This window comes from Pseudorasbora parva, chromosome 9, assembly GCF_024679245.1.
Source record: "Pseudorasbora parva isolate DD20220531a chromosome 9, ASM2467924v1, whole genome shotgun sequence".
In the NCBI taxonomy this organism is placed as follows: Eukaryota; Metazoa; Chordata; class Actinopteri; order Cypriniformes; family Gobionidae; genus Pseudorasbora; species Pseudorasbora parva.
The window spans coordinates 28,221,206-28,484,768 of NC_090180.1; the positions used below are offsets into that span (position 1 = coordinate 28,221,206).

General features: G+C 39.0%; 6 protein-coding genes and 1 long non-coding RNA gene across 9 annotated transcripts; 3 read left to right on the top strand and 4 right to left on the bottom strand.

Moving 5' to 3' along the window:
* Positions 1-66,159: 66,159 nt before the first annotated feature.
* Positions 66,160-77,814, bottom strand: LOC137088820 (uncharacterized). 2 transcript variants are annotated; one of them, XM_067452170.1, is made up of 2 exons: positions 77,107-77,814; positions 66,160-67,953 (listed from the first exon to the last, which is right to left on the bottom strand). In XM_067452170.1, exon 2 carries the CDS (start codon positions 67,751-67,753, stop codon positions 67,064-67,066), a length of 690 nt encoding a protein of 229 aa, XP_067308271.1. In that variant the 5' UTR covers positions 67,754-67,953; positions 77,107-77,814; the 3' UTR covers positions 66,160-67,063. The 2 variants fall into 2 exon arrangements, with proteins under 2 accessions (XP_067308271.1, XP_067308272.1); XM_067452171.1 differs by lacking the exon at positions 77,107-77,814 and adding an exon at positions 68,148-68,271.
* Positions 77,815-77,872: 58 nt separating this feature from the next.
* phlpp1 (PH domain and leucine rich repeat protein phosphatase 1) lies at positions 77,873-160,159 on the top strand. Its single transcript, XM_067452161.1, has 17 exons — positions 77,873-79,220; positions 114,134-114,330; positions 115,109-115,234; positions 126,418-126,566; positions 127,635-127,781; positions 133,238-133,465; positions 135,594-135,796; positions 135,878-135,938; positions 136,059-136,154; positions 145,271-145,426; positions 150,032-150,232; positions 151,249-151,411; positions 152,520-152,650; positions 154,629-154,745; positions 154,832-155,026; positions 155,118-155,346; positions 157,797-160,159. Exons 1-17 carry the CDS (start codon positions 78,017-78,019, stop codon positions 158,928-158,930), a joined length of 4,737 nt encoding a protein of 1,578 aa, XP_067308262.1. The 5' UTR covers positions 77,873-78,016; the 3' UTR covers positions 158,931-160,159.
* On the bottom strand, positions 96,916-99,643 carry LOC137088822 (uncharacterized). Its single transcript, XR_010907573.1, has 4 exons — positions 99,543-99,643; positions 99,230-99,276; positions 98,689-98,738; positions 96,916-97,189 (listed from the first exon to the last, which is right to left on the bottom strand). It is a non-coding gene; the product is annotated as an uncharacterized lncRNA (long non-coding RNA).
* A 3,290-nt stretch (positions 160,160-163,449) lies between the features above and the next one.
* Positions 163,450-185,249, bottom strand: mep1bb (meprin A subunit beta b). The gene is made up of 14 exons (XM_067452162.1): positions 183,502-185,249; positions 183,264-183,282; positions 183,119-183,166; positions 182,986-183,029; positions 182,742-182,820; positions 179,527-179,644; positions 179,147-179,325; positions 178,621-178,839; positions 177,639-177,797; positions 175,765-175,980; positions 170,938-171,405; positions 166,497-166,676; positions 165,687-165,921; positions 163,450-163,737 (listed from the first exon to the last, which is right to left on the bottom strand). The coding sequence occupies exons 1-14, from the start codon at positions 183,580-183,582 to the stop codon at positions 163,515-163,517; spliced, it is 2,268 nt and encodes a 755-aa protein (XP_067308263.1). The 5' UTR covers positions 183,583-185,249; the 3' UTR covers positions 163,450-163,514.
* A 9,285-nt stretch (positions 185,250-194,534) lies between these two features.
* On the bottom strand, positions 194,535-201,860 carry LOC137088817 (gastrula zinc finger protein XlCGF57.1-like). Of its 2 annotated transcripts, none has more exons than XM_067452167.1 (2): positions 201,332-201,860; positions 194,535-195,968 (listed from the first exon to the last, which is right to left on the bottom strand). In XM_067452167.1, the coding sequence occupies exon 2, from the start codon at positions 195,964-195,966 to the stop codon at positions 195,049-195,051; it is 918 nt and encodes a 305-aa protein (XP_067308268.1). In that variant the 5' UTR covers positions 195,967-195,968; positions 201,332-201,860; the 3' UTR covers positions 194,535-195,048. The 2 variants fall into 2 exon arrangements, with proteins under 2 accessions (XP_067308268.1, XP_067308267.1); XM_067452166.1 differs by having other exon boundaries at positions 201,336-201,848.
* A 234-nt stretch (positions 201,861-202,094) lies between these two features.
* LOC137088815 (gastrula zinc finger protein XlCGF57.1-like) lies at positions 202,095-207,589 on the top strand. Its single transcript, XM_067452164.1, has 2 exons — positions 202,095-202,541; positions 205,376-207,589. The coding sequence occupies exons 1-2, from the start codon at positions 202,442-202,444 to the stop codon at positions 206,554-206,556; spliced, it is 1,281 nt and encodes a 426-aa protein (XP_067308265.1). The 5' UTR covers positions 202,095-202,441; the 3' UTR covers positions 206,557-207,589.
* Positions 207,590-220,313: 12,724 nt separating this feature from the next.
* zgc:174263 (uncharacterized protein LOC569949 homolog) lies at positions 220,314-231,792 on the top strand. The gene is made up of 2 exons (XM_067452159.1): positions 220,314-220,682; positions 228,831-231,792. Exons 1-2 carry the CDS (start codon positions 220,574-220,576, stop codon positions 230,063-230,065), a joined length of 1,344 nt encoding a protein of 447 aa, XP_067308260.1. The 5' UTR covers positions 220,314-220,573; the 3' UTR covers positions 230,066-231,792.
* Positions 231,793-263,563: the final 31,771 nt, after the last annotated feature.

The following is a 263,563-nucleotide window of genomic DNA, read 5'->3' on the forward strand; positions in this document are numbered from 1 at the left end:
TTGTCCAATCTAGAGTGAGATGGTTTAATTTGCCCTTTGACATGTAATTCCTGTCTGACAGTGAGTAAGAGGCACTGGTCTGTGATAGCAATGAACTATTTCCCCTACAGTGTTTTTGAAAAAAGTTGCCAGCCACTGCCAGCATTTTTAATAATTTTCACAAAAGTTTCATGGCCCTGTGAATAATTTTCGCATGAATATCTGAACATACAATATGTCAAAAGAAAGAACAGACCCTCTGCTTTTCAACAAAGAAACCTGTTTTATACTAGCACTTCTATAGCACTTCTATCTAAAACTTGAATATGGGTAATAGCGTGTCTTTAGCAATGACTACATCCAGATTAAATTCAATGATGACCAAAACGCAGATGTAGTTCACAATTTAAAGTCCAATAGCTCATCCTGGGTCGACATTTCATTCAGTAACATTAGGCAGTTTGGATTCATATGCTGTTTAATGTTGATTACGTAATTTTACATATGCATATGAATATGTATGCTATCATTTGTTTCAGCTTCTTTTTTGCATGTGTTTTGTTTCAGAGACTAAGTATTCTTTCAGAAGATGAGTAATAGCGTTAAAACAATTAGATAAACTTCGAAATAAAGTTTAAGATATTTTATATTTAGTCCGAGAGCGTGTTCAAGTGTATGCACACTATACTGTCCATGTCCAGAAAGGGAATAAAAACATAATTAAAGTAGTCCATATGTGACATCAGTTAGTTAGTTAGAATCTCTTGAAGCATCGAAAATACATTTGGGCATTGTCTTCTTTTCCACATTTGTTTCAAAATAAAGATTCAAATGGTCATGAATCAGCTTATTGATTCATGATTTGGATTGCATGTCAAACTGCCAAACTGCTGAAATCACATGACATTGGTGATCCGAATCATGAATCAATCCGCTGATTCATGACCATTTGAATCTTTATTTGAGGCTTGAAAACAAACGCGGAAGAGAAGACAATGCTGAATAAAGTCGTGGTTTTTGCTATTTTATGACCAAAATGTATATTCAATGCTTCAAGAGATTCTAATTAACTAACTGATGTCCCATATGGACTACTTTGATGATGTTTTTATTCCCTTTCTGGACATGGACAGTATAGTGTGCATATGCTTAGATACGCTGTCGGACTAAATATAAAATATCTTAAACTGTGTTCCGAAGATGGAATGGAGGTCTTACGGGTGTGGAACGAGATTAAGGTGAGTCATTAATGACATAAATTTCATTTTTGGGTGAACTAACCTTTTAATGTCTCTGATTGCATACATTTAAAAATAAATAAATAAATAAATAAATAAATAAATAAATAAATAAATAAATAAATAAATAAATAAATAAAACTGTTTAATGTGTGTATGTCATATATCTACCAGGCTTACCACATCATTCAAGGTTCTCTTCCCAAGCTCTATCCATTTGCCTTCTTTTTAAAGAAGCCATGCAAAACATTTTATTGGCAACTGGGAGCTGGCAAAGAGTGGCCCAGCTGTCTTAAGGGTTCTTGTCACCTGTTTCAAGTAATCACCTTTGCCTTTATAGTCACGTATTGTCCTGGGTCCAAAACCTCCAAGGCAGATGCTTTCTCCAGACACCACTCTTCTTATATTTCCAATGTTGCTTCTGAGCCCATCATCATCACCACAGTCTAAGTCACTACAGAGTACTGGCGGTGCGAATGCAACCAGGAAAATGGTCTTAGGGGAACATTTAGTTCTCGGGGAACCACTCTGGTGGCTAGCTCCTATAAACAAGGTCCTAGAACTACCCGGCGAAAGCCCCAAAATATGTCCATTAACATAAGAGCCCGTCTGATCCAGCTCTCCATCCAGGACATCAGACTTCATCTTCCATGTTGCAAGGTACATTGGTCCCTTTACTATAGACCCTTTTACAGCCCACGTGATCAAAGAGTTGCGCGCGCATTTTGGCAACGGAAGTGGTGTTGTTCCCTAGTGGTTCTAACGTGTGAGCAACTCCGAAAGTTTATCAAAACGGTTTCCCAGCATCAAAATGTCTGGCTGTTGCGTTTTCGGTTGCACTAATCGCTATTCCACCAATGGGCTTAAGTTTTATAGGATTCCGACAGGATCACGGCCGTTTCAGAAGAACCGGCGGTACCTGTGGCTGCAGGCGAATAATGCATTGATTGGAACGAGGACTTAAAAATGCTTGCATAAAAAAATTCATTTGTAAAACATTTACTGCACTTGAAACTTAATTATTTATAATAAACCTCCCAACATTGGCTGCCACTGGTGTGTATAATGTACCCCCCATCCCCAGATTATCATATCAATAATCACAATTTAATTTGTAATACATTTATTAATAGTTTAATTGCAAAATAACCATCTGAGAAATGTATGCAAGCAACATAGTTGCTATTAAAGTACTATAGCATTACAAAATTAAACTTTAAACAGAAGTGTGTCGACATATACGAATCAATAACAACATAAAATGTAAGGAAAAGGATAAATGTATGTCTGTGTGAAGAATAAGAATAAATGTAGAAAATTGTATTGGACATTCTGTACATGCCCACAGACAACGTATTCATAAGCATCCAGTGATTTATATGCTTGTCTCGGGTGTACACGCTCGGTTTCTCAACTAAATACGTATATATCCGACCACTAAGTTATATCTGGCCATCTGCTAACGTCTTCTATCCACTCCACTATAGTACACGGATCTGGTAGCCGAATACCATTTGATAAAGTCAACTTTTTAAAATAACTTTCTCGGTTTGTGTTGCTTAATCCGCTCAACGAGCTTGACATGCTGCTGATTCTCGCCACAGTTTGTTGCCAAAATGCGCGCGCATACGTTGCTACGTCATCATTGTATACAAACAGTAAAAGGGTCTATTACAGAGCTGATTAACCCAATCACTTACTATCTGTTACCTACACGTTATAGAATTGCACATTTAATCAGTGTCACTCTGTTTAACCCTTAGCATCCTTCTCTTTATTCTTCCTTTTACACAGAGCCTGCTGAGGTTTCTGATCACTTTTCACCACTGCTCATAGAGGGTGGTCCTGTCTATGCCATGTGGGACATCTTGGACTCTATGTGCCAGAGGGGTCGTTCACTCTCCTCAGACTTCCACCTGTACACAATTACACAGGGAACTAAGGAGCCAATATACAGTACATTATGCTCAACACAAACACTCACTATTGTCTAGTCTCACCACCAAGGACTTCCACGACAATGCTGCATTCCAAGTGGATACTCTATTTGTTTTCACTCTTAGATATTTTCCATATCCAAGACTTGCTACACATATTTTATAACTACCATTGCTGTAATGCTAATCCATTGCTGTATAGCAGGGATATTCAATTGGCGGCCAATCATCTCCATCCGGGCCGAGGGCACACCAACCATCTCCTCTTTTCCTGGTGGTGCGGCGAAATTTGGTAAGATACGTGGCATCAGTGGCAACGGCTATAAACACTTTGTGTACCATGCACGCTCTGACTGACCTGAGAAACTTGAAACTGAAATGATTCTGATTTGTAAGCTAACTGAATAGCCCTGCTGTGTAGGCTTACTCAACTGCTGATGACCTGAATCTGTTCTCTTCATCTGCTCTGGTACATCTGAAATCTGTTTATTCTCAGGTTGTTTCTCAGCTGGTCATCTAATGTTTACAATAAATAGCCTACATCTGGGTTTGTAGCGCATCCCTGTGTCATTCACTGCCTGACACTGCACATGCTAAATGTTGCACATACTCTGCTTTTGAAAAGAAACCACTTGGAATTATATCGCAAAAGTATAAACAATTAATTTGTATCTTTCACAAATTTTGACAGATGGAATGCATCTGAACAAGGAGTTGTGAAAGGGGGAAAGAGATTAGTTGAACTATTCTCCGTGTCACACTAATTGATGTGCCTGGGGTGTATTCCAGAAAGCAAGGTTAACTTACCGGCACATATACCCTTAACTCTCGGTTGATTAACCCAAACCTTGCTTACTCAAGGTATGCTGGTTCCAAAAACGAGTCCCGGAGTTAGTTCAGACAACTCAGGGTATCCCTGCGTCCCAATCGCATACTATCCATACTAAATAGTACTCAAAAATATAATTAGTATGTCCCAAATGGTAGTATGTTGAAAAGAGTATTTCAAAGATACCGGGATGGTTTACTATTTCGAAGAATTCGAAGTGCGGATCGATACGCAGCCTAACGGCTGACATTGCCCACAACACATTGCGAGTTTGACGAGGATTCGATTAGAACTACAAACGTGGATAAAAAGCGTAAAAAACTACAAACATAACTGATGTGCAAGTCTTACGGTTAAGTAGAGAGGTTTAGATAAAGAGGTTTGAGAGACCGTTCAGTGTTGTCCACATTATATTTCACCTGCAACAGCATTGTGAGCTTTTGTAATGACACGTTTGGCCATTAACTTTTAAATGCATTATTATAATTAAACGGCAAACACATGAGGACCCTCCTCATGTGTTTGCAGTTTAAATATAATAATGCATCTAAAAGTTAATGGCCAAACGTGTCATTTTAAGACCCACAAATGGTAGATCTCTGCATTAAAGACCCACAAATGGTAGATCAATATGTGGCTACATTTCTTTCCGATACGGTAGGAGATTAAACTGAATGTGGAGGATTTGAATTGATGATGATTGACAGAGCAGTTTCGGCTATGGGAAACTATGTCCTGAAGCTTGCATACTTTTCTGCTTCACACTCAAAAGTATGTACTTTTTCTTCACAAAAAGAGTACATACTTTAAGGACGTAGTAAAAGTAGGCGAATTGGGACGCAGCATATGTTCCCTGTTAACACCCAAGACATTCTCAACAGCAACGAATCAATGATTCACCATGGAAACAGAAGCTAAGAAGAAGTGCGGCATTCTACTTCCTCTTCTTCTTTTGTTTAATGACATTTTTTCAATGTCTTCTTTTAATAAGTAATCTTTATTCACTGAGAAAAATTATTACATTGTATGTTTGATGCTAATTAATTGAATGCAGATCCATGTTTTAGATGACATTCAAATAAATATATTTGAATTGCATTAACATGTAAACGTTTTTATTTATTTTTGTTATAATTCTTTAAAATTAAAGGGTTAGTTCACCCAAAAAGGAAATTTATGTCATTAATGACTCACCCTCATGTCGTTCCACACCTGTCAGACACAGACGAGGACAGAGATGGATAAGTGTTAGTGCAAAGGACTGCCTGCTGGAGTTGCACGTGCGCTGAGTCCCAGACCCTCTCGCTCTGGCGGAATCAGTAATCCACTGCTGGGACCTCCGAGGGCTCACCCGTCCAGGGGAAGAGCGGTGGTTGGTAACCGAGGACACATTGGAATGGTGTGAGCCCTGTGGTGGACTGCTGGAGGGAATTCTGGGCATATTCGGCTCAGGGCAGATACTGGCTCCAGCTCTCCTGATTCTGGTGGCAGTAGACACTCAGGAATCTCCCGATCTCCTGGATCTTCCATTCAGTCTGGCCATTGGTCTGAGGATGGTAAACTGATGAGAGGCTGACGGATACCCCTAGGAGACGGAAGAATGCTGTCCAGACTCTAGAAATGAATTGGGGTCCTCGGTCGGTTACGATGTCTTCCGGAAGCCCAAAGTCTCGGAAGACTTGGTTAAAGAGTGCCTCCGCAGTTTCCAACATGGTAGGTAAGCCTTTGAAGGGGATTAGCTTGCAGGATTTTGAGAATCGGTCGACAACGATTAGGATACAGGTGAATCCTTGGGATGAAGGCAGGTCGGTCATGAAATCAATCCCCAGATGGCTCCAGGGACGCTTGGGGATCAGAAGAGGAACCAGCGTGCCCTCGGGGAGTCTCCTAGGGGTGTTGGCAATGGCGCAGACTGAACATCCCTTGACGAATCGGGAGACGTCCCGAGGCATGGTGGGCCACCAGTAGCGGTGGCGGAGGAGCGAGAGGGTCCTTCTCCTGCCTGGGTGTCCAGAGCCCGGTGAAGAGTGAGCCAAGTCCTGAAGGGGCAGGCGATGCTGAGGCGGGACGTAGAGGCACCCTTCTGGACCTCCCGGCAGAGCAGGCTGATGGGCGTTCTCCTGTTGGATCTGTTCGTGGAGAGCCCACTGGACGGGGCTGACAACCATGGCTGGAGGGAGGATGGTTTCAAGGTGCTCGGGTTCAGGGTCAGCTTGGTGGAGACGGGAAAGGGTATCCGCCCGGTTGTTTTGGTTCCCTGGGCGGTACGTCACCTTCAAATTGAATCTGGTGAAGAAGAGGGCCCAGCGGGCCTGACGATGATTAAGCCGTTTGGCGTCACGAAGGTATTCTAGGTTACGATGGTTAGTGATGACTTCAAATGGATGTTCCGCTCCCTCCAGCCAGTGTCTCCATTCTTCCAGGGCGAGCTTGATCGCCAGGAGCTCCCTGTTGCCAATGTCGTAGTTCTGCTCTGCCGGGGAGAGCTTCTTGGAGAAGAAGGCGCATGGATGGAGTCGTGAGGGTGTCCCCTGCCGCTGAGACAGAACCGCTCCGACCCCGGTTGATGAGGCGTCCACTTTGACGATAAACGGAAGATGAGGATTAGGGTGGACCAGGATCAGAGCGGACTGGAAGGCGTTCTTCAGCTGATGGAAGGCCTCCGTGGCTGATGGAGTCCAAGACAGAGACTTGGGCCGGTTCTGGAGCAGAGAGGTGAGTGAGGAGCTGAGAAGGCTGTAATTCTTTATGAAGCGACGGTAGAAGTTGGCGAATCACAGGAAGCGCTGCAGCTCCTTGATGGTATTGGGCTGTGGCCAATGGGTGATGGTGTCCACCTTCCTCTGGTCCATCTTGACTCCATGGTTGTCTATGATGTACTCCAGAAACTGGACAGTAGAGACGTGGAACTCGCACTTCTCAAACTTGAGGTAAAGGCGATGGTCTCTGAGCTTTTACAGGAGTAGACAGACATGCTCCTCATGCTCCTTCAGGTCACTAGAATAAATGAGGATATCATCGATATAGACGAATTTGTTTAAATACTCACAAAATACCTCATTCATGTAATTTTGGAAGATGGAGGGTGAGTTGGACAGCCCATACAGCATCACCCGGTATTCATTGTGACCTGAGGGAGTGATGAAGGCTTTCTTCCACTCGTCTCCCTTGCGAATGCGAATGAGGTTGTAGGCACTTCTGAGATCAAGCTTGGAGAAGATGGTGGCCCCACGCAGCTGTTACAGGGCGGCGGGGACCAGAGGAAGGGGATAATTAAATTTGATGGCCTGAGAATCTAGGTGACGGTAGTCGATCCACGGCCGCAATCCTCCGTCCTTCTTGGCCACGAAGAAAAAGCTTGAAGCGGCTGGGGAGGTCGATGGACGGATGAACCCTTGTTGGAGCGCTTCGTGTACGTACTCCTCCATGGCCTTCTGTTCTGGGATGGACAGAGGATAGACGCAGCCCTTAGGTAGAGTAGCCCCATGCAGGAGGTCGATGGTGCAGTCCCATGGCAGATGAGGTGGAAGTTGGGTAGCCAACCGCTTGTTAAACAAACTTCCTGGAACGCCCGGTAAGCAGGAGGAATGGCCATGTTGACTTGAGTATCGGGTCTGAGGTGGATTGTACAGGCAATGATGAAGGAACTGACGATGATGATGGACCTTTTCGGCGAGGACGATGAATATAATCATCAAAGCAGTTCTCAAGGGTCTCTCTGGTGGACCAGTGGATATGCGGCTGGTGTAGTATTAACCAGGGGCGTCCCAGGTGTGCTGTTCTCTATGAACATTCAGCATTTATTTTATGGTTCTTTTAATAAGTGGTCGTAAAGTGACCCCTTCTGTTCAAAGTTGGGTACTGCACATAATATTGTCCTTATATGATGACATCACAACCGTGAGCCTAGTTTCAGCAGCAGCAGAGAAGAGCATGCGGTCATGGCTTCTATCGCTCCTCAAATTTAAGTTGTTTTGAAGGCACTTTCGGTATGTACATGATGCTACATCATTATTTCTATGCATATTTACTTTAAATTGTTATATAATATGTCAAATGTGGATTTCTTCTTTATTTTGTGAATTGTAAGACCAATTTCTGATATAGTTAATGCTAACTATGTGATGTAAAGAGCCTTCGTTGTGTTATATGAACATGTAGATGCTGTACATTTACAGTAGAATTCTGTATTTTGTATTTCTACAGTTTTACGTTATTCCTTGGGCAACAGTAAAGCTTGAAAATCAATCCCTGTGTCTGTTGTCTTTGGGAGGCGTTATCTGACTGCATACTCAAGCAAGGCGTTTGAGATAAAGGGCAGAACAGTAAAACGAAAATCTTCGATGACCAACTTCTATGTTCTAACTCCACGGCGGGGAGCAAGCAAGTTCATGAGGTGATCTTCTTTCAACAATGTCAAAGTCAAGCTCCAAATCTGGATCACTGAGGCGAGTATCTAATGCATCATGTTCGTCACGACACTCGAGAGGCTCATCAGCTGTAACCACAGCCGCTGCAATGGCTAGAGCAGAGGCCGAAGCGGCTAAAGCAGAAGTAGCGTTTGCTAAGAAAGAGAGCGAACTGAAAATACAGAAAGCCCAGCTTGAGGTATCACTAGAGACTTTAAGACTGGAAAAGAGAGCTGCAGCAATACAAGCGAAGGCAGAGGCTTTAGAGACAGCAGCAGAGCAGGAAAGTAGAGGGAATTTGAGTGTAATAGAGCTACCTATAGAAGATTCAACAGAACGCACACAGGCTTACTTATCAAATCAGGCAGATAGTGTCGTGGATTCACAAATGCCAGTAATGGACGGCCCGTTTCATGATAATGGAGGCATAAACATTTCAGAAGTACAACCAACACAGACTACTGAATCGTGCTTGCAGCAGGAGGGTCAGCATAGTTTTTATGCCACACCACCCAAGTCTCAGCCTACCCATGCAGAGGGTAGACAGTACCCTATCATTTCTCAGTCCATGGATGTACGGTTTAAACACCCCGTTCAGCATCAGGCGTTCTTCAGGTCATCCCACGATGTATATCGCCAACATTCTGCAGCATTTCAGAGCTGTGAGGATAGGAGTGTGGACAGGCAGATGCCGCTCGGCTTTTTTCAGACTCAGTAAGCTTCACCTTTACAAGCTGGGGAAGATAAAGGTAACCAGTATACAAATAATCAAATGTCTGATGTTGTGAAGTTTATCGCAAGACGTGAATTGGTGTCCACCGGCCTTACGCAGTTTAACGATCATCCAGAGACTTTCAGAGCATGGAGGGCGTCTTTCATAAATGCCACTAAAGACCTTAATCTCTCACCTAGTGAGGAGATGGACTTGCTAGTAAAATGGCTGGGATGTGAGTCAGCTGAGCATGCAAAACGAATCAGAGCTGTGCACATTAACCATCCACTACAAGGGCTCAGTCTGATTTGGGAGAGACTTTATGAAACGTATGGCTCGCCAGAAATGGTAGAAAGTGTACTATTCAGGAAATTGGAGAACTTCCCAAAAATATCAAACAGAGAAAGTCACAGACTGCGTGAGCTAGGAGATTTGCTTATGGAGATTCAGGCAGCTAAGCAGGATGGCGATCTAATGGGTCTTTCCTATCTAGATACTCCACGGGGAGTAAATCCGATAATACAGAAATTGCCGTTCAGCTTACAAGAAAAGTGGCTCACAGTGGGGTCTAAGTACAAAGAGGACTGCAGGGTTTCCTTCCCACCTTTCAAGTTCCTAGTAGACTTTGTATGTCAGCAAGCTAAGATGCGCAATGATCCAAGTTTCTTTCTCACAACTGTACAGGACGAATCTCGCAGACCAAACAAACAGTTAAACAAACCTGTTTTTCCCAGAGCTGTCATCACACACAAGACTCAGGTCTCCTCTGAAAAGTCATCAGCTTTCAGTGAACTCAAAAATAAGGTAAACCCAGCAAAACACTGCTTTCTACACAATAAGCCTCACCCTCTGTCCAGATGCAGAGGATTCAGGATGAAACCTATGGAAGAGAGGAAGTCATTGCTCAAACATCAAGGTATATGCTTCAAATGTTGCAACTCTGTAATACACATGGCAAAAAACTGTGATCAGGATGTTAAGTGTTCAGAATGTGGCAGCATTACCCACATGGCAGCGCTCCATCCAGGCCCAGCACCATGGATGAAAGAACCGAGATCCCTGACACTGGAGGATCACAAAGTGAATGAGGACATACCCATGGAATCCGAGGTTTCCTCAGCTTGTACAGAGGTATGTGGAGCCAGTCAACTTCCACACTCATGCTCCAAGGTATGTCTCGTGAAAGTATTTCCAGGAGGCCACCCAGAGAAAGCGGTCAAAACATATGTGATACTAGACGATCAAAGCAACAGATCGCTTGCAAGATCAGAATTCTTTGATCTGTTTGGCATTACAGAGTGTAACATAGCCTACACTCTCAAAACATGCGCAGGCACAGTCGAAACAGAAGACAGGCTCAGCATGGAGCCTCCCTTCACACATGTGGGATTAGATGTGTTTGGGCCCTGGTCAGTATCTGCTCGTAGGACAAGAGGTGGCTATGCAGAAAGCAAAAGATGGGCAGTGCTCTTTACATGTCTAAGTATCAGAGCCATTCATATCGAGGTGATTGAGTCCATGGATACCTCCTGCTTCATTAATGCGTTAAGGAGGTTTCTGGCAATTCGGGGTCCAGTGAAACACATTCGCTCCGACAGAGGGACCAATTTCATTGGAGCCTGTAAGGACTTGCAAATATCTTCCAATGTGGATGAAAAGGCAGTGAAACAATTCCTGTCAGATCACAGCTGCCTATGGACATTCAACCCTCCACATTCGTCGCATATGGGTGGCGTATGGGAAAGGATGATTGGCATTGCTCGCAGGATCTTGGATTCTATGCTTCTTCAGATGACATCCTCTAAACTCACACATGAGGTACTCTCCACCTTCATGGCAGAGGTCACTGCCATTATAAACAATAGACCACTGATACCTGTGTCAACCGATCCAGCAGATCCTTTCATCCTCACACCTGCCACATTACTTACCCAAAAGACTGGTACCAGCTCAGTTCCACCTGGGGACTTCGGAAAGCCTGACCTGTACAAACAACAGTGGCGTACAGTGCAAAGCCTCGCAAATACCTTCTGGGACAGATGGCGTAAACAGTACCTTTCAACCCTTCAGCATCGACGAAAATGGCAACATCAAAAGCCCAACATTTCCAGAGGATGCATAGTTCTGCTCAAGGACTCTCAGTCTAAACGGAATAATTGGCCCCTCGGCATCATAACAGAAACTTACCCCAGCCAAGATGGGCGAGTACGAAAAGTACAAGTGAAAATCATTGGGAAAGATGGACCTAAACTGTTTCTGAGGCCTATCAATGAGATAGTACTCCTCCTTCACGAAGATTCTGAATAGGCTATTCAGGATTAACTCAAGTCAGAAGGTTTGGTATTTCCTGAATACCAGACGGGGAGTGTGCTGTTCTCTATGAACATTCAGCATTTATTTTATGGTTCTTTTAATAAGTGGTCGTAAAGTGACCCCTTCTGTTCAAAGTTGGGTACTGCACATAATATTGTCCTTATATGATGACATCACAACCGTGAGCCTAGTTTCAGCAGCAGCAGAGAAGAGCATGCGGTCATGGCTTCTATCGCTCCTCAAATTTAAGTTGTTTTGAAGGCACTTTCGGTATGTACATGATGCTACATCATTATTTCTATGCATATTTACTTTAAATTGTTATATAATATGTCAAATGTGGATTTCTTCTTTATTTTGTGAATTGTAAGACCAATTTCTGATATAGTTAATGCTAACTATGTGATGTAAAGAGCCTTCGTTGTGTTATATGAACATGTAGATGCTGTACATTTACAGTAGAATTCTGTATTTTGTATTTCTACAGTTTTACGTTATTCCTTGGGCAACAGTAAAGCTTGAAAATCAATCCCTGTGTCTGTTGTCTTTGGGAGGCGTTATCTGACTGCATACTCAAGCAAGGCGTTTGAGATAAAGGGCAGAACACCAGGATGATGTCCGCGGTTGACTCCTCCAGCACCATAAATGTGATGGTTTCCTCATGCAGATGACCAACTCGTAATGCAAGTGTGGGGGAGAAATGGCGGACACGACCTCGGCCCAGCAGTTTTCCCTGAATGGTGGTGATTCTGGGGTCGACGGGACAACGTTGACGTTGGGCGGTTAACTTTTCAAGGGTTGACTGATGAAGTTTCCCGCTGACCCGAAGTCAATGAGGGCTTGTGCTGCAACAGAGGAGTAGGAATTACAAATGAATACTGGTGTCTTGGTAAGGTTTGCCGTTAGAGGAGGTAATTGGATGGTACTCACCTCTGGCCGAGTGGGTCGCACAGGGCAGGTCGTCATGCCATGTCCATCTCCCCCACAATACAGGCAGAGATGTTGTGAGATCCTGTGTTGGCGTTCGGTGGTGGTGAGGTGCAATGAGTCGATCTGCATGGGTTCAGGTGCTGGAGGTGAGACAGATGGTGGAGCGGGCAGAGGATCGGCTGCGGGTGAGGAGAGGCCATAGGCAGATAAGCGTTGAGACACGCGGATGGTTTTCTAGATGAGGGCTTCCAAGCCCATGGCATCCTCATAGACCACAATCAGTTGCCTGATTTCAGCGAGGAGGCCATGGCAAAAGGCGGTGACGAGGGCAGATTCATTCCATCCGCTCATACAGGCCAGTGTGCGGAACCGCAATGCATAGGAACTCATGGTTTCTCGTTTGCCTTGGCGAATAGAAAACAGTTGATCATAGACAGATAATTCGGGAGTTTGTTGACCAAATACCTCTTTTAGATGAGTGCAGAAGGTGTTGGTAGAGCCAATGACAGGGCATTCGCTTCCCATAGCGACTGTGCCCACTGCAGGGCTCGGCCCGAGAGTAATGAAATGATGAACGCCACCCGGCCTCTCTCGCTGTGGAACAGATGGGAGTTCGCTTCCATATACAGGTCGTTGGTCGGGCCATGGGACTTAAGCAGGCAGCTGACGAAGTAACGGGTGCCGATGGTGCTGGTGATAACACGCTAACTTGAGTAGCGGTGGAGGGAGTGTCGTGAACCAGTGAGGACTTTACAGCGTGAACCAGCGTGGTGAAGTGGTCAGCTGTGCGGTCCCTGCCTGTGTCCGAAGAGCTCTGCATTCGGTCTAGTCTTCTGTCAGACACAGACGGGGACACAGATGGATAAGTGTTAGTGCAAAGTTTATTAACAGAGGTAACGGACACAAGTGATACTTAGAAGGGTGGTGACACTCAGACGAAGGACAATGATATTGAAGACGATGATGAAGGTGAAGATGAAGAAGACGATGATGATGATGGAGACGAAGAGGATGGCAGGTGAGGGCTTCCAAGAAGGACAGGTAGTCGAGGTTGGAGGCAAGACCAGACAGTGAATGTGAAGGTGAGCCGGTTTGATATAGGGTGGCTGGTGATGGTGCCCAGGTGTTCAGAATGCCGGTCATGGGGAACAAGTGGGTGTGGCAGTGCCTGATTGCTTTGAGGGCATGACAACACACTTAAGACCTCTGTTCATCTTCGGAACATTTTAAATTTAGTCCGACAGCGTATCCAAGTGTAGGCACACTATACTGTCCATGTCCAGAAAGGGAATAAAAACATCATCAAAGTAGTCCATTCATGATTTTGATTGCAAACTGCAAACTAGCAAACTGCTGAAATCACGTGACATTGGCGATCCGAATCATGAATCATTATGCTGATTCATGAGCGTTTGAATCTTTATTTGAGGTTTGAAAACAAACGCGGAAGAGAAGACAATGCTGAATATAGTCATAGTTTTTGCTATTTTTGGAACAAAATGTATTTTCGATGCTTCAAGAGATTCTAATTAACTAACTGACGTCACATATGAACTACTTTGATGATGTTTTTATTCCCTTTCTGGACATGGACAGTATAGTGTGCATAAACTTAGATACGCTGTCGGACTAAATATAAAATATCTAAAACTGTGTTCTGAAGATGAACAGAAGTCTTACGGGTGTGGAACGACATTAGGGTGAGTCATTAATGACATAGATTTCATTTTTGGGTGAACTAACCCTTTAATATATCATATTGTATATTTTATAACTGAAACAATTTGGTTATATTAATAATTATATTAATTATATAAAACACATCTAAATACCTCTTAAGCAAACTAACCCTGGAACATAAACTGCTCTGGAGCAGGTTGTTCAGAGAGTGAGTTGCCATGGTAACTTACATACCCTGAAAGTCCCCTCCGTTTTTGGAACTGAAAGCTGAGATTATTCACTAACTTAATCTTAAACATACCCGGGTATGTCACATAACCTGCTTTCAGGAATATTGAGCTTGTTTCACCCTTAAACCATTTGTGTACAAACAATTCAGGTCAGCCCACAACCCAAATGACCCACTGGGAAAAGTCCTTTAAAAGTCCAGTACTCACTTTATCAAATGTATGCCTGTTTCTCAGTGAGTATCAGAAATTTAAAGTGGCTGGAGTGGGGTTTCTTGGTAAAGTGCAATACTTACCAAGAATACTGCATAAATATAATATTTAAAAAGTTTATTTTAAAAAATCATATCTTCAGGGGTACAACAGCTTGTCACTGTTGTAGTTACTTGTAGTACTCGAGAACGCTCTTGGTCTTGAGACCGGTCTTAAGACCATTTTTTAAAAAGTCTTGGTCTTGTCTCGGTCTCGATCACATTTAGGGCGTTTTCACACCTGAAAGCCCGCACCAAGGTCCGAACCAAAGTTCGTGTTTGGACATTTGGTTAATTTTGGTTTGCTTTCACATTGCAGTTATGTCAGCGCACCAAAGAACTTTACATGATGCACTGGCGTCCTGTCGTCATCATCTGTGTGGGCTGCATCTTAACATTGATTGGTTTGTAAGCGGACGTGCGTCTGACATCAGTGTGTTGTCAATTCAGCGGCTAACTTTGACAAGAATGAATGAACAGACGCATTGATGCCAATACTCTTAATATTATGGGATTACTATCTGCAGTACCAACTATACTCGAGGCAAATTCACCAAATGAACGCCCTCGTTGTGCAAACATTTTATCGCCGCCGTCAGGAAAGGAGGAGCTCCTAGAAGATAGGCTTTTAAGCCAAACAATGTATTTTATTTTATAGTTATGTTTAAATATTATAATGCTATTTTAAAATTTCATCTAGGCTATATTGATTATGAAACGTGCACAGATGTGCAATATATGTCAAAGACATCGAGTCAGAAATAATTTTGACCACTTCATTAGGATTTGTTTTGTAGAAAGCTTTGTATTTTGTATCTTAATTTTAATAAATGTTTCATCATTTGCCTGAATTTAATAAATAAGCTTAAATAAATAATATAGCAGACATCCCGTGACGGAGCGATCATTTGCGTTGCACATGAACTGGAGCGGTCTCATAAATAAACCGAAACTCAGCATACAGGCTACTTCTCACAGACATTAGAAATATATATACAGTCTTGTTCAAAATAATAGCAGTACAATGTGACTAACCAGAATAATCAAGGTTTTTAGTATATTTTTTATTGCTACGTGGCAAACAAGTTACCAGTAGGTTCAGTAGATTGTCAGAAAAAAAATGAGACCCAGCATTCATGATATGCACGCTCTTAAGGCTGTGCAATTGGGCAATTAGTTGAAAGGGGTGTGTTGAAAAAAATAGCAGTGTCTACCTTTGACTGTACAAACTCAAAACTATTTTGTACAACCTTTTTTTTTCTGGGATTTAGCAATCCTGTGAATCACTAAACTAATATTTAGTTGTATGACCACAGTTTTTTTAAACTGCTTGACATCTGTGTGGCATGGAGTCAACCAACTTGTGGCACCTCTCAGCTGTTATTCCACTCCATGATTCTTTAACAACATTCACATTTCTTGGTTTTGCTTCAGAAACAGCATTTTTGATATCACCCCACAAGTTCTCAATTGGATTAAGGTCTGGAGATTGGGCTGGCCACTCCATAACATTAATTTTGTTGGTTTGGAACTAAGACTTTGCCCGTTTATTAGTGTGTTTTGGGTCATTGTCTTGTTGAAACAACCGTTTCAAGGGCATGTCCTCTTCAGCATAGGGCAACATGACCTCTTCAAGTATTTTAACATATGCAAACTGATCCATGATCCCTGGTATGTGATAAATAGGCCCAACACCATAGTAGGAGAAACATGCCCATATCATGATGCTTGCACCTCCATGCTTCACTGTCTTCACTGTGTACTGTGGCTTGAATTCAGAGTTTGGGGGTCGTCTCACAAACTGCCTGTGGCCCTTGGACCCAAAAAGAACAATTTTACTCTCATCAGTCCACAAAATGTTCCTCCATTTCTCTAATTAGGCCAGTTGATGTGTTCTTTGGCAAATTGTAACCTCTTCTGCACATGCCTTTTTTTTAACAGAGGGACTTTGCGGGGGATTCTTGAAAATAGATTAGCTTCACACAGACGTCTTCTAACTGTCACAGTACTTACAGGTAACTCCAGACTGTCTTTGATCATCCTGGAGGTGATCATTGGCTGAGCCTTTGCCATTCTGGTTATTCTTCTATCCATTTTGATGGTTGTCTTCCGTTTTCTTCCACGTCTCTCTGGTTTTGCTCTCCATTTTAAGGCATTGGAGATCATTTTAGCTGAACAGCCTATCATTTTTTGCACCTCTTTATAGGTTTTCCCCTCTCTAATCAACTTTTTAATCAAAGTACGCTGTTCTTCTGAACAATGTCTTGAACGACCCATTTTCCTCAGCTTTCAAATGCATGTTCAACAAGTGTTGGCTTCATCCTTAAATAAGGGCCACCTGATTCACACCTGTTTCTTCACAAAATTGATGACCTCAGTGATTGAATGCCACACTGCTATTTTTTTGAACACACCCCTTTCAACTAATTCAACTAATTGCCCAATTGCACAGCCTTAAGAGCGTGCATATCATGAATGCTGGGTCTCATTTGTTTTCTGACAATCTACTGAACCTACTGGTAACTTGTTTGCCACGTAGCAATAAAAAATATACTAAAAACCTTGATTATTCTGGTTAGTCACATTGTACTGCTATTATTTTGAACAAGACTGTATATATATTAGTCAAGCAGAGCACGCTGTTCATGCGAGCTGACTACACAAGCGGTTGTGTTTAAAATGCTGCGTGCTCCATCACTGCATGTGCTGTGAGTTTAATCTGTGTTTTTTCACTAATCCTACACCAGAACTTCCTGTAAATGGTCTGAAAGTCCGAACTATACAAAAAATGCTTTCCCACAAGAAACGAACCGAACCTTTGTTCTGTTTGGTCCGGACCGAGACTACCTCTTTTCGTCGGACCAAATTTCGTCTGTTTGGTCCAGACCATGGTCCGAGGAAGGTTTCACACCTGTAATTTTGGTTCGTACCCAACTGAAAAGTCCGAAAATCCGGACCAAACAAGGTAGGTGTGAAAGCACCCTTATACTCGGTCTCAGATTTAAAGGACTCTGGATTTTATCTCAAGACCAGTCAAGACCACAACTGCAAGGATATCACTAAATTGCTGGTGCATTGTCGGATTTGACATCATTGATGTGATTTGATGTAAAGCTTACTGCTTAAAATGCAATCAATAACATTGTAATGTGATTTATTTTGTTACTGTGCTAGCGGTTTCAAAAGCAATGCAGCATTGTCTCAAAAATGGCCAAAATATTTTATATATATATATATATATATACAAAATAGAATATAATTTAGGAATATCATAAAAGCAATAGAGCTGTTTTCCTGAAGTGTGATTGCAAATTATATTAATTTATATAAATGTTCAAAAAACAAGAAGTTAATATTAAATGACAAAATTTAAACTGTGTCTCTGCTAATTCGGCAATGTTTAGTTATTAAATAAATCAGCTGCTTTGAACAAATCGGTTGAATAAATGATTCCATTAATGTCTTCATTGCAAAGACACTTGAGCGAGTTGTGTTCAATCAACTCTCTGTGTTTCTTGAACGGAACAACCTCCTGGACAACAACCAATCCGGCTTCAAAAGCGGCCATTCGACCGAGACTGCCTTGCTCTCTGTAACTGAGGCACTGAGACTGGCAAAAGCAGCTTTCAAATCCTCAGTGCTCATTCTGCTGGATCTGTCTGCTGCTTTTGACACAGTTAACCACCAGATCCTCCTGTCAACACTTAAGAAGACGGGGATCTCAGGAACTGCTCTCCAGTAGTTCAGGTCTTACCTCTCTGGTAGGTCCTACAGGGTGTCATGGAGAGGTGAAGTGTCTAAGTCACATCATCTAGCTACTGGGGTTCGCCACGGCTCAGTGCTTGGACCACTTCTCTTCTCCATCTACATGTCATCATTAGGCTCTGTCATTCTCATTCATCATTAGGCTCTTCTCCTATCATTACTATGCTAATGACACTCAACTCTACTTCTCATTTCAACCAGATGATCCTACAGTCAGTGTTCGTATCGCTGCCTGTGTGACAGACATTTCTGACTGGATGAAGGAGCATTACCTTCAACTCATCTTGCAAAGACAGAATTACTTGTTTTCTCAACCAACCCAGCACTTCATCAAAATTTCTCCATTCAGCTTGGTTCATCAACCATAACTCCATCCAGGACAGCCAGGAACCTTGGAGTTGTGATTGATGACCAGTTAAACTTCACTGACCACATTACTGCAACAGCCCGGTCCTGCAGATTTGCTTTATACAACATTAGAACGATTAGACCCTTCCTATCAGAACAGGCTGCACAACTCCTGGTTCAAGCTCTTATTCTCTCCAGACTAGACTATTGTAATGCTCTTTTGGCTGGGCTTCCAGCATGCAAGGGTCCAGCATCAAACCCTTGCAGCTGATCCAGAATGCAGCGGCGAGAGTGGTCTTTAATGAGCCGAAGAGAGCTCATGTTACGCCTCTCTTCATCAGACTGCACTGGTTGCCAATTGCTGCTCGCATCAAATTCAAGGCACTATGTTCTCGCCTACAAAACAACCACTGGCTCTGCACCAATATACCTGAACTCGCTTGTTCAAACTTACACACCCTCCAGAAGCTTGCGTTCTGCAAGTGAGCGACGCCTCGTTGTTCCATCCCAAAGAGGCATGAAAATGCTCTCACGGACATTTTCCTGGACCGTTCCCACCTGGTGGAATGAACTGCCGATCTCAATTCGTGCAGCTGAGTCTGTAGCCATTTTTAAAAAACATCTTAAGACACATCTCTTTCAATTGGACCTGACCAATAAAGAATAGCAATTAACTATCCATTAATATTTGTTTGTTTGTCAAAAAAAAAAAAAAAAAGATAAAAAGTGTACTGTGCTAATTAACTGAGACTTCTTACAGCTCTTACAGGTTGTTGGTCTTGTTTGTTTCGTTGCTTCTATTGCTCTCCCCTTTTTTGTAAGTCGCTTTGGATAAAAGCGTCTGCTTAATGATTAAATGTAAATGTAAATGAATGTTAAATTATGTTAATAATGTTGTTTTATTATAATGTTTTATTATGTTTTAATGCTAAATTAATCTTAACTTTATTTATGAAGGTGTAATTGTACCAATTCAGATGCAACTTCTGTGCCATTCATTTTATTGTCAGTGATTTGATTTGTAACAGTGCAATAGTGTCTTACTATTCTAATTATATTTATTCATAAAATTTCTCAGACAGTAGATATGGATTTTTTAGGAGAATTTAAGGAGTGCTGGTCTGGTCTTGGTCTGGTCTTGGTCTCAACTCCACAAAGACTTGGATTTATTTTATTATTTTAATATGTTCATCGGTTTCTAAGTCAAATCCGAATGAAAATGCTCCATATAAACACCTCAATCGGAATAAAAATGCTCAAACCAAATGAAATTGTAATCGGTTTGGTAGGATAAACCTTTTCTTGAACCGATCAAATGAAAAAACTCGTTACGTAAACGACCTGACCCGATTACTTTTGAGTGTGCGTCCTTATATGACGTGATACACAGCACGCGCCTTCACCACTGACCGCGCGCCGTGCTCACACACAGGCTATAATGCTGACAAGAGAGGAAAGTTAATTTTTCTGAGGGGTAACGTTAAACTTTTTATTAAGTTATATATAAGTTATGAAGATAATGTTGGCATAATGACACAGACATAGCCTGGCTAGACCCTCTCATCTTGTACAGCGTTTGTCCCAGGCACTTTTTACTTCAACTGCACCTGACAGAAGATTACATTTTTCTGAGATGATTATTACACTTTACAACAAATAAATAGCTTTTATAAAACCGTATAAGTCCTGTTGGTCGTTGAGTGTTGATATTGCATCCGTGAACGCATTCCAGCTGCAGGAGAGGAAAGCATCGACATTTCTGATGGAAGCGGTTCACACACCGGACTGCAGCTCAGAACCGCTTCGCAGGATCTCACGCCGGACGCGCACATTATTATATACGTGCTAGCTCAATTCTGAATGACTTCTGACAGAAGAGCTGCACGGTGGGTGTATCTTGTAGCACAGGGTCAAATCAGTATATTGATCAGATTTGATCAATTTATATTAAATATAAATTTAATATAAAGTCTTGAATTTTAGAGACGTGGCGCGCGCTGCGCTTCGCTTTGCATCCGGTGTGCGACCCCCTTGATGCGGCAGACAAACTGCATGTCACAAAATGATTGCAATTGAAAGTCAGCACATGTAAACACCAGATCGGTTTAGATAACGTATCATGTAAACAGTCCACTAAATCTTTCAATCCGAATTATTTTAATCTGAATGAAAAAAAAAGTGTGCATGTAAACATGGCTAATGACGTAGGCCTATGCAGAGCGACGGAGAAACATCTTAAACAGCAATTCTCTGTTTGTGATTTCAAGGAAGATGTTGCAATGGCTTCTGGCAACTTTTGCTGATGTTGTAAAAGAAATATGATAATAGCTGGTGTCCACCGCCACTCCAACATTTTAGCAAAATTTGGAAAATCTAAAAGCATCTCAGACCAACTGAAACATCTCAAACAGAAAACATCAAGGTCTGATCAGATCTGCCCTCGTTTTAAGGCATTTGATTGCAATTAGAACACAATTTGCTATATTTTGAGTCTTTGGAAAATTGTGTCTCAAACTTTATTCAAATTCAGTCATTTTAGATGTGTTAGAATATTTTCAGAGTTGAGAATAGTTACGCTAGTTATTTATTTACAATTTTTATATGACTATCAGATCTAGTGTGAGGAAATAAGCACAGAAAGGCCAGATCCAGAGCTGCTGTGTGGTGTTAGCACATGATCACACTCCCCATCCTCCTCATCAAAGTTGTTTGGGTTTTCCCATGCTATCATATAATTGTAAAAAATATTATTTTCAACCCCCACTCTGGTCCTATATGTAAAATATAGACCACTGGAGGCGAGTTGCAGGAACCAATGTGCAGTTTATTTAATTCAAAAGAACAAAGTAAACAATAACTTGACTTGATTTTGGCTAATGTGACAAAAATAAAACTTGGACCAGACAAAGCCTCACCACCAACAGGTTACAACAGTCAATATTAGACAAGGACACATGGCAAACATGAGGGTTTAAATACACTGAGACTAATGACTGGACAAGGGACTCCTGCGAACAATGATTAAACAATGAACCAATGAAAACATGGCACAAAATGAGGGCATGGGAATCACATGACAACCGGGAAACCTGACAGAGAACATGACAAACTAATAAACATGACAGAGAACATGACAGTGAACGTGATAAACTAAGAACATGAAACATAACCCATAACACTGTGATACTATGTCTGCAGTGATCCATTTTAGGGGGCTTATCCCTTAAAGGTGTCATGAACTGGCTTTTTAATTTTTTTTATACATTTTTTATACATGATTTTTACATTCAATAACATTATAACTAAAAAGTCATAGGCTATTTTCTACACTGGTTCAAGTTCAAGTTCAAGAGTTTTATTTGTCACATATACAGTTATATACAGAATACAACCGGCAGTGAAATGTAAACAGGTCCGCTCCATGGACAGCAAATAACAATTAACAAAAAAAAGCACAATAAATTATAAAATAGGAATAGGATAAAGGTGCTATATATATATATATATATATATATATATATATATATATATATACATATATATATATATATATATATATATATATATATATATATGTGTGTAGAATTATGAATAAATCAAGGAAAAGAAATAAGAGATGTGGAATAAAGTAAACTGGAGACTATAAAAATAAATACGTGGATAACAGAAGTGCAGGAGTGTAATGTGCAAACAGTATTATAATTAGTAGTTACATGATAACAACAAGAATAAAGTGCAGTGCAATATCAGTATGTGAGTTTGTTTATACTGAAGTTAGGTGAAGTCACATGCTGTTAAATGACAGCGTTCAGGAGTCTGATGGCCTGTGGGAAGAAACTCCTCCTGAGTCTCTCAATTTTGGCCATCAGGCTACGGAAGCGCTTAACACATGGCAGCCGGGTGAAGTGGGGGTTGGCCGGGTGATTAATGTCCTTGATGATTTTTTTAGCTCTACCTCTGCATCGTTTGATGTAGATGTCCTGCAGAGACGGGAGAGCTGACCCTGAGATGCGCTCGGACAAGCGCACCACTCTTTGCAGGGCTTTGCAGTCATGACTGGTGCTGTTACCAGAGGTGTAGACTCGAGTCATGTGACTTGGACTCGAGTCAGACTCGAGTCATGAATTTGATGACTTTGGACTCGACTCAATGTACAAAGACTTGCGACTCGACTTGGACTTTAACATCAATGACTCGTGACTTCACTTCGACTTGAGCCTTATGACTCGAGAAGACTTGCTACTTTTTAATTTTTCTTTCACACAGCCGCGCTGCTCTCAGTGAAAAAAAGCTGCAACTGTATGCATGCAGAGAGCACGCGCGCTGCCAGCACGACATCCAATTACTGTAGTCCCACATTGGTTTGATTCGACAGTATCCATCGCTACCAAGTCCGTGTATAACACGTGACTTATTTGGGCTTCATTTTTTGGCAAGTCGCGGTCAAAAATCTCGAGTTGCGGGTCGCGGTTTTTTGGGCTTATTTGAAAAAATGTGGTTGCTTGTTAGGAAAATATGACAATTTTTTTATTTACATTTCTGGTCGCTGTTTTGTCCAAATACATTGACTGACACTGTCTTCTCACAGCTAGCCATAGTGCAACGATACAAGTGCTGTATTCATTCGTCCTCATACATCCCACCTCCTTCCCCTCTTTGAAGAAAAATCGCGTTCAACGTGCAGGCATGTGATGTGATGTTATAAATGTAATGATAGTTCATAGATGTAAATAGACGAATACATGTTTTTTTTTTTTTTTTTTTTTTTTTTACAAACAATGCAACCAGCAAAGATATACAGAGATGGAGAGGAAACAGGGAGGTAAGCCACCTAATTTAATTTTTAAAATATTTTTTATAATGTAGGCTATTTATTATGACTATTATTATTTGGCTATTATAAAAATAAAAATAAATAATAAAAAAAAGTATAGGCTACTAATAATAACAGTAGGTGTGGTTTGAATGTATATTATTATAAACATGTCTCTATATTGCAGCGCTCTCAGTGTTTTCCTGGGCACCAACTCCCAATCATAGACTGTAAAAAAAAGTGCATAATAATCCTAAATAGTAGCTATGTGACATTAGTAATTTTCAATACTATTTAGGGCAGATGCACATTGAGATGCAGGGCTTATCCTTTTTACGGTTTATAGTGTGCATGTTCACCACTGCTCCTTATATGTGTGCAATAACTCCGACTGGAGTTACCATATTCCTTCACGTCACTTTTTCTCTTTTTCCATCTCCAAACCTCTTCTGTTCACAGTCTTTATTGCAACTTGAAGAATTTTGTAAAATCCCATCTGTATTTGCTTTTTAAACTCCACGAGATTTCAATTTAATATGTTGCAGGCTCATTTATTGATAAATTATTGATCATAAATTATACAGATGATAATAAATAATATAATAATATTGGGCTTGTTTTGGGCCCCCCACCCCTCTAGGTATTCTTCATACCTGAGAAGAATATGAAACAGATGTCAGAAAATCCCTTATAGCCTCACGTTGTATTTGAATCTACTATTTACTCATATCAATGTTGTTGTGCCAATATTCATTGTCTATTATACAATACGGTATACGATAATATTTCAGTTTCAGTGTATGCAATATTAAGAATATTTTCACTGCTTCAAAAGTCATAAGAAAGCCCTTTCCCTCCAGAAACTGAAGTCATATGCTTTATAGCAGTGCTTTAGTGGGGACAGGGACCTCTGGGTGCCGCGAGGGGATGCTAGGGGGGCCATGGCAAGCTGGCATAAAAAGTATAGCAAAACAAAATAATTGAATAAATTAAATTATTAAAGTAAACCAAATTAAACCAAAAATAAGCTAAACAATATTTCCATAATGGCCCTAAGTTTAGGCTAAAAGGACCCATATCTATTTGAAAGTTGAACTGTTTTGCAATATGAGGTCAACACAATACAGGACTGAAGCTGCTGTGCATTGTTCAAGTGCAATATGCTGTTGAAATACAAGCATTTTCTGTGAAAATTTACATTTTCTGTTTTTTTACTGTATTTGCTTAATGTCATTGTATAAAAAGAGGTTTAAATAAATACAAATCTTACAGACATACATGATTTGTATAATTTTTATTTCCGTAAGATGACTTAAAGTGACTCGAAACTAAAATGGTAGGACTTGGACTCGACTTGAGACTTGTTGGCTTTGACTTCTGACTCGACTCATCTTTGACTCGACTTGACTTGACTCTGGATTTGAGGGCAAAGACTTGAGACTTACTTGTGACTTGCATAACAATGACTTTGTCCCATCTCTGGCTGTTACCATACCACGCTGTGATGCACTGAGTCAGTAAACTTTCTATCGCCCTTGAATAGAAAGTTTTCAGGATAGCTGGTGAGACCCGGAATTTCCTCGGCTGGCGCAAGTGGTACAGTCTTTGCCTGGCCTTTTTCACCTGTGACTGGAACTGGATATGTGCAGTCCAGGTCAGGTCCTCGGAGATGGTTTTGAGGCTCTCTAAAAACGCTGAGTTTTTAATGAGCTTAAGCACCCCTGTCAGTTCAGTTCACATGAGGGAGAGGAGAGATTGAGGGAGAAGCCGCAACCGGATTGATTCTGGTTCTGATTCTTGATCACGGGGCTCGTAAACGTCTTCATCAAACAAACACAATGATTGATTTGTCATCCACCCGCGTTTGATTGGATTAATTATTTTTATATTACACATAGCCCGCTAGATCGGTCGAAATAAGCATGAACCGCATGCGCACACACACACACACACAAACACACACACACACACACACACACACACACACACACACACACACACACACACGTGTGCGCACGCGATTGCCACACTTCAAAAGTCGAGACTCGAGAGACAACAACACAGATAAAGAATTGATTTTTAAGAGATTATGCCGGGCTTTGCAAACCCTGGCCTATACGTGTCTTGAGTCCATCGTGCTAAAGGTATGATCTGTTAGACACGTACACATAAGCAAAATTAGCTATAACAATGCAATACTATTTACTCACATAAGTGTGTTGCACCATTCCTGTCGGATCCAAATCCAGCATCGACAGGAGATTTGTTTACAAACGATTCCGCATTGAAATGAAGTGAACATGTCTTCCCCACTTGAGCTGGAACTTCATTAAAAATAAAGTTCAACCACACATTCCTAATATTAAGATCTGAAGGAAACTGTTCTTCCACAACCAGGAATAGCGCAATATCTTGCTATCTTCCTCGGCATGTTTATTGTTGTTGGCTATCTAGCACAAGCCGATCAGCTCCATCAGTCGGTGGGCGAGGATACTGGATTAGACGTGCTGTAGAGGCGGTGTTTCGTAGCACTATGACATAAGAATGAAGCACAGGACCATTTGCAGGGCCTGGTGTCTATAAAAGCTTTTCTTTGACTAACAAGGAAGTTTTTAGCTCTAAAACTTAAAGGATATTCTTCTATTATCATGACCTTTTATATATCAAAAGCTCAAGGGAAAGTTGATTTCTCAATTCATCACCCCTTTAAGGCTTGACAGTAAACAAAATTGCCAGAACACAATTGCATAGGAAAATGTAACACCCTCGCTATTGCATGTAAGGTTTTTTGAAAACCATGTGCAACCATTATCTACAAAGTATGATCAGATGTTTTCTTAACTGCTGTTTTCTCACTGCTCTGTTTTTTTTAAATTATTATTGAAAGGAAAGCATGCAGCACATATGTACATATTCAGGCCCACTTAATATTATATAATTGTCTTCAACTACTATGTACTAATATTGAAATTAATTATTTGATACAATTTACAGTTACATTTTATTTTAATGTGTCATTGTTACAGTGCAATTATATATAGGCCTATAAGTAACTGAATTATATTAATGAATGTATAGTGCAAAACAATTGCTGCGCATGTTTGTGTGAGTGTAAGTGAGTGCCCTGTATTCCTGTCACATAAGGGTTCATTCACTATCTATGTTTCCAAGATCCACCTATTTTTATGTGAATTTTGAAATATTGCATTTAAAATACTGGATTGAAACATAAAGATGCACATAAATTCGAATAATGAGCACAAAAAACTTGTGCGTTCAGTGCGTTCAGAGGCAGATAATTTTTGGTAAAAAGACATGCACATAAACTCTATATGCAACAACACAACTCATATGTGACTTTGCCTCAACAGCCATAACTTAGCTAACTGTTTTAGCATGTGCGTTTGAAGTTATCATAAATACAAAGCTTCAAATTAAACTAGAGAAATAGCTACTGTAGGTCACGTAAGTTAACCACTTAAAGGACAACTCCGGTGAGAAATGAACCTAGGGGGTAATTAACAGATGGTTACAGAGTAGATCGTTCTCTAGGATGCGTTTTCATGAAAATCGAATGTAAAGAGTTTTATCTCTAAAAACAGATTAGCTTATAACACTAGTCTATGGGGCACAGGGTAGTGAAATTAAATCGCTATTTCATACCACTAACAAGGCTCAAAATAGCCTCACACTAACACAGGTAGCATAATGAGGGTCTCTACATGCAAACCGAAGTATTGAAAACTTTGTAAGTGTACAAACAGTTTAATAAGAAGATACTTTATAAAGTATCACAGTGCATTACGCGTTCACGGACAGGCGCCATCTTGGAAAACAGTCTCGACGAATCGATCCACGAGCGCTGTTCTAAGTGAGCTGGTTGATAGGAATTAAGTTTGTGAAATATAATAACTTGGACATTTTTATTTTTATTTATTTATTTTCTCTGTTGCGTTCAGTGTTTTCTTCTTGGAAACAACGGACCATATAAGATTCCAAGTCACAGTTCATCACTTAGCAGAGCTCTCGTCGCTGGACAAGTCAAGACTGTTTTCCAAGATGGCGTCTGTCCATGAACGCGTAATGCACTGTCTTTATAAAGTATCTTCTTATTAAACTGTTTGTACACTAACAAAGTTCTCAATGCTTCGGTTTGCATGTAGAGACCCTCATTATGCTATCCTGTTAGTGTGAGGCTATTTTGAGCCTTGTTAGTGGTATTAACTAGTGATTGAATTTCACTACCCTGTGCCCCATAGACTAGCATTATAATCTAATCTGTTTTTAGAGATAAAACTCTTTACATTCGATTTCCATGAAAACGCATCCCAGAGAACGATCTACTCTGTAACCATCTGTTAATTACACCTAGGTTCATTTCTCACCAGAGTTGTCCTTTGAACTTCGTGGACCCTGTACAGGGTCCGGAATGTGGAGAAGCTATGTCATATTTGGTACCATTTGAAAGCTTAGAGTCTCTACTTTCTGGAGATATGCATCACTTTGGCATTTCTTTTGGACAAAGTAATGTCTTTACACTAAATTACTCTGTTGCCATTTCCATCTGGATTTGGCCTACCCAAATTGAAAAGCCTCCCATACACACATACAGTGGTCTAGGTTCAAAATGTTGGTGTTATTTTACAGGAAACCCTTTGAAGTTACATAAAACACTGATGTTATCACTAAAAGTGATAAACATGTAAGTATATGTTGTCTAAGCTGTTATAACCCTCAAAAAAATAGGCGCTTTTTGATTTTTTTTATATAAATGTATTTTTGAAAGTGTGTAACAAAGGCCATGTGTGCTCTAGCAACATATACTTACATGTTTATGACTTTTAGCAGTGTTTTGTGTAACTTCAAAGGGTTTCCTGTAAAATGACACCAAAATTTTTAATTTAAACCACTGTATGTGTGTATACAAAGCATTTCAATTTGGGTGGGCAAAATCCAGGCGGAAATCCCAAAAAATGGCCCTGAGTGTAAGAGGTTAAATAATAACATACAATTTAATGCTTGCTAGGCAAAAAAATCTTGATTTTTACTTTCTTGCCTCAAAATATTTTTTTTCTGTCATAAAATCTACAAATTTGCTCACAGTCACAAGCAATTTGTCTTGTTAGCTGAAAAAGAAGATGGGAGTGTATGATATTGATGACGATACAACAGCTCTTTTTTGACCTGTCAAACTTACAGTTCACCTACATCTAACCCTGTGTCACAAAACTCCCCTGTCTCCCCTAACAAATGCCTGTAGAAGGTGCCAACAAGTCTGGTGACTGTTGTTACACTTTACAGCACGATAAAATCCATGTTTAAAATTGAACAAAAAGCATTATCATCAAATGTCCACTTAACCTTTAATATTTGGCCAATTCCTCACAACTGAAATCCTACAGCCACTGGATTTTTCATCAAAACATGCCAACGCAGAGTGAGAGTTAAAAATGTAATTTTAAAATCGCTATGAACAACAATTTGCATATTTAGAAAAACAATTACGTATTTGTCACGATTATGTTCAGTCTGAGTTTGTTTTCTGACTTTGCTTTCTCTTTTAGTTACTATTACAACTTGTTACTTACTTATAAGTAACCATGGTTTCTGATTTGATTCATCATTCTGTTCGGTGTGTGATTTTTTATTTTATTTGTTTGTCTCTTGTATTTCTGTTCCTGTGCTTCTGATTGCATTCGTCCAGGCTTTTCTATGTTTTGTATAGCGGTTGTTACGTTGCCTGCCAGCTTCTGAGTTACATTGTGTGGATTATTCATCAAAGACTTTTGAATCTCAACTTCTTCATCATGTGTGCTAAACTACCGTTATGCAATAAGCAACCCAAACTCACAGCTTGTGCAGAGATGGAGTTAGTTAGCTGAGATCCTGAGACGCACTTCAAGCATGTATGATAACAATCCAAAACTTTGCAATAAAACACACAGCACAGCACGTCAGACCTTACGCTTGTTCCCAAATGCACTGAACAGGCAATATGTTAACATAGAAGTGCCTTGATCATTGCACATCTGTCTCTGTACACAAACAGATGCTGTTTTAGGCATATGCAGTGTTTATTTCAGAGCTATTTCAACAGTTTGCTGCATTTAAGACTTTGGCATACTTTTGGAACTCTTATTTACATTTTCTCCATTAGAAAATCGTTTTACATATTATTTAGCGATAACAGAAGACTATGTTCCCGAAATCTCTCAAGGAGATCTTTGGGAAAGTTTTTTTTCAAAGAAATTCAGAGGTCTGTTGCAGTTTATAAGCATTTTGATTCACTCAGGAAAAGGTGTTGCCAAATAATCTGACATTTGGATCATTTTATTTGGTTTCACAATGCATGTTTATAAACAAATACAACAATAAACACAATAATGGCACCGCCGAGGCGAGGTCATCACATTCACTGTATGCCAACATTGTTATCTTGAGACAATTTTGAAAAATATTTTTTTGTGTGTAAAATCTCTAAAAATAGCTTTCTCTGAAAGATTAGCTACATCTCTTTGTGAAAATCAAAGAATCAACACTTTAATAAGATTTTCGAGATGTTATAAGATTTCAAAAGATAATACAAAAAATATCTGATTAATCACACTGTTATTCTCCTGTTATTTAGAAAGGATTTAAAGAGGCAACGTTTCAGACAGCAAAATGTTGAAACTTTTAATCCTTTCTAAATAAAGGGAGAAAAACAGTATGCAGATCTTCTTTTGTGTTATCTGATAGGTTTTTTTTTTTATTATCTAGAACCCGGCTAAGATGATAATAATTGCCATAAGGTCCTTTTCTATTTTGTATGTCAAGTCAAGTCACCTTTATTTATATTTCGCTTTTTACAATGCTGATTGTTCCAAAGCAGCTTCACAGCTGTTAAATGTTTAGTTTGCAAGATATCATCATAGTGAATGTTGTCAAACTTCAACATTAAAACTGATCTCAGCAGGTACATGGAAAATGCATTAACAAACGAGAATGAAATCAAATAAATTGTCTGAAAATAATACAAATCATGATCACTCATTCAGCCTTCACACTCACTGGAGTATTAAAGGCACAATATGTAAGTTTTCACCGCAAGATATCATTACCATTAATGGTATTCATATGTGAAAATAGTTATTTTTGCATTTTTTTCAGAGCGATTTCTGTCTTCCGGTTTGAAAAGCTTAGTTGGAGCAACGTCACAAATGCTGACGTCAGCGTGTGCTTTTCGGCCCAAGTATGGGCTGCTGGGGACATGCTGACGTCGACCGCTCCAAGCGATTCTCGATATATATTCATGACATAAAGCTCATTCAGTCCAATCACTGCACTGTAGTATGCATACAAGATAATTTAGTTAATATGCATGAGACAGTCACATGCATTGTAGTGCATATGGAAAGTATTCACAGCGCTTCACTATTAACATTTTGTTATTGTTTAAAAAAAAATCCCTCAATTCTACAAGCAATACCCCATAATGACAACATGAAAGAAGTTTGTTTGAAATCTTTGCAAATTTATTTAAAAAATAAAACAGAAAGAATTCACAATAAGTATTCACAGTCTTTGCTCAATACTTTGTGGAAGTACCTTTAGCACCAGTTACAGCCTCAAGTCTTTTTGAGTAATAATGCTACAAGCTTGACACACCTATTTTTGGTCAGTTTCTCCCATTCTTCTTTGCAGGACCTTCTCAAGCTTTATCAGGTTGGATGGTGCACAGCATTGGTGCACAGCCATTTTAAGATCTCTCCAGAGAAGTTCAATTGGGTTCATGTCTGGCCTCTGGCTGGGCCACTCAAGGACATTCACAGGGTTGTCCTGTAGCCAGTCCTATTTTATTTTGGCTTTGTGTTTAGGGTCATTGTCCTTTTGGAAGAGAACCTTCGCCCCAGGCGCAGAATGCTCTGGAGCAGATTTTCATCAAGGATATCTTTGTACATTGCTGCATATTTTCCCTCGATTCTGACTAGTCTCTCAGTTCCTGCTACATCCCCACAGCACGATGCTGCCACCACCATGCTTCACTGTAGGGATGGTATTGGCACGGTCATGAGCGGTGCCTGGTAGCGTTTTATCAGACCAGAGAATTTTGTTTCTTGTCGTCTGTGAGCCCTCTTTAGGTACCTTTTGGATAACTCTGTCACGTACACACAAAGGAAATGGTGCGAGGACTCAAGTGCAAGAAGAATAATATATTTATTTATAACAAATAAAACATAAATGCAAAACAAAACCCACGAGGGGGAAAACTTAACTAGAAAACACATAAACTGAAACTGAACACATACCACAAGGAAGTCACAGGGGAACGGAAGACGTAGACAGTACAAGGATACGACTCAGACTGACAAACACAAGTAGCTTATAAAGGGAAGAAATCAAGAGGGAACAGGTGGGAGAAATCAACACTAATTAGATAACAAGGGGGGAGGGATCAGACAATTACATGAGCTCATGCTCAGAATGACAAAACCCACATGTGCACACAAGACAGGACAGGCATGTGACAAACTCCAGGTGGCCGGCCTTTTACTGAGAAATGACTAACGTCGGGAAACTCTACCATACAGGCCTTATAGGTTCCCCTTCCTCCACAGAGAAATGCTGGAGCTCTCTCAGAGTAACCACCGGGTTCTTGGTCACCTTCCTGACTAAGGACCTTGTCCCACGATCACTCAGTTTGGCCGGGCGGCCTGCTCTAGGAAGAGTCCTGGTGGTTCCAAACTTCTTCCATTTACGGATGATGGAGGCCACTGTGCTCATTGGGACCTTCAATGCAGCAGAAATGTCTCTGTACCCTTCCCCAGTCTGTGCCTCGATACAATCCTAGGTGTTTCTCAATGTCAAGAATGCTTCCTTGGAAGCACTGATCCTTCCAAGTCACTTCCTTCAGAGGCTGAGTGAGGCTCCTCTTTAGCATTCGGAGAACATGTAAATGGAACAGGCTAACAAGAGCATGTCATTGCGTCATTACGTTAGTGAAAAGGTCCAATTTTGGTATGAACGCCTCCGTTTGTTCCTTGATCCCTGTTTAAAAAGACGAGAAAGCTATTAATAATGCTGTGAATGGTATAAAATTAACGTTAAATTAATTTATACCACGGTCTGTTTAAATACTCGATTCTGATTGGCTGGAAGGTGTGCAGTAAAACCGTTTAATGCACAGGTAGTTCCAGTCAGTTTTTATTACAGTTCGAAACAAATCGGGTCACTATACGTCTACAAATAAGGCATGAATCGGGTCACTATATGTCCACAAATAAGGCATGAACAGTCGTGTCTGTTCATGCCTTATTTGTAGACGTATAGTGACATGATTTATTTCGTGTTTTTCCTAGAATGGGTGACGTAGGCTATTACAAAACATTCAGTGGTACATGCCAATCAAATACACAAATAAGACTTACACTGTAAAAAAAAAAAAGGCAAATTTTGAACTTTTGCAGTACAATCGACTTGGATGTTTAAGTTATTTCAACTTAAATTATGTTAAACTGACTTTAAAAAATGAGTTACATCTTGTATAACTAATAATAACAAGTTTGACATTTCTTAACTTATTTTGATGAGTTAAAACAATGTAAAAACATGTGTTGTCATAACTTATTGAACATATAATTTTTACAGTGTACTGACATTGCGACATACTGAGATCTAGAACCTCAACAAGCAAGCGAAACATAATTTCACCTCCAAGCCTAAACCGAAATTTCAACTCCAAGTCTAAAACGAAATTTCCAACTGTTTTTTTTATTTTTATGTTTTATTATTATTTATAATAATATTTAATGCATTAAATGTAATGTGTCTTTAGTGGCCTATGTGATTAAAGACGCAGGGTTTATTTCACATTAGGCTACATAATGATGATTAGTTCAAATAAAGATTGCCTTGTCACTGCAGTGTTGCCTGTCATTCATAAATAACTCCATAATAATAAATCCATTAAATAATCATTAAGATCTTCAGACTGACATAAAGAAGAGATTGCGAACGCTCTCTCTCTCTCTCTCTCTCTCTCTCTCTCTCTCTCTCTCTCTCTCTCTGATCTTTCTCTTTCAGTTCTCTGTCTCTTTCTTTTAATAATGAATTAAATAAATGTGATAATTTGTTCATATAAAAACATTTTGATGGCTCTACTTTATTTAAAGCAACGGTGTGCTAGAACCGTCATTTTAACCTGTCTCTTAAAAAACATCAGTTACAGCTTTAACTTGTTTTTAACTTGGCAAATGGTATAAGCGGGATAATCCACTGCTAGCCATGCATTAAATGATTTTAATGCACGACCTAGAGGCAACTCTAGGCAATTCCGCTTCGTGACGGCCGATTCTTTGCCTTTACGCCGTGCATTAAAATCCTTTAATGCATGGCTAGCCGTGGATTATCCCTTACTTGTACAACTTAACTAGTTATTTATAAAAGAAATGCCGGTGACGGCAATCAGGCTTAGTTAAATGACAGGTCCATTGGCCATTAATAACATATTTGTAACGTTATTTGTATAATTTTTTATACGGTTATAACAAAGGTTTGGAAACGTAAATATACTTAAATGTAAAAGCATTGTGGCAAGCAGCGAGGCGAGGGACCGTGAGAGCAGGCCGTGGCGAGTGATGATGAGCGGCAGCTGCACACCACAGAGGTCTCGTCTCATGGGAGAGTGATTGGAGTATAAAGGGAGGAGCGTGGAAGAAGAGAGAGGACCAGGCCTGGACTTTATGTTATGGTTTGTTTATGTTTTATTATGTGTGTACGGGCAGTCGTCCGTGAGGGGCTGCCCGCGTTACTTTCGTTTTGTTTATTATTTATTATAAAGTTGTTGAACGTTCGCCGGTTCCCACCTCCTTCCTTCCCATCTACAAACCCCGTTACAAGCATATTTGCCCCGTTAACGCTCCGACTCTGCCTCCGCATAGGACTGTGGGTGATTTGAGAGCACGAAGAGCGCGAAGGCTACACATATGCATCCACTCCTGTATATGGCATATTTTTTCGAACGAAGGACTCAGTCCTTGGTTGAAATTCCGAGGATCCTCAACATTAGAACAGTCCTTCGACGGATGTCGATGACGTAGCATCCTCGGAATTCTGGCTTCCAAGGATACTTCCTCCACATTGAGAAACGCCTCCTGTCTTGAATTCCTTGGACTTCATGGCTTGGTTTGTGCTCTGACATGCACAGTTAACTGTGGGGCCTTGACAGCTGTGTGCCTTTCCAAATCATATCCAATCGACTGCATTTACATCAGGTGGACTCCAATCAAGATGATCAGTGGAGACAGGATGCACTTGAGCTCAATTTTGAGTGTCATGGCAAATACTGTGAATACTTATGTACAAGTAATTTTTTTGTTTTGTTATTTTTAATACATTTGAAAAGATTTCAAACATTTCTTTTGTAGAATTGAGGAAAAAAAATAAAGGATATAATACATTTTGGATTATGGCTACAACATAATAAAATGTTGAAAAAGTCAAGTGCTGTGAATACTTTCCGGATGCACTGTATATAATAAACTTTTTTTGTGGTAGAAGCAGAAAAAATTGGTAATCGTAAGGATATGAGCGAGTTTGACAAGGGCCAAATTGTGATGACTGGATCAGAGCATCTCGAAAAATGCAACTCTTGTGGGGTGTTCCTGGTCTGCAGAGGTCAGTATCTCAAAAGTGGTCAAAGCAAGGAACAGTGGTGAACCAGCAACAGGGTCATGGGTAGCCAAGGCTCATTGATGCATGTGGGGAGTGAAGGCTGACCCATGTGGTCCGATCAAACAGACAAGCTACTGTCACTCAAATTGCTCAAGAAGTTAATGCTGAGTTAACATAGCCGCAGACCAGTAAGGGTGCCCATGCTGACCCCTGTACACGGCCGAAAGCGCCAACAGTGGGCATGTAAGCATCAGAAGCATCATGGAAGAAGGAGGCCTGGTCTGAAGAATCACGTTTCTTTTACATCACATGGAGGGCCTGGTACGTGTGCGTCACTTACCTGTGGAACACATGGCACCAGGATGCAATATGGGAAGAAGGCAAGCCGGCGGAGGCGGTGTGATGCTTTGGGCAATGCTCTGCTAGGAAACCTTGGATATCCGGCCATCCGTGTGGATGATATTTATAAAATAATGGTCGTTGTTACCTTAAAACATCCAACCTGTTAAAGTCCAACATATTACACTTTGCATTGTAAAAAATGTCATGTAACAGGGGGGACAAATTTCCTATACCACAAGTAAAATATGATATAATTATTAGGTTAAACTTCAGCTTGAGGCCTGACCATTTAGTGTATTTTATTTATAGGCAAACAACAAATTTGCTTAGTCTAAAATCCACCAAACTGTAGAAGTGACCCTCAGACTTAAGAATTATGAAATAATGAAGTATAAAAATTAAGCTTTAAGCCACTGAATACTACTGCTTCACTGCCTCTTATGGATTGAACTTTCTGACACCTTGCCAAAGAGGATGCAAAATGTGGGAGCCAACAAAAACAAAAAACTTTGCCTCTTCAATTGTATACCATTATAACCGTATGAGTTAAACACAGCAGATGTTACTAATGGATACATAATTCCTATAAGTCTTGCGCACCCAGCCCAGGATCTTTACGTAAAGTCTTACACACTTTTAGATTTCTAGACAATGTGAACACAATGGATGGAAGTGTTGTGCTTGTAATTGAGTCCTTCCTATTTGTCTCATTATAGTATATCTGCTTTTCACATCAAGCCTGAGTTTCAATGTTCTACAAAATGGATGTTTGAAATATTTATTTATATAAAATATTGGTAGAAAAAATGTTGTGCACAACAATAGGATGTCAACAATAATTATAATTTCAATGATAAATGCTATGGTTAAAAAAAAAATTAAAATAAAATTAATTGGTTAACGGCAATTTTCCAACATTTTATTATAGAAATAAACTCAAATTGAAAGTAAAACAGAAAGCCCCTCACCAACGGCTGCCACACACAAATAAACAAAGCATAACCAAAACACAATGTAAAATCCAAGCCTAGTCCTCTCTTGTCCTTTACCGTCTTCTCCTCCTTTTATAGTTCCGAAGCTCCTCCATGAGATATCTGAGACCGGCACGGCACGCAGCTGATGCTCATTATCAATCACGTCACCGGCTTTGCCCCATTCTCTCACAGTCCCTCAGCCTTGTCCTGCTTGCCACAGACATTTTACGTAATTTTAAAGTTAAAAGTTTAAACTATACTGATTTTGGAAGCAATCTTATAATCTGCAGTGGGAAAAAAACGTAAACTGACAGTCTTACAGTTCCCAGCATGACCCTTTATATTCGATGAAATTTTGTTCCCTTTCAAACTAAAACTTTCAAACTAAAACTCACGGAGCTGACACTATGGGGAACGCCCTCTGCAACATAATCCAGCAGAACCAGTTATTATTAAAACGAAATCCAGTTATTAATTGCTTTTTATTTGTTGTATAGTATTAGTTTCTATTTGTTTCTCTCTTTGTTTCTTTCATTTTCTTGTACTTTGATATAATTCTGCGACTGTCAGGTGTTGTTATATGACAAATATTTTTGTCTTGTACATGTAAACATAATAATATTAATGATTAATAAACTGTTGCACAAACTGTGGCACGATAGGAAGGGGGAGGATAATTTATGCTTGCATCACGTTTAGTCGATATAACACTTCCGCAAAGGATCCACCGGCATATCCTCGCTCATAACTCCTCAGGAAGCCTCCTCACTCCTCGAACCTTACCTCATCGCAGTGCAATTAGAGAATTGAGATGATCTACAAGAGCTCCATCAGTTTCCGGTTCATAGGATGGAGGACGGAGGAGCGAGGAAACGAGGAGGGTTATTGAGAAGCACCCATAGTCTGAGGAGAAATATATACTTGTGTTATACATGTTAGCCAGTGGTTTCCTTAAGCCAGGTACACACTGTGCTATTTTGGCCACGATTTGGCCGTCTGAGACAAATTTTGCAAATCCTAAAAGATTCCTCTGATCCTAGGCTCAAATCTGACATCTTTGATCGTTAGCTTGACATGTTCACCGGCAGCCAATTAATGGACCACTGCAATCAAATTTTACCTCTGACTAAATTCTGCCAGTGTCAGAAGATTTGCCGCACCATCCTGCAGTGTGACTTCTCCAACGACGACTGGCAAATATGGGTCATTCATTGATGATATAAAACACCAGATGAGTTTTCTTTAGCACGCCTTGACTATCGTACAGTCTGACATTCATGAGTTCACACTTACATCAGTTAAATAGAGTAAAGATTATGTGTATTTGGGGTGCTGTCCGGGGAGGGCTCCGGGCTCGGAAATTTTGCCCGAACCCAGAGTATCCCAAAACCGCAATCATGGGTAAGACTGCCGACCTGACTGCTGTCCAGAAGGCCATCATTGACACCCTCAAGCGAGAGGGTAAGACACAGAAAGAAATTTCTGAACGAATAGGCTGTTCCCAGAGTGCTGTATCAAGACACCCCAGTGGGAAGTCTGTGGTAAGGAAAAAGTGTGGCAAAAAAACACTGCACAAGGAGAAGAGGTGACCGGACCCTGAGGAAGATTGTGGAGAAGGACCGATTCAAGACCTTGGGGGACCTGCGGAGTCTGGAGAAAAAACATCCAGAGCCACCGTGCACAGGCGTGTGCAGGAAATGGGCTACAGGTGCCGCATTCCCCAGGTCAAGCCACTTTGGGCTACAGAGAAGCAGCACTGGACTGTTGCTCAGTGGTCCAAAGTACTTTTTTCGGATGAAAGCAAATTTTGCATGTCATTCGGAAATCAAGGTGCCAGAGTCTGGAGGAAGATTGGGGAGAAGGAAATGCCAAAATGCCTGAGGTCCAGTGTCAAGTACCCACAGTCAGTGATGGTCTGGGGTGCCATTTTAGCTGCTGGTGTTGGTCCACTGTGTTTTATCAAGGGCAGGGTCAATGTAGCTAGCTATCAGGAGATTTTGGACCACTTCATGCTTCCATCTGCTGAAAAATGGCCATTTACTGACCATGGTATTAATGTGCTCAATTGGCCTGCCAATTCTCCTGACCTGAACCCCATAGAGAATCTGTGGGATATTGTGAAGAGAAAGTTGAGAGACGCAAGACCCAACACTCTGGATGAGCTTAAGGCCACTATCGAAGCATCCTGGGCCTCCATAACACCTCAGCAGTGCCACAGGGTGATTGCCTCCATGCCACGCCGCATTCAATCAGTCATTTCTGTAAAAGGATTCCCGACCAAGTATTGAGTGCATAACTGAACACAATTATTTGAAGGTGGACTCTTTTTTTTTATTAAAAACACTTTTCTTTTATTGGTCGGATGAAATATGCAATTTTATTTGGGGGGGGGGGGGTGTTCATGAGCTGTATGCCAAAATCATCAGTATTAAAAAAAAAAAAGACCTGAAATATTTCAGTTGGTATACAATGAATCTAAAATATATAAAAGTTTAATTTTTATCCTAAAATTATGGAAAATAATGAACTTTATCACAATATGTTTTAATTTTTTTAGAACACCTCCTATCATTAGTTAACTGATTAGTTTAGTGTGCTCCTCTTGTGTTCGATTTAGGTTTAATTATCTGAGCCTGCTCCACCTGTGTTTAATTAGTTTTAATTGTCTGAGCGTGCTTCTCCCAAAATTAGTTTATAAAACTTCAATTAATGACAACTGAGATCTTACAGTGTGACATGTATTACATCAGGGATCATATTCATACAGTCTGACAATCAGCATTCGCAAAGGATTTGGAAAAATCACACAGTGTGCAGTAACCTTTACTCGCTGTTAGACACCGGTATGATATCCTCAGAGCGATTGTCAGAACTTATAGTCAGTGTGCCCTGGGTTCCACCAGGTGCATGATAAGGCCCGGCCTCATGTGGCTAGTGTGTAGTTTTTAGATGATGAAGACATTGGTGCCATTGACTGGCCCTCACGTTCCCCAGACCTGAATCTAATTGAGAACCTTTTGGGACATTATGTAGTACCACCAAGTAGCACCACAGACTGTCCAGGAGCTCACTGGTGCCAACATCTAACCAGAAATTTGATCTCAAAATAGTTCATTAAAAGCTGTTTTTACCCCACCACCTGCGTGACATCATTAACCAACGTGGTTGAACGACAACGATTTGCGACACTACGGTTTCAGGAAACAGTCGTGACTAGCTACTTAATTTCTTCAACGATGCAACGTACTATGGTAGTTCAGCAGTGAGTTACGTGGTTGTTCGGGAAATGCACCCCTGTAAATTTTTTATATAGATTTTCGGTATAATTTTGAATCCAGCCCTCTGATGATTTTGGTTTCCATTACTATTGTCACAAATGAGTTCTTAACAAATTATAAAATGTATATAAATAAAGATTTTTAAATGAAATATTTTATTCATTGCCACCCAATGTGTGATTTAAAGGGTTACTTCAGCGATTAGCATATGGCTTTGTATCAGTAGAAACCCTGGAGTATATTCAAATGATTGTGCTTTCCCCCCTCATATCCCCTGAGACAAGAGATTTATGCATTTTATTTCTGGAAAAATTCCTCCTATGATGCAAATTGATGGTATTTGGAGGAATGTTTGGCCAACGGCTAAAGACTACAGCCAGTAGAGGGAGCCATTTCCGCATGTTTTGAACTCGCGCATGGAGGATGGGAGATTACACTCAGAGCTCAGCTCGCAGCTGCAGGCACTCATTTAAACGGAGCAAAGACTTATGCTGCGTCACAATTCGCCTACTTATACTACGTCCTAAAAGTATGTACTCTTTTTGTGAAGAAAAAGTATATACTTTTGAGTGTGTAGCAGAAAAGTATGCAAGCTTCGGGACATACTACTTCGCCATCTTTAACGGACTCTGTCGCTTAGTTACGTGCATCCCGTCACCCTTTTTTTCTGCCCTGTCAATCATCGTCAGATTCGTCACAGTTCAAATCCTTCACATTCAGTTTAATCTCCTACCGTATCGGAGAGAAATGTAGCCGCTCGTTGATCTGCCATTTGTGGGTCTTTAATGCAGACTCTCCTCATGTGTTTGCAGTTTGAATATAATGATGCATTTAAAAGTTAATGGCCAAACATGTCAATACAAAAGTTCACAATGCTGCTGCATGTGAAATATAATATGGACAACACTGAATAAATATATTTTTGTCAGGTTAAATATTGATAGGGTCACTCAAACCCCTTTATCTAAACTTCTCTACTTAACCGTCGAACTCGCACATCCGTCATGTTTGTAGTTTTTTAACGCTTTTTATCCGCGTTTGTAGTTCTAATCGAATCCTCGTCCAACTCGCAATGGGTTGTGGGCAATATCAGCCGTTAGAGTGCCCATCAATCCATACTGTGAATTCGAACCGGAACTAGTAAACCATCCGGGAATCTTTGGAATACTCTTTTCAACATACTACGATTTGGGACATACTAATTCTATTTTCGTATACTATTTAGGATGGATAGTATGCGAATTAGGACGCAGGGTTACATTGCTCGGAGTAAAGACAATTGCAAACGGAGTGAAGACTTATGGGTCCTGCACACTGTGCGATTTTTCAAAATCCTTTGCGAATGTCCCTTGTCAGACTGTACGAACATGATCGCCGTGTCACACTGTAAGATCTCAGTTGACATTAATGTCAGACTGCACGATAGTGAAGGCACGCTAAAAACGGACGCGCGCAAGAAAACTCGCCCGGAGCTTTATATCATCAATGAATGACGCGTTCAGTGACAGTGAGCTGCATTACACGCCGGACTGAAATGCTGGCTACAAAGAAATCTCTAGCTCTCGTTTTGGTCATAGTTTGTCTTGAAAAACTGAGATATTTGACTGTCGTCGTAGGAGAAGTCACACTGCAGGATTGTGTGCCAAATCTTCTGACACTGCCAGAATTTCGTCTGAGGTAAAATTTGATCGCAGCACTCATTAATCGGCTGCCGGTGAACATGTCAAACTAACGACCAAAGACGTCAGATTTTAGCCTAGGATCAGAGGAATCTTTTAGGATTTGCTAAATTTGTCCCAGACGGCCAAATCGTGGCCAAAATCGCACAGTGTGCACCCGGCTTTACATTGCTCATTGGTGAGCAATGTAAGTCTTTTAACTTCACAAATTCATTTCTATGAAAGTTAAGCTTGCAAAGGCATGAACTGAAACGCGCCAGACTGAACTCGCATTGTCAATGTATGCCGCGAGTATAGTCGCGATTACCTCAGCTCTCATCACAAGAGCTCATCAGCTCATTTATCTCACTCCTGCAGTTAGTGCTCAGTGCTGTGATACTCGCGCGGTGACTCACTCATTATATTGAACAGACACGTTCAGTTTTTAATTGTAGTGTCTTCTCCAACTCAGTCACAGTAATCAAGTTTGTGGCTTTGGGAATGGCCTCACAGGGCAGCGAAGCATTCTGGGAATTGTAGTCTTTCATCCCCATGAGACAAAAATACATTTTCTGTCTTTTCTCAGTCTAGAAGGCACCAAATTCAAAAATAATTTCACATTTCTACTACATTGATAACCCAATTTAAATACAGATTCATCTTCCCAGCGCTGAATACCCCTTTAAGTGTTCCTTTCATTTTTTTGAGCAGAGTACTTTGCCACTAGACAGGCGTCATTACTTTTTTATTTATTTAAATATGTTCCTTGAGGTTCACTTATAACGTCAGTAAAGTGAAAATGACTAATAGTTTCGCTAGATAAGACCCTGTTCCTCAGCTTGGATCGTGCAGAGAGGCCTTTGAAGCCCTTCGAAGTGCTTTGAAACTGCATTGATTTGGATCTCCAACATTTGATTTGGTTGCCATTGAAGTCTATTATATGGAGAAAAATCCTGAAATGTTTTCCTCAAAAAACTTAATTTCTTTTCCACTGAAGAAAGAAATACATCTTGGATGGCATGGGGGTGAGTAAATTATCAAGGCATTTTCATTCTGAAGTAAACTAATCCTTTAAGACTTACACTTTCACCAATACATTATTGGTAAAATAATGATCTTTACTGAAACAAATTGAAAAGTTATCATTTTATATCAACTGGATATCAAATGCACTTTTGATTACATTTATAATTTCAGAAAATTCTGAACAGTACACAATAATGTAATGAGTCATAGAACATTATTACTTTGTTTGGGCTTGGGTAACAAGTGTGGCAGACTAAATAGAAGTTCAAAGGAAGAGAGAGACACAATGAATTTCCTCGAGAACTTTGTACAGGAGATATGAACCTACCAAGAAATGAGAGCCTCTGATGGCTTCCCTTCCCATGCTTACACCACCTGGAGTGTGCCAGTTCTATTAAAAAGTCAAATATAAGATAGTAAGTGTGGTGTATCTGTCAATGTCACCCGCTCACTGTTCATTATTTTTAACAGTACATTAATATAACTGATTTTGCTCACATTTGTTTTAGACATATATGGATGTAGATTCTATGTTAAATAGTTTGAGCTAAATTAATTTTGAGCTTATTATTTGGGGAAAAGGGGTTTATAATAAAGCCAAATCGGAATATTTCTGGAATATCAATGCAGTACTACCTTGCAATCACTGTACTGTTGTCACTCTTGGTGTCATCCAGTCTTAAACACAAAGCTGCTGGAGCAAATTAGGCTTGCACAGATCTCCAAATCTGACAATGTGCTTACTCATTCACATGCATGGGCCACCGGAAAAAAAGGTTTAGACACGTGCATGTTGGATGCCAACTTATAGTTCATAAATTCAAGTGCAAAGCAGACAGCAAAGGCTGGGACTACCGGTGAGAATATTCATTCAATGAGAGGTGGACTCTCGTGTCGTGACAACAGAAATAGATTAGGGGAATCTCACAAAGACCATCTCTAGGGAGACTGAATTGTCCTCTTTCTCTAGCTCTGTGGCCATCAAGGGCTTTTCATGGGAAGGAAGCAATCTGGAATCTACTTCCCTCAATTGTATATTTCTTCTTCAAGCAAACAGAAGATGTGGCAAAGAGAAAGAGCAAAGTAAAAGCTGCGGCAATACTTGGGGTTACCAGTCATTCAGTACCATAATTGATTGTCACTGTCCATGCATTATGAAGAAGCTGTTCTGAAAACAAACAACAACAAAAAACACTGTGACTGCATGCTACGTTAAAACCGTCAAGATTATTCAGTAATTTGGTAATAATTTCCTGATAAATAGGAATTCGAATTTTGTCTGCTTGTATCATGAAGGTTTGGGGTGTTGGAGCAACATTTTTATAGTCTACACACAAGATCCCAGGTTCACTCAATGGACAGCCAATAATGGGACATTGTTTAGCGAGAACCCAAGCTATTCAGTTCATCTTGGCAACCGAACTAGACAGGAAGTGCCAAATCAACATGGAAACCTTGATGTTAATTGACCATTTGCTTGCTATTTGTCAGTGTTTCAAAGAACCGTCTTTTTGAATCAAACATGTTTTTGGAGATTGCTCACTTAAAACACAAAGAAAAAAAGTTAGCATCAGATTCAAACATAGACTTGTGGTAGAAATTAGAGTCAGTGGAACTGTTTGTCAAAGCATATTGCTGTGACCATTAATGGCATTGTGTTTAAGTGAAAGCTAGCTGTAAACACCTCTGAATGTTCTTTAAGCTTTTCACTAGCACAAACAGTCTTTCACAGCCAGGGTAAAAGCCAAGTCTGTTCACTTCCATGAGCCAGAGTCGTCAAAAGTAGATAACATCTTTGTCATTTCTGAAGGTAATATTGGATCTTTTTTTTATGTTATTCAGACACCTTTATTTATATATTTTCTAGATTGTTAATTCACAATAAAGCCTTCATACTATTGCCATTCAAAGCATCCCATGCTTCACAGAAGTCTTCAAGAAGTTTACAGTCAATTTTTAAGTCTAAATTTGCAAAAACAAAATTGTCATGACTATCATAAGTACTGCAATAATATATACAGTATGCACTATTATTTAGATCTTGTTGATGGTGAATTTAACCTTCACTAAATTTATTTGAATACGATATCAAAACATACAGATATAGCAGCATCTGCTAACAAAAGTTTTGGGACGTCTGCCTTTTCATGAACATGAACTTTTACGACATCCCATTCTTAATTTGTAGGGTTTATGGAGTTGACCCACCCATTGCAGCTATAACAGCATAAACTTTTATGGGAAGGCTTTCCACAAGGTTTAGGAGTGTGTTTATGGGAATTTTTGACCATTCTTCTAGAAGTGCATTTGTGTCAAGTTCCTCCACACAAAACTCGCTCATCCGTGTCTTTATGGACCTTGCTTTGTCATGTTGGAACAGGAAGGGGTATCCCAAAGCTGTTCCCACATTGTTGGGAGCCTGAAACTGTCAAAAATGTCTTGGTATGCTGAAGCATTAAGAGTTCCTTTCGCTGAAACTAAGGGGTCAAGCCCAACCCTTGGAAAACCAACCCACACTATAATCCCCCCTACAACAATTTTTATACTTGGCACAGTGCAGACAGGCAAGTACCGTTTTCCTGGCATCCACCAAACATAGACTCATCCATCAGATTGCCAGACAGAGAAGTGTGATTTGTCACTCTAGAGAACACGTCTCCACTGTTCTAGACTCCAGTGGCGTCATGGTCTGGATCTGATGCTTTGCATTGCACTTGATATAAGGCTTGGCAAGGCTCGCCCATTGAAACCTATTCCATTTAGCTCTCTATGAACTGTTCTTGAGCTAATCTCAAGGCCACACAAAGTTTGCAGGTCTGTAGCTATTGACTCTGCAGAAAGTTGTTGACAACTGTGCACTGTGTGCCTCAGCATGTGCTGACCGAGCCCAATCTCACGAAAATACGTATAAATAGTACGAGTTTGCAATCTCATGGAATGTATACGCCAAAATGAGTTTTGGCGTGCATATGGTACGCGGTTTTTCGCGTGCATATGAAATGCACTTTATGGCGTATTATACATACAAACCACTTCCACTTTGTTATAATACCATTAGCACAGAGGTGGACAAAGTACACAACTCTATTACTTGAGTAAAAGTAAAAGTACTACTGGTCAAATATTACTCCGTACCAAGTGAAAGTTGTAAAAACAGATTTTTACTCAAGTAAAAGTACAGAAGTATTTGTTTTCAAAAGTACTTGAAGTATCAAAGTAAATTTCCTTTTTTATGCCAATGCATTATTTTATTATTGTTGTCCATTTTGCTATGAACTGATCAGTGTTCAAAAAAAGTTGGGAAAATGTATATGACCCTATAACAGTGATTCCTGACAGACTGTCTGAAACAACAACAACAAAAAACCTTTTAAAGATGGAAAAAATCATCCTCAGACTTTCAGAGTTGCTACAGAAACCACTTTCGACCTAGATAGAAATGTAGTGGAGTAAAAAGTACGATATTTGTCTTTCAAATGTAGTGAAGTAAAAGTCATACGTTTCCAGAAAAAATAATACTCCAGTAAAGTACAGATACTCAAAAAGTGTACTTAAGTACAGTACTCAAGTAAATGTACTTAGTTACTGTCCAACTCTGCATTAGCAATTGACCGTGGAATATTAAGTAGTGAGGAAATTTCATAAATTGCACCGGTGGCAACCTGTCACGTTACCATGCTTATTGGTACAGTGACACTGAGACTCCTGAGAGTGACCCGTTCATTCACAAATGGTCGTAGAAGCAGTCGGCATGCCTAGGTACTTGATTTTATACACCTGTGGCCATGGGAGTGATTAGAAAATCTGAATAAATGATTTGGAGGAGTGAAAGATTGCTTTTGGCAATATAGTGTATATAGCCTATAGCTTGCATGTGACATTGTTTCTCAATTTAAGAATGATGACAAAGTACTCTAAATGCTGCAAAATCCTATAGAAGCAAAGTTACTACTGCTGGTAAGTTTCATTAAGATAACTCATTTGCACTGTTTAATTTATTTCAAATGCATGTACTATCTGAAGGTGCAGAGACACTCCTTTCAACAGTATTAGTTCAGCAAAGGACCCCCCCCCCCCCCCAACACACACACACACACACACACACACACACACACACACACACACACACACACACACACACACACACACACACATACTGGAACTCAAAAACAAGAGCCACTGTGAGAGTGGTTCCCCCTGAATGAATTGAAAGAGGCTACCCTTAGATTAATCCCTTTAGCAAGAGGCACAGCGAGATCCCCCGTCCCCCGCAAGAGGAAATCAATGCATTTAACTAAGTGTGAATTTTTTTTTTCAGAAACATGAATTCACAAAGGCACAGACAGTAATATTTACAGAGGCTTACTAAAACATTACACCTTGGAATACACCTGCAAAGAGAAAAATCTCTGGTATTTATTCATTTTTATTTTCCAATTAATTATACATTAGTGCTTTATTTTATCCTGTGTTGATCTTTGTTTTTGTTTTGTTTTTAATTGCCAAGGACACTCTACGACGTCATGGTATTTTCGGAGCACATTGTGTAGAGGAGAGATTAGACTTAGGATTCCCTTAGGAGCAGCTGCTGGTAGCTTCCTGATATAGGACACTGCATACAAGATGCATGCAGAGGAACTTCTCATTTCCTTGGCTCTCTCAGATCCATTGTGCCCCTCACATGTTACTACGTCATTAGAACGTATATCTTCTCCAACCAGAGGAACTACCAACTGTTGCACTACTCCTCCATTGTTGGTCACTCTGGTTGTGTTGTAATTTAATTGATTTCAGTGGAACATAAAATAAAAAAATATTATTATTATTATTTTTATTTTAAAAGAATCTTTAAGACATTTCCATACAAAGACCACAATTGTGCTCAAGCTTTAAAAAGGACGCCGTGCAATAAAATATTCGATACAACTTTATACTGCAATAGAATGAAGCCATAAAATAGTTTTGTATGAGTTGTTACTTACTTAAAATCTTTGCCAGCCCTGCAGCTCTCAAATGTCATTATCCATTTAACTTGCATATTTAAATGTGCATTAAAGTCCAATGTTTTGCAATGCGACCTTAATCTGAACAGTCATATCGGATTTTTTTCTCTCACTCTAGATTTACATTAGTCACAGTTCTGCGCTGACAGGAGTCACTCTAAAGATTTTACGTAATTGTTAGTTCTTCGGTCACTTGGTTAACTCTTGGACCACAGAATAAATCAACATATCAAAAGAGAGAATGGAGCATCCACTTTTATTAAAATATTCTAGCTTTATTCATTCTTTCATTGAAAGACTTTCAGTACATATTCAGAATGATGATCAAAACAAAGTAGATTGTATATTTCTTTGAAGGTTCAACATTTCATAAATGATAGTATTATGTAGTTTTGATTTATGTGCTGTTGAAGGTTTGTGTTCACGTTAGCTTTATTAATGGATTAACAACTTCTGTCTTCCCTTTTTTGTTTACTCAGATCCTCATCTTCTCTTGTTTTTGGATATGGAACAGATGTTTTTCCTTCTTTTGGAACAGTGCCCCTGTGCCCGTAATGGTGAAAACATGAAAAGACAAAACTTTTTTCCCTATAGGCTCATGTTGTAATTGAAAGCAGTTAATCTGGAAAAGTGCAAACTGGTAACTGTGAGAGACGTATCTGCTTGGCCAGAATCATCTCGATGTCGTGCATCTTCGGATGCAGAGCCATGCGCAAAGTTACAAAAAATGGCTTGGACACAGACATGCGAAATGCGCATCGATAGCCCACTCAATGCGCACGATAGCCCACGCCGTGTTGACATAATTTTCCCTGCGCACACATCCGCACCCATGCAGATTCAGCGTCTGTGTCCAAAAATGGGAAAATTTTTGGAGGACATTTCAAGGTAGGAAGGCATTGTCGTAGAGAACAGAAAGAAACGTGTACTTTAAATAATACAGTTTGAGTGAAAATCAATGTCTCTCAAGTTTCCTTCACTGTGATTGTTTCTGGTGATTGGTTTATAATGACCATATGACTTCCATTTGTGTTAAGCACTTTTTTGGTTAAGTCTACATGGTCTTTGACCTGAACATCCTTAGTCTGCGTTTTTCTGTAGTTTTATTTTAAATAACCCTTTTATCATGTCTGAGGCCATTATAAACTCTTAGAAGAAAAGGTTCTATATAGAACCTTAAAAGGTTCTATCAGTGCTACGTATTTGGAACCCCTAAAAGTTTCTATATAGAACCCTTTTTAAGTATTAAAAACCTTTTTAGCATAAAAGGTTCTTTGGAGTTGACTCTAAATGCTATTTTTTTAACCTTTTTAGCATAAAAGGTTCTTTGGAGTTGAACTCTATTATGACAAAAAAGAACCCTTTTGGCACTTAAAAATATAGAAACTTTTATGGGTTCCAAATACGTAGCACTGATTGAACCTTTTCTTCTAAGATTGTATAACATATTTCTATCACAGCATCAAGGTCCATCTGTATCTAATGTAAGATTCACTTCCTGCCTCCTGAGAGATCTTCATCTGATTGGTTTTTGGAGGCAGTATATGAGTTTCCTTCTCTGCTTTTGATATCCCACAATCATATGTTGTTGCATTCGATGACAGTTGAGCTAGAAAAAGAAAGATGGTGATGTTTTTGACCAACGCTTTCCACATCTGATGTCATTTCCAGCAATAAGTTACTTTTGTAGTAATTACATATTTTAGTTTTTAACAAAATTCACTCTATTTTACTGTATATCATTAAACTTATGCTGCCTCAGAAATCTGTCCGAAATCAGTTTAGTGAGGAACCTTTATACCTGATAAGGCAACGAGGCACAAAGTCAGCTGCCTAGGTTTTCGGATGCAGCTGGTGAGTATAAACCAAGCTCTATTGAGAAGACAAGGATTGTCATGAATAAGTTATGATGCTTTCTGTCCCTTTTAAACTGTGTTCCACATTGTGTTTAACACATTTAGGCATGGGTATTTTCAAAATATGGCCACTCGTACCATATTGCTTAAACATGAACATGTCAATGTATTCAGAAGAGTTTAATATATTGCCCTTATGTAGTGATACAGGTGCATATGCAATGGCTTTAATGAGAATCACTCAATTGACCGTTCCCTTTAGTTACTGTTGCTATATCCGACAAGCCATGATGGTCTCACACCACACAAATTCTCATGTAGCGAAAATACATCATGGAGCACTGAAAATGTGGCGACAGACAGGACAGAGCAAGGAACTTTTGATATGAAACAAAGTCTCAACTTAAAATTCTCATTTAAGAAATTTAAACAACAAATACAATGGTGTGGCTCATGCTGTGATCTCTGTAGCCCATCAGTTACTGAACCGAACCGTACATCTCTTACTTCTAGTTCATTGATAAGCATTAAATTAACATTAAGAAATGTTGTTTCAACTGTTCAAGTTCAAGTCCACCGAAAATCTCTCTCTGCTATGCCTGACAATCAAACTCGCGGCAAAAGGTGAATTGAGAGTCTTGCAACCTTTTATTATTATTGTCAAGATCATACAGTCAAATATCCGTTTCTGCTTTAGAAACTAAGACAAAAATAACTGAATATATGTTACAGAACACCATCTCCTGGAAGGCTTAGGAGTCAGGATGACAGGTCAAGCTGGAAAAGATCTCTCCAAGGCTGGAGGTAGAGCCCAGGGACTCATCACGCTCAAGAGAAATTGGCTCCCAGCCGGTCCACAGTGTAACCACCACTCTGAGAGGAGGTAGAGGTCACACAGAGGGACCAAAAAGAGATGACGATGACTGAGTGGCAGGAATTGCTGAGGACTGACAATAAGATGGAGAACAGCACAAAAACAACTAAAAACAGAGCACTCCTGATGGCAGTCTGAAGAGGTAGTGGGACAGAGGGCTGGATGGGATAAGCAGGACTGAAGATGATACACATTCTGGCAAGATCAAGGGACACAAGGAAGTCATCTCTCCACACTCACATAAACTGTCCATTAGGTCCAGCCAGTAATCAGTCTCAGTGGTGGGTTGGTGTTTGTTAGGGGTGTCAACAATACAGTTTTTCTCGATTGCTTAAACACTATAACCAGGCTTTTGAACTAAAATTTCAAAACCATAATGCCATTTATCAAAAAGCACACCCATTTCATTAAACTATAAACACTATTCCCTGTTTTGACACATGAGTCAGATTTGTTGAACTGTCACTGCAAAACTCTACACACAAATCCCTTAATTTCTCATTGCCTAGACCATGTGGTCATTTAGAAAGCACTAGCATTCAATATTGTTCACTCAAGACAGCATAGTTTCAGCTCAATTAGCACACAATTACCCAGGTGAAAACACTAAGAGTCAAAATTTAACACACATCAATCAGAACTTTCAAGTTACATAAAAGTGCCAGAGTCAGTTCATTTGAGCTTTGGAAGAATGGATCCACAAAGAAATGAAGGAATAGGTCGAGGAGGGAGAGGAAGAGGATGTGGGTGGTGAAGGAGGAGGAAGAGGACATGGTGAAGGAGAAGGAAGAGGAAGAGGACGTGGTGAAGGAGGGGGGAGAGGAAGACGACGTGGTGAAGGAGGAGGAAGAGGACATGGTGAAGGAGGAGGAAGAGGAAGAGGACGTGGTGAAGGAGGGGGGAGAGGAAGACGACGTGGTGAAGGAGGAGGAAGAGGACGTGGTGAAGGAGGAGGGAGAGGAAGACGACGTGGTGAAGGAGGGGGGAGAGGAAGACGACGTGGTGAAGGAGGAGGAAGAGGACATGGTGAAGGAGGAGGGAGAGGAAGAGGATGTGGTGAAGGAGGAGGAGGAGGAGGAGGAGGAGGAGGAGGAGGAGGAGGAGGAGGAGGAGGAGGAGGAGGAGGAGGAGGAGGAGGAGGAGGACGACGACAAGCAGTCTCGGATGAAATTAGAGCCAGTTTAGTTGATCATACGAGAGAAGTGCCAATCATATGCATATTCCACATTTTATCATAAGTGTGGGGACATGCACTGGTCTTGGTCTTGACTCGGTCTCGGCCTGTCTTGGTCTTGGTCTTGACTCGGTCTCGGCCCTTCAAAGTCTTGGTCTTGTCTTGGTCTCGGTTTAGGTGGTCTTGACTACAACACTAGTGGAAAGTGTATGATCGAGAACCTTATATGCTTGTTCACGTCGTCCAGGCCATGTGTCAGTAGATGCGTGCCAGGGGTGGATCAGGCATGCAAGAGGATTTTACCCCCTCTGCCAGGCTAGGGCTAATATAGCCTGTGATGTGGATGAGATTCTCTGGCCTGACCCAGACCAAAGACGGGAGGCTGAGGCGGAATACAATTTTTTTATTTTTACTTTTTTTTGTACTGTGTAGTATGAATGAATGAATAAAAATGTGCCAATGTATCCATTGGTTGTGTCTTTTGTTCATCACGTGAAAAGGTTTGTGAGGAGAGGAACCACAAGTAACATAACTTACCAGTTTTGGAAATGTTGTTTTGAATTTATTGCACCAGTGTGTTAGACTATGTTGTAGTGTGTGTGATTTTGAGGGCTTGTGTGTCTTGTCTGAGGGCAGAGTTTGGTTTTTCAGCAAGAGTGAATGGTTTTGATTGTAGAGCTTCATTTTGACCTGAAAATAGGTTGTTTGGGAAACTGGGTGAGATGTTATGGATTTGTGTTTATAGTTTTGAGAATATGAGGCATAGTTTCAAGAAATGTGTTTAAGCAATCGAGAAAAACTGTAATCGATTCGGCGATGCATCGCGATGCAGGGCATGAACGATTCAGCATCGATGCGGCAAAGTGCCATAATCGATTATGTCACTGTTTATTTTCTGGCGGAAGTTTCAAATACTTCCGGTTCCGAGAGAATAACAACAACAACAAGGAAGATGGCTGAGGTGGAGGGAGATGACCGCGATAGACGGGTTATTAAAAACGCGCTAACGACCCGAGGTGTGTAGGATTGTACGTATATTTTTTTTGCACAATAATCAATGAATCTATAATGACGAAAAACGCAGCAATTCACCTTTATTCCACAAGGTGGCAATGTCTGATACCCAATGATGAAGTGACGTTTCACTCATAGTTACCTCTGACAGAAAACGAAACAATAATCTGCAAAACTTGAAATGGCTCAGTGATTTACCGCCGAAAGCAAGTACTAAACACAATCATATGTTAGTGTCACTGTCTCTTGATGATGGATGTGGTCAAGAAGCTGTCAGTGATCAAAATATTGATTTTGAAGACATTGAAAATGAGTTTGGAGAATATGCTGAAGATCGCAAATATGAGCAAATGCTGAATCTACTGGTAAACGAGCTCTGACGAGGTCATATGATGATGGTATTAAACATCTGCTCAAACTGAATCCTTCCAAGCTCCAAAAGCTAACGAAATAGGTTTTATTTTATTCTTCTGTAGCTGTTACTCTAAAATCAGGAGTTTTATATATTATCACGACAGGTAGAGGTCTATCCATGTTAAAACAACAGGTAGAGGTCTATTTATGTTAAATATAGATCTGGGTCGCTAACGACCTGAATATGTAAGAATGTTTGGTGAAACAGTCATGCATTTAAGGGCTAATTGCATTTTATTTAACTACATTTTATTTTATTTAATAACTTTTATGTCAAAGATACAGGAGACACATAGCAGCCAATACAATCTGTTGTTTAATATCTGCTTGTATTGCCTCATGACTGATGAAAAATTTGCTTTGTGTGCAGTAGAATTTTGATGCATCACAATGCATCGTAGAATCGAATCGAATCGAATCGTTACCTGGTGAATCGTAATCGAATCGAATCGTGAAGGAAGTGCCAATGCACACCCCTAGTGTTTGTGCAGTTCTCACTTCCACACCCTCAAACTTTACGAGGAATCCCACGCGGAGTGATGTCCACGGTGATGCCAGTTCACACCCTTGGTCAGTCTCTTTCTTCAGCTCCAGGCGATAGTGGCCACTGTCCTCCCTTCCCGGCAGCAGGCGACAAGAAGCTTCCAGTCTCCGGGGGACTCTGGAATAGTATCTGTCAACCAGGGTGTTGACGGCTCTGGGTCAGACTATGATATGGATTGGGGGTAGACATTCTCCAGACACCTGATGACGACCTCCCTACAGATAAGTCCTTTGGTGTCTGGGAGGTCTACCACCCGGTGATTGTTGGCCCCAATCCAAATCCCAATCCAATCCAAAAAGATATCAGCGTCTCGTCATCGTATGTGGAAGGAACAGTGAGACAGCAGAACTGCAGTGTGTAATCCATAAAATGATGAACACTTTGTGAACACTCTTCTGTCACACTCGGTTGCAGAGTAGGCATGAAACGGTAAAGAAATTTCACATCACGGTTATAGTGACCCAAATTATCACGGTTATCAATATTATCACGGTTTTGTTCAAATGAGATAAAGTGTTCAAAAAGAACCAATCCACACACTGAAAACATTTCAACAAGTTTTATATTTGAATAAATCTGGCAGTTCTATGCACTTTTTAAAAGCAAGATTGTATTAGGGATTTCCTTCCTTATATTGGCCATCGTCAATAGCCCAAACAGTATCCCAGTAAAATAAATCATATCCATATTTTCATTTGATTTGACAGTTTATTTATTTACTGTCAGTTATACAAACACACATACCAATGTTGTATGTAACTTTAGATACGGTCTCTAAATTTGCGAATCTCGAACGTCAAGCCAACTTTATGACAGTCATATCAAATGTGCTATGGTTCTTTCTGCTGTGCGATGTACGCAGGAGATTCATTCAGCATACAGTGTTTGAATGTTTTTGTTCCAGCCTATTTCAGCAGCTAAAATAGTTTAAAACATTCATCTCTCCTTTGAGTGCAGATTTCAGTGAGTGAGAGCGCGCTTGAGCTCTGAACAAAACTCCAGCTAATCTGAACGCATCTGATTATTATACATTGCATTCATAAACTCAATAGAAACACGTGATAGGTTATAATGTGCAATTATAACGTTAAAAGATTATAACAGATGGCTTTTGAGAAGCCTATAATAAGTAGACTATCGCAACAGCGACGTGAGGGACTGTGTTACACACCACAGCCGAAGTACACCAAACAAACGGCGGGTGTTAATGTCAAGTCCTGATTATTATTCCTTAAATATCACCTTACTCGTGTCTGAACTTATTTGGTCATCTTTGGCTCAAGCTTCACGATATTACTTCCCAGACGTAGTTTTGGTATTGAGGTCAAAGTCCACTTGCTTTGTTCGCAAACCTTCGCAGATTTGAAGTTTTTCCCCTAATACAGCGACTTTCTTCTGGCATGTTCTGTTGCAGACAGAGTGGCCAGAGCATCTTTGGTTCATTTTCCCTCAGGATTTTCCCTCCCTTTTTTAAAAAGCCAAAATATGGCCACACCTCAGATTTTGTATTTTTAGTAGGCTGGAAAATCTCCCAGTGCTGTCACTGCGTTACTTCTTCTCATTCAGAAAACAGCGTTGCGTGCTGCGTGCGCCTGCACCAGACTGGACAGGATGTACCGCAAGTTTTCAAAATTGTGATAATCACTGACCGTTTTTAAATTTTAAAGGATATTACTAACCGTCTGTACATTTTATCATAGTTTATCGTGAAACCGGTAATAATTTCATCCCTATTGCAGAGAACACAAGAAGAATATCAGATTCATAAAGTTCACTGGATTTAATAATTCAGTAAACTCAAATCAAGGCAGGCATAAAATCTATATATCATTAAAAAGACCAGAAAGACTAAAGGGGCACATATGAACTTATATACAAACGATAATGAGATGCACACACCTAACAGAATGACAAATCAAATGAGCTATAATGACAACTAAAGACTAAACACTAAAACAAGAGCAAAAGGAAACTGGATAGAAACAAACTGCACCAAGAAAATTTAAATAAAATTAGACAAAAATGTATTATATAATTACACATTGTAAATCATTGTATCTTTTATATTACAAGGACAAATGTACCTTTTAAATGCTTTAAACAAAACTAAATGAAACGGAATAATCTTATGTACCACATTTTTGATAAAAAACAAACAAAAACAAAACAAACAAAAAAACAGTGTTGCTTTTAGCTAAACTAAAAAAATAAAAAATAAATGTTTGAAAGGAGGTGTAGAACATTGATGTTTCTCTAACCCCATATCCTGTCATTGTAAGCATGAAACCATAGAGGCAGAGAGCAGAGACCATCAAGCCATCTGGCTGCCTACTTATCCAAATATGTGAGATATTCCCGAGACCTAAGTGTAGTGCTGAAGAATAGCCTCTCTAAACGTGTTCATCTCCATGCGGCCTCCTAGCTTTCACCATGAGAGCATGTGGGCCTCCAAAACTTCTACATATGGGGTCTCAAGAGCAATTACCTGTAAATATATCTCTAACTATTTTTGCTTATCAGAACATTCATCACATTCATTCCAGGCTTTATTGAGTGGAAAATCTCTTATATCAGATGTTTTACATTATTTAGATTTAGATGTGGTTGCTTCTTTATTCTGTGATTACTACTGTAATTTAAAAAAAAATGTATGTGTCCCTGTAGAAAAATTGACATAGCTGAGTAGCTAGCATATATCATCTCATATGACTAGTATCTGGTTAAGGAATAAATATAAATAAGGTTGGCACTAATAACAACAACAACTATAATAATAAAATCTCTAAAGGGAGCGGATCATGCATTGCGGATTTCATTGAAAAACTAATGGTACTTCAATCGAGGCACACTTTGATAGAAAAAAAGCGAAATTGTTCCACAATGCATTGATGTAGTGCACTCACTGTCAGAACACCATGATGTTAATTCGAACAAATGGGGCTAATGGATCCAAGTTAAAGCTGTGAAAATATTGAGAGGGCCCCATGTCACATCAATCGACACGTTTCCATGTTACTAGACTCCATGTCAGACTGTTTAGTTTAAAAACAAGAAACACTATATTTCCACACCAATGTGAGTGATAACGTTTTTCCTACTTCTACCCCATGAGAGTTGTTTGAGTATGACACCAAAGCCCCAGTTTGATTTATGACAGCATTTTAAATACTTAAAAGCAAGTTTAATAGCAATTAATGTTTAAGCCTTATTTATTCAGTGCTTGGCCCTTTGCCAGTATTTTGAATTGACAAATATATTTTGCAGAGTTTTACTTTACTAACAGTATAATACATTTGCAATAACCCAATTAAGGATGTATATTATGGACCTCAATCAGGGTAGACATAACACCACATTTAGTCAGACTAAAGTAACAATTAGGTTACAAGGGATAGATGTGCATTGCATAAATCGCACTGCCTTAAGTCATAGGATGCATCTAATTTTTACAGCCCAAATTTTCAAGTATTTTTGTCTACTAGAACTTTTTGAACAACATATTTTTTATATGTTATTTAGTTTTTAATAGAAAGGTCACACAGGTCCATTGATCAGATTTACATTTGGCTAACCATTTTCCTTTGGAAAACAAGGCTTTTTTTAATAAATCCTGACTTTTTTCATTTAATTGGGTGGTCAATACAATATATAATTATTCTCGTTTGAGATCAAATACCTTCTATTTCTCTCTTCTCGTACTTCTTGTTTTAATATATGTCACAGCAAGTCAGAACACTTTCAGACACATTTCTAACCAACATGCATCTCACGGGGTCACTGGTGATTGGTTCTGTGGGGATTTTGCTCATCTCCAACAAGCCTACTGTCACGTCTGTTTGGGTTTTGGTTGTCTTGTGATTCCCTAGTGATTGGTGCTTTCAAAACATGCTTTTTGAAGCTTCGAATCCTTTGCAAATCATTTGTTTCAAACAAGGGATTCAGAGCACGTATTAAACTGCCAAAGTCATGTTATTTCATTAAACAATATGGTTGTTACGTCATAACTGTTTCAAAACTGTTTCAAGACACATTTGAAATCTGCTGTCCGAAAGTTTTGCCTCTTTGTCGCCTGCAAACTTGCAACTGCAGTATTTTGCGGATTTATCATCTTTAAGTGGGTTATGCATTTTTGTTTTGACCAACTAAAAAAAAAACATAATAACTCATGCCACCAACGGTGATTGAATCTAATGATCGCTTAGCTCACATCACATCAAACCATGGAAATTATTACTATTATAGAGCAGCATATGGTGACTATGTGTATGAGCGTTACCTGTAGATTTCAATCTATGTACATTCTAATCTTTTGCTTTTGACAACAGGGGAATCTCTAGTTGTCACTGATGATTGTCATTTGGACCTTTCTAGATTACAATCTGCCATCAAAATGATCAGTTTAATTATTCCAGCTGCCACGAGAAAAGGCTATAAATGATCTGCAACCTGCAGTATCCTCACAGGTAATTACCACAGGCAAATCCTGAGGTAATGACGCAAAGACGAATGGCGCCATGCTTGATATTTCCAATCGGAAAGCTACCAGTATTATTACAAGCTTACCTTTATGAATTGGGCAAAGGTAAGGAGATCGTTTTGAAAACTGGCTATTTACTTATTTACTGAATTCTTTTTGCTGAAAAAAGTTATGCAGCTGCAATAAAGGTTTCTGCAGGGAAGGGTTTTTAGTGAATAGTCTCTTATTACTCTACCAATAATTAATGTTGCGCGGAAACCCGTCTCCGCGCAATAACTCCGATTTTTCAAGTATTCATACTCTTGTGTAATCGACGCACCGTCCTAAATAAACCCGTCTCTTGCGTGATACCGTCAAATTTTGAATATTCCGATCTAATATGAATTCTGACCTGTAAGGTGTCCAGAATAATAATTATACACTGTTTGATAATAGGCCAGAGGAGAACTGGCACCCTGACTGAGTCTGGTTTCTCCCAAGGTTTATTTTTCTCCATCACGCCCTGATGGAGTTTTGGTTCCTTGCCACTGTCGCCTTTGGCTTGGCTTGCTCAGTTGGGGACACTAAAATTATGATCAAAGTTATTCAACTAAATATACAAATAAAATTTATGAATTAGGTTTTATTTAATTCTATAAACTATAATACTGATCTGCCAACATTTTTGCTATATGATAAATGAAAATAAGCTAATAAAACATCACTGTTTTCTCCAGAACGACTGTACAGCCAAATCTAATTTTGTTGCAATACTGTCCTGTTTGACACTGTGAAGCTGCTTTGACACAATCGTGATTGTAAAAGCGCTATATAAATAAAGTTGATTGATTGATTGATTGATTGATTGATTGATTGATTGATTGATTACCTTATTAGTCTACCAATAAAATGTGTCATGTTTAAAGCAGCACTAGGTAACTTTTCAACCTTCATAATATATTTTTTAAGACTCTTGTGATGATAAATCTACTTACAATAGGTTGAATGACACGTCTGCCATAGCCTGATGGGGTCTGTATCGTTTTTAATCGTACTTTTAAACTGCGGGTTTCGGGTAGTAACCCGAGAAAAAGAAAAGAACTACAAAATTCAACTGCTTTACGGCATATACGTCACTTCCACCAACACACACACTTCCTTACATTCGGACGTGCGAGCCCAACTTTGTTCGTCGGATAATATAGTCATGTCCGAAGCAGCAGAGACAAATAAGAAAGAAAAGGTTTTGTTGGAGGAAAGCAATAAGAGGAAATGAAAAAATGATGGGATTAAAGGCAGGACGAGGATCAAAATGTGACCAGGGTTTGCTCGTTGGCGTGAGCTGAAGGAGGCGTGCCCGACCGATGCTGTCATGCTTGTTACGGTGAGCTACCACTCAAACATTGAACTTACTGAAGTATCATATAGATTCTGTAAAATGGTAACCAATAGACTACTATAATGACGCTGGCTTGTAAACGTGAGCATCGTGATTATTTGGCGTTTAAAAAAAACAAAACCCATGAAATTATATTCATATGACATGCTGAAGCATCTGCCACTGACTGTAACGTTACCTGGGATGAAGACATTTCACACGCGACGCCAGAAGAACTCCTCTTGCAGTTTTCAGGGGAACTGTTAGTGCTGCACCGACCGCACCGACCCGCGGGACGCTTGAAGTTATTTGGCCCGCACCGCACCACTGTATATATTTTTACAACACGCCGCGCACCCGCGACCATTAAATAGACATACGGGGTCCGCGGGTTATGAGACGAGACTAGTTCAGGGCTATCAGGGTTGTCATGTCAACAAATGCACGCGCGATGGCATCCCCTGTTGTAGGATGACAGCTTACGACAGTAGTTGAGGACATAATTTTTTCCAAACTGTAGGGGGACCCCGAGAGCAAAAGTAGCCAAGTGGGGCTTTAATTTTTATGAATATTAAAAAATATAACTTTAAGATTACATGAAAAAGACTCACCCACCCACCGACTCGTGGAGCTAAACTGATCGCATTACCAAGAAATAAACACGCCGAAGATAGCAGGATAATCAGTTGTAAACAAGACACAGGTCGACACTGGATTTGCAGACATATTGAGATTAAAACACAATGCTGTGCCTTCTATATTGGATACGACCGGTATGGTGCAACACATGTATGTGTTTTCCGGGGCTATCAGTTTTCCTGATGGGCTACCAAAATGTAAGCACGTCGGCAGGCCAGTGATTCTTAAATAGTGAAATAACATTAATTTCTTGATCTCCATTGTATATGAAGAGCACGTGCGCAAGTGTGTGTGTGGTTTGCGCTTATATCCACCGATTGGGTCGGCCAAGTAATAAAAAAATATATCAATCACGAGTGGATGAGAGATAAATCATTGTGTTTGTTTGATAAATACGTTTTGAGACTGAGCCCTGTCAGAGAATTATTCCAGTTGCCGCTTTCAAAACAATTTCTCCTTCGTGTGAACTCAGCTGACAGGGGAGCTGAAGCTCATTAAATATGCAAAATATTACACTGTAAAAAAAGTATTAAAAAAAATGGCACAATGCCATAAATATGAAGGAATTTTCTGCATTGTTTTTTTACAGGTGTTTTACCTGTATTTTGAATTACACATTGCATTAGGGCTAACGGAAATTTCTGTACAATTACTGTATCCAAGCTGTGGGCGTTTACTTCTAAGTCTTCAGTGTGGCACACCCATCAAAACCCAGCATTTTGGAGAGAGCCTCAGGCTCAACACCAGCATTGAAAATAGCCTATTACTTATTAGATGATGTTTTTCCATGTAAAATCTAAAAACCATGCGAACGTCATAAGTTGACCTCAGACAACAGTATACTTTTTTTTTTTTTTTAAAGCCAGTTCATGACACCTTTAATGCGGCTCTTCGCAGACAGATTGGTGCCTGACAAATCAATGCATTCTGGTTAGAAAGAGACCTGCCTATTTTTACATCATGTACCTATCTCAGAAAACCAGCTTGTCTATAAGAAGATGAAACAAGAGTGCAGACATGCTTGAAACCTGAAACTACTGTTGCTGAGCCGAGGTATTTTCTACAGTCTTTGGCTGAGCAGAGCAGTATGACCGCACACACATAGAAATTAGGCGGGTCGTTCAGTAGCAGACTGATGATGTGCTGGCGTGCCAATGCGATGTTGTCAAGGTGGAGACAATGGCAATTTTATGATTCAAAATGGAACATACACAATCCTTTCAACAACTTCCTTAGACAGGGAAAAGGAAAGCTCCTACTGTTTCCAGCTTAAAGCTGTTGATGGATGTGGCCCGCCACATTCCTTCTACGTTGACATGACCATTAATGTCTTGGACGAAAATTATCATACTCCATATATCACCAAGCCTTCAAACTTCTCATACAAGTTCTTGCATTTCCACACCAGCCCAGGATCTCACATAGAGCACATCGAGGTGGAGAACTTTGACACTGGTTCGAATTCGGAGCTGGAGTTTCGTTTCATGGGGGCAACAGGAGTTTCATATGAGATGGATAGCCTAATTGTTATATAATTCAGATGGGCTGCAGGTGATTTTTATGATATGCCAAAAAGTGTTTATTTTTTAATTGTTTATACAATTTACCAGTATTTACCATATTTTCAAGACAAAAATTTAAATGAAAAAAATGCGATATGAAAATTATTTTCAAATAAAAGCATTTTCTTTATACAGTTAAAAAATATATTTTTTCTAAAAGGTACATCTTGAAAAAAAGAGTGTTGTCTTATAATCAAGGTCGTCTTGTATTTGGAACAATACAGTACTTTTAATATTGAAATAGATTTGTGGAGTAACCTTCAGGCCGAAGAGATGTGCCTTATTTTTTGAGTTTTGCTTTAAAATAACATGAAAAAAAAAATAATAATTCTAATAATCATTAAGTTGGTCGAAAATTATAATAATTATAATAATCATCAAGTTGAATAAGTTAAAACACACATGAAGAACATTCCCACTTCTATTTCATTTATATTATGTGTTTTGTGTTCTTATGTTATTTGTCATACAAAGGTTTTATTGTAAGCAAACTAGTATTATCTTTTGGAGAATAAACCAACACAACAACTTTGTGCAGTGGTGATTTTATTATGGCATTACTCTTGCTATATCACATTTGAGCAATAAAAATTTGCTTTTTATTCCAAAAAAAAAAAAAAAAAAAAAAGATTAAAATTATTTTGCAATAGCCGCCATGGCCTAATGGTTAGAGAGTTAGACTGTCACTGGTAACCCGAAGGTTGCAGGTTCAGTTCTCAATAGCGGCAGGAAATGACCCCCAAACGCTCTCTGGGTGCCATGGCAAAAATTGTTTGTGTGTCTACAGTTTGCAGTGTGTGTGCGTGTTCACTACTCCTAATGTGTGTGCACTAACTGGATGGGTTAAATGCAAAGGACAAATTCCGAATATGGCTTACCATACTTGGCCTACAAATGTCACTTTCACTTAGTTGTGCTTACTGTAGAAAGCAGCAGCTATGAAAATGTGTATTATAGGTTGCATTTGATGATAATTAAATCTGTCAAAAGTAAACAAAACCAGTGTAAAATGAATATGCCTTGACAAAAGAACATTTTTGGTCTTCTGTCTTCAGATTATTCTAGAGATGTTTAACAACACACACACACACACACACACACACACACATTAGAACACCGTAGAACTCCCTTGGTTTGTAGACCCAGATCTTACAAAAAAAAATCCGGTGATAGTTAAAAAACAAAATAACAACAACGACATAAAGACAACATTAGTGATGGGAGAAACTAGGATTTTTGAAACTTTGAATCAAGTGAACCAATTGCTTCACAAACGGATTCAGTTTTGAAGTGCTTGTGACTCCTGCTGGTCAGAACAGTGCAAATGCAGTGAAAATCAGCCCAAACATGCATAAAAACAAACTAAGTGCAAATGTTTTATAGAATATAATCTATTAAATGCGATTAACAATCACCTAATACCATTGAATATAAGAGTCTTTATGTATTATTTTATTATCAAAATGTAGGGCCTGTTTATGGAGAGCTTAGCCAATAAAAGACTATTAACGATTAATTTGTATTATGCTAATATGCCATTAAATGTCTACAAATTGAAAATATTGATCTGAGATCAGGGAGAAGTCATATCTAGACACAGGTTCATGGGTTCACAGAGATTAGTTATGGGGTTTTATTCAGTATTTTATTTAAACATAATAATAATAATAATAATTCTAATAGCTGTAAATCCAGAAATTAATAGAATTTTCTAAACTAGTAAAAGCGTATTAAAAAGCGTAAAAAGTATAATAAAAGCATTTATATCAATTGGAATTATATACAATGATCAGACATTCCTAATTCCTAATATTGTGTTGGTCCTCTTTTGCTGCCAAAACAGTCCTGACCCATGAGGCATGGACTTCACTAGACGGCCTTGAGCCTTGGCTGCTCATGACCCTGTCTTTGGTTCACCACTGTTACTTCTTTTGACCACTTTTTTATGATACTGAACTGCAGTTTTGGAGATGCTCAGTCGTCTAGCCATCAGAATTTGGCCCATGTCAAACTCGCTCAAATGCTTACGGTTGACATTTTTTTCTTCTTCTAACACATCATTCGAACTTTGAGGACAAAATGTTCACTTGCTGCCTAATATAACCACCCACTAAAAGGTGCCATGATGAAGAGATAATCAGTGTAATTCACTTCACCTGTCATAATGTTATGCCTGATCGATGTATAAAGGACATAATACTGATGTTGCCCACCAGTGGGAGCCACGGGATAAGACGTCCTTGTAGGTCTCAAAGATCACAATCTGTGGATATTGATTTAGTAAATTAATAAGTAAAAAACTAATGTAACACATCTTAATGATACTGAAAACATTTGTTTTGTATTGACATACACTGCTGCCCAATTCAATTAAAGAGACAAAATTATCTGAATAATTTATTAATAGAAATACCAAAAGAATATGTAAGAAAGTAAAATATTAGGCCTACAAAAAACATTTTATTCATCTCATGTTTTTAAACCCATTTACAGATTATTAGGAACACCTGTTCAATTTCTCATTAATGCAATTAATTTGCTTCAGTGCATTTAAGAGTGTGGTCCTGGTCAAGACAATCTCCTGGGTTTTAATTGTTGTTAAAACAACCATTTCTAGGATTTACAAAGAATGGCGTGAAAAGCGGCAGTCCTGTGGGCGAAAATGCCTTGTTGATGCTAGAGGTCAGAGGAGAATGGGCCGACTGATTCAAGCTGATAGAAGAGCAACTTTGACTGAAATAACCACTCATTAAAACCAAGGTATGCAGCAAAGCACAACCTTGAGGCAGATGGGCTAACAGCAGAAGACCCCACCCAGTGCCACTCATCTCCACTACAAATAGGAAAAAGAGGCTACAATTTGCATGAGCTCACCAAAATTGGATAGTTGAAGACTGGAAAAATGTAGCCTGTTTTGATGATTCTCAATTTATGTTGAGACATTCAGATGGTAGAGTCAGAATTTGGCGTAAACAGAATGAGAACATGGATCCATGCCTTGTTACCACTGTGCAGGCTTCTGGTGGTGGTGTAATGGTGTGGGGGATGTTATCTTGGCACACTTTAGGCCCCTTAGTGCTAATTGGGCATCGTTTAAATGCCACGGCCTACCTGAGCATTGTTTCTGACCATGTCCATCCCTTTATGACCACCCATCCTCTGATGGCTTCTTTCAGCAGGATAATGCACAATGTCACAAAGCTTGAATAATTTCAAATTGGTTTCTTGAACATGACAATGAGTTCACTGCACTAAAATGGCCCCCACAGAAACCAGATATCAACCAAATAGAGCATCTTTGGGATGTGGTGGAACAGGAGCTTCGTGCCCTGGATGTGCATCCCACAAATCTACATCAATTGCAAGATGCTATCTTATTAATATGGGCCAACATTTCTACAGAATGCTTTCAGCAGCTTGTTGAATCAATGCCACGTAGAATTAAGGCAGTTCTGAAGGCAAACACAGTATTAGTATGGTGTTCCTAATAATCCTTTAGGTGAGTGTATATATATATATATATATATATATATATATATATATATATATATATATATATATATATATATATATATATATATATATATATACATATATATATTGTCACAGGGTGAAGAATCACACGACAAGGACTGTTGTGTTAAATAACCGGAGGGTGGATTTATTTACACACAAAGGGTGAGAAGATGACAAACGTGTAGAAGTGCGCTGGTGCAGTCGGTGCTCTCTTCCTTGTTCCTTGTGCAGGGTGTCTGTGCTCATGCTCGAGGGTCACACACTGCTGTCTACAGGAGTAGAGAGAGAGAGAGAGAGAGAGAGAGAGAGAGAGAGAGAGAGAGAGAGAGAGAGAGAGAGAGAGAGAGAGAGAAAGAGAGAGAGAGAAAGATTAGCTGCAGTCTTTCTGGAGGTTGAACTCCTTTCTGTGGCAAGATCTGCTGGGCTTATAATGCTGCTGGCTGACGAGCTGCAGCTGGGGTTGATCAGCCGGTAACGAGGAAGTGCAGGTGTTCTGCCTCCGTTTCCAGGACGACGCTGATGAGATACCGGGAAGAGGAGAGAACACATCAGTGAACTGACCGACCAGGTGCTGTAGTTCTCCCTTCTGGGCAGCCGAGAGGTGGGGATTGGTGTCGACCACTATGGGTTCTGTGGAGGCGAGGGCAACGAGCTGGTCCCTAGTCCCAACCCACTTCTTCAGCAAGTTGACGTGGTACAGCTGCTCTGTTCTTCGCCGGCCTGGTTGGCGGATTCGATAAGTCACCGGCCCAATCTTCTCCAGCACTGTGTACGGCCCTTGCCAGGTAGCAAGGAATTTGCATGCTGCTGTGGGGACTAGGACCATGACTCGATCTCCAGGATGGAATTCCCGTGGCTGGGTCACCCGGTTATAGTGGCGCTGCTGAGCCTGCTGTGCTTTGCTCATGTGTTCCCGGACTAATGGCATGACCCGGTCGATCCGTTCCCTCATGTCCCTTACGTGTTCGATGACCGAACGATGAACTGCCTGTTGCTGCTCCCAGGCTTCCTTCGCCACATCCAGGAGGCCCCGAGGTTGTCGACCGAAGAGGAGCTCGAACGGGGTGAAGCCCGTGGAGGCTTGCGGAACCTCGCGGATGCCGAAGAGGACATAGGGGATCATGAGGTCCCAGTCACGCTTGTCTTCAGCCACGACCCGTCTCAGCATCTGCTTTAGAGTCTGGTTAAAACGTTCGACCAGACCATCTGCTTGTGGGTGGTATACTGTGGTTCTTAATTGCTTCACCTTCAGCAGCTGGCAGAGGTCAGCCATTAGCCGGCTAAACAGCAGGAAGAGCTCCTGAGCGATGGTTTTTGCTGTGGCCTTCCGCAGGGGGATCGCCTCTGGGTACAGGGTGGCATAGTCGACGATCACCAGGATGTGTTCATGTCCCCGGGCAGACTTAGGCAACGGCCCCACCAGGTCCATCCCGATGCGCTAGAAGGGCACCTCGATAATTGCTAGCGGTATCAGCGGGCTGGGGGGGGGCTTCCTTGGCGACGTTACCTGACAGGTGGGGCAGGCCTGGCAGAACCGTTTCACCTCGGCGTCCATTCTGGACCGGCGTCCGTTGGATCGTGTTGGCCGGCCCGAGGTGTCCCGCCATGGGGTGTGAGTGTGCCAACTCCAACACGGTTTCCGTCTTCGTACGAGGTACCACCAGCAGTAATTTCTCCTCCCCCCTCCGCTGCGCAACACAGTATAGCAGGCCCTTCTGAACCACAAAATGCGGGAGAGAATGGGGCCCCGGCTGAACTTCTTTTCCGTCCAGGATCCGAACCTGGGCCCAACAATGCTTCAGCCGGTCATCCTCCCGTTGTGCCCGGCCAAATGAGCCCCCTCCCGTCACCTGCTGAAACACATCAAGGAAGAGATTAGGATTTTGAGAGGGGGACTCACCATCTCTCCCGCTATCCGAGGCCAGAAGGACGGGCCGTTGATGACGCTGCTTTGTGGGCGCCCGTTTTTGGCGGCCCCTCCCCGGGTTGGCAGGCTGGGTGAGAGTAGCTAGGAGGCGGTCAAACCCGGGCCAGTCTCAGCCGATCAACACCGGAACTGGGAGGTCTTTCATTACTCCTACCTCCACTGGCCAGGAGCCTGGAGCGGCGGCGATGGTCACTCGGCGGGCTGGGATGTGCTGAGTGTCTCCATGGACACAGGTGATCGACAGGAACGACTTGTATTCAGTGCGCGGGGCAAGGACGTGAGACTGGACCAGGCTGACGGTGCTGCCGGAATCCAGAATGGCCCGGAACTGTTTTCCGTTGACCTTTACATCTGCTTCAGGGGCCCCAGCGGGAAGGTCATGGTGCACGATGCAGCCTGCCAGCCAGGTTCGAGTAGGAGGAGTTGGCGGCTCCGTCGGCATGGGCTCATCCCGTGGGGAAGGGACCGCCGGCCTGCTTTGGTGTCGCGGGATGCCCTCCGGCGCGTGTCACTCCTGGCCCACCCTCCGGTGAAATGGTGGCGCTCTCTCCCCACCATCCCCCGTTGGGCCGCATCCGCTAACTCAATGGCCCCCACGAGCTCAAGCATTGTGGTCGGATTCCTCATGCCAACCACCTGTCGATGGGAGCGGGGCAGAGCCCAGAGGAGGAAACGGTCGATGACCACGCGCTCTGCTACCTGGGCGGCCGAGGGGGATCCGTCCAGCAACCAGTGATGTGCGAGCCGCGTGAGCTCGGCAGCTTGAGCACGAGCGGGCAGTCGAGGTTTGTACTCCCACTCATGAAACTGCTGAGCCGCGCAGATAGAGGATAAGCCCAGCCGGGCTAGAATTTCCCGCTTCACTTCAGCGTACTGGGCAGCGGTAGTGGAGGGGAGAGAGAAGTATGTTTGCTGGGCTTCACCGGTCAGTAGGGGTGCCAGCGCCCGTGCCCAGTCACCCTCCGGCCAGCCCTCCATGGTTGCTGTGGTCTCGAACACCTGAAGGAATGCTTCCACATCGTTATGGGGGGTCATTTTCGGGAGCAGCTTGGTTGCTTGGGCCTGGGCATCTGGTCGCGGAACGCGTGGGGCGGCGGCCTGGAGAGCTGCGAGCTCCTACTCAGTACGTCCTTGCCGAGTAGCCAGGTGTTCTACTATTTGTTGTTGGCGGATGCTGACCTCTGTGAGATGCTTTAGGAGTTCTTCCATAGTTGGGGAAAGGGAGGAGCGCACACCTGTGCCAGGAGAAGAAGAGGGGAAAAAAAAGAATCAGAATCCAGAGAAAGGGATGAGAACAGTCAAAGAAGGGGCGTTGCCTGTCGGTGATTCTTCCTGGTTGCCCGCATTCTCCACCACTTGTCACGGTGTGAAGAATCACACGACAAGGACTGTTGTGTTAAATAACCGGAGGGTGGATTTATTTACACACAAAGGGTGAGAAGATGACAAACATGTGTAGAAGTGCGCTGGTGCAGTCGGTGCTCTCTTCCTTGTTCCTTGTGCAGGGTGTCCGTGCTCGTGTTCGAGGGCGGCTGTCCGGTCACACACTGCTGTCTACAGGAGTAGAGAGAGAGAGAGAGAGAGAGAGAGAGAGAGAGAGAGAGAGAGAGAGAGAGAGAGAGAGAGAGAGAGAGAGAGAGAGAGAGAGAGAGAGAGAGAGAGAGAGAGAGAGAGAGAGAGAGAGAGAGAGAGATTAGCTGTCGGCTGACGAGCTGCAGCTGGGGTTGATCAGCCGGTAACGAGGAAGTGCAGGTGTTCTGCCTCCGTTTCCAGGACGACGCTGATGAGATACCGATGCTCGTCACACTATATATATATATACATATATATATATATATATATATATATATATATATATATATATATATATACATATATATATATATATATATATATATATATATATATATATATATATATATATATATATATATATATATATATATACAATGTATATAATGATATTACATAATATTAACAAGACAAAATTACACCCCTGCCTAGAAGAGTTAAAGCTGTTTTAGCTGCAACGGGTGGGCCAAATAGAGCCAAATAGATAACTCCATATAGAGGGAATGCATGTAACGTCACCGTCAGCTGGAGCGACAGTGATTACGCCCCCGCTGAGTGGCAGAAAGACTGAGAGGCAGCATTTGTTTACAGCGTGAATGCAGCGAAAACACACAAAAACAGGCCCGGCGCCAGAGGGGGGTAGAGGGAGGCTTGTCCACGGACCTAATGGACATCGCTGTTCCAAGCTTGAGACGGACTTGATAATAGCGTGCAATTTTCTCACTCAAACCACAGCCAACCTGCTGCTGTTTCTGCTTTAAGAGGGAAGCGCTGACGATAACTGCTTGTCTAGGATATGTAATCCGCCGTAATAATTCGTAATAATAGCATTTTATTAGCAAAAAGGAACTAGCAAATGATCCAGTGTGTATCTGTATTTGCACTCGTGAAATGATTATATTTATTCGCCTTGGTGAGTAATGTAGCAAATCACAGACATGTTTGTAGGTATCTACAACGCAGATGGCCAATCATAGGTGTTGAACTTGGAATCCACCACTCGAGTGTTTGATGGTCCAGGTGCTGAGTTCAGTTAACATGCGCGTTTCTCTGTAAGTGCAGACATTGCATTGCACATTGCACTCTTTGCACGCTGTCTAGGCAATATAATGATTATTTATTAATAGGCTTAAATTCAGAATTTGAATAAAACGTTTGTTTTTCATTCGTGACAAGTGGCCACATACACGCTTCAATACACTAACCCATTAACATATAAGCGGGATTAACTAGAAAAATGTGATTACTGATCAGTTATAAATAATCATGTTGAAATCAGGCTCATAAAAATATCAGGAAAACACGATTCCTGGCTGCATGTCATTATCCATGGATCACTGAATCTATGGTAGTTGTAAGGACCAATATCTCGAGCCCAACTTTTAGTTTAAACTGATAACTGTTTGCTATAATCGTGTTTTCCTCTAATAGCTGCGGTCACGCAGCAGCTCTTCTGCCACTCAGCCCCGGCTGAGGGGGCGTGTTCCGGCAGGAAAGTGACATCGATGCATTCCCTCTCTGGTGCTCCTTGTTTACTGGTTACAATGGTTGTCTTCCCGGTCATAAGTGACCGGACACCTAAAAATTAAACTTCCTACACCCCAGTAAAACCAATGCAATTTATTTTTCTTCAATAATATTTTTTCTTTTTAATTTTGTATTTTGAGATGGTTTGATGGTATTTTTTAATATTTATGCAGTAATTATTGTCTATTTTTGCCATTTAAAATTATAAAATATTTTTAAAAAAAAAACATTTTATTTAAAAAAAATTTTAATTGCAGTATTTTAGGTTAAAATAGAGACTAGGCCTTAAAAATAATAATAATTGAAGGCAGATTAGTTCTTTTGGAATTATTTAAGAAATTATGCAACCATGGGTGTTATCCACTAGAGGTCTCTATGGAGGGGCTTGTGAATTCCCAAGTTCACTTTTCAACACATTTAATAATTTTTTTTAGCTGGATTTGAATAAATATATAAAAATAATCAAATACTATTTTTATATTATTTTTTTTTTTTTAGAAATGGTGATTTTTTTTCTGTGAATTTGTGTTTTTGCAGATTTCCCATTCATTTCCTATGGCAAGTGGGAGTATTTTTTTTACAACCACTTAGCATGCTCGAATCATGCCCTCAATTTTTTGGTGTGTTTACATACCTAATGTTAGAAAAGTCACCAAGTTTCATGTCATTCTGACAAAGATGTGATTTTTAATAATTCAAAATGTGGTTCATAGGTTTAGTTTTTCATGGGTGTGTGTGTGTATAAATGTGCGTGTGTGCGTGTGTATGTGAGTGGATGTGTCAATACCACACTCCTGATGTTTTAGAGTGTCATCCCTATACTGCTGTGTACTTTTTTTCAGCATTGTGGCCGATTTGTAAATTGTACACACAAATATCCTGCAAATATTTGTGTTTTTGCAGATTTCCCATTCATTTCCTATGGGGGTCATTTTTGACCGAAGAGCACAAGTGGAAGTAATTTTTTTATGACCACTTAGCATGCCCGAATAATGCCCTAATTTTTTTGTGTGTGTTTACATACCTAATGCTAGAAAAGTAACCAAGTTTTATAATTTTCAGATGAAGCTGTGATTTTTAAAAATTCTAAATGTGGTTCATAGATTAAATTTTTCATAGGTGTGTATGTGTATAAGTGTGCGTGTGTGTGCGTGTATGTGAGTGGATGTGTCAGTATCACACTCCTAATGTTTTAGAGTGTCACCCCTTTACTGCTGTGTACTTTTTTTCAGCATTGTGGCCGATTTGTATATTGTACACACAAATATTCAGAGAATTTTTGTATTTTTGCCGATTTCCCATTCATTTCCTATGGTCGGTCATTTATGACCGAAGACAATGAATGTTACTTTTTTTTAAATGACCAATTAGCATGCTCGAATCATGACCCCAATTTTTTTGTGTGTTTACATACCTAATGCTAAAAAAGTCACCAAGTTTCATATCATTCTGATGAAGCTGGGATTTTTAAAATTTTAAAACAGAAAAATTTTCGGTCAGAAATGACCGAAGAGCACCAGAGGGTTAAACCCTATGGATTAACAATGGGATGTCATTAAAGTTCATGTGCATGTAAAGGCAGGCATCGCTGCAGTAAAGCTTGACTTAGCCTGAAAATTTGAACAAACACAACTCACAGGTCACTCCCCCTTGCTCTCTGTTGCGCTACAGCCCTCCCTCCACAGAGCCCTCCCTCCTTCTAGAGAGCATTTTGATTGGACAGAAGATTTGACAGAAAGTGAAGTCTGCGATGATGTCACCAAAATCTGAGATTCGTTTTAAAGGAAATGGGAGACTGTAAATTTTAAATGCTTATATTTCCTAAATGCAAATTTTGTCATAGTTTTGGAACATACCAGCTTATTCATAACTTTAAGGCTAACACAGTCATACTAAAAGCTAAAAAACTTAAATTTTGATTTCAGTGGAACTTTAAAGCTTGACTTAGCCTGAAAATTTGAACAAGCACAACTCACAGGTCACTCCCCCTTGCTCTCTGCTGCGCTACAGCGCTCCCTCCACAGCTCCTTCCCCATCACAACAGAGCCGGTGTCATGACAAATCCTCTCCGCCTGTGAAATCGTGTCCGCTTATAGGACCCCAGAGCGATTCTATTGTTCTATTGGCTGATAGAACTTTTAATAGGTAATCTGTTCAGAGCCTGATTACAATGCTTACAAAATCACATTTTGATTTTTGCTGTTTAAATTGTGTTAAAATAGTCTTTAATGTCTTACAAATCATATGTTTCATATACTAGTAGTATATAACTGAAGCTATAAGTGCTTATATACAGGTCCTTCTCAAAAAATTGGCATGTGATAAAATGTCATTATTTTCCATAATGTAATGATAAAAATTAAACTTTCATATATTTTAGATTCATTGCACACCAACTGAAATATTTCAGGTCTTTTATTGTTTTAATACTGATGATTTTGGCATACAGATCATGAAAACCCAAAATTCATATCTCAAAAAATTAGCATATTTCATCCGACCAATAAAAGAAAAGTGTTTTTAATACAAAAAAAGTGAACCTTCAAATAATTATGTTCAGTTATGCACTCAATACGTGGTCGGGAATCCTTTTGCAGAAATGACTGCTTCAGTGCGGCGTGGCATGGAGGCAATCAGCCTGTGGCACTGCTGAGGTGTTATGGAGGCCCATGATGCTTCGATAGCGGCCTTAAGCTCATCTAGAGTGTTGGGTCTTGCATCTCTCAACTTTCTCTTCACAATATCCCACAGATTCTCTATGGGGTTCAGGTCAGGAGAGTTGGAAGGCCAATTGAGCACAGTAATACCATGGTCAGTAAACCATTTACCAGTGGTTTTGGCACTGTGAGCAAGTGCTAGGTCGTGCTGAAAAACGAAATCTTCATCTCCATAAAGCTTTTCAGCAGATGGAAGCATGAAGTGGTCCAAAATCTCCTGATAGCTAGCTGCATTGACCCTGCCCTTGATAAAACACAGTGGACCAACACCAGCAGCTGACATGGCACCCCAGACCATCACTGACTGTGGGTACTTGACAGTGGACCTCAGGCATTTTGGCATTTCCTTCTCCCCAGTCTTCCTCCGGACTCTGGCACCTTGATTTCCGAATGACATGCAAAATTTGCTTTTATCCGAAAAAAGTACTTTGGACCACTGAGCAACAGTCCAGTGCTGCTTCTCTGTAGCCCAAAGTGTCTTGACCTGGTGCATGCAGCACCTGTAGCACATTTCCTGTACACGCCTGTGCACGGTGGCTCTGGATGTTTCTACTCCAGACTCGGTCCACTGCTTCCACAGGTACCCAAGGTCTGGAATCGGTCCTTCTCCACAATCTTTCTCAGGGTCCAGTCACCTCTTCTCGTTGTGCAGCGTTTTGCCACACTTTTTCCTTCCCACAGACTTCCCACTGAGGTGTCTTGATACAGCACTCTGAGAACAGCCTATGCGTTCAGAAATTTCTTTCTGTGTCTTACCCTCTCCCTTGAGGGTGTCAATGATGGCCTTCTGGACAGCAGTCGGGTCGGCAGTCTTACCCATGATTGCGGTTTTGAATAATGAACCAAGCTAAGCCTCAGAAATCTTTTGCAGGTGTTTAGAGTTAATTAGTTGATTCAGATGATTAGGTTAATGGCTCGTTTAGAGAGCCTTTTCATGATATGCTAATTTTTTGAGAAGGACCTGTAAGTATATAAGATATATACAAGCATATTTTGGGTTTTCATGAGCTGTATGCATTACTATGTCATGCTTTTGTATTGGTACTTAGTTTATCAGTTGAAATAATTTTGAATCTGAAAAAAACAGAACATGTTTTTGCTCCCATCATAGCAATCAATTACATATTTCAAATAAATGTTTTACGTCTGTATGTGTGTACTTAGTATGGCAATGAATTCATTGTTTATTTTTAAACAATTGCATGTCCAGAACCATGTATAACAACTTTTGATCAGGGATTTAACCTCTGGTGCTCTTCGGTCATTTCTGACCGAAAAATGTTCTGTTTTAAAAAATTTAAAATCCCAGCTTCATCGGAATATGAAACTTGGTGACTTTTTTAGCATTAGGTATGTAAACACACAGAAAAATTGGGGTCATGATTCGTGCATGCTAATTGGTCATAAAAAAAAAGTAACGTTCATTGTCTATGGTCATAAATGACCGACCATAGGAAATGAATGGGAAATCGGTAAAAAAAAAAAAGATTCTCTGAATATTTGTGTGTACAATATACAAATCGGCCACAATGCTGAAAAAAAGTACACAGCAGTAAAGGGGTGACACTCGAAAACAACAAGAGTGTGATACTGACACATCCACTCACACACACGCACACACACGCACACTTATACACAAACACACATATGAAAAATGTAACTATGAACCACATTTTGAATTTTTAAAAATCACAGCTTCATCTGAAAATTATAAAACTTGGTGACTTTTCTTGCATTAGGTATGTAAACACACACAAAAAAGTAGGGCATGATTCGGGCATGCTAAGTGGTCATAAAAAAATTACTTCCACTTGTGGTCTTCGGTCAAAAATGACCCCCATAGGAAAGGAATGGGAAATCTGCAAAAACAAATATTTGCAGAATATTTGTGTGTACAATCTACAAATTGGCCACAATGCTGAAAAAAAGTACACAGCAGTATAGGGATGACACTCTAAAACATCAGGAGTGTGATATTGACACATCCACACACACACACACACACACACACACACACACACACGCACGCACGCACACTTATACACACATACACACCCATGAAAAACTGAACCTATGAACCACATTTTGAATTATTAAAAATCACATCTTCATCAGAATGAAATGAAACTTGGTGACTTTTCTAACATTAGGTATGTAAACACACAAAAAACTTCAGGACATGATTCGAGCATGCTAAGTGGTTGTAAAAAAATACTCCCACTTGCCTCTTCGGTCAAAAATGACCACCATAGGAAATGAATGGGAAATCTGCAAAAACACAAATTCACGGGGGGGAAATCGCCATTTCTAAAAAAAAAAAGAAATTATATAAAAATAGTATTTTATATTTTTTAACTATATATTCAAATCCAGCTAAAAAAAAATTATTGAAAGTGTTGAAAAGTGAACTTGAGAATTCACAAACCCCTCCATAGAAACCTCTAGTGGATTACACCCATGGTTGCATAATTTCTTAAATAATTCCAAAAGAGGGTGCTAATCTGTTTTAATTTTTCGCAGATTATTTGTCTCATATTCTACTGTCAGGACATAATGACAGGTTTAACAAATATGTTTAAAAAAAAATAATTTATACAAAAGTTACCTATACTGCAGATTTAAGTAATAATCAAATAAAGAGACAGTTATTTAACAATATGTTAAGGAGTATAGTAACATTTATATAGTTAAAATCTGAACATTTGAAAAACTTCCAGAGCAGTTATATGATGTGGAGAAGTTATATAATAGATAGATGCACTTTTATGGACTTCATAAATGAGGCAACAATTCACTGCCATTATAATGATTGGATTCGCCAGGACATTTTTAATATAACTGATTGTGTTCGTCTGATAGAAGAATGTCATATACACCTGGCTTGAGGGGAGTAAATAATGGGATCATTTTCCTTTTTGGGTGAAATAATTCTAATCTGAAAGTTTGAGGTCTCAAAGTTTTAAATGGGTTCTTATGTTTTACATTCTGTTTGAGGTGCTTTTATATCGTTTAAACAGGAAATTATTTATAATATGTAGGCTACTGGGTATTTTACTAGAATAAAATAATATAAAGTAAATATTGAATTGATTATTGGTATGTCATGGATTTTATTCACATTGATTTGAAATCCATACTTGTTGTATACACATTTTATTTTGCTTTAATTTATCATTTCAATGTTTCAGTCTTCACTCAACTTGAAAAAGCTGATGCATGTGTCCATAATGGGATTTCTTGGAATATCATAAGTATTATGAGTCTCAATTATGACAGTGCGTGACAATGCCCTCTGGCTTCCAATATGAATAAAACAGACATTATGAGACTCTTATATCTTTATTTATTTAGGCTATATTTATGTATTTAATGCCATGGATGTAATACTTGAGAAGAAATACTGAAAAATAATGTGCCTCATTTGGGGCAAAAATAGAAAAACAACACTTGAGTAGCCTACTTTGTAACGTTTTTACTTTGTAACGTAAGTTTTTCAGCAAACTACTTGAGTCATTTAGTCATTGTTTAGTATTTCTACTCAAGTAAATTATTTTACTTAAGTACTATAAAAAAACTCCAAGATGTTTTACCTTCACAGTCATTTGTGTTTTAAATTTTCAACATGTATTATAATTTTTTTATTTATTAGACTTTTATATTTAATATTTATTATCATATTAAAATTCTAAAAATGAATGGAGTGGGGTACATTTTTATTAACAAATAAAATTGACATCCACGTTTTCTAATAGTGTTACACGTTTTAGATTCCTTTTTCAAATAGGTTCATAACTTTGCTATCAAGATTAAAATTTAGCTTTATCAGATGTGGAGACATTATATTTGAGTTTGTAAAAACAAACAAAAGTAAAGATTTACAACATACTTCAATCTCCCCTGCCACTCGAAGTTACCTCAATAGCCTACTTTAGTATGACCTCCACTGAAATATTCAGACAGTAGGCTACCATTTATATACACGTTACGTTTATTTATTTAGTTAGATATTACATTTCGATAGTTATGTGTCACATTTCTGTAAGGATTCAAAACCAATCCCTAGTTATTGTTTTAACTTTATAGAGTGGTTTTTTTTTTGTATTTTCTTTTTTTTTTCTTCTGTCTTGCGAGTTTACTGTTTGGTTGCGACTGCTGCAACACGACTGTTGTGGATTAATCTATGTGATCGACCGATGGCAGTAAAACACTTCTAATGCAGCTGTATCAGATATGCCTGAAATGGAGAATTAAGTCCATGCACCTGTACTGCAACACGACTGTTGTGGATTCATCTATGTGATCGACAGATGGCAGTAAAACACTTCTAATGCAGCTTTATCAGATATGCCTGAAATGGAGAATTAACTAAGTCCATGCACCTATCTTTTACTTCGTATTAATTTAAAACAACATAACTTACATAAACTAAAAGCGTTTGCAACGATCATAAGTTACACTGTTCAAATAACGATGATCACAATCAATCACGTTGATATTTAAATATGGAGAAAGAATAAATTACTTGTTGATTTTAGTTTTAATATGAGATAAATCTGGGTGTGTTCAACTTACTGACTAGTGTTAATTCACTGATGACTGCGGCTGTTTTATAATTCAGGAACATAAACATGGATGAACATAAATGAATGTGACGCACCAATAAAAACAAACGCCGCAGCGAATCACGGGAAATGGAGTTGTGTGTTGAAGATACGCACATCCGATTACTTGCCATGTTTACTAATATTTCTCTTCCCAAAGATAAAGGGTGACAGCGACTCAGCGACACTATAAATGTACTGTCCCAACGTGAAAATTAAGTTGAAAATTAATCAAATGTGAACATGTTTTAAGGAGTTCGAAAAACTGATGATTCAAAATAGCAGCTTCAGGGGCGTTAACTATTTTATTCTCGCGAGCTTTGCGTGCAGCGTCGCGTCTCCGCGCTCTTTTTATTTATCACTGTACAGAAAGCCGTAAAGTTGCGAGAACGAATGAGAAAGTGGTTTAAAACACACACACACATACAAACAATACCAGCTTCTGGATACAACAAGTACTAGCCTTCTTTTCACATCACATCTCATGTCTGGAGCGTCAGCCGGAGGACGTGAACTCTCGCGATAGTTTGCTATCCCTTTTACCCTACAGTAACATTTCTTTCCTTCCTCCCCATTTTTTTAATCATCCAAAATAAAATTACAGATATACGACATACTAATAGAAATTACAGGATGTGATAAAAAAAAACAACGTTCCTGCTCTCTTCCATACTCTCCCTGTCGTTTCAGGTTTCAGGGCGACGTGAACTCTCGCGGGTTTCTCGCGCGCATCTCGCGACATTTGCGTCCTTAGCTCTCAGACTCCATGATCTGATCCCGAACAGAGCGGCGCGATCATAACTGCGTGTCCCGCGCGCGTTCATGAGCGTCGTACGGCGCTCATATCTCCGCTCAAATGGACTAAGAGTGATCTCGTGAGGATGGAGAGTGTTAAACTAAAGAAGAGCAGTGCTCTGAGTGTGGCCTTGAGATCAACAGCAGATGAAGAAGAAGATGAAGGCCAGAGAGCATCGAACCCCCGACAGACGAGCTCAGACCAGCCCCGTACCAGAAGCCAGAGCCCAGCTGAGCTGAACATGGTCAACAAAGCCTGCAAGAGCAGCTCTAGTCTGCTGCTGAGGAAGAGGAGAGTGAAGAGGCATGTGTCCGGTATCAATTCATCTCATAGTCGGAGTCTGGACCGACAGACGTTGCTGAGACACCGAGCCAGTCCTCAGCTGCAGCTGTCAGACCGCCAGTGGGTCCGCCAGGACCTGCGCCGGGGCTCCATCCACGTGCACGACCGGCTGCTGGCGTGGTCACACCCGGCCCGGCCAGTATTGTGCACCGTGGACAGCACCGCAGGTGAGATAGCACAACGCCTGCAGCAGGCCGGGGGCAAGACGTGCTCGGTCCTGAGGCTGAACGCTAAGAGCTACCTGTCCACCGACGTGAATGGGAATTGCGATGGAGAGTACCCACTTAGGCACCTTCACACGGGGACGGAGAGCCTCCCGGACCAGCCTGGTGACAGGTTACGGCTCCTGCTTTTGGAGAAGGACCATCCATATCACCAGCAGGAATACGACATTTACGCACACTCGGAGGCCAGCGTGGACCACATGTCCCCTCAGGACGAGGACTCCATGAAAAGGTTTGCGGGCTCAGATGTGGAAACCAGCAGTGCTTGTGACGACCTGAGCTCCGGGGCCCGGCTCAGCCAGCACCGGGACTCTCTCAGTGACGACATGATCCTGGGCACGGACGCCTCGGCATTCGACAGCAGCGCCGCCGAGGGCCTGGACACATACGGGAGCTCTTCGGACGAGCTGGAGCTGGACTGTCCAACGGAGCCCATCCTGCCGGAGCCCGTAACGGTTGGGGCCGAGACTTCCCTCGCCGTCGCCGCTGACCTGCCTGCTCTAGGGCACAGTCCGGATTCAGTAGGTACACCGCCCGATTTGGACTCCAGCCCGGCCCTGTATGTTCAGCTGCATGGCGAGGCCGCCCGGCGCCTGGGCCCCGATGAGAGGCCCCTACAAATCCAGAATGATTTTCTCTTTAAACTGGGATTTAAGGACCCATGGAGGGTCCAGGAGGAGGGGATGAACACAGAGCTGGGATCACTCCTGCGCTTCTACGCAGGTAAATGACAGATGCCTTTGCTGTGGTCCACTTCATGAATGCGACCTGTGTGAGAGTCATGAGGCTGATGTTTACATCGTCCTCCATACATGAGTTTGCTGTCAGCTGATGATGTGTGTTCATGAAAATGACACACCTGAATTTAGAGTAAAAACACTGACTGTGGCTCATGTACACAAGCTGCTGCGTGTTGACGCAGGCGAGATTGGTTCACTGTCAGTGTGTGTGAAGTCACATTCTACTGCTTGTTATGTGACAAATCCTTTTCAAACCTTCTAGAGAATTCCATTGAATTCTCAGTTTTATTAAGTGTTAAGGGTTTGTCTCTTAGCAGCACTTCTCATGTTCATCGCCTCTTTAAGAGGAAATGCTTGTATTCGTCGATTTGGGGGAAAAGTTCCTGTTAAATGAATATTGTGGTCAAGAAGCTCAGAAGTGCTTTAGTTCAAAGTAAGATTCGCAGACTTTGGCAGCTTGGCTTAAATCTGAGCGCAGCTGAGCTTCTGACACTGACAGGCCAGATGAGACACGTAAGGTCTTTTTCTCAGGAGAAGACATTTCAGTTATTAAAGAGATTTTACACCCATCATTTGCTCACCCTCAAGTTGTTCCAAACCTTGTATGAGTTTCTTTTCTTCTGCTGAACACAAAAGAGGATATTTTGGTAACCTGACAGTTGACGGTACCCATTGACTTCCTTTTTTTTTTTTTACTACAATGAAAGTCAATGTGTGTCTGGTTACCAACATTCTTTAAAATATCTTTTGTGTTCAACAGAAGAAAGAAACTCCTACAGGGTTGGAACAACTTGATGGTGAGTAAATAATAACACAATTTTCATTTATAGGTGAACTATCCCTTTAAAGAGATGATTAATATGGCTTTGAATACCTCCTTTTACAATTTTTTTACTTTACAAATTGCACAAGCTTGTTTTAGAAACACTGAATATACATGTGCATGCAGAAGATTTCACTTGAGAGATCAGCTCACAGAGTTCACGTGACGTCAGGGTCGAGCAGTTGTTATATGACACGTGCATGTCAAAAATAGTTCTACAACCATTTAATTATTTACTTGCTTCAGAACGTATTTTCTCAGCATTACAAATGAATGACTGGTCACACTTTATATTAGGTGGCTTTAACCACAGACCAAAAAGGTTATGTAGAATGTATAGATTGTGTTGATGTGTTGATGTATTGCAAAACATTTGCTGCTATTGCGGTGGGATATGGGGTAAAATTAGGAACAGGTTTCATGGTGCAAGGAAAGGGACAACGTGAGAAAAATAAACCATATTTAAAACTGTATAAAGTAAAATATCTAGCCTTCCATAATCAACTTACACAGAAAGTGTAATGCCTCTCGCAGTTCAAAAATCTTACGTTACGTCCGACGTCATAAGTCACGTCAGTTACGCTTTTTTTTGTAAGTTGAATATGGAAGGCAGCCCGTCGGAAACTAGATATTTGACTTTATAACATGTTAAATATGGATATTTCTTTTACACAAACCCATCGGATCACTTCAGAAGGCCTTTACTAACCCCCAGAATCATGCAGATTATTTTTAAATGGATGGATGCATTTGAGCTCCCATTCACTGCCATTATAAAGCTTGGAAGAGCCAGGACATTTTTTAATATAACTCCCATTGTATTTGTCTGTAGGAAGAATGTCATATACAACTAGGATGAGGGTGAGTAATTCGTAGGGTGATTTTAATTTTTGTGTGAACTATCCCTTCGATATAATTATTGGCCTAATAACCTTGCAAATTTTCCCAAAGTTCATGAAAATCAGTTCATGTGTTGTCACTGTGGCTATATGATGCCATTCCAAACATGACCCTACAGCTAGTCTTTAAAACTTCAGCAGCAGTGAACAAGCATGAATTCACAATGATCCTTCATGTTTATGTTCCCATGGATCCTTAGTCTCTCTCTCTCTCTCTCTCTCTCTCTCTCTCTCTCTCTCTCTCTCTCTCTCTCTCTCTCTCTCTCTCTCTCTCTCTCTCTCTCTCTCTCTCTCTCTCTCTCTCTCTCTCCGGTTATAAACATGGCAGCGTTCTCTGCTCCCACGGATGCACATGACATGGCCACAAAACCATTGTGAGCCGCTCTTGTCGTTTGGACGCCGCTCTTGTTCCGGTCTGTTCATTATCATTCAAATGAAAGGCTGAATGCTGTGTTGGTGCAGTGGAGGGTGAAGAGAGAGGGGCGGCTCATGGGTTCTGGATATTTAGATGCTGTTCACCCGGCCTGTTCTTGGCTCGCGCTCCCTTTACCGTCTCACGCCAACGTCCATTGGCCCGTCGGCCAACAGTGGGCTGCAGGAAGCGCTTTCATTCATGCCGCTGAGAAAAACAGGGCTGTGAGGAATACGGATGGGGGAAGGAAAGGGCTGTGGGATTTGTTGGGCAGAGAAGGAGGGAATCTTAGCAACTGTTGGAGCTGTTGTCCTAGGGTTAAGAGCTGATTTAATATGAGCTGAAGACAGATGCAGACATTTACAGTGTTGCTTTAACCCTATAAATTCTACTGTGTTGTTTAAAAAGGCCTCTAAATGATCAGCATGATCAAAACGTTGCTGAAAAACCTGTTGCACACAATCTGCTTCATGCTTTCTATTGTCTGATTTATATATTATATTAATTATATTATTGGGAACTTTTTATGTAAGTAGTCTGCTATACTGTTTGTAACAAAGAGCTCTTTTTTAAAGAAATATTTGGTTTAAAGTTTCAGTGAACTGTTCCATTTAAAAATAATTACAAAAACAAAACAAAAACTATTTTATTTGGAAGCTTTTTGAAAAAGCTAAATTTTAATGTCTTGCTATTGCTTGGCACCATATTTGATTCTGCTGGAAAAAAAGTTTTTTTTTTGGAGAATTTTTGCATAATAGAACATTTAAGTGTACCGGCAATGGAAAAGATATTATCATGGATAATGATAAAGATCATCTCTGCAGTTTCTTTCTGGTGAGCCTGAAGTGAAGGTTTGCATTGGTCTGTTATCTTGGCAGATGTTGGCTAGATTAAAGCTGCTACCCTCGTGTGATGAGGATTAATGGCCGGTCACCTGATAAGACCTATCAATCATCACTCTGCTGCAGTCGATAGAACGTACAGTGTTTCTGCAGTGTCTTCCAGTGTTGTTATCATTCCTGGCATTGCTGCAGAGGCGTCCGGAAGCACGTTCCCTCCCCCGTCTGCAGGCATGTGAAGTATGTACTCAGACTCTTAGGGAATGTCAGGCATGTACGGCTCAATGCAGCTGGAGGAGGAGACGTGCTCAGTCTGAAGTGTGTAATACTATATAAACATTGTGGAGCTGTTGCCCCAGTCAGAGTAACTTTATATCCTGCAGATCTGTCAAAAAATTACATCTGACATGTTGCATGATCATGAATAATTTGATAAATGGCTTATGGCTATATTCTCTTATGTTGCGGATACAATGATGTGGATGATGGTTCTTGAGCTTGAAGTTTATGATATTTGGTCATAAGGTGCTGTTTTATGAGCCCAAGAAAGAACAGGAAACAATTGTATTTCATTGAGTTGAATGTTCTCAAAGTCATTTAGTACTTTCTTTGTGATATGACAGATTTTTGTCAAACTGTAAGACAACTTTGTTAGATAAACATATAATATCGAAAGACTCAGAAACGGAAATAAAAATTAATGAAATATGAAACCAAAGAAATTTGATCAGGAACGTAAACCAAATCTAAATCAAGTTTAATCTGAACAGAAACGCTTATTTAAAATGACCATTTACCGGTTAATAAGGTTATTTTATTGTTCTGTTTAATATTTTAACTTGGAAGTCAACCAATCATGAATTCAAATAGTGAGGTCTATGTGAAAATGCCTGCACTAAGTCTCTGGCACTAGCTTTTGGATCTCAGGAGTTTTTCTGACGATGTGACCAATCTTTAAATTATTATGAAAATGACAATGAAATGACTGGTAAGATCCAGTGTGGTGTGTTTGAAATGTGCAAGTTAGTGTAACTGCTGCTATTCAGGAATAATTTTTAATTTAAAATTTACAATTGTCTTCTTTAAATAATTGACTTATCGGTAAACACCTCCCCTTGAACGCAGATGAGCCAATGACAGGTGAGTATCAGTTGCACACGGACCAGAACTCGGACATCTTTAGGTTTCAGCGCCATAGAGAAACATTGATCCCAAGTTCTCATCAGTTTGGTGTTTATACTACAAAAAGGGTAAAATGATGTGCCTGGGGTATTAACACTGATTCCAGGTATTCTGGTTGTCATACTCTCATTAAGTTACAATTAAAGTTAGTGAGTCCACGCTAACGTACAAACCAAGCGACCTCCCACTTTCTGTTGAAGCCAATACAGAAGTAACGTTAACTGCAATTCATCAACTGGCCACTAGGGACAGGCTCCAGAAGGGAGCAGAATCTCATTGAGCCCCATGTTAAAATTCCCAACTTTACAATAGAAAAAAAATATTTACAGCCTGGTACAAATTGTGGTTTTGGTCTATACGGCTGATTTTGTGCTTTATAACTGTGAGGGGGGGTGATTTTTTTCACCCTGCCTCTTTGCCCATGTTCTGTTATCCTGGCGTGACACGCGGGCAAGATGGCAACGTCCAGCTCATCGGAATCCTATGGGTGACGTCACGGACACTATGTCCATATTTTTTACAGTCTATGGCACAAACCTAAAAACATTATGTACAGTGTAACGAGGTCCAAAACATAAACAAGAGTATACAGGTCTAAATCTCGGTATAATGTATAAAAATAAAATAAAAACATAATTCTTAGCATTGATTTCTTCTCTTAATGCCCCATTCACTGGTGTTCCAGTTAAATAATTTATTCATTTTATTATAACACTGAAGAAAGACATTAAAATACCTAACTTTTTATGTAGCTTCCAATATTTTTTAAAATATATGTCCTTCCTTATAAAGCTGGTGAAGTGTTGCCATCTCCTCTATGTAAGAAATCCTGAGCCGTGTTAACTTGTAGCGCTTAAACCTTTGTGAGTGCATGAATAAATGGAAATATGAATGTGGAGTTCGTGTAAGCAGTGCCGATAACAGTTTTAGTATTGGTGATAAAACAGAACACCCTTAAGCTCTCATTCTGTTTCTGTATTTGTCTGTGCATCATTAGGGAACTATTGTTCACACATTGTCACATTCTAAACACGATTCATAGTGCACAACACATGCTCAGCATGCCACACCTAGAGCAGACAGCAATTCAGTTAAGACATGCGCTTAGTTATGTGCATCCTGTCACCGTTTAAACTGCTGTCAATCGTCTTGTCACAGTTAAAATCCTCTACATTCCTCTAAAAAACAATGAATGTTGATCTGCCATTCGTTGGTCTTTCATGTGGAGACTCTCCTTGTGTGATTGAAACTGATTTCAATTTTAAAACCTTTAAACTTAAAGCCTTCAAACTTCAAGTTTCTGAAACTTCTTTCAACCTATTGCCTGGCTTTATCAATCCATCATCAGCATTTGGTTTGACAAACTTTTTAAAATCTAGTTCTTGATTGTTTTGTGCAGTATTATTTGCCATGTGTTTAATTAGTACCTCTCTGGCACTGTCTCTTCACCAACGCACACTCACTCGGTCTGTTACGCAACTGTGTCTCCTGACAAACAGCTCAATCCACTCAGGCACAAGTGTGTGTATGTGTTTGTGTGTGTGTCATGTACACACACTGTGTCATTCTGCTTTTTAACACTCTCACACATCTCATTTTCTGCACACACAAGGAGTTTTTTTACGCTTTGCAGTGCGTTTATGTGTGTTCACAACTCTCTATTCCTAATGTGCGTGCACTAACTTTTAAATGCAGAGGGCAAATTCTGAGTATGGGTTACCGTACTTTGGCCTTCACGTCACTTTCACTTTCATATAGCTCCGAGGGGTTAATAGAGGCCTTCTAAAGTGAACTGATGCCTTTTTGTGAGAAAAATATCCATATTTATGATTTTATAAACTGTAATCACTAGTTTCCGGTTACAACCACATGCAGGTCTTGTTCCTGCAGAAGAGTGACCTCTGACCCGACATATGACGTATTGATGAACGTGGAAGCACAGAGGATAGAGCAAAACAAAACACCAGTCACAAATTAGTAGTCTAAAACTATATTTTTTTAAGAGAAATGTGGGAAGAGCTTTAGTTTGTTGACAAGATCTATTTTAAATGGTGTCAGGGAAGCACATACAGTGAGGAAAATAAGTATTTGAACACCCTGCTATTTTGCAAGTTCTCCCACGAAATCATGGAGGGGTCTGAAATTGTCATCATAGGTGCATGTCCACTGTGAGCGACATAATCTAAAAAAAGAAATCCAGAAATCACAATGTAAAATTTTTTTAAACTATTTATTTGTATGATACAGCTACAAATAAGTATTTGACCACCTCAGAAAATCAATGTTATTACTTGGTATAGTAGCCTTTGTTTGCACACTGCAGGAGGGATTTTGGCCCACTCCTCCACACAGATCTTCTCTAGATCAGTCAGGTTTCTGGCCTGTCGCTGAGAAACAGGGAGTTTGAGCTCCCTCCAAAGATTCTGTATTGGGTTTAGGTCTGGAGACTGGCTAGGCCACGCCAGAACCTTGATATGCTTCTTACAGAGCCACTCATTGGTTATCCTGGCTGTGTGCTTGGGGTCATTGTCATGTTGAAAGACCCAGCTTCGACTCATCTTCAACACTCTAACTTAGGGAAGGGGGTTGTTCCCCAAAATCTTGCAATACATGGCCCCGGTCATCCTCTCCCTAATACAGTGCAGTCGCCCTGTCCCATGTGCAGAAAAACACCCCCAAAGCATGATGCTACCACCCCCATGCTTCACAGTAGGGATAGTGTTCTTGGGATGGTACTCATCATTCTTCTTCCTCCAAACATGTCTCGTTTGACCACATGACTTTCTCCCATGACTCCTGTAGATCATCCAAATGGTCATTGGCAAACTTAAGACGGACCTGGAAATGTGCTGGTTTAAGCAGGGGAAACTTCCGTGCCGTGCATGATTTCAAACCATGACGTCTTAATGTATTACCAACAGTAACCTTAAAAGTGGTGGTCCCAGCTCTTTTCAGGTCATTGACCAGCTCCTCCTGTGGTGTTCTGGGCTGATTTCTCACCTTTCTTAGGATCATTGAGACCCCACGAGGTGAGATCTTGCATGGAGCCCCATCCTGAGGGAGATTGACAGTCATGTTTAGCTTCCTTCATTTTCTAATGATTGCTCCAACAGTGGACCTTTTTTTCACCAAGCTGCTTGGCAATATTCCCGTAGCCCCTTCTCGCCTTGCGGAGGGGTACAATTTTGTCTCTAGTGTCTTTGGACAGCTCTTTGATCTTGGCCATGTTAGTAGTTGGATTCTTACTTATTGTATGGGGTGGACAGGTGTCTTTATGCAGCTAATGACCTCAAACAGGTGAATCTAATTTAGGATAATAAATGGAGTGGAGGTGGACATTTTAAAGGCAGACTAACAGGTCTTTGCGGGTCAGAATTCTAGCTGATAGACAGGTGTTAAAATACTTATTTGCAGCTATATCATACAAATAAATAGTTAAAAAAATAAATATATATTGTGATTTCTGGATATATTTTTTTTAGATTGTCTCTCACAGTGGACATGCACCTACGATGACAATTTCAGTCCCCTGCATGATTTCCAAGTGGGAGAACTTGCAAAATAAAAGGGTGTTCAAATACTTATTTTCCTTACTGTAACTACTAAGCGAAAGATGTCTGTTTAGGCTATAATAAAGCAGTTTGTCCCAAAACTTGTCTACTCAAAAACGTACTTTTCTTCACAAAAACAGTACATTTAGGGAATAGTATAAGGTGAATTGCGACACTGCAAAAGACACACTTCAGTTGTAAAATCCCTTCTTTATTTCTCCATGTTTTATTTAAGGGATAATCTATAGCTAGCTGTGCATTAAACTATTTTAATGCATGACGTGGAGACGAAGATCCGCCCACTATGAAGCTCCACTTTGTATGAGTGACGTAGGCCTATGTGGGTGTGCGTTCAAATCAAAACAGAGCATTAATATCGATTCAACGGACTTGTTCATTAAACGATTTTATTGCCACCTTCCTAGCCAATCAGAATCAAGTATTTAGACAGACCTGGTATAAAAATGGATAAGATATCTCTGTGTGTGTGTGTGTGTGTGAGAGAGAGAGAGAGAGAGAGAGAGAGAGAGAGAGAGAGAGAGAGAGAGAGAGAGAGAGAGAGAGAGAGAGAGAGAGAGAGAGAGAGAGAGAGAGAGAGAGAGAGAGAGAGAGAGAGAGAGAGAGAGAGAGAGAGAGAGAGAGAGAGAGAGAGAGAGAGAGAGAGAGTGATCAGCGGTGTGCGCAGTGGGCTTGTGAAGTGGTTGAAGCGTTGCAGTAGAGGCTCAGATGGTGTTTGTGTGCAACTGCTGTATTGAGCATCTGGATCCAGATGAGATTTCAGGAGATTCAGCAGCATCTGTTTGCTGAGCTGTCTGTCTCTCCTCTCTGTGAGAAACTTTAGAGGACACGATGACACCGTCATCCTCTCAGTGTGTCTGTGGGGATCTGAATGCACTGTGTATCATCAATGTACTGTAATTGCAAATGTCCTCATACAGCCATTACGCCTCTAAAGTTGAACCTGCTAACTGTCAGGCATTTTTATTTTATTGCCTTTTTTCCACATCACATTTTTTAGTAAGCATCGATTAAAATTATCGATTTTTCTTTAATGCAAAAAATCATTAGGATATTAGGCAAAGATCATGTTCCATAAAGACATTTTGTAAATTTCTTACTGTAAATATATAAACAAATAATATGTATTGCTAAGGACTTCATTTAGACAACTTTAAAGGCAATTTTCTCAATATTTAGATTGTTTTGCACCCTCAGATTCCAGATTTTCAAATATTTGCCAGGTTAATCAGTTATTAAAATCCACTTATGATGAGTTAGTCACCTTTATCTCTAGATATTTCTGTCAGACATCAGACAAAAACTGGTTGACTGGTTACTAAAATATTTGAAAACTGTGTCGTCGGTAGATGTTGGTGCTGACATAGGAACAATGTCTTTTAACTTGTCAAATATATCTGCTTGATAGTGCTGCTTATCTGAACACAGCTGCTTATCTCTGTTAAATCTTGGCACAGTAATATGAATATGAAGGCACTTTACTGGACCAATCTTGATCTATAACCGCTACGGCACTCACACATCAATCTAGCATTTGCAATGTTAAAATGTACCGATCATCGAACAACCAATCATAAACCCAAACGTGCTCACTGCTTACCAGATTACATTTAGAGTTGCAGTGATGACAGTCTTGTACATTTAAGTCCATCTGCACTTGTTCTTTTACATGGAAAGGAATATCAGACACTATGAGCTGGGAACTGATCTGCATAAAACACCAACAAATATCAAGCGTAGCGTTAGTTCTGGCAGGTCACGTCAGTCAAACTCACATTAACTGACTCTCAGCTGATTCACGTCTACTATAGGAATATGATGTCTATCACAGCATCCATATAAGGCCCATCAGTATTATCAGCAGCTTTATTGCATTGCTCAGGAGCTAATTACCCTCCTCCATCCCCAGCTCCTCCTGTCGTCCAGTCAGGGCTAGACCTCCTTATATTCCTATCAAAACAGACTATTTAAAATTGTTGAACATTAATGATATCTTGAATACATCTAATGAATACATTTATTTGGTTTTTCATTGATTTTCCCTAAAGGGGGATTATCTCTGCGCTCTGTATAGATGGGCAGGGAATTTCTTTGCCAGAACAGAACCATACCGCAAATCCAAAATGTATGCTAATTGTCAATCATGTTTTTCTTTTGTCAATCATCTTTGATGATAGTGTTTCTGACATAAATCATTAAATGCTTCCATTGTTCAGAGCAAGTAGAAGATCTGACTTTACCTATGAAGGTGGCACATTTTTCATATTTGAGCCACATTCAGCTGCAGTGAGAGGACGTCACGTCTTTATGATGCTGTATAACACACATGCCATGCGTGTATTCAACAGCGTACGTTATGATAGGAAGCAGTAAATCCTCTGGACAGACGACCTTATCACTCTGAACATCTGGATCTTTCTGAAGTGAGTCACGAATTAGGAGGAGTTTCATTAGTCCTCTGTTGGTGGGATGTCCTTTGACTCTGAGTTTGAAGCATAGCTGAGATTGAGAACATGATGAAGCAGCATTTACTGCTGATCACGGAGCTGCTTTTCTCACTAACACGCTGTCCATATATTGTGTAATTAAAAGTCGATATAATCGCTCTAAGCCAAAAGATTTCGATTTAATTTCGATTAATTGTGGAGCCCTAGCGTAAATGCAGCATAAGCTTGTTTTCTTGCCGAGGTCAAGTTTTTCACTTAAAGGGGGCAGTCTGCTAGCCTAGAAATCTAGACGCACCCTAGCGGCAGCAAATCTAATCTTCCGCGAGTGTCGTCTAGCAACTCTCAATACAGTTCTGAGCTGTAAAAAACAAACTCGGGTCAGGTCAATCACATCATGTATAGAGTTGGTGGGCGGGGCCTAACATAATGACGGCTGAGTTGCTTGCTACTAGTAAACACAGAAGCTGTTGAAGAGCGGCCTTTCGACTCAGCTTTGACCGCGACTCTGGAAGACTTGGAGTTAAGCTTTTCTCTGAGAAAAGAACAAAGAACGGCACTGAAGTCATTCTTACAAAGGCATGATGTGTTTGGAGTTTTGCCGACCGGATAGAGCAAATGTTTAATCTATCAACTAGCTCCGCTTCACGTTGCTCAGGTTGGTTGTAGCTCTATCCTATCCTATATCCTAGTGCAGAGGGAGTTTGAAAGACAACCGTTTATCCCGCCTCTTGGATTGAGCCCTGTCAATGGTGAGTTTCCAGACCAAACATCTTGATGTGGGTCTGGCTTGTCAGGCTAGCGGTCTGCACTTTTCCTTCCATTAACTTCCATTTAAACGCATTCAATCTGTCAGACTAGAAATGCAAGCTTATGTGAAAAGTTTCGCATTTCGCTGCATTCTAAAGTTCAAACTTGGTGAACCCTGAGCTGCGACTTAGCATCACGTGATGACATGTGACCAGTAGAAGATCGATACGTCACGCTGTGACCTTAGCTGAGGTTGATTAAAATGCCAATTTTTTTGCAGTAAAGTTGAATAGATTGTAATTTTTTTTTTTTTTTTTGGTCGTAACCTATACTATTTGTTATGTGCATTTTTGTAAAGCATGATTCATGAACATGCAGAGCATGTTGCAGTGCCCAAGAGATTTTGCATACTTAAAGTCTAGTGTGACCACATCATTTTTGGTTTGTTTTCTGCCAAACCTTACCAAATGCCTTTAGAACACTTGGAATATACAGAACGAGTTGCATTATATAACGACATGTTTGCATCCTTTTTTAAAACTTACCTTGAATAAGGTCACAGTCACCATTCATTGTCAGTGGGCATGACTTTTTTTATTTCTTCTTTTGTGTTATAGGAAATAAGGCTTTTGAACAACATTTTATTTTGTGTCAACTACAGTCACAGAAACATTAGCAAAGAGAAGCCATTGTTTGCTAATAATTGTGCTGTATGACTGTTTCACAGGGGTATTCGTCATTGGTTCGAAACCACGAGTAGCACAGCTCATTCATTCTTATATCAGTAGTTGACTATAGTCTGCTACATTGTTTTTAAAGCTGTGTGAACATTTATTTGATTCTTAAATTGGCTGATAATGTTGGTTACTGTTTAACAACAGTTTCGTCCTTCTCTCTTTCCTCATCCTACACTTAATTTAAGTGATGTTGATTTTTTGGTATAACACTCTAGTTTAGGGTCTAATTCTAACTATGAATTAATTGTTTATTAGCATGCATATTACTTGATTGTTGACTGTCTGTTAGTACTTATAAACCACATATTAATACCTTATTCTGCATGACCACTACATCCCTTAATCCTACCCAATACCTAAATTTAAAGGGGTTGTTGCATGCGATTTCCCTTTTTTAACTTTAGTTAGTGTGTAATGTCGCTGCTTGAGCATAAACAGTATCTGCAAAGTTACAGCGCTGAAAGTTCAATGCATACGGAGATATTGTCTTTTAAAGTTGTGGCAGTTTACTGCCTACAAAAAACGTCCGGTTTGGACTACATCAAGCTTCAACAAACCCTTGCTAGTCAGCACAGATGCGACTTCTGCCCGTAATGGTAAGGGGCGTGCCATTTCCGGACAACCTGTGCTTGGCACTTCAGCCAATAAAAATACATGAAACTACATTTGGCCATCTAACCAATCTAAGACCATTGAGTTTTTCGGAGGGATGGGCTTCATAGAAGCAGGAAGCAAACGAGCCGTTCAAAGGACAGTGGAAACAAGGGTGTGGTATAAAGGTAAAATATAAGAAAAATATGGCGATTAAAAAAAAAAAAGTATTGAGAATGAGGACATACATCATGGTAGCTTGCTGTCACGTGACAAATTGGGTGGTTGCCAGGGGCAACACTGTAAGAGCGATACAGAGATCGGAGCAGGAAAGACGGCTCGAGGAATTATCACGTCGTTTAAACAGAGAAATTTTAAAATGGAAAATAAAAAGAATTGGAGGTTAACTACAGGGAGAAATTGCTACCAGCGCCAGGCAGAGGTATTTAGAGGAGCTGGATGATATCAAAAATGTCAATCCATACGAGCTGCCTGCAGCAGAATGGAACAGAGACCTAACGTTAGACACTTTAACTTACTACCTTGCAAGTTCCTGAAATGTTTCTATATATTTTTTGTGCATTTTTGTGCAAGAAATATATCTCCCCACTATCCTACAACAGTCTAGTGCTCGTCCTCTCATTAACAGTGTTTTCTTATACTGACCATATTTTATACCTGATGACAAGTTTACATTTCTAAATGAATTTAACTAATAAAAAGTGCTTTTAGTCCAGTCTTATGTAGACTAAATGCTCAGTACGTACATGTAACGTTAGAGGAAAATGACAGTCAACTAGTTACTTAGAATACAATTATTGACTAGGGGTGTCCATGGTTAACCGATTGACCGATTAACCGTTAAAAATTGCGTAACCGAGTGAAACATTTTGCTCGGTTAAGTGGCGTCAATGACGTGCCTTGAATTTAGTTGTAATATATGTTTGCACCCCTATAGACCGCCAGAGCGCTCCCAGACATTTGTAATATCCACAAGAAGAAGTCATGACCAGCTTTCTAAGCAGGCAAAGAAAGCGTGGGAGCACTTTAAAAATGAGAGTGACGGGGCAAAATGCAAGTATTGCAATGCAGTGCTTACCGCATTTTTCAGGCTATAAGTTGCTCCGGAGTATGAGTCGCATCAGTCAAAATATGCGTCATGAAGAGGAAAATAACAAACATCGCACTGGACTATAAGTCGCATTAGGGCAGAAGCAGAGTGCGAGCCGCGTGCGCTGTGCATAACGGACCAGAAGAAAGAAAGTTTGAAGTGAGAAACTTGTGAATGACTAGAGAAAAGCAGACGTTACTTTAACTGTAATGAAGTAAACAAAAAAGCTAATCACGGACTGAAAGCAAGATGGCCAGAGCTGAAGGGACGAGTCCACAGATGCTTGAACTCTCTGCCGGGAGAGGCTCAGCGAGTCAAACGCTGTCTGTGTGAATCATTCTCGGCTGCATATTTTACTAACGTTACATGCTCTAATCGTGCAGGCGCCCTCGCGGCCACTCGCATTGCTCGTGAACTGGAGCGCATCTCATCCTAATTTAACGAAACTCAGCGTACGCCTCGCAGACATGAAATAGATCTTAAGAAACTTGAAATGTCTTTTAACAATTTAAAACGAAAAGAAATAGGCTACTCTCTGATTATGTAATCCATGATGTGCATTTCTCTCTATAGGCGCGTTCACTACGGAGATGGTGGTCGTCAAATTAATAAGCTAAAAATAACCCTGACGCACACTATGGTTAACCGAGTATTAACAGCTAAGGGCCTCGGTTAACGGTTAATGAAAAACTTGAAAACGTGCAGCCCTATTATTGACAATGAAAAATGACAATAGTTTTCAAAATGTTTAATACAATTAAATAAAGGATCGTGTTCATCCGATGTCAACACACTCCAGCATCGCGGCACTAGTAAGACAATGACTGACACCCTGTGGTGAAATAATGGCGTATGTTTACCAGCAGCTACTTTCTCAGATCGGCTGGGGTGGATTAAAACTTCATGTTTTCATGAAGAATCAGCAGAATATCTCTTCTCCAGTCTCTGTCCGAATCCAATACCTGATGGACCATCCTCCCAAAATGGCGGAAGGGGGCGGGGCGCCGTGTCGTGATGACATCTCCTCATTCTCAATTAAGACAGGTTATACTGCCCCCCATAAACACAACCAAGCCTAGAAAAAAAACACGCAACCACTCCTTTGACAAGCACCTTACTAACTGTTAATAAGCAGTAATTGGCAGTTAGTAAAATGTCTACCTAGACATAATAAAATATTACCTATTTTTTTATTTTAAAGAAGAAGCGGCATTAAAATTAAAAATAGCATAAAAGGAAAGGGAAGGGGGGGGCAAGTACAGAGGCAAACAAAGGAAGCATCAGTCTGTATGAAAGATAAGGTCATGATTCTCAAGGAACGTGTTCTTACTATTATGAGTTTAAGAGACTTGAGTTGATGTGACATGGCATTTTCACTGTAACACAAAGAGAAAAATGAATATAATTAGTATTGTCATAATTTAAACTGCAGTAAATGGTTAAACATTTATTTGTCTTACATGGACCTATTGGTACAATTTGATTTATTTATTTAGCCAAAACTTTAAATTGTCCTATGTTGTGACTGTCTCAAGCATGGTCCAATAAATGATAACTTTTATAAGTTAAAAAAAAAAGCATAAAAATGTTAATAAATACCATAGGCATAATCTTACAAGTGTCTGTTTTAGGAAATGGCAATCATTTTTTTTATCCATATTTTTCTGAAAGCGCAGGAACTTGATACATTTTGTCACTCCAGTGGGACATCATATCCTGATTTTAAATCGGGCAGTTTCTCTGACAAGTGTAATTAGTTGAAGGACCTCATTCAATTTGTCCATTTGACACACCACGTTAAAAACTGGCCGACCAATAAGATCTGTGCTTTTGTTCATGTGCCTGGAGCTGCTGAAGTTAAATTGATACGATGAAGTAGTAGTAAGTAGACAAAGAAGAGCATGAGCTGCTAATCCCTGTTACTGTGTCACCGCTGCTTGCCAGTTAGCAAAAAGTTTGTGAATGGTTTTGGCAAGCACGTAAATACTGTCTCTTCTTCTGTGTGACAAGGGAGTGTCAGATGCGAAAAGTGCCGCAGCACCACCTTGTGTACTGGGTGCACCATCTACTGAATGTGCACGTTTACTTGGCGCATCGCCAGTAGGGCTGTCAAAACTGCTCAAAAATGACGTTCAAATATTCCCTCTAAAAAAACCACGAATATTCGAACTATTCGAACATCTGGTTGTTCATTTTGTGAATGACACGCATTAGGTCAAGAACAGGACAAATAATACAAAGAGACATAACTACTTGTATAGGTAGTCTATTTAGGTTTAAACATATTTGATAACGTATTACTTACACAAAAACAAGTAATTCAACTAGATGAAGCTGTTCTCTGCGGGTACATGAGCGATGAACGGTGCTGACGGTCTGGAGCTCACATCATAATAGCCAAGGCGGCATTTCCCGATAACGTTGTCTCAGCGTGCTACGAAGACTAAAGGTATAACTTAACTGAAGGTATACCATTTCTAGGTGTGTTCCCCGAACTATACCTTAGTAGGTCGCTTAAGGTATAACTTCTTAAGTGCGACGTTAGCGGGTTCTGTCCGTGCCGGCGGTGCTGAATTGGCTTATATCGGCTTATATCGATGGCTCAAGAATCGATTATTTACTCTATTCAGGGGCTGTTTCACTGCGTTATGTGAAAAAGTATGTTCTTTATAAAAGAAGCACTTCAGAAATAGTTGAAATTTCATTTATCATTCAAAATTGCACCTACATTTTACATAATACTGAAATGAGTGCACGAACCAGCAATCTCATGCTCAACCGCATCATGAGCACGCGTCATTTAAATTATTACAATATATTTTCCATAGTGTCTTGATTTACTCCACAACCAGGGATGATTGCCCATGCAGCAGCTGCATAACATCATTGTGTAAATGACTAATTTATATTATTAGATGGCCTAGTAAATAAAAACGCAACACGCAAAACATATAATCAGCTGCTACTATCTGCGGAGAAAAAATAAAGAAAGAGGAGAGCCGTCAGCAGCTGATTTCAAGGCTAAGGGGGTAGCTGAATTCGTCCAGTTTGTCTCAAAAAAGTTGGTCCAACAAGATCTAAAAGCTACTGAATTTGCTTTCGTGGTAGGCGAAATGTATTTTTAATAGCAGCTTCTGACATGGTAGCCAGGGGACAAAACCCTGACGAAGAGCGCTCGCAATATTCTTCCCGGTGTGTACTGGCGAACGAGAAAACAACGGAAAAAGCTGTCTGCGCACCAGGTGCATGGTGCCAAAGGGTCTTTAAATGAGTCATGGGTGTGTTTTGAGCATAACATGCAGTAAACCAATCATAGGGCCCTATAAAATCCGTTTTATTTTTTTCCCAAATTCATTTTTTTCCATTTTAATTTTTGCAAATTACGTTTTAATTTTTGCACATTCCCTTTATTCCGTTTTAATTTTTGCAAATTCCCTTCTTTCCGTAAATGTTTTTGGGAATTCAGGTTTTTTTTTTTACCCTTTACTGGTATTTTGGTGAAAAAAGAGTGTGCTTTTAATGTTAATATAATAGAACATAAAACTAAAAATAGGAATGACCTTAAATTTATTGAGGTAACAAACATCACATTTACTTTTCAAGACAAATGCTGAATGATGCAACATAACACTGCACTTCAAGTACTTCAAATATTAATAGTTATTAGCTTTAAACTTTCTGGTAAAATACATTATATTAGTTTATATAAGTTAAAATGAAAGTGCCCCATTAGCTTTTTCTTTCAAGTAAAAAATTAACAAAAAAGAACAAAAAAAATACATAAGATTCATCTTTTACATACACTGTAAACCCCAACAAGTTACGGTAACTCAAACCATTTGAGGAAACCGATTGCTTCAAACCAATTAAGTTTTAAAACCATTAAGTATGAGTACTGAAAACTCATATACATTGAGTTAAATTAACTCATATTTTAGTGTTGTTTAAGTGTTAAAACTTATATTTTAGTGTTGTGTTGATCAATTATTAAGAGTAAACTGAACTTAAAGATTTTAAGTTAATTTTATTAATTCAGTTTGAATTCAGGTAACAAATCTAACTAAGTCTTAACAACTACATGGTTACTTAAATGGTTTTAGGAAACAGATTGCGGCAAATGGTTTAAGTTCATCAAACTCAAAGTGATTAAGTTACATAAGACTAAGCACAAGCTAACATTGGTACAAAATGAAGACAGAACAGGAGGGTATTTTTAAGTAATTTATTGAAATATAACATTTACATCATAAATACAGTATGCCATATGTTCACAAATATAACTAGACAAAAAATATTAGACTTTTTCACCAAATAAAACAGCACAAACATGTTTAAAAAAGTCATAACATTTAAATAACCAAACATATAAAATAAAAAAATTATGTAAAAAGGTACGTTTCCTCAAAAAGCAAAAGCACTGTATGATCTTTAATGTACTCTAAGTGTATTGCACTGACCGAAGACTTGGCAGACATCACCACCTCATCTTTAAAGACAATCAAAGCATCCAGTGGGTTTAAAGGTAACGTTCCCTCTTCCTCCTCGACAGTAAGGATGGTGACTGTTGGCTTCTGCACCTGGTCAAGCTCCTTTTTCTATATGCATTGGAAAAAAAGTTTGTATGTCACCACATATAAAAATAACCCTTGTCAGGGCAGACACCATATTTCAATTTTCATAAATAAAAAAAACGTTGTTATAAGGAACGGATTATTGTTGATTTAATTGGGCGTGTGCTTATTTAAAACCCTGTAGTTCAATTTTGTAAAGATGTTAAGTTGTTTGTCAGCAAGGTTTAATTGGGGGAAAAACATTTTCAGGGGTGTATCAGCCGAATGTTCTAGACCTTGAATTGAATGACGAATTGAATTGAATTGAATTCAAGCGATAATGCACACATTGCAAAACATTTGTTTTTCATGTCAGTATGTCATAAATAGAAAGAGGCAACAGTTTACTGTCAAAGATTTGTCGCTCACATCACGCCGCATCCAGTGTAGACAACATAACGGACTATAAGGGGCTCTTTTGTCCTGTCGCGCTGCTCACATCCGGTGTAGACAAGGTGAAACAAGACAGATTTGATTAACAAATTTTAAATGGATAATGGCAAGACATCCTTGGTGTAAATTACGTTCTTCTTTCAGATTAATATAATCAGAGCGGTATTAATAAATGTCCTGGTTAATCCAAGCATTATAATGGCAGTAAATGGCTGTCCAAAATTTGAAGCCAAAAAAGTGCATCTATTCATTATAAAAGTAATCCACATGACTCTGGAGGGTTAATAAAGTACTTCCGAAGTGAATCGATGGGTTTATATAAGAAAAATATCCATATTTAACTCGTTATAAAATAAGAAAATAACTAGTTTCCGGCGCAACGATGACGTCGGAAATAGCGTAAAAAAGCATAACAGCCACGGCGTTGACGGCAGACGCAGCGTAAAAAACATAAATGATGTGACGATGATGTCGGGCGTTGCACAAGCGTTTTGAATCACGAGAGGATATTTTTCTTACACAAACCCATCGATTTAATTCAGAAGGCCTTTATTATTCCCCCGGAGCCGTGTGGAGCACTTTTAAAATGGATGGGTGCACTTTTTTGGGCTACAAATTTTGGGCTGCCATTCACTGCCATTATAAAGCTTGGACGAGCCAGGACACGTATTAATATAACTCTGATTGTATTCGTCTGAAAGAAGAATGTCATTTACACCAAGGAGGACTTGAGGGGGGGAGTAAATCAGGGTGAACGATTCCTTTAAGCTTGAGCTGAGATTGGTTTATTATGTGTCAAATAAGCTTTTGCTGTGCTCAATGTATATGCTAATGAAAGCCTAAATTAAACGTTTTGAAGACTAGATTTTCAATGGACAGATTAATAAAATTCTTATGTGTTTGGAACAATATGAGGGTTGGTAATTTATGAATCATGACTGAATTTGTATTGGCAAGTGGACTATACATTTAAGACAACTTGAATGATCAACTATCAGTCACTGTAACCACACCATGCATTTATGCTGGTGGCAGCTGAAAGGTTAACATGTTGCTAAATAAATGTAATGTAGTTTTGACATGTGTCCTACCTTGTGTCTTGAAAACATCTCCTGACTCTTCCTTTTAAATAGTAACAGACCTGCCAGGATCGTAGTTTTTTTTATGATTCATGACAAGACTTCTTTCAACCACTGCAAATCTAGCATTGCCAATTACCTTACACCTTTACAAACCCAAGGCAACTTCAGGATAACTGCCAGTGAAAATATAACACACGAAATGTTTCTGTTTATATTAGGAAAGCCGACTATAACAACAACTTTCAAGACTTGACCAGTATTCTCCTGAAGCAATACAACATGACTTTGAATAATAGACAGACTGGACTTTGGACTTTAAGCCTTTTAAAAAAATCATATTGCTTCAGAAGACTTACAAGTTGTGCTAAAAGACATTTATGGTCATAATTACGTTTGCAAAAATAGCAATTCATTCAAAAATTTAAATTGAAGAACAAACTTATATTTGTATGAACATTATGTAACTGTTCATAACGTTATCATTTGCATTTTGCACAGTAACGTTACAAAATTCCATTGATTTGTTCAATGTTAATTCTAACTTACTTACTCATAGAATTGTAGCCACGTTGCTGCCATTGCACCTTCGTCTTTGCTCTGAAAAGATTTAAAAGCATGGCAACAATGTGTTAGTGTGAGTTTCAAATGAGAAAACGTCATGAGAAACAAATAACAGTTTAAAATTTTATCTAACGTTAGCAAAACAGGATCTAAAATGCTCCTCAAGTCACTTTGTTCACCCCGGAGCTTCAGCTGCTTTAGTCAAATTAACTAGCATCACATATGATAGAGGAAACTCGAATTCGATTAACAATTTAAAACGGTTGTAATATAAGGAATGCGTGAGTTTGCATTAACGTTACCTTTTGCTTTAACGTAAGTTAGTTAACGTCACTGTAGCACGAGACGAGAGACATGGAAAGATGGCCAACTGTCTCAAAAGCCAGCGTTTATCTGTCCGACTGTGAGAAAGCCCAAACATATATTTTTTAATTCCCCGCTGACAAACTGCAGTGTAAAACAGCATAATTAATAGGGCTGTAACGATATGCGATATGAAATCGAAATCGCAATACGCAGGTCCACGAACCTGTATCGCGATATGAGGAGGCAGAATCGCGACACACCCCTTCCAACTCCCAGAATTATCCTTCCTGTCCAGGTCCAACTTTTAAGTCAGCATGGCGTTTTCTCTTTCTTTGCACACCAGAAGCGTGTCTGACTCGGGGCTTCTGTTGGTATTGATGTACAGGAGGCCCTATACCTAATGGTAATATATATTGCCTATTGGTACCGCAAAGAAAATGTCGGCAGTAGCCTATTGACCATACAGATATATGGTATTGACGGCAAAATAGGCTACAGAATACTGTACAGAATAAAACAGTTTTGTCCCCCCATATCGAGGTTTGTATCGTACCGTGGGTCAAAAATCGTGATACGAACCGAATCGCGGGTTAGGTGTATCGTTACTGCCCTAATAATTAACTCCAAACGTGTACATTACCGTTGATAACACTGGTGCAATAGCGCATTTGCTCCTAATGTTAGATTGTTTGCTGGCTAACTTTACACACAACATTACTGAGCTGGTTAATCTTCGGATAAACATAAAAGAGTTACGAAAATAACACTGAAAACGTTCAAACATGAGCGAAATATGAATAAATAAGTTTGAAACGCTTACCTTTTGTTTTTCTTGACTGTAGCGCGAGCCGTCCTGCTGTGACTGGACTGAAGGAGGGAAAATGGTGCGGTTTTTGTTACCTCGGAAACTCACTGGGATGATACTTTGACATGACTAAATGTAATGACTTTAAAAGAGCTTAATGTAAGACTGTAGGCTTAATATGAGGTAGATTAATGTATATACTATTGTTTATTTATTTATTTTATCAGCTTTTAGTCTTTCCTGTAGCTCAATGAGTAGAGCATGGTGCTAGCAACGCCAAGGTCATGGGTTCGATTCCCAGGGAAAGCAAGACTTGACAAAAATGTAAAATGTGTACCTTGAACACAATGTAAGTCGCTTTGGATAAAAGCGTCTGCCAAATGCATAAATGTAAAATGTAAATGTAGTTATTTAATTGGCCATAGATGTAAAATACTAGATTAAATAAATATCTGTAACTTAAACCATTAGAGTTAAAAAGTTTTAGTAACTTATTTAGATTGAGGTTTGCTTACAATAATACATTTTTGAGTTAACATCACACATATTTGTTAAGTTGAATTAACTTTTTTGGTAACATTAAGTAAAATGAACTTATTTCATTTAGTGAATTTCACTGTTAGGTTTTACAGTGTACAGTACTATTAAGTAAAACATTTAAAGCTGAAAATTAACATGAAAAATTAACATTGAAATCATGTAGTGAATTGTTCTGTGTGTTTAACAATAACCATTAGGCTATGATATCCAGAGCTGTGAAAAATGAAAATAAAATACACGAAAACACAACACTGCCAGAAGTTTTTTCCCCAACTTCAAAGGCCCCTTTAAATGATTAAAACTAGAGGCTTATCTTAACTTTAAGGTTACTTTTATCATGTAAACTACCCATATACAGCATGTTAAATGCATATGTGTTTGGAACAGAGGGGAACACAGTCGCATTTGCTGTGTTAAGAGATATGCTGCCTAATGTGTCTATCATAAATCAAAGCACGAGAATGACCGGGGTCTAGCAGAACATCGGGAAATCTGACAGAATAGACAATATTTGTCTGTATTTGCAATACATAAACCGCAGTTCAGCTGCACGCGGCCAATGCTGCCTGCGCGCGCAGTGTGAAACCGGTGTTATCGTTGAGTTTCTTAACTTTTTCGCTGACGAAAGCAGAGCCATGGAGACCAACTTCGCCGTACTTTCATTGTTTTGAAGGGGGAGCTGAAATGACAGGAGAGGGGTTGTGTCGCGAAGATTTGCTTCCCCCGGTCTGCATTTTCCTCAGACATAGCCTACGTTCTCCTCCCACACAAAACAGAAATTCATTACAAATATGAAAAATTCCGGGAAAGTCTGCGTTAACACTAGATTCCACGTTAATATGCAGATTCCGCGTTAATATGCCAATGCCACGTTATGTCAATTCCGCGATTCCGTGATCGTGGAAATTATAGGGCCCTACAATCAGTCTCATCTCTCATTCCCTTTAAAAGCCACTTGTGCTTGCACCATTTGCAAACCAGCTAGCAGAAAGACTGATCGCTTCTCCAGAGAGGAATCCTTTTATGTTTATTATTTAAAAATGTTTGTGTGCTGCTGCGTGTCTCTGTGTGAAATAAGCAGAGTGTACACATGTTGTGCACCCACCTATAGGCACTTATTACTAACGCACCCTTTAAATAACACAAAAAATACTGCGCTATTGACTTAAGACCAGGTTTTTGTTGGTTTAAAATAGCAACACGCCAACAATGCGCCTGAACACACCTCATTTGCAGACCAGCAACAGGGGCGAACAGATGGGCACGTTTTAACAACGTAACGCTGGATTGAAAATGATAACTGCTTCGGGCTAAAACTAACTTGACTAACAAAATAACACTTGCATTGAGCCTGGTGCTGCATTGTGCCAGGTGTATGATAAGGCCCATTGTCTCATTGAATTGTTCAAATATGTTATACTGCCACTGTGAAAGTGTTACGTTTTGTTGTCCTTTGGTGCAACACCCCAATATTCTTAATTGTTGCAGTCACAATAGGACACATTTCAGTAATCTTTTCAAAAAACAGTGAAAGAATTGACAAAGTTAGTGACCAATTATATTTTCTCAAACAACTTCACACTATATATAATGTGTTTATTTTTTCTTCAAAAGTGGAAAATATATTTCAAATCTAGGTAAAGTTTTGAGAAAAGTTAAATTACAGTTACTGTCAGAAATCTTTCAGTGAAAGATTGTGTTTAGATGTTGTTCATTTAGAGACAAACTGTGTGAAAATATGATCATTTAGGCTGCATTCTTACTGTTTCACTTGCATTCTGAATCGCATTGACTTCAGCTACTGTTTGGTTGAAATTATGCTTCCTCTGATAATAAAATACTTAAATGTCAAGATATATCTAAAACCTTGTCCAAAGAAGTAACATTATGGAGGCATCAGCTATTAGATGCTTTGAAAAATGATGAAAATGGTCAGATTGCGTAATGCAGCTGTGGTGGTGTGCCGAACCTCTCCAGATTGTGTCACTCATAGTCACAAGCCTTTTAAACTCCTGAAAGAAATTATTCAGGAGTTTTTAGCCCCAATATGTCACACAGGCGGTTTCTCCAGTGCATTAGGCCACACGAGCAGAACGTAGCCAAATATAGCCTGGACACACACCCTTTTCTGCTTTGTGCCGGATACCCAGAGGACTGGATCTGCGTAACCACTCAAAACAGGATGAGGTGTGTAAAAACAGAGCCCATGTCAAACATCGGACAGGGTCTATGTCCTTGGAGTTACCCATAGGGCCAGGAGACAAGTTAGGGGGTGTCCCATTTACTATGGCATGGAATGATCCACTGTCAGCGATGCAGAAAAATAATATGAATTCTATAATGTGGAACTCACTTACGGGTCAATCAGGTACCCGCTGATAGGTGCTGCTTTCAAACGCGTCATAAGTTTTTTATTTTTTTATTTATTTATTTTTTATTTTATTTTATTTGCAATAGGGATGCATGATATATCTTCAAACATGTCAGTATCGGTCGATATGTATATGTTAATTTTTTATGTTATTGTTATCTCCCCAAAAATGTAGTTTGGCCATTATATTAAAGCCGATAAATAATGGCGTACTGTTCGTCCATGATGGTTTTGCATTTCTTGAAATGATGTTTGGAAGTGTAAAGTGCAGTGCAAATCTGTCCTATAGGATACATAAAATTATAATGAGAACACGACTGTAAAGAATGTTGGGGATTCATTGTACGCCTGTGTTTTAGAGTGTTGTGGTTACATCTTCATGATGTTACATGAAGATGTAACATCATGAAGTCATGTGGTTACATCTTTTGTTTTGTGCAATTGTAAGTTTTAATATTTTGTGTGTGTTATATATATATATATATATATATATATATATATATATATATATATATATATATATATATATATATATATATATATATATATATATACAATGAGGAAAATAAGTATTTAAACACCCTGCTATTTTGCAAGTTCACTTGGAAATCATGGAGGGGTCTGAAATTGTCATCACAGGTGCATGTCCACTGTGTGAGACATAATCTAAAAAAAAAATCCAGAAATATATTGTTTTTTTAAACTATTTATTTGTATGATACAGTCAGGTTTCTGGCAGATAGTTGTTGTGGTCGATAGAATCGAATGCAGCACTAAGCTCAAGTAACACAGTAACACTAATAGAGATATACAATCATGGTCGGATGATAAGAGCAAATCATTTGTAACTAATGAGAGTCTCAGTACTATGATACAGTCTAAATCCTGACTGGAAATCCTAGCAGATACAATGTCTTTTTAAAAAGGAGCGTAGTTGTGAGTAATATACCTGCCTCTAGTTACCTGTAATGTGTTTCTTTGTTTTTCCTTTTATCACTATCTTTTTAATTGAATTATTTAAAGCAATTTTTATTTAGCTGAACAATTTGAAGACTTAATACTGTTGACTGTAGGCTATTATTTACTTATGATCATTAATAGCATTAAAAATTAACTAATTAAATTGATTTGAAGGTGCAAATAGAGGGCGCCTATTTAAAAAAAAGGTGTAGTTTGATGACGCCAAGTTTAAGTGCAGCATCTTGGGACATGTGGTCTTCACCTTACAGCCGGTGGAAAATAGGACTCAGAAGTCATGGCAGAAATCATGTTCATGAATGCGGTTAACGTTACTGTAGTATGAAGCAGAGCAGGACCGAGTGTTGTGGAGCTGAGCATGGCTGCTGTTGTGATTGTTACACAAACATGCCTCGCTAGCATTGGACTTTTATTATGACGGAACAGGACACAGTCGCCAAACGCTATTTCCGCTTTTCCGTCATAAGATTGAGGTAATGCAGCTCTGGTTATCATATTAGACACATATGAGTGTGTTTAAAATGATGACGTTACTCTGTGTGTTAGCTCGGTGGCTGCTGTGACACTTGTTGCACACTTCTAAGAGAAAAGTGCTTCTACCAAATAAAACCGGAAACCGAGGGTAACGCTAATTTGACGCAATTGACAGGCGACTCCCTTGAACGCTATGCTGAGACCTCCCGGGTCCAATTTTCTCTCGATTTACAAATAGTTGGAAACATTTGGAATATTGTAAGTACTTAACTGAACAAATATATAACACTGACCTAGTGGTTTTTGGAAATATTTTACTGCAAAAATACTACATAGTGCACCTTTAATATATTTCATTTTTTAAATCGTAAAAAGCTTTTTACTATGTATGGAAATTGTTACAGAGAACCGAAATTTGACTAGGATTAGTACTGACTATGAACAGAATAAAGTTAAGTCTCTATTAAACTGTCATTATTAGATACCTGTAACATTACTGAATTCATTCATTAACATATCGTTAAGGTCAATATAGACTAAAAACCTTAATAAATTATCCTATTAATTTCCTAAATCCTCAGCTTCTGGGTATGTCCCCACCAATTTCAAAATCAAATGCCCTTGCAGACTACTGAAATTTTGGTACAGTGACATCCCTGGTTCAGTGTGTATGTCAGTCAGAGACTAGCTCTCACGCAGGAAGGGCTGTGGTTTCCTTTCGCCATAGGAAAAAACACAACACGCCTAAATCATGCTTAAGATCCAAGTGAGGTCGATCTGTCTGTCTATAGATTTGTAAGTATCTTTTTTTAGTTGTATTACTTCCTCCACTGTAACAGGTCACTACATAACACAAGAGATAACAATGTACCTAAAGCACTCAAGTGAGACCATTATTGATCAAGTAGCTGGTCATTATTTAACAACAACAAAAGGAACCTTCATTAACACAGTAATGTAATACTGTGGTGAATCAGTATGTTCACCAACATGAAGCTGATTCCTGCAGACTGTCACTCACCCTACACATCAATGTCTGTATTTTTCTCTTCTGAAGAAGGTAATGTTCTTCAGATCTGAGGTGTTGTTGTTTGTGAATAGGACTGGGTGTCATTTTAAACCTTTGCTGACAGTAGTGCTGTAAATTGGGCTGCTGCACTCCATGAGGCGTACCTTGGGGTCCTGACCCACATACTACTGCTGCTTTTGGGTCAGATCTTGCTTGCTCTGTCTCAGAGGTGAAAGCGGAAATGTTGCTGCATAGTTAGTCAAGAACATGCATAACATATTATACATTTGTTTTTCTATGGCTGATGTAAACTCAGTCCATTTAGAGCATTGCTGAATTAATCAAAGAATCTTTCACGTTAAGGCAGTTCCCAATCTAAACTACTCTATTCTACTCTTTTCTAACATTTACTGCTTAATTGTTATCTTTATTAGTACTGACTGCTGGAGTATGCTCTTTCTAGCATCTGCTGCTTAATTGTAATCTTTTCTAGTGCTGACTGAATCATTATTTTGATCGTAAATAGTAGATTTTATAGACTGTTCTATAGACTGCTCGTAAATAACTCCTGAATTCTGCTCGTAATAATAGCTGCTTAATTCTACTTATTATTAGTGACTGCTGAACTCCACTTTCTCTCATCTTTCACTGCTGAATGTCACTCCTTTTTTAGTTCTGACTAGAAAAGTTCACTCATTACTAGTGCTGACTGCTGAACCACTTCTAACTGCTGATCTAATCTTTACTAATACTGACTGCTGAATTCCACTCATTAATAGTACAATCTGCTGTATTTTGCTCTATATTAGTACTGACTGCTGAAGTTCACTCATTACTACTACTTACTGCTGAATTATGTTCTTAACTAGTACTGACTGCTGAATTATACTCATTACTAGTACTGACTGCTGAATGAATCATGATATTAACTAATACTGACTGCTGGATTATGATTCAACTAACAGACTGCTAATTTATTTTCTTTACTAGTACTGACTGCTGAATTCCACTCATTACTAGTACTGACTGCTAAATTATGATCTTAACTGGTTCTGACTGCTAAACTCCATTCATTACTAGTGCTGGCTGCTGAATCCCACTCATTACATACAGCATTACTGACTACTAGTACAGTCACTGCTGTATTCTGCTTTATATTAGTACTGACTGTTGAATTCCACTTGTAAGGCCGCCCAAATCGTCCCAATGGAGGCTAACGATCGGCGGGTGAAGTTCGCTGCGCGTTCGTCTTTTCAGCGGGGAAAAGGGGATTTTATTCCAATTCCTCGTTATCTGACTCCATTTAATTATAATTTAGAATTTGGGTTAGAATGCCAATTGGTTATTTGGTCATTCATTTTTAATAGTTTAAGAACACATTTAATTATTCCGTTTAACCCTTTGTTGAAATTATACCCAACCTGAATAATTCCAGAGCAAGTCAGAATCCATCAAAGTGTAACAATTTATTTAACAGTCAGGTAAATGTATAAAGCCAATTACATAGTCAATTCAAAGGTAATCCATATAAAACATCAAATAGTCTGAAGTAAAGAATGAAATGTATACCTGACTTCTGAAAACTACATAATGCTGGCTATCTTGAGATATCCAACATTACGGGCTGACCGATTTAAAGTGTCAAGCCCTGAGCTCTTTGCAACATTTCCTTAAATACCCAGAAACAAATGCACAAACTCTTTCAAATGTAAACACGAGTGCACAATGGGAATTTGCATTGATCAAGACTTGTATTGATGTAAAGGCCAAATGGCTGAAAGCCACACCCACCAAACTAAGACAAGATATCTTTAAACTCTTAAAACATTGATTATCTTTTGGTTAACTTCTGTGGAGTTGAGATATTTGTACCAGTCGCACTGAGACATTTCAAACGATATCAAACACATATAATACTGTATCGTGTGGATTGACATTGTAATATAGAGATTTTGTGTGTATTTTCAGGTGATCTCAGCATGAGACAGGGAAGGAATTGGGGGAGACGGGGTATATAGGGAAAGATGTAGATTAGCTGATAGTGAGGTGAGACTTGCGTCTCCAGTGGTGTGTGAGGGACAGTTCAGATGTTAATTTCCTTTATTTTCTCAGAGAGTCCTTGTTCTTCAATCAGACATTTCGGCATATACTAGTTTTTTCAGTCTTACAGTTCCACCTCTTGATCCCAATGGGTCAAACTCTGGTGGTCCTATGGGATCACTGTTAGACGTTGGTTCAATCCTTGAGATGACGAAATTGTCTTAGCAGCTGCAGAGCCCTTTGGAAGGTTCTTTGTTCACCTGCAGGACACCGTCTCACCAGGTTTGTGTAGCTTGAGTTTCAGCTGGTGGGTGAATGTGTTCAGGTGTTCTACCTGTAGCTCAGCACAGCATATTCATAGAGTCAGTCTCGGACCTTGGTGAATGTTCAGTTAACGTGTCACTTCTTCATGGGGAAGCTTCTGCTTCTGCACCTTCCCGATAATCTGACTCTCCTTGTGTAATCCTCACACCTCCAATGGTGTGGTTCACTGGGTAGATTTCAATGGGTGGAAGGCTTCTCCGTAGTTGACACCTGAAAAGAGTCTTAATGTCCACTTAACGACTGAACACTGATGAACTTAAAGCCATAGAGAAATGCATAAAAACATACAATGCAAGAAAACAAAAATAAAAAACAATGTGGGTTCACGTCAGCAGTGCGATTTGGTACACCTTCTCTCAAATGTTTTTTAAGGTCATAATTGGTGGGGTGGATTAAATATATTTAATCACCTAATTCTTCACTATCACTGGAATAAAGTGAGAGTGAAATTTTAGTAATCTTGGTCTGAATTACTTAAAGAAATGTAGCAAAAAGTCAGTGCAGTTTATATATTTAAATAGATGATATGCATATAATAATAACATCATCAATAATATTCAATATTCAATCACAATTATGAAGATATACATATATATATATATATATAATAACCACTGTGTTTGTTCAGGAATCTTCCAATGCAATTAAGGCAGATCTAAATAAGTTTAGTCATTCAATAATGGAGATTGTGTATTCCTTGTCACAGTGTGTGTGTGTGTGTGTGTGTGTGTGTGTGTGTGTGTGTGTGTGTGTGTGTGTGTGTGTGTGTGTGTGTGTGTGTGTGTGTGTGTGTGTGTGTGTGTGTGTGTGAGAGTGAGTGTGAGTGAGTGTGAGTGAGTGTGAGTGAGTGTGTGTGTGTGTGTGTGTGTGTGTGTGTGTGTGTGTGTGTGTGTGTGTGTGTGTGTGTGTGTGTGTGTGTGTGTGTGTGTGTGTGTGTGTGTGTGTGTGTGTGTGTGTGAGAGTGAGTGTGAGTGTGTGTGTGTGTGTGTGTGTGTGTGTGTGTGTGTGTGTGTGTGAGTGTGTGTGTGTGAGTGCAGCAGGCAGGCTACATCAAAATCGATTACAGGATCAAATTTTAATTTTTGTAAATTGATTGAAGTGCTCACACTTCAGCTTTATCTACTTTGATAATATTTCTGTTATTAGTGATGTGTTGACAAATCAGGGGCCCTCTGACTTTCCAACCACATCAATAACAATCAGAAAGTTTAAAAATTTTGAATTTCCATAGCAGGTCTGTCTTTCTGCTTTAGAATTTGCCTCATCAATTTGTGATTAGCCTTGCACATGTGTAATACAGTGTTTTCCCATGAGGATGTTGTGAATAGCGTTTGCTATGTGTGTCTTTGTGATACTGTCATCATGTGACCAACTCTACTATCCTGTGTGTGTGAAGCTATTTGGATCTGTTGTTGTGAAAAGATGGACAATAGATCTTTAGTGAGGTAACACTTTTGGACTCTATGCCATCTTTTATGTGTAGTGTACAACCTGGATAGATTTGATCTGTTTCAGGTGATATGAGGGTGTAGTGAAGGAGGTGTGTGTTCTGTGTGGAGATGGGTGGAGTCTTATCAATAACAATCTGTGTTGCAAAATTTAGTTCCAGTGCTACACTGGGAGATCATGTAATACATTTTGTGAAGTGTGAATGACCCCATTAAGTGTTTTCGCACCCATCTCCCTCATTCCAGGTTGTTCTGACAATTCCATTGTTCTGGCTCTGATGGGGGTGTTAGCCCCATCCTGGTGTCTATCCTCCAAGGAATTGCAGTTGTCAACCTGAGACAGAAATAATGCAAAGAGAATCACAGTTAATTCTGACATTATCAACAGCTTCAGTCAGATGTGGACTTATTTGAATGGCACTATTATGCCTGTTGCAATTTTCATCCTGGCTGTCACATGAAACAGAGTTTCATCGGCCAGGTCTGAGTTGTTGCTGTTGTTTTAGTAAAGTGTGTGACACCTTAAAACTGTTCTTACAGTCGAGCCTTCACAGTCTGCTGTGAGCATTAGAAACCCCAGTTCTGCTGGAGAATTTTTCTGGATTAATCAGAGCTTTTATCGCTCATACTGTCATGAATTCCGATGGGTTGGTTCCCATGGCTTTATTTTCCAGTTGCTCTCTTTACAGTCAGATCTGTGGGCAGAATTGATTCACCTGTTTTGGTGTTGTCTGCTTTGAATTTTGTTTTACGGTGTCGCACACACATTTGATTATTTGAGGTCTCTGTGACCTGTAAAAAAATTGAGGTACTTCTGTGGTGAAGGGTGAATTGGTTTGCGATTATCAGTGCCACACATATAGCTGTGTTCTTGTAAAGGCAAAAGATAACAGCATAACCCCTCCCTTTTGGCACTGGGAATTAAACCAATGCAACACAAGATTAAAATCCAATACATTTCTTTATGCATTACCTCAATATTTCATCTGACTCCATAAACTAAAAGGTTTCCAAAGATTTTTAATAATTTATACATTTGAGTACGTGTTTGATTAATCTATTTAACTCTTTTCTCTTATTGGACTTGTTTATTCGGTTCTCACCGTCGCTTAGGGTCCTCGCACTGGCCATTTATTATGCGGGCCCACGATCACAAACTCGCCAGTCTTAGTCATGTAGACAGAGGTAATTGACTATACTATTTAGAGGGTTGCCCACATGCTCACTCATTCTAAAAGTATTTTGTTTCGTCCCCATAGACTGTGTACACTTAAATTAAAGCAATGTTATCTCTAGTCAGAGGTCACGACCACTACTATAGCTATAAGTCGACCGATACTTTCTCTAATAGTTTTGGTATGATCGTGTCATGGTTTCCCATGTACACTTAGCTAGAGTAACTTTACTTTAAACAGAGGTAAGGCTCACCCTATTTAGGTTGGTCGAGCAACATCGTTGTCCTAAACGGAAATTCCCTTTTTAGCCTTCACAATCTAAGTACACTTGAACTAATGCTAAGCGTTAGACGGAGCTCTAAAATCTCAATTGGCGTGCCCCAATGCTCCGCTCAAAAGTAGTTTTAGTCCGTTTCTAACCTGACGCAGATTTGCGGTAACGAATGGATACAACGTAATCTACTAAAGTCCATAATTTCAGATTAAATTAGAATGAAATCAAATGTAACAATCCATACATAATTTGATCTTTCTCCTAATGCCCTGCTTGGCAATTATAATACAATGTATATTATGTTTTGATTTATAATACAATTATATTATATTAGAAACAATATAAATTAAATAATATTATTTCTGGTTCCTGAAGAGTCTGTGGAACAGCTCATTTGTGTTCTTTTCTTCAAAAGGCAATCATTGCTGCACCATCATGTTCACCACGTGCACAACAATGGTCAGGCTTAAAGCCAATGGGCGACTCTGTTGTTGTTAACACTGAAGGAACATGCTGAGTGCATCACCAAATCTCTGTTTGAATTCTGAAGAAGTTTTAGATTGCATCGCGTCAATACATTTGAATATGAAAAAGACTGTGGTTCAGGCTGATGCAAGCACATTCACTCATCTTTTGAGATTACAAATGCCTATTTGCTTGATTTAGTCTATTTAAAGACTAATCTGCATGGCGGCACAATGGTAATTTTAACTGTATTCACAAAATGTGATAGATTTAGTTTGTTACTTATTGGGCGAAATGCTCCCATTGAACAGGGAGAGAAAGTCTGTTCTCCGAGTGGGCGTGGTACGCCCCGTGGGCTCGCTGAGCCACTCAGAACATTAACATGCGGTTTCTTAACAAAAATACAGTAACAACATCACTATTATTCTGTATATCAGTCTCTTAGATTTAAATTCTTACCACCTCTTAATCATTTCTAGTCACGAGTAATTTGCTGCGTAGCAATAATATTTATAGCCAATTCTGATCAAACAAAAAGTTCTTAACTTTTAAATGTTACATCAGCCTGTTTTCCTACTTTGCTTTTCATAAACAAATATAAACATTGCTATTTATCAAATCACAAATGTATTCCAGTTGTTTACATACTTAGAGTTCTCATTCTATTGTTTGCTCGTTCTCACCGTGCGTTGCTAGTTTGTTGCAACAAAGCTAATAAAACAATAGAGAAAGCATTTAGCTGATTTAAAAAACGTTCTAATTTGCAACTCTACGCCGACAAGGAAATATTTTAAAATTCATAACACGAGTTTCAATTCCTCTACTGCGCTGTCGCTATCATGTCCCTGATATGTGATTGTATCTAAATTCTTAAACCCCACCGGATTGCGGTTCCGGTCTAACATTGGGTATTCCGACCCATTCTATTCATGTGTCTATATGGGATGCGTCTGTTTTTCCCTAAACATTTCTAAAAAGGCAAAAAGAATTTGACTTACCAGAACAGCTGAAGAAAGAGAAGTTCAAACCTCTTGTTGATTTTAAAATCGAATACTTCGCTGAAAAGACGTTGCTCGTAAGAGAGTTGCAACATCACGGAGGCTGGTCACCATTTTGTAAAGCCGCCCAAATCGTCCCAATGGAGGCTAACGATCGGCGGGTGAAGTTCGCTGCGCGTTCGTCTTTTCAGCGGGGAAAAGGGGATTTTATTCCAATTCCTCGTTATCTGACTCCATTTAATTATAATTTAGAATTTGGGTTAGAATGCCAATTGGTTATTTGGTCATTCATTTTTAATAGTTTAAGAACACATTTAATTATTCCGTTTAACCCTTTGTTGAAATTATACCCAACCTGAATAATTCCAGAGCAAGTCAGAATCCATCAAAGTGTAACAATTTATTTAACAGTCAGGTAAATGTATAAAGCCAATTACATAGTCAATTCAAAGGTAATCCATATAAAACATCAAATAGTCTGAAGTAAAGAATGAAATGTATACCTGACTTCTGAAAACTACATAATGCTGGCTATCTTGAGATATCCAACATTACGGGCTGACCGATTTAAAGTGTCAAGCCCTGAGCTCTTTGCAACATTTCCTTAAATACCCAGAAACAAATGCACAAACTCTTTCAAATGTAAACACGAGTGCACAATGGGAATTTGCATTGATCAAGACTTGTATTGATGTAAAGGCCAAATGGCTGAAAGCCACACCCACCAAACTAAGACAAGATATCTTTAAACTCTTAAAACATTGATTATCTTTTGGTTAACTTCTGTGGAGTTGAGATATTTGTACCAGTCGCACTGAGACATTTCAAACGATATCAAACACATATAATACTGTATCGTGTGGATTGACATTGTAATATAGAGATTTTGTGTGTATTTTCAGGTGATCTCAGCATGAGACAGGGAAGGAATTGGGGGAGACGGGGTATATAGGGAAAGATGTAGATTAGCTGATAGTGAGGTGAGACTTGCGTCTCCAGTGGTGTGTGAGGGACAGTTCAGATGTTAATTTCCTTTATTTTCTCAGAGAGTCCTTGTTCTTCAATCAGACATTTCGGCATATACTAGTTTTTTCAGTCTTACACACTCATTACTAGTACTGACTGCCGAACGTCACTACTAACTTCTTAAATCTGAATCTTAACTTGTACTGACTGCTGAATTCCACACATTAATAGTACAGTCTGCTCTGTATTCTACTTTACGTATATCAGTACGGACTACTGAATTCCACTCATTATTAGTATTGACTGCTGAATGTCACTTCTAACTGCTGCTCTGTATTTTGCTTTATATTAGTACTGACAGTGACTGCTGAAGTCCACTCATTACTAGTATTGAATGCTGAACGTCACTCCCTCTTTTCTAGTACTGATTGCTGAAGTCCACTCATTACAGTCTGCTGTATTCTGATTTATATTAGTACTGACTACTGAATTCCACTCATTCCTAGTAATGACTGCTCAGCTCTTACAGCTAAATTCCACGTTCCATAGTCAAAGGGCATTTGCTAATGTGGAAGACAGTAATTGATTTAACTCAGTTGATTTCTTGTATAGAGCAATGCACTGTCAATTTAGCAGTGTGAAATGTGATGTGCGTCTGAAGCAACATCGGATATGTTGTTGAACAGGGAAGTCAGGCTCATATTTTTCTCTGTTTTGCAGGAAAACCTCACAGCATCGAGAGCTCAGAGCGCATCCAGCTCTCTGGAACATATAACGTACGGAAAGGAAAGCTGCAGCTACCGGTGAACCGTTGGAGTCGACGGCAGGTGATTTTATGTGGCACCTGTCTCATGGTGTCCTCAGTGAAGGCCAGCCATACAGGCAAGATGCACATCCTGCCACTGATCGGAGGAAAGGTACTGAACCCAGGCTTATCATCCTGCTCATTAGGCAGCATGTATGTGATCCTACAGCCATCCCTCCTGAAGTGCACTGGGCAAGAGTAGTCAAAAAATAATTTATATTCTTCTGCATTTTTGTAGTTATCTATGTGTGGTTTAAAATTATTGATCAGAACTAAATGTTCGCATAGACATTGGTGTAAGTCAATTTAAATGTTTTAAATAAAACATAAATGCAGTGTATATATATATATATATATATATATATATATATATATATATATATATATATATATATATATATATATATATATATACACATTATTAAAATAATAGTCAATAGTGTTTAAGGTAATATTTACAGTGTTCCTTCACACTTTATATTGCCTGTGTGTGTTGAACACTAGGCTAAATTTATAAAGCATCTTTCAAAAAATCCTGGTTACTTTAACAGCAAAGAACACTTAAAACGAGAGTTCAGTGAGAGTACAGACATAGTGGACATTGGTTAGTGTGTTGTAAAGTTTTATGGTGGTTTTGAGAGTTGATGAAGTGCTAAACAAACAGAGGTGCGTTTAAAGTCTCGTACTCTGTCAGTGTTCATTAATGCTGCTAGACTAAATATTGAGTGCTGTCTGCAATGCTAAGCGTCTCTACTGCTGTTGCTCACAGTTTGAGTTCTCGATGTAAACAGACCTCTGACACTAATAAAGATAATGTGTTTTCACCCCACTGCATGGGAAGCATATATCTCGTTCATGTGCAAATTTGAGTGTGTTTGTGATGTGTTCAGGTGGAAGAGGTGAAGAAACACAGTCACTGTTTGGCCTTCAGCTCGGCAGGACCTCAGAGTCAGACCTACTATATCAGCTTCGACAGCTTCACTGAACACCTGCGCTGGCACCGACAGGCTGCTAAGGTGTGTGTGTGTGTGTGTGTGTGTGTCACCGCCTCTCTCCTTCTACCTTGTACAAATAAGATGACCTGACAAACTAGAGCTGATCCAAATTGGATGGAATTAGACTTTGATGCAGACCATGATCCTGGATTTCTGGTCTTTCTGTCATTGGTAAATGTTCAAAAATTATGGAACTACTGTGGTACTGTTCATTGTTTTTGTTTTGTTTTTCTTTCCAAATCAGCGACTCTAGGGCTTTGGGTTTAAATGCTGCTTTATGTCTGCATAAAATTCAAACAACAAATATGTGTAATAAGGTTCAAATATAATACTAATAATAATTTATAGGTTGACAGACAGTCTCACCAGGAATTCCAGGGACTTTTTTTCTGATTGCTGTAGCTTTTCACAAAAATTGTGGTGATAGTTTGCACCTTTTTTTGTGTAGATTTGCAGTAAAAACTCACCAGTAAAATAATAATTTGGTATTTATGTAGTGATGCACCAAAATTGTATCAACTGAAAATATATGGCTTAAAAAAAACTACGAATTTCTCTAAATGGTGATGTTTGATTAGTGCTTCTCTGATGAGACTCTGATTTCTCGATTTTAATCGAGTCTTTTTTTTGAAGATCCAAGATTTTTTAGGCCCCGTTTACGGTTTTAAAATAAAAACGATCATCGTCTACACTGGCATTTCCATTGTGTTTCAGAAATGATCTCTGTCTAGCCTGACAAGTCAGACCCACATCAAGATGTTTGGTCTAGAAACTCACCATTGACAGGGCTCAATCCGAGGGGTGGGATCAGGGATGTAGTGGAGGCTAAACGGCCGTAAACGCCGTTTACGCACCTCCCAAAATTTGGAAATAGCGTTTATCCACCTCTAAATTGAGTTTATCCATCTCTAAATAGCCTACAGTTCCTAAGCCATTTTAAATTAAGCTTATGTCGTTTTAGTTTCATATTGTTCATTTTCATTGGTTGTTTGTTGTACAGTTAGACGAAGTCTTTCATATTGCGCTGCAACTGTCAGTGAGAGTAGTGGGAAGTTCGGATCATTTTACTGACTCGGATCTTTGAGTCTCGTTCAGCAAAATGAGCCAATCTTTTCTCTTTCCGTCTCTATGGGACTGACAGGAAGAACAAAAGACTCGGATCTCACCTGTCGATTCAGAATCAGAACGATCAGAAGCCATATGTTGTGTAATGCATGCGCGGTCAACACAAAATGAACGAATCACTCTCTGAGACAACTCGGTAGTCCCCAGTCATATTAAAGATTCGTTCAAAATGAAGAAATCATTCATGAACGACACGCAACCAAGATTCAAAAAAGGATCCGGCAATTTTCAAAATGACATAATTATCCATTTGTAGTACATTTAATCAGCTTGTGACACTTTTCAATCACTTTTCAAGTGGACAAAGAGGCACTCTGGACATTGTTGTGATATTAATTAATCACAGGCAGCTGGTTTATTGTAGAGAGCATGTCGAAACCCTGTAAAAAAAAAAAGCTGTAATGATGCAGTGTATTTTGTGTTCAAATGGAAAATTTTTGGTATTATTGTTTTTTTAGTTTAGCAAAATCATCTGTTAATGTCGGCAGCCATTAGGCTAAACACTTGTGGAAACTACAGTGCAACTTACATTGTCTATCTTCTGTTAATTACAGAAACTGAGTTTTCTTTAAATTAAAATATGTGGCACCAAATTCATCCTTCTGTCGTTAATCTGCACCTGCCTCATTAGCAATTGGCAAAAACTGTAATCGACAACTATTTTGATAATCGATTAGTCGGCTTGAGTAATTTTTTAAGACAAAAGTAACATTCTTTGATTCCAACTTGTTTAATGTGAATATGTTCTAGTGTGTTCTCTCATATGTGCTCATATTAGCCACCTCGTAAAATTAGTACGAATTGCCGTGAGATCGGGCTGCATACACCGGTAGGCAGTGACCCACCTTACCGTGACCACGATGCGGTCACCCAGAATTTATAGTTTACCCACCTCTTTTTTTACCACTGGGTGGGATACAATGTTGTCTTTCAAACTCCCTCTGTACGCAATTGGATAGCGCTATAACCAACCAGAGCAACGTGAAGCGGAGCTAGTTGACAGATTAAACTTTAGCTGTATCCGGTCGGCAAAACTCTGAACGCATCTTCCCTTTTAAGAATGACTTCAGTGCCGTTCTTTGGTCAGAGAAAAGCTCAACTCCAAGTCTTCCAGAGTCGCGGTCAAAGCTGATTCGAAAGACCGCTGTTCACCAGCTTCTGTGTTTACTAGTAGCACACAAGTGCAACTCTGCTGCCCCACCCACCGACTCTAAACACAATGTGATTGGCCTGACCAGAGTTTAGTTTTTACAACTCAGAAGTTATTCAGAATTGCTAGACGACACTTGCGGCAGATTAGATTTTAGATTTCTAGGCTATTCTCTGTCTACACTGGACCACAGAAAATGCAGGTCACATGACCCTTCATTTATACTGGGCATGCGCATACAAGTGTAAACACTAAACAGTTGCCTCTTGTGCATGTAGACGGCTGCAGTATTAAACAATACAGTGTTTAACTGCACAACGGGTGCTAAAAAGGACCACAAAGTCAGCAAAGCAAGCAGTTTATGGTCGTCAAGGCTGGTATGTTTCAGAGCCGTTAAGAGACATTTTTGTTTAAAACAAAAATGCACTGGTGTAAACGGGGCCTTAGTCTATACTGTTTTCAGTTGATGTTGACATTATTTGTATATCTGTAACTTTTAAAAGTCTCTGCTTTCGGATACTGTTCTGTTTAACAGTATTCAAACAAAAATAAATGACGTTTGGCGCTCCTTAATGTGGCATGACAGATTGCTGTAGTGCCTGCTAAAGTTTAAGATCCCCATCAAGTTTTTTTGGTTTTTAGTATGAATATGTTGTTAGTCTTACTGTTATCTAGAAGCTATAGTGTGCTCCAAAAGAATGACTAAATTCGCATTTTGAAGATGTAAGAATTCAAACTTCTCTTTCACTTCCTACAATATAGATCAATGATTTTCATGAGATCGTGATTTACTGTCCAATCAAATGCTCTCTACAATCTGAAGCCCACCCCCTACATTAAATCACTTGTTCACACATTTACTATTTTCTACATGGTTAATGGCACATAGTCCACAATATAGGGGATAGGGAACGATTCAGCTAGTGTAAATGTGCTTTCCATTGGGGCGAATGAAGTCGGTTTCAAGTTATGGTCAACCGCCGCAGCACACACAGTCTGCTCTGGTCAAGAGACACGAGAGCACAGAGCAGATCATATGATCGAGTTGGCACATACCACAAAAAATATCGGACTCATTTTAATTTTGCACAGAATGTTAGATTTTAAAGTAACATGGAGAAGATCAGGTAGAAAACTTAAAATCCAGCATTTTACTGACCCTCATGTGCAAAGCAGCCCAGTGTACATTAATACACACAAACATGTTCTGAAAACATTGGGTTGTAATTATGGGGCGTGTTTCACCCGAACCAGGAAAGACCTCAATTGGATAGACCTACAACCAATCAGAGCAACGGAGTGATGCATAACGTTAGTTGTCAAATGTCAACAGAACTCAGCTGGACTGTGTTGCCAAGTCTGCGGTTTGCCCGAGGGCTGTTTTCCATGTCTGCGGGTTAAAGCGAACTCAATTATGTGATATATAGACCCAGGAATACGAATTTTAGCAGGCAACCTTGCCAAAATAACACATTTTACCCCCAATTTGCCGGAGAACCGCTTCGGAACGCTCTGGTAACATTACCAGGCAACGCCCTTGACACCAGCGGGATATTCTGAGCACGTAACATTTCTAGTGGGGAATGAATCTTGACGACTGAACGATTGAAATGTCAGGGCTTATTTACTCACATAGACTACATTTAGTTTGGCAAGACAATCCTCTTTTTAAGCTTTAAAGTGTTATCAACATAAGTATGTCTGAAACACAGCTGGCCTGAGGATGTTTGTTAAACATTTATGTTGTGACTCATGTGACTCCGTTCTCACAGTGCGGTGAACTTTGCCCAGTGTCATTTTTCTTGCAGTTAACTTAAATGTATCTGATGTGTGTCTGTTTCAGCTCTGAACATACTGTAAAGGGCTCATGGGAAATAAACTCTGGTAGGATCTGGCACACGTGTATTTTTCTGCGCATGGACTTCAGACCTCTGTGCTTCTGTAGCACGTTTGCATACACAGTCTTTTACATACTGCAGCACCTTTAAAGAGGCCTGACATAGAGCTGTTTAGATATTCCCTGCACTCTTCATTGGTCTGATCTAAGCTACATGTGCCCTGAAAATGACACCTCATCATTCCATCACAGAACGAGTGTGAAAAGCCCTAGTTGGGAGTCCTACTTTAGCACACTTTACTATGAACGAACCATCCTAAACAAACGCAAGTAGGGCAAGCCTGGCCAGCCTATTTTACTGCGCCGTTCTCAGAGACAACCTTGTGCCGTGAGAGCCTTCCTGCCCACCGGGAACCTCAGATTAGAAAAACCTCACAAGAGGGAGGAAAGAGCTTTCAGGCTGCTGTATTAATGTGATCATGTCATGTTATGAGTGACATGTGCTGTATTAATAATGAATGCTGTTTACTAAGTCAGTCGTCACTCGTGAATGATACTTTACTAAGTGACCAGGCAGTTGCTGTTTGTATATAAACAGGCAAATACTTAAAGGCGGGGTGAAATGCTGTTTCATGCATACTGAGCTTTTTACACTGTTAAAGGGGGGGTGAAACACTCAGTTTCAGTCAGTGTCATGTCAATCTTGAGTAACTATAGAGTAGCATTGCATCCTGCATATCTCCGAAAAGTCTTTATTTTTTTTATAATTATATAAGAAAGATGCGCTGTTCCGAGTCTTTCCGAAAAAAGCCGATAGGGTGGGGGCGTATCGTGTGGGCGGAGCTAAATAATGACGAGTACGCGTCGCTGTTATTGTGTTGAGTCGAGTGCGTCGTAAAGCTGTGTCATCCCTAACAGCGGGAAAAAACTTTATTCAAAATAAAAAAAATGGCTTTTAATCAGATACAGCCATACATCTATGATCCGGAATCAGACCCAGAGGCTGAAGTTGAACAGGAGCAGCAGCAAAAAACGACTAGAGCAGGACGTCTCTATGTGGTACAAGTTATACACTAACTATATAATATGCTTAGCGGCTTGTGTTATTTACATATTTATACTTGAATTATATCGTCGTATTTTTTGTCTTTGAAGGTGTACATGTGGGAAGTGCAGTTGTGCACGTGTGCACGTGTGCGTGTGTGTGTGTGTGTGTGTGTGTGTACGCGTGGTTTGTGTAGACAATTGTAGTAAGCGGACTGGTTTTGCACGGCAGGCTAGTGTTTACATAGAAAGACATGGAATAGTAGCGCATTTGAATAAAGAAGTGCGCTTATTTAGTTCAACATATTTCCCCACTCTTTGTGTATTGTTGTTTGGAGTGCTTTTACAATACACAAACATAAAGTTACACATATAGTGGCCAGCTAAACAAATGTACACGCACTACACATCGCATGCTCCATTGATCAATTAACTATACGTGATCATGTTTGGGCTACTTGATGGGCATAGGCAAAAACACAGACATTTGAAGCAGTCTCACTCACCGCCTGCGGTTCTAACGTTGGGACCTTTATCGTGGGGACTGCTCCATCCTTCAGCATTAGGCGATCGGAAAATCCGGCGTCGAACTGGGCCTTGTTTATGAAACAGTCGGCACCGAAATGCAGTGAACAGACATAAACCTTTGCGCAACTCAGTTGCTGATCCGGAAAAGCAAATTCCATCCACTGTTGCCTTAACGTGGGGTTTTTTGGCAATCTGTACAGGACTGTCTTGGTCTGGCAACCAAAAACGCACTTTTTTGGTGACATTGTTAATTTCTTGAAGTCACATCACCTGTGTAGCGCAGCCTACGAGCCAGCGCTTTGATGGGCGTAGCCTGTTGCTTTCGCACTCTCCCTCTCTCTCTCACGCTCTTCCGGTAGAATTGTCCGTACGGCCCATACAAGGAAATTCCGACCTATTAACGTCAAGTGGACCCATGATCGAAAAAAACTTGCCGAAACGTATGACTAACCGGAAGTAGTATTTTTGACAAAGAAATACTCCCATCAAACGTCCACCTTAACTTTTGAAACTTTGTCTATGTTTAGTATGGGATTCTAAGTCTTTAACAGTCTAAAAAGATCAGTATGCATGAAACAGCATTTCACCCCCCCTTTAAAGACTTGGATTCCCATCCTAAACATAGACAAAGTTTCAAAAACTAAGTTGGACGTTTGATGGACTATTTCTGTATCAAAAATACTCCTTCCGGTTTCTCACAAGTTTCGGAGAGTTTTTTTCGAGTATGGGTCCGCTTGACGTCGATAGAGCGGAATGTCCTTGTATGGGCCGTACTGGCTCTTCTCCCAGAAGGGTGCGCGCGACTAGATGCACGCCGCCCATAAACACTGCTCTCAGGTGCAGATCCACTCATCCGTGCAACACGTCTGTCGTGCCGCGCTCCACTTTGTTCCTATGGGTGACATCAAGCGACTTCAACATTCAACATCATTCCGGGAATACAGCACTGCATCTGAACCGATTTGAACGCAGAAATGACGGGAAGCGTCACAACATACGCTTCAGTCGTGTCGCAAAAGTTATCTCCATGGTCACTGCTATCACATGACTTCATGATATCAACAGTTACCAAAGAAGTGTGTATGTGACGGAGCGGTCCCAGTGATAAAGGTTCACGGTCCTGCTTTGAAAGCAGGCGGTGAGTAAAACTGCTTCAAATATCTATGTTGTTGGCTATCGTCGCGTAAGTAAACATCAGTAAACAACACAATCGTGTATAATGTTAGTTAATTCATCAATGGAGCATGCGATCTATGGTGTGTTTAAATACATTTGTTTAGCTCACCACTATAGGTGTCAGTTTGTTTATTGTAAAACCACCCAAACATAAACCTAGAGTTCTGATAAAGCGTGCTTCGTCATTCAAATGTGCTAACGGTTACTCTATTGTTGTTCTATGTATAATGTTACACTAGTCTGACGTGCAAAACCGTTTTGCTTGCTACTGCTAAGGTTTAGTCGCATACAATAGTCCATAAACCGAATCATGTCCTCATAAACTGCAAGTAAACACACACAAATGTTGACAGGCCACTAAATACAGTACATACCACAGAGACGGACGTCCTGCTGTTGCTGTTTCTCCTGTTCAATTTATTTCAGCCTCCGGATCTGATTCTGGATCATATATGTATTAGTTGAATCTGATAGCCATGGTTTATTTAAGGTAGCGTTTTCTTCTCCACCCTTGAGGACGTCACCTCTTTGTGTGCGCTCGTCATTCTTTAGCTCCGCCCACACGATACGTCTCCTGGTGCTCGTTTTTTTTTCCGGAAAGACTCGGTACAGCCTATATATTTTTTATAAATATAATAAAACTAAAGACTTTTTGGAGATATGAAGGATGCAATATAGGTACTCAAGATTGACATGAGCTTGACTGAAACTTCACCCCCCCCGCCCCCCCGCCTTCCAAAATTCCCGTTTTTCATATGTTTTTGAAGCCTTGATTGTGTTTACAGTGTGCAATATAACATGAGTTCATGTTTCGTGTGTAAAAAAAACAAAACAGTATTTTTCACACAATTTGCTTATCTGTATACCGCTGTTTTCTTTGTCCTAAAAACGGCCTGATGATTTATTTGTTCTATGAAGCCCTTCCTTCAGATATACGTAACGAGATCTGATTGCGGTTCCTGTGTTGTGATTCGACAGCAGCTTAGCGCACGTTGCCCGGAAAGGTCATGCCTCTTACCGGGAGATGCACGCGCTCATTGTGCACTCTTCTCCACGTGGGAGAGCAACACGAACACGCCCCCTTATTGTGCGTATTTTTGTGGGCGGAGGGTTAGTCAGCAAACTGTTCTAGTGATGTCATTATATCCCTGCACTTCCTGCTGTAGTCCAACCGTTCACTGTAGGCTTTGAAAGGAAACTTCTGTTAAAGGGTTACTTCAGCGATTAGCATATGGCTTTGTATCAGTAGAAACCCTGGAGTATATTCAAATGATTGTGCTTTCCCCCCTCATATCCCCTGAGACAAGAGATTTATGCATTTTATTTCTGGAAAAAATCCTCCTATGATGCAAATTGACGATATTTGCATCATAGGAGGAATGTTTGGCCAAAGGCTAAAGACTACAGCCAGCAGAGGGAGCACATTTCCGCATGTTTTGAACTCGCGCATGGGGAATGGGAGATTACACTCAGAGCTCAGCTCGCAGCTGCAGGCACTCATTTAAACAGAGCTATGGTGAGCAATGTAAGTCTTTTAACTTCTCAAATTAATTTCTATGAAAGTTAAGCTTGCAAAGGCATGAACTGAAACGCGCCAGACTGAACTCGCGTTGTGAATGTATGCTGTGAGTGTAGTCGCGATTACCTCAGCTCTCATCACAAGAGCTCATCAGCTCATTTATCTCACTCCTGCAGTTAGTGCTCAGTGCTGTGATACTCACGCGGTGACTCACTCATTATATTGAACAGACACGTTTAGTTTTTAATTGTAGTGTCTTCTCTAACTCAGTCACAGTAATCAAGTTTGTGGCTTTGGGAATGGCCTCACAGGGCAGCGAAGCATTCTGGGAATTGTAGTCTTTCAATCCCATGAGACAAAAATACATTTTCTGTCTTTTCTCAGTCTAGAAGGCACCAAATTGTAAAATAAATTCACATTTCTACTACATTGATGACCCAGTTTAAATACAGATTCATCTTCCCAGCGCTGAAGTACCCCTTTAAATAAAATATCTCGCTTGGCATTAAACTTAAAACGTTATAGTTTTACAGGTATTATTTATGCTCTAACAGCAACTGTTACACACTACACACTAACTAAAGTTTGAAAGATGTGTTCGCGAAGGACAGGACCTTTAAGAGTCTATGACCTGGATTATTATTGCAGAGATTTTTATGTCTTCCAACCCTAATTGATGTAGTGTGTAGCTTTTCATTTATTGCACAACCATGTAGAAAGACACATTATGGCCAAATTCCAGGATGACAATGTCATTATTCATCAGGCTCAAATTGGGAAAGAAAAGTTGGGAGGGAACATAAAGAATAATTTTCACAAATGAATTGGCTCCTTTGAGTCCAGACCTTTAATTCATTGAAAGTCTTTGGAATGTGCTTGAGGAGACTTTACTGCTGAACTCTTGCATTGAAAATACAAGATCGATATAACATCACAATATGTATTTCCATCAAGAGGTGCATACATTTTTGGTCAAGATCTCCTATTCCTCCCTCCCAATCATTCTTTCACAATTTGATCCTGATGAATCTTGACACTGTCATCCTGGAATATGGCTATGATGTGTCTTCCTAGATGGTTGTGTAAGAAATGAAAAGTCACACACTCCATCAATTAGGGTTAGAAGAACTCTTCATAAATAGAACATGCAAGAAACATAATCATCCTGCAATAATGGCATAGACACTTAAGCATTTTCCAATTTACCGTATTGCTCTGAATATAAAACAATGTTTTTTTTTATTTATTTGGAAATACATCTGAAAAAGGGGAGCCGAATTACATTCGGGGTCTAGGTGTACTCACACTAGCCAGTTTGAACCGTGCCCGAGTGCGTTTGACCACCAAAGCGCGGTTCGTTTGACTAGTGTGAGTGCTCCGAACCATGCCCGGGCGCGGCTCGATTAGCCGGCCGTGGCCCGCTTGGAAGAGGTGGGCCAGAGCGCGGTTCAGTTGGACTCGGGCGCGGTTCACATGCAGTGTGAGCGCTAACCGTGCTGGAGTCCGTAATCAAAGCTGCACAGTCCTTGCTGCACTTCAGCTGGTACCTTGCAAACCTCCTCATACGAGCAGCACGATTACGTGAACATTTTCGCGCTACTAAGGCGACACATCTGTTTAACAACAGGCTGTGAGAGGGCTGTGGACCAAACAACACAAAATTATCCACAAAGAAAACAAAGCAATGGACATGGTGTTCAGACTCAGAGAGCGCCGCTCTTCCTGTTTATACCGAAACCGTCGCACCATAATGACATAAGCGTGCTCCGGCACGAATGCTGAAACCCTATGTGAGTGCAGGCCAGAGGGGGAGTGGGGAGGGGGGAAATCGTACTCGGGCCCGGTTCATGGCAACCGTGCCTAGTGTGAGTACACCCTAAACTTTTACATGTAAATAATATACCTGCAACTATAGGTAGCATCAAATATGAGTGAAACGATTGTTTCACCCAAGACTGATAAACGCACCGGAGTCATCACTCAACTCTTATAAAGCAGCCAAGAAATACAGTGTCAGAGTATAAAGTTAGAAGATGGCAAGCCCAAAATACATTCAAAGAAATGCTTACTGCAGTCTTAAAAAAGGCTGCTGCGAAGAAACAGGCAAGTGTGTCAGTACATATCTGAAAAAATAAATGACGGCACTAACCAGATCCATCATTCAGCTGAAGGCACTGGATATCACCAAAGTGCTGAATTTACTCTCGAGGCCCATGATTTCTTCTTTCTGCTACGAACTGACGCATTTTCCTGTTAATATCCTCAAAGTGGCTGCTTTGATGCGTGTAAGAATGATGCGGCACACTGAACGATTAGTGCTTGGGAGAAACTGCTGTCTTTTCAGCGCAGTGTGATCGGCCTTAGGAAAACAGTTTTATATCCTCCCTGGATGAGACAAGTAATGCCGATCAAACACTTGTGCTTTTTGACATGCCATCATCTGTCACTGTACAGAAAAAGATGAGAAATGAGAACTGTAAGTTATTTGTATGGTAGTTATGCCATAAAGTGTTTATTTCTGAATGAGATTGTTGTACGTTTTATTCAAACATTTAATGTTTTAAAAGACAAGATTTGGTCTCCAAAAAGCCTTTTTCCGAAATATACATTTTGAAAAGGAGGGTCATTCATGGTTGACTTATATTGGGAACAATACATCTCATATTTTATTTCAGTTAAGGTTTTATATTTTTTATTTCAAGCAACAACATTTTTTTTGTTAACTATTTTAAGAGCTAAAAAAAAATCTCACAAATGCAGAAATCCTTGTTGCTCCTGTGAGCCCATGTCTTGATGAATTAACTGTCTGTCTGTCTGTCTGTCAGATGGTGTCTCAGAGGATCAGTTCAGTGGATCTGTCTTGCTGTAGTCTAGAGAAATTGCCACCCAACCTGCTGTACAGTCAAGACCTGACGCATCTCAACCTCAAACACAATTTCCTTCCTGCTGACCAAACGCTACTGCAGCTCCAGAGGTCAGTGTTTGTTTCACAGATCGGCTCATCTTTCCCCTGCTTCAGACACACTATTTGTCATCTACCTTTTATTTTAAACGGTCAACCTCTGTTGTTTGCAAAAACATTTTTTTTTTTTTTTTTTTTTTTTTGCAAAATGCATTTGATTGCATTTTAAAATATTAGTTAAACTAAAGTTGTGTGCATTCATTTGCTTTACAGCATTTTTATTCATATATTTGTATTTTTACTATTATCATAAAACAGAACATTTCTAAAAAAAGAAAAAAAAACATTAAAAAGTAATGCATAGGGCACTTTCATAGGGCACTGTACATTTTTAAATTCGTATTAATTCTTTCGATTATTTATTTATTTTATTTTTTATTAAAATGTTATTCATTACAATAGAATTTAATGTTAAATATTAAATTCCAGCAATTTGGGACAAAAAAAGTGCCATTCATATAATGTGAAAAGTAAGAATACAGAAAATAACTGTTTAAAGTGAATTAACCTAAATTCATGTTGGGGATAATATTAATCCAATTACTTACTGTTCCACTCAGTAGAATCTACTGTCATCTGCTGTCGGAAATGGGAAATGCATCCTGTCTGACCAGAAGCAGAGATAAAACATAAAACTTCAAAGCATGTTGCCGAAGCATTTAAATAAACCCGTGTTCAACTCTATGATTTTAGCCAGCACTTTGTAAATTATCAGCTTCTGTATGATTATGCCTGGACAATATTTGGTCACTTAAGAAAACTGTCAATTTGTGGATTAACAGATGTTCTGCACCAGTTCCCAATTCTACCAACAGCTTTGTCAAATGAGAATGAGCTTCTTCTTTTTTTCATAATCAAGAACTGAAACTATCCACTTTATAATAAATACTAAAACAAGTATAAAGGATACAATGTGGATGAAAATATGAATTTATGAAGTAAACTAAAGTGTCATTCCTTTATAAGATCTACAGACACTGTGTGAGGTGAATAGTTGCTGACTGTGATGTGTCGAACAGCCACTGTCACCATCACATGCTGATGATTTCATTTCTCCTAATGTCCTCTCTTCCCCTGCAGATTTTCCCGTTTGCGGAGTCTCAACCTCTCTAATAACCAGCTGGGAAGTTTCCCCCTGCACATCTGCTCCATTAGCACGCTGACAGAGGTCAACCTCAGCTGCAACCACCTCACCTCCATCCATCCTGATGTGGTCAAAATGACCAAGTGAGTGTGCTTTTAAGTCCATTTTTCCCCCGGTAAACAATAGTGGTAATCCACCTTTCACTCAAGTCAAGAGGTCCTCGTTGCAGCCTGTAGCACGATGACGTGCTGGATCAGATCCAACACGTACTGGATGCGCATATGCTGTGGTTTCATTCACAATTGGATGACGTCACATACGCATGCGCAGTAGAGTTTTGGGGACATCATTGCATGCGTAGAGCGCAGTTGAAAGTTTTGGTGAACTGGATAGATAAATACTCAATCTGCTTGCGCAAAAATAATGATTGACATGCTCACGCCATCAGGACACAGGTTTTGCATTTTCCCTTGAATGTGTACTGGTATTTTAAGTTGTTTACAGGTCGTGTTGTATTGTACAATGAGGATTAAAATTACATTGTTTTGCATGCATGTAGAGAGAAACTAGGATAACTTAGTCACATTTATGAAAAGATGACTTATTCATCAATAATTACTTAATACTATTTATCAGTACTACTACTACACAGGTTAGAACATCATCTATATACAATATTGATCAAACATGTCACTTAAGACCAGCGCAATCGCATTATAAGTTAACCTAGAGATCGGTATGACATCATAACGATCCACCATCCAGTACATATTGGATCTGATCCAGCTACATCATCGTGCTACAGGCTGCAGCGAGGGGTGTCTCACTCAAGTGGCCACGTCTTTAAATATGCAGAACTTTAAGGCTCAATAAAATTTAAACGGAGGAATTATTTTAAAAAATTCACCCCCTCACAGATGTCAGGAGAACCAAAATTTTCTATCTAGACCAAAACCAAGTTTTGTACCAGGCTGTAAACATTAAACAATCTGCTGTAAAGATGGGCATTTTAACTTGGGGGAGACGCAGATTTGCTCCCTTTTTAAAGCTTGTCTCTAGCGGCCAATCAATGAATTGCAGTTTAAGTCACTTCCGTAATGGCTTAAAGAGAAACGCGTTCGTTTTTTTTTTCTTACGAATTTGTTTACGCACAATTCTATAGCCCTTTATGTATGCTTAGGCTGTTAAAAAAATTGTATAAACAAATATGAATTATGAATATATGAATATATTTATTTTAAATATAAAAAGATAATACAATTAACTAGAACTGTTAAAAAACAGTAGTATTAGTAGTAGTAAACAAGTATTAAATAGTTTAATGTCAACTCCAGTATCATCCACTTGAGTTGTGTGGGGTGGGGTGTAAATTAAGCTTGACATCTCTGACGTCACAATCATGTTGCATTGTGGTCTATGGATCTACTTGAAGTGTACATGCTGAGTAGACTCATTCTGTCTAAATTGAGGGGTTGAGAGTCTGTCTAAATAAACTTCCCTTGTCCACTTGAAAGTTAAATGCAAAAAGTTTAACTCACTTAAAACAGCAGTGGGGATATCCCTGAGGGGAAGTGCTGAGGGGATGTTCACAAGTGTGTGTCTAAAAGTGGAGTTAAACCAGGGTGACCAAACAGTTTTCCCAGGACATAGACATTTTGGTTATAGATGATAAATATGGTTATAGTGAGGAAAATAAGTATTTGAACACAAGTTCTCCCACTTAGAAATCATGGAGGGGTCTGAAATTGTCATCGTAGGTGCATGTCCACTGTGAGAGACATAATCTAAACAAAAAATATCCAGAATAAAGCCCTGCATTTATGCCCGAGCCTGACGGTCCCCGACTTTTTTACGCCCCTAGGGCCGGTCTTCGGGCCAATTTTCACGTCATACCTAAAACGCGGCCCGGGCTTCAGGCCTTTTTTAGGCATCTCCTTCGTTTTATATTTATTTTATTAATTAAAAGGAACAATGAGATGTTCTGCTGGTGGAAACAACACGAGACCATAATAGCTAACGCGACTCAAGATGGCTCGCACAGTGTTCAGAGCATAGGTTCAGATTCCGCGCCAGCAGCAGCAGCGCGCGTTTCTTGTAAGCGTGGCGTTTCTGTTACGTGTCATCCGCGGGGCGTCTGCTGCTATTAATGTACAGGGAAGCCCTTTACTTCATGTTAAATATAAATATATTGCCTATTGATACAGCAAAGACAACGTCGGCAGTAGCCGGCCCATACCATATCCATGGTATTGACGGCAAAAGGCTACAGAATATTTCGTTCTATACAGGTTTAATATTTCAAAATCGATAATTATGTTGTTTTTTATTATTACAATTCGGCCTTTATCTGCATTTATGTTAACCTACAGACTTTCAAACATGAAAATGTCATTTTTATTAATATGTATTCGTGTCGAAATGGCATATAAACATCTTTTCCTATTATATTTCGCCTGGAAACGCTTTCAACACGCTCGCGTGTCGCGTGAAAATAGGCGTAGGCCTATCTTCTATTTGAAGCATGCACGTATTTTCCGCGCGGCTCGGACCGACGTAGGCAGTATGCAAGCTCTAACCGATTAACATGGGAGCCGAAATAAAAACGGACACGCCACGCAGCCGAGACGCTCACGACACGCTTGCAGTGTGTCCCCGGCCTTATGGCCTTTTCACAACTGGTTCCTTCATTCGTTTTCTCTGAACAGGTATTTATCTGATTGCGAAATGACTAAATTATCTTACCAGTGCGCTTAGGTCGCGCTCTCTCTTATGTGGTCTTTGAATTTGAAATGAGCTGCTGAATAAAATGCATCTAATCTTATGTTTTCGTTGCTGTAAACTCTGTTAAACGAGCATATACCACGGGAATTGAAGATCGGATTTATATTCATTTTGCGTAGGTGTAAGGTAGGCTATAAGACAACCTGCATGTTCGTTTTTTTTTATTATTTGTTTAGCTCCGTTTGCGAGAGCCGCGAGCAGAATCAGCCTGCCTCAGCTCGTCAAAATGCCTTTTACTGTGGTGGTAATAGTAGGCGAAATTAACTAACATTGTGATGCTTGAAGTGTTTTATATCTATGGATTTTATTATAGGCAAGACAAGCCAAGAGTTGATTTGAGAGACTAAATCGATTAAATATGCGGTTAACTCACTGTCGGCCGCTGGCCGCTTGGTCGTCACTTAAAAAAAATAAAACTTTAATTTAACAAACAAAAAAATGCTCTAAACATTTTTCTAAATTAACTTAATAAAGAAACGAAACGAAATATATCTACTTTGACATTAAAAACAAAACAGAACTATTTTAATGGCTGCAACAATGTAAAAAAAAAAAAAAAAAAAAAAAAAAAAAAGACGGGCTCCAGTCGGACTCGGGCCGAGAATTTTGATAAGCTGTCGGACTCGGGCCGGGCTAGGGCCTCAGCGTCTCGGGCCAGGGCCGGGCTAGGGCCTAGATTTGAGGCCCGTGCAGGGCTCACATTTAGTGGAATTATGACCAAAAAGTTATATTTTGGTCTCATCTGACCACATGACTATCTCCCATGTCTCCTCTGGATCATCCAAATGGTCATTGGCAAACTTAAGATGGCAAACTTAAGACGGGCCTGGACATGTGCTGGTTTAAGCAGGGGAACCTTCTGTGCCCATGCATGATTTCAAACCATGACGTGTATTACCAACAGTAACCTTGGAAACGGTGGTCCCAGCTCTTTTCAGGTCATTGACCAGCTCCTCCCGTGGTGTTCTGAGCTGATTTCTCACCTTTCTTAGGATCATTGAGACCCCATGAGATGAGATATTGCATGGAGCCCCATCCTGAGGGAGATTGACAGTCATGTTTAGCTTCTTCCATTTTTTAATGATTGCTCCAACAGTAGACCTTTTTTTTACCATGACCATGTTAATAGTTGGCTTCTTACTGATTGTATGGGGTGGACAGGTGTCTTTATGCAGCTAATGACCTCAAACAGGTGCATTTAATTTAGGATAATAAATGGAGTGGAGGTGGACATTTTAAAGGCAGACTAACAGGTTTTTGCGGGTCAGAATTCTAGCTGATAGACAGGTGTTAAAATACTTATTTGCAGCTGTATCATACAAATAAATAGTTAAAAAATCATATTGTGATTTTTGTTTTAAATTATGTCTCTCACAGTGGACATGCACCTACGATAACAAGTTCAGACCCCTTCATGATTTCCAAGTGGGAGAACTTGCAAAATAGCAGGGTGTTCAAATGCTTATTTTCCTCACTGTATTTTGAAATGTAACAATTTTCTATCCATACAGAGGGGCATACTTCAATGTATTGAAATTAATAAGGCATTGTTGGGTAATTTGAGTATCATTTGAGTATCTCATTACCGGGCTGAGTGTCCTGGTTTTCGGTAACCAAAATATGCTCACCCTAAGTTAAACAGTCAAAGTGACAGTAAATATGTTATGTGGAGTCAGGCAGTCATGTGACACTCACTGCACTGCTGCCACCTGCTGGACACACGCGTGCTTATCCAGACCTCTCAAGGTTCATGTTTCCAATTTTACTGTAGACTACAGTAAATCTGTGGAAACTTGACACTTGAGAGGGCTTGGTAAGCACAAGTTTGTCCAGCAGATCATTTCTACACAGAAGCCATCATTTATTGCTTCCAGTAACAATAAATAATGGCCTCTTTGCTGAAAGAATATGTTGCATAGTAATACCCAGCTAACAGGGAACATTAGATAAATGTTCTGGCAAGTTTCTCTCAAAGTTATGATCAAACTTTCTTCCAGCAACATTAAAAGAGTGTTTGTTAAAAGGTTATCTGGTGTTTAATAATGTTCTCAAAACATTAGCACTAAAACATACGCATTGTTCATGTAATCTCCTTTTCCTTAAATAGTTTTACTTGAATGTTCATCTAACATTTTTTAAATGTTACTACTTGTTTCAGAATGTTCTGAAAATATTCAAAACTAACATTTTCCTAATGTAGGTGAAATTATAAAATGGATTGTTTCGTTCTCTTAAAGGAGTAGTTCACTTTAAAATAAATATTTCCCAATACTCACCCTCAAGCCATCCTAGGCTTAGCTATGACTTTTCTTCTTTCTGATGAACACAATCAGAGTTGTATTAATAAATATCCGTATGCTTCCAAGCTTTATAATGGCATGAACCTGGTCCATTGAGTTTGAAGCTCAAAAAAGTGCATCCATCCATCATAAATGTGCTCCACGTGGCTCTGGGGGTTAATAAAGGCCTTCTGAAGTGAATCGATAGGTTTTGTAAGAAAAATATCCATATTTAAAACTTTATAAAGTAAAATATCTAGCGTCCGCCAGACCACCTTCAATATTCAACTTGCATAGAAAGTGCAACGCCTCTTGCATACATACAATTTTTTTTGTGGGGTAATTTTCCTTTTAAAGTGAACTACTGCTATAAAACGTGTGTGTGTATGTGTGTATATATATATATATATATATATATATATATATATATATATATATATATATATATATATATATATATATATATATATATATATATATATATATATATGCTTTTTATGGACTTGTTGTTCATGAGCTCATGTCCAGCTCTGTGTCAGTCTGCAGACGTTTGTGCTGGATGGGAACCTGCTGTGCGCTCTTCCTGTGGAGCTGGGCTGTCTACAGAGGCTGGCCTATCTGGGTCTGTCCTTCAATGAGTTCACACAGGTGCCGTCGGTGCTGGAGCGGTTGCCCGCTGTCGAGAGACTCTGTATGGCTGGAAATAAAGTGACGGTGCTGACGCTACAGACCTTCCGCCTGCTGACGCTCAAACACGTCGACCTCCGGTGAGCACAAGCACCATCACACTGCTCTGACCGATCGGGACAGATTCCAGACTAGCTGTGATAGTAGATACTAGTGGATTAGTATCCTATTAAACCATGAACCATGGTAAAATCACTGGAATGCACAGCCTCAAGTGTAAAATAGCTAAATCTAATAACTTATTATGTATTATGAATTTAGTGTGTAATTTGAATATCAAGTTTTGCAGTTTGTTAGGTGGTATGTTCACAAATCTAGAATGAATTGAAATCAAACACATAAAATGGTCTGTAACTTTTACTACTTTACTCTGAAAATGCATAGCAGAGATATACAGTAACACATAACTGTAAGGTTTCACTCATTGACTTCCATAGTATTTTATTCCTACTATGGCTAAGTCAATGGCTACCGTCAACTGTCCTGTTATCAACATTCTTTAAAATATATTTGTTTGTATTCAATAGAAGAAATTTACTTGTTGGGGGAACTATCTCTCTCTTAAATGCTCTTTGAACTTACATGAACTAACAAAGGGCAACTGTATTTTAATCAATAGCTGGAATACACTACTCTTTTGCCCAGGTTTTTGCCCTGATATGCAGTCTGGACAAGTCAGCACTATTCAGAATCAGTCTTCATATCTTTGGCAATCAAAATTGAACGATTTGACAGAAAATCACACTTTTTTCTTGCTTCAGACTGTGATTCCATAGCCTGACAAGCCAGACCCACATCAAGATGTTTGGTCTGGAAACTCACCATAGACAGGGCTCAGTCCGAGGGGCGGGATAAACGGTTGTCTTTCAAACTCCCTCTGCACGCAATAGGATAGCGGTACACCAACCGGAGCAACGACGGTGAAGGGGAGCTCGCTGACTGATTAAACATTCACCGTATCCGGTCGGCTAAACTCCGAACACATCTTCCCTTTTTAAGAATGACTTCAGTGCCGCTCTTTGTTCTTTTCTCAGAGGAAAGCTTAACTCCAAGTCTTCCGGAGGCGCGGGTAGAGCTGATTCGAAAGACCGCCACCTGTGAAACACAGTTTCTGTGTTTACTAGAAGACTGTGTTACTAGAAGCACGCAAACGCAACTCGGCCGTCGTCATTATGGCCCCGCCCGCCGACTCTATAGCCTACCTACACGATGTGATTGGGCCGTCCAGATTCTGAGGAATACAGCTCAGATAGGAATTGAGAGTTGCTAGACCACACTTGTGGGCAAATTAAATTTGCTGCCGCTAGGGTGCGTCTAGATTTCTAGGCTAGTGATTCCATCCAGTCAGAGGAAATCGAACATATTTTAAACCGATTTTAAAACATCTTGTTTTCATTTTTAATGTGTCTCCTGGCAATATGGCACTTTTTTCTGTGTAAATTTGCTTTGAAAGTACTCGTGTGTGATTCTAAATCAATTCATTTTTGATGCCCTATTTAAGTTCTCTGTAACTTACATTAAAGGGTTAGTTCACCCAAAATTATCCCATGATTTACTCACACTCAAGTCATCCTAGGTGTAGATGACATTCGCCTTTCAGACAAATAAATCTAATGTTAACCATGTACACCCTGAAATACAATAGTCTTTTTTTGTTCCATTTTTTAATGGAACAGTTTATTGAATCTTCGGACAAAACCTAACATAAAATCTAACAAAAAAAGGAGCAAATATGCCTTTTTTGAGGATAATATTTGCTACACAGGGCTTTTATGGCTCATATAGTATGATTTTGTGAGAATATGGAGCTTATACTTATAAAAAACCTCACATATATTCAGAGCAAAAATATGCAATTTGGTGCAGATGTTGTTATTTATATGAATGAAAAGTAAAGTAAAAGAAAATTCTTATAATGATGCTTATAATGCAATTCAATGAGAATTTAATTGAATTCAATGTCTTAGTAAGATTATGTGTAATGGTTAGTTTTATGGTCAAAGCTCTATTGTTTTAAAGCATATAAAAAAGCCTTATTATCATATTTGAAAGTCGCATTTTAACATTATTTTTCAAAAAAAAAAAAAAAAAGATGTATGGATAATCAAGTAAAGCTAAGTTGCTTCAGTCCAGTCGGTGTTCCTCTTGAAATATTACTAACAATATAAAAGTTATTCTTATATTTATTTGAATTTGCCATCTCATCAGTCTGAACCAGATCTCCAGTGTGGTGCCGGACGAGCCGGAGTTTCTTCGTCACGTGACGCTGCTGGACTTGCGTGATAACCGTCTCACTGAGCTGGACGCGTCTGTCTTCCCGCGGCTGGAGGTTCTGCACTGTCAGAGGAACCGGCTCACGCGGCTGCGGCTGCGTGGCTGCGCGCTCAAGGCTCTCTACGCATCCAACAACGGTAGAGCACACACCATTATGCCTCACGTTAACCCACAACTTCCATACGCTCTCTTGATGCTTTATGACATCTGTTCCACAGAGTTGCAAGAGTTAGACGTGAGTCCTGTGGCCTCCAACCTCACGTACGTGGACATCTCCAGGTTGGTTTGATCGCTTTCACTTGCATCTTTGTTACTCTCTGATCCCTCCTGTCAAACCCACATCAGGACATGACGTTTCCATACGTGTGTCATCAGCTGTGTGTGTTCGCTCTCTGACAGGAACTGTATGACGTCTCTGCCCGACTGGTTGAGTGACAGCAGAAAACTGGAGGTTCTAGACGTCAGTCACAACAGCATCGCTGAACTTCCCCCGTGGTGAGTGTCTTAGTGAAACTGCAGTGGTTTGTGTGGATTGTGTGGACTCCTGATTATTGACATAGTCATCACCATAGCAACAGATAGGCATTATGCATACACCAACATTGATGCCAATAATTCATGGCAATTTAACAATTTTAACGGAAAGAATCGTGTCGTTTAAAGTCAGCATAATTTTAATTCAAATGTGGGACCCTATGATTTCTGCAAAGCAAAACAGTCATACACATACAATTTACCTTATATGGAATGAGAATATTAAAGCTGAAAAAGACTGCTATTGAAATATGAAGTCTGTCTATGAAGTACGTCTCATTTTCGTCTACTACACACATACTCAAGCATGTGTGGCACTTGTGGTATTTTCAGCATCTGCTGTCTCACAATAGAGCTTAGATCGGGCCCAAAAAAATCAAGGCTGCCCCTACCCGAATCCGTGCACGCCGTGTCGGAGCCCAGACCGCCCTGACACGACACATTAATTGTAATTATGAGCCCGATTTAAACCTGACCATTTTTTTAAACGGGGGCCATTATAACCGACATTCTCAACCACAACAGAAATCTGTTTATAATTATCTTTATATATTTTAGGGAAAGTTCCCCCTGAAATTAAAATATAGCCATCATTTGCTGATGCTGTGGTGACGCTCAAAAGCAGAAATATATATTTTATTAAATGTCCTGCACGCGCTCCTCCATATAATGGCAGTGAATGGCGATCAGGCTAAAACTTTACGAAAAGGACACAAAAGTATCACGCAATGATACAGCAAGACTCGTTCCATATATGGAATCCGATGCAGGAGAAGCGCATCGGTCAGAGAAGGAGCTCGAATCGCAAGTAAGTGTTTCCGAAATACTCTGTATTTGCTGTATTGCTTGGTGTATTAAATACCTGAAAGAAGATACATTTCGCTCTTTTCTTCTTCCCTTTTCTGGTTTTTGCTACTCTGAGCGGTATACAAATCTTGGTATTTGGGGCACTTTTTGTCTTGATGGATAGCTTCCTGTTCTCCTGAGTTGTAAGTCGCTTTGGATAAAAGCGTCTGCTAAATGCATAAATGTAAATGTAAATATATATAATACTAAGCCATTTCACTTGAGAAAACTACCGTCAGATACAATCAGAAACTCAAAGCTCTTCACTACAATTGCCAAAATAAAATATATTACTTTTGACAGAAGAAGGTACTTATTACACCGTGTTTATGCAGTTAAAGGACGTGAAAAAGCGACCTGAAGTTAGTTGGTATTCAGTTCTGTTGTAAAGATCCTCAATTATTCAATTTGTTCATTTCATCAATAAAGAAGTTCTTCAAAAAAATGATGTCATTGTCCAGCTCAGCTCAGTTCTCATTCAATAGTGCATACAGTCAGATCAATAATATTGTTGAATATTAAGTGTCTGCAACTTATCAAACCAGAGGTGACAGTGGCAAGGAACCCAAAATTCCATCAGGTGACAGAATGGATGACAAAATCCTTGGGAGAAACCAGGCTCAGTTGGTGGGCCAGTTCTCCTCTGGCCAACGAACGAACACAGTGTGATTATGATTCAGGCTGCATCAGATTGGGATCGGTAGTGTTACAACCCTGGCTCTAGGCAAGCAAAGGACACAAAGGCTGATTCAAATATAAAAGAATACTTGGATTGTAGGGATAACAACATTGCTACTGCAGTACTGGCTGCAAGAACAGAGAGAGAGAGAGAGAGAGAATGTGCATGTGTCCTGGATTTAAAATGGCTCCCTTCAGGTGACACCAATTAACCAGTTGATTGCAGGTGAGCTACCAGGTAACTGCAGCAAAACACAGGTTAGAACACTCCCACATTACAGGTAGCATTCAAATATTCATCCAGTTCCTTTTGCTTGAAGATCGGATTCATCACGCTGGTATGGAGCCAATGCTGGCCATAAGGTCTGTGCGGAGGACCTGTCTGATTCTTGTGGTCTCTGCTGAGGATCCGTGGCGATGGCTGTCATGTCAACGGGGCCTTCACAGGGGATTGCCTAGTAGACACGGTCTCTGCTGACATTCAGGGCTGCGTTTTGGTCGTGGCTAGGTGCAGGTCCACCATCTGATCTGGATATGGACCGGATCCAGCTGACTACGGTAACCCCGGGATAAGGATGAGACAGACTAATATTAGCGTAGATGCCATTCTTCTTACAATGTAACAAGTACATTGGGTGCTATAGGAAGCGTTCACGGCTCCGGTTGAACTAATTTATTCAGCTTAACCATTGTTGTGTATGCTAGGTTAAAGAGAGAAGTTTTTAGTCTAGAATTAAACATACAGAGTGTGACTGTTTCCTGAAGAAGGCTGTTTCAGAGGCCGTTATCAAGGACTATAATGCGTTAAGAGCTCACTCAAATACTGCTAAAGCATGCATTTAGTGCTTTGTAAGCAATTAGCAAGATTTTAAAATGCATGCATTGTTTAATAGGGAGCCAATGCAGTGTTGACAGAACCAGGCTAATATGGCCATACTTCCTGGTTCTAGTAAGAACTTGAGATGCTGCATTTTGGACCAGCTGGAGTTTGTTTTTTAAGCATGCAGGGCAGGCACCACCCAGTAGAGCAGTACAATAATCTAGCCTCTCGTTTAATCTAGCCACTGTATCAAATAAATATATAGGGTTGTGTTTTTTTCTTCTTCTAAGAGAGTCGAAAAGTAAGCAGATCTAGTAGTTTTTAAGGTCTTCCTGTATGCACTTTCATTCCACAAAATGCGAATATTTAAGCGCAAAGGAGCAACTGTGTCTACTCCTAAAGTGCTGGAAAAGAGAGAGTTGATCATTTTTGTTTGCAACATTGAGTTCTTCTAAGCTAACTGCCATCAAAAGTCAGCAAATTCTTTGGTAAAGTCTGTATGGTGCCCTGGTGGCCTGTATACAGTAGCCAGTGCAAATATCAAATGATTTCTCACTTAAGCCCCTTTCACACTGCGATTCCGGCAAATACACGGATAATGTGACCCGGCATTTGTTCCCGGGCCGCTAGATTTTGTCCATTCACACTGCCAGCGAAATATGGTAATATGTGCGCTTTCACACACAACCCGTAACGGTCCCGGGTCGAGTTGACACGTGACATCCAGATGTCCAGTTTGCGCACATTTCTGCTTGTTTAATTTTAGTTTCTTTTGTATACGAACACTCTCTGCGTTTAAAACACCGACTATCTCTTCTGGCACTGCAGGGTTGTATTATTGAAAAAACAAGCTCTGGGAGTCGCACGATAACTACGTACACGTTGCGGCATTAGTTTCAGCTTTTGTTCACACAGTGCTCGTCCCCGCCCCGCAATATTACTAGGTCCCCGACCCGGGTCGAATACGGTAATCAATCCCGGGACGTGGTTGCTTTCACACAGAAGGCGACCCGGCAATGTTCCGGGAATATTGCGGGTCCGACGTGCAGTGTGAAAGGGGCTTTAGACTAGGTAGTGTTACATAAAGCACTTCAAAACAGTTATACTTGAAACTAGACCTCTCAGTAAAACTGAAAATATTACTATCAATTACGGCAACACCTCCCCCTTTGCCATTCAGACGAGGCTTGTGTTTATAACAGTAATCTTGGTGGGTGGATTAATTTAAAGTAATGTGATTGTCTGGTTAGAGGCAGGTTTCTGTCAGACACAGCATATTTAGGTTATGATCTTTGATCATATAATTGACAAAAAGGGATTTTGCAGAAAGGGATCTAATATTCAGCAATTTAGAAATTTAATTTTCAAATGAAAATAAAATTTTCTAAAGTGTCTTGTCTTCACATTTCATGATAAGGGGTGAACACAGCAAAAACTTTTCAGTGGGTGGGAAACTTGTCTTGTATCGCTCCTGCATCATATTATCTAAATGGAATTTATTACAAAGAACTGTAAATGCAGATATTTGTCACGTTTTGAGTTTGACTTTTTTCTGTTCTTTTCTAGCCTGAGTTTCATTGTTAGTACTTTAGCATGTTTATTTTAGTTCATTTTCTGTTTCTTAGCTTTTTGTCATCATGGTCACTAATTGATTAGGTTTCTCAGTTCATGTATGTCTAGTTAGTTTCTCACTGTGTTTGCTCTGTAATTAAGCCTTGACTGTATTTCAGTTAGAGTAGAAAAAGGGCCAAGTGACAGCCCTGGTACCAGCAACATGTGAGAAGTAAGAAACTGTGAGGGTATGCTACAGTTTAAAATATAGAAGTGCGTACTGGCCAAATTCAAGCACTGACCTTACTTACCTGTTGACAGTGGTGGAAAGAGTACTAAAAAGGCATACTCAAGTAGAATAACTGTTACTTGTCAAAAAATTAAATTTAAGTAAAGTAAAAGTACCTGTCCTAAATACTACTCAGAGTAGGAGTAAAAAGTAGCCCTTTTAAAAGTACTCAAGAGTAGTGAGTTGTGAGTATTATGCTATGAATGTTAGTCCACCTTATACCCTGCAAATTAAAAATGTAGCTTACTCTGGATGATTCTCAGTAAGAACAAAAAACATATCACACAAAAAATATTTCAATATTTATTTCAATATTTATTTTTATTTTTGACTGTTAGCACTAAAAATACAGCCATGTAATATTTGAGAAATCCACCAATAATCTGGTAATATTTATGACAACCATTCTGTAGAGGTTTTCACCATTGATTATTTTTGATTGCAATTAAAAAATAAACCTGATTTAAATATAAATTTGATGTTTCTCGCCATGTAAGAACACATTACATTAAAATATGCACTTCAATAAGCTGACTTTAAAAAAGAAAGCAGGTTTAATACTTTAACATGTTAAACGAAATCGATGTAAGGGACAAAAATCTAGCAGTGACTATCGGTTAATGCCTAATGCACTGAAGCCTGGCAAACAATCAAGCTAAATAAGAGTTTCCAGCAGATGGCACCACGAGCTCGTGCAGCGCTAACAGAATACGGACCATTTGTAGAAAATGTAATATTCTGCGGTCCATTTGTAGTAATTGTTTAAGGCAATTTGACGATTTCAGTCATCATACAGTAGCCAGCAAAGACCCCCTTCATAAAGCGTGCGCGTGCGTCTCACACACTAGGCTGGTCACTATGGTTGATTTGAGTCGCTTGACGCAGGACTGATTATTCGTCTTAGCCAATCACGTTGACAGGAAAAATAAATAAACATAATGTAGCGACGGCAGGTTTAGGGAAAACAGCGCAGTAAAAGTACCGATACAGCATTTAAAATGTACTCAAGTAAAGGTAAAAGTAGACTGTTTTTAAACTACTTAAAAAAAAGTACAATTCCTGAGAAAAACTACTCCATTAAAGTAACAAGAGTATTTGTAATTCATTACTTCACACCACGTCCTGTTGAGTAATTTAAAAAAAAGCCATCTCTGCATTGTTTTTTACAACATATTAAATCATCTCACCTGTTTAAAACAGGTGATTCCCTGGAGTTGTGAGATATTGGTTCTCCATGTCAATCTTTCTCGCTTATTATGACAACTAACCTATGCCACTCTCACAGCATACACAAAGCAAGCAGAGCAACTTTTCTCTATTTATGGATAATGAGAGACATTGGCGAGTGACATATGTATGCAGTTTAATGTAAAAACCATCCCAATGAGTCTAAAATCGAAATACTTATAATAGGCTTACCATAGTGAATCAGGGTAAGACAAGAACACGTTTTGGAACAAGGATTGATGTATTGACTCATTATTAAAATTTTGGTAATTTGGAAAAACTTGCATAGTGTACCTTTGTTAAAGTTTAGTGAATTCAGTTTATTAGAAATTCAATTTAATTATTAAAGTTTGACTTCTCTGACATATGCTGGTATTTTCCAATTACTTAGTCCTCTTAAACTCCGTCCCTTACTTGCAGTCCTCTGCAAGTTCTCATTCAAGATCATCCACCATCCAATCAACAACTGACAGATAGAACCATATTGCTATATGAGATATGAGACCCCCTGTGGTGAAAAGTTTGGGTAAAGTTTTTAATGCAGTTTAGAGGTCTATGTGGTGTTTTAAATATTCTTTAAGACAAATCATGTGCAAATGTATCAGTCAACACCATTATTAAGATTTTTTTCCTTAAAACTGCAGTGAACAAAAGATATTCTCAAAAAAGAGGTGGACAAAATAAACAGCTCCATTATTGAAGTAAAAGTACTACTGGTCCAGTACTTACAAGTAAAAGTTGTAAAACCTTATTAAGTTCAGAAGTTCTTGGTTTTAAACGTATATTTTAACCTTAAATATCAAAAGTAAATTTCCTTTTTCATGTCAATGCATTTTCTCTTTACAAAGCTGCTGTTACTTTAAGGCCGAATGCACGGATCCAATACACTTATGCACAGCCGATATTCTCCCAACTGTTTATGTTCACTTAAGACATAATCAAATTTGAATTCTTGCCAAAACCTACAGTCTGCCATAATTTAGTTTGTATCGGTCTGTTCGAATGCGAAGAGACACAAACGAGAGTTCTATTCAGTACTAATGCTCTGGCGTCTGAGAGGCAGTTTTCTGTGCGCACACAGAAAACCAGACTGAACTGAGCTCTCTTTCGCGTCATGATGATTTTTCAGATTAATCCATGTCTTCTCTTCTTTTTCTCCTAGACATTTACTTTTTTTTTTATAAAATGAGACATGCAGCAAGTGTATGCCAAAGAAAGTAATATTAAATCTTTAATTTAATCTTACCGATGATCGGTTATGCAATATATCACGGTAATGAAAATGGACGATATTGTTATCGTGGGCACCTCAAAAAACTGTAAATAATAATGTATTAACGATTAATAAATGTTTTATATCGCACTTAAGAATACTTTGCCCATCAACTGTATAAAAAGCTCAACACCACTGTATTCTGCGTCAAAGGGACACACGCTCAGATGTAAACAAGTCCAACGTTCATTTGCACATGACTGAACCAAGCGGCAACCTCCCGTGATCTCTCTTGAAGCCAATACGAAAGTAATGTAAACTGCAATTCATTGACTGGCCACTAGCGACAGGTTCCAGAAGGGAGCAGAATCTAATTGAGCCCCATGTTAAAATTCCCAACTTTACAGCAGAAAAACATGTTTACAGCCTGGTAAAAATTGTGGTTTTGGCCTATACAGCTAATTTTGACCTTTATGACAACTGTGAGGGGGGTGAATTTATAACTAATTCGTTTACGTTATATAAAGCCTTAAAATTCTGCATATTTAAGGGCGTGGTTACTTTGAGTGACAGGTGGAAAGTTATTTATCCACCGTCATAGTCATTGCGTCACCTAAGCTCTGCCCACATCCCGCCTTTTTGCCCATTTTCTGTTATCCGGGAGTTACACGCGATGACTCACTCGCAAGATGGCAACGCCCAGTAATGTTACCTGTTGTTCTTTATAGGCTAAATCATTTGCACTTTAATCTGTCTGAAAATGTTACTTTTATATAAGTGCATTGTATTACTGTATTTAAACATTCAGTTATTTTTGTAATTTAAAAAGGAGTTCTTAAAGCTGTCATACTATGACAACACTTTTTTGTAACTTATTTCATATTGTGATAATACCGTTTACCGTGATAAAAGCTTCAGTGATTAATCGCAACATGAAAAATTGATACCGGGTTAGGGTTAACCCTAGCCATGGGTGCATACACTGTGCTAAAGAACTTATCTTCCATTTTGCCATAAACTGAGGACCTTGGTTGAAATGTAGACTAAACAAAGGGGCGTGGTAACAGGAAACAAGGAGGGAACAAGAGGAACACATGACAAACACAAACAAAGACACAAACCTAGAAACATTAAACCAAGGCTGCCAGGGCAGAACCCATAGAGTATGTGCTTTATTAGACTGGTGAGCATAAAACGGATTCATGTTATGTAGCTCAACGTGATGAAATATTAGAATATCATCAGTATGATGTTCTAATGCTGATGTAGCTTACTGCTAGTATCATACAGCCAACAAACTAACTCAGAATAACATTATAACTTTCAACACACTCAAATGCAGTTTGATAGTGTAGACCAAGTAAAAAACTGCATTGCGTTTCCTCATAATTTTAATTTGTCAAATAAACTGACCTCTATGAGTAGTAATTTACCACCTTCGGGTAGTTCGGTAGAATGACATTTCTTAATATCAAACATGAATGCATTTACTCATCCATAAACATTATGTCCCCAAAAACATTATTAGGTACATATGTATGAAGACCAGTTCCATGATTCCACGCTCATTCACTGCGTCATCAATCTACACTTTTTTTTATTTTTTAGAAGAGGTTAGCGACCCCTAGCAGCGAAACCCCCCCCCCCCCCCCCCCCCCAAAAAAAACACCATAGTGTAGCATTAAGGCATGAAGAAATAATTTTCACTGGGAAAATGTTTAAATCCGTCATTTAAAATGTGTCATTGTGATTATCAAAAATGAGTTGCAGAGGATACAATTATTGACTGCATGGGGACTTAAAAAGATGCATAACAGAAATAGCTGTGATTTTATGAACATTTACCCATGAGAATACAAGCATGCAGTGTAAGCTAGTGTTTCCTGCTGAAAACACTTCTATAAAGGACTTGAATCGTTTCAGCTATTCACATCTATGCGTTGAAGAGATGCTTACCCAAAGCAACTTACAAAAAAAATTTGTCAAAGAGAAAACACTGCTTGTACAAAGAAAAATTGAATTGCGTTATACAACTACTTTAGGAATCTAGAGAAGAGGAGAAGTGTGTGTGTGCGTGCGTGCGTGCGTGCGTGCGTGCGTGCGTGCGTGCGTGCGTGTGCGCCCATGTTTATATTACATTGTGAGGACCAACTGTCCTCTTAAGGATTGTAAAACCTGAGATAACCTACAATGGGGGAACCAGCCAACAGTCCCCACTTTTCAAAAGGCTTATAAATCATACAGGATTCATTTTTTTGAGAAGGTAAAAATGAAGAAGGTTTAGGGGCAGTGGCAGTGTAGGGGGATAGAATGTACAGTTTGTACAGTGTAAAATCCATTACGTCTATGGAGAGTACCCACAAAGATAGTGAGCCGTGCGTGTGTGTGTGTGTGCGTGTGTCAGTGTTTTATGTAATTTGCCACATTGACCTCACTGTAATCTCCACCATCAGGTTGCTCTGCAGTGGTAGCTTGAGGAAGATCTTGGCCGGTCATAACCAGCTGAAGCGTTTGCCGGAGCGAGTGGAGCGTCCTGTCGTAGAGGTGCTGGATGTGCAGCACAATCATCTCGTCGAGCTTCCCTGTAATCTGTTCCTGAAATCAGACAGGTGAAACACAAACACACTGACGAGCAGCAGCACATCAGAGTTCTCTTTCTACTACACCATTGAGCCGCCATATCATAACATGTTCCTGAAAACAATCCCAGAATGCAGTGCTAAAAGTTCCCTGTGTAATGTTGATTGTATATATATACAGTCTTGTTCAAAATAATAGCAGTACAATGTGACTAACCAGAATAATCAAGGTTTTTCATATATTTTTTATTGCTACGTGGCAAACAAGTTACCAGTAAGTTCAGTAGATTCTCAGAAAACAAATGAGACCCAGCATTCATGATATGTACGCTCTTAAGGCTGTGCAATTGGGCAATTAGTTGAATTAGTTGAAAGGGGTGTGTTCAAAAAAATAGCAGTGTGGCATTCAATCACTGAGGTCATCAATTTTGTGAAGAAACAGGTGTGAATCAGGTGGCCCCTATTTAAGGATGAAGCCAACACTTGTTGAACATGCATTTGAAAGCTGAGGAAAATGGGTCGTTCAAGACATTGTTCAGAAGAACAGCGTACTTTGATTAAAAAGTTGATTAGAGAGGGGAAAACCTATAAAGAGGTGCAAAAAATGATAGGCTGTTCAGCTAAAATGATCTCCAATGCCTTAAAATGGAGAGCAAAACCAGAGAGACGTGGAAGAAAACGGAAGACAACCATCAAAATGGATAGAAGAATAACCAGAATGGCAAAGGCTCAGCCAATGATCACCTCCAGGATGATCAAAGACAGTCTGGAGCAGAGTCCTGGAACGGGTCGGGTACCTGCAGGTATCCGCGGGTACCCGCATAAAAGTGGCTAAAACGGGTGGATTATGACATTTAAAAAATTCACGGGCGGGGATGCGGGCGGATAATTAACTCTGTGCGGGCGGGTAGTAGATGGTAGATGGGCGGATGAAAAATATGTGCAATATTTCTGTGGCAAAGTGAACGAGAGAGAGAGAGAGAGAGAGAGAGAGAGAGAGAGAGAGAGAGAGAGAGAGAGAGAGAGAGACCAGGGCGTGATTGTGAATGAGCGTCACCTGCGAGCCACACCAGTCTCGAGTTCTCTGAGGGAGCTCGGAAGCATATAAGGACGAGAGATCACCAGACCTGGATTTGACGTTGAGTTGTGTTTATGTTTTATTATGCGTGTGCGCATAGATGTCCATGAAGGGCTACTCACGTTACTTTCGTTTTGTTTGGTTAAAGTCTTTTAAATGTTCGCCGGTTCCCGCCTCCTTCTTCCCCCATCCAACATATTGTAGGCTATTACAATTTCTATGTCCAAATTAGCCTACCATTACACATACACGCAACAATGATATACCATTTGACCCATCACGTCACCACCACTGCGACATTGAAACTTTAGTTGATGCCTCTCGTAGCGTAGAAGGAGCGAGCGTTGCAGGAGCAGCAATGGATGCTGGTGAGTGGAGTAGCTATATGAAATTGTTGACAATGAGTCTTTAAAGGCACTTTTGCCTGTTTAATTAGCCCATTCATGACGCTGTTGATGTTGAGAGAGGTGTAGGATAAAAAAATAAAGCATTTTAATTTGAATGTTTTAGCGTGTGTGATTTATCGCCGGCACGGGTCGGGTAACGGGCCAAATATTAACGGGTCTGGGCGGGTACGGATTTAATTTTGAAATTTTCACGGGTCACGGCTCGGATCTGGTGCTAAACATTGCGGGTACGGGCAGGGGCGGGTCTCCAAAAATGGACCCGTGCAGGACTCTGGTCTGGAGTTACCTGTAAGTACTGTGACAGTTAGAAGACGTCTGTGTGAAGCTAATCTATTTTCAAGAATCCCCCGTAAAGTCCCTCTGTTAAAAAAAAGGCATGTGCAGAAGAGGTTACAATTTGCCAAAGAACACATCAACTGGCCTAAAGAGAAATGGAGGAACATTTTGTGGACTGATGAGAGTAAAATTGTTCTTTTTGGGTCCAAGGGCCACAGGCAGTTTGTGAGACGACCCCCAAACTCTGAATTCAAGCCACAGTACACAGTGAAGACAGTGAAGCATGGAGGTGCAAGCATCATGATATGGGCATGTTTCTCCTACTATGGTGTTGGGCCTATTTATCGCATACCAGGGATCATGGATCAGTTTGCATATGTTAAAATACTTGAAGAGGTCATGTTGCCCTATGCTGAAGAGGACATGCCCTTGAAACGGTTGTTTCAACAAGACAATGACCCAAAACACACTAATAAACGGGCAAAGTCTTGGTTCCAAACCAACAAAATTAATGTTATGGAGTGGCCAGCCCAATCTCCAGACCTTAATCCAATTGAGAACTTGTGGGGTGATATCAAAAATGCTGTTTCTGAAGCAAAACCAAGAAATGTGAATGAATTGTGGAATGTTGTTAAAGAATCATGGAGTGGAATAACAGCTGAGAGGTTGCCACAAGTTGGTTGACTCCATGCCACACAGATGTCAAGCAGTTTTAAAAAACTGTGGTCATACAACTAAATATTAGTTTAGTGATTCACAGGATTGCTAAATCCCAGAAAAAAAAAATGTTTGTACAAAATAGTTTTGAGTTTGTACAGTCAAAGGTAGACACTGCTATTTTTTTGAACACACCCCTTTCAACTAATTGCCCAATTGCACAGCCTTAAGAGTGTGCATATCATGAATGCTGGGTCTTGTTTGTTTTCTGACAATCTACTGAACCTACTGGTAACTTGTTTGCCACGTAGCAATAAAAAATATACTAAAAACCTTGATTATTCTGGTTAGTCACATTGTACTGCTATTATTTTGAACAAGACTGTATATATATAATATGTATATACAGTCCATTCAGTGTCAATAATATCCAAAACAAGGGTGATCTAGTTAAACATAGACTATTTTACTTAATGTTTGTATGTACCCTGCTGAAAAAAATAAACGATTCAAGTAGCCTAACCTTGTTTGCTGTTCTGCGCTGGTGCAGGCTTTCCTGACCAGCTGAAAAGTCTCTAAGACACCTCTAAATCCAGAAGACCGGCCGAACCAGTTGAGATCAGCAAACCAGCTCAGGTTATTAGACTAGCAACATGTTAACATAGTGTTGCAAAGCTCTCACTTCCGGTTGAGTCAGGATGCTGTCTATGTAGATGGGAGTTTAGATGTGCTGTTCTCACTCACTGCATACACTAACCTGTCCTAAATCAGTTAAACTACTTTAAAAGAAGTCTCGGTAACACTTTATTATGATACATTTAACTCATAACAATTTAATGATTACTTAATCTATTAATCATGTAGAATCTTCAATAGTTGCTGATGCAGTAATCATTAATAAATGATTTAGCTCACCATGAGTCATACATTAACTCATGATTATCTGTGCATTAATTAAGCATGAATTAATGCATATTAGTGCACCTGTATTGTAAAGTGTTACCGAAATCTCTTCCGCTTATCAAGATTGCATTTATTTGATCAAAAATTACATTTCCTTTTTGAATATATTTTAAAATGTTATTTGTTCCTGTGATCAAAGCTGGAAAAATGTCAGTATCATTACTCCAGTCTTCAGTGTCGCTTGATCCTTCATAAATAATTTTAATTTGCTGAATTGATGCTGATTTGATGCCGATGAAGAAGCATTTCTGATTAGTATTATCAATGTTGAAAACAGTTGTGCTGCTTAATATTTTTGTTGAAATGGTGGTCATATATTTTTTTCAGTTTCCTTTGATGAATACAAAGTTGAAAAGAACAACATTTATATGAAATAGAAATCTTTTGTAACATTATAATGGCTTGTTTCCACCGAGCAGTACGGTTCAGTTCAGTTTGATCCGGATCCGGCTTGGGTTTCCACCGCCAAATGCACCCTTACTTGATAGGTGTGGCAGAGCAATAGACGTAATTCTCACTTGAAGAAAAAAGCGACACAGTAAACAACATTGGATGACATACTGCAGATCTTGTTCTTGCTTCTCAGCATGTGGCTGTTCTCACTAGAAGAAGGCACGCCTTTGTTTGAGCCAAGGCTGCAGGCTGAAAAGAAAAAAAGAGAAAAAGTATGCGCAAGTGATGATTCTCTGTCAAGCAATCAACGTTCTGCAGTGAGTCTAGCTCCACCCTTTAGTACTAAACTACTGTGCTAGGTAAACCCAACGGAAGGATGCCAAAAAAGTGGTACGGTATGTTTTGGAATTAGGGTACCATTAATAACTTCTGACAATGGAAACGGCAAAATTTGTGTACTGTACTTGAACCGTATCGCTCGGTAGATTCGTAAAATTTCTTTACAAAGAAAAAAGTAAAAATACCCCATACTTTTGAACAGTAGTGAATGGATTATAATCTGGTATGAATGTGATGCTCTAGTTTGATCACGTTGATCTGCTCACTGCAATGTAGACACAGTGTGCACTGCAAACTAGGGTACATTTACATGACAACGATGTACTAAAAGTGTACAAAACGTTTTTTTAAATGTTTCGCATACAAGTCAAAACGATCCACGTTCACAGATGTTCCATGAAGATTACTGCAACCGCTGTATGTATGTTGCCAGGCCAACAGTTTGTTTGAGCATATTGCATTCCAGTGAGACGCCTCTGTTTCAGATCACTGTCAATATTATTGCTTTGGATTTGTCTTCAGTTTACGGTGTCTGAATGTGTCAGCCAACAAGCTGGAGAATCTCCCAGCATCCAGTCTTTCAGAAGAGAGCAGCAGTATCTTACAGGAGCTTTATCTGACCAACAACCACCTGACGGACAAGTGTGTGCCTCAGCTGACAGGACACACACATCTGAGGGTCCTGCACATGGCCTACAATCACCTGCAGACATTCCCAGCCAGGTTGCAACCTAAAACATTTATTTATTTATGAATTATTGAAATGTAATAATTAATAATTGAAGACGTCCCCAAATGGAGGTTTCCTCAACTTTGGCAAACATATCTCCAGACTAAACACACACACACACACACGTTTGTTTTTTGTGAAATGTGGGGACATTCCATAGGTGTAATGGTGTTTATACTGTACAAACCGTATTTTCTATCCCCCTACACTGCCCCTGGCCCTAAACCTACCCATCACAGAAAACATTCTGCATTTTTACTTTCTCAAAAAAACGAATTCTTTATGATTTATAAGCCTTTTAAAAAAGTGGGGACATGGGGAATGTCCTCATATTTCACCCTCTTCTTGTAATACCTGTGTCATATCCATGTCATTATACACATTTGTGTCCTGATATTTCACAAAAAACAAGCAAACACAAACACACACATGAAAATAAGGTTGATAGCCCAAGGTCACATCTAGGGACAATTTACACCTGGTATTAAAATCGTTTTGGTCAGATTACAAGTAGACCATGCTAAATACATGTGTAAACAGGATCTAAAACGTTTTGAGCTGATCCAGTTTCAACCACTTCCAGAGGTAGTCGAAAACATTCAAACGGATTGCTTTTGTAGTGTAAATGCTCGTGTGGTCGAATGTGTTCGAACAGCCACAAAAAAAGATATCAGGGCAGAAGTGCTTGAAAGTGGACAAAAGAGACCGATTAAAACACCAGGTGAAAACAGGAATGTGTCTCGCTCATCTGCTTGTGATCGAATTGACCAAAATACCTCTTAATACCAGGTGTAAGCATGGCCTATGACTACATACAATATCTGCTCCATTATATTTAAAAAATACTCAATTCGCCTCTTTTATGCAAAAAATCGGCAAAATACCAGAAGTGCCACAGACACATGGCAAATTTCACAGACACATTAAGCTCAGTAAAATGAAATTCAGTCTGATTCAGTGAATAATGTTTACGGCGTGTATACATTATTCAATATTCTCTTTTCTGCAGTAAAATGGCCAAGCTGGAGGAGCTGGAGGAGGTGGATCTGAGTGGGAACAGGCTGAAGGCAGTGCCCACTACCATCCTGAACTGCAGGCGCATGCACACACTGGTGGCTCACTCCAACTGCATCGAGGTCTTCCCCGAGGTCATGCAGCTCATGGAGATGAAGGTCCGATCACTCGCGCTGTTGTTGTTGGACTAGTGAGATTTAGCTGATTCCAAAATCGCCCCCTATACCATCAAATACCGCATTATTTGAGAGAACAGCCATTTGTAGTGGTGTCCGAGACCATAGTGGATGTTATTGAGTGCACTCATTCATTCCCACATTGCACCGCAATAACGAGTGTACAGCCGATACACACAACGGCTGTCCGACTTCAAGCACTTGTTTTCATTCACTCTTTCAAGTTAACTATATTAGTGGACTGACGTAGGGAATAGTGAATGAAGGTTTCGGGGGGCGATTTCCGATTCAGCCCTAGTTTTAATTTTGTCCCTAAAGGGACATGGTTATGGAAAAAATATAGGATGGGAAGAAAAAATATTTTTCAAATCTTTTGCTTTCCCTTGCAATGATGTTTGCATTCTCTTGCCAAACTTTTGCTTCCCTTGCAAAGATATTTGCAAAAAAGGTTTTTTGAGGGAACTCAAAGTTTCACAAGGGAGCTCAAAAGATTTTAATTTTTCTTTTCACCGCCATGCATATTGCATCAAAACTGCTGGATGGCAATGCCAAAATGCTCTCATTTGAGTCTGACCCATTATTTTATCTGATAAGAAAACATGCGCTTAAACTACAATTTTACAATAGTCTGTTGTCAAAGTGGATTCGGTATAATTCCCTCCCAGAACTGTCTTACATGTTTCCAAACAGCAGCATCTGCCTCCGAAAGCAAGATAACACGTTTATTGTTTCTTGTCTCTTGTCTGCACGCTCTAAGGTGCAAGAAATGTATTATATATGAAAATGAGTGATTCTTATTAATATTTAACAGTTCATGAGGAAGTCACTATTTTGTTCTTCATAATTGTGTTAGTTAAATTCCCAATTTTGGATGTAAACAGCTAGTGTAAGCCTAATACATTAATAATTTGCTCTGATTAAACCCTCATTTTGTATTACGGAAGACCCTTGACTATCTTTTATATACTTTACAATAGTGTGTTTTTTATTATATTTGGCAATATGTGATTTTAAATTGATCTCACAGGCCTGCTTTGTGCTACACAGATTGAATGCCATTCATATATTTCCACTTGTGTTGTGTATGTAGTGTGTGGATCTGAGCTGTAATGAGCTGAGTGAGATCACCTTACCGGAGAGTCTACCTCCCAAACTTCAGGAGCTGGATCTAACAGGAAACCTGCGCTTGAATCTGGACCACAAGACCCTCGAGCAGCTCAAGTAAGGGGACACGTGAATGTTCTTCCACTTCTGTCAATGCCACAAATGTTGTAAAATTGATTATTAAGCATCTTCAATTTCTGCTGTAAAGCAGCTCTTCAGAAAACAGTAGTGTCATTATTCAGATCAATTCAGTCCCATGTTGATTCAGTTCAGTCCAATAACAGTGTAAAAGTTAGTGTCATCATCCAGCTCAATTCAGCTTACGACTGCACTGCAGTCAAACATAAATCAAGATTATTAACAAATTCGCTCTATGAGCTTATTGCGGTTCTATTTGTGTCGCGACACGCAAAGGCTATACGAATTTAGGCATCATTCCCAATATTAAATGATATACTACATTTGCATTAATACTGCAGCAAATTCAAACACGCTCTCTCTGGATCTCCCAGCGTTGTCTAGAGGTTAACTGTGTCAATGCCTGCAAACACTATACGAATGTTATAATGCAGCTAGAGCAGGAATCAAGCCTTTATCGGGACAGCATTCTCGCATGGGGAAGCGCAATTACACTACATTTTAAGATGAAGAGGTGCTCTTTTGGTTTTCAACTAATAATTAATGTGCTCACTCGCAGAATTAGACACCGCTGCTGATTATATAGCACATTTCTCGTTATGAATTTTAATACCATTTGGTTCTTTGGTCCGTTGGATCGTATTGCTTTCACACCTCAAGCAAACCGTCCCAGAGTTAATTTGACCTTGTTTAAGTGGTCTTTGTTTTGAGCAATTGTTTTGGTGTGGATCCGAGCACATTTCACGTTTTACATGAAATGAGGACATATATCACAAACGCAGACTCTTTTAAGACCCAGATAATTGTAAAGATGTGTTCTCATCTCATGCAGCAGAAGTAGAAGAGGTTCAGTCAAAACGCTGCATAACTGCATGAGGGATAATATGAACCGTGAAATTTCCAGCTGGCACGGTGCACGCTTTATTTAACATCACAATATTCATTAAATACATTTAAAGAATGAACTAATGTGACTTCATTTAGAAAAAAAAACATGCCGAAACAAAGTCCATTTTGGGAATTCAAAACAGCTTGCCAAAGTTCAGTTATTTTCAGTCAGTCGAGGTCAGACACACTGGGGAGCTACACTTCTGATAAAACGAGACACTGACAACGTTTTTCATGTTTATTAGAGTAAAACTGCTTGATCTATTGTATAAAGTGCTATTTTAATAAACGTGACATGATGTGACGTTAATAAGATGCCGAATTGCAGAGCTTGTGCAAACATATATATGTTGCTATGATCAGATGCTTTTCTTTTTATCAAATGTTTGTTATATTTTGTTAGCGTGCACATATTTACATATAGTACATATTTACATATTCATCTAAACCAGGGGTTTTCGATCTGGGGTCTGGGGACCCCCAGGGGGCCGCAAGAGAAGGACAAGGGGTCTGTGGAAAAGTCTAGAAAAAAACGATTAAATAAATAAATTATAATAATAAGATTAAAATAAAATAGTAAAGCAATAACTTAGATCTTAATACATGTGATTAAAAAATATTAGTTAGTTAATAATTTATTAAATAAATTAAATTATATTAAAATAAAATATTAATATAAATAAATAAAAATTAGATTAAAATTAAATAAATAATACATAAAAATACATGACTATATTGAGGAGAACAAAATATATAAACAAACTAATTTTTAGATTCATTATATGGTGTCTAGATTTTAAAAGATTGAAAACCCCTGATCTAAACGCAGCTCTCATCATATTTGGGGGCGCTATTGGCATGTTCGTTAACAGTATATCTCTGGTCACGTATTTCGAACTCCTTTCAGGACACCTAAACAAAGAACGAAAAGAAGTAAGGATATAGGGGCCTTTACTGTGAAGCTGTTTTGCAACAATCTGTATTGTATAGAAATAATAGTGACTAGACATGTTATTTCGACCTACTTTAAGAATTCGTATTTGATAATACATCATCTTTCATCTTATAGTAACATCCGCTGTTTCCGAATCGATCCGCCTCCCTCATCGTTCTCAGCCAATGAAACAACAGGAGGGCCAGCCGTCTGGAGTCACGGCTACACTGAAGCCTCAGGCGTCAAAAACAAGTGAGTGACTACTGGATACACGACTTCAGAGATCCTCTGTGTCAAAGGTTACTGAATGTCTGACGTGTGCTGTTTGCATTGCACAGATTGTGTGTGGCTGCGCTGTCGGTGAACAGCTTCTGCGGCAGTAGAGAAGCTCTGTACGGTGTGTTTGATGGCGACAGGAACGTGGAGGTGCCGTATTTACTCCAGTGCACCATGAACGACATACTGGCAGAAGAACTGCACAGGACCAAGAGTGAGGAAGACTACATGACCAACACCTTCCTGGTCATGCAGAGGTGAATGCACGTGTTAAAAGTGGTGACAATTGGTAAGGAGAGGTGTTTGATTAATACTAAATATGTATTTCCTTTCCCTCTCCAAAAATAGGAAGTTAGGCACTGCAGGGCAGAAGCTGGGCGGTTCGGCAGCGCTCTGTCACATCCGGCACGACCCCACAGACCCTGCTGGCTGCTTTACCCTGACCGCCGCTAATGTGGGCAAGTGTCAGGCCGTGTTGTGTCGCGATGGCAAGGCGCTTCCTCTGTCACTACTGCACAACATCAGTATCAAGGAGGAATACGACCGTGTGCGGCAGCATAAAGCCATCATCACCGAGGTATGAGGAACGGTTATCACTGGCATTTAAGTCAACATGAAATGAAAGTTTGTTTCACTGTTCCTGATCCTATTGTGAACTATTCTATTTATCTGTGCACATTATTTCAGAGAAAAAAATGTCTCTTTGCACTAAAATGTAATAAGAGTATGCACAACCGATTAGTTATCTTATACAATAACTATTTAGCTGTTGTTTGAGGTAGAGGTGTGCGGTATGCATCTTCTATAATAATATGGTAATTGTTGTTTTAACGATGTGGAAGCTGACAGTATTGCGTGTGTCACTCGCAAAAAAACAAACACGCCATGATGAGACCTATTAGATTTATATATGATATACTTAAGCAATATCACAAACAAGCAGGCTGTTTTTCCAGAATATCAGCACGATTGCAAATGTGATATTGATTTTATACAGCAGTTCAGTAAACAAAAAGTGTATATTGTGTGTTTTAGTTACTGTTTTTGCTATATTTTGGCATCGAAAATAGTTCCAAACAAACTCACAACATAAACTATTTGCATCTCCAATCAATCCTGATGTTTCTGAACATTAGTTTCTGAACAAATCAATGATTCAACAATGAATTGATAAACACAGATGCTGCATCTCACTTTGCCTACTTATACTATGCTTTAAAAGTATGCACTCTTTTTGTGAAGAAAAAGTAGATACTTTGGAGTGTGTTGCAGAGGAGTTGGCAAACAAACTAGTTATGCGCATTCTGTCACCGTACATTGGCCTGTCACAGTAAACATTCTCATATACACATTTTATTTTATTACATTTATACTGCTGACACAATTCTTCCTAATGTATTGGAGAGATCTGCACTTTCATTCTAAGAACTATGCTTATGTTAAATTGATGCATTTACTAGTTAATTGCCAAACATATCTACAAACATCTTGCTATTGTGCATCTTAATAAAAGTTAATATGTTGTTGCAGATGAAATATAACACAGATTTGATTAATATATTTCATCAGGGTAGATATTGCAAAATCAAATAAAACAGACCCTTTTCAGGGCGTCTCTACTTAACCATCTCTACTTCTCATGCACATCCTCATTGCCTGTTCTTTTTATAATTTTTTGTAGTTCTGAACAAAATCCTCCTTCAAAGCACAATGGGCTGTTGCCAATATTAGTAGAGTGTGCACAGATCCACTCTTTGAAAATCTACCGGATAAAGAACACTATCCAGGGAATTTTGGCATACACTTTACAATATACTATGCATTAAGACACATATTCTAATCTCACATATTATATAGAATGCATATCATGTACGTTGGGGCGACATATGGCACTTGCTTAATTCCTGAATGAATCAGCTGTTTTGAACAAATCATTTGAATTAATAACTCAACGACTCGGTAAAGACAGAATATTTCAATACTCAAAATATTATATTTTATATGTAATATTGTTAATATATTAATCTCCTAGCATTATTTATTCAAATATAATTGCAGTGTAAATAAATGCTGCTTTAGATGCAGCTTCTGCAGAGCAAAAATGTTGTTGTTTGATTGGTAACAGCACTATAGTATCTTTATTAAATATTTAAAAAATATTAAGATATAATTTTGTCAATATCGCACACCCCTAATTTGAGGCTTTTGCCTTTTAAAAATCTCCCCAATAGTAATTCCGGTAATTGAATGCTGGTTAAACATGGATAGATTGGAAAAAAACCTTAGCATTGGGGTTCCTGGCCTCTCACGTTTAGCTCTGACTCCATTCTGATATGAAATACCCATTTTACATAAGCACACCAGTTCACTGTGAGAGACTAGAAGCCTGTCTAACGTTTGTTTGTCTTTTTGAAGAGAGTCACGTTAAGGAAGTGAAATACCATTTCATGTTGACTTTAAGGTGGATTCTGCTTATCTGTTGTTTTTATAGAAGTTAAATGGATAGTTCACCAACTACATTTTTGTCGTCATCATGCCCTTACTTGTGTCATTTTTTTCCTTGTGTGAAAAGATGTTTGAAAAATCTTTCAGCTGTTTTTGTCTGTACAATAATATTCCAGCCGTTTCAAGCTCCAAAAGGACATAATGGTAATCTGCACAACTCCTCAGAAGCAACAATAAATTTGTATGATGAACAAAATGAAATTTCAATTATTCACTGGATAATACTGAACTTAAGTGATCATATCCCTTCAGATGATTAAATCACTTTTACACTACTTTTATAGTATATGCTTCTTGGGGCTTGAATCTGTTGAATCCCAGTGACTGGATAAAAACAGCTAAACGATTCTTCAAACCGAAGAAAGAAAATCATACAGCTCTGAGGCTAAATGTTGGGGTGAACCATTCCTTTAACTCACAAAAACAGAGTCTTTAAACATTATTGTTTTAGTATAACAATTACAAAGATCTATGTTCACTCACCAAAGTACGCCACTACGGCAAATTCCTCTTCTTAAACAGGACAACAAAGTGAATGGCGTAACAGACTCAACACGCATCATGGGCTATTCATTCCTCTACCCAGCAGTCTTACCTCGCCCGTACGTCAACACGCTCACGCTGACCCCCAGAGATGAATTCTTTATCCTGGGCAGCAGAGGTCTCTTTGATGTCATGGACCCTAGCGAGGCGGTGGAAGCTGTACGGAAGGTGCCCGACGCGTTGGCGGCTGCTAAGAAGCTGTGCACACTGGCGCAGTCGTACGGCTGCACGGACAGCCTCAGCGCCGTGGTGGTGCAGCTCAGCGTGGCTGAAGACTGCTGTTGCTGCTGCTGCTCGGCATCCACAGAGCCAGGCTCCGGAAGCATCCATGTGCCACCGCAACCCCCGCCGAGCCCCGGGCCAGGCCTATACCCAGCCTCCACTGCCGCTGTGCCCCCGTCCTCCTGCAGCGAGATCAGCTCCGAGGTCAGTGCTTCCGAGATGAGCTCCGAAGTGGGGTCCACCGCGTCCTCGGACGAGCCCCCACTCCTTCTGCAGGACACACACATCCACCTTCATCCACAGAGCCACCCGCTGCAGCTACAGCAGAACCAGCGCCTCCCCTGCTGCACGCTCCATCTAGCTCCCAATGCCAACAGCTCTTTCCAGAGACAACTTTCCAGCGCCACCTTTTCCAGCGCGCTCTCGGACAACGGTCTGGACAGCGAGGACGAAGAGCCCATTGCTGGCGTCTTCTCCAACGGCAGTCGAGTGGAAGTGGAAGCTGACGTCCACTGTCTGGTCCTGCTGCCTCTGCCGCCACCTCCACCTCCCACCCCAGAAACCCCAGAGAAGCTTTCAGAGCCTGTGCTGGAGATGGACAAGATGGGGAACTTTGCAACGGATGCTTGGAGCAAGACCTTGGGGAAGCGGAGGGGAAATGGCTCGGTTGCGCCACAGGAGCAAAGCCACAACTTGATTGAGGTGGCCGAAGCTCCTTCCAAAAAATCTGGTGGTTATTTCACGGCCCCCGCTCAACCCGACCCCGATGACCAGTTCATTATACCTCCAGAGCTGGAGGAAGAGGTGAAGGAGATCATGAAACAACATCAGCAGGACCAACAGAGGCCCAAGAGTGAGCGACCTGCGGACTACTACGACACACCGCTCTGAAGGAGTCGTTACATTCTGCCATCATCTACTCACCCTCATGTCGTTGGCTTTATTCTGCACCTTTATTCTTGAACATGCAGCCTTTGGCCTAATACTGAAGTACTCTGTCAGCATTGCTTGCACTAATGCCGCCACTTTTGAGTGAATCAGAACGACATGAGGCTGAGTGAATGATGACTGAATGTTCACTCAGTAGAGTATATTCTGGTCAGTCATCAACCTACAACGGCTCTGAAAGGTCACGAAACCGAGCCAAACAGGCAACGTATTATGACGCCACTTCCCACAAAGTCCACTGAGATCTCAACCAATCCCTTTAAGAGAACACAAGAGTGACCTGCACTCTACCGTGCCTCACCCGTTTCACTAGAGTTTTAAGAGCAGTTCACTACTGATTACTGACTGTTTTAACTTTTATTTACCTTAAACCGATACCTATATAATTCAACACTAGTATTGCAATGTTAACTGTCATTACCAACATCAAGTCTCTGGATATTTTGATTTTGTTTTTTTAGTTACCATGCATATGCGAGAGAAGCTACAGCAGACTTTAAGTTGATTTAAAAACAGAAGATTGCGTTGACGTAAAATTGTGTTGTACGGTACACACTAGTAATACCACACTTAACTGTTGTAGATAGGGCACTTAAAGTAATACTGTATCTCTTCAGTAAATCAAGGCTTTGGGCCTGTATAAAAACTAGAAATTTAGTGGAAATTTGAAAGACTAACTCCTAGGAGTTGCTTACTCTTTTATGGTGACTTCGTCACTTTTTACTAATCTTCTCTGCGAGAAATGGTGATTTTTTTTGTTTCTTTTTCTCTTTCCAATGATTGTAAATAAGAAAAATATTGTATACCAATGCTTTTTAAGGGAACTGTGTGTCTAGAACAAGATGACCCTTTATGCATACATGCCAATAGATGTATATGTATCAGAAACGTATACACACACACAAACCACTTGTAAATTAACTGTGCATTCTGCCCAGTGCTGTCATCACTTGCTGATCAATGAGCCATACACACACACACACACACACACACACACACACACACACACAGAGAGAGAGACACACACTCATACACTCATCCGCCTCTTTACACCAGCATGACTGTGTCAAGTCCTGTAATGCAATCCAATTTATCTGTTAGGAATTATGCTCAAACCAACCACACAAACAGTTCCTGGTTTTGTTACAATAAATCTTAAATTTATGACTCTACAGTGGCTTTTCTTGTGGTGCTTTCTGATATGAGTGTTTGACAATATATTTTCAACGACACTGGGCCAGATTTACTGAACTGAGCAAATTAGTGCGAGAGCGCAATTCCATAAAAGCACCGGTGGTAGTGGAAAGTTCTGCATGTGATCTACTGACGATGCGTAAATTAAAGAACGTTTAATTAAATGCGGATGCATTTATGAATTAAAGTAATCGCCAGGACCGATTTCTCAATATTTAGGTCACTAAAAACTCTTCTAAAACGTTACACACTGTGAGCTTAACAGTAGTATTTGTGAGCTAAACTGTGGATCATTTTACATTGCTTTAGCACAAAATGCAGTCAATGACTACATCTTTCAGATTACATTAATTCTTTTCTTCAACACAACCAGCGGCAAAACTTGCTACAAAATTTGCTATAATTTCAACATGAAATACAATATTGCAATATATTTTGAATCTAAAAAAAAAAACTAATTTAATAATATCAAAACAATTAGATGTAGCTGAACACCTTCGTCTTTCAATTTGTTTGCAGAAAAAAATTTGAAAACTTGTTTACAAAGAAACCTGAATAATGCTACCCATTGTTAGTGTGTATGTCATTGTTTTATGGGTGGCAGAGTGTGTGTCAGTTGGTTGGCAAAACAGATTTAGCAAACGCTCCAGTGCCTTTTTTGTGTTTCCATTTGCAGCGAAAATAAATGTAACCATCTCTTGTTGATCTCTTAAACGAAATGGCCAGTCAGGGGTGTTTCATTTAGTCAGAAACCACATCGAAACCACCGCTCAAAACGCTGGAGTTTTTGAATCCTCTCATTGACAAAAAGACAATATAAGTAAGAGATTAATTTTGCAGAGAAGACATCATTGATTTAAGGGAACTTTGTGAGATTGTGAACTGAGATCTGTGACAGCTTTCTAGTGATTGTAAAAGGAGCGCTCTTTGCACACTTTCAAGGCTATACAATACATTGAATAAAAGTCTAGTTTTTCATGCTGCTAAGAGGACCGACAGCCACTTAAACTTTAGGAACATTTCAGAAGTGACATCTACTTATAAATCCAGGATTCACTCTTGAAATTGCGATTGACAGTGATGCCTATAGCATGGGACAAAAATGTTCAATGTAAAAATAGATGTGCCCAATGTAAATGCAGACGAATGATAGAAAAATATTTGTATCAATATGATATAAAATATTGATTCCAATTATTTGTAAAATGAATGACTTAAATGAGTAAATAAAAGTCTCTCAGTTCCTTGCTGTTGTTATTAAGGTAAAGCCGTTGCTTACACATTACATCTGCACTTAAATCACTAAATCAGATTCATTGATTTGATTCTTAATTGTCCGTGACACAATAAAATTTAAATGGGAAAGTTTAGTGATCTTTACGTTAAAGTTTAAGTAAATGTTGATTTGTCCATCTGAATAACGCTAGTAAAATTAAATTGTATGAATCGGTAAATCCTTTAAAAATAACTAACAGCTGTGAACGCCTAATGAATAGTTTCATCACGACATGTATGTTTGTTATGATCCATACATCTCGATTTTAACAATGAAAAGTAATATATAGATGATACATGTGCAACAGCAGCTTGCGTAGTTTGTAAACTACTGTCTTAAAAAAATAAAATAAAAATTATAATAAAAAATGCCATTTTGTTTAAATTGACACAAGAGTACTGATGTGCAGAACAGGCTGGCTCTACTAACTGAAATCATTGTGGGTTTGATTTATTTATTTTTCCAGAAAAGATGCACAAGGTCTTTCAAATAGAATATTTCTAAAACAACAAAAAATTGACTAACAAAATGTTTTTAGTTTTATGTTAAGTGAAAAAAACAAGGTTCATATTTAATTTTATTTGTAGTGAAATTAATTCCCCCCCCCCCCCCGTAAAAAGAATGTCCCCATATGTATAGAGAAAATACACTGATTAAGTGTATTATAAATACATATAATGATATATATTTATTAAACTGAAGGAATTTAATTTCTGTCAGAAAATCATGTGAAATCTTTTTGAGGATATTTAATTTGGTCAGACAAAAATAACTTAATTCATTTGGGTTTAACATATTATAATTCTATTTTTAATTTGGTGCATATGATTTTTTTTCATCTACTCTTTGGGAACCACAAAAACATAACAGAAACTCTTTTAAATGTCAAACATAACTGTGTACATTAAACATTAACAGGTTTGCCAGCCACTCAATAACACATACAATAATAATGTATAACATAATTAAACATTTACTCTTAATTCTGCCCTATTCCAAGCATGCTGAAATCCACTGCCCAATTTTCAATGTACCAGAAATTATTCATGTGATCCCAACACAAACGGACAAAATTTAGCTAATTTCAGTGAATTTTTATTTATTTATTATTATGTATAAAATACCTTTTTAGTTTGAACATGGATGATACATTTTGTCTTTCTCTGATTTACAGGTTTCTACCTTTTGAAGGCTTATATTGATAAAAGACAGTCAGATGAAGCTTCTTTTAGTGGAACAGATGTGAAACATTGTTATATATCTTTGTACTCTTATGCAAATCAGGCTCCAAACAACTTTACCAAAATTAGAATTGAAAAAAGACACTTCTTACTAAAGCTCACAGTCTATCCTGCACAGTATTGTTCGTGCTATTTGCTGACAAAGAATATCCAAGTATATTGAATTTTTATTGTTAAATATTATTTGGAAAACTAAAATGAAACCTGTTCAAAGAAAACCTCTGATAGAAAATTATAAGGATGGCAGTATTACTGTCAATAAACCAGGATTTAGGAATGTGTTTCTTAAAGTGACTTACCCTGGTTCATCAAATGTATTTATTGTAAGTGTGTTCATACATGTAATGGCATTCAAACAGTGAACAAAAAAATGCTTTTGTGGCCACTGAATAAACCACTGCTTGTCCTATTACATCAAAGAATCAGCAAAAGCACCATGAGTCATTTTCCTAATCATTGTGTAAGTCGCACATTAAATCCCATTCACACCAACAATGATAACGATAAAGTAGTTCTAAAAATCACTCAAAATATAAAAATGTTCACACCACAACTATAAAGATAACGGCACAGAGAAACAATATCGTTGGAGTCACTTTCAGAAAGATTTTATCCTGCTGATGAATGTTAAAAGCCTAGAAAGCCAATTCATAGACAACCAATGGAGATAATCCATCCTGCTTTAAAGAGCTTGAGCATTTAAAGTGGAAGATGGCAAAACCGCAGCACGTGCTTATAAGCAGATGTCATCATCATAATTATCTGTATAGTTTTCATTGTTGGTGTGAACAGGCCTTAAGAGAACACATCAGGTGCTCATGCTTTGAACGAGTGCATGTTTTTCATGGTGATTCCCTCTCCATCAAGCAGCACTTTACTCTGGCTCTTCTTCACACAGACCACACTGACAACCGTCACGATCAGCATGACCACAAACACCCCGACAGACGCCAGTGCAGCGGTGAGGATGTTGTTTTGGGCCGAGCTCTTAAACTGGCATCTGTCGCCGTAGTGCCACCAGTCGTCACCCACCGCGCACCTGCAAGAAGACGCAACACACGTGACAACAAACACAACTTCTATTATTGAAGACTAAACACCAATCATGACATAAACGCTCATCTCTTTATCAATGATCCAGGTCACATGCATCCTCAGTACGATAATAATTAGATCAATTAGGCAATATTGCATTTAGACTTTACCTCGTGTAAACACAATACTTTGATCAAATTGATGTGATTCAACTCATAATTGTAACAACCATAATTGTAGTAAAATATGTGGCATATGCTGGTTTTAATCATAATAAACAGGCATGTAAACATTTTAATCGCTTCTATTACACTCAGAGCAAAGTGTGCATATGCTTCTGGTACATAGATGATGCTGTGATGCGAAGGTTCTTGACAACAATCTATATCTACAAATATAGATATTTTTAATATTATCTCAAAATTTAGCAGCAGGAATATTAGGCTACTGTCACTTTAAGACCTGATGCATGGATCACTGTTACACAAGTCTGTATATTCACTTAAAATACAACTGACTGTGTTTATGTTAATAATCACCAAGACCAGCATTTTGACATCATTTTGTGTGTGTTTGACTATAAGCGCAATAAGCAGTGAAAAAGAGCACATTTTTGTAGTAGGATTGTAGGAAGTATTTCGAGGGACTTTGGGTGTAAGCACAAAATCTGCGGAAATTTATGAGTAATGCAATGCCGAAATTCAAGCCCTTTAACAGCAACAATATTCATCTGGAGAAAATTAAAGGAGTGCGTTAGGGGAGGTGGGTTTGTGTGTCTCTTTGACAACAAACCCACCTCCCTTCACTCAGGGCTTGAGTACATATCGATATTTTTTTTTTTTTTTTGACAACAGTACATTACACAGTTTATTATTTCAGATGCCTTTTTAAAAGACTATAATTGAAAATATATTATATTTTATATATTATATGTAAAATTCAACCCGCCAAGATGGCTTGTAGGAGTGACTGCGTTACACGCCACTGCTGAAATACAAATGCATTTGGCGAGTGTGAATGTCAAGCGCTGTTGACAACGTTGCCCAACATGAATAAAAAGAAGTATTTTGATTGTCAAAACTATTGAAGACACTTTCAGGTGCGTCACAACAACAACAAAAATCACATTCGTCCATAGAAAGGTTTTGCTTTTGACGTAAGTAGATTATATATATATATATATATTTGAGCCCATCATTTGTGCTGGGGTATGTAAATAATAATGGTACAAAAATAACCACAATTCTTAGCGAATAATCAAAAAAAATAAGAGTATCATGTAAACTTTTTACTCTGGAAATAATCCCATTATTGGTGTACATGTAAGCACATTCTGCATCCCAATTCGCAATCTATCCATCCTAATTAGTATTCGAAAATAGAATTAGTATGTCCCAAATCGTAGTATGTTGAAATGAGTATTCCAAAGATACCCGGATGGTCTACTTTTCCAGTGAAATGCATCCGTGCACACTCTAACGGCTAATATTAGACACAATCTAGTGTGCGTTGGACGAGGATTCGATTTGAACTACAAACACAGATAAAAAAGTGTTAAAAAAAACTACGGACATGGCGGATGTGTGAGTCCAACGGTTAAAAGGAAGTTTATATAAAGGGGTTTGCGCGATTAATAATAATCTAAACTGACAAAAATATATTTATTTAATGTTATCCACATTATATTTGATCTGCAACAGCATTTGTAAAGAAACGTTTGGTCATTAACTTTTAAATGCATTATTATGCAAATTGCAAACACATGAGGAGAGTCTCCGCATAAAAGACCCATGACTAGCAGGTTGGTTTCAGCCATGGCTTACATGAAAACCATTGGAAAACACTATGGGGAAAAAAGTAGACCAAGAACCAAAGTGCTTGGTCACAGCTGCACTGTATAACTCTACTACACACTAATCAATGTAATAAAAAAGTGAACTGGCCACGTGTTACCTGCACAAGGCCTCTCCTGCGTCATTCAGCACACACACTCCATCATTTTCACATTGTACTGACACACACGGGCCGTGAGGTGCAGTGGTGGTGGCAGATGTAGGGGAAGTCACAGTAGTTGTGTTGGCTGACGTGCTGTTGTCTGGATTTGTTGGACTGGGTGTTACAGGAGTAGAACTTGCTGGAGCCATGGTTGTGGACGGGAAAGGCTGTGAAGCAACCAGATGAGAGATATCTACAAGAACACAGACAGACAAACGTAAGCACAAAAGTAGCGTAGCATCAGTACAGCAAGCTGGAAGAAAGCGAGTGATGTTAGATATTACAATACTTTTTGGTGGGGTTTTTTGTGGCTCTTGACAGTCACTGTCAGCTTTGACTATATGGAATAGAGCAGCATGAACATTCTGCTAAACATCTCCTTTTGTGTTCCATGGAAGAAATACCTTCATACCCAGCAGGCACTGGAGACATTTCAATCATAAGACATTGCAATTTTGGTTAAAAAGTTCTGACTTCGGGCGACCGAAATTCAATGTCAATTCGATGTAGAATACGATGACTGCTAATGTTGATATTATGTTGGTTTTAAGACAGGGTTTAAGTAACCAAAACCCAACATCTGTTAAACATCACAAGACATTGAACCTTTTATTTTAAGAATATAGGTTTATATTTAAATGAGAGTAAGTCAACACAATTTCATTCTATTCCTTTGTGCACTTAAAGTATTTTTGAATAAATTATCAGCTAGTGAGAAATGAGTCAACCAAATTGTGAAATGGCTCTGTGTTTCTCAGTGCTCATCACCTTCCATTGTAAGGAGGAAGATGGCATCTCCACCCTTGATGAAGTCTCGGCTCAGAGCTCTGGCCTGGGTGAGGTAAACAGGGGTCCCGGCACCTGGACCACGGAAGTACTCTATCCCAATGCCATCTGTTACTTTCACCCCAACTTTACGTGGATCATCCCAGAAGAAATTTTCAGTCCCTAAAGAGGAAATTTTGACAAAAGAGTGATGATTCAGTGTATTCCACAGGATTCTGTCAGAATTAAATGCATCAGTCTGATAGCCTACAACTTGAGATCAAAATGTAGAGCTCCAACCCCTTGTCTAAAAATATTTTTTTTGTTGTTATATAGTGCCTCATTCCACATATTATTCACACTGCTGTTTTAGGAAGCAAAAGAATTAGAATATAATAATAATACTTTTATGAAGACACTGACATGCTACTATTATAACAACTGCACTGTAAAATAAATGTAAATGAAAAAGAATTGTGTGTGTGTATGCGCGCGCGCGCGTGCGTGTGTGTGTGTTCTTTCTTTACAGTAGTAAAATTACAATACTAGCTGTCTTATTATTCTCAAGCTTTTTTTGAATGTATCAATGCATAAAAAACTGTTGCTCACCTGTCTAATAAAACACAGAATGGCGAGGGTGTTTTGAAAATCAGGGGTAATGCAGGTATGATGTTATTGATAGGCGACGCATGGACACGTTACATGTCCTGGTTAACATTGATTATTTCTCTGGATTTAAACATTCTTGGAAACATTTGGGATAATGTAAGTGCAGAAGTCAATCAAATATATTTCATTGTTCTAGTAAATCTTACATATTGTGCCTTAATGGAAAGTGGCAGAACAGATATTTGGGAAATTCTGTAGTTTTTATGTTTTTAGTAAACCTTTAAGTTTTAGAGGAGGTCATAATACCATAACTGCCTGCTCTGCTAGTAACAAATGACATTATAAACTCTTTAGATAGCACAAAGTCCTGTGCAGCGTTATTTGTTGCCTCTCAAAGCTTTTGATTCTGTTGATCATAAACTTAGGTCTATAGGTTGTAGTGAAGCTTCTCTAAAAATCTTTTGACTGCACTCAATATGTATGTTTAAAAAACTATAGTTCATCTTTCCATCAAATAAAGCAAAATGAGTTCCTCAGGGTTCCATTTTAGTTTCTCTTTTTGTTTACTATTTTTATCAATGATTTGGAGTGGATTATTCTAATATAGTATATATAACAGTGTGCACTATATTGCCAAAAGTTTTGAGACACCTGCTTTTACATGCACATGAGCCTTAATGAAGTGGACTTGTGGAGTTGGCCCACCCGTTGCAGCTATAACAGCTTCAACTCTTCTGGGAAGGCTTTCCTCAAGGTTTAGGAGTGTATTTATGGAAATGTATGATCATTCTTCTGTGCATTTGTGAGGTCAGGCACTGATGTTGGACGAGAAGGCCTGGCTCGCAGTCTCTGCTCTAATTCATCCCAAAGGTGTTCTATCGGGTTGAGGTCAGGACTGTGCAGGCCAGTCAAGTTCTTCCACATCAAACTCACTCATCCATGTCTTTATAGACGTTGCTTTGTCCACTGGAGCGCAGTCACTTGGAACAGTAAGGTGCCCAAACTGTTCCCTCAAAGTTATGAGTATTTTTGTTATGAGCAAGAAGGTTGTGGTCACTTAAAGATAAAATAGATCGCCCCGCATCCTCTGAGTGAGGTGATCCGATCTCTGTGCATCATCGGGTCTCTAGTGAACAAATATATGCAAGTATGGGATACCCAGAATAATCAAATATCTTAATTAATGCATAATCTAAATTTATGGTTAGTTCCTAATTAGAAACACAATCTGAATTTAGTAATCATATAAAATTGGAGTCAGATTAAGTAAATGTGAAACTAAATTCTAAAACTAAAAAATTACTTCAAAGCACTGAAAAGACCTAAACGCATTATACCTTCACCCTTGGATTCCGTCAATGGGCTGACGGGTGGTAGCCTAGAAATCTAGACGCACCCTAGTGGCAGTAAATCTAATCTGCTGTGAGTATTGTCTAGCAACTCTCAATACAGTTCTGAGCTGTAAAAACCAAAGTCTGGTCAGGCCAATCACATCGTGTATAGAGTTGGTGAGTAGGGCAGCCGAGTTGCGCTTGCCTGATACTTGTAAACACAGAAGCTGGCGAACTGCGGTCTTTCGAATCAGCTTTGACCGCGACTCTGGAAGACTTGGGGTTAAGATTTTCTCTGAGAAAAGAACAAAGAACGGCACTGAAGTCATTCTTAAAAAGGGAAGATGTGTTCTGAGTTTTGCCGACCGGATAAGGTGAATGTTTAATCTGTCAACTAGCTCAGCTTCACCTTCGTTACTCTGGTTGTAGCTCTATCCTATCGCGTGCAGAGGGAGTTTGAAAGACAACCGTTTATCCCGCCCCTCGGATTGAGCCCTGTCTATGGTGAGTTTCAAACTTCTCAATGTGGGTCTGGCTTGTCAGGCTAGACGGGTGGTCCTTTCACCAAAAAAGAGAAGCCGTATTTGAAAAACTAAGTACACCACATGAATACAATAGCTTGTAAAATCCTCTTTGGCAGATATAACTTGAGGTAGGCTAATTTTTTTCTGTATGACATTATCAGTTAAGAATTTTGTCCCACTCTTCTCTATGTTGCTTCAGTTAATTGAGGTTTGTAGGGATCTGTTTTCTCACAATTCTCTGAAGGTCCCGCCACAGCATTCCACTTAGGTTGAGGTCTGGACTTTGGGCTAGCGCAAAAATGTGATTATTTTCTTTTCAGACATTCTGTTGTAGATTTGCTGCTGCGCTTGGGATCATTGTTCTGTTGCATGACCCGATTTCGTCTAAGCTTTAGCTGTCGGACAGGTGGCCTCACATTTGACTCTAGAATACTTTGGTATACAGAGAAGTTCATGGTTGACTCAAAGACTGCAAGTTGCGTATGGCAGAACCAGTACAAAATTCCCTTTACAAAACCCAGTCAGCAGAAAATCTGCATCTCCACCCCGTCTCCTCCCTGAAATCGCCATGAATTGAGCTTACAACGCCTAGTTTTACTATGCATATCCTCATCTGAATATCATTTGCATATGCATATTCATCCAAGTGATACCATGTTTAATGGTAAAAGACATTAGGAAAATACAAGATACAGACATGGTCACATAGCTAAAAATCCTTCAGTATCCTTGCCTTGTTTTTGTATAAGTAAATCAAATTATTATAAAATACATTTCAGAGAAAGTTTTTCTCATTATTTTCCTCTGGCCAAATAGTATTTTTAATTGCTTTATATTTTTTATAAGAAAGAGATAGGTCTTATTGTGCATTATTGATCATTATTCATGTCAAAATATTTATATTTTGCTATTATCATGTGTCTATAGCAATCCTCGCTGTAGTTAAAAATTTCCCATCAGGTTTGTTCTTATAAATCACAACTTATGAGTAGGAAGTGATGTATGCCTCTTCTAGGGCCTGTTTTGTGTGCAACGGTTATAAATGAGGCCCCATGTGATTTTTATTATGTCCAGAAATGTAAAACCATAGAATACAAAGAGGATGTACTTTCTTTCTCACATGACTGTATATACATATTTTAACTAGAGTTGTCAAAGTCAATTAGATTAGCCCATGGCACAGATTCCTATGGATAGCTATTAGCGCGTCATGTCAGGACCAGCTGGACTCTAAACGTAGTTTTAACAAAAATGATGTTCATTGTGATACTGGCTAAATGACAAGTCTACATTATTAAAAAAGAACAAATCTTGAATTGAATTAAATTGAATAATGACACTTATATTCTGCTTCATAGCATTTTTTTTTCAAAACTGATAACATTTTCAACATTATTGAACAAAACTTAATCAACATCGAAATGACTTGAGCTGAATAATGACACTAGATCTTCTGTACAGCTGCTTATGCCTGAATTGAATGGCTTGTTTCATAATAAATTAACTTTACACAGCTATTGAACTGAACTGAATCCTCACAGAACTGAATTGAGCTGAATAAGGACACCATTGTCTTGCTACAGCTGCTTTACAGCAGAATTTGAGCTCATATTTAATGAAGTTTGTATAATAAGTATTAAATGTGAAGTATTATTGTGAAGCTGCTTTGAAACAATTGATTGTATAAAGTGCTATAGATGATGACTTTACTTGATTAAATCTTTTGTGATTTGATAAGGGCACTAATCAATAAAGCTGTCAGAGTCTTTGCCAAAGCAACTGTGCAAAATCGCTAACAACATTATAAATCTTTTATATTATTATGAGAAGTGTAAATATATTTTTGGTTCATTATAAAGCTGTGGCAGGACAGATTAGATTAGTCTTCATAATAAATTAGAAAAACTAATTCCTTGGCATGTAAACAATTATTTTGCAGGACACGATGAGAATCAAACACTCAAATCAACAACACCTCACCTTCCACAGTCATTGTGGGGTCTGTTGTTACACTCCTCTGGTTGGACATGCGTTTGCGGATGTCTGCGTTCTGGTCCATCAGCATCATTGTCATCTGCTTCCACCGAGCAGGCCAGACCAGACTGTCATCCACAGCATCATCTCCTGATGTTAAGTGAGCATAAGCTCCCAGCTCACCTGGGTATCCAGCCGTGCCATTGGGATACAGGCCCATTTGGAAGGTGTAGCCGTCCTTAGATTTGAAACGTGGGCTGTAAATGGCAGTGTCCATTGGCGTGTTCTCTAGAACGCTTCGGAAGTCCTTGATCATCCATACATGTTCAGGGCAAGTGGTCTCTGATAGGATGATGTTGTCAAGTGAGAGTCCGCCTGTGTTTCCACTCCCTTTAATTCCCTCAAACACCACACGGAACTTTTTGGAGACGTTCAGGCTCACATGCTGGATTTGCCACAGGTCACCGGGAGGAGCTTTCAAATAAAAGACATAAAAGAGTCATGTATAAAGCAGCTGGTTGTGTTGTTGAGTCAGTCAATCCACTGTTTCAGTGGTGATCTAGTAACAGCCCTGCAATCATAGAGCCCAACCATTATGCTTTATATAATACAACTATTAGGCAATAATCTGTATTCAGGACCAATTGTCCCTTTTCACAGACTCTGATGACACATTTCCACAGTTATTAATATGAGGCACCACGTAGGATTTAAATCAAGCTTCGCTTATCAATACATACATAACATGTGCATATACACCTATAAATTACTCGCATATACATGAATACTATTGGATGTTTATAAGTGTATATGCATGGAAGTTTATACGTGTGTGCAAGTGTGTATTGGTGTGTCTGCGTGCAGTAAGTGTATATGTATGTGCGAGTGTTTATAGGTGTATATGCATGGAAGTTTATATGTATGTGCAAGTGTTTATAGGTGTATGCATGGAAGTTTATATGTATGTGCAAGTGTGTGTGTCTGCATGCAGTGAGTGTATATGTGTGTGCAAGTGTTTATAGGTGTATATGCATGGAAGTTTATATGTATATGCGAGTATTTATAGGTCTATGCGTGCATCAAGTTTATAGTATATGCAAGTTATTCACAAGTGTGTAAGCATTCATTACTAACATAGTATGTATTGGTATGGATTTCATATTAGTGTGCACATGTATTTTTCATATATGTATTTTGAAAATTCAATAGTATACATGTATATGCGAGTACTGTGTTATGTATGTATTGATAAGCAAAGTTTGATTTAAATCCTACGTGGCGCCTCATATATTAAAGTAAACCTAGCAATTAAATAAATATACTTTGTGTTAAACTGACTTTGAATGAAATTAGAGAAAACTTGTTAATGCTGCTTAAACACTGTTAATGAGTGTTTGTAAAACAACTGCAAACTTGACATATTTCTGTATTATGACCAATGTAATCAATCTCTCAAGTCTTTTTTTGTAAAGTCATCCAGCTATAGTGGATTATATATTTTGCTAAATGGGAAAACTCAAGTTAATTGTAGTTTCCATTGACCACTATAGTTTACACAACTATGACGATTTTCCCCCATCTCCTGGTAATGACACAACACACTAATTGTTGGACGTCATAAATCGTGCCACAGCTAGATTACGATTATTCTGGCCATGTGAAAAGCAGGAACTCGCTCCTCCTGCTTGAAGCTCCTTCCTGCTTCATGGCGGGCCATGGCCAAGCATATCAGCAGGTCAGGCAGTTGGAGCCCTGCACACAATAAACTTTTCAACTGTTGGAACAGTACGAGCCAGGGCCAACCACTTGACAGGCAGGGCCAATAGCCTCAGACCTCAAGCCGTGATGGCAAAATCAAGCTGCATTTCCACTGCCGTGCCAGTAGCCCCACGGCACTACCCTAAAACACACCCTTAAAGCTACACTGTGTAACTTTTTTAGTTAATTTTTAGCTAAAAACACTTAGTTCTTTCAAAAATATATGTGCTCATTAATGTATATTTACTTATTTCAAGTATTCTCGTAAGTTTATAATATGCCATTGAAAATACATACGGGTGAGGGGTTCGAATGCCGGTCGCCATGTTGCCCCTCCTTCTTGAAAGTACATTAGCCAAAGAGGGACATACCCATAAATTCAAGCTTCGCCTTTCGCGTTTTAACACTCGATAGCACCGTGTCGAATGTGAAGAAGGGGATTGCCATGTTAATCTTGTGCTAAATCGGCCACCGTAGGAGTTAAAACGAAATCAGAATTGAGAGGAACAGAAACTATTATTCCCTGGATGGATGGGCATATACCTTTTCACCGCTAGATGGGGGAAACTATCACACAGTGTAGCTTTAAACGGTTAGTTCACCCAAAAATTGAAAATTATGTCATTAATTACACACCCTTATGTCGTCGGAGACCCATAACACCTTTGTTCATCTTCGGAACACAAATGAAGATATTTTTGTTGAAAGCTAATGGCTGAGAAAGGCTTCAGAAAGGCCTCCATTGGCATTCAGTACATTCACACTGACCCACTCACAGGACCCATAAAAGGCACTAAAGACGACATCAAAAAGTCCATCTCACTACCGTGGCTGTACAATAATTTTACAATGCGACAAAAATATCTTCATTTGTGTTCCGCAGATGAAGAAGGTGTTACGGGTGTCCAACGACATGAGGGTGAGTAATTAATGAAATAATTTTCATTTTTTCATTCATCTCGCTGGAGCTAATATCACACAACTCGACCATTTTACCAGCTGACTGAAAGCTGGTCGCAAAATGAGCATGACATCAGCAAACATTTGGTCTTCACATAAAGACTTTAGTTTACAACATCCATATTTGACCAATGTTTTAGATTAAAAAATGTTAGTGACGGTAATTTATTATTAGTCAGGTAACAACAAAGGCATAGAGAAGAGATTGATGAAGCAAGACACCAAATAACTGCACAAAAATAATAATATATATGATTTGTCTACGTTTTTCAAGCAGTCGCTGGTATTTTCCATAAACTTGTGTATTGACCATTGCAATGGTAAACATAAGTAGTCTTTAGCATCACATACAAATATATTTCTTTCTCGTATGGTGATAAGAATCCCCATTGGATCACAATTGGAAGTTATTTCAAACACTTGCTGGTGTCTGAAAGTGAGTTTTGAGCTGAATTTAAAAAAAATGTTGATGTTAGCAGGTAGCCTGGTGTGAAATAAGCAGCGGTATTAATCATATTCTGACTCTCTGTTTATCTGCTTAGGTCCCAATTGTCTCGCTCGGTAGGCCAAAAACCCCCTCCATGTTTGGCCCAGAGGAAAACCAGATTAAGCCTGATCAAGCCCTGGAAGTGACAGGCGCACACACTAGCATGCCCGCTTTTGGCCCAACAGTGCAAACACGGCTAATGTCAGTATTGCAGGCCTACCTGGCTGACCTGCTGAAGGACCTGGATAATATAGCCAGGGATTGTCGTCTGAAGCAGTTGGCGAACTGCGCCTTACTACAGATTTGTTTCTCTAGGCTACTAAACAGAGCTGTGGCATTGGACGCTTCATTGCAGCTATGGTGGTTTCGTAGAGGTATCTCTGGCTCAATCTGTCGGGGATCATGAGAAGGAGAAATCTTTTCACCTTGATGCCGTTATCACCCTCTGGACTTTTCGGCACTGCCGTTGAGATGGTGGTGGGTAACATTAGAGACGCGAAGAAGCAGTTGGAAGTTTTCTCGCTTTCCTTCCCTCACCCTCTGAGGATGGTATTGGGTCATAGTAGGTTGTTTACAGCAGAATCAGTTTAGTTTAAAACGGGGCAGAGTTCACATGAAAAACTGTTCATGTGAAAGCTGTTATGAAGAGACTATCTTACTGCATTGTTTGCAGTGTATTCATTACTATCTCTAAGTGTGTCCATTTTCAGAATTTTTCCTGTGTACTGTTCTGCCATTGACTGTTCGGGAGGAATAATAATAAAGAAAACCAACAATTACAATAGGGGCTACAGCTATGGTGTACACTGGAGGAAAAAAAATCTGATCTCCAACTGAACATTTTCTAGTGACTGATCACATCTAAATTTTTCAATTGGCAAAATTTAATTTCTGTGAATTGATGCAGTTTAATTCACAGAAATTCAATTTGGCCAACTAAATTTTTTGATGTGATCAGTCACTAGAAAATGTTCAATTGGAGACCAGATTTTTTTAAATTGTTTTTTTACAGTGTAGGGATAATTTGTAAATCATTTATGAGATAAATGTGGGAAAATTAATACAACACAAGATGCTTCATTTGGGCTTCCACAATTCTTTCTTCAGTTAAATAAAATAAGTTAAAAAACATAGTTTCTATTGGTCCAAACGGTCTATTGAATGAGGTGTCAGCGGAGTTCTTCAACAAAATAGCCCAAAGTCTGGAAAGCCACCGACTGCTATAAACACAGTAGACCCAAAAATAATTTGCTAAATTAATAATGGTAGTAATTTGTTACATTTATATAGCATTTTCCTTTGTAACATCTACCTAGGTAAACTGAACATTTTTAAATTACTTTCAGTCTTATTTATAAAGAAGAGTTTCCTTCATCTCGGATGGCTCACACACCAAACTATCCATAGCACCATGGGATAATGGGGTATGATTTCCAATTCAAATAATACAACTTTTTTTAAAAAGGTTAATACGCATTTCTAATTGCTCTGTCCAAAAGGCTCTGAAGTTACTATTCGGAAGCCAGCGAAACATATTTCTTTACTCTAGTTGTCTGAAACTGTCTTTGACAAGAGTCACATTTAAAATAACATCTGATGTTTATTAAACCCGTGCTGAACATTTGTACCTTCAATCTTCTGAATGAGATGCAGGGTCCCGTTCGGGTTTGCCATGTCGAACTCTCGCGTCCAGATTCTGAGCTGGTCACTAGTATGCCCGCTGTTGTAGAGGAAGAACTGCAGGCACTGGAATCCTCGCTTGGGGTAAAGAATCCTGCTCTCCAGCAGCGCTGTCTCCCCCTCCATCCCGACTGCTGTGCTGAAGTGCATGAAATAACCCTTTCCTAAAAACATGATGGATATCAGTGGTTATACAGAGAGTATCCGAACTGACCTTCCACGTTTCAAAAATGCTCATGTTGAGTGATTGAGAGGCGATTGTGTGGTCAAAGTAAAGTGTTTAACTGTACCGAAATTATTGTATGCATGTTAGAATTTTAGAGATTTTCTCATTAATTTAACTAACAAAAACTTTTTTACATTAACCTGTTTAACCATAGTAAACCTAGTATTTGGAAATGTTTCATGTGAATTCTGCAGCAGCTGATTTTATTGTTTATCTTGAGAGTAGTTTATTGACTGTTCAATAAACTAGATCATCGTCACAAGATATAACTGTGTTTAAAGACATTTTACACTGAATGTCACTGACTGTAAATGTTCAGTAGAGATTTGATTGGCTTGCGTGTATAGTAAAAATGGGGGGGGGGGTTAAAATTATTTTTAAAAATCTAATATATTTTTATGTCTGATCTGATTTGAACCTCTTATTTGAGTCTTTTGGTTCGATTTTACCATATTGTTACAGCCACACCAGTTAATTTGTGTGCATATTGTGGTTTGTGTGTGTGTTTGTGAGTGTGTTATGTGTGTGTTTAAGTGTGGGGGTGTCTGTTTTTGATGTTTTTAAGTGTAACCTCTTCCTTGATGTTTGTTTATTTCCTGCATTGTGAGTGAATTATTGATTTAATTTTACACATTCGCAATAATGTGCTCTGTGTTATAGTTCATATATATATATCTATATATATATATAACTATATATAACTATATATAACTATATATATATATATATATATATATATATATATATATATATATATATATATATATATATATATATATATATATATATATATATATATATATATATATATATATATATATATATTTGTGTGGGGGGAGGGGGGGGGTGTTGTGTCTATTTTGCACTCTTGCTATTTTGGTGTCACCCCTACATTTTTTCATCCTTTTTTCTGCATCATGGCTGATTTGTGATTTGTATCATCAAAAGATTCTGAGTTTTTGTATTTTTGTGTATTTCCCATTAATTTCCTATGTTGGTAATTTTTGACAAGTGTGACTATTTTTTTCCACCCTATAACATAAACTAATTATATCCATGATGTTTTTATGTTCACATAGCTAATGCGACAAAAGTCACCAAGTGTCATCCCATTCCAATGAAGCAAAATAACTAAAATTCAAAACGTATTACGGTATAACGGTCATTTGTGACCAAAGAGGACCATATCAAAGGGATAGTTAGAAATTTAACTCATTTGCACTGTCATACTGTCTAACTCTCTTTATGACAAAAGGAGAAGCTACACAGAAACTGAAGTAGTGCTTTTTTCCATACAACTAGAGTGAATAAGTGAACTAAAAAGCACCATAACAGTATAAAAAATGTATGATAAAAGCCATATAACTTTGTTTGCATAACAGACATTTTTTACTGTCATGCTAGATTTGTAATCAATAATGCCAAACTTATTTGGAATGACATGAGTGCGAGTAAATTATGAGAGAAATTTCATTTTTCGGGTGAACTATCCCTGCTTTTCAATTATAAAGAATGCATTGTTTTAAAATATTAAAATGACAAAGATCAATTATAAAGAATGCAAGTTTTTAAATATTAAAAATCAACAACACTTGCCATCACAGCGTCCCATGTTGGTGTAGTCGGTGTCTGGTCCACCTGCAGCTTTGGAAACACGCTGCCAGCTTGCAGTGCTAGCATTTTCATGGCTTTGGATCATTCCACAGATATTTTCCAATTCAAAGTTACAGGAGTCCAGAAATGTAGAGGAGCTGGCTGTGAATTAATCATATACTATCAGATGAACCAGTAGTACAGGCACACTTTAAACATTCATACATTTACTACATGTTCTTATGTATGATCTTGTTGCAAACAAAGTATTTTATACACTTTTACCACTGTCGACACGTTAATGCTGAGAATGTCCCTCCTGCTGATACCAGCAAGAATCAAATCAAATCATGATGTAAACCAGTGGTTCTCAACCCTGTTCCTGGAGTCCCCCTTAGGGCACATTTACACAACAACAATGTACTATACCATGGGAACAAATTCCTTAGCGTTTTTCGCATTTAGACTACTACACCATTGTCAAAACGATCTTCATTCACATGGATCCGTGAGATTAATTTAAAATGCTGTATCATGCATGCCAGGCCAGTAGTTGGCGATGTAAAGAAACACTATGCGCCTATAGACTGAACACGTAATACGCAATGTTTTTATAAATTCATGTTTTTGTAGTTTACTTGGTGATGATAATTGTATAATTTGCAAAAACTATGATTTTTTCAGGTCCCCAAAACACCGTTGTCATGTAACTGAACGGCTAAATGGAAAAGAACGGCTAAAAAGGTGTAATGTAAATGGCCCTAACACTGCTTTTTATCAAACACACCTGATTCAGTTCATCAGTTCATTAGTAGAGGCTCCAGAAATGTGTGTGCCAGACAAAAGAGACATCCAACATGTGCAGTTTTCAGGGGGTACAGAAACAGGGTTGAGAAGAATTGATGTAAACTAAACATCATATTTAATGAAGGAAAGAGGTTTTTGTATCATTACAGATTTTGATAGCGTGAAAAAAATGCATTACTGCAGTTGTAGAGTCTGTTGAGTTTGAGCAAGTCACTGTCACTAAACTCCATACGCTGGCCTATGACGTCACTGAAGGCAGGGATCTTGGTGACTATGGTGGGCTCAGTGCCATTCTGGAAAGCTTTCTTGCTGTAATGCATCATGGAGCCATAGTCATAAGGTACGTTCAGGGCACTGGATGTAGTGTCGTTGTATTTGTTGAAGTTATGCTCCTTGCCTGTGAAATGAATGTGTTCTGAAAATAAATGTCCATCCCTGAAAATATCTTGTACATAACAATAAGAATATATTACAATTATCTGTTTGTTAATAATCTTGTGAATTATAAGGTTTTACTGTGACCAATCTCTGAAGATTCTCAATTCTATTGGCTGACAGCAGTCATATGATGTAAAATGGCACACCATTATGACAAAAAAAAAGACGTTAGCATGCTCTCTTGAGATCTGCCTCGCTGATAACTCTAATAACTAGCATAATTTTCCAGGCTAGGTGGGTAGGTAGGTAGGTAGGTAGAATAATACCTTCTGAAATCCGATCCCAGATGATGGCGACATAGTCATCTCGGTCAGAGCGGGACTGCTCATGCCAGAAACCTAATGCATGGAGAAACTCGTGCTCAATGGTTGCGATACGATCACATCCACTGCCAATGGACAGAGTCTGTTTGCCAACTCGCCGGTTCCCAACTGATGAAAAACAGCTGTACACAAACACACACACACACACACACACACACACACACACACACACACACACACACACACACACACACACACACACACACACACACACACACACACACACACACACACACACACACACACACACATATATATTATCATGGTTCCTACACAGCTCGTGTTGTGTGGAGCAGCATTTATATTAGTGTTTAGTTGCTCACCCGTTGCCTTTAAATATAGAGATATAGTTTTCTTCTCCATTCCATGGTGTGTAGTCAATGCATGACTTCAACCGATACTGTTCAAAGGCCTTCAGTATAACCCCTTTTGCATTGATATCTGTCCATAGAGAAATCGATAGGGTCTAATTAGTATGGCATAGCCTTTGACTGGCGACATTAGGTCTGGGCTCTCCAGCCGCTTCAGTGCCAATGACTGTCCACTTAGACAAGAAGAGTATGTCTGACTGACATGTAAAGCGACCTATAACATTTTGTTTTGTTTAATGTCATGTATGTTGCTACTATAAGGGTTATTCGTTTTGTCAAGAACCTAAAGATACCAAAACTAAAGGGATACATTCACAACCTGATTGGTCGGTTTTTATGGTGTATATTTTGCAATGAAATTTACCAAACATCCAAAACAATGCAGTGTTCTGAACTAAATATGATGCTATTTTGACCAATGGAGAAAACTGTATAAAATGTGCATTGCGACTATGACAAGAAAAAACAGGTGCTTTCTGTTCTTTTTAGGGTGTCATCTTCCTGTTTTTCTTTTGTTTACATGTCTTTGGTCCATGTTGCATTCATATATCATTCGAACCACATTAGAGTTTATTTGGAAGCGTACCGAGACCCATCTTTTCAGTGATCTCGCTCCGCTTGTTTGGAGCACGCCAGGGTTCGGGTGGCAGTGTTCGCACAAGTTAACCGCACTAGCAGAGCAATCACACTAGGGTTCGTTTTAATCCAACCAAACATGCCAAGTGTGAACACAGACAGAATTTTAATCCATCTAAAATTGATTATTTCACTAATTACATTGTCACCAGCCATCATTTGCTTCCAGTATACTGTTTGGAGCACATGAATAATGTAAAAAAAAATGTTTTATTAATTTGATTATGTGATGTTGTGACGTTGAGGCTGAAGCTAAAGGCTGAAATCTTTTTGATAAAATCTGAGAGAGTTCATAAATAGATTGTAAAACTCATCCATATGAATTGAACGGCGTATTCCAAATTTTGTAAAGAGCCACAATCGCTTTATATTAACATATAAACATTCATCAACCTGCATATCAGTTGTGCATATCGGTTGTAAATGGAAGCTCAAGCATTTTAGCTTGATGTGTGAGAACCAATGAGGTTCATTCTCATGTTGCGCAGCACGTTTGAGCTTCAGCAAGAACCAATGAGGTTCATTCTCGTGTTGCGCAGCACGTTTGAGCTTCAGCAAGAACCAATGAGGTTCATTCTCTTGTTACGCATCACATTTGAGCTTCTGCAAGAACCAATGAGGTTCATTCTCGTGTTATGCATCACATTTGAGCTTCTGCAAGAACCAATGAGGTTCATTGTCTTGTTACACAGCACGTTTGAGCTTCTGCAAGATCCAATGAGGTTCATTCTCGTGTTACACAGCACATTTGAGCTTCAGCAAGAACCAATGAGGTTCACTTGTGTTACACAGCACGTTTGAGCTTCTGCAAGAACCAATGAGGTTCATTCTCGTGTTACACAGCACATTTGAGCTTCAGCAAGAACCAATGAGGTTCACTTGTGTTACGCAGCACGTTTGAGCTTCTGCAAGAACCAATGAGGTTCATTCTCTTGTTACGCATCACATTTGAGCTTCTGCAAGAACCAATGAGGTTCATTCTCATGTTACGCATCACATTTGAGCTTCTGCAAGAACCAATGAGGTTCATTGTCTTGTTACACAGCACGTTTGAGCTTCTGCAAGAACCAATGAGGTTCATTGTCTTGTTACACAGCCCGTTTGAGCTTCTGCAAGAACCAATGAGGTTCACTTGTGTTACGCAGCACGTTTGAGCTTCAGCAAGAACCAATGAGGTTCATTCTCGTGTTACGCAGCACGTTTGAGCTTCAGCAAGAACCAATGAGGTTCACTTGTGTTACGCAGCACGTTTGAGCTTCTGCAAGAACCAATGAGGTTCACTTGTGTTACGCAGCACGTTTGAGCTTCTGCAAGAACCAATGAGGTTCACTTGTGTTACGCAGCACGTTTGAGCTTCTGCAAGAACCAATGAGGTTCACTAGTGTTACGCAGCACGTTTGAGCTTCTGCAAGAACCAATGAGGTTCACTTGTGTTACGCAGCACGTTTGAGCTTCTGCAAGAACCAATGAGGTTCACTTGTGTTACGTAGCACGTTTGAGCTTCAGCAAGAACCAATGAGGTTCACTTGTGTTACGCAGCACGTTTGAGCTTCAGCAAGAACCAATGAGGTTCATTCTCGTGTTACGCAGCACGTTTGAGCTTCTGCAAGAACCAATGAGGTTCACTTGTGTTACGTAGCACGTTTGAGCTTCAGCAAGAACCAATGAGGTTCACTTGTGTTACGCAGCACGTTTGAGCTTCAGCAAGAACCAATGAGGTTCATTCTCGTGTTACGCATCACATTTGAGCTTCTGCAAGAACCAATGAGGTTCACTTGTGTTACGCAGCACGTTTGAGCTTCTGCAAGAACCAATGTGTTTCACTAGTGTTACGTAGCACGTTTGAGCTTCTGCAAGAACCAATGAGGTTCACTTGTGTTACGTAGCACGTTTGAGCTTCAGCAAGAACCAATGAGGTTCATTCTCGTGTTACGCATCACATTTGAGCTTCTGCAAGAACCAATGAGGTTCACTTGTGTTACGCAGCACGTTTGAGCTTCTGCAAGAACCAATGTGTTTCACTAGTGTTATGCAGCACGTTTGAGCTTCTGTAAGAACCAATGAGGTTCATTCTCGTGTTACGCATCACATTTGAGCTTCTGCAAGAACCAATGAGGTTCACTAGTGTTACACAGCACGTTTGAGCTTCTGCAAGAACCAATGTGTTTCACTAGTGTTATGCAGCACGTTTGAGCTTCTGTAAGAACCAATGAGGTTCACTTGTGTTATGTAGCACGTTTGAGCTTCTGCAAGAACCAATGAGGTTCATTGTCTTGTTACACAGCACGTTTGAGGTCCAATGAGGTTCACAAGTGTTACGCAAACTAGTGTTTCCTGTTAACAGGAAAATAATGCAACAGAATTTGATTCGGCTGTACAGCCGATCTGGATAAAATGGTGATGTCATCCAGCTCATTTAATTTGTCATATAGTTTCAATGCAGGCAGATTGGTAATATAGTTGAAATTTAATTGTCCACAATTTGTGATAATATACATTTTGGACTAAAAATGGACAAAAAACAAACTCACCCAAATCATCCTCAAAGTAATAAGGAATCGTTTTTGGCCATCTGTATTCATCCCCGATTATAGAATTTCTCCCCAATTTCTTAGACAGAAAAAGGAAATTCTGTCACATATGCAATTCATTGCTTAATTGTTTTTATTTACACATACAACAGTAGTGCTATGAGAACAGCAAACCACACATGAGTTTTCAGGTCTAATTAGTTAGTATTAGGTCTGCTGATATTAACCAAATATCAGCTCTTACCTCATCATATAAAATATCTCCCTCAAAAAGATCAAGACCTGCATCTGAAAACATGACAAACAAAATCCTAGTCAATCAGACTGACCATTCATGCAAACGAAACAAACACTTTTAAATGGCATGTTCATCTTACCTTCATTAACATCAAACAGATCCTCTTTTCCGCCATCTACATTATATTCTGCAAAATCAATGGTAATGCAGTTAGGCATAGTTTTGACATATTCTGTACATAAAATATGTTCTCAGCAAAGAAGAGAGGAAGAAAGCACCCTTACCGATCACTCGTTGCGTTGCCTAATAGGCAAAACATGAGAAAAGATTCAACAATATGTGATGAAATGTCAGTTCATCATGAAACAAGACTTTTCAAGTGACTGTAGTTCATATTGACACATGCCAAATTACTTCAGAATAAGTAATAGTTGTTCTGTCTATCAATATATTGCTGCTTTGTTGCACAAAAACCTAAATATCCATTATAACTTCAATGATATGTGTAAACGAATCACTCACCTCACATCTACCTTGAAAGCCAAAGAGATACAAGACATGCAAAAGAAACAGAATCGTGTGTGTTGTGGCTACGGGCCCCATGCTTGAGCTATGAAGCACAAAACAACTGACAGAAGAGTCTTGATCTGATATCAGCCCAACAATGTTGTAAAAGATGCATAAAATGATAAAAAGTGGAAGGCTGGCACGATGGACCTGATAGGGAGTAACAGCATATCAATGATTGACAGAGCAGTAAATGATGCATGTTCATCTGATTGGTTCTCTTTTCAATATCAATTCTGATAATAGAGTTGTGATAGATTTGATCAGGAACAACGTGAGTGAAGAATGCACATTAAGAGATAAGAGCACTGCAAAACATGGCTGTTTGAAAATAAGAAAAAATAGCCATACCTTTAGAGAGTATGTTTCCTAAAACAATCCTACCATAATTTTTCCTTCCGAAGCAGAGCCCAGATTGAGCAGGCACACTTCTCTGAATCACAAAACTGACCATATGCTAATACACATGATTAATGTTAGGTGATCATTACATAACAACAACAATAACACTTGAATTATTCAGTTAGTGACTGAAGGTTGTCTAGTCTAGTTTTTTGAAACGATTAGGCAGATTTTGCACAGCATGCATGGGGCATAGATCAGGACTGACATCAGACAGGACATCGCTGGGGTAAAATAAGCCAGTGGGTAAGGTGGGTGAGCCCTTTGTTTTTAGGAAACCGAGCACATCTGAACATATATTTAGAACGTGCCTCACATATCTAGCATAAATATATAATGCGAAAAGGGCAATGCATTTTTAAATGGTCTTTTTACTATATCTGTCCATTTGAACGTGAACATTTCTTCTGGAGGCCAGCGCACTTGGTGCAGGGAATTTCTGTGTCATAATATGAACATCTTAAAAAGACATAAATCAATGCCGACTTAAAACGTTCACCTTGAGGATGGAGTAGCAAAGTTCCTATGTTCAGCTATTAAGATAAAACTGTTATATTCAGGGCAAGAATGGGGCCATATTTCTCACACCTCAAGGGATGAGACTTTTACTCTGTTCGTTGCTCAATGAGATAAGATAAATCACAAAGGAAAAGATCACATGTCTCAATGACAACTATATGTGCAATGGATCATCACAACCTCTGTAATGCTGTCAGTTCTGAGGAACCATTTTCAATGGGGTAAAGGATAAAGAAAGAGAAAAAAAACATATTCCACATCCTTACTTATGAACTGTAAGATAAAAACAGAAACAGCCCTTCAATGCCTGGACTCTACAAGACCCCTGAAGTTGTGCTGTGGTATCTGGCACCAAGACGTTGGCAGCAGTTCCTTTAAGGCTGCTGTGGATTTAACTTTTTTGTCCAGTACAGCTCATAGACGCTCAATTGTACTGAGATCTGGGGGTGCGTCTCAATCAATTCCCTTGGTCAGTTGTCAGGGAACTGATCAGGGAGTCAGCCCATTGACAATCAGGAGCTGATTGAGATGCAGGGTGGGAGATTTTGAGGCCAGTGGCCTTTTGCACAAAGCTGGTTTCAGCTGCTACCCAGGTAAGTGCAAGCTTAGTTTGAGCAAACTCTGCTTTTTGAGGCTCAAGAAGTTGGATTGTTTTTTAGGAGTGTTCTTTACCTTGGTAACTTACACTGCACGGATAACCTGCTCTAGGGAAGGTTTTATTCTGGGTAAGTGATTGCAAACCCAAACTGGACCAATCAGCAGCAAGTAAAGATGCAATAAAGCCACACCCCCTGTATCTCTCATTGCAAATCAAAGCAGTTTATAGTGAGGAATTTAGAGACAAAATTGCTCATCTTTTGGTACTATTTATTATATTTATATTATATGAATTATAATTACTTGTATTTCATAATATATTCATGTGATTATTAAATTAATTGAGAAGTAGCCTACAATATTATTATTAATATTATACACATGCATTCATAAATATTTTAAACAATTTGTATTAATTTGAGCTAATTAGAAATATTTATTTGATTCACATCATGTATTGAGATATTCTTTCAGCTGCCGTTTTAAACTTTCGCTGCAGCAGCAGTGTTTATTCCAGCCTTGTAAATGCATTTAATTTATGATTATTTTCAAAACCATCTCTCAATCTTCAGAAGAGAAGAGAGTTGATCTCTTGCGAGAAGTGAATCAAACGGACACTGTGATTGACTGTTTGCCACATGTGTCACACTTTCAGGTGCATGCCCTTCCGAGTTAATCACAAACTCTGGATTAAACCTGAGTTGACAGAGACTGTTTATGCCAAGCTTTGAGAGAACATTGAACTTGATCTAAGTGAAGTTAATAAACGTAATTTCGGGAGGAGTACGCCCATCTAATCTTTCAATTATTACCAAGGTATAAAACCAGCAGCTTACCTCTTCCCCTTTTTAGTTCCTGAAGCATCCCTCCTCCTCCCCTGCTCCTCCCTTTTGTACAGTTTGTATACCACATTGGTGGTGGTTGAGGAGAGATCCCTGACACGAGTGTAATTCATTATTCACTTCATTCATTATTTTATTCATTCAATTTGCCTGTTATAGGGGGGCAATCGGAGCTAGGGTAGAATATCCTCTCCGAGCCCCTCTATAGCAGACAGCAAGCCAAATCTGTTTACCACTTTCACTAAGATTATATGGGCACACAAACTCGTGAATCCAGGATGGATTTATCTGGATTTTTCAACTCTAAATCTACTCTGAAACTGAGGGTTCAGCTCCTGCAACAGGGCTCTGGGCAACACCATGAACTCTTTATTATGTTCAACAAAACATTCTGGAAGAAATTGTGCAGTGTGGCAGGGTGCTTTATCTTGCTGAATGAGGCCACTTCCACCAGGAAACACCATTGTCATGAAGGGCTGTACCTGGTCTACAAAAATATTTAGGTAGGTGGCACATGTCAAATTTACATCCACATGAATGACTGAACCCAGGGTTTCCCAGGAGGGCATTGCCCAGAGCATCACACTCTCTCGGCTCATTTTCCTTCAGTGCATCCAGGTGGTGTCACTTCCCCAGGAATATATTGCTTATGTACAGTGGAGCAAAAAAGTATTTAGTCAGCCACCAATTGTGCAAGTTCTCCCACTTAAAAAGATGAGAGAGACCTATAATTTTCATCATAGGTACACTTCAACTATGAGAGACAGAATGAGAAAAAAAATCCAGAAAATCACATTTTCTGATTTTTAAAGAATTGATTTGAAAATTATGGTGGAAAATAAGTATTTGGTCCCCTACAAAAAAAAGTAAGATTTCTGGCTCTCACAGACCTGTAACTTCTTCTTTAAGAGGCTCCTCATTCATTACCTGTATCAATGGCACCTGTTGGAACTCATTATCAGTATAAAAGACACCTGTCCACAAACAATCAGACTCCAAACTTCACAATGGACAAGACCAAAGAGCTGTCAAAGGACACCAGAAACAAAAATGTAGACCTGCACCAGGCTGGGAAGACTGAATCTGCAATAGGTAAGCAGCTTGGTGTGATGAAATTAACTGTGGGAGCAATTATTAGAAAATGGAAAACATACAATCCCACTAATAATCTCCCTCGATCTGGGGCTCCACGGAAGATCTCACCCCGTGCTGGTCAAAATGATCACAAGAACGGTGAGCAAAAATTCCAGAACCACACTGGGGAACCTAGTGAATGACCTGCACAGAGCTGGGACCAAAGTAACAAACACCACGAGAGTGAATTGCAGGAACAGCAATCAGTGTTCTCTCCTCTCCAAGTTTGATGTCAGCAAATAACAGTAAAGTTAAGTTGATGTGCATCTCTTCTGTTGTTTTGCTAAGCTGGACAGAAAGGCTAAGCAACTCTTGGTCTGTCTAGCTAGCTAATGCCAGCCGCTTTCAGGGCTGTGTTCTGTTTCTTTGTGCCTCAGAAATAAAATTAAGTTTTTTTTTATTTTTGATAAACGGCAACAGTGTTTGTTTACTGCAGCTCGGAAAAGATCTGCGTCGCGCATGAACATGCGTTCATATGCGCGTGCATGAAACGAAACGTGTATTTTCCAGCAGAAATATCTGTGTGGATACCAGACCGACAGAACAATATATGGGCATGATGGTCCTCCACCTCATCATAAGTGCACATAGGCTACATAACAAGACAATGATTATCTAGTCTTAGTCAATGTTTAGTTACAACTCTAAACTACTGCACAAATTATGTAAGATGGAAAGCAATTTATTGACAATTTGACATTGATTGACTATTGATTTATAGGCTATATTGAATGTAAAATGTTGATATTAATTAGCTGGACATTCTGGTCAATATGGATGTACATCCCTAAGTAAATAATAACAATAAATCAAATATTGCTTTGACATGCATAATATAAAACACAGTAGCATCCTATGGCAAGCCATGTTAGCTTTTATTTATTCACAATTTATGCATTTTAATGTCAATAAATAAATGTTCACTATTTACGATATGAATTCTTGATATTAGGTAATGGAATTTTTACTAGTAACAATGTCTTTTTGATATCAGGGATTACATGTTCACTTGTACAAAAATGAATTCTTGATATCAACAATGATGTCTTCACTCACATAGATTCTTGATATCTGAATCACTAGTTTGTTAAAACATTACAAGAGCCAAGCCATAGTATAAATAGTATTTTATTTGAAAATGTATAAAAGAAAATCTAGGGGAGCCAGTTTGAATGGGTCTGATGCTGCTTATAAAATGTATCTATAATTTGCAGGTGCTATGCTTAAGTTTGTACGTAGAGGAGATGCTGGATCATCTGCCAGTACAAGCACAGACCCAGATGATCCACATCCAGTCTCAGCCAGTACTAGCACAGACCCAGATGATCCAAATCCAGCCTCAGCCAGTACTAGCACAGACCCAGATGATCCAAATCCAGCCTCAGTCAGTACTAGCACAGACCCAGATGATCCAAATCCAGCCTCAGTCAGTACTAGCACAGACCCAGTACAGTCTGATTCACCAACAGTAAAGCCGTCTTCAGCAAGTACTATTAAGATTCTATAGAAAATACTCTTCAATAAATATTGTTTGTTTGAACCTCATTCTTTGACTGTTTTGTTCAAAGGAGGAAGCACACATGATTGTATTGGGAGCACTAAGGTGTCAGGTGTAACTACATGGCAATGGCAAATGGTTTACATAGTTCACGGGTCAGGTAGGAGGGCCCCTTAGCAGAATTTTGCTTAGGGCCCCAGGGAGTTCAGTATCGGCTGTTTGTTATCAATAGTGTTATCAGTAAGACAATATTCCGCCAGGGACTCAAATTCTGCAGTGCCAGACTTGTTGTCCTGCTTAAACCAGAACATGTCCGTGCCGGTCTGTATTTTTCTTGTAATTTGCTAGACAGCACTTGGTAATCCAGGAGAGGATTGGGAGAATGTCATATGGTCAGATGAAACCAAAATGTTCGTATGTATAATACGCCATAAAATGCGTATCATATGCACGCGAAAAACAGCGTGCCATAGACACGCCAAAATGAGTTTTGCCGTATACATTCCACGACATTGCACACTCGTACTATTTATACGCATTTTTACATAATAGGCTAAGTATTGAGATAAACTTTTGTTTTTACCCAAATACTTATTTTCCACCATAATTTGCAAATAAATTCTTTAAAAATCAGGCAATGTGATTTTTTTGGATTTTGTTTTCTCAAATTTCAGACCGGCACGGACATGTACTGGTTTAAGCAGGACGACAAATCTGGAACTGCAGAGATAAATTGTTACTTCCATAGCAATTTGGCCCTTGACAAAGTCACTCAGATCTTTATTCCGGCCAATTTGTCCTGCATCCAACCCGTTGATTATGAGAACTGATTGTTTGCTAACTACCCAGACCTTATTATGTGGCCTTCCTTGTTAGGAGATGATCAACGATATTTGCGTTACCTGCTGTGACTGGTCATGTTTTGGCTCATTTATGTTTTAGGCGAGGCAAGACAAGTTTATTTATATAGCATATTTCATGCACAATGGCAATTCAAAGTGCTTTACATAGAAAGGAATTAAAATAGGGATAACAAATGCATAAGAAAAAAAAAATGTAAAGAGAATTAAAAATAATAAAATGATGATAACCAAAGAAAAGAACAAAGGTAAACTAAAACAGTTATAAAAAGAATTTAAAAAATGATGCATAGATGAGGTGCAATCAGTCGGACGTACAGTGGCAAAGTGCATTCAGTAAGTGCATTTAGCACAGCTAAACAGATGTGTTTTGAGTCTGGATTTGAATGTGGCTACTGTTGGAGCACATCTGATCTGTTCGGGAAGCTGGTTCCAACTGCGGCTGGCATAATAGCTAAAGGCAGACTCTCCTTGCTTTGAGTGAACTCTTTGTATTTCTAACTGACTTGATCCTGCTGATCTGAGTGATCTGTTGGGTTTGTATTCAATCAGCATATCTGCAATGTATTGAGGTCCTAGCTCATTGAGAGATTTATAAAGTAGTAGTACTTTAAAATCGATCCTAAATGTAACTGGAAGCCAGTGTAAAGACCTGAGGACTGGTGTGATATGGTCATATTTTCTGGTTCTGCTCAGAATCCTGGCAGCAGCATTCTGTATGAGCTGCAGCTGTCTAATGGTCTTTTTTGGGAAGGCCGGTGAGAAGGCCATTACAATAGTCCACCCTACTGGTGATGAAAGTGTAACAACTACGACTTATGAGTTTAATGTCTCGGGGAATAATTAACTCAAAAGGGATTTAATATTCAATATTCATGAATTTATGAATATGATTTGCCAGTTGTTCATTACGTATTAAAATTTTCTGATAGGGAAAATTGTTTAATTAAATACAAGTAACCCTTTATGAAATTGCTTGAAATTATCCTACTAAGTTTGTCCTGCAAATTAGTTATAGACTTTTCAAATCAATTCTCAATAAGGGATTACTGCTTTACGAGCGCATAAGAAACATTAACTTTACTGATCAGGATAAGTTCAATATTTCAAATGGTCATACAGTTTACTTTACTAACATAGTAGCATAAGCAGTTAGGTAACGTTAGGTCGCAAGTTTCATTGACTTTGTGTATGTGGCAGAATAACAGATTCAACTCATTAAATGTCTTTTTGAGGTTTAATAAACACAGACTAAAAATAACACTACAATTCACACAGAAAGTACATACTAAATATGCATCAAGAGAGTAGAAGTATAGATATTAACGAAAGAATACATAAAAGAGAAGAATGAATAGACGGAAGTTAGAGAGAGATAAAAGAGAGAGAGAGAGACAAAGAGAGGGAGAGAGAGAGAGACAAAGAGAGTGAGGGAGGGTAAGAAACAGCTTTCCTTCAGTTCCTCAAATACGACCTTCACGGAGTTAACTTATCCCAACGGGAAAATAACACACCCTCTTTACAGCAGTTTGAATTTATAAGAAGAAGAATACTTGCATTCTTTTTGGTTTCGTTTTGGCTTCTCGCTTGTGTGTGTGTGTGTATTTCTGCGTGTTCGGTGGTTCTTTCCGAGGTCGGGAGGGAACGGCTGGTTGCTTTTAGGGATGCTCCGTGTTGTTGAAGATCGGATTGTAGAAGAGAAGATCTTTGGAAGAGATGAGGCCTGCTTGGAGGGCCTGCATTGGTGGCATGGCTTATGTGCCAGCCCCCCCCCCCCCCCCGTGGGTGTTGGCTCCCACAGGGAGAGAGTTGGAGAAGTAAGAGCAAGAGATTTTCGGAGAAGAGAAGAGTAAGAGCGGAGTAAGAGAGAGAAGATTGTCTCCACTGGTCTTTTAAGGTCTGGAAGAAGTCCCACCCTCCAGGGTTAGACTTAACCAATGAGATTGTTGGGATTTCCAGGCGGGAAATTCCTCAGCAGATTTATGGCTCTTTGTTTGAAAGTTCGACTCAGTGGGTCTCTGAGTCTTCATACTATAATTAATGCAACAAACACACACTGCATTTTCTGAATAAGTGATATACATGGAAGTGTAAGTCGTGAAGTGAGCATTAATTTGATAGGAGACATGACATATATGAGGTTATCTGAACTAGTACTTTGTTAAGACAAAGACAAAAAGATGCAAAATACCATACGGAATAAACATTTTACAAGACAGTTATGTGTTTACATATAATGTCCTGGGGTGCATGTTCATTTATAGATGGTTTGTCTATAATTTGAGGCAAAAGCTCTGTGTCTTAAGCTCTTTGTGTATAAGACTTCATGTGGCCAAATTCTTTTGAGCCATATAACATCTTATCAGATGGTTTCCAGGGTGACGAAGAATCTTTCTCTGTTGTGTTGGGGGAAGGTCTGTCAGTAAGCACAACTTTCAAAACATATTTGTTAAATGTAACTGGCGATTGTGTGTTTGATTCGCCTGAGTCGCTACAAAAGCATGAACGAGTTTCTCTAAGTCTTGCCTGGAAACAAAGCATCTCATTCTTGCAATATTTTTCAGATGATAGTATGCTGATTTAGATATTGCTTTGACATGACTACTGAAACTCAGGTCTGACTCCAAAATCACTCCAAGGTTCCTGACTTGATTTTTTGTTATTAGACCTTTAACCTCAAGATATGCGTTCACCTTGAGAATTGCATTTTTGTTTCCCAATGTAGTGATTTCAGTTTTTTCTTTGTTTAACTGAAGATAGTTTTGGTACATCCAGTTGTTAACTTCATCAATGCATTTGCACAGGGAGTCGATGGGGCTGTAGTCATTAGGTGACAGTGCTAAGTAGAGCTGGGTGTCATCCGCATAGCTGTGGTAAGCAAAATATTGTTATTTTTCATTATTTGGCTCAGTGGCAGCATATACAGGTTGAATAGAAGTGGTGCAAGAATTAACCCTTGTGGGACTCCGCATGTCCACTCAGATTTATGGTCTCCTATACTCACATAAGGGAGGTATTATCAGGTAATACACATAGGTAATACACATTTTAGGGAGGTATTACAAGGGGGTTATAATATTTGAGGGTCTTTGGCATCAAAAACTTTAAAGATCACTAGTCTGAATGATGAGACCTACTTTAACATATGATGCTGCATATGTTTGCTAAATAAAACTTTTCTTTGAATTTGTTTTCGTCACTGCATCTCTGTGTTAAAGATGTATCAATAGAGAATGCTGCTGCTCACAACACAAAACATACATCCCTTATAAGGAAACAGTTTCATCCAATTTGTTATTTAAAAGTAATTGTATATCCAATTACTTAATTTGTCGCACAAGCACAAGATAATGCTTTACACTTCTGTTGAAAAATTACTTTACAATATTCTTTTATTAGCAGCGATTGTAACAGTTATGTAAAAAAAAAATGTAATCAGAGAGCATCTTCATCTGCTACCAAATAGATCAAAGTTTTCGTATTTATTGAAAGCTGTGTGCCCTCTTTGATGTTTTCATAAGGTGTCAAATGATTTTTTTAAAGAAATAAAATGTAATAAACCAAAATTACAAAGATTGGTATTGAATAATTAATACCCACAAGCATACTGTATTGTATTATTGTTACATTTTATCAGAGGAAATTGTAACTCAGTGCACATTTCAGGAGCGCACATTATTTCCCAACCTTATGGAACTTTTTTATTGATTTTTTTTAAGTGTCATTTATGTTACACTGCCCGAAAGCCCTGTGATCAGCTGCACTTGGGTCAGTGACTAAAAACTTTTCATTTCCCCAAACAATCAAGCACAGACACGCTCTCTCTCCGACACACACACACGCACACATACACGCACCCAATCACAGACGCGCTCACTCTCCGACACACACGCACACACATACACGCACATGATTCCAAACAAACACAGACTGATCGAGTTTATTGTTTGTATTCATTTTGTTTTGATTTTATTTCCTTTCTATGACCTTCTTCTTCGTTAGTGTTGTTTTCAAGGACAAATTGGGGTTTAAAACGGACATGTGAATTTATGGCATGTTAATGAACTGTGACATATCTGCACCGATTGAAATACAAACCACGAACAAAAAGAATAAGTAGCGGTGTCTGAAATTGTTCTTCTGGTCTTTCTGTTTAGGTGTTGTATTGTTTATATCTATCAAACTAAGTTTGATGTTTGTGTTTGTTGGGTGTAAACCCATTTAAGTAAAAACGTGAAAAACAAAACAAAAGACTGATTATTTTGAGGTTATTGTACGTAACGGGTGGTTATTAAAAAAACTATCCCGGGTTTTTGTTGGCAGGCCTATACCTGCCTGGCGCCCGAATAAGGTTGATTTAAAAAACAAAAAAACAATTTATTGAATACTGAATTATGAATTGTAGTTTGGGGGTCACCACCGTTACATCATGTAGTCGTAGCATCATGTTTTGGGGGTGTTTTTCTGCACATGGGACAGGGCGACTGCACTGTATTAAGGAGTGGCTCTGTAAGAAGCATATCAAGGTTCTGGCGTGGCCTAGCCAGTCTCCAGCCCTAAACCCAACAGAGAATCTTTGGAGGGAGCTCAAACTCCATGTTTCTCAGCAACAGGCCAGAAACTTGACTGATCTAGAGAAGATCTGTGTGCTACAGGAAACGTTTGACCTCTGTAATTGAAAACAAAGGCTACTATACCAAATATTAACATTGATTTTCTCAGGTGTTCAAATACTTATTTGCAGCTGTATCATACAAATAAATAGTTTTTAAAAATCATATATTGTGATTTCTGGATTTTTTTTTAGATTATGTCTCTCACAGTGGACATGCACCTACGATGACAATTTCAGACCCCTCCATGATTTCTAAGTGAGAGAACTTGCAAAATAGCAGGTTGTTCAGATACTTTTTTTACTCACTGTATATATATATATATATATATATATATATATATATATATATATATATATATATATATATATATATATATATATATATATATATATATAAATTTTCTTTCTTTAAGGAAATGTGGGTGAAATAGTAAATTTCTATAAAATACACACATGTACCAAAATGTATGCAGTTGTGATTGTAACACAGGCAAGGGTTAAATAAGTTACATACACAGTAGAAGATTAGTGTAACTTTTTATTTATGGAAATGGCATATAGTCACACTATACACTTCACAAATGAGTGTCTTCAAATATAAGATACAGTACGAGACAGGGTATTCAAACATTACCCCATTTCCACAGCTACAGTCAGAAAAACTGAATGACCAAAATAACTATTTCTTGAAATATTTTCAGTCAGACTGATTTATTTTTTACAGTGGAGTAGCGAAGACAAATAAAATAAAATAAAAATAGTGGTACAATTAGAAGTCAAGTCAACTTTATTTATATAGGGCTTTTAAAATGCTGATTGTTTCAAAGCAGCTTCACAGTATTAAACAGGAAAGTATTGCAACAAAATCTGATTCGGCTGTACAGCCGCTTACAGTACAACACAATTAGTAATATTTCTACTTCCATCACAGAAGAAAAGAGTTCCTTCAAACCTGTGGCATTTGAAAGTGACAACACGCTGTACTTTTCTGAAGGAAAAGTTTGCTTTGTTAAAACAGTTATACAGAAGGGCAGCTCATTCAGAACAACTGTAGAAACTGTGTTTTTCTGAACTTCCCACTGTTTTAACTGCAACTGCAGATGAACTTTGCTCACTGTATGACAACATTGGACAAGGCTTTCTTATATGGTTCTGTAGATCACTGGATTGGGTGAAACTCCTCCCACATGCAGCGCAGAGATACGGCCTTTCTCCAGTATGCACTCGCTCGTGTCTTTTCAGGGCTCCAGAATGAGTGAAACCCTTTCCACAATATGAGCATTTGAAAGGCTTTTCTCCCGTGTGGATTTTTTGGTGCTGCTTCAAGGCACTGGACCTAGTAAAAGTGTCCCCACACTCAAAACATATATGAGCTCTCTCGCCAGTGTGGATTTTCTGATGATCATTAAAACAGCCCAAGCGCAAAAAACCCTTTCCACACACAGCACACACGTAAGGCTTCTCGTTTGTATGAATTTTCATGTGGGCCTTTAGGTTTGATGCCAGAATAAAATTTTTCTCACACTGATCACATTTAAACGCCCTTTCTCCAGAGTGCGAGCGCTGGTGATCTTTGAGGTTCGTTGCACATTTGAAACTCTTCCCACACTGATTGCATGTGTATGGCCTCTCTCCAGTGTGAATCCGTATGTGCCTTTTGAGGTGTCCTTTACATGTGAAACTCTTTTCACAATGAGGGCAGGTGAAAGGCTTCACTCCGGAGTGAATTTTGATGTGTTCGTTGAAGTGTCCTTTATGTGTGAAACTTTTCCCACATTCAGGGCAGTTGAAACAACTGTTGGCTTCTGTTCTCAGTGTAGGTTCTTGTGAGAGATTCTTTTTCAATTCTGAGCAACTAAAAGATTTTTCTCCACTTCTGAAATTGTGAGCTTCCTGATACAGATATTTCTCCTCCGTATCATTCACTTGGCTTTCTTCTTCCACTTGCACCATGTCTAAAACAAAACAGGATACAGTCAAAAATCAATTCACAAAAGGTGAAACCAAAAATAACCAAGCATAATGGCAGAAATCAACAGCCATCAAGTATCTATTTTTAACAGATCGGTGATGTGATGAATGATGCATGGCTTTACAAAATTAATGATCCTTGCAGTATCCTTCCTCATTTTATTTAACAATGTTATTTTAGTAGGTTGTGTTGTATCAAATGGTAAGGTGAAACAGTTTAACCAGTTATAAATGAGCTATAGAGATGAAATCACATACATAAACATCAGATGTTATAAGTATCTGAAAGGATTTTCAGAGAAAATAAATTCATTTTGAGGTAGAAAAAAGACATTTAACTTCTGTGCTATAATTTGATGTCATAATATTAGGTTTTTATTAGGGCTGTGTATTGCCAAGAATCTGGCGATACTATACGTATCCCGATACAGGGGTTACGATACGATATATTGCGATATTGTATCAAAAAAATAATTTTCTTAGAAAGATTAATTTAAAAGAATAAAGAACACAACCATATGCAGAAAACATGATAATTAACTGTTTAATTCATAACTATTTAATTAATACAGTATCATTTATATAACTATTTTGTGCAAGTAAAGTGAATGCAGGATTCTTTAAGTGTACAATGTTTTAAAGGTTCACAGTATAGCAGTTTTTAATTTCTAAACTATTTAGCAACAGAAAGTGCACAAATTCCTTGACTAAATGACTCTTTGTTTTATATTTAAAACTGTAAAGCTGTTTTCTTTAACGCAGTCTACTGTAAAAAGTGCCATTTCAAGTAGACTACTGAACTGCAGAGCTGGTGTATCCATATCCACATCGCTATGATCAGATGCTTTCGTTCTGCTGCCACAGCTGTCAGTTTTGGAGTGTGTTTATTTTAAGCGAGCTCTCCAATTCAATATTTCCAGAGAAATTGATTTTAACTTTGCCTATTTTGCAAACAAAATGACTTGTCCCAGTGTTCAATCAGCTTTGACATATTTAAATCTGCATATTTGTGAATTTTTATTTTAAAAATTTGTATTGAATCATTTCAAATTTGTGATATTTTTACTTTTTATAAAGGGCATTTCCCCCCTAATCTTATTAAATATAGGCAATGCTTCGGGTTTAATTTCATATTGTTAAATTTGATCAATACATTAAATTTAATTAAGACACTACAAGGGCTGTTAACAATAAAATTAAATAATTTACACTGAAAAATTACAACTGCATTAAATAATATTTTGAGATTTGTAGTTTTGAATAGACACATAAGAAATGTTGGAAAGTATGTTTAAACATGAAACTAAACCTCCAGTAGATGGCAGCAGGTGCCCGTCTTAATGAGTCAGCCATTGAGTAGTTCATTCAAAGATTCATTCAAACACTGAATCGGTCAGTAACACACTTGTTGCTGTGAGACGCGTTACGGTTCAGCTGTGTGTGAACAATTTTTGCTGCTGAAATCGAACAAAAGGACTCAATAGTGCATCTAAAATGTAAGTGACTTTAAGTGAATGTAAATCTAAGTGAATGTTCATTAATTGTTTATGAAACTGTCATATGAAAGCAGTGTCATTTTCAGTCGTGATGGTATTCAGGAAACAGCTTAAACGCTCAAGTGTTGTAATTTCTCCTCGAGAGGCTGCACGAGCGTCAACAGTGCGACCTTGTTATCGGCAGTTCATCATATTATTATCCACCACTATCGATCGCCACTTACACTAAATTAATGCACAATCATTCGTGCATTTTGGTGATTTGCTAGTTATTTTTGTTTTAATCAGGCACTTGTCCGTCGGGCAAGTAAAATTCTTTCACTTGTCCCTTCAAAAAATCCAATTGTCCCGGACCAGCGTTAATGTCGAGCCCTGCTTTAGAGACTTTATATATACTTGGTAATATCTTCAAAATACACCATTAAAATGTTCTCAATGCTAGGCACAACAAATATCAGAACAAGCTGTAACGTGTGTGTGTGTGTGTGTGTGTGTGTGTGTGTGTGTGTGTGTGTGTGTGTGTGTGTGTGTGTGTGTGTGTGTGTGTGTGTGTGTGTGTGTGTGTGTGTGCGCGTGTGAGAGAGAGATAGGCCTACGCATTCGTGCTTTCAGAGCTGTGTGCTTTTAATGATTTGGTAATTTAAATTTCACACTTTAAACATATGTTAATAAAACAAGCTGTGTTACAATAATGAATTAGCCTGGATGCCAGCCGAATTTAGCCCCGCCCACAACATTTTTAGGTCGGGCAGTTCGGTCTGGCCTCAATCCATAGAGGAGTAATTAGGCTTGTTTGAGATGCGCCTTGCCTCGCCTGAAATAAAAGCGAGACTAGGCGGCTGCAGTGAGGGGAGGAGTGAAAAAAGAGCAGGCAAGCCGGACAGTTCTCTCTTCTCGTAGTGGATCAGACACCTGCGAGATCAGTTGCGGATATCGCGGGATTCACACTCGTGCTCTGTTGCTGATAAACTGGATGTAATTTAAGTTCTGTTGCATTTATATGAAAATAAATATTATGAACAAGACACCCAAAGTTTTTGTTATTTATTTCCTTTCGAAAGGCCTGTTTATCAAGCATTTTTACTTTAATTACACACGTTTTTATATATTTTATTAATATGACAACAATCACATAACCCACAGAAAGATCGCACTGTCCGAGAGTTTGAGAATATTCACACATAATTTCTACACATAAAAACTTGATATCAGAGTTTTAAAATCAAATATTTAAAAAAACAACCTTACATCACGGTTGTTTAAACAAATAAGCATTAAGCTGTGTCGTCAGCAAGTCGTTTCCCATCATGCTTTTGCTCCGCGCAGTCGATGGAGAGCAACTGCGCTCGACTGCAGAATCCGACACATCCGCCTTTCGCTCGCGAGAGATTTTTGACATACGTCAGCATGACATCAGAGCAAGGCCAACCGCCCTCGGACACATTTCTAACCGGCATGCATGTCGTGCTGATCACCGGTGATCGGTTCCGCGCAGATTTTGCTCATCTCAAACAAGCCTATTATCTCCGAACAGAAACTGTTCGGACCAATGAAATCATCAGGGTGGGCTTTAGACGATGACAGACAGATGATCAACAGTAACGTAATCATGCATGTCATCAAAGGAGCTTGGATTATATTTGTTCGAATCCTAAACGGAGAGCTTGTTTGTATATGCTTTTTTACCTTCACTATTGCTCTCAAAAATGATTTGTTCAGAGTACTTACCCATTTTGGGTAAGTACTCTGTGTATCATTAAATTCTTTAATTTTTTTTACAACACCTGCAAAGATTGTTTATTCCAGCGCGCATGAAGACAGGGTTGCCAAGTTTTTACAACAAAATCCGCCAGCTGCTAGCCCAAAACAATAGCTTCTCGGGGGGGTTCTCGGGGAAAAAATGGTGTTTGGGGGGGGGTAAAATGTGTGTTATTTTGGCAAGGTCGCCTGCTAAAATTTGCACTCATGGGTCTATATCACATAATAGTCACTTCAACAAGCGGACATGGAAAACAATCCGCGGAAAAAAACACGGACTTGGCAACACAGTGGAGTTGAGCTCTGTTGACATTTGACAACTAGAATAATGCGTCGCTTCGTTGCTCTGATTGGTTGTAGCTCTATCCAATTGAGGTCTTTCCTGGTTCGGTTGAAACACGCCCCATAATCACAGCGCAATGGAGCAGTTTCAGACTCATATTCTGACTAGAATTAAGTATGACCACATCAGGCTAATAATGAATATGATTAGCTTAAAATGTACATGTGCACTATACTTTTTATCACAATTAAATATTACACATCTCTCGCGTTGCTCACGTGCCATCGGTTTCTCCTCTGTGTGATGTATTGTCAACCCTGGTTTAGATCATTTTAGACATGTAATTTCGCCAAAGATTATTTTTTAAAGCAACCTGAGGATTTGAATTTGTGACGATCGGTGCAGATGGATGGTTTGTTTTTAACAACGGATTTTTTTCGGTGATGATCCGTGCATCTCTATTATACCCATCTCTACTCTTGTTCTTATTTCAAGTTACCTTCCTGTCTAATATTTTTTGCTTCTTACAAAAGCCACAACACCTTCAAAAGACAGTAAAGGCTTGTCATGCCTGAGCTGAAGCTGAAACATGAAAGTTAACTTGCACAACATAAATGCAATGTTTATATTTATATTACTTAGGCATGTGCCGATATCAATTTTTCATGTTGCGATTAATTGTTTAAAGGTCCTGTTCTTCGCGATTCCATCTTTCAAACTTTAGTTCGTGTGAAATGTTGCTGTTGGAGCATAAATAATACCTGTAAAATTATACAGCTCAAAGCTAAAAGCCAAGTGAGATATTTTATTTACCATAAGTTCCCTTTCAAAGCCTACAGCGAACGGCCGGTTTGGACTACACCCCTGCACTTCCTTGCATGAATGATGTCACTAGAACCGTTTGTTGACAAACCCTCCGCCCACAAGAACATGCAAAATAGGGGGCGTTGTTGCTCTCCCACGTGGAGAAGAGCGCGCATTCAGCGCTTGCATCTCCCCGTTATGGTAAGAGGCGGGACATTTCCGGGCAAAGTGCTGCTGTCCAATCACAAAATGGGAAACGCTGGCCCAATCAGAACTCTTTAAGTTTTTCTGAAGGAGGGACTTCATAGAACAAGGAAATCATCAGGCCGTTTTTAGGACAGAGAAAACAGCGCTGTACAGATAAATTGTGTGTAAAAAATACTGTTTTTTTACACACGAAACATGAACTCATGTTATATTGCACACTGTAAACATATTCAAAGCTTTGAAAACATGCGAAGAATGGGACCTTTAAGCTTTTAAAACGGTATATGATATTTAAAAAAAGTTATTATCCGATTACTCGATTAATCTATGGAATAATCGGTAGAATACTCGATTACTAAAAGAATCAATAGCTACAGCCCTACTCAAATAACATCAAACCGTGCAAATTAATATTATTGTTATACATCAGCAGTTTAATATTCCAGCAGCTGTGAGAAAAGGCTATAAATGATCCTCCACCTGCAGCATCCTCACATGCACGATAGCCTACAAGCCAGACACTTGAAAATTGAATTCCTCCTATTTGTTTACCTTTATAAAAATTAAAACGCTTCCACTGAAATGGGGGTGTGGACCTGATATAAAAACAACTCTGAGAAAGTGCAACATATTCGTGCACATGTAAAACTACTACAAAGGACTATATTACATTAAAGTTTGAGAAAGGGCAAAAATACTGAAAACAATGGAAGCATGGACAAAAAAACACCCCAGTCTGTCCTTCTGCCATGTTTACTAAACCAACTTGCATTTGATACACCGTTTAGTGAAAACTCACCAACCTATTTGTTCTTCAGTGTCCCCATCTTTCACTCTGCATGCTTCTGGACCACTCAAATCTTCACTCTCATCTTTAATAAACTCCATCTTTACGAGAATGTGAGGCAGATCTCGGCATTTATTTCTATAGCTCTTTATACAATTATTGTTTCAAGCTTCACAGTGATAAAGAGCAAAATGACGATACATTATGCAAACTACATCAAATATGAGCTGTTACACCTGGACTGGTCCTGTTTGTTTGATAAGGAGACTTTGCCACGTTTACGGAGATGGATATTCGTGCCATTTATTGGGATTAATGCCAATTCGTACATCTACTAACGTTACACCCTAAAAGCGCGTGACGCGTTTGTTTACGTTTTCACCTCCGAGCTTCACTAAACGAATCGTGTTAACAGAACACGGATATCGCTTATTCAGATCGGAGATGCTTTACTAAAGCATTCCTCCTCCAATGTGCGAAGACCATAGTAAGGCGAAGACCTATCTTCTTCTTTATATTTTATAGAGGTTTGCAAACGAATCTCGATCTCGATGCATTTCCGCCATCTACTGGGATGGAGTGAGTACACTGAAAGAAAAAATAAAACACGTATAGATTAAATTGATATTGTATGCTCTTATAGCTTCGATACATCAACATCTCACTGTCGCGTTTGAATATGTCACCAGAATGACCCTCTGACTGACAGTGACATTTCGTATTATTTCCTGTACCTTTATTTAGCTGCTTGCGTGATTACGTCATACGGACTCTGGCGCACTCAGGCTGCTGTGAAATGTGGGCTGTGTTTATGGTTTTAGGTGTTTAAATAGTTACAAAACCTTTAAAAGTAATTAGTGTAGTTTAAAAATGTGCTTAAACAACATGACAGATATACCGTATTTAGCGTAATGTGTAGTGAACGTAGATAATCGACTTATAGCTAGGTGATTGTAATGCTTTTTTTGTAAAGTGCTGTTTTTCTCTCTTAAATGGCGCAACATTTATGAGTTATTATGGAACAGGGATTTATTTTGCAAATTTATTTCGCTACTTCATTCTATTCAAATGTTCATATAATCTCAAACGTCACAAAGTACAAGCAGTACAACACCAGATGAGATGAGTGTACTTCAAAGATGGAGTTTATTAAAGAGGAGAGAAGATATGAGTGATGTAGAAGCATGCAGAATGAAAGATGAAGATGCTAAGGAACAAAGAGGTTGGTGATCATTATTGATTTTTTATTAATGACTGGTGACATTTAACGCATTCTTAAACAGTTCACGTGAACTGTCAGATGAAATTTGTTTTAGTGAAACAAATAAATTTGTTTTAATGAAAATGCATCTAAAATCATAACAGATTAAATGCTCTTAGAACGTTTTGCTAATGTTCCCATTAAGTTATGAAAACTTTATTTTTGAATGTTCTCAGAATGTTTAAAACATCCAATTATTAAATGTTTGTTAAAAGGTTTGTTAACATGTTAAAGGAATATTACACCCCAAAATTAAAATTATTTCACCCAAAAATTAAAATGCTCTTCGGAACACAAATTAAGTTCCTTCCAATGAAATCTTTAGAGATTTCTGTCCCTCCATAGACAGATATGTGCTACCACTTTGACGCTTCAAAAAGTTAAGGGTTAGGACTATACACTGCAAAAAAAAAGAAAAAAAAAGAAGGGCTTTTCCTACTAAGCTTTTTTTACTTGCTTCCAGTCTAAATATTAAAACAAAAACCAAGATGATTTTACTACATAAGTAAAATGGCACATAAGATATTTGTTATTTTTTCTGTGGGAAATGTTCTTTGCTTAAACAAGCAAAATTATCTGCCTAGAAAAACAATCTTATTTCTTTTTGGGACAGAAACAAGAAACAGGATTTCAATCAGAAACAGGTTTTTTTCTCTTCCCATTGGCAGATAAGTTAGTTTGTTTTAAGCAAAAACTAACTTTATTTTGATTTTATTTTCCAGAAAACAAGAAAAAAATATCATATGATATTTTACTTATCTAGTATCTTGATTAATGAATTTTTAGATATTTAGACTAGAAACAAGACAAAAATACTAAATAAGAAAAGCTTTTTTTTTTTTTGCAGTCTTAAACTAATCAATAATAATTGAGCTGTTAAAAAAATTCTGAAGAGACTTAATTGCTTTAGATTAAATTTAGGCTTTTATTCAAGTATAAACATTCATCAACTTACACATCAGTTGTGGTAAATGGAAGCATAAGCATGTTCGCTTGACGTGCAAGAACCAATGAGGTTAATTAGACCTGACCAACGCATCCCTGAAATGTCTGCAGAGACCGTGTCAAATAAACCATCCCTGTAAATGCTGCATCAACACGACACCCGTCTCTGGCATTGACAACTCCAATCTTCCGAATAATCTTACGAAATATCTTTTGATCTAATATGACTTCTGACCTGTAATGTTGCCAGAATCATAATCATACACTGTTTTTTCGGCGACCAGAGGAGAACTGGCACCCCAACTGAGCCTGGTTTATCCCAAAGTTTTTTCTCCACTCTGGCCCCAGAAGTTTTGGTTCCTTGCCATTGTCGCCTTTGGCCTTTGGCTTGCTCATTTTTGGACACTAAAATTTAAACTATATTACTGATCTGCCCACATAGACACAATATGATAATTAAAATTAGCTGGATAACATCACCGTTTTTTCCAGAGCAGCCGAATCAAATTATGTTGCATTATTTTCCTGTTGATACTGTGAAGCTGCTTTGAAACAATTGACATTGTTAATCAGTAAAGGTGACTTGACTTGACTAATTCTCGTCTTACGCAGCATGTTTGAGCTTCGGCAAGAACCAATGAGGTTCATTCTCGTGTTACGCAGCACATTTGAGCTTCAGCAAGAACCAATGAGGTAAATTCTTGTGTTACGCAGTATGTCTGAGTTTTAGCAAGAACCAACGAGGTTAATTCTTGTTACGCAGCACGTTTGAGCTTTAGCAAGAACCAATGAGGTTCATTCTGGTGTTACGCAGCACGTTTGAACTTCAGCAAGAACCAATGAGGTTCATTCTGGTATTACACAGCACATTTGAGCTTCAGCAAGAACCAATGAGGTTCGTTCTCGTGTTACGCAGCACGTTTGAACTTCAGCAAGATCCAGTGAGTTTCATTCTTGTGTTACGCAGCACGTTTGAGCTTCAGCAAGAACCAATGAGGTTCATTTTCGTGTTACGAAGCACGTTTGAGCTTCAGCAAGAACCAGTGAGGTTCATTATTTTGTTACGCAGCAGGTTTGAGCTTCAGCAAGAACCAATGAGGTTCATTTTCGTGTTACGCAGCACGTTTGAGGTTCATTCTTTTGTTACGCACCACAGTTTAAGCTTCCGCAAGAACCAATGGGTTCATTCTCATGTTACGCAGCACATTTGAGCTTCAGCAAGATCCAATGAGGTTCATTCTCATGTTACGTAGCATGTTTGAGCTTCAGCAAGAACCAATGAGGTTCGTTCTTGTGTTACGCAGCATGTTTGAGCTTCAGCAAGAGGTTTGCATGCATGTCAAGCAGGTTCAGTTGAGTTTATGTTCGCTGATCAATGTTAAAATGGTATTTGCATAGCTGTCTATGGAGGGACAGAAATCTCTCAGATTTAGGTCTTTATTTGTGTTCAAAGATGAATGAAAGTCTTACGGGTTTGGAATGACATGGTGAGTAATTTCCATTTTCCATTACAGAATTTCCATTTTTGGGTGAACTATTCTTTTAAAGGAATATTGCATTCCTAATTTTGCAAAACAAATTTAAATGTTACATTTGATTGATCATTCAGAAACAATTTTAACTAAAACATTTCAGAAAAAACTTTTGTTTTTAATTTATGTTTTGTGCTAGTGTTTTGAGAAACCAATTAAAGACCAGATAACTTTTTACAAACATTCTAATAACGTTACAGGAAGAACGTTTGTTCATAACTTTGAGTTCTGAGAATGTTCCCCGCTAGCTGGTAAATTGTTAGATTGCATTATAATTTGTCATTCTTGAATTGATTTGGACAATTAAAAATGTTTTAGGCCTGATAGAAGTGAAAGAGGAGCATCAAGAACTGAATGAAGTGGAGGAGAAAGATCCGCATGAGGAACCTCATCATTTCATAAATGGGGAACAATCTTGTAGTTGGTCACAGAATGATAATAATCTTTCACAAGAAACAGCTCAGAGGACAGAAGACAAAAGCAATTTCACTTGCTCTCAGTGTGGAAAGAGTTTCACACGCAAAGGACACTTGAAGATTCACATGATAATTCACACAGGTGAGAGGCCGTACACGTGCCCTCAGTGTGGGAAGAGCTTCACATGCAAAGGAAGCCTAAAGGATCACTTCAAAATCCACTCTGGAGAGAAGCCTTTCACATGTCCTCAGTGTGGATGGAGTTTTGCACGTCAAGAAGACCTTAAGAGGCACATAAGAATTCACACTGGAGAGAAGCCGTTCACATGCTCTCAGTGCGAAAAGTGCTTCACAAGTTCAGGAGACCTTAAGAGGCACTTGCGAATTCACTCTGGTGAGAGGCCTTTTGCCTGCCCTCAGTGCGGAAAGAGTTTCACGCAAAAGGAAGGACTTAAGGAACATACCAAAATTCATTCAGGAGAGAAGCTTTTTGCATGCATGTTGTGTGGGAAGAGTTTCACACATCAAAGAAGCTTGAAAAGGCACATGAAGGTTCATTCTGGAGAGAAATTGCACCAGTGCTCTGAGTGTGGCAGGAGATTTGCAGAAGCTGGAAATCTCAAAACTCACCTGCTGTCTCACACTGGAGAAAGACCATTTAGCTGTGAGCGGTGTGATAAGAAGTTTTTTCTGGCTGTTCACTTAAAGACACACATGAGGATTCACGAAGATGAAACGCGTTATGTGTGTTCTTTTTGTGGGAAGAGTTTTTTGTGGCTTAATGGGTTTAAAGACCATCAGAAAACGCATATTGGGGAGAAACCCTACGTGTGCTTGGAATGTGGAAGTACTTTTACTAGAGCCGGTGAACTGAAAGTGCATGAGCGAATCCATACTGGAGAAAAACCTTACAAGTGTTCACATTGTGACAAGAGTTTCACAGTTTCAGGAGCTTTGAAAGTTCACGAGCGAGTGCACACTGGAGAGAAGCCGTACCTCTGCCCTTCATGCGGAAAGACTTTCAGCCGATATGGAAATCTAGGGAAACATTTAAAAAAGGCTTGCCCAAAGTTGAAAAAGTAATCAAGGTTCACATTCAAGTTTAAGCCTATTATGATTAATTGAAAAAAAAAAATTGTAGTTTTTTTTTTATTTTTTTTTAGATAATTTATTGAAATAGGACTTTTATTTTGACATTGCTGAGAACCCCAGTGCCTCAGCGCAGACACACAGGATCGCCCATTCTCTGTCTCTAAAAAAATATGTTTTAAGTAAATATTTTTTTCATATAATTTTGGTAGACTGGAGAGTTCAGCTTGCCATGTAAACAATTGGGTGGCGCACATAGTCTGTGAGCTATATGTTGCCTAACATGATAATCAGAGCCGGCCATTGCAATTCTGAAGCCCATATCCAACACAGTTACAACCCTCACCCCCCACCCCCAATGTGACTGCAATTACTTTATTATCTCTGTTATATTTAACATTGTTAACTCTTACTTTTAATAGTCTAACGCATTTTATCCATGCATTACAGTTACGAACTCTGTACTTTTAAGGGCACTGACAACAATTACCGATTCACATTAAATCAGTCGGTGCCAAATTTTAGTACCGGAAGACACATCTGGTGATGTAGACTAGTGTCTGTGACTATTAAACCGCAAAAACACTATTTAAATACAAATCCCTCATATTCTTTGTGTTTCTGTGTGAACGAATGGCGCATATGTGCAATATCATTTACCACACGCATACTGAAGCAAGTGTGACACTCGTGTCTCTAGCATCTTACTATATGAGAACATTAATGCATGAACTTCTTGTTCAGAGCCACTCTGAGAGTCACTTCAGAAGCATTTCACCATTTAATTTGGGAAAACTGTCCTTATAATCATAAACATAGAAACTTAAAAGTCTTCACAGAAGAAGGCAGAATAAAAGTTTGGTTTAACTTGACAGATAAATTACTGTTGTACAGTAGAATTTAAATATGTCTCAATGTAGTAATAATAATACTAACACTAGTGTAGCAATAATACATTATCAAAATGTTACTTTTTAATGATTCACAATTTTTCTTCCATGTTTTAAGTTTAACAGTATAACGCTCAGTTTTGCATTCTGTTGTTAAGAAGTTTAACTTCATATGATTAAAAGTTTTATGTTTTGTCTTCATTTGATTACCAGAAAATAAACAACACATCATTTGGGGGTGGGGTGGGGGTATTTGGGAGGTTGGATGGGAGAGAATTAATTATTTTTTTGTTTTTATGAAATCAATTATGTATAGCTGGTAGCACACTATTTATTTACCAATATTAAAATATAGAAAGAGCAACACACAATGGCAGACAGAGACCAAGGAGCTCTGGCATAATGTCAATAACACTTCTATAAATTACTTACAGTTTCTTTACAGTTATTGAGGTAAACATACCTAAAGTACAGAAGAATGTACCACTGGCTACCGGCACCGAATACCAGTTAAAATGTAACAGTTTAACAGTAACAGTTAAAATGTGAATGATACCCAACCCTACTCAGCAAGCACCTTGAACAGTGTAATGTCCAGCCCAGGTCATACGAGCAAAGAAATACAAATTTGAGAACAGGCATATGGATAGGGGATTTAATACAATATGAATGCTGAATCAAGAGAACATTTTTTACACTTAATGGTTTTTTTTTGATAATGGAGTGCTACAAAAGCTCTTTGTCAGATTAATCCATATCCAGCAATCTCTTATTGTCGTGTTTAGTTGACATCTGGTCAAATGTGGACAGTTTATGTTGCAGCAAATCATGTCTTAACAAGTGAGTAATTCAATTATTCAGTCAAACTATTCAGTCAAACGATTTCTCGTTCAGTTGCTCTAAAAAGCGCATTGGCTCTACTATTGAATTGTTGCGAAATAGAGCAAAAAGATTCTAGGTCTAAAATGAAGGTTACCTAACATTAACTTCTTGTTCATTGAACTGGGTAGGGTTGCACCAGTCGTTCGTAAGTTCTTTCTTAAATTTTTATGTTAAGTCCACACTAGAGGCTTAGGCCCCGATCACACAGAACGAGTTTTTCATGTTCGAAAACGCGAGGCACACTGCACTGGCTTTTTTGGTTGCCGTTTTTCCATTCAGAAGAGAGCAGTGCGCTGCATTTTTTAAAAATGTTTCTAGGCAACCCCCGAATCACCTGTACTGTCAGTCAAATCAATGTAATGGTCAAAACAACGGAAGGCCCGTCTCTCCATTCATTCGATTGGACAACAGAAAATAAACGCGATGACGTCAGTTGCTTTTCCGCTCAGTGTTGATTTTTTTTTCAATTTCATGCACTCGGAGCTCTCCTTCAAAAACGCTCTCTGCCAACCGAAATCCATTCAAAAAAAAGGCGCCTCTCGCTGCAAAACGCGTTCTGTGTGATCGGGCCCTTAGGGTGTTTTCACACTTGGGTCCTCTTTAAAAGAACCGAACTCAAGCTGTGTCTCATTTCGTTAAATTTCGAAGGCTGCGTCCTCCGGAGGACACGTCCTGTGTGGGATGCAGTATACGGAATGTCCTCAATCAGAATTAAACGAGACGTCCTTCGTAGGACACACAGGCAGGAAGTATCACGTTACTATGCCAACACGTTCAGCCTCACGCCAGTATATGAATGAAAATTATTTATAACTTAAAAATTACTATGAAATGTTTCTTGTCATGACAGCGATGTACTGTTCTAAACGTTTAAAAAGAACTAAAGCGTTGTAATCCTGTTAACCACAACTATCTGTTTGAGGTAATAGAGCTTAAAAAATAAAATAAAAGCTTGAATTTTTAACACACCTACACCTATTTTAAACAACACACCTACGCTCGCATTTATATCTGGCAGTGGTGCAGTTTTTTTCATGTAATATAAAAAAATATATATGAACGGCAACGAAAAGAATTGAGGGTTATCTCCAGCCGCGAAGGCTACACCTCATGCACACTCCGAAATCCTGTGAAAGAAGGACGCATTTGGAGTGTCCTACTCATTTTTTTAAATGAGACAGCCTTATGACGTATTCAGCCTTCAAATACGACCTCCGGAGAACGCAGCCTTCTGAAATGAGACACAGCATCAGACTCCTTTAAGTGGACCAAGAAGTGAACCAAGTAAAAAAGGACCCAGTTCTCTTTATGTTCACACTGTCCCTGTTCCTGAAAGAGGACTCAGATCCTTTTTGATCCACTTATATGGTCTCAGACCCCTTTGTGTTCAGACTGTTGCTTTTTGAATCTAGTCCAGTTCAGTGTTTGATGGCTGACCCTACGGCCTTCAACATTTGATCCCATTCGCTTACATTGTTTGTTCCTCAGTAACCATGATATTTGTTTGTAAAGATTATTATTACTTTATGACATTGCTACAAATGCTGTTAAATTAAGTAGTTTATCTTTTTACTATATATATATATATATATATATATATATATATATATATATATATATATATATATATATATATATAGCTTTATAGCTCTGGAAAAAATTAAGAGAAATACAGGTCCTTCTCAAAAAATTAGCATATTGTGATAAAGTTCATTATTTTCCATAATGTAATGATAAAGATTCAACTTTCATATATTTTAGATTCATTTCACACCAACTGAAATGTTTCAGGTCTTTTATTGTTTTAATACTGAGGATTTTGGCATACAGCTCATTAAAACCCAAAATTCTCAAAAAAAATTCATATTTCATCCGACCAATAAAAGAAAAGTGTTTTTAATACAAAAAAAGTCAACCATCAAATAATTATGTTCAGTTATGCACTCAATACTTGGTCGGGAATCCTTTTGCAGAAATGGCTGCTTCAATGCGGCGTGGCATGGAGGCAATCAGCCTGAGGCACTGCTGAGGTGTTATGGAGGCCCAGGATGCTTCGATAACGGCCTTAAGCTCATCCAGAGTGTTAGGTCTTGCGTCTCTCAACTTTCTCTTCACAATATCCCACAGATTCTCTATGGGGTTCAGGTCAGGAGAGTTGGCAGGCCAATTAGGTGGCAGGTCGTGCTGAAAAATAAAATATTCATCTTCATAAAGCTTTTCAGCAGATGGAAACATGAAGTGCTCCAAAATCTCCTGATAGCTAGCTGCGTTGACCCTGCCCTTGATAAAACACAGTGGACCAACACCAGCAGCTGGCATGGCACCCCAGACCATCACTGACTGTGGGTACTTGACACTGGACTTCAGGCATTTTGGCATTTCCTTCTCCCCAGTCTTCCTCCAGACTGTGGCACCCTGATTTCCGAATGACATGGAAAATTTGCCTTCATCCGAAAAAAGTACTTTGGACAGCTGAGCAACAGTCCAGTGCTGCTTCTCTGTAGCCCAAAAGTGGCTTGACTTGGGGAATGCGGCACCTGTAGCCCATTTCCTGCACACGCCTGTGCACGGTGGCTCTGGATGTTTCTACTCCAGACTCAGTCCAGGTCTGGAATCGGTCCTTCTCCACAGTCTTCCTCAGTGTCTGGTCACCTCTTCTGATTGTGCAGCGTTTTTTGCCACACTTTTTCCTTCCCACTGAGGTGCCTTGATACAGTACTCTGGGAACAGTCTATTCGTTCAGAAATGTCTTTCTGTGTCTTATCCTCTCGCTTGAGGGTGCCAATGATGGCCTTCTGGACAGCAGTCAGGTCGGCAGTCTTACCCATGATTGCGGTTTTGAGTAATGGACCAGGCTGGGAGTTTTTAAAAGCCTCAGGAATCTTTTGCAGGTTTTTTGAGATTATTAGCATATTGTGAAAATTTGGAATTTTGGGTTTTCATGAGCTGTGTGCCAAAATCATCAGTATTAAAACAATAAAAGACCTGAAATATTTCAGTTGGAGTGCAATGAATCTAAAATATATGAAAGTTTAATTTTTATCATTACATTATGGAAAATAATTAACTTTATCACATTATGCTATTTTTTTTTTAAAAGAACCTGTATGTGTGTGTGTGTGTGTGTGTGTGTGTGTGTGTGTGTGTGTGTGTGTGTGTGTGTGTGTGTGTGTGTATATATATATATATATACACATCCACCTTTGTAACTAACATTTATTTTGAATTGTTTTCCTTGATTCATTCAATTTTGTTGCAGAAGGCAATGATAACATCAGCATAGGCTACAAAAAATAAACAATACAATAAAATAATAAAAGAAAGATGTAAATGAAATAAATTACCTTTTCCGGGTAAAGTATGGATATGCCTATGCTTTTTTCGAGCACAAACTGATGGATGCCCCTTCTGTTGCGAGTGAAATGGGCGAAACATAGCAAAAGGCCCCTTCTGATGATCATTATAAAAGTAAGTAAACCATATAATAAATATAATAAATGTGCTTGCACGTATTTGAAGATCGGAATATCACATATTTTACAATCAAGTTAATAATGTAAAAAAATAATACATGTACAATACAGATACATCGTTCATAAAAGGATGTCACATGATATGACAAGCTTAATGGATTGCTATGGAAATGGAATGTGATGCCTTAAAAGTTCTACAAAAATGCCAGCATGTTCTTAAAGTCCCCGTGAACTGGAAGTTGCAACCAACTTAACTTCAGTGTTGTAAAAAAGAATATTGACTAGATGGTGGAATTTTATTTTATGCACCTCCTCTCCATCCCTCCATCATAGCAGACTGACGGTTGGAGGGGAGTCGTTAAGGATTTTCAACCCAAACAGTTAAAGTGACGTCATCAGAGGAGGAATGTCATTCCAGAGCAGAAGCACATTTTAAGATTTTGATAAAAGATTACCACGAAAAGAAAAAATAAATGGTGGTGTATTAACTTACACTGATTAATTGTTCTCCAAAAAACGTCTCAGGTCACGTTATGTAACTTATGTTCCCTGAGAACAGGGAACGAGACACTGCGTCCTAGAACGCTTTGGGGAACTCCTCCAGCATGACAGGTGTCTGAAGCTACTATCGAATCACGTCAATCCTATTGACCGGCGACAGCCCATGACATCATCAATGTGCGACCAGGAAGTATATAAGGGCGCCTTGCAAACATAACACAATCTTTAGTCTGAAGGGACTGTTTGGCAGGCAGGCCCTAGAGGCATGGCAACGAGACGCAGTGTCTCATTCCCTGTTCTCAGGGAACATGGGTTACATACATAACCTTAGACGTTCCCTTTCGAAAGGGAACTCAAACTGCATCCTAGAATGCATATACCGCCTTCAGCAATACCGAAGCCGCCATGCTGAGGGGAGTGCATACTTTAAGAGAATGTGGCCAGAGGGCACCCCAGCCAGTCACTATTCGGAAAAACCTTTCCAGCATGCCACCAGGGAGGCCTGACCTGGTGTCGCTTCTGCGGGACACTTCGGCCTGGCCAACCCTGTCTGTCCCTGTCGCTTTAAGCTTGACGTCGACTAGTCGCTGGCCTATAGAGGGCGCAACAGGATAAACAATTTCCTGAGACTCAGGCTCTGTTTTGAACAATTAAAAATGACAGGTAAATGCATACTTCAAGAGCTCTCCACAAGACATGTTTGATTATACCATCTGGATGCCAGACATGGGGACTCGAGTTTGAGACTCGGACTCGAGTATGACTTAAGTCGCACACACAGTGACTTCAGACTCGACTTGAGACTCATCCTCGAAAGACTTAAGACTCGACTCGGACTCGAGCTGCGGGACTCGTGAACAATGTTTATTTTTAGTGGGGTAATTAATGCACTAATAACGCGTTAACACAAATTCATTTTAACGGCACTAATTTTATTAATGCAGTGCATTTTCTGTTTGATCTGTGGCCCGTAGTTGGAGAAACTGAGATCAGGTTAGTTTTCTGAACAAGAGAAGCTCCCGAGTCTGTGTTACTCACACACTGTTCGCGTGAATCGTGGCAAAGTTCGGCGCACACACACATACCGGCAGTTCAATGGGGAAACGCGCAGCTCTTAAAGGGGCCACGCTATATTCCTACTCCAAGTATGTTGTGGTGCTGGTGCTCTCACAGGTGCGCAATATCATTATAATTCAGCGACAGACAAGGGAGTCCTTTTTCTTCAGAACCTAAATTTTTGGTCTGTACTGTATAGGCTATTAGTGCAATTATGCTAAGGCAAAATACAGATATTATCTTAAAGGTAAAGCATTCTTGGTGTTTTTGTCATGTTGCAAAAGCCTGTTTACAGTTATATAACAAAATCAAAGCTGATACGGTATGTTAATAGAGATAGGTGTCAAAATAACATATTGCATGCTTTGAATTCCTATAGCTTTGCCTGGATGGGTCGCCGTACGTGATGCAACGCTTAAGAGACTTATTATAATAAAGAGACTTGACTTGGACTCGAGCCCAAAGACTTGAGATTTGACTTGGGCTCGGGCCCAGAGACTTGAGACTTGACTTGGGCTCGGGCCCAGAGACTTGAGACTTGACTTGGACTCTAGCTCAGAGACTTGAGACTTGACTTGGACTCTAGCTCAGAGACTTGAGACTTGACTTGGACTCCAGCTTGGAGTCCAAGCTTGACTTGAAGCATCTCTGCTGGATGCTCAAAATTGATCGGGAGAATGCACGCTTATTGTACACGTAAGTTAATCATCGCGCTAAACTGCGTGCTTCATTGCAACGCACACACATAGCCTGATCACGCGGTGATCGCGCGTGCGCCTTACACAAAACCATTCAGTAGCGCATAAATGTATTGTCAACACAGTTCTGGGATTTATCAATAAAATAGCTTAGAAACTGAAAAGTTCTAGCATATATTTCTTGATAACTAAAACTCACAGCTTCACTTTTAGTAGAGAGACACTGCCAGGTAGATTTAATTCACACACAATTACTAATGCATTCATAGACATGTGATCTTTATTGTGCTACTTTATCTGTATCTTATTCAGAACGAGCAGAAGTCTGTGAGAAATATAATGACCATAAGATGACCATAAGCCTGACCTGGTGCCCTTTATCTTTGGACAGCTCGGCTTGGCCAACCCTGTCTGTTCAGGAAAACAGAGTCTCCGGACACTGCCTCAGTGAGGCATCCAGACTGAGGGTCTGAAACCTGGCAGTCCTTCTCAGACCGAATCTCAGAGATGGGTATCTCAGAGAGCAATACTCAGCGTAGCGCTTTACAACCCTTGCTAGCGAGGGGAGTCTAACTGCTCAATCCAAGGATCTACAAAGCACTTATATTTCAAAGCACTAAGGAGGCCGCACAGGCCTACAGATTGATCTAACAGGGAGGCCTCACGAGAGGCCTGCGGCCGTCTGATCAGACTCAGGCAGCTGTGTGCTCATAAAACGAACCTCAGTGAGGGGAGCACCTGAGCCTGCCTGGTGAGTGATCCCCAGCTGTAGGATAAGCTACCAAAGGTTCTAATTCCATAAAGAACTGGTAATAGAAGTGCCTAAACTTGAGAACTTCGCCTTCAAGGAGGCCCAGAGAGGCCTACTACCTGATAGCAAGTTTTCAAGGAGGCCTAAGAGGGGCCTACCACTTGATAATAATTCATGCGGACTGCCAGAGCATCCAGACTCACCTTTATGGAGGCCTAGAGAAGCCTGCCACCTCAAAGCAAGCCCTCAGGGAGGCCTGGTGAGGCCTACAAACTGATAGCCCGCATACTTTACCTTCGCCTACACGGTCAGGGTGGCTGAGAGTACCAATCTCACCAGCCATTTAAACAAACAGCAGTGTAAATGTGTAAAACACAAACTGACAGTGCATGCTCTTGGTCCCAGGCAGTAAATAATGAATTTGTATTACCTTAATACGTTTAAGCAATTCAGACAGAACAGTCCCTGAAGACGAAAAAGATGGTGTCATGTTTGCAAGGCGCCCTTATATATTTCCTGGTTGCACATTGATGATGTCATGGGCTGTTGCCGGTTAACAGGATTGACGTGATTTGATAGTAGCTCCAGACACCTGTCACGCTGGAGGCGTTCCCCGAAGCGTTCTAGGACGCAGTGCGAGTTCCCTTTCAAAAGGGAATCTGTAATGTGCTCTAACAAAGTAAGTAGGTTCAATTTGGTTTCATGAGGACTTTAAAAACAATAATAGGCTCCATCTGAAAGCTTTGGCAGTGGTTTGTTGCCCTGCTTTCCTATCAGGCAGTGACATTGCAGGCAGCATTTGTACACAAATGTACCTAATGAAATAAACTGATTTCGGACAGACTGCAGGTTAGGGCTGGGCAATATGGCCAAAATAAAGTCATATCTTTTTTTCTTTTTTTTCTTTTCTTTTCTTTTTTTTGCTGAGTGGCGGTATACTCTATACATCTCATATTTTAAACCTTTTTGTTTTGTTTTGTTTTGTATAGTTTTTTTTTTAAATAGTTTTTTTTATGTTATTTCACATTCTGTCTGAGGTTGTCCAACAGAAAATGTTAATATTGAAGGCCTGCAGGCTGTGCTATATATTATGTGCAAAAAAGGGTTAAAGTGACATTACATTCTAACATTGTAACAACATTAAAATTGTGCCAATAAATCTTCGACTAGCTGCTTTTTCCACCGTTGGGCCTAACCATTCACTTTACAACTGTTTACTGTGCTTAACCGTTCCATTCCGTGCGGAAACGACCAAGCCGTTAAAATAGCAATTTTCTCACAATTTACAAATATTTGGAAACATTTGGGATATTGTAAGAACTCAACTGAACAAAATAAATTACACTGGCCTGGTGGTTTTCGGATATTTTACTGCAAAAATCATACATAGTGCACTTTAACTAAAGCAAAGGCAATGGAAAATTACTGCTTCACAAAGTCCTGTGATTCTGAAAACCTTGAGATGGAGGCATTCCCTTATACCACTAACTTATTTGTGATAGCTTATGAAGGTAAAAGTAAGTCAAAACTCGAGAGTATGTAAATGCGAATTTGAGAACGTGTACATTCGTACTTGTACACTAAAATTTGACAGATCAAAATGTGAAAACCTGTCAATTAAAAATTTGAAGTTAAATGTTGTTTTGCACTCACTGACAATAGTCACAAACCTGTATTCTGCATTTTAAGCTGCAGACAAGTAGTCGCAAATGTGTAAAATGTGATTCACAAAAATAACCTTAGTAACCTAGTACATATTTTCACTTATTCTTACACTCACGTTCAACCTCAATTACGCACTTGCGAGTTCAAATTCAGAACACAGGTTTGTGACTTTTGTCAGCGTATGCAAAACTCAACATTTAACTTCAGATTTTTATTTGACAGGTTATTAGATTGGAGCTGTGAGTGTAAATTTTAGCTTTCACATCTATCCACATCTACATGCTCTTGAGTTTTGCTACTTTTTTACTTTCATAATAACTGACCCTAACAGTAAACACACTGGTGTTCAGGAGATACAGCCTTTTCTATTAGTGGGCGGCTGGCAAGGAGAAGCACATTACCAATCTCCTCACATATGAGGACATCTCTGTGGAAATCACAAAAATTCTATTCAGTTTATAAGCTGTCAGATCTGACTAAACATTCATCAAATTGTGTTTGAGCACAGGAGTTAATGGGGAATTGTGAAGCTTGACTCTGCTTCTTTAGACAAGACGGTCCTGTCCCTGAATTGTCACTAAAGTCCTCGATATGCATATCAATGAATCTCTTGCATCAGATGGGTATTAGCATACTGTGGCAATCAAGAGCATTGTTCCATGATCAGTTCACATGTATAATGTTAAAGGGATTACTGTTGAAACTGTATTGCTCCGCCCTGCTATCACTTAGTCAAATGGGAAGAATTAAAATGATTTCTATCGTCCATCCACTCAATGGTGCAGATTCTGTAATGGAATGGTCTGCGTATGTAGTGTAAAATGTTAACTTTTCTAAATGAAACACATGCAGCCAATGTATATTATTACTCAGTTTTAATAACTCAACAGTATTTCTATAGTACCTTTATTGGTCCAAATCATGTTTTTGTTTAATTTGCACCCCTTGAATCCCACTGAGGGTGGTCCCTGAACCACATAAAGGAGACAAAAAATATCAGCCCATTCCACCACTAATTTCCATACTTTTTCTTGTAACATTATCAAATGAGTAAATATGTTAATATCTCACATTTTGGTAGGCACAAGCTGACACACACACAGAAAAATAGGGTGTCAAAATTGCACCTTTTGGGGTACAACAGCTTGTCGCTGGGGCAGTACCCTTAAAAAAACGTTGTACCATTTTTACCACAAAAAGGTTCATAGTAGTACCTTAAGGTACGCATTTGTACTCAAAGGTACTAATATGCACTTTTTAGGAGTAAAAAAGGTACAAAGTTGTCCTTTTAAGGGTACTGCCCCAGCGACAAGCTGTTGTACCCCTAAAGGTGCAATTTTGACACCCTATTTTTCTGTGTGCACTATATTGCCGTTCAAATAAATTCCATGGCTGCATATGTATAAAATCAAGCACCTAGCTGCTTCTGCAATTTTTGTGAAAGAATGATTCGCTTTCAGGAGCTTAGTGAATTCAAGCATATACTGTGATAGGTTTCCACCAGTGCAGTAACTCCATTCGTAAAATAATACTAATAAATATTCTATATAAACGGTCAACTGTTAGTGGTATTTAATAAAGTGGAATAAATTGCACTGTAAAAAATAAAAATAAAAAATTGTTGGTTTAACTTAAAAAATAAGTAACCTGCTTGCCTTAAAATTTTGAGATTATTGAAATTAAAAATTTGAGTTGATACAATGAAGGAAATTTGTTTAATGAATAGAAACTCAAAATATTATTGTATCTGATAAATCATGAAAATAGCACTATTTGACATGTTTCACTGCGTCTTTAGAAATAAAACACACACAATTACCCAATATGCTTACAAAATCTTTTAATAATATTTTAATAAAGGTTGTCGAATCTCAAAAAAATGTCATTGTATTAACTAAAAATTTAATTTCAATGAACTCAAAATTTTAAGGCAACCAGGTTAAATATTTTTTTACAGTGTGGTAACAACGGCTTTTTATAAAACTTTTGGCAATATTTGTATACTACAGGCAATCCAATGTATGTAACATACAAAAAGGAGCTCCATTTATGCCACTAGAAATCTATTGGTTAAAAACAAGGGGGGTTACATAGATAACCTGTATTAGATAATATAAAGTTAAAAATTAAATATATAATTGTTTTTTTATTTATAGTCTAAAGGTTATAGAGGAATGAGACATGAAACCCAAAAGCAAGTATTTTTGACTTTCTGTTTCCATGATCCTGGAGTCAATGTTTTTTTGTGTGTGTGTGGTAAATATCTGAAATAAGGTATATGGTGAACACAAGCTCAAGATATTTTCTCGTTATTTTCTACCAAATAAAATGCATTAGTAATACCCCATTCATTATTTCTTTAAAGCAGTGTCTTGAAAAAAAAAATCCCATCAAATAATTAAAAAAAATCTAAATTAATATAAAACATTATAGAAATTAAAAGAATAAAATAAATAAACAAACATGTTTTAAAATTTGGATATTCCTACAATTTCAAATAATTTAATGTAATTCTTTTTTCTTTTTTTTCAAAAAAAAAGTGAAACAATATTTAATTCCAGTTCACTAAAGGGGTGATTTGTCCAATGTTTTAATTTAAAATATATTATTTACTTACACTTCCAACAAGTCTAAGAAATATATCCTCAATTTTTTATCCATAAACAAACGTTTTACAGCTCACTTCTTACTCTCTCACTTTTTTTTTATTGAGGTAGATTCTCTTCACAAAATTAGAGATTCTTGAAACAATATGATAATTTCTGTCATTATTCAATTGCTAAAGCCCTTCTCCTGCTATTTTGTTATTATTTATCATTACCTGTTATTATATATTAAATCTAATACATTTTCATTCATATTCTTAAATTATTTGTTTATTTTGTTTATATTTATTTAGCCTCTTTTATTTGTTACAAGTAATATATATATATATATATATATATATATATATATATATATATATATATATATATATATATATATATATATATATATATATATATATATATATATATATATATATATATATATATAATGGAAACAAAAATGACATAAAATCCAGTGCTTACAAAGCATAAGATCATCAGGTTTTATTTTATTTTAGTTTGTTCCATCAATTTAGTACCAATTTAGTGATAGAACTACCAAATTGTCATTCTGGATAGGCTACTAAAAGCACATTGAATGTACACATTTCTATCATCCGCTTCAGTTTTCTATTAATAAAGATTTCTAAATCTTTCTAAAATAATCTAATTAACTACAGTAAAGAAGAAAAAACAGATGCAAAACAGTTTATTTTTCTAGTGCACAAAATTAACAGGTATATTAAATGTTAAGCTTAAATATTTCCAAAACATATGGCACTTAGCAGGATAAATTCTGTGAAATATATATATATATATTTTTTGGCAATTTCATGCTTTGACCCAAAACATATCATCAAATAAGACCAAAAGAATCTTGCTGCAAAATAAATATAAGCCAAAAATTACATTTCTATATGTAAATTAAAAAAAAAAATCACAAGTGCCACACCAAAATCTCTGAGAGCTCCAAAATAAATGTAAAGATGTAGTTTCAGGTTTCTATAAACAGAAAGAATAGAGGGTATTCATATCATCCTTAAGTGTTGTAAGAGAGCACTGTGTATCTCGGTTAAAACCCTATGAATGAACTTAAAAGTAATTTCTCTCATTTTGTTTGTTATCAGGGATTTGCGAGGCAAACAGGCAAATGTCGAGTTGGTTGGCCTACCTCATTGGCTTACGTCATTGCTTCACACTCCAGGTCAGTAGGCGGCGACAAAGGAGAAGAAGTCAGCCGTCACTGAAACTCAAGAAGAAGAAACAGCGTTTCCATCTTGTTACACTGTTATCTTCAGTGTTGCGCTCAACAACAGCACGCTTTATAGTAGAAAACAGAAGATATTGTGTAAAATATATATACCACATCTGAAATTTAATATTCTCATAAGGACGCTTGTATCCAGTGGCTAACGTTAGTTAGAATAACGTTATGCGAATCGGATCAAAAATATCGCGCATATTCCTGTTAATTTGAACGTGATCGGAACAGGCCCAAATAACTCAAATGTTATCTTCGTCAATTGTAAAGATGGACTTTATAAAAGAGGAGAGTGAAGAAATGACAATTCCAGAGCTACGGACAGTGAAAATTGAACAAACAGAAGAAGAAAGAGGTTTGATTCTTTATTATTTTGTACGCTCGGTAATCTGCCCGTTTTAGTGACTATCACTGAAATAGTTAGATGGCATAGATTGACATGTAGAGGGAAAATGCGTGGCATGCATGACTATAGTTTTGTATGCAAATGTGGCAGGTTTGATGGCAATATGCTAGAAGAATGACAACATCGATTGGGGAAGTACAATGTGTCTCGAGCAGCATATTCCAAGTGTTCTGGAGTGAAGGCATTAGTGTTTGGCGAAAAACGGTGTAATCTTAAAAAACAACACAAAAAAATCTAGTCTGTGCGTGTTCTTGGGTGCAGCAGTTCGCGGACACGCGCTAAGGAAAAGCACCACGCGCACCAATTTTTTGGGGGGAAAACAAATACGACGTCTAAACCCCGCAAGCAAACAAATGCACGTAGCCTACTTGTATGTCATGTACCCAGATTTCACAAATAAAGCATAAGCAAGTCTCAGACTAAAATGCATGTCTGAGCTGATTTAAATGAAAGCAACTAACACAGATATCTTACGTCAGTGCCATTGTTTTGTCTCAAGACGCACACCAGTAATGCACATTTATAAAAGATATTCCTAACTGAACTAAGGTCGAGCTAATCGCCCTGTCTGTGAAACCGTGCTGTAGGATATATATATATATATATATATATATATATATATATATATATATATATATATATATATATATATATATATATATATATATATATATATATATATATATATACGTAGAACTAAAGCTAAAGGCACACCTAAGAAAAATGTGCTTTTCACAACTCCCAACTCCCTCCCGACGTGCAGTGTGAAAGGGGCTATAGTGGTCAAAGGAGAATTGCCTACCCCACCCCCTAACCACCCTAGAAGAAGTTTTTTTTTCTTCTTATGGAATTTGTGTTCCTTCACATAGAGAAAAGGGGTGTCAAAATTGTACTTTTAAGGGTACAACAGCTTGTCACTGGGGCAGTTCCCTTAAAATTGACATCATTGTACCTTTTTTTTTACATCTAAAAGGTGCCTTGGAGTACAAATGTGTACCTTAAAGAGCATATTGCAGGTTACAGACCCCAGTGATTCATTGTGTAGAAAAATAATGTACTTATAAGTACGCTACCGAGGCTTTCTGGAGTTGCTTTGTGAGAGAATTTTACTTCAGCATCTAAAATGTCTAAAACAGAAGGGAGGTAATTGGAGGGCGTGCTGTCAATTTCAGCGATGGACAGAATGACAGTTTGGATGCTGACAAAATTATAAATGTTTAATTATACTCATATGGCAGACCACAACCATATAATTATGACACACAATTAGAGATAGGCCAAGATTAGACAGAACAACTAGGAGACAAATTGAGTTATTGTGTGAAGAGAACCAGTGGAGAAAAGACCAGGTGTCTCTGACAGCAGGTGGCTTATAGATATATACATGTTAGCTAATGACATGAACACTGTGCTCAGATCACAATACTGTACAGATTGTTATCATATTAGGCAATAGCAAAGCTGTTATTGGCAATCTAGGAGTAGCCTATTGATACTTACCAATAACAGAAACTAATAAGCTTTGACCATCAGGCATTTAAGTCGCAATCGTTAATATCTGTACACACTAAACCTTACGTGAAACAATGTTAACGGTTTCTCATCATGATTGATTTGTTAGTTAGTAATTTTTAAAAAAAGCAAGACATGCAGTGCACAGTAATCTTCTAGTTGCATCTCTGATGGATCCATCACTGTCACATCTCCTGCCGGTGGCCAAACAAGACAGTATATCGTTATTGTGTTTCATGTTATCCGTTTTTCATTTATCCTGTGTTATGAGTACATTTTGTGCCGATTCACAGAGAGTGAGAGGATGTGTATGACAGTATGAGGGCTCCAGAGTGCGAATAAATTGTGACCTTTTTTTCCTGCTGGTGCGACTGAATTTGGTTAAAGGACGCACTGGTGCGACCACCACGGTGCCCGACTGATAAGAGCTGCCATTACATATGAGTAATGGCGAATGAAAGCGGAACGGAACCACGCTACTCGTTTGAGCTGCGCTGCACGGACCGTTTATCAGCTCGGAGTTAAAGGTGCACTATGTAGTATTTTTTTCAGTAAAATATCCAAAAAAACACTAGGCCAGTATTATATATTTTGTTCAGTTGAGTACTTACAATATCCCAAATGTTTCCAACTATTTGTAAATTGTGAGAGAATTGCTATTTTATCCAAGGACCCGGGGCGTTTCAGCATTGCTTTTGAGGGAGTCGCCTGTCAATTGCGTCTTATCCTCATTACCCTCGATTTTATTCTGCAGAAGCGCTTACCTAGCAGTGTGAACAAGTCACAGCAGCGCTGAGCGAACGCACAGAGGAATGTCATAACATAATTTTAAACACACTTAAATGTATCTAATATGATAAACAGAGCTGATAAACCTTATACTCATGAAAAGCGCAAATAGTGCGCGCGCCCGGTGACTGCGGCCCCTCCCGTCCCGTCATAATAAAAGTCCCAGTGCTCGCGAGCCGTGTGTTTGTATAACAATCGCTCAGTGCTCAGCTCCACAACACTCGGTCCTGCTCTGCTTTACACTACAGTAACGTAAATAACCGCATCTATGAACATGATTTCTGCCCGAGTCCTGTTTTCCACCGGCTGTGAGGTGAAGAAAGTTGCATAGTGCACCTTTAACAGCGCAGCACAAGCTTCAAGAGACAGAGCTTATTCAGGCCATGCCCACTCCCCGGGGGTAAAACAATCCAACACTCTCCATTAACTTTGCATTGCGTGAAGCGGTCGCCTCGTCTTATTTAACAAGAAACAGAACAATGTCTAAAAGCTGATACGTTACAAGGTGTACAGCAAACAAGCTAAAAAAAAACACATAACAAAGTTTTGATAATCTGTCAATCCCAAAAAACGAGCGTTTAAGGTGACAAAAGTGCATACAGGAAATAAGACGTGAAGCTTCAGCAGGAAAAATGGGTTAATTTTGGGATCCTGACACTCATGTCTCAGTATGCCTAAGTGTGCAGTAAACATGTTGTCAAATATCCAAATGTCAGTTTTATATATTATATTTCCTGTCGCTGATTACTTTCCCCTCCAGTGGTGTAAGTTCTCAGTGTAATATAACAATTCGCGCTCCGACTCAAGTGCCTGTATCCACTTTTGTGGCCTTAAACTTTCGTTTTTTTTTGGGTCGACAGCTTATAAAAACTTCTGGGTTTTTGGTTCTGGATTTTTTAGTTTGTTAACCTGCTAGTTATAACCTGCTTGTGATTTTTTTTTTTAAACTGTGTCTTAAAAACGGTGGTTGCTAACAAGTTGCTAAGAGGGACTACATCCAAATTCTGTAATATTAAAGGTGAACTATGTAGTATTTTTGCAGTAAAATATCCAAAAACCACTAGGCCGGTGTTATATATTTTGTTCAGTTGAGTACCTACAATATCCCAGAAGTTTCCAACTATTTGTAAATTGTGAGAAAATTGCTATTTTAACTAAGGACAGGGACGTTTCAGCATTGCATTTGAGGGAGTCGCCTGTCAATTGCGTCATATCTGCGTTACCCTCGGTTTCGGTTTTTATTTGGCAGGAGCGCTTTACTCTTAGCAGTGTGAACAAGTGAACGCACGGAGTAACGTCATAACATCGTTTTGAACACACTTAAATGTATCTAATATGATAAACAGAGCTACATTACCTCAAAATCATAACCGGAAGAGCGGATCTGTGCAGGCGCCTGGCCAATGTCTCCCGTCCCTTCATAATAAAAGTCCCGGTATTTGCGAGGCGGGTATTTGTTTAACAATCGCTCCAGCAGCTGTGCTCAGGTCCATAACACTCGGTCCTGCTCTGCTTTAGACTACAGTAACGTTAATAACCGCATGCATGAACGTGATTTCTGCCCGAGTCCTATTTTCCACCGGCTGTGATGAGAAGACCACATCTCCCAAGATGCTGCGCTCACACTTTGCGTCATCAAACTACAATTTGTTTTGAATAGGCGCCCTCTAGTGGACGGAAAGCTCCATAGTGCACCTTTAAGGTAACCGATTATTAGGCCTGTCGTGATAGTCGATAAATCAATTAATCGCACGATTAAAAAAATTGAGCTCGATAATTTTTCCGGCCGCGAAAATTGCCATTTTTCATGCTTTTTTGTTTTCCTCGTCTCTCTCGTTGACTTTGCACGCCTCGTCCGTTTGGGGAGGTGTTTATAATCGACGCGCAGACCGGGTGAGCAAGAGACAGCAATACACATTCTCCTTTTTTTGCCAAATAAATGAAAAGCATGTCATCAATGTCTTCTCTCTACTGTATCAAAATATAACTTTCCTCAGAGATGGCCAAGTTCAGTTTGTACATGATTAGGATATAACTTTTTTTTTTTTTTTTAACTGTATCCTAAATTGTGGATAATTATTATATCATATGCTGAAGTATTTCTGGATTAAAAGAAAAACCGTGGGTTTTGTGAACCGTGCCGCCCCTAATATGCACCTAAAACACAATCATCCGTTGCAGTTTTCATCCATTTTATTTATTGTTTTTGGTACTTATTTAAATGCATTTTTTTAAACAGACTGAGAGTCCATGCTTTTATTGTTTTTGGTTTGTTTATGGTTATTTAAAATGTTTTCTATTTTTAGTGTTAAATATTCTTTAGAAATTAAAGTTTACTGATCTTTGAAAAGGTGTACCTGCATTTTTATGCCATTCCCATTATTTTAGATGAAAATGGTCTCAAAACGACAATATTATCGTTTATCGCAATAATTTCTTGGCCAATTTATCGTCCAGCAAAATTTGTTATCGTGACAGGCATACCGATTATCAGTTCTTTATTTCTGTGGCGAGACTGTAGTGTTTTGTTTTATCCTGAGATGGAACCACAAGTCGTCGCATGAAAGCTGCACTGTCCAGATTTAAAGTGGTTCTCTCCTCGATCTATGATCAATCGTCTAAGAAAAAAGACATAAGATTGGAAATTGATACTGCTATAGCTTACGTCGTTAGTGCTTCTGAGATGGTAAAAGCACAGTTTTTTTCTGCCGAATTAGCAAATGGAATGCAAACATACAATCAAACATAATACAGTGAAAGATAATCTTTAAAGTCTATTTGAGGCACGATGATCAGGCATAATAGCCTAATCTTAATCACAAAGAAAATATATTAAGGTTTATATAAACTAACAAAATAATAAACTAGTAAATAAAACTAACAAAACATCAAACAAATCTCAGAGAGACACGCATAAACACAATTAGTTTCTAACATTTTGGGGAAAAACGGATGGGCAATATTTTTCATGAAAAAGTGGATGTGTTCATACACAGCGCAGATCATATTGAGCGAGCGTGTTTTTTAAAGTTTAAGGAAGCTTGATGATGATGATGTAAATCCCCGACCACGGTGTGTTGTAGTCTGTTTATAGCCTACCGTTAGCATTTTATATCTGATGGCTTTATTTAGGCTTCAAGATGTATACATTTTGGATTCACTTGTAAAGATTGTCTTGATAGACAAAACGTGTAAGGGTCATAATTCTTTGTTAAACACAGATCTTATTGTCCAAAAGTCTATGGGGAAAATGCATAGGCTATGCAAATGCATTGAGGGAACCCATGCGCCGCTAACTTCTGGGTTGGCCTACAAAGTGACGTCATGACTTCGGCACTCTATACACGCCAATCTCGTGACACTGATACACAGCGCTGGGAGATCCAGTGAGAAAGCGATTGAATTTACATTTATAAACCATAGATATCAGATCAAATAGAGCTGACATGGAGACCAGGAAGAACATTTTGTAACATTAGGGGCTTCAGTCCACAAATCATAAACATTTACCATGGATTATTGTTAATGTAGTAACACCCCATGGTATTGTGGAAGAAAAAGTCTAAAGGCTTTTTTTTTTACATGTACATTATTCATCTCAAGGTTCATACAACCTTTTGGGAGTAAAATTCTAGCATTTTTTCAATCATTTCACACTTTTTCCAGCACTTCAAATCTATACATTTTATCCCATTTTAATATTATTTTTTACCACTTTATGACAAAAAAAAGCACTTATTTAAAAAAAAAAAAGTATGCGTATCAATTCAAACTAAGTGCTTCTGTTAAATTTCCGATAAACAAACATGTACTACTATTAGTAACTGCACTTATTAACAAAGCAATAGTAATTTTATGATTAAATTAACTTTGATACATTTTCCTCCAGTGCCTCCAAATATAGTGCTGGCACCACCATCTGTAGAACTTCATGGCGCTGGTGCCACTGCTTTCAAATGTTAGTCTGGAGCTCAGAGTATGTATACAAGTGAACTTTAATGTACATACATGACATGAATAAAATATTTACATTACCAGCATAATTCCAAACTTGATTAAATTATCAGAGAATTTTCATATTGAAGTTAACTAATCCTTTAAGGTACAACTGTTCACTACCGTCTCTGCCTACTGTCTATTTCTTATTATTAAAAAAAATCTTAAAAAACACAACAACAACATTGATGCTCATCAGAATGTTGCCGGCTGGGCCGGATTTACCACAAGTTTTCAAAGTCGCAATGATCAAACACTGTTTTCATGTTAATGACATTTTAAATGATAATTCTAACTGTCAGTACATTTTATCATGGTTTATCATGAAACTGGTACTCGTCCCATCCCTAGCCTGCACTGACAGCATTATATTAGAATCGAACTGAGCTGGATAATGACGTCACTGTTTTCTCCAGAGCTGCTTTATAGATCAATTAACTAAATGAATTACTAGTGATTTTTACAACCAAAATTAATCCACACTGAACTGACACTATTTTCTCTGAGAGCTTCCCTGCAGCAAAAAACTAAATTAGTTTGAATTTGATGGAGCAACAGATTTAGTTTTAACTGTTTTTTATAAATGTATGAGATGGCGAGGGGTACCTTTTACCTCACAGGCACACGGTAAAACCAGCACGGGGCAAATGGCTCACAGGTTTGACACAATTTTAATATTTGTTCAAAGCAATGACTTTAGCAAAGTTTGTACTATTCAAATTTATTTTGATAAAATAAATCAATTGTGTTTAATAAATAAATAAATATAATGTTAATGTAAAATATATTTTAAAAATACAGAAACAATTCTGAAAGCATTGAATGAGATCCCATTTAATATAGATTTGCAGTATAAACAAAACATAATATTTTATTATACTATGATTAATATTAGAGCCCAACTGGGTTTTTGGGGGTTGATATTAATATTGGGGAGTATAAATATCTTCTAAAAAAATACTTTATAGTACTTAACACCCATTTGTGTTTCCAAACTTTTGACTGGTACATAATATAGAATACAGTTTTACATAAACAGAATATAACAGAACAAACACATTTTTTTGCAATGCTCACTCAAATGTGGTGATCAAACACTTAATGATGTGACAAAGATATGTAATGGAGGCAGGGTATTTAACAATAAACTTTATTATTCAAAATGAGTCTAACATCAGTCCACTGGACAGTAAACTTTACTTCACTAATTAGAAATAACTTTAAAAGATAAATACAAAATCTAAGATAAGATAAGGTAATCTATAATCAAAATCTGAAAAGTAACTTCCGGTCTGGAATGGCATTCCCTTTCTGATGACGGCAGTTCTGACAGCTTGGGTTTGAATATCCTTAACCTTCCAACCGTTAGTCTGATATGAGGGAGAGATGGATTAGAGGAATGCTGAAATAAAACCCTGCACTCTATTCAACATTCCGTTTTACCTCGAAATACGTCACAGCACTGAAATAAAATCAGTTGCAACTTCCGGTTCACTGGGACTTTAAAGTTGAAATGAAGCAGTCACTCAAGTTTTTATTATTTAGAAAATTGATTTCCACTTTAATAAAAAAAATATATATATGACACACGATTAATCTAACCATTTTAAAGAAAAAAGGGCGTTGCCATCTTGCAATACCAGTGTGTGACATCATGGTGAGGGTTTGCTCCATTGGATAGTGAAATACTATAAGCATTTCTTTACTTTTTAACACGTTTTCTTGGACATTGCTCTTATTTAATTTCTATTGACAAGTTGTCATTTTGTGATTTTTAACTTTTTCTTATGTTTACATTAGACCTAGAGGAAGTGAAAGAGGAAAGTGAAGAAGCGAATGTGGACAAGAAACATCAGCATGAGGAACTTCAGGGACTCCTACCTGCCAATATGGTTTTAAGTTGTTCAGAGGCTGGGAGGAGGTTTGGGCACAAAAGAGCTCATAGAAGTGGATTTTTCTTCACCTGCCTTGAATGTAAAAGGAATTTTGAGTCTAAAGAACACCTAATGGATCACTTTAGAACTCACTCTGGAGAAAGTTGCTCAGAGACCACGACAAACGTGTTTCCAATGCGAGCTGGAGCTCAAAAAACAGTCAATTTACCCTTCACCTGCCATCAGTGTCAGAAGAGTTTTGTGTGTAAGGAACACCTGATGGAGCACTATCGACTTCACACTGTGGAGAAACCTTTTCCATGTGATCAGTGTGGGAAGAGTTTCATTCATAAGCAAAGCCTTAAGAATCACTTAAGAGTTCACACTGGCTTGAGGCCTCACGTTTGCCACCTGTGTGGGAAGAGTTACATACATAAAGATAATCTTACCGATCACATGAGAATTCACACTGGAGAGAAGCCTTTTGCATGTGATCAGTGTGGAAAGTGTTTCACACATAAAGGAAGCCTTCTGCATCACATGAAAATTCACACTGGACTGAAGCCTTTCACTTGCCGTCAGTGTGGAAGGCATTTCACACACAAAGGAAACCTGAAGATTCATATAAGACTTCACACCGGAGAGAGACCTTTCACATGCCCTCAATGCGGGAAGAGTTTCATCTATCACGGAAACCTAGTAGGTCACATGAAAAAGCATTCAGGAGAGAAATTATACCACTGCTCTCAGTGCGGAAAGAGTTTCGTTGAGGCTCGGCATCTTCAGAAGCATGAGAAGACTCATGAAACCGTCAGGCCCTTTGTGTGTTCTGAGTGTGGCAGAGGTTTTCTGTGGCACCACAATTTCAAAGAGCACCAGAAAATCCACACCGGCGAGAAACCTCATGTGTGCTTTGACTGCGGGAAAGCTTTTACGAGAATCATATACTTGAAAAGGCACCAAAGAATTCATACTGGCGAGAAGCCTTACAAGTGCGAACGTTGTGGACTGTGTTTCACAGTTTCTGATTCTCTGAAAGCCCATGAGCGAGTGCACACTGGAGAGAAGCCATACAAGTGCCCATTGTGTGAGAAGTGTTTCAGCCGATTAAGTACTCTGCTGACTCATAAGAAAAAGCATTGTCCAATGTTGACGAAGTAAAAGTTTCCTTGCAGGGATGCTTTTTTAAGTTAATTTTAGAGAGTGGTAGTACAATATCTACATTAATAGCCTTAACAATTATAATTACACAGTTTATCATATTTGTTGTAAGGTGATGCATGGAAAGAATGATGTTGGGAGCTTTAATAGTAGGTTTCCGAAAAACTGGGAAGGTTCTTACAAATGTGATAATTTAGCAAACACGGATGTTTAGCAGATTGTACAGAGTGCTGTCGATGGGAACTTTGGCTGTCAAACTCCAAACAAGAACCAAAAAATCACCATGAAAAGGTAGTCCAGTGTTAAGGAGTATGGTCATTATTTGCTGTAAATTTTCTTCTTTGCTGTAGCTCTCAATCTCTCAAGTAATCACTGTCCTTTGGAGCATAGCATGTCACGCCAGGTTTGGCCTCAGAGATGTCAAATGTCATTGGTTCTCGCATGTCTCGTAATTAATGGCACAGCTGGTGTGTTTTTTTAAATGCAATGGATCAACTATTTCTTAAATCATCTTGCTGTGTTGAAAATCATGTAGCTAATTTGGTGTTCCCAGTCAAAAATGACTTGGAAATTTGCTTGTTACATTAAAAAAAAATTGATTGGTCGTAGGCCTTGTTGATCTGTGCACATGCAATGATGATCAAAAACTGATGTGCATAAGCTCAGATCACTGAGGCCTATGTCAGATCCAAAAACAAATATGAAACCTGTACTAATTGGGGGATAAAAAAAGTTGATAAAAAGATTGATTTCAATATTAGGTGATAATATTGACAAGATATTTATAAACAATTTTTTGTAGGTAGGTCATTTTTTTAACCAGGAACACAAGTGTCACCAGGTGATGGAGGGAGGGAAAAAGAGGAAAAAATACAAACAATTTTGGCCAAGTTGTTATACCCTGTGTGAGCAAAGTCACTAATTTAGCCCAATGCGATTAACATTAGCATTTGTGGGGAAGAAAATAGAATATTCTCTGGTTCAAAATAAACAACATATTACTAATAAAATAAGGTTATTTTGGGCATACCGGGGGGTATTTCAGAAAGCAAGGTCAACTTACAGTCACAAATATCTTGCACTCCAGGTTGATTAACCTAAACGTTGCTTTCTCAAGGTATGCTGGTATGGGTATGTTCCCGTTTAACTTACAAGACATTCTCAAAAGGGCAATGATTCACCATGGAAACGGACACTAAGAAAAAGTGCGCCATACTACTTCCTCCTATTTAATATAATAAAGTGCATTTCGCCACCAATTTGGCAATATTTTTTTCAATCTTGCATTATGTAATATTGTATGTTACATAACTGTAACTTGTAATATTGTGCTATCTGTCATGGCCACTAGAGCTTCATCAATACTTCATCAGCATGCACTGAACATCTCTGAGTCAAACTAACCCTGAAACAAGTTTTTCTGGAGCAGGTACAACTAAAACTGTACAGAGAGTGATTTCCTATGGCTACATGCATACCCTAAAAGTTACCTCCGTCTTTGGAACCGAAAGTTAAGGTCACCTACTTACCAGCTTTCTGGAATACCCCCTAGTGTTTAAACTGTTGGACTACAAAACTCAGTCAAGCTCATGTGTGTGTGAAGGTTTATGGTTGAATCTGGTGCATTAATTGCATTATTTAGTTGTTTTATAACCAAGGCCACAAATATGTAGTGTGCAAACTGTACAAAATGAGATTAACAAAAATAAAAAAAGAGCAAAATCTTGTGTGTGTTTGTAGTATTCATGAAACAGGAACGGTGTGTGTGTGTGTGAAAGGTATATAGGTTTTTTTGTGTATATGTTTTTGATAAACCAACTACGCAATTTTTTTTATTATTGTACCATATGTAAGGTAATTAAGGAAGCACAAGAAATACATATAGGATGACAAGTGTGATCCAGTTGGGGAACAATAATCTGAGGAAGAAAAAGAAATTGCCTTATGTATTTCACAGGGCAAATCACGAGTCCCACCGCAGACAAGGCTGAAATCACTTATAGTCTACATAGAATGCTGATTGTGAATGAAAATAAATCTTGTCAAATGGATTCATTCGTTTGTGAACTGATATTTCACTAGAAAACTGCATAAAATATATACATTATTTTCATGATCTATGAACGTATATATTTAATAGGCTTTTAACACTTATTTTAATTTTCATTGAATGGGATAATTTATTTACTTACCCATATGAAGCTACTATACAAATGAGATATATAGGTTTATATTATAATATTTATTATAATAATGTTTAGAACCAGGTACGTACAAACTTGATCCCCAAAAGTTGGGACACTATACTAAATTGTGAATAAAAAAATACAATAATTTACAAATCTCATAAACTTATATTTTATTCACGACAATATAGATAACGCATCAAATGTTGAAAGTGACACATTTTGAAATGCGATGCCAAATATTGGCTCATTTTGGATTTCATGAGAGCTACACATTCCAAAAACAGGTAGAAACAAGAACTGCAAGCAGTTGTACGGGGCCAAGCCCCAGAAGGGGCTTCCGCCGAACGCAGAGCGACCTTTAAAAGGCCGCCCCCCACGGGACTCGAACCCATAACCTCCGGGTGCGGCGTCCATCGCTCATCTCGTTGCGCCACCGGCCGGGCTTGTGTTCAAACACCTGCTGAAGTTCCATAGTTCTAATGACAGTCGACTCAAAATTAAGATTTTTTTCAAATAAATGCACAGCATTTAATGTTTAAAAAGTTCTGTTTAGATCAAACTCAGAATGACTCAATGTCTGGAACAGAAGCACATTTTGCAAATAACCAATTGGCATGCTAAGCTAACTAGCATAAAAACACAAACAGAGGATGAGTCAACTTCAGTGACAAATATCTCAGGAACGGTAGCAAATATCAAAAATCCGTTCAGTCATTTCTGTGCGGCTCAGTCTGAAGATCATCTGAGCCAAATTTGGACAAAATTGGACAACATTTGTAGGAGGAGTAGCGAAAAAACTGTTTTTCACTTGTTTCAATATGGCGGACAGTAACATGTTTGGAAAATGACAAATGATATATCGTCGGAATCTGCATAAGCCAGGGAACAAAAGGAAATAAATTATATCAAATTTGGACAAAGCGTTCAAAAGTTATAAATGTTTTAGCAAAAATTCCTATATCTCGGGAACACTAGGTGGCGCTATTCTGAAACTTCTCTGGTACGTTTGGGACATGCTGACGGTCACGCATACCAAATTTTGTGCAGATATGTCAAATATTTCAAAAGATATCACATTTTATGACAAAATTCAAAATGGCGGTCACGTGGTTTATTCGATCCTAACATATCCGGTATCACCGGATTTGGCATGTCACGGGGAATCCATAGATACCAATTATATGATTTTCCGACAAAGCGTTTAGAAGTTATGGGCAAAAATAGCCTTTTTTCATATCTCATGACCCCTAGGTGGCGCTGTTCCCAACTTTGGCACGGACCCTCAGATCATGGGTCTGATGAAGCATACCAATTTTCGTTTTGATTGATCAAAGTTTGGCCGAGATACAGCCTCAGAACCAAATTTGGGTCGACCTCATTAAGTTCATGACATCATAACTTTTAAACAAAGACGAATAGAAAAAATCTGTTTAGTCATGTCTATGCGACTCAGTCCAAAGATTATTTAATTCAAATTTGAACAAAATCGGACAAACTTTGAAGGAGGAGTAGCAAAAAAACTGAATACTGTACTTTTCGAAATGGCTGTTACTGTAATGGGCGGAGCCTTAATGTAAGATCATGAATGTGATCCGCATGAGGAGAGGAATCAGGTGTACTAAGTTTTATTTCTCTATTCCAAAGGGTTCAAAAGTTATAACAGTTTAAATGTTGCATTTTTGGACTGGTGGTGGCGCTATCGAGTTGGTTGTAGAGACTCCAAATTTGGTCCAATTAGTTTTCATAAGCATCACTACAAGTGTGCCAAATTTCATAATTTTCCTACTTACGGTTCATAGGGCTGCCATAGGAACCCAGTGGGAAGAAAAAGAATAATAATTAAAGCTGCGAGCAGCGATGACGGGCCCAAGCCGGTGGCACCGCCACCCCGGTGGCATCAACTTAACTGTGCGCAGTAGGCCAATAGGCATTTAATATGGGAAAAATAAATAAAGGGACTATGTCAAAGTCATTTGAATTCACCTCATTAACTGCAGCAACTGGTGCTGCTATGACCAGGAACCACAACACTCACATCTATGAGATCAATTACATTTTATTCATTAATTTTATGTCAGATGATGTCAAATGTCAATTTCAAAATGAGTGCAGAATACTGTCCAAATGCTGATGTTGTATTATCCTTACACTTCTCTTAAAAATAAATTAAGCCAAATCACAGAGACCGCAACAATGATTTTAATATCAGTGTCAGGGAAGAGTAATATGTGTGCATAAAATTTATGGAAGTTTATAATAAACAGCCACTTTTATAAAATCATGTGAAATTAAATTTTTTAATCCATTTGAATTCTATCAATAAATAATTAGTTTAAAGAGGTGTTTTTATTGTTTTTTTATTATTTTTCACAATAAAGTGATAGATATTGCTGATAGCCTATGATATGAAAGGGTTAAATTATTAAAAAAACAAGAGACAAGGTGACACACAGAGTGAGAGAGACCCCCTTCACACACACACACACACACACACACACACACACACACACACACACACACACACACACACACACACACACAGTGATCCTGAGGGGGGGGGAACTAATTATATAAAACAATATTGTCAATGACCTACAAATAAACTGGTTTTATACATTTATTTTTTTTATTCAAACCCAGAATAATATGTTTAATCCTTTAATGCAGGCCAAAGCACAGCATTGAGAGGTAATTGTTTTAGACAGAAGAGTGGCTCTCTCTCACACACACACACACACACACACACACACACACTCTAGAAATCAGTGACACGTGTCCCCATGAGTCTGTGTGCATTCAGGTTGAAGTCCCCACCAGGCTAGAAAAAAGAACACACACACACACACACACACACACACACACACACACACACACACACACACACACACACACACACACACACACACACACACACACACACACACAAGTAATGCTAAAGTATGCTGCAGGCAACTCTTATCAGTTCAGCCCATCCACCCCCCCACCCCCCACCCCCCCACACACACACACTGTAGAAATCAGTGACACGTGTCCCCATGAGTCTGTGTGCATTCAGGTTGAAGTCCCCACCAGGCTAGAAAAAAGAACACACACACACACACACACACACACACACACACACACACACACACACACACACACACACACACACACACACACACACACACACACACACACACACACACACACACACACTAGTAATGCTAAAGTATCCAGCAGGCAACTCTTATCAGTTCAGCCCATCCACCCATTTTTATGCTGTACAAACCATATTCTGTCCTCCTACACTGCTCCTACCCCTAAACCTACCCATCACACAAAACTTTCTGCATTTTCACATTTTCAAAAGAACTCATTCTGTATGATTTATAAGCTTTTGTACCCATTGGGAAGCCCCCATGAGTCTGTGTGCATTCAGGTTTAAGTCCCCAGCAGGCTAGAAAAGCATTCTCACACACACACAGAGGCAAGGTTTTTTGCTTGAAAACTTATACAATATTGCCCTCTACTGGTCATTTAAGTGAGAGCATAAGTGTTGAAAAAAAAACAAAAAACAAAACTGTGATTATATAGAATAACCAGCAGGTGGGAGTATAGCCTTATTTATGAACCAGGCACTTGTGTGCTTACTTTGTCTTTTTTAGGCTTTTACTAAGGGAACACCGTTTGAGATATCCAATAACCGTTCGCATTTTAGCATCTTCTGTATATTTACTTCATGTTGTCCGAGTTTGGAGGAGATTGAATGAATCGCTTTTGAGGAGAGGGTAAAAACTCAGAGCTCGCTTTCGACTTCTTGTTATCTTCCAACCAAATTATCTGACTTCCTGTTGGTCAGAGCTAATGACTGTAAATTAGAAAGTTGTCCGGCTCGAAATGTACAATATATATACCGAGTTTGGTGAATGTAGATAAAACTAACCCCCCCGCTTTGGACAAAAGATGGCGCTACTGAGCCCCTCTACCACGCCCGTTTCTGAATCTTTGCTTGCATCTTCTGGACAGCATGTCTGATGTGTGTGTTGAGTTTCATGCAATTTCAAGCATGTGAAGAGTCTCAAAAACACCAAAAAAGATTATTAGACTTTGACACGTTGCCATGACAACAGTTTTTCTAGAATCAGGAATCCATTCATATGTCTATATCTGCCATGTTTTGACATAATACTGATGAAGTTTGAAGTAAATCGGGTGAAAATAAGATGGGGATTTAAAGCAATTTTGAAAGGGACACACTTCCTGCTGCCAGTTGGTGGCGCTATAACTTTGTCTCACAAAAGTCATATCCATGTGATCGTCCTCTTACAACGAACACACAGCTGAAGTTTCATCAAAATGAATTAATCTATGCAAAAGTTATAACTCACTTCCTGTTTCCTTTTTCTCGCCATAAATTCGTCTCTTCGCCACGGCCTAACCGTTTGAGATATCAAAAAGTTGCTCGCAATTTGGCATCCTCAGTGTCTTGACTTCATGCTGACCGAGTTTGGTGCTGATCGGGTCAATTTTCTAGGAGGAGTATCGCAAATTCCAGAGCATGCGTTTTCCGAACAACCCATAATAGCTCACTTCCTGTTGGGCTGACGCATAAGTTAGAGCACGAAAGTTATTCGGCCCGATGAGCTCTATATGTGTACCGAGTTTCATATATGTACGTGCAAGTGTGTTTGATTTATAGACCCTGTTTTCAGAGCCCACTTTAGGGGGCGCTGTCGAGCCCCCCTGCCACGCCCGGGTCCCAGCCTCGGCCCGGCCCTGATGGCCGCGCATTCTGATGCGTGTGCAAAGTTTCAAGAGTTTTCGAGCATGGGAAAGGCCCCAAAAATGCCCAAATAGTCGGTAAAAAAAATAATAATAAATAATAATTAAAGCTGCGAGCAGCGATGACGGGCCCAAGCCGGGGGCACCGCCACCCCGGTGGCATCAGCTTAACTGTGCACAGCAAGCAATAGGCATTTAGAAAGAAGAAATAAATAATGGGACTATGTCAAAGTCATTTGAATTCACCTCATTAACTGCAGCAACTGGTGCTGCTATGACCAGGAACCACAACACTCACATCTCTGAGATCAATTACATTTTATTCATTAATTTTATGTCAGATGATGTCAAATGTCAATTTCAAAATGAGTGCAGAATACTGTCCAAATGCTGATGTTGTATTATCCTTACACTTCTCTTTATGTGTTTTTGACCTACTGTAGCTTGTGATTGTTCACCAATCTTATGCAGCAAAAAGCATACTTGTTTTTATTTCAATATGTGGCATTCAATATTTTTTTTAAATAAAATAAAATAAATAAATAAAGCCAAATCACAGAGACCGCAACAATGATTTTAATATCAGTGTCAGGTAAGAGTAATATGCGTGCATATAATTTATGGAAGTTTATTATAAACAGACTCTTTTTATAAATTCATGTGAAATGCATTTTTTTTTTACCCATTTGAATTCTATCAATAAATAATTCGTTTAAAGAGGTGTCATACGTGATCTTTGCAAACACAGCACATGACCTTCTTTAAAGCCCATGTTATAGAAAACAATTAAAAGTATTAGGATATCACTTTCAGTTATGTGCAAATGTATTTTTTGCAGCTCAAAATTTTGTAAGTTCAGAAGACCAGTATTTAATTAAAGATATAATATGTTTTAGCTTTTTACTTATTTTTCACAATAAAGTGATAGATATTTGTGCACACTGATTTTAATATTAGTGTCAGGTAAGAGTAAGATGCGCGTCTAAATTTTATGGAAGTTTATTATAAACTTTATTATAAAATTTACTTAGACTGACTGGGTAAACGTAGCCTGATCTGCCAGCGATTTGACTTCGCCCTGCAACACAGTCTGAAAACCCGTACATTCATTTCTACTGCTTCTGTTACACTTTTGCGGGAACAAATCACAGACTAACTTATTCACCTGGCGAGTTTAGCAGTCTGTTTAGTTGACTATCCAATTGCATACAGAGTCATTCAAATAATGCTCATTGATCAATCTTAAATTGAGCTTGGTCTGGTGATAGCCAGACAACTTATAAACTAGAAAATCATGTGAAATTTACTTTTTAAATCAATTTGATTTTTATCAGTAAATAATTAATTTTAAGACATGTGTCTCTTCAAAAACAGCAAATGACCTTCTGTAAAGCCCAGAAACACACACACACACACACACACACACACACACACACACACACACACACACACACACACACACACACACACACACACACACACACACACACACACACACACACAATTTCAAGCATGCTAAGTCTCAAAAACACCCAAAAAGATAATTAAAATGACACTTTGCCATAGCAACAGTATATAAAATATCAGAAATCCATTCGTATGTCTATATCTGTCATGTTTTCACATTATACTGATGAAGTAAATCGGGTGAAAGTAAGACAGTGATTCAAAACATTTTCAAAAAGTGACACATCCTGCTGCCAGTTGGTGGCGCTATAACTTTGACTGAATATTGGAATTTAGATGTCCTCAGGCCAGGACCCTTGTCAAACATGTGAAGTTTGAGGCAGATCGGACATTGTATGCCTGAGGTACAACAAATTCCTGTGTCATGGCGAAACATCAACATTTGTGAGGCCGCCACGGACACACCCTTCAGGGAAAACTCAAGATCTTTCCAATTTAACGCCACAAAGGCCTTTAGATTAGACTGTGCAAATACGATGTTGATATGATTCAATCTCTAGGAGGAGTTTGTTAAAGTACAACGTCTGGCAATGGCAAAAACTGCACCAATTTACCAAAGAAAATTCAAAATATCTCAGTTCCTGTTGGTTTTTCAGATTTGGCGCCTTGGATCTTTTTTGTAGGTATTGGGCTGTTGAATGCATCTACCGAATTTTCATACTCATACATGAAACGTAGCACGAATGACGCTTAATTTAAATTTTGTAGGTGGCGCTATCGAACCATTTTGCCACACCTAATTCTGAAACCCATATCAGATGTATGTTTTCACCACTTCTGATGCGTGTGCAAAGTTTCATGAGTTTTCATGCGTGTTTAGGCCCTCAAAACTGTAATTCATTTGGGAAAAGAAAAATGATGGTTTGAGCAATTACAATAAGGTCCTCACACCTTAAGCCCTAAATATCTGAGTTCCTGTTCGTCGGAGCTAATGACTGTAAATTAGAAAGTTGTTCAGCTCAAAGAGAACAATGTATATACAGAGTTTGGTGACTGAAGATAAAACTAACCCCCCCACTTTTGACAAAAGATTGCATTACTTTTGTCAAAAGATGGCGCTACTGAGCTCCTCCACCACGCCCGTTTCTGAGTCTTTGCCCTTATCTACTGGACAGCATGTCTGATGTGTGTGTTGAGTTTCATGTAATTTGAAGCATTTTAAGAGTCTCAAAAGCAGCGAAAAAGAATGTTATAGTTTGATGTGTTGCCGTGGCAACAGTATATACAATATCAGGAAGTGCTTACCAGCTTTATATCTGCTATGTTTTGACATTATACTGATGAAGTTTGAAGTAAATCGAGTAAAAATAAGTTGGTGATTTCAAAGCATTTTGAAAGTGACACACTTCCTGCTGCCAGTTGGTGGCGCTATAACTTTGACTCACAAAAGTCATATCCATGTGATCGGCCTCTTACAACGAATACACAGCTGAAGTTTAATCAATATGAATTAATGAATGCAGAAGTTATAACACACTTCCTGTTTCCCTTTTCTCGCCATAAATTCGTCTCCTCGCCACAGCCTAACCGTTTGAGATATCAAAAAGTTGCTCGCAATTTAGCATCCTCAAGGTCTTGACTTCATGCTGACTGAGTTTGGTGCTGATCGGGTGAATCGGCCAGGAGGAGTATCGCAAATTCCAGAGCATGCGTTTTCCGAACAACCCATAATAGCTCACTTCCTGTTGGGCTGACACATAACTTAGAGCACGAAAGTTGTTCGGCCCGATGAGCTCTATATGTGTACCGAGTTTCATATATGTACGTGCAAGTGTGTTTGATTTATAGACCATGTTTTCAGACCCCACTTTAGGGGGCGCTGTCGAGCCCCCCTGCCACGCCCAGGTTCCAGCTTTGGTCCAGCCCTGATGGCCGCAGATTCCGATGTGTGTGCAAAGTTTCAAGAGTTTTCGAGCATGATAAGGGCCCCGAAAGTGCCCGAATAGTCGAAAAAGCTAAATTGTCCTTAGAAGAACAATAGGGCTCTGCGCCCTTTCAGGGCTTGGGCCCTAATAATCCTTAGAAGAACAATAGGGCTCTGCGCCCTTTCAGGGCTTGGGCCCTAACAAGAACTGCAAGCAGTTGTACGGGGCCAAGCCCCAGAAGGGGCTTTCGCCGAACGCAGAGCGACCTTTAAAAGGCCGCCCCCCACGGGACTCGAACCCATAACCTCCGGGCGCTGGGTCCATCGCTCATCTCGTTGCGCCACCGGCCGGGCTTGTGTTCAAACACCTGCTGAAGTTCCATAGTTCTAATGACAGTCGACTCAAAATGAAGATTTTTTTCAAATAAATGCACAGCAATTAATATTTAAAAAGTTCTGTTTATATCAATCTCAGAATGACTCAACGTCTGGAACAGAAGCACATTTTGCAAATAACCAATTGGCATGCTAAGCTAACTAGCATAAAAACACAAACACAGGAAGGGTCAACTTCAGTGACAAATATCTCAGGAACGGTAGTGAATATCAAAAATCCGTTCAGTCATTTCTGTGCGGCTCAGTCCGAAGATCATCTGAGACAAATTTGGACAAAATTGGACAAAATTTGAAAGAGGAGTAGCAAAAAAACTGTTTTTCACTTGTTTCAATATGGCGGACAGTAACATGTTTGGAATATGACAAATGATATATCGTCGGAATCTGCATAAGCCAGGGAACAAAATGAAATAAATTATATTAAATTTAGACAAAGCGTTCAAAAGTTATAAATGTTTTAGCAAAAAATCCTATATCTCGGGAACACTAGGTGGCGCTATTCTGAAACTTCTCAGGTACGTTCGGGACATGCTGACGGTCACGCATACCAAATTTTGTGCAGATATATCAAATATTTCAAAAGATATAGCAATTTATGACAAAATTCAAAATGGCGGTCACGTGGTTCATTCGATCCTAACATATCCGGTATCCACAGATTCGGTATGACGCGGGGAATCCATAGACACCAAAATTATGATTTTCTGACAAAGCGTTCATAAGTTATGAGCAAAAATAGCCATTTTTCATATCTCATGACCCCTAGGTGGCGCTGTTCCCAACTTTGGCATGGACCCTCAGATCATTGGTCTGATGAAGCGTACCAATTTTCGTTTTGATTGATCAAAGTTTGGCCGAGATACAGCCTCAGAACCAATTTTGGGTCGAGCTTGTTAAGTTCATGACATCATAACTTTTGAACAGAGAAGAATATCAAAATTCTGTTCAGTCATTTCTTTGCGGCTCAGTCCAAGGATTCTCTCTGCCAAGTTTCGACAAAATTGGACAAAATTTAAAGGAGGAGTAGCAAAAAAACTGAATACTGTACTTTTCAAAATGGCTGTTACTGTAAGGGGCGGAGCCTTAATGTAAGATATTGAAAATGATGAGGGTGAGGAGAGGAATCAGATGTACTAAGTTTTATTTCTCTAGTCCAAATGGTTCAAAAGTTATAACAGTTTAAATGTTGAATTTTTGGACTGGTGGTGGCGCTATGGAGTTGGTCTTAGAGACTCCAAATTTGGTATATGCATTATTGATGAAGATATCTACAAGTGTGCCAAATTTCATCATTTTCCTACATACGGTTCATAGGGCTGCCATTGACTCCCATTCGGGAAAAATAATAATAATAACAAGAACTGCAAGCAGTTGTACGGGGCCAAGCCCCAGAAGGGGCTTTCGCCGAATGCAGAGCCACCTTTATAAGGCTGTCCCCCACGGGACTCGAACCCATAACCTCGGGGTGCGGCGTCCATCGCTCATCTCGTTGCGCCACCGGCCGGACTTGTGTTCAAACACCTGCTGAAGTTCCATGGTTCTAATGAGAGTCGACTCAAAATGAAGATTTTTTTCAAATAAATGCACAGCATTTAATGTTTAAAAAGTTCTGTTTAGATCAATCTCAGAATGACTCAATGTCTGGAACAGAAGCACATTTTGCAAATAACCAATTGGCATGCTAAACTAACTAGCATAAAAACACAAACCCAGGAAGGGTCAACTTCAGTGACAAATATCTCAGGAACGGTAGCATATATCAAACATCCGTTCAGTCATTTCTGTGCGGCTCAGTCCGAAGATCATCTGAGACAAATTTGGACAAAATTGGACAAAATTTGTAGGAGGAGTAGCAAAAAAACTGTTTTTCACTTGTTTCAATATGGCGGACAGTAACATGTTTGGAATATGACAAATGATATATCGTCGGAATCTGCATAAGCCAGGGAACAAAATGAAATAAATTATATTAAATTTAGACAAAGCGTTCAAAAGTTATAAATGTTTTAGCAAAAATTCCTATATCTCGGGAACACTAGGTGGCGCTATTCTGAAACTTCTCAGGTACGTTCGGGACATGCTGACGGTCACGCATACCAAATTTTGTGCAGATATATCAAATATTTCAAAAGATATAGCAATTTATGACAAAATTCAAAATGGCGGTCACGTGGTTTATTCGATGCTAACATATCCGGTATCCACAGATTCGGCATGACGCGGGGAATCCATAGACACCAAAATTATGATTTTCTGACAAAGCGTTCAGAAGTTATGAGCAAAAATAGCCATTTTTCATATCTCATGACCCCTAGGTGGCGCTGTTCCCAACTTTGGCATGGACCCTCAGATCATGGGTCTGATGAAGCGTACCAATTTTCGTTTCGATTGATCAAAGTTTGGCCGAGATACAGCCTCAGAACCAATTTTGGGTCGAGCTTGTTAAGTTCATGACATCATAACTTTTGAACAGAGATGAATATCAAAATTCTGTTCAGTCATTTCTTTGCGGCTCAGTCCAAGGATTCTCTCTGCCAAGTGTCGACAAAATTGGACAAAATTTGAAGGAGGAGTAGCAAAAAAACTGAATACTGTACTTTTCAAAATGGCTGTTACTGTAAGGGGCGGAGCCTTAATGTAAGATATTGAAAATGATGAGGGTGAGGAGAGGAATCAGATGTACTAAGTTTTATTTCTCTACTCCAAAGGGTTCAAGAGTTATAACAGTTTAAATGTTGAATATTTGGACTGGTGGTGGCGCTATGGAGTTGGTCTTAGAGACTCCAAATTTGGTATATGCATTATTGATGAAGATATCTACAAGTGTGCCAAATTTCATCATTTTCCTATATACGGTTCATAGGGCTGCCATTGACTTCCATTCGGGAAAAATAATAATAATAATAATAATAATAATAAAGTAAACCAACAATTTCAAGAGGGGCTACAGCCCCTTTGGGGCTTGGCCCCTAATAATAATAATAATAAAGTAAACCAACAATTTCAAGAGGGGCTACAGCCCCTTTGGGGCTTGGCCCCTAACAAGAACTGCAAGCAGTTGTACGGGGCCAAGCCCCAGAAGGGGCTTTCGCCGAACGCAGAGCGACCTTTAAAAGGGCGCCCCCCACGGGACTCGAACCCATAACCTCCGGGCGCTGGGTCCATCGCTCATCTCATTGCGCCACCGGCCGGGCTTGTGTTCAAACACCTGCTGAAGTTCCATAGTTCTAATGAGAGTCGACTCAAAATGAAGATTTTTTTCAAATCAATGCACAGCATTTAATATTTAAAAAGTTCTGTTTACATCAATCTGAGAATGACTCAACGTATGGAACAGAAGCACATTTTGCAAATAACCAATTGGCATGCTAAGCTAACTAGCATAAAAACACAAACACAGGAAGGGTCAACTTCAGTGACAAATATCTCAGGAACGGTAGCGAATATCAAAAATCCATTCAGTCATTTCTGTGCGGCTCAGTCCGAAGATCATCTGAGACAAATTTGGACAAAATTGGACAAAATTTGTAGGAGGAGTAGCGAAAAAACTGTTTTTCACTTGTTTCAATATGGCGGACAGTAACATGTTTGGAATATGACAAATGATATATCGTCGGAATCGGCATAATCCAGGGAACAAAATGAAATAAATTATATCAAATTTAGACAAAGCGTTCAAAAGTTATAAATGTTTTAGCAAAAATTCCTATATCTCAGGAACACTAGGTGGCGCTATTCTGAAACTTCTCAGGTACGTTCGGGACATGCTGACGGTCACGCATACCAAATTTTGTGCAGATATATCAAATATTTCAAAAGATATAGCAATTTATGACAAAATTCAAAATGGTGGTCACGTGGTTCATTCAATCTTAACATATCCGCTATCCACAGATTCGGCATGACGCGGGGAATCCATAGACACCAAAATTATGATTTTCTGACAAAGGGTTCAGAAGTTATGAGCAAAAATAGCCATTTTTCATATCTCATGACCCCTAGGGGGCGCTGTTCCCAACTTTGGCATGGACCCTCAGATCATGGGTCTGATGAAGCGTACCAATTTTCGTTTCGATTGATCAAAGTTTGGCCGAGATACAGCCTCAGAACCAATTTTGGGTCGAGCTTGTTAAGTTCATGACATCATAACTTTTGAACAGAGATGAATATCAAAATTCGGTTCAGTCATTTCTGTGCGGCTCAGTCCAAAGATTCTCTCTGCCAAGTTTCGACAAAATTGGGCAAAATTTGAAGGAGGAGTAGCAAAAAAACTGAATACTGTACTTTTCAAAATGGCTGTTACTGTAAGGGGCGGAGCCTTAATGTAAGATATTGAAAATGATGAGGGTGAGGAGAAGAATCAGATGTACTAAGTTTCATTTCTCTACTCCAAAGGGTTCAAGAGTTATAACAGTTTAAATGTTGAATTTTTGGACTGGTGGTGGCGCTATGGAGTTGGCCTTAGAGACTCCAAATTTGGTATATGCATTATTGATAAAGATATCTACAAGTGTGCTAAATTTCATCATTTTCCTATATACGGTTCATAGGGCTGCCATTGACTCCCATTCGGGAAAAATAATAATAATAATAATAACAAGAACTGCAAGCAGTTGTACGGGGCCAAGCCCCAGAAGGGGCTTTCGCCGAACGCAGAGCGACCTTTAAAAGACCGCCCCCCACGGGACTCGAACCCATAACCTCCGGGCGCTGGGTCCATCGCTCATCTCGTTGCGCCACCGGCCGGGCTTGTGTTCAAACACCTGCTGAAGTTCCATAGTTCTAATGACAGTCGACTCAAAATGAAGATTTTTTTCAAATAAATGCACAGCATTTAATATTTAAAAAGTTCTGTTTAGATCAATCTCAGAATGACTCAACATCTGGAACAGAAGCACATTTTGCAAATAACCAATTGGCATGCTAAGCTAACTAGCATAAAAACACAAACACAGAAAGGGTCAACTTCAGTGACAAATATCTCAGGAACGGTAGCGAATATCAAAAATCTGTTCAGTCATTTCTGTGCGGCTCAGTCCGAAGATCATCTGAGACAAATTTGGACAAAATTGGACAAAATTTGTAGGAGGAGTAGCGAAAAAACTGTTTTTCACTTGTTTCAATATGGCGGACAGTAACATGTTTGGAAAATGACAAATGATATATCGTCGGAATCTGCATAAGCCAGGGAACAAAATGAAATAAGATATATCAAATTTGAACAAAGCGTTCAAAAGTTATAAATGTTTTAGCAAAAATTCCTATATCTCGGGAACACTAGGTGGCGCTATTCTGAAACTTCTCAGGTACGTTCGGGACATGCTGACGGTCACGCATACCAATTTTTGTGCAGATATATCAAATATTTCAAAAGATATAGCAATTTATGACAAAATTCAAAATGGCGGTCACCTGGTTCATTCGATCCTAACATATCCGGTATCCACAGATTCGGCATGACGCGGGGAATCCATAGACACCAAAATTATGATTTTCTGACAAAGCGTTCAGAAGTTATGGGCAAAAATAGCCATTTTTCATATCTCATGACCCCTAGGTGGCGCTGTTCCCAACTTTGGCATGGACCCTTAGATCATGGGTCTGATGAAGTGTACCAATTTTCGTTTCGATTGATCAAAGTTTGGCCGAGATACTGCCTCAGAACCAATTTTGGGTCGAGCTTGTTAAGTTCATGACATTATAACTTTTGAACAGAGATGAATATCAAAATTCTGTTCAGTCATTTCTGTGCAGCTCAGTCCAAGGATTCGTTCTGCCAAGTTTCGACAAAATTGGACAAAATTTGAAGGAGGAGTAGCAAAAAAACAGAATACTGTACTTTTCAAAATGGCTGTTACTGTAAGGGGCGGAGCCTTAATGTAAGATATGGAATATGATGAGGGTGAGGAGAGGAATCAGATGTACTAAGTTTCATTTCTCTATTCCAAAGGGTTCAAGAGTTATAACAGTTTAAATGTTGAATTTTTGGACTGGTGGTGGCGCTATGGAGTAGGTCTTAGAGACTCCAAATTTGGTATATGCATTATTGATGAAGATATCTACAAGTGTGCCAAATTTCATCATTTTCCTATATACGGTTCATAGGGCTGCCATTGACTCCCATTCGGGAAAAATAATAATAATAATAATAACAAGAACTGCAAGCAGTTGTACGGGGCCAAGCCCCAGAAGGGGCTTTCGCCGAATGCAGAGCCACCTTTATAAGGTTGTCCCCCACGGGACTCGAACCCATAACCTCTGGGCGTGGTGTCCGTTGCTCATCTTGTTGCGCCACCGGCCAGCCTTGTATTCAAACACCTGCTGAAGTTCCATTGTTCTAATGAGAGTCGACTCAAAATGAAGATTTTTTTTCAAAGAAATGCACAGCATTTAATATTTAAAAAGTTCTGTTTAGTTCAATCTCAGAATGACTCAGCATCTGAAACAGAAGCATATTTTGCAAATAACCATTTAGAATGCTAAGCTAACTAGCATAAAGACACGAACACAGGCAAGGTCAACTTCAGAGACGGATTTCTCCGAAACGGTAGCGAATATCAAAAATCCGTTCAGTCATTGCTGTGCGGCTCGGTCCGAAGATCGTCGGAGCCAAATTTGGACAAAATTGGACAAAATTTGTAAGAGGAGTAGCGAAAAAACTGTTTTTCCCTTGTTTCAATATGGCGGATAGTAACATGTTTGGAAAATGACAAATGATATATCGTCGGAATCTGCATAAGCCAGGGAACAAAATGACATAAATTATATTAAATTTGGACAAAGTGTTCAAAAGTTATAAACGTTTTAGCAAAAATTCCTATATCTCGGGAACACTAGGTGGCGCTGTTCTGAAACTTCTCAGGTACGTTCGGGACATGCTGACGGTCACGCATACCAAATTTTGTGCAGATATATCAAATATTTCAAAAGATATAGCAATTTATGACAAAATTCAAAATGGCGGTCACGTGGTTCATTCGATCCTAACATATCCGGTATCCACAGATTCGGCATGACGCGGGGAATCCATAGATACCAAAATTATGATTTTCTGACAAAGCGTTCAGAAGTTATGGGCAAAAATAGCCTTTTTTCATATCTCATGACCCCTAGGTGGCGCTGTTCCCAACTTTGGCATGTACCCTCAGATCATGGGTCTGATGAAGCGTACCAATTTTCGTTTCGATTGATCAAAGTTTGGCCGAGATACTGCCTCAGAACCAATTTTGGGTCGAGCTTGTTAAGTTCATGACATTATAACTTTTGAACAGAGATGAATATCAAAATTCTGTTCAGTCATTTCTGTGCAGCTCAGTCCAAGGATTCGTTCTGCCAAGTTTCGACAAAATTGGACAAAATTTGAAGGAGGAGTAGCAAAAAAACAGAATACTGTACTTTTCAAAATGGCTGTTACTGTAAGGGGCGGAGCCTTAATGTAAGATATGGAATATGATGAGGGTGAGGAGAGGAATCAGATGTACTAAGTTTCATTTCTCTATTCCAAAGGGTTCAAGAGTTATAACAGTTTAAATGTTGAATTTTTGGACTGGTGGTGGCGCTATGGAGTAGGTCTTAGAGACTCCAAATTTGGTATATGCATTATTGATGAAGATATCTACAAGTGTGCCAAATTTCATCATTTTCCTATATACGGTTCATAGGGCTGCCATTGACTCCCATTCGGGAAAAATAATAATAATAATAATAACAAGAACTGCAAGCAGTTGTACGGGGCCAAGCCCCAGAAGGGGCTTTCGCCGAATGCAGAGCCACCTTTATAAGGTTGTCCCCCACGGGACTCGAACCCATAACCTCTGGGCGTGGTGTCCGTTGCTCATCTTGTTGCGCCACCGGCCAGCCTTGTATTCAAACACCTGCTGAAGTTCCATTGTTCTAATGAGAGTCGACTCAAAATGAAGATTTTTTTTCAAAGAAATGCACAGCATTTAATATTTAAAAAGTTCTGTTTAGTTCAATCTCAGAATGACTCAGCATCTGAAACAGAAGCATATTTTGCAAATAACCATTTAGAATGCTAAGCTAACTAGCATAAAGACACGAACACAGGCAAGGTCAACTTCAGAGACGGATTTCTCCGAAACGGTAGCGAATATCAAAAATCCGTTCAGTCATTGCTGTGCGGCTCGGTCCGAAGATCGTCGGAGCCAAATTTGGACAAAATTGGACAAAATTTGTAAGAGGAGTAGCGAAAAAACTGTTTTTCCCTTGTTTCAATATGGCGGATAGTAACATGTTTGGAAAATGACAAATGATATATCGTCGGAATCTGCATAAGCCAGGGAACAAAATGACATAAATTATATTAAATTTGGACAAAGTGTTCAAAAGTTATAAACGTTTTAGCAAAAATTCCTATATCTCGGGAACACTAGGTGGCGCTGTTCTGAAACTTCTCAGGTACGTTCGGGACATGCTGACGGTCACGCATACCAAATTTTGTGCAGATATATCAAATATTTCAAAAGATATAGCAATTTATGACAAAATTCAAAATGGCGGTCACGTGGTTCATTCGATCCTAACATATCCGGTATCCACAGATTCGGCATGACGCGGGGAATCCATAGATACCAAAATTATGATTTTCTGACAAAGCGTTCAGAAGTTATGGGCAAAAATAGCCTTTTTTCATATCTCATGACCCCTAGGTGGCGCTGTTCCCAACTTTGGCATGTACCCTCAGATCATGGGTCTGATGAAGCGTACCAATTTTCGTTTTGATTGATCAAAGTTTGGCCGAGATACAGCCTCAGAACAAAATTTGGGTCGATCGCATTAAGTTCATGACATCATAACTTTTGAACAAAGAAGAATAAAAAAAATCTGTTTAGTCATGTCTATGCGGCTCAGTCCAAAGATTATTTATTTCAAATTTGAACAAAATCGGAAAAACTTTGAAGGAGGAGTAGCAAAAAAACTGAATACTGTACTTTTCAAAATGGCTGTTACTGTAATGGGCGGAGCCTTAATGTAAGGAAATGAATGTGATCCGCATGAGGAGAGGAATCAGGTGTACTAAGTTTCATTTCTCTGTATCAAAGGGATCAAAAGTTATAAATGTTTAAATGTTGAATTTTTGGACTGGTGGTGGCGCTATAGAGTTGGTTGTAGAGACACCAAATTTGGACCAATTACTTTTCATAAGCATCACTACAAGTGTGCCAAATTTCATCATTTTCCTACTTACGGTTTATAGGGCTGCCATAGGAACCCAGTGGGAAGAAAAAGAATAATAATAATAATAAAGTATACTAACAATTCCAATAGGGGCTACAGCCCCTTCGGGGGCTTGGCCCCTAATAATAATAAAGTAAACCAACAATTTCAAGAGGGGCTACAGCCCCTTTGGGGCTTGGCCCCTAATAATAAAGTAAACCAACAATTTCAAGAGGGGCTACAGCCCCTTTGGGGCTTGGCCCCTAATAAGAGGCTGCAAAAGTTAAAGGTGCCCTAGTATAATTTCAAACAATATGTTAAATTCTTCTGTTATCTACATAGAGGGTATGTGGCTTATTTAAGGGAAAAAATTGTCCAGATACAGTTTTCAGGTCCATTTACAACCCTAGAAATTGTCTCTAGGATGTAATTCTCTGTTTTTGCCTTATTTGGAAGAGTCATTAATAATAATGTTGCGCTCTGCTCTGATTGGCTTATTTCAGCACACAGCAGTTCAGTTGTTCAGCAAAGAAGCTCGAGTCCTGGCAGAACACAGACCGACTAAATGACACTTTAAGCAGAACAAATCAAATGGAGATTACTAAAATGCAGCTTACTTGTTTATTGGTGTTTTCAGATCATCCGTGCGCGAGAGAGAATGGTTGCCAAATTGTAAATTTTTAGGTAAAACACCGGATAGTCTTTTCACAGAAAAGCTCTGTTTTGGGGATTTAAATTACTGAAATCTGGCAACTGCAAGCACGAACACTCTTCTTTCCCTCAGACAAAACCAAAAACAGTGATTTTAGACTTGTCTTTTTTAGTCAACGATATTGCATGTTTATATAATGTTAATTACAATGTAGGCTAAGCATTGACTGATGTACTCTGAAATACAAGCATGCAAAAACATCATACTCAAGTTCTCAAAAATATAAATATATATATTTTTACAAAATGAATAGCCTTGTCAAATGACTATCGTTTTAACTTTTATGGTGGAAAAGATGACGTTTGCTAGAAGGATTAAGTGAACGGTCTGTAAGCAACGTATCTACGGTTGTATTTTGTAATACAAAATAATATTAACCTTTGTCATTAGACACACTATTTAGTTTTGTATGGTACTTGGAGTTTCCTGTGGTTACTGTACTAGCATCTTGCGTCATCTAGACAATGCTGTCTCTAAGAAACTTTCAATTTAATCAGAAATTGTTTAAACAGTCAATAAGTGGATAAAATCGCTACTTACTTCGCTTGCAGGAATACAGTTGTCATTGCCACTTTCTTTAGTTTAAGATGCTGAGCAAAGCTTTCTTGAAATAGGCCGAACAAACGAATAATCTTGAATTAAATTGTTGCTGTATCCGATTATAAACATCAACCATGACTGTTGACATTTTTCATCTGTGGGAAGGGTAGAAAATTCCTCACGTCCCCTGCATAGCCTCTAACATGACTTTTGTGTCCATGAGAGCTGCCGTTTTTGCTATCCTCGAGTTTCGCTTGTTTACCTGCAGTCCTGGTACATATAAATGATCCCAACGATTGCTTTATGGTTGGCGTTATGTTGAGAATCACTTATTTTTCCATGGTGTTTTTCATGCACAAGATAAGAAGTAGGAGGCAATGGTGTTTGAGACGCACAGTATGTGATGTCCATGTACTGAACTCTTATTATTTCACTATGGCAAGGTTAATTCAATTTTTCATTCTAGGGCACTTTTAAATGTACATAAAAGGAACAGCTGGAGGACCAATTTGCAACTTATTAGGTCAACTGGAAATATGATTGGGTATAAAAAGAGCCTCTCAGAGTGGCAGTGTTTCTCAGAAGTCAAGATGGGCAAAGGATCACCAATTCCCCTAATGCTGCAGCAAAAAATAGTGCAGCAATATTAGGAGTTTTTTAGAGAAAAATTACAAAGAGTTTGCAGTTATCATCATCTACAGTACATTATATCATCCAAAGATTCAGAGAATCTGGAACAATCTTTGTGCGTAAAGGTCAAGGCCGGAAAACCATACTGGATGCCCATGATCTCCAGGCCCTTGGATGGCACTGCATCACATACAGGAATGCTACTGTAATGGAAATCACAACATGAGTTCAGGAATACTTCCAGAAAACATTGTCCGTGAACACAATCCACCGTGCCATTCGCCATTGCCAGCTAAAACTCTAGGTCAAAAAGAAGCCATTTCTAAACAGCTTATGACCCAAGACCAGTAGTGAAGAAATGAAGACAAAGAGTCAGGATTGCAAAATAAAAATTTAATTAAGAATAGTTTGCAGTTACAAAAGCATAAGCCAGCTTCAAGTCTCACAAGGAGTTCGTAGGCCACGGTCCCTCTCTCATAGTCTCGTTACCCCGCCCTATCGTACATACAATTGTCCAAACATTCTGATTGGCGCAGATAAAATGCAATGTAAGCAACTTTCCACACGTAGACAGATAGCAGAATATATCGCTAAACTAGGTAGACAATCGTCGCCCCATAACCAGAATTACATCACAGTGACCTCATAGGCCACCAAAAAGCGTCTTCAAGTCTGGCGTCTTTTGCAGAAATGTCCATCTCCAACATTAGGCCAGCACAGATCTAGTATACACACAAACTCCAGAGAATACTGGTTTCCTCCATGGTTGAGAACATCTTAACTAATTATAAACAAAACATTTCTCCAAAGCATGCTGATAGCATGTGCTTTCTGGCAGTGAGAGGTACAGACAATAGTACAGGCAATATTCATCTTGAGTCTTTAGTGTTTCAGTAAAAGGAAATATAAAAGGAATAAAACATAATAAATTAAACGAAAGACAAATCCATATTTCATCTCTGGAAGCCGGGCTAAGTGAGCAAACCCTGTTACTGCACTCCTGACATGTTAGGGGTGTGTGATGCCTCCAAAATCCAAACACACAACCTTGTTGCAAGTGTTTAGTGACACATCACACATCTCTAGGCCAGACCCTCAGTCACTCCTCAGATCTCTCACCCATAGAAAACATTTGGCGCATCATAAAGAGGAAGATGCGACAAAGAAGACCTAAGACAGTTGAGCAACTAGAAGCCTGCATTAGACAAGAATGGGATAACATTCCTATTCCTAAACTTGAGCAACTTGTCTCCTCAGTCCCCAGACATTTGCAGACTGTTATAAAAAGAAGAGGGGATGCCACACAGTGGTAAACATGGCCTTGTCCCAACTTTTTTGAGATGTGTTGATGCCATGAAATTTAAAACTTATTTTTCTCTTAAAACTATATATATTTTCTCAGTTTAAACATATATATCATCTATGTCATCTGAATAAAATATTGAAATTTCACATCATTGCATTCTGTTTTTATTCATCATTTTGTACAGTGTCCCAACTTTTTGGAATCGGGTTTGTATAATGATTTTCAGTATTAATTTGTAATAATATTTTGCAAAATAATAGTGGAGCAATATATTGCTCCACTATTGGAAAAGGTGGAAAAGATGAACTACAGTTTTTACTGTAGTTTTTACTGTAGTTTACTGCAGCCTTGGTGAGTATAAGATAATTCTTTCAAAAACATAAAAATAAAAAATAAATTGTAATGCTTCCAAACTTTTGACAGGTACTGTACCTCCACCAGCTTGAGAGTAGAGTCCTGCATGATTGCAAGGTAAGACAGGATCAGCTGTCGGATCTTGTGGTAATCATGTAAAATGAGTGACCTCTTTGGACTTTGATGGATATGACCAATGAAAAAGCCTCCACAAGATGACATCAGTCTGGCCATTGGGCAGGGGAAGCTGTGGACCCAAACAGACATTATTTCAGACTGTCCACTCCAGGGCTGAAAACAATCTTTTGGTTTTCAAACTGCACACATGCACATAGTTATATCAATCTTTGGCATAAGGGTGATAGGCAAGGTTTGTCTCCTAATTTGCACGTTCAACACGTATACTTACATTTGAAATGCTGCAACTGTTTGTGGCTTTTTCTTCGGTCAGCTGTGTTTTGTTGACTAAGTGAGGAAATTTCAAGTTGACTCATCTTTAATACAAATAGTTTCTTATTAAAAAAAACTCCTATCCACCGTCACTTCATCTACCAGTTTAAGGAATTCAAGAATCCCAGTCACACGTGATAAAATTGTCGCTACTGCTGCCTCCATATGCTGCTTATCTAAACATTATTAGACCACAAGGTGCAATAGCCACTAAATATTTGATAGAGTTGGTTCTTCTGACAGCATTTTTTGATGGGGTTTCACCTTTGGCATTACTGTTGCCCTGTAGTTAGCCTTCTTCTCTTCCTGTGCCATGAATGTAGAGATGGACTTGGCATTCAGATTGGGCAGAGGAGAGACTGTTGAGGATGGGACTGTTGATTGCATTGGGGATTTTAGTGGGGAGGTGAGATGACTGACTGGTGGCTGGTTTTTCAGCATCTTAATAATGAGGTACAACAGATGACTATCCTCAGTCACCTGGGCTGTCTGAGGGTACCTCGTCCAGGAAAACGTAGTCTTCTGTGCTGCTCTGTTCTTGCTTGTGTAAGCTCCCAAGTATCTGCCAAACAGGGTGTAACCCCACCTAGACTCATACCTTTTTCACAAAATTGACTGCAGACCTGTCATGCTCATCCAGAGCACCTACTACAGTGCCAAACTTCAGTTTTAGGTCAGCTGGCACTAGGTGTCGGTCCCTGATGTCTGCCAGTTCTAAAAGGAGTAGGGCCAAGGCTTCCACTTCCTCCAGCCCAGCAACATGCAGATGCAGATCATTAGCACGTTATGCAAAGCAGGACTGTCCTCCTCCTCCACCTGTTCTGATTGAGTGAGGATGACATATTTGTCACTGACAGCGTCCATAGGATCCTCCACCTTTACACCCTCTACATAAAGCATGTCTCTACACCCATGTCCACACCCTCATCTGCCAGTTTGTCCCCACTTTGTTCAGCCATCTCCTCTTCTTCACGGGACTGCTCTTCCTCAACTGCAAATATATAATGTACTAATCACCAGTGTGTCTAGGCAGTTACAACAACTAACAGTAGACTAAAAAAAACAACATGGCAATTCAGGAGTTCATTTGTTTCATATTATGTCAAATAAAAATGAAATCTATTATACATACTTGTCGTGGATAGAATATGCATGATATTTATAGATATTTGACCCCTTACTGTGTATGTATATTATTGTAATGCAAGATTGTGTACCTTGCTGGGCATAGTAATCCCTTGTAGAGCAGCTGGTTTACTGGCACATGGCATACTCTTATCCAAGGAGCTCCTCCTCTTCTGGGTCCTTGTATACAGCAGGGTAGGGCATTAGAGCTACAAAGTTGGGCTCGAGGACATGCTCTTTACCGAAGAGCACCTCAGCCTGCTGATTCATGCGCTTTATCTATGAACAATGATGTGTATTCAATATTTTTTTAAATATTAAATCTGTTTATACTTACTTGGAATGGCATAACTCCACATCTCTGTGAGGGAATGGCATTGGTGTGAGTGTGAGCGCAAGCCCTCCAAGGAGTTGCCTCATGAACACGCCATATTTGGCATGGCTCTGTTTGATGACAACAGCATCCCTGCAGTGCAGCCAGTGTCGGATGTCCAGTCTGACCACAGTGCCCTTCTGCACCCAGTCGCTGAACAGATTCTCCAGGAAGGATGAAGCACTTTCAGTGAAACAATATAAATGCAACATTAATTTGATAGTTTCTATCAATAACCTATCTGTCTAATATAATTTATGTGAATTACAATGATTTTATATCCATTACATTTGAACGCTGAACAGTGAGGCCAAAGTCCCTTGATCAAAACAATAAAATGGTTCAAGTCATTTTAAAGTGACTAAATAAATATCACCTTTTTGTACTATCAATGCAAAGGATATCTCCAGTCACAATGAGCACTGGGGGCCTGTACACCTGATCTTCTCCATCTCCATGCTCATGTGTCTACGCCTCAGCATATGGGCAGAAGGAAGGGGAGCCCTAGCATAGGAGGGGTGTAAGTACTGTAACAAGAACGACTCATGAGTTTAATGTCTCGGGGAATAATTAACTCAAAAGGGATTTAATATTCAATATTCATGAATTTATGAATATAATTTGCCAGTTGTTCATTACGTATTAATTTTCCGATAGGGAAAATTGTTTAATTAAATACAAGTAACCCTTTATGAAATTGCTTGAAATTATCCTACTAAGTTTGTCCTGCAAATTAGTTATAGACTTTTCAAATCAATTCTCAATAAAGGGATTACTGCTTTACGAGCGCATAAGAAACATTAACTTTACTGATCAGGATAAGTTCAATATTTCAAATGGTCATCCAGTTTACTTTACTAACATAGTAGCATAAGCAGTTAGGTAACGTTTAGATCGCAAGTTTCATTGACTTTGTGTATGTGGCAGAATAACAGATTCAACTCATTAAATGCCTTTCGGAGGTTTAATAAACACAGACTAAAAATAACACTACAATTCACACAGAAAGTACATACTAAATATGCATCACGAGAGTAGAAGTATAGATATTAACGAAAGAATACATAAAAGAGAATAATGAATAGACTGAAATTAGAGAGAGATAAAAGAGAGAGAGAGAGACAAAGAGAGAGAGAGAGAGAGAGACAAAGAGAGTGGGGGGGGGGGTAAGCAAGGCATGCTTTCCTTCAGTTCATCAAATACGACCTTCACGGAGTTAACTTATCCCAACGGAAAAATAACACACCCTCTTTACAGCAGTTGAATTTGGAAGATAATACTTGCTCTAGTTGTGGCTTCTCGCGTGTGTGCGTTTGTTCCTGCGTATCCGGTGGTTCTTTCCGAGGAAGAGAGGAAAGCGGCTTTTCTCTAGCGGCGCTTCGTGTTGTTGAAGATCGGATTGTAGAAGAGAAGATTTTTGGAAGAGATGAGGCCTGCTTGGAGGGCCTGCATTGGTGGCATGGCTTATGTGGGTAACGAAGAATCTCCCTCTGTTGTGTTGGGGGAAGGTCTGCCACCCAGCACACAGCTTTCACAACATATTTGTTAAATGTAACTGGCGATTGTGTGTTTGATTCGCCTGAGTCGCTACAGTACCATCAGCTTTGCCAAAGGACAGGATGCTCTTCTGAGATGATGCAGATCCAGCTATGTGGGCTTCGTACAGGAGAGTCTGGTACAGACCATGGCCCTCCACATACCACTCATCATGTCCCTGCTGCAGCAGTCTCTGGACTTTTTTGATGGACACACTGTTGACCCTGTCATTCAGAAGAGTAACCATGCCTTTGTCAATAGCAAGCGTCCCACACAGTAAGGTAGGAAACATGCTTCTGATGGCCGGGGTCAGGTTCATCAGAATCTTGGGACTGTGTGCCAGGCAAATGTACTGCTGAACATGATCCTCATCTTTACTGTCTGCATCACTATGTGTCTTACTCACTGCCCGCCTTTACTTACTCATCTTTTCACAATGGGAACACTTCAGCTTCTCCGTCAACAGGGTGTAATTGTACTTTATACCACACACTTGCCTGGCATAACTACCAAAGCCTTTCTTCTCAAGGTATTCTCCTGGTGGTGCAGAGCAGTTGGAGCTAGGGCAATGATCTTAGCTTGCATCACACCAACTGAGTGCCAGAAAAAGACTTGTGAAAAAGGGGTTGTGAAAAAGGCCATCATGTTGGACAGTTCTCCCTTGACAGAAGTAGGAATTGGGGGTGGGTGGAACTCCATCTTCTCTTTAAAAGCCTTCTCTCCACAATCTCTCCTTTGGCATTCTTGTACTTGGAGGCCTCTCAAACAGACCATACATCTAATCTCATCACATTTCAGAAACTTGAAGGCTTTAATAAGCCATTCCACTAGTTTGCTGAATGTTTTATTATTTTCATAGTTTGAGTTGATGTAGCTGATGAGATTCATATAGTCAAGTGGTATAGTCAACAGTATGCAATTGTTACATTTTTGGGCTGAATTAAGAAAGGGTGTAATGTATAAGTGCACTTTCCCTTTGTCTGAAAGACATCAGAGCCTTTCACACTTCACAGAACTCATTGTTGTGACGACCCAGGGGGTACGCCCAGCACGCAGTGAAACAAGGACTTCTAATTACTTTGATGTTTGTTTTTTGACACTATCCCACCCCTTCTGAAACCCAAGCATACAGAGACTCCAAAATACTTAAAATAGTTTTACAACTTTTATTTTACACCTATAATGTATTTAATTTAAAAGGCATGACAGCACAAGTAAACAAGATCTGTTTGGTTTAAAGCTCGCTCACCACAACAAGGTACAGGCACAATATCTGCCGGCCATGACCACCAGCGACACAGAGTGTGGTGGCACATGCCATGTGGTGGTTCCACTGCAGGGTGAAGGACACCAAGTATACCTGAAACACATTTCCATTTTGACTGTTATTGAATTGAATTGAATGTATTAATAGGATTAACCCCTTGAGATGTACCATCTCATTTTCGAGGGGGTCCTAATGTACAATCAAGACATAGTTACAAAACAACCAAACAAAGGCAACTCAATCATTTGGTGCACCTGAGGAAACCTGGCTCCTCCCATGACTGGCTACATCATGTGATCCCATGGGAATTCTCAACAAAGTGATTAAAACATAATATACATTTTTCTTCATCTTTATTGCAGACAAATGTTCGTATAGCACATCATACAGTATAATTTACAAAGAAAAATGTAAGTGATACATTTTATTTCACAGCTCCATTCCTCACTGTAAACAGTGTACACAATAAATCATTTATGTTTAAAGATCCAGAGGACTGGAATAATTTACCTGCTGATATTATATCTATTACATCTTTTAGGTTGTTTGAAACAATCTTTATTATCCTATCTTAAGGTTGATTGTACATGTTATCATTGATACTGTCACTGTTGTTCATTGTTTTTGTTTGTTTTTTACTTATATTTTTCTATATTTGTACTTTAGTTATAATGGTACTTTTTGTACAGTTTATTTTGTTTTGTATCTATCAATTATTATTATTTTTTGTGGTGTAAAATGTATTAATATATATATATATATATATATATACATATATATATATATACATATATATATATATATATATATATATATATATATATATATATATATATATATATATATATATATATATATAGGGAGTGCAGAATTATTAGGCAAGTTGTATTTTTGAGGATTAATTTTATTATTGAACAACAACCATGTTCTCAATGAACACAAAAAACTCATTAATATCAAAGCTGAATATTTTTGGAAGTTTTAGTTTGAGCTATTTTAGGGTGATATCTGTGTGTGCAGGTGACTATTACTGTGCATAAATATTAGGCAACTTAAAGGGGGGGTGAAAGGCTGTTTCATGCATACTGATCTTTTTACACTGTTAAAGACTTGGAATCCCATACTAAACATAGACAAAGTTTCAAAAGTTAAGGTGGACGTTTGATGGGAGTATTTCTTTGTCAAAAATACTACTTCCGGTTAGTCATAAGTTTCGGCAAGTTTTTTGAGATCATGCGTCCCCTTTGACGTTAATGGGGGCGGAATTTCCTTGTATGGGCCTTACGGACAATTCTACCGGAAGCGCGTGAGAGAGAGAGAGGGAGAGAGCGAAAGTAACAGGCTACGCCCATCAAAGCGCTGGCTTGTAGGATGCTGGACAGGTGATGTGCACATAACAATGTCACCAAAAAAGTGCGTTTTTGGTTGCCAGACCAAGACAGTCCTGCACAGATTCCCCAAAAACCCCGCGTTAAGGCAACAGTGGATGTAATTTGCTTTTCCGGATCAGCAACTGAGTTGCGCGAATGTTTATATCTGTTCGCTGCATTTCGGTGCCGACTGTTTCATAAACAAGGCCCAGCTCGACGCCGGATTTTCCCGATCGCCTAATGCTGAATGATGGAGCAGTCCCAACATTAGAACCGCAGGCGGTGAGTGAGACTGCTTCAAATGTCTGTGTCTTTGCCTATGCTCATCAAGTAGCCCAAACATGATCACGTATAGTTAATTGATCAATGGAGCATGCGATGTGTAGTGCGTGTACATTTGTTTAGCTGGCCACTATATGTGTAACTTTATGTTTGTGTATTGTAAAAGCACTCCAAACAACAATACACAAAGAGGGGGGAAATATGTTGAACTAAATAAGCGCGCTTCTTCATTCAAATGCGCTACTATTCCGTGTCTTTCTATGTAAACACTTAGCCTGCCGTGCAAAACCAGTCCGCTTACTGTCTACACAAACCACGCGTAAACACACAAACACACGTGCACAACTGCACTTCCCACATGTACACCTTCAAAGACAAAAATACGACGATATAATTCAAGTATAAATATGTAAATAACACAAGCCGCTAAGCATATTATATAGTTAGTGTATAACTTGTACCACATACAGACGTCCTGCTCTAGTCGTTTTTGCTGCTGCTCCTGTTCAACTGCAGCCTCTGGGTCTGATTCCGGATCATAGATGTATGGCTGTATCTGATTAAAAGCCATATTTTTATTTTGAATAAAGTTTTTTTCCCGCTGTTAGGGATGACACAGCTTTACGACGCACTCGACTCAACACAATAGCAGCAGCGAGCACACGTCATTATTTAGCTCCGCTCACACGACACGCCCCCACCCGCTCGGCTTTTTTCGGAAAGACTCGGAACAGCGCATCTTTCTTATATAATTATTAAAAAAATTAAGACTTTTCAGAGATATGCAGGATGCAATGCTACTCTATAGGTACTCAAGATTGACATGACACTGACTGAAACTGAGTGTTTCACCCCCCCTTTAACAAAAAACAAATTTATACCCATTTCAATTATTTACTTTTTACCAGTGAAACCAATATAACATCTCAACATTCACAAATATACATTTTTGACATTCAAAAACCAAACAAAAACAAATCAGTGACCAATATAGCCACCTTTCTTTGCAAGGACACTCAAAAGCCTGCCATCCATGGATTCTGTCAGTGTTTTGATCTGTTCACCATCAACATTGCGTGCAGCAGCAACCACAGCCTCCCAGACACTGTTCAGAGAGGTGTACTGTTTTCCCTCCTAGTAAATCGCACATTTGATGATTGACCACAGGTTCTCAAAGGGGTTCAGATCCGGTGAACAAGGAGGCCATATCATTAGATTTTCTTCTTTTATACCCTTTCTTGCCAGCCACGCTGTGGAGTACTTGGACGCGTGTGATGGAGCATTGTCCTGCATGAAAATCATGTTTTTCTTAAAGGATGCAGACTTCTTCCTGTACCAGTGCTTGAAGAAGGTGTCTTCCAGAAACTGGCAGTAGGACTGGGAGTTGAGCTTGACTCCATCCTCAACCCAAATACCTCAATGAGATATTTCTTGGCCCAGTCTTGACGTTTCAGCTTGTGTGTCTTGTTCAGTGGTGGTCGACTTTCTGCCTTTCTTACCTTGGCCATGTCTCTGAGTATTGCACACCTTGTGCTTTTGGGCACTCCAGTGATGTTGCAGCTCTGAAATATGGCCAAACTGGTGGCAAGTGGCATCTTGGCAGCTGCACGCTTGACTTTTCTCAGTTCACGGGCAGTTATTTTGCGCCTTGATTTTTCCACACGCTTCTTGCGACCCTGTTGACTATTTTGAATGAAACGCTTGATTGTTCGATGATCACGCTTCAGAAGCTTGGCTATTTTAAGACTGCTGCATCCCTCTGCAATATATCTCACTATTTTTGACTTTTCTGAGCCTGTCAAGACCTTCTTTTGACCCTTTTTGCCAAAGGAAAGGAAGTTGCCTAATAATTATGCACACCTGATATAGGGGGTTGATGTTATTAGACCACACCCCTTCTCATTACCGAGATGCACATCACCTAATATGCTTAATTGGTAGTAGGCTTTCCAGCCTATACAGCTTGGAGTAAGACAACATGCATAACGAGGATGATGTGGTCAAAATACTCATTTGCCTAATAATTCTGCCCTTCCTGTATATATATATATATATATATATATATATATATATATATATATATATATATATATATATATATATATATATAAATACATTTTACACCACAAAAAAATAAATAAAAAAATAATAAATAATTTATTTTGTTTTGTATCTATCAATTATTATTTATTTTTTTGTGATGTAAAATGTATATATATATATATATATATATATATATATATATATATATATATAAATATATATATATATATATATATATATATATATATATATATATATATATATATATATATATATATATATATATATTCAAGGACGATTTTTCAAATGATGTTGGGGTACTGGTGTTGCTGTTGATGGCTGATCAGCAATGATTTGGTGGTCACTTTCTTTCTCCTCCAGGGGGCGATCAACAGGCTTTTCTCTCTCTCTTTCTTTCAAAGTCTACAAGCAACAGACCTCTGAGCGCATGTTCTTTTGCAACCGCTTCTCTCCTCAGCTTCAAAAGACCAAAGGTTCACAAACTTTTGTTCTTTTTGTCTACCATCAGACTTTAAATGAATATAATTCAGCACACATTCGGATGTTAAAGCGTTTCTGATGTAATAAAATCATAGACAGTAAAAGAAATGGACCGAGCGTTCCCATTGACGTCTACGGCGAAAGAATGAAGTCAACCTAGGGGCACTCACTTCCTGATGGCTGAGCGAACTGCGCAGGCTCAGACTGAGCTTGACGACGTAGATGTGACGTGAGCCTCCTGTCTGACAGCTGTGAGTCTTCTAGTAGATGTGGAAAGCGAAAGCTGAATCACGTCGTTTAAATATTTTCTCCCGTTGCTTTTGGCTCACTATGGGCTTCTCCCCATTCTTCCCCCTTGACTTTATCAGACTAGTCTCCAGGACATGTCTCCACGTCCCCCCTATTGTCTCATAGACAGTAAAAGATTGCCTGCGAGCGTCTCTTCAGGTCTATACGGTAATTTCTCAACTGTGCGACAGGGTCGCGTTGGTTATGACGCAATCGTTAGCCTATTTTTACAAAAACAGCTGCTGCGGGGCGATAGTGTAAGATACAAGGTAATGGAGCCTTTTATACATTGTCATGTTTCTTTAGAAATAAACAATGGACAAATGGAGTCTTTAAACGTCTCAGATGTAAAGTTATTCACTGTCAAAGTGACTCAAAAATGAATGGGAGTCAATGGGATGCTAACAGCAGGTGATGGCTTGGTTAGCAATGGCAGCCCCTAGGGGTGGAACGCTTTCCGAGCGCTAGATTACCCCTTGAATAAAATAGCGATTTTTCTTCTTCTTCTTCTTCTTCTTCTTCTTCTTCTTCTTCTTCTTCTTCTTTTTTCTCTCTCTCTCGTGTGTGTGTGTGTGTGTGTGTCTGTTTTCGCAATTGTCTTACTTTAATGGGTGTTATAATTATATGTGGGCTATGAGCAGGCCTGTGAATATAGCCTATTAATATTATTACATTTTTAACTCATAAAAATGAAGATATAAATAGGCCTACATTATTGTTGTAGCCTAAATTACAACTGTCCTGTGAAATAATTGTAAAAAATATTATTCGATAAGGGCCTCTCAGCCAAATAACTAGTATGATTTTACGCAAAAAGACAACTGATGCGTAAAATTCTTCACTTTCAAGCGTTCAGATCTTCAAGCT

Excerpts from the sequence above, each read along its gene's own strand:
- LOC137088817 (XM_067452166.1), bottom strand. The coding sequence starts at position 201,420 with ATGGAGTTTATTAAAGATGAGAGTGAAGATTTGAGTGGTCCAGAAGCA. Across the intron at positions 195,969-201,335 it reads GGACACTGAAGAACAAATAG|ACATGGTGCAAGTGGAAGAA; the intron begins GTTGGTGAGTTT and ends GTTTTGTTTTAG.
- LOC137088820 (XM_067452170.1), bottom strand. The coding sequence starts at position 67,753 with ATGACCCCCCATAACGATGTGGAAGCATTCCTTCAGGTGTTCGAGACC.
- LOC137088815 (XM_067452164.1), top strand. The coding sequence starts at position 202,442 with ATGAGTGTACTTCAAAGATGGAGTTTATTAAAGAGGAGAGAAGATATG. Across the intron at positions 202,542-205,375 it reads AGATGCTAAGGAACAAAGAG|GCCTGATAGAAGTGAAAGAG; the intron begins GTTGGTGATCAT and ends AAAATGTTTTAG.
- mep1bb (XM_067452162.1), bottom strand. The coding sequence starts at position 183,582 with ATGGGGCCCGTAGCCACAACACACACGATTCTGTTTCTTTTGCATGTC. Across the intron at positions 177,798-178,620 it reads CAACAGACTCTACAACTGCA|CCAGCTCCTCTACATTTCTG; the intron begins GTAATGCATTTT and ends ATTAATTCACAG. Across the intron at positions 171,406-175,764 it reads TCTCATTCAGAAGATTGAAG|CTCCTCCCGGTGACCTGTGG; the intron begins GTACAAATGTTC and ends TTTATTTGAAAG.
- zgc:174263 (XM_067452159.1), top strand. The coding sequence starts at position 220,574 with ATGTTATCTTCGTCAATTGTAAAGATGGACTTTATAAAAGAGGAGAGT. Across the intron at positions 220,683-228,830 it reads ACAAACAGAAGAAGAAAGAG|ACCTAGAGGAAGTGAAAGAG; the intron begins GTTTGATTCTTT and ends TGTTTACATTAG.
- phlpp1 (XM_067452161.1), top strand. The coding sequence starts at position 78,017 with ATGGAGAGTGTTAAACTAAAGAAGAGCAGTGCTCTGAGTGTGGCCTTG. Across the intron at positions 135,797-135,877 it reads TCTCTACGCATCCAACAACG|AGTTGCAAGAGTTAGACGTG; the intron begins GTAGAGCACACA and ends TCTGTTCCACAG. Across the intron at positions 136,155-145,270 it reads ATCGCTGAACTTCCCCCGTG|GTTGCTCTGCAGTGGTAGCT; the intron begins GTGAGTGTCTTA and ends CTCCACCATCAG.